General features: G+C 39.4%; 5 protein-coding genes across 11 annotated transcripts; 2 read left to right on the top strand and 3 right to left on the bottom strand.

Annotated features, from left to right (window-relative positions):
* Positions 1 to 65,914: 65,914 nt before the first annotated feature.
* GALNT15 (polypeptide N-acetylgalactosaminyltransferase 15) lies at positions 65,915 to 95,643 on the top strand. Of its 2 annotated transcripts, none has more exons than XM_079302422.1 (11): positions 65,915 to 66,073; positions 66,995 to 67,540; positions 73,299 to 73,465; positions 74,598 to 74,802; positions 83,035 to 83,202; positions 83,800 to 83,917; positions 84,674 to 84,868; positions 88,706 to 88,837; positions 89,871 to 89,972; positions 90,732 to 90,872; positions 91,821 to 95,643. In XM_079302422.1, exons 2-11 carry the CDS (start codon positions 66,996 to 66,998, stop codon positions 91,965 to 91,967), a joined length of 1,920 nt encoding a protein of 639 aa, XP_079158548.1. In that variant the 5' UTR covers positions 65,915 to 66,073; position 66,995; the 3' UTR covers positions 91,968 to 95,643. The 2 variants fall into 2 exon arrangements, with proteins under 2 accessions (XP_079158548.1, XP_079158547.1); XM_079302421.1 differs by lacking the exon at positions 65,915 to 66,073 and adding an exon at positions 66,656 to 66,783.
* Positions 95,644 to 108,717: 13,074 nt separating this feature from the next.
* Positions 108,718 to 111,005, bottom strand: DPH3 (diphthamide biosynthesis 3). Its single transcript, XM_079300171.1, has 3 exons — positions 110,871 to 111,005; positions 110,696 to 110,770; positions 108,718 to 110,255 (listed from the first exon to the last, which is right to left on the bottom strand). Exons 1-3 carry the CDS (start codon positions 110,976 to 110,978, stop codon positions 110,190 to 110,192), a joined length of 249 nt encoding a protein of 82 aa, XP_079156297.1. The 5' UTR covers positions 110,979 to 111,005; the 3' UTR covers positions 108,718 to 110,189.
* OXNAD1 (oxidoreductase NAD binding domain containing 1) lies at positions 110,948 to 129,261 on the top strand. 3 transcript variants are annotated; one of them, XM_079300168.1, is made up of 9 exons: positions 110,948 to 111,075; positions 115,769 to 115,934; positions 116,194 to 116,257; positions 119,388 to 119,494; positions 122,883 to 123,024; positions 125,681 to 125,717; positions 125,826 to 125,923; positions 128,159 to 128,267; positions 128,899 to 129,261. In XM_079300168.1, exons 2-9 carry the CDS (start codon positions 115,798 to 115,800, stop codon positions 129,051 to 129,053), a joined length of 849 nt encoding a protein of 282 aa, XP_079156294.1. In that variant the 5' UTR covers positions 110,948 to 111,075; positions 115,769 to 115,797; the 3' UTR covers positions 129,054 to 129,261. The 3 variants fall into 3 exon arrangements, with proteins under 3 accessions (XP_079156294.1, XP_079156293.1, XP_079156292.1); XM_079300167.1 differs by having other exon boundaries at positions 125,823 to 125,923; XM_079300166.1 differs by having other exon boundaries at positions 125,681 to 125,923.
* A 4,430-nt stretch (positions 129,262 to 133,691) lies between these two features.
* RFTN1 (raftlin, lipid raft linker 1) lies at positions 133,692 to 240,441 on the bottom strand. 2 transcript variants are annotated; one of them, XM_079300148.1, is made up of 10 exons: positions 240,353 to 240,441; positions 218,771 to 218,926; positions 189,066 to 189,252; positions 178,546 to 178,654; positions 164,727 to 165,150; positions 160,294 to 160,497; positions 151,809 to 151,924; positions 141,176 to 141,279; positions 139,744 to 139,825; positions 133,692 to 136,027 (listed from the first exon to the last, which is right to left on the bottom strand). In XM_079300148.1, the coding sequence occupies exons 1-10, from the start codon at positions 240,417 to 240,419 to the stop codon at positions 135,659 to 135,661; spliced, it is 1,818 nt and encodes a 605-aa protein (XP_079156274.1). In that variant the 5' UTR covers positions 240,420 to 240,441; the 3' UTR covers positions 133,692 to 135,658. The 2 variants fall into 2 exon arrangements, with proteins under 2 accessions (XP_079156274.1, XP_079156275.1); XM_079300149.1 differs by lacking the exon at positions 240,353 to 240,441 and adding an exon at positions 228,937 to 229,302.
* Positions 240,442 to 248,096: 7,655 nt separating this feature from the next.
* On the bottom strand, positions 248,097 to 263,590 carry DAZL (deleted in azoospermia like). 3 transcript variants are annotated; one of them, XM_079302545.1, is made up of 11 exons: positions 263,095 to 263,590; positions 260,256 to 260,390; positions 259,854 to 259,945; positions 259,014 to 259,065; positions 254,224 to 254,290; positions 253,796 to 253,929; positions 252,458 to 252,538; positions 251,657 to 251,713; positions 250,541 to 250,642; positions 249,731 to 249,826; positions 248,097 to 248,952 (listed from the first exon to the last, which is right to left on the bottom strand). In XM_079302545.1, exons 1-11 carry the CDS (start codon positions 263,392 to 263,394, stop codon positions 248,899 to 248,901), a joined length of 1,170 nt encoding a protein of 389 aa, XP_079158671.1. In that variant the 5' UTR covers positions 263,395 to 263,590; the 3' UTR covers positions 248,097 to 248,898. The 3 variants fall into 3 exon arrangements, with proteins under 3 accessions (XP_079158671.1, XP_079158672.1, XP_079158673.1); XM_079302546.1 differs by lacking the exon at positions 263,095 to 263,590 and adding an exon at positions 262,251 to 262,448; XM_079302547.1 differs by lacking the exon at positions 263,095 to 263,590 and adding an exon at positions 262,257 to 262,351.
* Positions 263,591 to 288,358: the final 24,768 nt, after the last annotated feature.

Genomic DNA, 288,358 nt, shown 5'->3' with positions numbered 1-288,358 from the left:
TCCCTGTGCAGCAGGGTGCCATCACATCAGGAATTTACCAGAACCCTCCTGTCTGCCTCAAAGGACTAAAGCCCTGGAAATGGGCTACAGTCACTAGAAATATCAGGCAAGCTCAGGTATGCTATATGCAGACAGAAATAGAGGTTTAGAGGATGGTGTTCACTCTACACAAAGGCTGGTTTTGCCCTGGGGCCTGAAAACTAAATGAAGCATTAAATGAAGCAATGCATGATGGCAGATTGAACAGATACTATGCTTGTGTCAGGGATAAATGGAAGAGATTGACTTTTAGGGCTGTCTAGTCTTTCCTTGGTAGCTGAACCATGTAAATTTGAAAATTCAAACCAGCCAAAAAAATCAGATCCTGTGACTAAAGGATTTTTGGAATGTCATTTCACTCAATATCGTTCTCCACAAATTAAGTCTCATTAGATGCCACCAGACCACTGTCAAAAATATAAGAAATGCCTGCTTTTCTTGGTCCCTTCCTAGATGGCTGTGATACCACAGGAATACTGCAGTCACAGTGTACCATGAGAGGATGAAATGCACTACATCTTGCTTTTGGGAGACAACGAACTTGACTGCCATGGAGAACACAGGAAAGCTTGGGCAACTGCACTTCAGATAAGCACTGCAACCAAGAAACCTCCTCATGCTGGAAAAATACTTTACAAAATAACCTTTTTTATTGAATCTGTCTTCTGTACTTCAGTATTGTTTGGGCATTTTTAGTACCAAGAGGCACAATAGAGAGCTCTAGCAGGCTCAAGGAGAAGCACAGCCATCTAGTACTCTTATGAAAGCCCTTTGAATAGTTAATGGGCCTTACCATGGGTACAAAACCAACACAGAGTGGCTCTGTCTTTGAATGTATGGGCACACAGAGATAAATTTAGCACAGAACCACGATGAGACATGTATGAAGACGGTTGTGCTTGTCTTTTGAGGCCTGTGAACTTTTCAAGACTGATTCCAGCAAGTCCTTTTTAAAAACCAAGTTAGAATTTGAAAGGATTTCTCTTCATTTCATTGGCTTCCAAGCAAAAACCTTCGTGTCTTCCCTGTACTGCAAGCACTTAAGTAATCCACTCAACATCTGGACAATTAAACTGCCTGGAAATGCTCCAGCTCTGAGCTTTGAAGAAAACACTTTAAATGTTGAAAGAAAACATTGATAAGCCAAAAATAGTCAGATGGGTGGATTCTATCAACTTTCATAAATCCAAGATCATGTACATATGTATTTAATTGCAGAGACAGTTTCTGTTCTGCTTTGAATTGTATTAATCTGAAACATTTCTACTGCTCCTCACATTTACACTTTGAGATTCTGCCATGATGTGCCGTTTTAATTTTTTTTTAATTAATAGAATTTCAAATTGCTGAGATAACTCTCAAGCAAGATAATTGTTGGCCTGTGCCACTACATACCATATTCTATCAGCATATCTTTGAAAAACCTTAATAAGTAGCACGACATTTCATTTCCCATGGGAAATGACTGTGCCCTGTATTCCCTTCCTGTCCCCTTTTAAAATTGCTCTTCTGGCTTCTTGGATTTGCTGGAGGGTTTGGAGCCCAGTTGTGAGTGCTTGCTGTGGTGAGAATTGAGAATGTTTTTCTACTCTCCTTAGTGTGAAATTCCAGGTACAGTATTATGTCACATCAGATCTCTGTGAAAAAATGTATCTTGGCTCCAAAAGGAAAGATTAATGGAAAAATCATTCTCAACCTGCCAGGAAAATATTTTTTCCCTTTCAGCATGAAAACAAAATGTAGAGTTAGCTGCAAGATCTAAAGATTAAAGGGAAAGTAATGTTCCAAGCTTTTCTTAACCTCCATCCCCAAATTATATAAAAGCTCATGCAGAAAGAGGAACAAAATAAAGAAGACCAACTTTGTTTATTCCTGTATAACAAAGTCCCTTGCTAGAGGTATTTAATGTTGATGCAAACATTCAGGACTTTTTTTTTTTTTTTTTTCTTTTACCAGCAGTGCTATTTTCAGCAATCATTCATAGCAAAAAAGGTTAAAAAACAACTGAATAATACAGAGCAGCATCTTTGGCTCTGGAGTAGCACTGTCCTTTATCTGTCTAGCAGCCACAGGAATCTTCTAGTGCTAAGTAACAGCAAGGAATTGTAATATATGCAAGCCTGAATCTTTACTGTCATATGTTATTAAACCTGCTACAGTGCATTAAACTTCAGAAAAGATAAATAAATGTGGAGGAGAAAGAGGTAAAAAGAAGGACTGACACAGCAAATTTCAAGTCCTTGAACACTTGGCTAGAAGGGTGTATTCAGCTGAGGGACCCAAAGAACAAATTTGAGTAATGCCTGCTCTTCCTGTCAAACTCCTGATAGCCCCAAAGAGAGGAATGCTGTGTCCCAGGGTGAGCACTGCCCTGCAAGGTGATGAGCAGGGACTGGGTTTGCCCCAGTCTGGCAGAGAAAAGGTGCTGTGACCTCATCCCACAGCCAAGCTCTGACCAGTTTAGTAGACAGCAGCTATCCCAGGCTGGAGACAAAATTTAATTAGCTTTCCTTAGTATCTGATTCACTGGGATACTAAGGTAGCTAACTGTTCTTCTGGCCTGTCATGCCAAGATGTGGCTTCATATTGGCAAACAAAAAATTTCCTGGTGCCTCCAGCAATTTTTCCCCAAAGAGCTCAGTGGCCCTTGTGTGCTCTGGTTCCTTCTTTGCTACACACCCAGAAAGGCAAGGGAACAAATAGCAATGGTTTGGGTACATTTTTGAGACCTTTCTGTGCCAAAGGGGCCCAAGGAGAAGCAGGGAGAACAGGCACCAAGAGGGGCAGGCATCTTTTGAAATTCTTCAGAGACAGAAAAATGCAAGGCCCCAGAATAACCTGCCAGCACAAAACAAACAGGATAATACAGCACAAAAATCTGCTCCAGTGCTTGCTGAAATCAACAGGAACCTTAACAGTGCCTTGAAGAGGAATTTGATAAATGCCCAGTGGGAAGCTGACCAAGGAGAAATGAAGTGTGGCAGCCAGGGTTTTTTTAGTGAAAATGCATTCTACAAAGTGTGGTGCAGAAGCAGCAGACAGTAAGGAGTCAGAAGACTAAATACACCAGTGGATTTAGGAAACAACCCTGCACCCAACTCTTCTCTTTCAAAATGTCCTGATGCTGAGTGGCAGCAATCTGGAGGGCAAGTAGAAGTCAGAAACAAGAAACATTATCCCAAACCTAGCAAAGATTCCCATCTTAGCATGCCTTATGCTCTTGTCAAATCCAGCACACACACACACATACATGTAAAAATCTTGGCAAAAGGCCTAGCATTGCATTTGGATAAATTACTTCCACATTTAATCAGCCAACACTGAGCTGTATTTGTTAGAGAGTGCAAAACTTCTGGCAATTTAAGGCAGCTGCCTATGTCATTGTCTTCTCTAGTGCTATTAAAACATTGCTACATTATCCCTATGGAGCCTGGCAAAACATTTGTTGTGTGGAACAAGATTCAAAAAACATGATTTTTAACTAAATTTAGACGTAAGTAGGACATTTTTGAGAATGGAATGTTTTCTCCAATTGGTCAGGCCAGTTCCATAGGCCAGCCCTAACCATGGTCTCTTCTCAGAGGTCAGACTCCCAGAAAAGGGTTGCACAAATAACAGAGACTTGGGGCTGATATGTGAACCTACAAGTTAAAGGTGTTGTTCTAGAGCAATCTGAAATTAAACACAACAAGTTCTGACACAGAAATTAACAGCCAAAGGTGGTGCTGTCAGTCAAACAGACTCTTTCGGTCAGCATGACATGATATGTTTCATTTTGGGAGTACAGGAAGTAGTCGGCTCTTCAAAACATTCTTCAGGTGTAAAAGCTAAATTTTGTTTCAAAAGACCAAATGGATTTCAGGAGAAAATACTGATACTAAACATTTGGATTTCTTTTTATGCCAGCTTAAAAACCTGCTTCTAAATATTGACAAATTTGAATATAATTTTCTTTGCCTTGAATCTGTATTTTTCATCAGAAAATACAAAATCATCACCAAGATCTGCCCTTGAACAAGCTCCCCACATACAATTTAGGTCAAAGGAATCCATCCTTAATGTGGGAGAAAAACCCCAGACTTCTTTCTCAATTCAGGCATTTGCTTCCATTTTATTTGAACTAGTAACAGAGTATTTTAACAAATTTTCAAGCTAAATTAAACCTCAGTAATTCAGAAGTTCTACTGTGTAGTGAAGCAATGCTGTAATTGACAGATCAGTCTCCATTTACATTAGCTCCTGGGAGGATTAACTATGTGGGGATTAAATCCTTTCATATCTGACCCAAATCCCACCCCAAATTAATATTAACTCCCAAAGTCAGCTGGTTGAAAATGTACTTTGATCACCTGGGAAACTTTTCTCTCCTTCTCACTGATAGGATTTCTGTTGAAAACAAACTCATTGCTCTTTTCTTTGACCTGATCCTGAAAACATGATATCAGCCTTGTAACTCCACACAAACACAGAGATGTATGCTGCAAATCCACATATTCCATATCATCTGCAAATGAATTCTTATATTCTTTCATTTTTTCTTAACTTATATGGAAGCCAAAATACAGGGGTTTTGTTTAAAAGAAAAGAAAAAAAAAAAGAAAAAAAAAAGAAAGCAGAAATTCCAGGGTGGTCCTAATCTTCTCATCTTGAATTTATATTTTTATATGTCAGGGATGGAACATGTGGGCAGAGTGGAATGTCAGACAGGCAGAGTATTAGGAACAGACAGAGTAGCATAAAGCAAGCAACGTTCACGTAACTAATTTACTATGTGTTAAACTGGATCAAATTCCTACAAATGGGATGTTAAACACTTACGTATGGCAGTATATTTTTATGGAACAGATTAAGAAATGATGTAAATTTCCAAGCATAAAATTTTGGCTAATCAAAATCTTTTGGCAAGTTAGCTGCTTTCATTTTGAATGAACCCTCTACATTACCACTTTGCCTCCAGAAAAGACTGGATCTGTATCTCCGTATAGATTCCTTGAAAATTGAATGGATAAATTATTTTCCTGGCTCAAAGAATTTCCTGTATCATCATCATCCCTATTTATTTCCATATATTTTATTACATACAAATCATGTAATTTTTTTTCTAGGAATAGACCTTCTATGTGAAATATAAGTACTTAACCAAGTTTTCTTGACTTCTGACCTATTAGCAGTGAAAACCTGTCAAAAAAACTAGCAGTAGAGGAAAGAAGAAGCACTGAGAAGATGTGCAGATCTGAGAGAAGGTTATAGCAGTGTATGGCAAATTATAGCAGTTTCTGAAGTTATACATGGAGACTACATCATTATCCAAGTCTCTAATAATGTACTTCAAGATAGTGGAGAAAAAAAAAAATAAAAGAGAGCTCTGACTCTGCTGCTCCCTCCTGTCTTTCCACGACTCAACCCTCAGCTGCAACAGTGTGGCTGGATTTATCCCTTTTGATCTGACCAAATGAAATACAGGATCTTGTCTATTCAAACCAGAAAAAGAACTGGAGGTGGACTGAGACTTCATCAGAGCTCCTGCCTCTATGCAAAAACATTTTCAAGACTATTTCTTACCCACAGGAAGCTCTGAAGCACTCCACTCACACATCTGAACATCTTTCAGTCTGCTTTTGGACCATAGGCCTCCAGATCCAAGTAGCCAAGTCAGGAGTGACATCTCTAGCCAGACCAAGGGCTATTACTCATCATTTGGTGAGATTTTCCTCCTACCCAGCTGTACAGAGCAGCATCCTTGCAGAGTGCCAGGACAGTGCTGCCATCCTGCCCTGCTCCCAGCTGTAACAAAGGGCCACACTGTGCCCACATCCATGCAAGGCTGAGCCCAAGCATGTCTCTCCCCCTGTCTCGGGGTTTTCTCAGGGAAAGAGAAATTCTGTCTTTTAGCAAGATGTGTTTATACATTGTTTTTCCACTTGTTCCTCCTTTTCTTTCATTTACATGCACAGTCTCATTCCTTTTTTAATTTTCACCCAGCTTTCTCATTGATTCCAGGAATGGATTCACCCAGGAGCTTTAGGCAACTAACTTAAACCATTCATTTTTTAACAAATCCCATTTTGAGAAAAACATCAGCTGGAGAGCCTACTCTGTACCATTGGGCCCACCTGAGTTAACTAGGCAACTTATTTCTCTCCTAGGGTCTTCAGCAGTACTTTTGCTCCAACAGAAGCAAATCAAGGCAACTCTCAGTGCAGTTGGCAAAAGAAATCTTCGTAATGTCTCAGCTGTAAGGCACAGCTGAAATGGCAGGGTGGGCAAAGGAGGTGACTCAGAATTGATACCAACACACTTGTAGCAAGAGGCAAATGAAACCCCTGTCTTCCTGAAGTGCCCTGCTGTCCCACCTCCTGGGGGTCTTGTAAAGCCCGCTGGCAGCAGCAAGTACGAGAACAGCTCAAAGCTGCTCTTTGTACTGGAAAAAGTTCTGTTGTAAAGGTCCCACCAAGCTATTCCGTCTCTCAAGTGTCAAATACAGGAATAGTGGGGCAGTGCTGCTTTCTGGAAGCAGGCAGTACTCCTGGAAAAGGTGCTGAGGGCAAAATGATGGAAGTTTCTTTGTTTTAGAGGAAGAGGAGGAGAAGTAGGATAGTAGATAAAAGTAGTCTAAGAAGAACCATATGGGCAAGAAGGAAGGGATCATTTAGTTTTCTTTTCCATCTAATTAAAAAATCATGTTACAGAACATTTAGGCTATGAAAAGGTCTCTAGGACTGTATTTTGACTTCTGGGATGCACTTGAGCGTGAAAAATGTGCTCAAGCAAAAGACTCAGTGACTTAGAGCCCCACTCACCATGTGACCTTCCCCAAAATGTCTGAACACATAGGACACAGATACTATGTCAATAAAGCCATCTTGATGGGCAGAGACGGGCTGAGAGGGAGATGCTGTGCTGACAGCTCTTTCATATGAGCCCAGCAACTGGGAAAATGGAGGTGGGTGGATGTGCAGGGGAAAGCTTCTGTTGTGCAGCAGATGTTTTCAGCCTGCTTGGGTGGAGGCTTCTTCCAGCTTACATTCAGGGAGGCCAAGCTAAGGGGACACAGATCAATTTGGGAGTTCATAGTCCTGTTGACTACTTTTTCTATTGGGGAAATGTCAGGGTGTGTTTGCTTGCACTTTGGGATATCTTAATTCCCTCCTCTGATGATGATTCCTATCCTGTAAATGTTTTTACTGTTGCTGGTTAATGAATTCAGTTCAGCCTGGCAACTTAAGGCAGTCTGAGCAGCAGATAGTTGATATTTACCAGGCTGGAGATAAAAATAATTCACGCGTTACATTTGAATGTTGAATCTGAGGTAACCAGTCAACACAAGAGCATAGTCCATAAGTAAGAACAGATGCAAAATTAATCAGATACATTTTTTCTGCTTCTTTCCCTGTGACTATTCTATTTTTCTGCTAAACTCTGAGCATTCCCATCTTTTCCCTGTTGCAGGGAATAAAACCTGCATGCCAAGCTCACAAACAAAACTCTCTTCGACTGTCTTTCTGCTGATAAACACAGCAAAGCGTCCATCCATTCTTGCAATCCCTGGAGTCGCTGTAATGACAATGTTATGCACAACCAAAGCAGTGCCAGGAGGTGCAGACTGGAGTGTGATGGAACAGAATGTCCCTGAGCAGCAGCTGGTGGCCAGGGAGCTGGGAGCACATACCCAAGAAATGCCTCTCGGTATCTTTGCTTTCCTGACAAGGGAAAGATTTTCATCTGACCTACTGTGGTGGCTTCTACGGCTTGTTTGATGCTTTTCTGTTTTCTTAACCATCTATTCACACAGCAATACTGACAAGGGGGAAAGCCCAGAGATTTATATTAGCTGGATTAAAAACTCCTTCCAGCACAATGCTGCCTGAAGGCTCATGGCTGTGCTGCACTGGGAAAGCAGCACAGCAAAGCATCTAGAAACAAACCCAGAGACACACACCCCACACAAGTTCCCCAGACTGGGATCCTCAGTCTTCAGGTGTGGTCTTCACAAGTGGCTCCAAGGACTGAGTGAGGAGTCCTTGTGGGCAGCAGGGGTGAATAGGGTCAGTCCTGCCCTCAAGAAGCCTCTGTCCCAAAAAGACCACCAGGCTTGACTGGTGGTATTGAAGATGTTGGACTCTACAACTCAGAGTCCAACAGCTGTTGATGCTGTTCCTACAACCATTGCTTTTGTAGCTACACTGTCTCTATTAGGAAGGATTTAAAAGGTTTTAGGGCCAGGCTATGAATAGGCTGTATTTCTTGCCCTGTAGGGATATTGTAAAGGCAAGTGAGAGACGTGCATTGTGGCAAGTGGACTGTGCTTATGTCTGACCTTATTAGCATGCTGGGAGTAGGCCTGCCATTTTGACATCAGAAGATTAGGATTTCACAGGGGAAGGACATAAATCAGCATTAGTTACCTCACAGACTGTAAATGAGCTATAAAATACACAATGTGCTTTGCTACCAAAGACAACCAACAGGCCACCATCCATACCACATAAATTTTGGTGGATCATTATTAGTGGCTGAGGAGACAGAAAGCTTTGTAGGCCACCCTAAGTTTTGGCAGTGAGGAGCTGAGCTAGTGCCTGGGGCAGCAAACAGCACTACTGATGAAGAATTTAACATCCATGTGAATTGATGTATTGGCCATCCTTGAGCAGGTAACCAGACACAGATTTCCTGGGAGGGGCCAGTGACCCCTTCAGTGCATTCCTGCAGTGACACCACTAATCTCGCACACCTGTGTCACCCCACTTCCTCTTCTTTGTGACCCACAGAGATGGGAAGCAGTGGTTCCTGGTCTAATCCTGAACTGAAGAATAGGACGAGTGAGGAAAACACAGTCTTGCAGACCAGCCTTTTTCTCTGGTATTTGCAAAAAAATATCAAGAGCAACACCTGGTACATCTCCAAGGTGCTATGGAGAGGATGTGTTCTGGAAGACCCCAGAGCAGGCCCTCCACCCTCATAGCTGAGCTGTGGTCACTTCCACTCTCCTTGTGGAACAGCCCCTTCCCCTCACTCCTGCTCCTGGGACTAGTGGAATATTTGCAACACAGTTGTTTTGAAGCTCAGTTCCTTCTCCATTGCACTGAGTACGAGTATGGAATTTTTAAGAATTAACCTAAAAGTTGCATCAATACAAAAAAAGGATGTAAGTGACAGGATTTATATGTTGTAATCCAGACTTGTTAAGGTTTCCCCCATAATTACCAACATCTCCTCTCATGTAATTTCATTTGGTGTCACACTACTGTCTCACTGCTTTTCCTTCTGTCCTCCCAGGGATCAAGAACAGAGCAGCCCTAAGAACCATCTCTCTGAAAAAGACATGGACCAGGAGTTTTAAGATTCTCCATGAGGACTTGTGTAGGCAGCACCTGAGGTTGCCTGTCCTGGCATCAGGCACAACTTCTGACAATAGTCTTGCAAACTTGGCCAGAACCATGAGGGCTGAAGCAATTCCTACCACATGCATCTCTTTTGCATGGGTCCTCAGGGAAAGTGCTGCACCTACTTACAGTCAATCAACTCCAGGATAATTCACTTCCCTCAATAATTTGCAAAAGAAGACTTGTTTCTTCTTTTTTGGGAGCATCATCTAGTTAAAACACCTTCCTAGCACAAACAAAAGTGCAGGGCAGCTACAGAAAGATTTCTTAGCCCTGTTGCTCTAGCCTATCACTCATTGCAGGGGTGCAAACACTGCCATATCCTCTCCCTCACCAAAATGATGGCTGAGAGAAAAGAGAGAGCCAGCAGGGATGCAGAGTCAATGTGGAAGGATGCAGCTGGGAAGGTGGTGAGAGCTGCCAGCATCAGAGCTGCCTTGACCCCGGGTAGGATGATAGCTGTGTCTGCCACAGCAAGGATGGGGTAACCTTTTGTCTGGGAACAACCTTGTCTCTGCCTTGCTATGCTGCCACTTCACCTGCAGTGGCCTTCAGGAACAGAGATCATTTTGGTCCCTCCATCCTCCAGTCTTGTAGTCAGCTCTCTGTCCTCAGCTAGGTTTCTGCAGTCCAAAAGAGTGTCTTGACCTGCTCTTTGTTTGTGTCCTGCAAATGCTGTCATTCAGGAGAGGATAAGAGGAGGTGGCTCCACAATGTCCACAGACTGTTCCAGCAAGTGCTTGCAGGAATGTTTGCCTCATTTGCTAGGACATGAATCTGAAAAACACTCACTGGATATTAAAAACAATAAACATTTGTTAGATAATAAATCCCAGACTATGCTTTTTTGATAAACTGGATGATTTTATAAGGAGTCCCCTGTGACTGAAGGCAGATTCTTCCACAGTGTTGTAATTTGTTTTGAGCTTTGCTCTTCATTACCTGTTTTTGCCTACACCCTGCTCTATGAATGAGGAAAACACCTCCAAATGCCCTTTGTGCAATCTTAAGGGAGAAATTCAAGTAACTGGTAAAGTAATAAATCCTTACTACAGATCATCACTCATTTTTCTTATGAATTTATTTAGGACTTTTACCACTGGTTGGAGGAGGAGAAAGCAAAAGGTAGAGCAATTTCTCTCCTTTGTTACCACAACAGACTGCAAAAATAAAAAATAAAAATTTCTCTCTATCCAGCTATTGCACTAGTCCAAGTCTATTCAGTGGGACCATGAGTCATGTCACCAACAGCTCTGCAAGTAGAGCTATTTCTACATTCTAACAAAAGTAATTCTGTAGCTCAGGATGACAAATTCATGAAACATCTGTGAAAGGTCAAGAAACAACATGCCACTTTGGGACAAACAGCCTTTCTTCTGACATCCCACACTTCAGAGAAAATCTCTGCTTCTCAGCACATGCTGCCAAAAAGTTATATTAAAAATACTATACTGTAAAAAATGTTAATATAACACAGTGCTGTTTTATTTATGTTTTTTAGCAAAGTCAGAAGGGCAGTTATAATATTTTAAGAAAACAGCAAGCCAGCAGCTAGGTACTAGCATTCTTCACTCTGTGCAGATCCTTCCCTTCCAGCCAAATCTGGTTTTTACCCACCTCTGCTGTTCCTTTCCCTCTCTGTATAACCTGTGCAGCCAGGGGCCAAAGGCTGCATAGTTTCCAACTCTCCCTTTTCCATTCCAGAGACTTCTCCCAACAAACCAAGGGTGCTTCCAAGGAAAATAGGCTAACTGGGGGTAGGGGTAAGGTAAGGAGTAAGAAAGCCCATCAGGGCAGGACCTGAAATAAGATAGCCCAGGCATCTGTGTGCCTACATGGAATAGAAAATCTGCCCCCTCTGGAGAGCAGAAAAGAGATTCTGACTCAGGGACAAATTTGGGACAGATCTGCAGGTCGGTGTGTAGCAGTTTCTAAAAATCCCTTTCTGTGGGTTTTGACATGGAAGGGGACAATCTAGCCCAGGTTTAAAAAATCCTATCCTCTTAAATCCCTTGGAATGTAATTTTCCTTTCTGTTTCGTCACTTACAATCATAATTATAGGTGTTGCTACTGCTCTATCTATTGTTACCCCAGGCTAATATTTTCCATCATATCCTCTTTTTCCAGTTGCTGGCAACTTTATCAGACCTTTAGCTTTCAAGATCAAAAATCTTCCATGCTCTTTCTCTGACTGAAGCCAATCAGGAAATATCCATGCTCAGATGCTTTCTTTAACAGAAACTAGTGGCAAAGGCAGGTTTCCCCACCAGCTCTTGAGATGATTGTGAAGGTTCAGTATAAGAAGTTGAAATTTGGCTGAAGGACAACAGTGGAGTTAGGAGGCTGTGTGACACCACCTCACAGATAGTTATTTTTGGATAAATTGATGTGGACTCTACAAGCAAGGTAGCAATACCTGTTTCTCCTGAAAGCACAGGGTTTGATCTGTTACACTCTGGCTAAAGCATGCCACACTGGTGAGCCTGGTACAGTTCAGAAGGGACAGTGTGGGCTTCTTAAGCCATACAGGAGAGAGAGAATGTGGCATGCATTGCCCCAAAATCTCATTTAGACTGATGTCATGATCAGTGCTGCAGTACAAGAGCAGCCCTGTACTCCCAAGTCCCCAGGCAGATGTGCCTGAGCCATCCAACCTGTGCCACTGCCACAACCCTGGCTGTAGAACAGGGGAGGAGGCACACCTCAGTAACCTTCTCAGCTGTGGTATGGGCACAACATGCTGGTATTTTAAACTGCATTTATGCCAACCCAGCCCTAGTCTGCCCTGGTGCACTGCAGGGCCACAGGCCTTTCACACAGTGGGAATATTAGTGACTGGCTCCTCCAGAGAACAGCCTTTAGCATGGCCTTCCAGGCCTGGCTCCCCTCCCACAAAAAGGGGATTGCCACACTCTGGGTGCACTTTGTAAAGCAAATCATGCAGTACTGAGCAGAGCTTCCATGCTATTTTCCCCAAATGAACTTGGTTATTAGTGGATGATCTATTAAGGGACTCAGTACCCATATTTTCTAAACCTTGTGTCTAACATTTCTCACAGCAGTCAAGTATGGGCTATACCTTTCATACCAGTCCACTGGAAGTAAATGGAAACTACAAGCAGGGGATAGTGCAGTTTGGAACAAAAATAGAAAGCATCAGGCATCCTCATTCCACAGACTTGCTCTTTGAGTAACTCTCAGCAAAGCCACAGGAGCAGAAACAAACCATCTCTGGCTCTGTCCCTCCCTAACACTGACTGAAACACTTTGACCTGTTAAAGGACAATGTCTGCCAGCAGAGGTATCACCAGCACACAACTACAGCATTCCCACCAGATTGCAGATCTGTGGCTGCTGGCATCTAATCTGCCTCCAGCCCAAGGGATGGACCCTAGAGATGAACCCTCTTGATCTCTGCTGTATTCAAACTGCTTTGTGCCACTGATACCTGGAGGAGGCAGCAAGGCAGAAAAAAATGCTCGGATGACAGACGCTCTTAGTGTTGCTTCTTCATGTATATTCATTTTTATACTTTTTAAATTTTTAAATTGCATATAAACAAGCATGAATAAGAATTCCCATTGTAAATGTCAAAGCTCCAAAGACCTGGGACTACATGGCTCCACTAACTTTCAAGGAAATAAAAGCTCATGAATGCCAATATTATTGCTGAAAACAAGATCTAAGTCACTTAGATCTTCCAAAGTCTTAAACACAGCTTTCAGTTACATGCTTGAATCACTAAAGCATGCACAACAATAATATCATAAATGTGTATAAGTATCCACTTAATGAACTCACATATTCACATGTATTAAATTTAATTGAATTTTATAGTAGCTTTTGCATACTATCTGCTTTCTCTGTTTGTGTTTGGGACTGAGCTAAGACATTGATTTAGAATTTACTTTTCTTCAGCATTTTATAACTTTCTTAGGATAAATTCTTCTTTTTGCTCACACCTCAAAATTATACACTTACTATATATAGAAAAAAAACTGAAGTTTCAGCTATTTTCTAATACAACCCAAAACTTTTAAAAAATATTCTGATAAAATAAAATGTTATTAAAAAAATTTGTTTTCAAAACTCGAATACTTTTTATGAGGAGGAGATTTGTTGAGAAAAGTGTGCTATATGACATCCAGATAAGCAGATCTGCACTTAGGAGTTGCATTGATTTCAAAGGATCTGTTTGGAGTGGCAGGCTTATACAAAAAGGCTGAAACATCCTGTCATATGTGATTTTCTTGCCTCCCAGCACTCACTACAGATGCACTTCTGTTGTTTATTCAACATTTGAACTATATTTTATTGAAAAACAGCCCCAAACTAAACAGTAATTCATTATGCTACTTTTAAAGAGAATAGATTTTAAAGTTTTTGGAGCAAGAAGCCTTTTAGACTAGTACCAAAAGCATTACAATCTAGCTCAAAGACTTGGCCTTTATTTTTCAGCTATGCTACAAACAAGCAACAGGATAAACCAAGATATGCTTGAGATGCAGGTATTTGAACAACAAAGAAAAATGTGATTTTTCCAAGGAAGATTCAAATCTCTACACATTTTAAGCCTCCACTTGAATCAATATCTAATAGGCCACACCACTGACCTACACTTCAAAAATTGCTCCTGCTTGTGTATTAGACAATTATCATGCCAAGAGAATATTTTGCTTTCATTTTTACTCCTGGCTCTGTTCTTGTTTCTGCAGATTTAATTGATTCAAAAGCCAGTGACCTTGGCTAATTTGTGGAGGACAATTAACACTCAAGCAAGAGTGTTTCAAAATCCAGCTACCTGGTAACTTGCCAAAAGAAAGGACAAAGTCATAAAATGCACATTACAATTGGAAAAAAAAAAGAAAAGGGAAAAAAAAGAAAGAAAGGAAATTGAGCAATGGGAGGCAAGAGCTGACTTCAAACCTGTTAGAGGAGAAAAGACCTAGATAAGCTGAAGCAGATATCAAATACACTGGATGCCTATGCAGTAAATTGATTTTCTTGAATGCTTGACAAACTTACATGGGAATCTGGGAACCAAAAAATATAACAAACATAAACACACTGTATTTGTGGTTGCTTAAGGAATAAAGAAGGCCATGTATGCAGCAGATAAGACCTGGTAAAATATGTTACTATTTAGCACTATGATCAATGCATTCAAAGTATTGGTGTAAGTATTTTCTCCCTGTTTAAGCTGCAGCAAAACACAAAAAAAGAGAACAAGAGATTCCCCAAATCCACCTCTATTTCTTCTAAGACTTTAACAAAAGGAAGAATTCTTCAACAGAACCATAGTCTAAGCACAACTTCCAATCCCTTTTGGAAATCTAACTTTGGACTTTACTATCTTCATGTTTGATAAAATTATTCTACACGCTGATTTTGCCTGAACTACTTTATTAGAAATTGCTAAATAAATTTAGCTGCTTTATAAAGTACTTAAACCACTTGCACATCCTCTCCTTTATATGGGTCTCACAGATCATCTCAGTGGTAAACAGCCCAAACTCAAGTTCCAGGTCAAACTCAACATCAAGGGGATGGGCCAGGGAGGAAAGGGACAGCAGAAATTCTTTATGGCAAAGGATCATCATTTCAATAATGACTTGGAAGACACTCATTTCACAAACAAATCATCCTGGATGACAAATCCTTCACATAAGTACATTATAGCTAGTCAAAAGCACACCCACTTTGAGAGTATAAAAATATTCTGAGACTGGTTAGGGCTACCCACATATTAACATTGTATATTACAGTTGTTTAAAATGAAGATTTTCAAATTACACCAACAGGATCCTTTTCATGAGTAGCTGTATTGTGCTGGAGACAGACCTTGGAGAGCAGACACTTCAGTGGAGAAGGCTGCTGTGAAGGATGACTTCCCTCTACCTTTCTTTCTTCTTTTAATTTTTTTCCCTTAGTCAGCAGAACACTTTAAGCTCATCACATTACACAAATACACAAGGCAAAACAGAAAATCTGTTCATTCAGGATGCTCATACAGAAACCAAAGTCTGTGGTTTTCAGTGCATCCCCAAATGAAAATGGAGTCCAGCAATCCCACTTCATAAACAATGAGAGGGCAGGGCAGAGAGCAGAGTGACTTTCCCAAAACTGTGCAATGGTCTGTTGACAGATGGAAGCAGAATCCATGTTTCTTTGCAGTATTCTAATGCCTTTATCCCTGCCTGAACAAGTGGCCAAACTGAAACGCCATGGAGAGCAGCTGACAGTGATCACTACTGCTCATTATCCTGTTCTCTCATATTCACCCATATAATTTGGAACCCAGAAATGGCAGCAATGGGAAGGGTAAGAACTGCCCTGCAGTTTAGGGACTTTGTGTTGATAGAAAGCAGAAAAGATGTGGAGGCTCATCTCAAGCCTCTCTGTGTGGAGCTGCAATACAATCTGGGACTTGGGCAAAAACCTCAGTCTCCAATGAATTGTCAAGGACTGCAGCTTTATAATCTTGAAGAAAAAAGTCACATAAAACTTTTTGACAAACCTCAAAGCCACTGTCTGACCATGACTTACATAACCCTGGTGAGTTCCAAACCTGATCTGCAGCCGTGTTTAAATCATACAGGTCTGAACAGTAAGAATGGGGGAACAATAGAATGAAACATTAAAAAAAAAAAAAAAAAAAAAGGGAGAGAATATGAGAAAATTTACATGTTTTTCTCACACTGCACACTTGCCTCCCCACTTTGCCCTCTTTGGCAGTTGAAAGGCTTAAAGTTGTTCTTTTGGCCCAGTTGAACTGCTAATTTATTTTCTTCACAGCAAACCTGCCAATATCTGAATTTTGCAAGAGAAAAATAACCAAAAAAATGAGATTCTGTATAATCCCAGCATGGAAAAAATATTGGAAATATTAACATTCTTTTCATTTGAACACCTGGGAAAAGCAATTCCTAACTTTATTTCAGGCTTATGGTAACAATTGCAGAAACAGTAACTGAAACTGAAATTATTCTTATTCTGAATGCTTTCTTATTGTTCAAAACTAACCTTGTTTTACCAAGCAGATGAGCTAAGAACTTATCTTTTATAAAACTAGACACAATGCAGTTGACTTCTCTTCCTGTGGGTTGGACTGTTCACTCATCAAATTAATAACAAATACAGGCCTAAATCTCATTTTGAGGCTTTAAGCTTTATCCATGGTCTTCTCTGGAAAAATTCTCCATTTCAGTCTCATATTTTTGGGTTACAAAGAACTAAGCAAGTTGCTCAAGTATTTGCTAAAGCTAACAAACCAGTTGGCTGGCACAATTCAAGAACAAAGTCTTGCATTTCTATGCAGCATCTTTAAAACTGGATCACAAGGACAAGAGCAGTCACAATGCAGTAACTTAGCCCAAAATAGGTATGCAAATGTTGGCTGTACTGGATCACTAAGCCACCTGCTAGAGGGTCATTTACATCTACTTAAACAGAACAGGCTTTACTGGAATGCAGACTGATTTCTTAAATATCTATCAGAATCTAGGCAGGAAAATTCTCATTTCTTAATGGAAAAGGTCAAATTCTGCAATCCACACACTAATGAGAATTTTGAAGAGCTGAGAAGAGAGCAGCATTAAGAACAGCTGTATTCACATAATCAAATGAGTCTCCAAAATAAATGCTACTATCATTGTAAAGGCAGATGAGTTATCCAATGTGCTTGCATGTGGGAATGCAGCTCTCCCTGCACTGGCAAGTTTAACACCCAAGCATGCAGCAGTCAATCCAGCTGAACAAGCTTTCTGCACAACTGGAATCAGAAAGTTTTATCAAAGCAAGGTTTTTTAATTCCTGCAAAGATAACAGACACCACCTTGAAGTGCCAAGCACAGCAGTTTCTGTAATGCAATACATCTGCCTGCCTGTGATCACCACTCCAGGATCTGAAGCCTACATGCTGCCAACAAACAGCCCCACCACAGAAAATGCTTGATTGAAGTATTTTCACTAGACAGGGTTGTGTCTGGCCCTGAATCTTCTCCCAGCTCTGATTCATGCCAGTATTGCAATGAATCCATTATAAATAGAGGAGTTGCAGAAACATAAGCCTGTAGTCTGCCTGCCTTTGGTGGAGTCATCTGTTAAAACAGAGGTCACCTTCCTTTGCTGGTCACTACTGAGACCAGCAGAAATCCATACATGCCACAGAAATGGAGCCAGTGCCATTACTGCTGAATTTTTCATCAGAAAATTACAGGTGTGGATAAGACAGCTATAGCAGAGACAGACCAGGCATCAACAGTTTTGTACCTCTTTATATAAAGATTTTCCATAGAATTATCTTTCTTAAATTTCCTAGTGGGTCCTGTGATGGGCTATTCTGTGTAAATACTTCAGCAGGGCCTTTCTTCAGCATGGTGATATGTGATGAGGTGGAAGGGGTATGGCAGAAGGGGGAGATCCTGGACACAACCAAAGCAATCTGAGACTTTGCTCTTCATTGTTGATTGGGAATTGACCATGAGAATACTGCTACAGATTTTAGCATCAGTGCAGTAAAATTATAATTAAATAACCAAAGTGCTAAGAAACTGTAAAGTAAATGCCAGTATACTTCAGTCTTAAAAAGAAACACTTTAAAGAATTAGGTAATTTAAATATTGACAGAGTCTTTTTACATACCAGTATGTTTTTGCTTCCCTAACAATATTTCTTCTGCAGCAAATATGTGTATCTGTATGAAACATATTCAGCATGTAAAACTAAAGGTGGAACATATGTGTCTGATAAATAGCCTGTTACAGACTTACTGCATTTCAGGATTGTTCCACTTCGGTTTACAATTTGTTATATGTTCTTTTGAAACTGTTTTGGTAAAACTGGGATTAATTTAGCACACATTTTATTAAAATTGTTTGCAGTAGGGTAAGACAAAATTATGAAGTACAACAGACATTGAAGCACTCCACTGCCTATAGTTTTTAGGACAACTAAAAATAAAGCATGTCAAACTGCACGTTCCACAAATTTTCTGATTTCCTGGCACCAGTCACTCTGCCTCAGATGCATACTAGAGTGAAAGGTCTTTTATACAATTTAGTTTTTCCTTAGAAAATATGATAGGTATATCATTGAATTATTTCCATGCAGCCACTGTGTATGAACAATAAAATTCTCAGTCCAACTCATTTTGTAAGTATGCTAGTTCAAGGGTTCTCTGAGCTCATGTGATAGGAGTGATGGCCCTCAATGGTCAAAAGAAAGGAAAATTCTCTGCTGGGATTTTTCCATCTGGTTTACATTGCAGTCCAAACTTTACGGATCAAAGAAAAAGCATTTTCTCTTTCACCGTGTTATCTACCATGAGCCAAAGTATTTTTGGGTCTGTTCAGTGGAAAAGAAAGAGAGCACCACTTTATGGAAACTATCCCTATTTTTATTAGTTTCAAGTCACTTTTTAAAGTCATAATGTGTATTAATAGACATGGGCATCAGCCACGTGAATGCTGGTACAGAGAGCTGAACAATGAAATCTCTGCTCCATTTTTATTTGGTTCTTAGAAAAGCTGTGACTACCATTCCTAGAAAGATAATCACATGGCTGTGAGCTTAGAGGCAGACAAGCAAATTTCTGGCTTTTTGCACCCACAAATCAATAGCAGAGGTACCAAATTCTTTAAGCTGTAAGGCTATCTAGCCTTTAAGGCTTGGGCTGAAATACAGGAGTCTAGGAGGAGTTTAGTCAAACAGAGCTTTGACTTGGAGCCTTAAAACCAGACATGCTCTGCTTTCTTTCCATTCCAGACACTTTCTTCTAAGGTTTCTTAGTTATATCAACAATCCCTCTAAGTCATAAGTACTGATGCTCACTTCTGGTTAGCTGGCACCTAACCTTGCTGCCTAGCTAGCAGAGTTGGGGTGGGGATTGAAAAAAGACTTCTAGAAGGGAGAAATATAAACAAACAAACAAACAAAAACATCCAGTATGCAAGAAACACGAACTACTCTGAACTCTGCAGGAATGTAACAAATGAAATTATAGAATCATTTAGGTTGGAAAAGACCGAGCAGTAGGACTAGAGGAACAGGGAAGAGACTGATGCACAGGAAATTCCACCTGAATATGAGGAAGAACTTCTGTACTCTGTGAGTGACCAGGCACTGGAACAGGTTGGCCAGAGAGGTTGTGGAGTCTCCTTCACTAGAGACATTCCAGGATGTAATCCTGTGCCAAGTGCTCTAGGATGACCCTGCTTGAGTAGGGAGGTTGGATCAGATAACCCACTGTGGTCCCTTCCAGCCTAATCCATTCTGTGATCACAAAATTCAACCATAAACCTAAAACTGCCAAGTCCACAACTAAACCATGTCCTTAAGTGCCACATCTACAAGTCTTTTAAATATTGCCAGGGATGGGGACTCCACTCTTCCCTGGACAGCCTCTACCAGCACTTGACAACTCTTTCAGTGAAGAAATTTTTCCTAATATCCAATCTAAACATTCCCTGGTATCTGAGGCTTATTTCTCTTGTCCTGTTGCTTGTTACCTGGCAGACCAACCCCCATCTCTCTATGACCTCCTTTAAGGTAGTTGTAGAGACTGATAAAGCCCCCCTATAGCCTCCTTTTCTCCAGGCTGAATAATCCCAGCTCCTTCAGTCACTTCCCATACGATTCTTCACCAACATTTTTGTCCTCTGAATGCACTCCAGAGCCTCAATGTCTTTTGTGTAGTTACATAGTTCTTTTGTGACAGGGTATAGAGTTAAAAAAAGAAAAAAAAACAACAACACTGCCAAACAAAACACCTCAAAACCACACAAAAAAGTATAAAGGACATATAGTTTTAGTATTTTTTTTTTCCTTAGGCATTGAAGATACTTTTAGTAGCATTAACTTTCCAGAGAATCAAAGTCTGTCAGCTGTGCAGTCAAGCACTTTCTTCTGGACTGCTTACATCTTTTAGTCACAGAGGTACTTTAATGGGGGTCCCAAACTTTTTTAAACTTTCTGGATTTAAACTTGGAAGAAGCAAAGATTTATTAGATGTACAGACTGTACCTATCAGATCTTGGTGGGATGACTCTCAGACAGCAAGCAGCACAGGCAACAGTGTGCTTATCCCCACAAAGTCTGAAGCTGCCCAACCTTGCTGGTTGGGAGGTAAGGAGGTAAGCAGCACACATGGGAGGAATGCAGTGTCCAACTGTTGGGATAATCTTGTATGTCTGCAGAAAAGCCAGACATTTTTTCACTGGTCTGTGAGAAGGAAAAAATTATACCCTGAACTAGTCCAAAGTGCATATATCGCAAATAAAGGAAATTTCAGCTAAGGAAAGGAAAAAATATCAGAATTCAAGAGCTAGATACTTGCACTGATTGGAATATTATGTTGGATTTAGATGAGATGATTATTACAAACAGGACATGACTACATTGATTAATGTGACATCTGAATCTAAAATATTTTGCAGAAAGTTGACTCATGTGGAATACAGATGGGTGAAACTTCAGGCAGACTCACTGTAAGGGGAAATAAAGTCTTAAGAAACAGAAGAGTTTGCAACTGCCTATGGAAATGGAATAACCATTCTTGTGTTGAAAATATATCAAAGTGTATATTTCACTTAAAGACATGATGGTGCAGAGGATGAGAAAACCTTGAAAACAGGAACCATTTCTGTAGGAGGAAGAAATAGAGCACAGCTGTGCATTAAAGCTGATGTGCTGAAACAATGAGTGGCCACCAAGAGGAGAAGGCCATCCTTCCCCATCTTCCTTCAGGACTGCAGCATCTGCTGTCCTCTGCATCATTCCAGCTCCATCAGTTCAGCCTGCTCACCTCCAACAGAACTAGCTGCTGTTGTGGGGGATTCAGTGTGGTGTGGAATTGTTCACTGAATCAGTTCCTGCCTTGATCAGATATTTAGCAGTTGTTTACCATAACTAGACCAGAGGGGGGGAAGGCACTATGTCTCCTGGTGGCAGCCAGCAATTACAGCAAGTTCTGCACAATGTAAAACTTGGTGTAAGCAAGAGGACACCAAAGGAAGAGAAATTGCCAGCAAGTAAAGAAGACACTCCATTACTGTCTGCTTTTAACATTAGAAAACTTCTTTAAATTAATCCATTGTTGAAAACTTTGTTTAAAACAGAAGAGGCAAAGTGAAAACAGTCTGAAATTACACACACCAGTATGTGCAAACAAATGTTAAATCCATGCTACAAGTCTGGCCTGGGGCTTTTTGGTGATGTTGGCCCTGGGTAGTGGTTCTGCATTACTCTTGTCACTATCCAGATCTCCTAAAGAATATGTGATACATAAATTCTATATTTAATACCTATGACAAAGCAGCTGAGCATAATGTCACACACTGGATCACAATTTGATTGTTATGTTTTGTGACAGCTGTGATTTGAAGGATATTACTTTAGAAGCAGGGGAATTATAATTGAGCAGTCTTATGAAAAAGAGTGTCAATATTGTTCAAATAACATTTTAATAACCTGATAAGTGAAGTTTGCATAGGTAGGGAGTATTAACCTGCAGGACAACACACCTGGGACTATCGCCTGCTGAGGTCCTGTATAATAAAAGTCTTAGAAATAGGCCACTATCACTAAAAATAAGAGTAAGTTCTTGCAAATACAATGAGAAAAAGTGAGACAAAGGAAAGCAATACAGGCACAGGTCTATGCACATATATAGTATCAAAAACATAGTCCTCATCCTAGAGGCCTCTGTATATCTTAGGAAGCTGCTTCTTGTGAGCTGATTGTTCTGGTCCTGGATACAACACAGCCTCTGTATTTTAACTCCTGCATGGCACTGGATTTTAGCTTCCAAAAAGCTAGAGCAGCTTTTCAGAGCAAATGAAACAATGACTTGAGACAAAGAAGTGTTTCAGGAAAAAACCCCACACCTAAACCAGATGAGATTGAGGTGAAAGTCAATGTGGTATTGAAGGCTGAATAAGAGTTAAAAACATATAGCCAGCATTTAAATTCTATGCACCTGTGACAGGAGCATTGGAACATATAATGAGAGGCTTCAGGTTTTTGTGAGTCCCCAGGCATGCACATATTATTACATGCTGAAAAAAATAGCAAACCATGAATCTAGAAAGAATGAGAATTTCTCTGGCAATTGCAGCATGGGCTAATTTCTAAAGGAACTCTATAATCCTCAGTGGAGAGGCAGAGTGAGCCAAAGGAGGAGAAAATTATATCTGAGAATGGCAGCAAATGTAGGTGGAACTAAGAAAATCTAGCACACTTTTTTAGTATTGCTTCCTGATACAGCCCAATCAAGATCATCTTGGGGTGTGATGTTTTATTCAGTCTTGAAAGAGAAGGATACAGGAAATAAAAGAAAATGGAGCTATTCACTAACCCCAGGATTAGAGGATTTAGAATAACTCAGTGTATTGAATGTTAGCTCCTCTGCTGCTTATGGAGCTGCAGAAAAAACTTTAATGTATTCACCTGTTTAATGAAACTGCAGATTAAAGTTTAATATATTCTTTTGTCATGCATACAATTAAACCAAAAATTTGTAGCTGATTGTGAATTGTTTATTAATGAGATTAATAATTGCCTGCCATATCCATTTGAGACAGGCTAGCAACCACATAGTCTGTCTTCTGGGTAGATATGTGGGAATAATTTACAATCGGAAAGGATGTCTTAGGAAGTGTGATTCTCTTGGAGAAAGTTGGCAGTGGATACAGAGACAGAAGTTTTAAAAGGCTTTAGACATTTCAGACATGTAAACTTTCCTTTTGAGGGCAGTTTACATTGCCTGATATGTCCTTTTGTAAAATATTATCTTTATTGGCCAGAGGCCCAATTCCCTGGTCACATTCACAGACAGCTCTCATGTGAGAACAGACTCAGACACAGAGGATGAGAATCAGTTCTTGATGTGTGTATCTTGGATGATACGAAGAGGAATAATAAAACAAATCCAACTTCATTCTATGAAATAAATATCACTGCCAGCTTATTGCAGATACTTGTGGACAAGATGTGCAAGTGTATAGTGTTACTGACTTCAGTAGCACAAACACAACTTATCCTGTGCAGAGCAAAGCCTTGAAACTTCATAGTTAGCAGGTTCCTGTGGAGGTTTGCATGAATAATGCTCAGATTGCGGAGCCTTTTCCAGAAAACAAAACATGGGGCTAAACTAAATATTTTTAAATTATGTGAATGATTGCCCTCCAAAAATAGATGCCTTTCACAGGGTAGAAGTTTGCCTCCTGTTTCAGCAGAAAGAAGACGTCACAACTCCAAAACTTCTTTCCAATGGCCCTACATGAGGCTGACAAAGGACATATTCCTGAGTTTCTGTATATATAGCTGACCCACTGTCATAACTTGTGTTTTCTGTTGCTAAGGAATTTTATTTGGCACGTGAAGTGGTTGCTAGCAACCACTATTGGCATCCCTGCCCCATAGGAAGGGCTTTGTGCAGAGCTGTGCTGCCCCATCCTCATGGCCCCAAGCCTGCAGGGATATGGGCAAACTGCCCTGGCCCTACCACGTTTTCATGCAGGTGGGCTCTGGGCAGCCACAGGGACTCACCACAGGTGAGCAAACCAAGGAGCAGCTCAGCCTGCAAGACTGTCCTAAGGGAGCCCCAGGGAGTGCTGAAGGTCCCTCCCTCTACCAGCCACTGGACTGGGCAGTGCAACCTGGCAGGGAATTTATGACTTGGAAGAGTTAAGGGCGCTGGTAGAATTTCAACCATCCAGGGAAAGACACAAAGCTAGCTTTGAGAATTGTGAAAAGGCTCACATGGGTTGAAATCTGTAGTTTCTGATGGTACCTGGCTGCCCAGCACAGGGAGGTAACACACTCCTCACTAGATCCCACAAACTGTGGAGCAGTTCTGGCAGCAGAGCTGCTCCGTGTCTACCTAGGCAGGCCAGATGTTTGTGCTTTTACAGCCTACAACAGCAAAGACATGAGGCCAGCTGACTGCAGGCAACAACACCTCAGCATCCCAGACCACATTTGGGTTTTGTCTTCAGTAGACATTCAAGGTGCTTGTGGCAGTTTTCTGTTGGCTTTGAAGACAAAAGCATTTTCCCAAAGGATTGGTTGATCAAGCTGAATTACCTGCTTTGGGCTTCATCCTTAAGATGACCTTCATAGCTTGCTGAAGCAAAAGGGATAATTTTTTCCTTTGGAAAATTTAAAAGAGGCAGTTAACCTCAGCTATGTGTATCTACATTACAAATATATTTTTACTGCATTATTGAAGTCTGCTGCATAAATTACACTTTGCAATCCTATGCCAGAAGCTCAGGGGTAGACTAATTTTAACAAATCATCATCATCATCCTCCTCCCATCTCTTCCTTATGAGCTGCACTAATTTTAAGGGGATAAATTTACCACAGCACTCAGGGTTCTATTTTCAAGCTTTAAAAAAAAAAACCCAAAAAACAAAAACGCCAGTAAACCAGCACAGAATTATATTATTATATGCTGCAGAAACACTTTCAACTCACTACTACACTGAAAAAGCAAATAAAAAGCTCAAGTTTAATGTGCTCAGAGTTCTTGCTTTGGAAAATTGCTTAGTACAAAAAACAGTGATGCAAGAAAAGCCCCTTTGGGTTTTAAGGCATGACTCAGAAGCCATGAGATATTGCTCCCTCTGCAAACTGACATGGGCTGCCCCTTCCCTTTATGTTGGTGCAGGTGAGACTGGCAGCAAGTTAAGGGTAACTCCAGAGAACAGAGCTAACCATGGAAACCACAGCAAAGAAGGATTCCATCAAAAACCCTGGTGTTAATGAACCATGCAGCAGCACCTTGAGACTCTCATTTCATTCCAATGAATGCTTGTAATTGGGAATTAAAACCACCAGCAAAGCTAAAACCATGAAAGAAGGAAGAGATTTACACTTTCCTGCATGGGGAGTTTTGAACCCCTCATTCCTTCAAGACAGACTCTTAACTCACCCAGCAGGAACTGTGGTTTGCCAGAATGCTTTAACCATACAGATTTTCCACATGAACACCCTCTACACATAATTTGTACTCCATGAGCTGTATGTGTTACCATGGGTGGGATCTGCAGACAGAAAAAAGCAAAGGTGAACCCATATTTAAGTAGTTTTTATTCACTTCTGCTTTTAACATGACTTTGGAGAACAAACTTATTTTTTCCATATTATACATACTCATGCACACCTATGGGTAGGATTATTTTTTTTTTTTAATTTTGAAGTTTGTTATTGTTATTGCAAATTGTTATTTTTGCTATAAGATCTATAAAATAAAGATTTCAGGAATCTGGTACTTTTTGAAGTTCTTCCTAAGATCACAAAAAAAAAAAAAATCCAGAGTCAGCTTCCTTTTTTTTTTTTTTTTTTTTTTACTTTTATCTTTGAGAAAATGAAAAAAAATCAACAGGTAAGATGAATTAAAGCATACATCTCTAAGTTTTTGAATTTCACTGTTTGGTCTTTCTGACTTTGGGGGCTTGGGGAGCTGCAATTTGAAGTACTAGCTCCCATTTTATTCCAAGCATTTTACCACAAACTGTGGTCAGATCAATGCTGCCTTTCATGGGAATTTTGATTATAGGTTAGTACAAGAAATGCAGGTCATCTGGGGAGCAATGCTGTACAGAGCTGAAGCATGAGACTGTCAAACTGTAAATGTCATGAGGCTCTGCCAGAGGAGAGGGACACAGGCTCATTCTGCCCTGAGCTAGAAGGAAATATTCCTATTCCATACAAAAAACTATTCCAAAATATTTTGATCAGCACCATTAAACAATCTGATTTAATGCTTTCCTTCACTTGTCATTCTGTGAAATACACCTTCAGGCTTTTCACCCTAACTGGACATTTTGCTTTTGAAATAATCTGGGTTTTCCAACAGACAGCTAGTTTGCTTCTCCATGAGCTCTAAGAAGGCCAGCTCATCTCTTTCTCCTTGGCAGAGGTGGTAGGATGATAGACTCAGCATTCCAGCTAGGAAGCTGGTCTCTAGAGCAGCTGGAGACCCTGGTGCATGTAATTTGAAAAGGCAAATAATAAGCTTTTCTTAATGCATGTCTTTGAGAAAAACATACCTCTAATCCCCATAGTCACATCACACAGTGAACACTAGCAACATGTCGTTTAAAAGCATGTTTTAAAGGAACAGATCAAAAAAGTAGAGCCGAGAAGTATAGAAATGTGCAACTATAAACCAGTTACATCAGTAAAAGGTTGACTTCCCATGACTAGGAGAAGGGGAGATTTCTACCAAGGCTAAAAACAAGTTCCATGTGGCAGCATCTGGGAACAACATGACACTGCAGAGAATCACAGTTCCTACATTCCCAACACGGCTGAGCAGCCACCCAAGCAATGGAGCATCCCACACCTAATTCCACGAGGAAAAAGCCCACAGTGTAGAGGTGTGCAATAACCACTAAAGGGCAGGGTGGGAAAGAGCTCTGTTAGTGCTCTGGCAGCACAAAACTGGAGGTTGTTCATTCCCAGTTATTTAGGCCTTTATGAACCAAGAGGCTGAGCTTGACCTCAGATCTCCCCTGGCAGCAGCACAGGGACCAGAGCACTGGAGGGCTGACCACCTTGATGTGACTGGCCTGCAGAAAGAATTTCTCTGTCTGAAGTTTCAGATCAGTGGAATGTCCAGAATTGTTCAGGTCAGGAAGAGGTTTCTTTCCCTTCTTTACCTCAATTTCAATATAGAGTAAGTGCAGAAGCTTCCAGCTTGGAGACACTTTGAGTATCTAACATGTAAAGTTCTGTCTGGGACAACAGAATAATTGAACACAGGGATAAGAAAACAGAGACGAGCAACCTGACCAACTACAGATGTCAGAAAGGGGAGAAGGGTTACTGAGCTTTTTTTTTTTTTTTGTGAGAATGTGAGCAGGCACAACCCACAAAGGTGGCTGGTCTGCTTTTTGAAAAGAGAAACACGAACAAGTGTGATACAGTATTTCCTTATTTACAAAGAAATTGAGGCAGATGAGGATATTCACACGACCTAATTGCTGATGCTTACAATAAGTCTTTCAGGCTCTCTGTAGGTAACAGTGAGAGTCAGATGCACCTCCTAAGGATCAGCCAGTTAATCTAAATCACACTCTTGCTCTAAGTCCCCTTCTCAATAAAGGAAACATCTTTGTCTCCATTAATAATGCTTGACTTAGGAGTGTAATCAGTGCCAGAAGTTTGATGCTGTTTGTACTACCAGATTGTCTTTTCTCTTTGTAGTGTCAGAGCTGTAGAGCAGGCTGTTCTCTGATCTTTGCTAATGGTTTCTGTCTGCTTTCAAGCAAAAGAAAAGCACAGGTTGCATCTAGTTTGTGATTAAATATCAACACACGGGTACCAGATATGCACATTGCAAACAGGAGTTTTACAAAGACAAGCTAAATATTAATAAGCATGACAAAGTCTTCTTCATGGGGTCCTACTTGCAGAAAACAGAGGGGTGTGCCATCAAAGGGTGTTGATGGTAGAAACTTTCAAGCCTAAAATAAAGATAAAAGCCAAGTGGAAACATAGTCCATAAAACTTCTCCTTTAAGCTGCCTTTCTCCTAAGGAAAATGTAGGTATTATCCTGATAAATTTTATTGTGAAAAGTTCTGTAGAAAAATTGCAAAAAACAAATTTTATTGTTAAGGTTTCTTATGTTAGATAAACAGTTAATTTTTTTCTTCTAGTTTAGTTTACCTAACACAAAAATATTTAAATATAGGAGAAGTAGAGGAAAAACAAATGAATAAGAAAGGACTTTAAGCTCTAGAAACATTTTTTTCTTCAGTGAACTCAGAATGACCGAAGTTCGTAATGTAAGTTGAGCATGCAATATTTTCCACTGCTTACAGTTCCCTTCTGAACTTCCATTTTGTGGGAATACACTTGGATCATTGCTGACCTGTCTTTGGAAAAGGCTCACTGTGTATTTTGGCTTGGCTTCCTTCCATTTCTACTCCTCTAAGTCTGTTCCCCATTTCAACATCTCTTATTGCCACATTGCCAAACACGTTACACAACCCCAGAGAAGAAATTTATAGGAATATTAGTAATTCAGCTGTGACAAAACAAGCACTTTCTCCTTTTAACAGATCATGCTCTCCTGGGAATAATAGTTATGTAGCTGTTTGCTCCCTTGTTTACAACATTGCACTGGATGTGATGTATAAACAGGCAAACGACCCAAAGTATTATAAACCTGTGAAAGCCAGAGCTCAGCAGCAGCTTTCAAAGCAAAACCTGTCTGGAAATATCCTGTGAAGATTTTTTTCAACAGAGCCTGGAAGAGTCTCATATATGAGTGTGCAACCTTCCTATATCCTATCAAACCAAACCAAATGCACAATGTAACAGAGAGATCCTGATCTGATGTCTGTTGCCTCAGGCAGCCCCATCCTGATGAGTCTCCTCAGGGCTTTGGGAATGTAATCCATCACCAAGTACAGGGCACTCTTAAAATGCCAGCAGATACATGGGTATGAAGCTGCATAACTTAGTCCAGGACTGAAATTACCCTTAAATTATAAAAAGCTTAAAAAGCAATCTTGATCAAAGTACTGAAATTCACAACAGTTGCCTGAACTTGTAAGCTCTGTTTACTGGAACACTGGCTCCCATGAGACACTCCAACAGGCCATCAGTTTCCTAGGTCAAAGACCTCAGTTTTCAGTATCTTATTGGAAAATTACACCAAGTTAAATGTCAGCTTCTCTGGAAAAAGACGACCCCTTTTATGAAAGCTTAAAAACTGAGCTACATCAAGACTTTTCCATCCATCTCTCTCACAAAACAAAAGCTTCTGATTCATAACATGAAGTGAGTTTTCTGACCCTCAGTTGTTGTTTTTAGCCTGTTTCAAATATTGCCACTCCTGCAGAAGAGCTTGTCAGATGGAGTATCTACCTGCCAGAGTTTACAGACTGACACATTAATGTGAAATAAGATTACTGATTTTGAATTTATGCATTGTTTACAAGTTGTAGCTTATGGTCACATTTATTTCTGCTTGGCACTGATAAAGACCTCTGTAAAAAAAATTGGTGGTGTGAATTAAGGGCAGTAATTGCTCAAGATGACTCAATGAATTCAATCTTCAAGTCAACCCAAAGAAAGCCCTGTGAAAACTCTGCTCTACTATGATCACATTCAGCCTCCATCGTGCACTTTGTATAACCTAACACCAAACTTCAGCAGACACCTGTAGTCAAGAGATACTCAGACTCTCCCAGGAATGAGAAAGAAGTCTAGCAAGACCCTCTGAGCCAAGAAGCACAGCCAGGGACAGAGCAGTGAGCTGCTGAGACTGATGGCTTTCTGACACCTAGGTGGTGGCAGAGCAGGTCTACTAAAAGCAGCATGCCCACCCTCAGTTGTGACCACAGAACGAGATGGTCTCACAGACACAAAATGACATTTTTCTATGTAGGCTACCCAAGCAATCCAACACAGTTTTCACTTAGTTCAGTACCAGATTTTATGTTTTCCTGAGCCAAACTGGTGAGCTCTACAATCTGCCAAACATTGAACCCACATGTCACCACAGAGAGGACTTCATCAGAAAGACTTACTCAGATGCAGGAAAAATAAATATCTCTGTCACTGGTGCTGTACAGTTACCAACAACATCCTCAGCCAGGGAACATGCATGCAGAATAACACCCACACACCTATGCCTGGAGTGACAGATAGCATTCTCACCATGTGTCATTTCCTTTTGAAATTCCTGAGATATCACTGATGTCTTTTCTAGCTTCAACTAGTGCCTACACCTCTAGGAAAACACCATCAACATCCCTGCATGCACAGTGGGTCATTTAGCTACTGGGTGGCAGGTGGTCAGCATGCAGTGACTGTCCAGCCAGCTTAACTGGGCATTTCACCCACCACCTCCTCACCTGAGAGCATGCTGTCCCTGGTAATGAGCAGTTACTGCATGCTTTTTGATCAGGGATCAGCAGGAATGTGTGTAGGGACAGTGTTTGGCACGATAGGCCCTGAGCTCAGGGCATCTAGTTCAGCTGGGAGAAAATAAAGCAGTATTTTACTGCACCACTGGATCCCTACTCTTCAGCTTGTTTGGCCTGGGAGATGTAAACTTCTCCTTACTTGCCATCTGTTTCAGAGGTGAAGCATTAAAAAAAAATATTTTTTAACAATCTTATCAGTAAAACTCAGGAGAAATGATGAAGCACAGGGCAGGGATGGGAGTAAGGGGCAGAGGGAAGCAGAAATGTCATAAACTGCTCCCCACAAGGCAGCCAAATTGTGTAATACACCCCCAGTTTCTAAATGTCAGCACTAATGAGTAGGTTTTCTTCTGCCTCTGTGAGTTTTCCATCTTTCCAGGGCAGAACTGACGGCTATGTAGGCAGTAACAAGGGAATGAGTAGGCAAACCAAGTGACAGATATTTGTTAAGAAAAAAAAAAGAAAAAATGGACAGAAAATTCCCACATCCTCTTCAAGGATTTCAGTTGCTATAGAATCACAAAAATAGTAATAGGCTATAAAAGCACTGTAAACCAATAACTTTCACTGTCCAAACTGGAACAGGGGTAAACAGGAGAAAAACACAAGACAAAGGCCAGATCCACAGCTATTGGGAGCTTTTGGAACAGAAGAAAATAGGTTTGAGCCCTCCTGTGTGAACTTTCTGGGAAATAATAAAGTTAATGAAAAACTGTCATGTTCAAGCTCAATACTGAGATTTACTGATGGCTGTGCCAGCACAGTATGATCCATCAATTTGCTGGCTACCCCTAGCAACAAATACTTGGACTTTTTCTAGCAAGGACATTATCACTACATTCAAGATGAAATACAGTTACATCCTAACATAACAGGACCTTATCAGATGTGTCATTGAGAAACAGGGATGATTTTATGGTTTCACCTTTGATAAAGGGTGATGGTATAGCAAGGGTGTTTGCAGCATTTTGTTCTGCTCAAGACACTTCCTGTATAATTAGTGCTCTTGCACTGTGAAACTATTCAATTTATACCTTCCCTAGTGAGCAGTGCCATGTAACCACAACATTCAAGCAGCAAATAACAGTTTGATTGTCCATGCTTATATTTTCCATATTCAGCAGAGCAGATATTTAATTTCCATTAAATTTTCCAACCACTCTTTGTTCATCCATGAGTGACATAAAAGAGGGCAATTAACTGATACATTTCTGTCACATTGCAAAGCTCATTACTGAGATTCTAAAGAAACTTTCTCTTTACTCTGAAAAGTGAGAAAGAAAAAGTACCAAATGAACAACTTTATGTATTGTGCTATCTATGAACTTGTGATAACAATAATTCAATTCTGTCCCCAAATTATGAGTTGTTCTTCCTGAGATGACTGACTTGAGAATGAACACTCCTACTCAATGGTTTCTTTTCTTTCAAATAAATTCATAGCTTTTAGGTATGTTTGTCTATCTCCAATATCTCAATATCCATAAACAGTAACTAAAGAAGATTGCTGCTTTCCAAAGAAGCAAATCTGGTGAGAGTTCATCTCTCTACTCCTTTAAGTGCATTAATAGAAATAGAAGAAAGATGGAAGGTTCTCCCAAATATATGGATAATATGAACCCACAATAGCAGACACTGGCCCTCGTGGTGCCAGGGACTGAATGCATCTGTTTACTTCTGCAGAGCTCTGATCTCAGGTGAGGATCACTGACTTCATTCTGTCATTAAATCTCTGCCCCACCATGTTTCTACCAGCACTGTCCAACAAAAATATTGAAGAATTGTGATTTTCAAAAAAGTATTTTAATTTGGTTTTGTACTTATTTGTGGCCTATATGACAATATAGTTTAATCTGGGTTTTAACTTCCTCTGAGAAAATATTTCTAACTCATTAAAATTGCCCACACTCAAATCCCAAAACAACCCAGACTCAAAATACTATCCAAAGATCCCATCCCCAAAACAGAAAAACAAACCAGGGAGAGCAGGCTGGGCTTGCTGTCCTTTATGCTGATGAATATTTGATGAACATAGGGCCACTTCCTAACTGGTTGCTTTGCACATTGTCTGTTTACAGCAGAGAACAGGAATCAGATGACACCAGAGAGCATTTGGTTTACAATTTTTCCCAAGAGCTTCTGTCAACTAGTCCAAGCAAAACCTATATTAAAAACACTCCCCACATTAGCTTCTTGATAATATCTTATTGACAACTTAGCATTAATATCTTCATTTGGCATCTGGACTCTAAGATAGGTTTGCTGTTTGAAAGAAATTATGGTCACTATACAAATCCATGCAAGATGGGATTTTAATCAGAAGTGGATTCATAATTTCCATCTTTGCTTTGTTGCAAGTCAGAAATTGTAGAATTTTATGCCAACCCACAAAGGCATAATAAACTGAAGAACTGGAGGGTCAGAATCAGAAATGGAGAAAAATTTATTTCAAAATATACTGTTAAGAGCTGATAGCAAGGTTAACACTGTGAGGATTATTAATCACACAGTGCAGAATTTTTTTTAGAAAAGAGGGTTTATTTCTATCCATCCCTGCCACCAGCTTTTGTAAAATCTATATAATCAGGAAGTATTTCTCTCAACTGGGTTAACAGAGCTCCAAAAAAGGTCTAAAAGGCATTCTTCTATTTTCTTAACTTCTGGATGAAGAGCTCACTTTCACACTAAGCTAAAACACAAGTAGCTCAAGAGATCAATAGAGGATGGATAGACTGAAGCTTTTCAGAGAAATGCAGCATTCAAAAAATGTGAAACATATTAGTAGATAAGAAATAGCATTAATATCCTGTACTGCTTGTATTGCTTGCAGTCTCACAGGTTTGCAGAATGGAAAACTGGGACACTGCTGATTGAATTCACTTCTAGATGTAAGTTATTGTTTTCATCACCTGTATCTCAGGGGAGCTGTTGAATCAAATAGGCACTTCTCTCACAGGGAAAAAAGACACCTGAAAAGTAAGAACAGCTATACTAGGCCAGATTGCTGCATCCTCCAGCTCACTATCCTTTCTTGCCCAGAGACCAGTAAGAGCTGCTGAAGTCAGACTATCAGAACAGGTTAAGCAGACAGTAGTGATTTGGCAGAATGCACTCCTAGCAAACAACAGCTTCAGGACTTCCCAAAGGAGAAGTGTATGTTCATGTGACCTAAGAGTTAATGCACTTTGCTTCTATGAGTTCCTTTGGTTGCTTTTGAACCTGGGTAGAGTTTCAGTCCCCATGCCCTGTGGAAAAGGCTGCCAGAGCTTAGCTAGGGATCATGGAAGAAAATTCCCCTGCCTATTCTGAACTTTTCAACCTGTTTCTTCACTTGGCAGCATATAACAGCAGTGGAGAAAAAGGTGAATTACTTTTCCCTGTCTACCTTCTCTGCTACTCTTTATTTGATACCTCTCTGTCATATTCTTTCCTCCTAGTAATTGCTTTTTCATGATCAAGACCTGAAACCTATTAAGTCATGCCTTAGAAAGAAGCCACTCTGAATCTCTGGTCACTGGTGTCCTCCTCTTTTGAATCCTTTCTCTTTACTCACCCCTTTTAGGAATGGAGGATTCATGAGATGGGCACACCATTGATTCACAGAAGCACCATTACTTCTCCCATTTTTCTGCTCTATTCCATCCTTTACACTTCCTAATACACATGTTTTCCTCTTTGATCCTCAGTGGGCACTCAACAGACATTTTGACAGAACTGTTCAAAATTACTCCAAGGTCTTCTGTGATTGCCAGTAACTACTTCACAGCCTATCACTGTATATGTGAAACTGGGGCCATTCTCCAAAGTGCACTACAAAGTTGCTTTTATCAACAGTGAGTGTCAGATGGCACTTCATCACCTAGTCATTAAATGTGATCTTTTTACATCATTTTGTGGCAAGGTCTGTTTCTTCCCTGAAACTTCCTTTCATCATTGTCTATCCCCCTTTATCAGGTCACTCGTGAACAACCTGGGCAGTACTGATTCTAGCACTGATGCCCAGGAGGCTGCAGTGTTCTTCCTTGCAAAAACCCACTGTCTATACAGCTCAAGTGAGATCCAGAGTATTGAGAAAAACGGTGTATGCAATTTTGTGCATTGCATAGCTTGTACAGTGCCAACAAGCACATTTCCCTTAAACCCCAGGTCATGTCTGAGAGCTTCATGCAGATGTCTTGGACATCATGGAGCATCCCAGGTGAAATAAAGTGTTTATTTTTAGGCCATGGAATCAACTGTTTCCTGTTTCTTAATGAATTGCAGACTCATATAAGAACAATCACATTGCTTACTAGTTTTGTTCATTTTCAAGTGTTTGGCAAAAGCTATTTTGGAAATTCAGACCTACTATAAAAGCTTTTCACACATGCTAGTAACTATCCTACAGAAATCTCTAAAAAATTTCCACAGGATGAGATTCGTCTGGAAAAGCAATGATAATTCTGTATCATACCTTATTTGTCCATGTGCTTCCTTGTGTGTCTACTTTTGACCACATTTCTTACAGTTTCCCTGATACAGATTTATTGATTGCTAATTTCCAAACTCTCCTGAAAATTTGTTTAATATATTGAAGTCACACTTGCCACTTTTTAATCATGTGGTAACAAAGCAGTTTTATGTGCAGTATATAAACTAAAACAATTCAAAATGTTGGCGCAAAGATGCTGAACTAATCTGAGTAATGTCTTAACAAAAATTGAATCATTAATTAATCTGTAAGTCACCCACATGCCACGATCAGACCTAGACAAAAATGAGATGTGTAATTCCTACTCTATGGCACTTTTGCATTGAAAAGATACAGCCATACCAGATATTCCTCCTAAGGTAAGCACAATCAGGAGTTGGCCAAAAACAAAATTCTTTTGCTCCTCTGTCTTGTATCTAGTCCTTAAGCAGAACATGCTATGGCAGCAAAGGGATTTTTTGGACAGTCCTTGCACTGGGGCTGTACTGCTATTGTCACATAAGGAAAAGGCTCTCACTTCTCACTGACATTTCTATGACAGCAACACTACTATAGTATAGGCTGGACCTATGTTTTAGTACTTTGTCATGGCTGTTCCAAGGAACACAGCAACATCTCAGCTCTCTGCAGCTCTGTGGCCCTGTCCCCAGTTTCAATCCTCTTCCTGCATCTTTCCCTTTACCTATGCTTTCAAGGAAAACCAGCCCCAGCTGCTCAAATGTCTGCCACTGTGCCCACACTGGATACATATCATCAGAGGAAAGGCAATGTGGTATGGATCATATATCTGGATTTTCACTGGTGAGACAGAGGTGAAAGTTTCTCAGGGATGTTTAATTCATGAGTCATCATCATCATTAAGAATTCAAATCTTCCTGTAAATGCAAAATGTGAATAACTATTGGAATTAATTAAACAATGTTTCCTTTAGTGTAATGAGCAGTTAAAAAAAAAATCGTATGTAAGAAATGAAATTTTACTAATGTGTAAAGCTGTTTTAGAGGAATAGTTTCTTTTGTCCGTGAGGAAATCTATCTCCAGATGTCATTTACTCCTTTATACAGATCTTATTCCTCTTTAACATCAGAGACAGAATCTTTCTTCTGTACATCTGAAAAATATTTATTCATAGCCACTCTTCTGGTAAGATACTTCAATCTTGTGGTAATATTTAGACAAGGTCAGTTTCTGGCTAAACCTAATGTGTTGCTGTAGATTATTCCTATCCTTAGCCAATATCATATCATATAAATGTATTAGGACATTTTCCTGGACTACAACATCTTTATAAATACTGGAAAAACTACAGAATAAACAAATAGAAAGGCATTGCCTGTGGCTGACCTGTGATTTGGATTTCTCTCTCAATCCCCTGACCTTCATTTTCAGTGTATGAAAACAAAGCCAAGCACCAAAACCATATGCCTGTCACTTCCTCTAACATTCTAACTCTAACATAATAGGAAAGGAATAGAGCATGTAACGTGCCTTCACAAGCACCCCAGCATCAATACATTCATATTTGTATTTCATAGCTGTGTTGCACAGATCTCCATCAGCTCTAATGCTGTTTTCAGCTTCCAGCCTTTGCTCCTTGCCTTCTTCTTCACCTTCCCCAACAGAAGGAAAATCTAAGATGAAAGTCAAGCCATGCTGACTATTCAGTAGGCTTCTGTGGCTCACCTCTGCCTGGAAGATCTCTGTGCACAGGGATTAGTTTGGATTCAGCACAGCAGAACAAAACAGTGTGAGAGAGAGTGGTACCAAAAAACCCATTATTTAATGCAATGACCTACTTTCCCCCTTCAGCATTTCTCACTGGGACTGAGGTTACTTCTGTGCTATGAGAAGTGGCAAGCTGCAGGGAGGGTGGGAAGAAATCAGACTGAATTTTTTAAGACTACAACACGCAGAAGACTTCAGAGTCAGATTGATGAAGATCAGCAAGTTTACTAGAGACCATTTGTATCTTACTCTGCTATGGCAGCACATTTTCAGGGACACACACAATCTTCCAAGGTTCACCCAGAGAGCAAGGCCTAGAGCGGGTGGGCAATGCCAAGTGAGCGGACAGCAGCTCCAGAGAGGGTTGAGGATGAGGTGGGAGATTCCAGCTAGGCGGATGCCTAAGCCTAAACATTACGAGGAAATCTGCAGATGTTTCAAGGTCTATTTCAATATGCAGAGCTCAAGCTATGAGTCTATATAACAGATGGCAGTTTCTGAGTCACTAAACATTATTATTTGCCAACAAAGTTATGCTGCCTCAACCATTTCTCATGGGGCTCTTGCCACAAACTGCTGTGAAAGCGATGTGTGTTCTGTAACATTCAATTGCAGAGTCTCTAAATTGTTGAGCAGAGTTCCATATAACAGTAGACACAGACATATATATAAATAAAAGATCTAAAGTAAACTTGGCATATATCAGCCTGAGTCAGAGAAATCAACACTGGAGTCCAGAGGCCCACCATTTTCCAAGTATTTCTGAATTATTTATCCTTGCACTTCATTACCTCCTAACAGATTAAATAATCAATTTTTAAAGGAAGGTTTTGAAGAGAATTTTAGTAAATATGACAGGGGAATTATATCTTAACACCAAAGTCTGGCATTGAAAGTAGCTTTAAGATATTTACATAAATAACAATCACACTCCATTTATAGATTGATTCCAATAGTGCTATTATATGTATATTATTATGTACAATGTATACGAATATTATATGTCCTACTCAAAAGCTCAGAAGGCCAGATACACAAAAGTTTTTAGGTACCTAAATGCTTCCTGATTTAATTTAGTCTGAGATTGGTGGGACTTAGGTACTGGCCCTTTGCATCTTTGTAAGGCTCTTTGAGGTATTAGTCTTGTGGACAGGATTAAGAAGCCCCAGCTCCAGTCTCATCCTCACTTTATTAGGCTACAGCCTTTTCTCAGTCACATCAAAGAGTTAATAGAAACAGCACATGACCTTTCTGTGATAAGGCTTTTTATCACAGCAGCCTCCCAGAGAGTCAGTGTCTACTTTGCAGAGCTATTAATAGACAACATTCCTACAGGAACATAATTCACAGAGCTGCATGTACAAGACACACGCCAAAACCTCATAAAGCACCAAATGGATTATGCTCTGAATCAAAATAAATGAGCTGCACACGCTGCACAGTGGAATGTTCAACACAAGCTCTCTACATAACAGCTACATACCTGAAACCCTAAAGGAAAGAGAAATGGTAGAGGGCAGGCAACAGCCGAATGATTTGGTATCACATCTTGGGCAATGAGATTGTTATTTTCAACCCCTGGTAACACCCTTCTACCTTTTATCCACGTTATTTCTATCGTGTAAAGACTGTTGACTAAGAATTATTAGAACAATTAGAGCAGAGACTATCCAGAAGAGATCAGTACTGTCTTCTTAAATCTAGGAAGAGGAAATAAAGAAAAGAGGAAAGGATGGCTTCTATTAAAGTAAAACAAATGTTTAGAGTTAAAATACCTCCCTTTCAGAAAGAACATCTCTTTCCTCCTCCCATACAATGCCACACAATTTATTGAGTTAAAAGTCCACTGAACTAAATGCTTCTTTCTCAGGAATATGCCAGTGATATCTTGAGTTGCTCATAACAGAAAGCAAAGCCTGCAAATACATTTTGTAAGCAAAGCCATTGCTTGTAAGCACTTATGTATCTAGAAAGCATTAACTCCTTACAGTGCTGCCCTTTAAATTGTCATTTTTTGCAAAAACCTGCAGTTTTGAAAAACAGAACCAGGGCGCCATGTTACATAGAAAAAAAGACATTATGTTTTTTCCAGCTTGGACCAATCTCCCTTTCCTCCAGGTTTTATCTATCAAAACAGGGCAACAGAGTTTTGCAACCTTGACATTGTACACTGATGTCAAGGTGGCTGCTATTATATCCTGTACAGTGTCCTAGGTATGTGCTACATGTATCTGTACTCCATCAGTACAGATAGTAGTAGTAGTAGTTTAAGAAATTAAACAGTTTAAAAACATTTAGGTAAACTACAGCCATAAATAAAGAGATGATGACACATGTGGACAATTAAAGTATGAAAACTTTTGGATTTTGTTTTTAAAGTTTATGGTTTTCCTACCTATTTGCTTTATGCATATACCATTTTAAAATTGATCTGGTGATAATTCATAGAAAAAAAAATGTTCTGGCTTATTCATGGAACAAAAAAGCTGACTCATGGAACAAAAAAGCTACTATTTGAACATCATCACAGCTTACTCTCTATTGCAAAAGTATATGGAGTGGAATCCTGTTCCTTCTGAAATGCTCAGGAGTCTAGTATTGAGTTCAATAGAGACAGGGTTCCAGCCATCAGCTGAAGGTATTTCTAAACTGGAAGATGAGACAGCCAGCACAAAATCTTATTAGCCAACATCAAACTGTGCTTAGACAAAAGAATTTTCATATTCATGTGGTTTTGCTGTTGGAGGGCCTTGCAGTTAAGGCACATTAAATGCATTTCCAAAGTAAAGCTTTGTGAGCTCTGCTTGTGTAACTATGTAGATGTGCAGAATTAGATGTTATTAGAGCTGAACCTTTGTGATCTTTTCTTCTCCTCTAATGTTTATAACGTGCTTGATTAGCAGTGTCCAACAATCCTAGAGTTGTCAAACATTTTTTTATTTAATTTTGTAGAGAAGCAGACACTAACAGACATGAGATGCTCCCTAAGGATTTTATCTGCCCAAGCCTTCTTCACTTCCATATTTTGTGCTCAAATAGTGATGTCCATGCAACTCTGCTGGTATCCCACCTTGCACCTGAGCTTTGGCTAGAAGGAATATCAGCAATAGTTCTGTTTGTAAACATCTCACTTCTTTTTTCTTTTTTTTTTACTGTTTTCTTTCCCCCAGCAATTATAATGCAGGACAAAATATCAATGCACAGGGCCCAATAAATTCCTAAGTCTCATGAAATCTCTTAAAGGGATGGGTGTTTTCCTCCCATAAGGTAGACTACATAATCTGGAGCACATTCTTTAGTCAAGTAACATGCTCTGTCTCACTTTAAGAGGAGTAGTACAAAACCGCCTCACCTTGTTGCATCCCTACAAGTTTTTACAGTTGTTATGTTGCTGCTTCAGATGTTGTAAAATGCACCAGCTCAGTCAAGTCCTGCTTCAGCCTGCATGAAAACAGGCATAAGAAATTCAATACCCTTCTAAGACTTTTTTCCTTCCAAGCTCCCATCAGCCACCATTCCATCTCTTCACAAAGAGCATCCAGATGTTCAAACAAGCATAACAAACTTACTGGCTTTCAGTGGCACAATCTTTTTCTATTTAGCTGTTTCTATCATTTATTTTGTCCACTCTGCATCCTTTGGTGATTGTCTGTATTTCCAGTTTACCACAAAATATGTTGCATGAACATCAATAGAAGAATTCTTTTAATATGAACCAAAACAATATTATTTGCTTCCAATCCAGTGAATTCATTTAAATTTATGTTCATTGGAGCGTTCGCTAATATTTTTCTGGATGGGAAGTCAATGTGGAGCATCACTGAATGTTCCAGTTGGATTCCAGTAGTGAATTTCTATTTTCAGAGTTCCAAACAAGTCAGTTCCAAAGAGACTGAGGATCTTTTAAATATTTTTTGAAATGTGCTTCAATGGGTAGAAAATAAGTCCTCATGCTATGAACTATAGGTTTTAAGATCAATACAGGTCTGATAAGGTTGAGAAGTGACAAAAGTAAAATATACTATGCCTTCCACAGGCAGTATCACTGAACACATTAATGCTTCTAAACTATAAAAATCTTTCTGATTTAAACATAGGCATGCAGATCTGAACAAGGTTCTTTAGGGTCTTTGCAAATGACAGTGATAAAAATTCAAAGGAAATGCAATTATTTAGATAATGAAAATTATCATTACAGTCAGCCTTTAGAGACACCTGTAAATTCTGAGACCTCTGGGCTAGATTTTGCATCAACATTGTCCTTGGTCAAAGGAGCTCCATTCCAGGTAAATGAGAGAGAAAAATAAGAAAGAAAAACAGGACAAAGAAAGTTAAAGCAAAGCAGTGACAGTGCTGTCTTTGAGCATAAACCCTGGGCTCTGCTCCAGAGCAGCAAGCTAGGAGAAGAAAAATCCACAGCAAATGTCTTGGTTATACTCCCTTGCTCATGCCACAGTTTCAGGGTTCCTACCTATTTTCCAATGAGAGTATCTCACTTCCCCAGAAAATTATTTTTTCCCCCTACAATCTAGAAAAAAAAACCTTACCAGCCACATGAAATGAGATTGCATCTCAAATGCAGTAGATGCTCTGACAACCTAGATAAAGTCAGTTGTGACACAACATGATTATGGGAAAGGCCTCCATTATTTTGGTTTGTTTTTACACAACCTGTGCTCTGCTGTTGACTATCTACTTAAAGAAATACAAAGTGATAGCTGACTGTATGCAGCAAAGGACCAGACTCTATTGAGTTACACTTCCCTCGACAGGCAGCACTAAAACTTTGAACAGTATTGCCTCAATAAAAACACAAAAAGTTAAAAACAACTCTAGGCTGTAACAGTGCAGTCACTGCTTATATTCCTACCCTCATTTATGTAACAGTGTTTACTACTTTTTCTCCCCGGGAGTAAAATTTCAAATAATTACTCTTTTAACTTGCAGTCTCAAAACTCTGTTCCTTTCTTTTATAGAAAGACTCCATAAAGTCTGATTCTGTTCACTTCCTTTCCAATTACAAGTTCTTTTGCAAACTTGGTCATTTATACCCAAGAAACAGCTTCAAAGGAACTCCCATGAGAAAAAGTGTTCAGAGGTGATTAGCAAAGCCTATGAAGATACTCAGGAGCAAGGTCCAGGTTTAACTTCAGGTACAAGGAAACACTAAGCTTTTACTGTCAAATTAGAATCAGAAACATGGAGAAGCCACAGAGAAAACCAGCAATGTTCAGAAAATACACTCTCTATCCCCATCAAGTCATGGCTATAAACAGGGAAATCTTATAAGCAAAACTGTATTTTACTTCCTGGAATAAGGAATTTGAACTGGAAGTTGAACTGTTCCTACCACAAGAAGAATGAAAGAAAAAATGGGCACAAGTGGGATGCAGAGCCAAAGAGCTGGGAACCTTTGAAATCAGCCTGTTGCTGTCCTAAGGAGAGAAAGGGAAAGTTGTTTGTCCACAACTATGAGCTGTACCTCAGATGCCCTCCCTACTGCTCTTCCTTCAGCACGAGCACCCTGGCCTTTGAGCTCCCAAGGAAACAAACCAATATTATGGCATTTTTGTTTACTTTGGTTTGAGCTTGTATTTTCTCCCCAGGGCAACTTTGATATTCAAAGGGAAGGTTCTGGCTACCTATTGCATTGAGTCTGTGTGCAGAAAGGTTTTGGTAGCAGGAAGGGCTACAGCAGTGGCATCTGTGAGAAGCTGCCAGAAACTTTCCCTGTGTCTGATGGATTCCAGGGCAGCTGACTGCAAGATGGATCCACCACTAGTCAAGGCCAAGCCCATCAGCAATGGTATAATGCCTATGGGATTAGAGATTTAAGAAGGGGGAAAATCCCCTTTAACTGCAGACAGAGAGAACAGTGAGACTGTGAGAAAAAGACCTTTAGAGGTGACACTTGGTGTAGCTCCTTTGTTGCCTTTTTGGTGCTTGCTGAGCACTAGTTGAATCCTGTTTATGGTAGAAATAGTATTCTACCCCAGCAGAGAAAGTCACTTTTCAATAAATCTATACTTGGCCTGCTGTGTTCTGTATATGAAATTGTTAAGTCAGTTCCTTCCCCATCCTGTGTTATCTATTTTACATAAATGATTCATGAGCATTGATTTGTTGGTTTGCTTTTTGTAAGAGTATGCAGTTATTCTACAAAGGATTATATAAAATATTCATGAGGTTCAGATATAATACACCTGCAGTGTGGTTGCATTACCTACCAAGTCTTACCTCAGTTAGACTGATTTATTTATTTTGGCTCTGTTTTCCTAATGTTTCACTCTTTCAAGCCACATAACTTCTTAACCAAGGAAGTTAAGAAGCTAAAGTCAATGAAGTCTATTCAAAGCTTTCACTTTTACTGATTTTACCCCTTCAGATATTCACAGATCACAAATCCTGATCTGATCAGAGCCAGATGGTATGAGTATGTCTAATCCATTATACTAAAGGTTTTGGAGGGGATTACAGAGACAGCAAAAAGCACGCATCAAAGAAGAAAAGTTTTCTTCTTGTTTGCACTGAAAGAAACAAACCAGCACTTAAAATGCACATAAAATTAAATAATTTAATGTAACAAATGCTCCTCTTTGTAGGAATGCCAGTGTTAAATGAACAAACAAGCTAATGTATATGTAAGGACACTATGAGATGATGACACAAATGAATGAGTTTTGCCAGACCCAAGTTTCATCTCTGCTATCACTGCTCCCAAAGGGAACCAACTGTGCAGCTTTCATTCCATTATGTTGATGTATTGCTTTTGCTCCTTCTAGAAAGGGGAAGAGCTAGAAGTTTCACCAATTGAAAATAGTTTTGTTCTTAAAAAGTGATCACTTGGTTTGTCTACTTCATATTAGAATGAAGAACTTCCACTAGCCAGAGGCTTAAGCAGCATTTTGATGAATTGAACTGCATAATGATGCTAAATAACACTAAATAAATATTTCTAACAATGTTTTTGAAATAAACCCTGAAAAAGTTGTTATAGAGTGACCTGCAATTATGAAGAGCTGAGGGAGCATACTCACAATAGTTCTTTGTCTTAGGAGATGGAAGGATCAGGAAAACAAAAGACAGCTTTGAATAATCAATGCATCACTACCCATGGCTGCACAGAACCACAAATACAGCAACTTCCCAGCAGTGAGAAGAAGATGGAAATGCTGCTCAGTATATTGTAGCCCACCAATGCCCAATCCTCCCCAGCCTGGCAGGATTTGTGGCTTATTCTGAGATGGGCAGGGCTGTATGGTGGATTCAGTCCTCAAATACCCTGCACAGCCATTAACCCCATACATACCAGTGAACCCAATGCCATTCTCTGGAAAGAGAGAATGGCTTTGTTCAGTTTACAGGCCAGAAATCTTTATGCACCATTCATAGACTATTTGGTCTGAGTGGCCAAATTTTTAATGCCCTACATACATGCAAGATGAAAGAATAAAACCCTCTGTGCTCGAGCTCCCTGTTCTTGAGTTTTAAACTTATGAACAGACTTGAACTTACAAATGCTCTCAACATACTAATTCTGGGAAACTGGATTTTTGGAACACCGATCTGCAGCTGGGGTGGGAAAAGTACAGATGAGTCACACTTTTTATCAGTTACATAAGATTTCATCTCTATTAAACCGTTTTCTGAATATGCATTTCTCTTTCTTTTTTTTTTCCCACTTGTTGGTGTTGATTTGGAATTTTTTTTTATCTACACCAGAATAACAGTGGTTCCTATTTTCATGGCAAGTTTTGCTTTCATATTTTTGCTAATAACAACAACAAAAAACCCCATACTGCTTTCCTGGCACTAATCAGTCCAATTTAACATGACTCTGGAGCTGACAAGCTGTGGTTTTGTTATGAGTACAGTTAAGCACATGCTTTTCAGTTAAGCATAATATTCATCCTGTCTCTCAGCTGGATTTCACTTTCAATATACACCACCTAAATCCAGAACAGCTTCTTGTAACTACAACCAGAATCTAGCCCAGCCAGTTAATTCAGGAAAGGAACACAAAAATACCACGTTCAATGTGACAGCATTGTTATAGCACATTACATGCTAAAATATTGTGGGAAAGAACCTGCAAGTAAGTTAAGACTTTGTGCTGTTTTGGTGGGTCTTGACGTGCACAAGCAGAGAGGTCAGTCACACCAACCACACAAGTGGGTGGTTGGAAGGTCAACCCTTGTATGAGGCTGGGAACATTCAGTAAAACCAAATTCCTTCCATGGGGCACAGCCTGGAATGTCCATGCGGGCACAGGGGTTGACAGTGCACTTGTCCTTAAAACCTCCTCCACAACTGCAGGCAGCAATTCTCACAGCAGCCCACACAGCTGAGGTGGGACAGAGACCACAGCCTGACCTGTTCCAACCCTCCACTCACACTTCTCAAGTGCCAACACACAAACCAAGGTAATGTTCAGCCAGCAAAACTTGAAGCCATTTCTTATGCCTCTGACAAATCCTGCTACTCAAAATCCCATGGGCAAGTGTGAAAAGTGACAGCAATAAAGACAAGGAAGAAAGGTGTCCTTATGGTTAACAGCCTGGCCTACACCCACACTGTGAAGGATCTGTCAGTTTCATGGGGCAATGAGAACTGGAGCCATTTCAAGTGATTTTTGCATCTTTTATGTTCCAAATTAACCAAGAGTTCTGTTCTACATCCTTTACAGGAACCTAACTCCATGTGCTGCTGCAGCACTTGCATTTCCAGCTCTGGCACAAAGCATTTAAACCTGCAGGTACCATTTGCTCTCCACTGTGTCTCAAAAACATGCTAGTGGTGTGTACATCTTCCCTTGCCTCACTGCATAGTTTGAGGTTACTTTTGAAACTCCTGTCCTTTACCTCAGCCAGAAGGCCAAGGTATCTCACATCTTGTATCAGAAATGGGGGCCAAATACAACTGCTGACTCTCTAGAACTACTGCTATATTTTCCAGTACTGAGCCCTTAGGACTCCACTAAACTGGAAATTGTGTTTGCTACTTATACTATATTTTAGGTTTTCCAAATTAGCTGAAAAGAAAAATTAAATGAATCCTAGATGCAAGATAGTGAGTTCAGACTCATGAACTATAAGATTTCATAACAATTCTAGAAGGCGTTACCCCAGTTTGAAGCAAAACAAAGCTTACTCGTCCTCTCCATGCTTGATCAGCTGGGACCACTGATTACTGTTGTGGAACTAGTAGGGAAGGAAAACCAGAGAAATCTCAGTGCTATCACAGCATCAACCAGAAAGAGAAGCAAATTCCTTTATTACTCAACTTTAAGCAATTACAGCCCATTCCCCCTTTTATTTTCTCTAACTAGTAATCAGCCACGTCTTGCCACCCAAGAATGAAACTACCCTACAAATATCTTACACACTAAGAAAGGAATTCATTTTTTTTTCCATCATCTCTATCATCCTATTTTGGGAAGTTGGGTTTGGCTTTATTCCCCTGCCCTCCTTGCCAGCAAAATTTGTTCTTTTCCCTGCCCAATCAATTCCTTGAATACATTTCAATTTCTTGCCATGCTTCTCCCCCTTGCCTATTGTGCACCTACAATTTTGCACTTTCTTCTCTAATTATGGTTTCTATACTTCTCCCTAAAACAGGCTGCCATGAACCAAGTAACAAACAGCATTGCCTTAAATGCAAAAACAGTGTTTAATGAAGTAAGGGAACAAGGAGACAAACTCCAAGGAGACAAAATTGCAGCTACACAGCCCACACTGAGGAATGTCTGTAAATACTCATGAATAAACAAGATGTAAGGGAAGTAAGCGCATTCAGTCAAAGATGGATGAAGTAACAGTTTTTTGGTCTCTACTGCTTGGCATTCAATATATCAGTGAGATGGCAGCATGCCTTGGCTTTAGTACAGCTTGAGCCTGCAAGGATAACAATTTGTACCTCTGCCTTTCAGGTGCCACAGTTATTCCTGGTCAGAGAGCAGTGTGAGAATGTTTGCAGGATTTTGCCATTCAGAATGAAGGAAATAAATTACAGCATGCAACTGCCAGACACATTCCAAGGTTACACAAGTAAAGTCACGTAATATTTATTGCTCTTTTTTTCTCTAAATGAACACTAAGTAGCCTTGCACTCTTCTGACCAAACCTTTGTCTTCTGCTCAAAAGAGGATCTTTGAACCTTTTGTTCAGTAATACAACTCCTCAACATATTGTAATGTGCCTCATATGAATCACAGCAGCTGAGTAAGAGGTAAGGACCCAACACTGATATGTTATCTTCTGTTAGAGTAAGGCAGTTTTAAACATGGACAAAGCAAAAACTACAAAATCAGGCAATAAACTTGTCACCCCGCCAGCATCCAACTGGAAGAAGCTTTTTTCTTGGAATACAATTTAAATAGATGTATGGATTCAATTAGCGCCCGCCCAATATGAATGATGCATAATTTACATTTACGTCAAGCTGCCCTATAAATCTGATAGCTTTACAGTCATCTGCAAGTACCTTACCCCCCATTCTGACTGACTGCCAACATGCTTTGGCTATTTATGCAGTGAGAAACAAAGGGAGCTCTTTTTTTTGGGTTCCTATGTCCTTTAATTTTAGTTTTGGAAAGAAAGCTCATGAATTTTCCCATCCTTCTTCTCCTGCAGTCTCTTTTAGAGGGACGAAGAGGAAGGGGAGAAAGAATATGAGAAGAATAGCAGAAGGAGGAAAAAATGTGAATGTTTCAAGCATGTCCTCATGCCTTTAAAATGCTAGGAAAAAAGAAGAATCACTGTTTCCATTTCACTCCTCTCCTCCAGTTTCAAGCACTCTATGGGAGAGTACATGGGATGGTGAAATTAAGAAATGTATCACAAAAATCTGAAGCAGGAATATTGTGTCTGAAACATCAAATAGGTTTTCTCTCTCCATGAGTTAGGAATTGCAACGTAAAGCCCAACCATTTCCTTCTCCCACTTCACTGCTTATAGGGAGCATTATTTATTCCTAATACACCGTACAACAAGCTTTGGGGGAAGTGTTTCTCTCCACTGATTCTCTTACAGCCATATTTAAGTACAACTCACATAATGTATGCACCTCTAGCATTAATTGCCCTCCTTTCTTTTATTCCCTAATTGATCCAAAGAAAGCAAATGAGATAGACATATTGCAAACAATAGGTGTTCACTGAGTGACAAGAACTTTGGCAAACTCAAGTAGAATGTGAAACTGGCAGGGCAGAATTTTGTATGAAGATTCACTGCTGGGACACTCCCAAGAAGACATGGAAATGGATTTCAGAACATCTAAAGGATTTCACAGTAAGTAACTACCAAATAAATAACAACTGAGAACTGTTCCTATTAGTGAGGAGCCAGGAAAAATATGCACCATGGCATTCTTGGCATGGTAATACTGGTAGTTGAAAAGGTAGTCATAGGCAAGGGTAGGGGCTTTTGCCTCCTTTTGTCCTATACTTATAAAAAGAAAAAAGAAAATCCAGGGGATATTCAGAGCCCCCCTTTTTTTTTTTGTTAGTTGCCCTCTACAGTTCATTTAAAAGTGGCTTATATACTCCAGGGGAAAAAACTTTGGGTGGAAAATTCACAGCTGTAAGTCAGTAAATCTCATTGCAAACCATCACTTCTGATATGAATAAGAGCTCAGATCTTGCAAAAGGTCTGTCCTATATCCTCCAGAAAAATACTCTGCTGTAAGGTTTTATTTCTGAGCAGTGCTTTGTCTGGATATCCAGAGGGTACAAGTACACTCAAGGCAAAGCACCAGGCAGGAGTTCTGGCACCCCACAGCAAATGGTGTGGTGTGTTCTGTAGCATACCTGGAACAACAGCAGGACCTCGCAGGGTCACTGCTTCCACTTCTGTTCTCTTGCACACAGAGTTTGCCACTCTCTACCCACAGCATCTGCTGGTTGATCTTTGTCAGATCCTCTTCTCAACCCTGAACTCAGAGCACACAGGCTGTCAGACAAAGCATAAATCACCCCCTCACCTGAAGCTGCAAGTCTCTACCCTCTCACAAGGCAAGCACCTTAGCACTGCCTTCAGCTGAGAGGCCACTACAGCAGCAATCAAATAATGTCAGCTGGTTCAGCCTAGAGCTTGGCAAAACCACATCTCTTGTTCCTTGTGTGCCACAGGGTATCTTCTGATGTTCAAGGCTGCTTGCAAGGGGGCTTGATTCCACAGTCTGACAAAGCTGGCTTAAAATTATTATCTGGGCATTTAGCCTACATTTTCCATTTATATTTTTCATGTTTATACAAATTTATGCATATAAATAAGCTATATGTATCCATTAGCTTCTCTACACTTTAACAGCCAAGTATTTCTGAGTGAATATTAAAGAGATGCTAATAACATGGCAAAGCTAATTAAACATTGAGCATGTTGCTATGTAGCTAGCATTTTAAGGAGAACTACAGCTGCTGTGATGGGATTTCATTTAAGTGCAAGAAAACATCCTCTTAAAATAATCAGAAATACATTATTCAGAAAAATACAATATCAAATTATTTCATCTGTCAAAATAATAAAAAATCTGATGAGAGAAAATCAAGCCATTTAACATTTGTATAAGAAAGCTTCAATTTATACAAGGAGGTAAGGCATTTTCCTCTTATGCCCTAGATGATTGTGGTTGCAATAATGCTATCTATTCATGGTGGATCTGGATGAAGTAATCCAATCTTAAACAGAACAAAAAGAGATAAACACATATAAATAAAAGCACAGACAAAGCACATGAGCAGATATGCCAAGGATCTCTCAGTCATCATATACAGAGACACCAAGTATTTTTAGAGTTCAGCATATAGCTACTCTGAATGTTAGCAGCAAGCACAGGCAGGCAATTTAAACAAGATTAAAGCAGGAGGCAAGTCATACTGCACTGCCTCAGTTGCCTCTCCTGCTAAAGATCCTATAACATCATGTAAAGTCTTATTTTCCTATTCTTGCTTTATAGGGTAGATCAAAGTCTGAAATATAATTTTCCATATGAAATGTGATTGCCAACTCTAACTCTGTTAATGTAGCTCTGCAAAGTTCTATTTCTTTTTGTCATATCCATGTCAACCATTAACTTTAAGCCTTTGCTTTTTTAGATTATATTGTCTATAAACACTGAAATGTGAAAATAAACTTAATTTATGATAGCTTGAAGTTCTGCTCAAATATCACAACAGTTATACTGCAGCTGTAATGACCCTGGCATCTCATATTGTGCCTTCCAACAGCTGTGCAAACTTCAGTGTGTTTACACAACTTAAAACACCTACAATTTATGCAGATCAGTAGACAAGACCAATACACAGTTGAATGCCCCCAAGCACCATTTAATCTAGGAAGAAGCAGTTAGTAAAATTAATTATGAGAACCAGATACAGCTGTATCCACAAAGGAGTCAGATCTGAAAAATGGCATAGTGGCTACATTAAAATGGAGAAAAGCCATAATTTAAAGTCATACTGGTTTTGAAAGAGAAGCCAAAACTTGTCTCTGTTACAGCAATGGCATATAAAAGGATAGAAACAGATCCCATGATCTCAGTGTTACTGAGATGTTCTGAATTTTTGGATGATTAAAAAAAAGAGGAATATATTCAATCAGGCTGACACATAGCACTCCCAACTTCTGCAAAATTGCCCTAGAAATAAGATGCTGGCACACTACATTTGAGCAAAAGCAGACTTTCAGAATGGGATAAAGCACTGTACCATTTAGAATGGAAGCAACAAAGATTAGATGTAGCTAACTATGATGTCTTGTAAAAATAGAGTCAAGAAGGTTATATCCCAGCCTTTCAACAGCCTTCCCTCTTCCAGACAGTCTGTCACCCCTATGACATAATAGGGAAACCTCCAGATGGGAGACACATTTTCCTATGATGATTTTTACTACAGTCTAAAGATTCATTGCAGGGTTATTTCCACTGATTGCTTCCCACAGGTCAAAACCACCCAGTTAAGAGGTGCATCTAAAAGAAGCATGGCTGTCATATTCCCCAAGGCATCAAAAGGTAATGAAGGTTTTGCCAAGATTAAAAACAAACAAAAAACCCCAACTAAGATTAACTGTCAATATGCAAAACCTGTTAAATGGTAGCCCTGCATAAAAAGACTGACATGAACACTGCATCTCAAGATTTATGCTCCTAAATTTGTGTCTTTGATTCCTGAGTGAAAGATTTTCCTTATTAAAGTCTTTAAGGAATAGGCAATAGAAATAGTGGTCAGAGATTATGGTTTGCTTAAGCACAGCACCTTTTGCTAGAGAAAGCCACCATCTATAGCTATATGAGAAAACAGTGCAGCTGCTGAGATGATGCCTTGAGTGGATTGCAAGGATGTTATCTTCCACAGGGAAACAAGAGAAACAACAACAAGAAAACAAGAGACAACAAATGAGGTCCCACCATTGTAACCTGCAGCCTCATGAGATGATACATGATGGGTGCTCAAATGCTAATTTTGTACAGAATATTTGTCTTGAATGTATAGAGAACAGAACCTAAAGACTTTAACCTGAGCAGTCATCTTTATAATCCTCCCTCACTACATATTTGGTGGTGGATCTTCAGGCCCTCTAGCTTGAACCTCTAAGAGCTAGAAAGCTCCCTGGCATAACATGTAGGAGTGTAGAGGAGCCAGACTTGATTTTTCTCATCTCTCCTCCCTAAGCTTGCAGAAGAAGCAAAGAAAATAAATCCATGTCCAAAGAGCAAGCACCTCTCTTAAATGAGGTTAGAAATGAGGCAGATTGTTTCATCTAGAAAGCAGAAATAGTGTAGATGTCCCTAAGCCTAGGTGAGGCACTAGGAAAATAAGTGTAAAAAATTGTGCTGTTAGAACTAGTTGATGTACTGTACCCACTTTCTCATTACAGAGTTAATCAGCCAGAGCCCAGACCATGAGAAACAGACTAATTTTGGACTTAAAGAGACACAGAGGGAATCTAGCAAGACTTCTTCCAGAAACATAGTGCCACTCAGGTGAGCAAGCTCATCTTTGATTCAAAGGCAACATGAACCAAGATTTTTTTGTATTAGGAGAGAAAAAAATTATGTACTTGTCTTATGCTTTTTGCAAAACATTAAGAAAATGACCACACTGTAGCAGTGAGCCTAAATATAATTTTCATTAGAAATGTCCCAACTGAGACTATGTCTGACAGTAGGCTACAGCTTAGCAAGCGTGGGTCTAAATCATTTGCAATAAATGTAGATATGCAACAAGCAATTCCCATTTGCCCCAATTAAGGACTTGGAGAAAAACAGTGTTAAAATAAAACACCTACTGTGAAAGCTATAGAATGAGACTGTGATCCATATTTAACAATCTTAAATTAAAAGACACCAGAGGAGAATTGAATGGGTGCCTGGTGCAACTTTGCTACAAGGCTGAAAGCAACAGTATCTGCCCTGTTACAGATGTATGTTTGAGTTGGTGAGGATTTAAGAGAACTGTAAACAGTCAAGATGAAACCCTGCATCTGACTAGGAACCCCAAGAGCTCCCAGTGTCCCAGGAATGATTTTGTGCATATGACTAATAAGACACAAATATCTGTTTTTTCACAAGATATATAGAACATTAAAAATCCACTGCAACTGAACTTGGTGAGTGGAAATATTTCTTGTTCCAGAAAAGGTGTGAGATAATCAGGTACAAGGCCATTCTACAAGAGAGGCAGTAAGGTGCCAGGCCATGTCAGATATCCACCCAGGCATGGCAGGGCACAAATGGACTTACTTGATTCAGCAGCAGGATGGCAAATGTTCCTAGGGAGACCAAAGGCTGATACAACAAATAGCAGAGCATATCCCAGAGGCTGAGTGTAACAGACCCTTAGTTTGTTCTTACACATCTGGAACTCAGCATCACACCAATGCAGATACTACATTACTATCATGTACATGTTTGTTCCAAGAAGCACCATGTAAGTACATTTTCAGCCTTAAGAGGAAGACCTGATGGGAACCAATCTCCTGTCAGGCAGCATTTATTATTTGGGACTGTGATGCACGGTATAGCCCCAGCACAGGAGTAAATTTCAAGCTGTACAAGAGCCACTGCTCTACCTTGAGGGAGAGCCCCATTGAGCAGTAAGTGGTGGGAGACAATTATCCCTGTCCATTTCCACATGGTGAAGCACACAGAGACATTCTGCTATGATAATTACTGACAAACTCTGTACAAAAATAGAGCAGAATATAAGAAGTCAGCTGCTTTGTTGTTAGGATAGTAATTTACAGACCAGTCAAAAATCAACTTGGAGACATGTCATTGGTCTCCTGCCTTAGGAAAAGCATAAGGGCAGTAAAGATTTATATTTCAGAAAAAACAAATGAACAAATCCAAACAAAAACCCAACAAATAAAAGGAAACAGAAAAGCCAAAACAAAAACCACACCCCAGTGTAACACTGAGATGAGTTTGGCAGAAGAAATGAAGGTATATTTTGCCTGGCATATGAACAGACTAGCCCAAGGTGATGTCCAGAGCTTGCTTTAGCTGGCACCTTGGAGTTTCCAATTGTAAACCCAATCTCACATCCACTGGAAACCATGGAGAGACTTCCAGACACAAAACTAGGTGAGATTCAGACCAAATCCTTAATCAACACAAATGAGGAACAAGTTGGTAGATAGTATTTGTTTGCAAAAAAGATTTCAAGGAAAAGTTCCCTTAAAGAAGAAATTCCTGTCACAGGAAAATATTTTTCTTCACCATTATAATTTTATTTTGCCTTAATTTGCCATTAGATTAACTTTAAAAGCACTACATCTCTGTGCAAACAGAATGTACACCATGAAGCATACACTCCTGTAGCTAGTTGTTAATTTCTAGATGAAAGCTTCAAAACTGTTTTCCTCAACACCCTTTTCTTTTTTTAAAATTAGTGACTCTACACAGTTGCACTGCTTGTAGTAAGCATCATTTTAAAGAACACTTGCCTGAATAAAACTGAACTTCTCATTAGTTTTGCAGATTGGGTACAGTTTAGTTGGGTTTGTCTGAGTCTTTGATGTTTTCTCCAGAGAGATAACAAAAGAGCTGCCACTTTGACCAGTCTTTGCCAAGCAGGAAAACTTCAAAACATATTTGACTAAACTGACCACATGAAATTAATATATTAACAACTTGGAAGAGAATAACTCTTACTCATACACAACTTAGATACTGTTGCAACATGATCTGTTTGGGCAGAAATACATGAAAGGTTGTTAAACCTATGTTAAAAGAAGCTCTTGGCGCAGGACTCTCCATCAGCACTGCTGTACTGAACAGCTGTCTGGAGACATGTGAGCACACATCAAGTGGTCAAAATTTGTGTCCTGTACCCCCAGTAGAAACCCTTTGCCACCAGAAAGGAAACACCCTCCAAACTGCCATCTCACCACCTCTGCCCTGTACATTAGCCTTCATCCTCATCTGACAGTAACACAGCTCCATCCAGGTTTTGGAGAAGCCACCCTTTGCAGACCACCCTCCTTCCACATTGCTACAAGCATTCAGGCATGCACTTGCTTTGAACACAACAAGCCTGGCCACTGCTGGGTCAGAGGAGGAATATACCAAACACTCTTGCTGCCTAGCACACCAAGCCACACCTTGGACAGCACTAGCAGAGGGCCATCCCAGCAGTTTCAACATCCCCTTTCCACATTTAGCAGGCCAGCAAGAAGAGGGAAACCTGGTTCTGCACAAGACGGGGGATGTTCAGCTGTGCAGGCAACACTTGACTCTTTAGCTTTCAAATTTCAACTACAACCAGCATGGGACAGACAAGAATCATCTCTTCAGCTGACTAACTGATAAGCCAGCACCACTGGCACATACATGCTGATGTTTCACACCAGCTGCTGCCTAGGTTGCCACACTGCTACCCAGCACTGCATGGATACAGCAGCTGTGGATAGTAAGAATAACGTGTGAGCATTATTGAGCATTGGGAGTGACAGTCCTCAATAGGATTCAACCAGTTTGTCCCTCACTTCACATATTGCCCAATTCCAAACAATCACAAATATCCTTCTGTAAGCCTAAAGGGTTACCATCACAAAAACAAACAATATTTTCTGTTTACCACAGCTGTAGGCCTCAGACACATGGCCTGGCACCCTGTCACTAAACACACCCCTCACATCAACTGAGGCAACAGGTCCAAATAAGTTTACATCTACTTTTTCCTTTGTTTGTAACTCATTCTTCTGCCTCAGTCCTTCCGTGGCACGAAAAAGAGATTGAGCAATAGCACATGCATCTCACATTTCCACTGCCACAGGTTCAACAAAGAGCACAAATCAGGGAGACAGATGTATCATGGGTGCAAATCTCTGCAAGCCTGGGCTGCAATTCCTCAGTCTATGAACAGCAGCCTCTGTGACTTACAGACAGCCTCTGCATCAAGAAATACAAAGTATGCAGCATTATTTATTAACACTCATCAACACCCTTCTGGTTTGAAGGCTGCCCTCTTAGCCACTGCAGGCATTTTTCCCTCACAAAACATTGAGTATTGGGATGCAATGGCAAGATCCTCACAATGCCTCAGGTTCCTCATCTACACCACTCTACACCATGCCACAGGAGTGGAGCAGCTGAGGTAGCCTGGGAATCTGTGGATTTGCTTTAAGCTGAGTGGAAACAGAAGATAGCATGGGACAGTCATTTTAGCACACTTACATAAAAATATGTCAGGAAACAGAGGAGTTGACAGAGTCCTGGGGTAGTGATTACCCTCTGAAAGGGAGAAGAACAAACTACACAGCCCTCTGATCATTTGCAGGAATAATGCTAGTGACAATATAGAACTAGGAATTTTTAATACAATCTCTGTATAAATCATGGGATTTCACCATATATTTTCCAGTACTGTACTGTTAGAAGGAAACATCGTAAGCAACAGTATAGACTATCCTGTTTTAAGAGGTGAACAAGTTTATCAGCAAGTTTGAAGGACTTAAACTCTTTGTGAACAACACTTTTATCTATGTAAAAAGCTTAAAAACTACAGTGAACAGCAAGGAAATAATTACATATTGCAGGAGAACAAGTAAGATTTTGTAGATGTTAAGAGCCATACTGAGCTGTGTGACTCCTTCCACAGCACTCTGAAAGTCCTGGTTAGTGACCCCACATTTGGAAGAACCAGTGGAGGTTCAAATCCTTACTATTGAGACACCCTGGACATTTTGAGCTTCTTTGTAAAAAAGGTATTCTCCCTGCAAACCCATACCATGAGTAAATTTTCCATTTTGAGGATTTTTTCATTCCCAGCTACAGGAAGTTCACATCAGTCAGTTCCATCTACATCTGGCTCTTAGGTCACTTTTGTGTACAACTTTGTAAAAGGGCCTCATTCTGCTATTACTATGTTTGATGCTACACTACTCTAGGTGGAGACTCAAGGTATAATATCCTGATCCAAGCTGGAAGCACCTACCCCTGAACATAAGTGTCTCCTCAATTTGCTGTCCACGGTAACTCCAGCCTTTACACAACTACTGTTAAGGTAAGATTGGCATTGCAGGGATGCTGTGTGAACATCTGACATAACACAGGCCCTGTCTGGAGAAGGTAGAAATCTAAACAGATGGAAATGTAGGAAATCCACAAGTAAGAGATCCACCAGCAAATGCTAAATAGGAGGAGTAGGGAAGAGTCCACATCTCCTTATATCCCACTTTTGTGCAGTTTCCAGGGCACTGTTACCATTCACTAGATCTTTCTGAAGCAACTTTCAAGGAGTTTGCTAATTCTCTCTACCTTCCTCCATTTATAGAGTATATCACAAGGCATATGCTCTAGTGCTGTTTGCAGAGTAACAAGTAACAGAGCAGTCTGTGCAGCTTCCAAAGGAATTCCTGGTCGCTTACTCTGTGGTTACCATTAATACCAATATGTGTTTCCTGGTTACCACTCCTTGCAATGTTTATACACCAAGGACAGACAATCATCTCACAGAGACCAAAGAGTCTAAATGAGTGCAGAGACAAATTACCATACAACAAAAAACTTGGTGCATTACATTACCAGAACAGGTTAAATTCTCAAAGGATTTTAAGTATTTAAGAAATATTCAGAAAGCGTTACTTGTATGTAGGTATATAATTTTTTCCATGTTAGACAATGCCCATCCATTCATTTTTAAAATTAAACTCTAAGAAGGTAATCTGAAAGATAAGGCTGGAATCTGCCCTTCTTGCATGATTCTATAATTAAGATAAAACTTTGTGAAGTACTTGCAAGAAGTCTCACACTAATCAGCTACTTTTGCATGGGCAATAGCTCTTCCACCATGAATTGATACGAGTCAAATTAAATGAGTCCTTGCTTAAAGAATCCCATCCACAAACTATTAAAATACTGGGAGCAGTGAGACAGTTTCATGCTCACCTTGTTAGGTTTTGGGGTTGTGTATTGTAAACCACTGCATAATGTAAAGTTCATTCTTTGCTTTGCTAGTGTTTCTGAGTGTTTTTTCTCCTTCCCCCCTTCCTAAAACATCAGAGGTGAAGCACAGATTAGTCATATCTGAGACATTCCAGCATACTAGTTTGCCAGCCATTAGTAATCTGAATTCTGTGTAAAGTTCCCACTATAAAAGCAAAATGCAGACAGATTTTGCCAAAGCTTGCTCAGATAAAGAGGGGATCCTTGAACTTCTTTGCAGGAGCCAAGCAAAATGCATTAGCTTGCACTCTCAGTATGCAGAGCCAAGGGAAAAGAGAGACCTAGCCTCACATATTGGCTTTGTGCCCTTTCCACACCATAAAATGACTAATGCAACATGGAAGAAATGTTCTCCATGTCCAGCTGAAATGTCACATTGTTTGTATTCTCATTTCCAAAGGCCTTTGCTTTACTAACAGACATAAATGTACTGCCTTTTTGGATTCCTGTATTGTCCAGTGTTTCATTTCCTTAATTTGAACTTTGACAGCTTCCATGTCAAGTAATGCACTGAAAGTGATGCTCTGCAAGAGGGTGAGAAAGCAAATGAGGTGCAGTTTTATGTGTAATATGATCTACAGAATTTCATACTGCAAGCAGTAGGAATAGAAGTAGTCATTAGTGAGATGAGGTATAAATTTTACACTCCTGTAGTCAGTTACTCAGCTGATCTTTCCAGAATCTTGGAAAAATGTGCTGCAGCTATGCATATACATTATATTTAATGATGGCCATTAAGTCTGCAGTCACAAGATTCAGTCTGCTTTCTGCAGCTAAATTCAAACTGCAGCCTCCCAGATTTTGTAATAGTTACTGACATGGTACAAAATAATATTCCTGTGGAATCATGACCCTGATTAGTAAAGGTGTAACTGCACTCCCTTCTTCATCTTCATTGGTCCCCATGGGTTTATACTAACAATAAATTTGTTTCATTCTTTGAAGATGAAAGGTGCTATAAAGTGCACTTTATTAAAACCACTATAAAGACTTGTTATTTTTGCTCATATACCTGCTGAGTGATGGTTTCCAGAACAGCAACCCCTGAACACACACACTCACTTTACATTCTGGTTTGGATAATTCCTCTTAAAATGTAAGCCACTTTTCCAGCTTTTGGTGCACAGCTTCTTATTTGCCTCAGTACTACAGATCAGCCTTTCTATAACCCAGAAAGCTGGGTGGGGATACAGGTTTACTGTAAGATAGAGGTGATAGAGAATCTTAAAAAATCAAAATGACCCAGCAGAGCAGGTTCATAGCCAGATGCTGATCTTGACTCTTGTATAGGCCATGAACTGGTGGGTTTGGGTTCAGATGTGGCAGTGCCAAATTATCACCATCTTTGAGCCCAATTAACATCTCCCATGATGATTCTACTGATAATATCTTTCTGTGCACATTGCATTTCCTTACATAGAAAAAGCCCTGAGAAACCTGCAAGACCATTCTACTGAAAAAAATTCTTTCTTCTCTTTTCCCTTTGGCACAGAATCTCTGAATCACTCTTTCCCAAAACAGTGTCCCAAAACTCACACAGGCTTATCCTTTGGGGCTGATGACAAAAATGTTAATGCTAGCAAAAGAACAACCAGAGTTCCTAGTTTGCCTACCATAACATAAATCTACAGTCACAAGGGTCTTCAGCAAAGGATGCTATCCCCAGGTATGCACCTTTAAAAGTGGGACTCTTCCAGCCAAAGCTGTCTGCTTCACATTTTCAGTCTCTTGCTGCATAGATGCCAGGAGTGTGATTTCTGAGAAGCACTCAATACCCTTGGACAAAGACTTTGTTCAAATTACTAACTGTAAGCCTCTTTTTCTCCTCATTTAACAGCTCTATTATTTGTTTCAGTTTCTGTGAGCCTTAACCTCCCAGATGGCTTCTCAGACTGCATCTGCTAACCACCTTTACAAACCAAGTATCCCACCCATGCCTAGAGAGACTTTTCCCTAAAAAGAAAAAAAAAAACCCAACAAAATCCAGTAATAATAATATTATTTTTAAAACCCAAAACAAAATGAAACCACAGATCAAGACTTAACATGAAGAAGAAAGGAATCAGGGAAAAATCACAGATATCTAGTATCATATGCAGTAATTAAGTAAGAGAAGAAAAATGAACTTTTACTTCAGTCACAAACACAGGAAAAAATAAACTGGAATAATCAGTTACATATCTCAGTTTGTGTTCTGGTGCAGCTCAAAACATATCCAGGTCTGGTGAATGACCACAGTTTTCCTGGCACTTGACAGTCACAAATTCCTGCCTCAATTACCTTTGCAACCTGGATGATACTTTTTCAGATATATCTTTTAAAATACTAACCGGTGACTATTAACAACCTGCCTTTGCTAGTGATCAGAGTAATAAAACTGTTCATGACTACTCCTATTGCCTCTTACTTGGCAGTCAGAAGTGACCACAGCCTCTGTCTTCCATCACTTCTGCCCCTTTTCTAGGCTGCTAAGAAGTCTGAAGTTTTAGAGATTTAACTTGTTGCTATGACAATGCTTGTTCTTATAATCTGGCTTCCAAAATCCCTGCTCTTGCCTAAGTTTCTGTCAAGAAGAAAGCTCAGAAAATCACATAGAAAACTCTTAAAACTAAAGGCAGGAGGAGACTTTTCTTGTAGTGAGTAGCCCTTGTAGCTCTGTGCCTCACCTCTTGCCAAGGCTATGTTTGGAAAGGACACTCCTTTCCTTTCTACCAGAGCGGTTCCTTTGGAAACACAGGCTTGCACACAGAATGCAGTAAATTACCAGATATCTCAGCTGTCTTGCCTCTTCCTTCCACCCTGTTATTCTTTTTAATGGCTTGCCAACGTGAAGATATTTTCATGAGACAGTAAACAAAGGGGTCTCATGTCCCTTAGCAGATTTCCTTAACTGAGGTAGTTGGGTATCCTATTTTAAGGCTGAGAAAATAGCTGATCCAAAACCAACCCATATCCACAGTAATGGTCACAAAATGGAAACAAGGTTCTCTAAGTCTCTAAGTTTTATCTATTGCACAAAAAACAAAATAAAACAAAATAAATAAATAAATAAATAAATAAATAAATAAATAAAACAAAATAAAAAAAATTTAAAAAAACCAAAAAAAAAAACAAAGGCAAGAAAGGAAGTATCTTCAGCAGTTGGTTTACTCCTATCTTTAGTAGCCCTGCCACAAATGAACCAGAATACACAGGACAGAATGGTAGGATAAAACACAAGGAAATGTAGGAGAGCAGCCGGGGTTGATTTTATTTTATATATTTATATTGTTATATGTACACACACACACACACATATGCACAGTATATATGCAGACTGAAGTTCTATACACATACATATGCAGTATTTCCTTTCTGTCTTTTGCCCTAAATTCAATCCTGCTTTTAAATGTGTAGCCCACACACAGCTCCCACAGATACCAGTGACCGTGAGCATGCCCATCTCTGGGATAAAACTAGTTTATTTGGAACATCTTAGGCCTGAAGCCCAGCTTCATTTTTGATACTAATTTACATTTAACTTCTGTATTGATGATCCTAAACAAATTTAATGAAAAGCACAGGGTTGTTTTTTTTTGAACAAACATTTTCAAGATCTGCATCATTATATATGGTTCTATATTTTACAGAATATCCATCCCACCATGAACTGCACTTCATCAGGGTAAAGAGTGTGGACAGAAGGATTCTATGCCTTTATTCTTGAAAGCAAACTTCTACATACAAACAGTTAAACTGCATCATAACTTCAGTGTCAACTCTTGTGGATGCAATGTGGTTTTTAAATTGGTGTTTTAGAAACAAAAAACTAATAAAGGAAACAGGCTTGCAAAAAGGAGTATTTTCCACTTTCCTCTCCCCAACAGTTAAAGAATGTAAGTCTTGTTTGCGAAATACAGAGAGAAGTCATAGGTCCCACTCAAACACCTGTGATATTAACACAGCTTACTTTCATTTGTTGCATGTTTTCCTCATATTAAAAATGAAAGGACCAAAAAATAATATCCACTGCAGCCTTACCTCACATATCCATCCATCCATTTACTTCAGCTCCTCCACCATAACAACGTTCCCAAACATGCCCTCTGTGCTCTCAGCTCATGCACACTTGCTACCCAACTGCAGGTCATTAAGCTGCACACCTGCAGTGACTTAACTGGTGCTTTACTCAGCTCTAAGCCCCCAGTCCTAGCAAGAGTGAAATCATTCACTCTTCACCCTCTCATTAAATGTTGTCTCCTCCTCATGATACTCTGTGCCAACTTCCCTGATGCATCCAACCTGCAGGTAACTGCAGGTAACTGAACAGTAACTATTTCTTATGTGAGCTACACATAAATGTGTAACTATTTAGGAAGAATAAAAAACGGTAATTTCCAGGTTAGATGATATGGATGGCCATTGCTTTGAAACAGGAACAATCTGTATGTAACTGCATATCACTAAGCACTTAAATGAGTGAAGAGATGCCAGGACCATTTAAAGCTTTTTCTCTTAATTTAACACCATTTTAACTAAAAATACTTACTATGGGGACAGGCTTTCCACATGAATATTGTGATTTTTAAATGCTGTCTGTATTTAGAGTCTCTGAGACACATGCTGTTTATGTACCACCTGTACATGCAGAAAGAAACGGAGTAGATGTGAAGTTAAAGCTGCCCACCAGCTAAAGAGTCCTTGGTGGGGAAAAAAGGCTGTGGGTACCTTTAGTATCACTCAGGTTTTTTGAGATTTCTGTTTGCAAATGGTTTCACAGCCTGTTCCATGGATGAAAATTTCCAACCACAAATGAAACTCTACAGGCAGAGATCCCCACCATGGAGAATTCTTTTTTATGACCTTCCATCAGTAGGGCTGAATTTATCTTTGACGTAACACCATTGGTGTTAATACTACACGAAGGATCAATTTTCCTTATGTCATTTGTTTCATTTTTCAAAGGCAAGGAAGCCAGGTCAGCCACTCTGAAGGAGTAAACCACCTTATTTCCATTTCCACCTGCACTTTAAAGCCAACTATTTAGTCCTAATAGTGGGTTAGATTTTATGGTCAATGCAGGATGATATTCTAGTGAAGGATGTTGACACTAAAATAGTCACAACCAGTTCAAAGCTGGATTTAGATTACCTCAGGGTGGGGTACTGAGGATTAAAGGTATCCAGAAGAGTACACCCTCTCCAGCCTGAGGATATCAATATGGTTGATTAAGAGGCAGGAGGTAGTGATGGCCTGTGTATTGCCTACAGCACATCAGATGTATCTTTTCTAGGGGGGTAAATGATAATCAACAGTTCTCATCCCTCACAGGTAGCTGTCTAGGGCAGTGTTAGAGGCTATGTTTTAGGCATGGAGTACACACTATTGCCCTTAATATCCTAACAACTACCATTGCTGAGTTAGCCAGAGGCTGTGGTGCAGTAAATCTAGAAGCTGTCCCTCCTGTGATATATATTCCCCTAACTTTCCATCCAGTGTGCCTGACCTTCATGCTCCCAGAACTGCTTTTGAAAAGCAGTCCAAAGGTCCATGGTTTCCATGTTCCATTTTACATGGAACATGATTTATGAGTAGAAAGCTTGTAAAAATGGAATTTCAGATGCATTTCCTTCACTGACAGGTTGGCAAACATCTTATAAATCACAATGTAAGTGCCAAAATCCCTTCCAATGATCAACAGATTTTATCAAGCTTTTATAGCCTTCAAAAGCAAGTTCCACAGAATCTTGTACTAATTTATTATTAACTTGCTATTAGAAAGTACCATTGAATTAGCAATATTTGCTACAATGCCATGCATACAAACTGTCTGCAATACCTGCAAATAAACAATATCTTCTTACAATTTAAAAATACGTATTTCTTATTATATTCTTGGAAGAATGGGGAAAGTTACTTGGTTACAAAAACACCACAAGTCCTGTGCACCATGTAATGGTTTCATTTTATGCACTGACTTGGTGCACATCTGTGCAAATAAAGCCATTGTTACAAGCACAAAGAGCTGCGGCATACAATACATGCAGCTATGAAACCATGAGTGCTGCTATGTGTTGAGTCTTTAAATGGAAGTGGCACATCTGCTTTTTGGCATAGGAGTGTAAATCAATCCAAGATGTTTATTAAAGAGTCAGTAACGACCTGTCCACACACTCTTTCTTCCATCCAGCCTTGGGTTTGTTCTTGCTTTGTTATTTTCCTGGCAGTTAAACATGGGCTCTGCACACTGAAAGTATGTGGTGTTTCTTCACGTACGGATAACATAACATGTCACGTAATATTGAACAAGTATGTGATGCTGAATGGTTTGGACAAAAATGCAAGCCAAAATGAGGTGGGGAGGAAAGGGTAAGTACAAACAGCTACAGAAAAGTGACTGCAAGGTTTGTTACTCTGCAAAAGGCAACTGTTTCCTAATACCTTCTGAATTACTGAGACCTAGATTTGATTCCATGTTCCAGCTCTTGGCAAATAATGAGCGAAATTTGCAGTAGTGAAGGATGGTGAATATTTTCTTAAGGAAGTCAATAACTTACTTTGCATTTGCTGAAGGTATTTATACCACTGGGTATTATACCATGGGTATATCTGAGCAGGCCTGGTAGGAGCACAAGCCTTTCAGCTCTGGCATAGGTTGACCAGAGGGAAAATCAACACAGTATTGGTATTGGCCAATACTGACACTGCAAACTGGCCCCCTTTGTGAGCAATTGCTGGTGTATTTGGCACAACCTGTAGCATGCTCCTTTCCCACGAACTGAGGAGCTCCAGAGTTTGCTGTAGAACAGCAGTCCAAGGGCAATACCTTTTGTGGGCAGCCTTTTTGTGGGCTACCTGCATGAAGCAGCACTTAAAAGCACTTAGAAGACTGGACTGCAGGATGAGGGCAATGGCTCTAGGCCTGAAAGAAGAGCCTGGGCAATGCTCCTTCCTCTTCCATCAAAGGACGCACAGGAAAACATCCTAGGAAAGGGAATCCTCAACAGCTAGGCAGGAGGAGCAACCCATTCTCTGTCCCAGTGAAGGGCTTGCCTACTTTGTAACACGTCTTTGAGTAACCAGAAGTAGAAAGAAAAGTACAGTGGATGTTTCCACGTGAGGAGATCGTAACAGTGATGTTGTTCTTCAAGTGCATTTAAGGAAACAAGACATGTCCCATCAAATACTAAAGGGAGGTTCATCCACTAGAAAGGCATTATCTCTTTTGTATGGTGGCAGTGGAAAGCCACTGTTTTAAGGGAAAAGATTGAAAAACAGATTGTTTGATGGGAAATGATTCAGGAAGGCTTGTTGTGCAGAAAAGAGAACACAGGCTGCTGGAAGTCTGCCACCCAGTGTTTTATACTTGCACATTTAATTGGCTAGACTGAACAAGCATCTTCTGTAATTGTTCATTTCTTCTTTGTTAAAATGGTCAGGATATATTAAAAGGCTGGATTCCATATGCATATGTTTCATATATGTTTCAGTGATAATGTTACCTATTAGTTCTGTCCTAAAGTTTCTAAGATTACTGTAAATTTGTTAATTGGGTGTCTTTTCATCTGTAGCTGAAATTCAGCTGCATGAGTGATCCAGGTGGATTTGCTCAGCAATACTGAATGTACCAGGGCAGAATTTACACAGTGATTTCTACTGCAGGCTAGAATTATCTTGATCAGACTTGTTACACCATCTTTTTAAAATATTTTAGCCAGGGAAAAATATTAATTAAATTAAATCAAAATACTCAGGTAACCAAAAAAAAAGGTTAAAAAAGGAAAAGAGAAAGCAATGCTTTCTCCCATTTACTCCACCCACTCTTAAGTTTCTCCTTTTAATTTAATTTAATTTTATTCCATATGCCTGATAATGGGACTTTGTGGAACTGAACCTTTTGCAACTTGCTGTGCCAGCTTTTTGGAGAGTATCTCGGACAGGTCTCCTCATTTCCATTTCATTTTGTCTTTCTATGGCTGAAACATTGTTATTTAAATGAGTGCTTTGAGCTCAGATTTTTTAATGCAAATGTGTGCTGTTTCCCTATTGAATTGAAACCATCAATACTTCATTTTCCCTATGAAAAGCAGAATAAAAAGTAATATTCTCAGGGCTGAAGGTGAGTTGGGATGTTACTTCTGTGTGAATTTAAGCTAAAAAGGGGAGATACATACAATGGTGAAGTATCAAAATATTGGCTCAATCTTCCTTCTGCCCAAGATATGATTAAAGCAGTTCTGCATATTTTAAAGAACAGCTGATGTAGGGAAGGTGCCAAGACACAGCAGACCAGTCACACTCCCTCAAGGCATTCTGTATAAGCTGCTTAGGGGAGTGCACACAGAAGTGATATATTACGTGACTCCAGAAACCTTATGGTGCTCTACACCACCCTTGCTTTTGAAGGTTGAGACACATTTTAATTTGAAAGCAGGTGTCCTCTCATTTTTAATTTTTTGGAAGCTGTCTACCAAGAACTATAGTCTGAACTTATAAAACATCTTAGAGGGAACTAAGTAATAGCAAAGATCCTTGCTTCCTTTAGAGTATACTGCATGCCTGTCTTCAGGCTATTCTTTAAGCTATAATGTCTAGAAAAGTGTGGCTTTTTTGAAATCTGTGAATGTGGAAGTTCTCTAGTAATCACATGCCTCCTGGAGCAGGAGCTTTCTGCTCATCAAATATTGCAAGATATGAAAAACACCACATCCCATGCCCCCAGCATCAAAAGGGTTGGCAACACCTGAGTTGCATCCATCGCTGATCTCTGCCTCACCAAGAGGCATGTGATGCTGAAGCACGCGGATTGTCTCACCCCTTCTCCCATTGGACAAACACTCATCTCGCAGCAAAAAATGCCACAGTCCATGCCCACTAGCACCCATGCCAGCAGTATTAGCAAACAGACCTCAGAGACTCAGCTCCCCTTTTAATCACAGAAGTTGCTGTTTTCTCTCAGTGTCAGTGGTTGTTGTTCCAGCCCAGGCTTTTAAACATGTTATTCCTGGACTAACGAAAACTTGAAGTGCTGCTTGCCCTGCACGACCAAATTTATGGAGGAGGAGACAACTTCAGTCTGCCAGGTGATAATTTGGCACCCTTATGTCAGTGTTTAAATCCCTGCAGCTGTAAATATTTATTGGATATGAAATATACTCCAGCTAACACATTATCATATGAATAAATCTAACCTTAAATAAAACATGTGCTCTCCATCTTTTATTCAGTTTATAAAATTCTTGATTCTTGCTCTGCACATTCTCAGCTTAATACAGCTATTCCAACGCTGTGACGTGCCTTGATTTCTTTTCTAATGCAACATTTGGCTTCTTGCATTTCACCTCTTACAGCTTTTGTAAAGTTTTGATTTGATAGGACAAGCACAGTGAGGGCATTAGGACCAAGAAAAAGACGCACACATTGCTCTGTATTATGTCTGGCAAAGTGCTTCCTGACTGAGTGCCGTAGTTATGTGTGAAACAAAGTCAGGGACCGACTACTTCTCATCTGTTGATCACAGTTAACTTGAAGCCTCTGAACGGGGGAGAGCTGTCAGATCTGCCTTCAGAGATACAGTGCTTCAATCCAGGCAGCAATTGGAAACTTTGAACAAGCAGGGTCTACTCTGGAATAAACGGGATTTCTTTCAACTTAGAATTTTTAAGGGGGAAAAAAAATCAAAGCTTTAGTTACTCTTTTAATCACCAAAGCATGCACTTTCCTAACTAAGCTGGGACTCCGTCTAATAAAGGATCTACTTTATCTCACTGGATCCATGCTACGTTTTACTACAGTAAGTACAATACTAATGGGAATGTTATAATTTTTTTTACTGTAAATAGGGAGGAAAGCATGAAATGGCATCAGTGAAATGTGAAGGGAGCAAAAAAAATCCTCTTGGCAGATAGTGAAAACCAGGGTTTTTGTGCAACCCGAGGACTGAAATCTGAGGAAGATCCAAGTGATATTTAACATGACCATCTGTACCGTTTTGTCACCAACAGTATGTTCTTGAGGAAGAAGTGCAGATATGGATCACGTAAGCTGCAGTTTCTCTTGTTGTTTCTGATGCTGGGGTTTTTGCTACTGATGGTTACAACGCTAAATCCACCACCCAGCAACCAGAGCAAGGAAGGGACTTTCCAGCCTGTGGAATTCAACCCCCGGGAAGGGTATCAGATGGACTCTGTGGAGACCCAAGAGATGCTGGAAACCCAGGAGGAGAGCCAGCAGTATTACCCTTTGGATGGTCTATCACCTTTCATCTCCCTGCGGGAGGATGAGCTGATCATGGCCGTCGTGTCGCCCACCGGCAAAAGGAACCACAGCAAGGCCAGGAAGGGCTATCGCGTGGTGAAGCAGCAGAGCAGGCGGCCGGAGGGGAAGGCGGAGGGGGGCCCCGAGTCTCAGCCGCTGTCCCTTCCCCTGCAGGAAGGGCAAGCGGCTGCGGCGGGGGAGCGCCCGCTCGGCCTGGAAACACACGGCTTTAATGAGGTGCTCAGCGAGCGGATCGCGCTGCGCCGGGACCTGCCTGAGGTACGACACCCGTTGTAAGTAAATCACCCTATTTCACTTCTGGGGGCAAACTTACCTCCTTCCCCGCCGCCGCGCTCCCCCCCCACCACCACCCCGAACCTCTCCTGCAAACCCCGCACCTCTCCTCCTCTAGACCTCGCATGTTTCCTATCGAACTCCCCGCTCCGGGTCGGGCGCTCCGTTCCTCAGATCAGGGACGCTCCCAGCCTCCTTCGGGAGGTGGTTCAAGCCCTCAGAGCGGGCGGGCGGCAAAGGCGGAGGGTGGCATGGTGCGGGAGGCAGCCGGGGCTGGCAGAGTGAGAAGAGCGGAGTGGAGGCGAGCGGAGCGGAGGCGCGGAGCCCACGGGGCGCTGTGAGCGCTGACGGGGCGCTGTGAGCGGAGCCCATGGGGCGCTGTGAGCGCTGACAGGGCGCTGAGTGTTGATGGGGCGCTGTGGGCGCTGATGGGGCGCTGTGAGCGGAGCCCATGGGGCGCTGTGAGCGGAGCCCATGGGGTGCTGTGAGCGCTGATGGGGCGCTGAGTGTTGATGGGGCGCTGTGGGCGCTGATGGGGCGCTGTGAGCGGAGCCCATGGGGCGCTGTGAGCGCTGACAGGGCGCTGTGAGTGTTGATGGGGCGCTGTGAGCGCTGACAGGGCGCTGAGTGTTGATGGGGCGCTGTGAGCGCTGACAGGGCGCTGTGAGCGGAGCCCATGGGGCGCTGTGAGCACTGATGGGGCGCTGTGAGCGGAGCCCATGGGGCGCTGTGAGCGCTGCCGCGGCGCCCCCGCGCCTCCGCCCTGAGGCCCGGCGGGCGGCAGCGCCCCCTACCGGCGCCCGAGCCACCGCAGGTGCAGGGGGCGGCAGGGCAGGGAGCGTCCCGGGCCCCGCCCTTGTCTGTCCGTCCGTCCGTCCGTCCGTCCGTCAGTCTGTCTGTCCGGGCGCTGGGCTGAGGATGGGGAGGGAACTCGCGCCGGGCTGGCGAGCAGGAGAGGCAGAGGCGGCTTCCCTTCTCGGGCAGGCCCCGTCTCAGCCCACGTGCCAGAGCTATGGGGTCACTGGGCATACAAAGTGATGAATGAGACAAGAGTTGGGGCTTTCAGCTCTTCCAGAACAAAAGTGATCCCACGGTCACTCATAAAAGTGGAGCCGACTCTGCACTGGTGTGGCTTCACTTTAAATATCGTGTGCAGTTTTGGGCACCACAATATAAGAAAGATCCAAAGCTATTAAAGAGTGTCCAGAGAAGGCCAATGAAGATGGCAATGGGTCTGGAGGCCGGAGAATGAGGGGAGACCTCATAGCTGTCTACATGTCCTCACAAGGGGAGGAGGAGGGATGGGCACTGATCTCTTTGGTGACCAGTGACAGGACCCGAGGGAATGGCCTCAAGTTGTGTCAGGGGAGGTTTAGGTTGGATATTTGAAAAAGGTTCTTCACCCAGAGAGTGCTTGGGCACTGGAACAGCTCCCCAGGGAAGTGGTCACAGCACCAAGCCGGACAGAGTTCAAGGACAGTTTGGACAATGCTCTCAGGCAAATGGTGTGACCCTCAGGGCCAGGAGTTGGACTCAATGATCCTTGAGAGTCCTTCCAACTCAGAATATCCTGTGATTCTGTGACAAGTATTGAAAGGAAACTCCTGGGAGGAAGGTGGAGATTGGTGTGTCACACAAGCTCTGCCAACATCACCATACCTGTCAGCAGCCAGGTTGTAAGGCCACCACGAAAAATGTTGTGTTTGAATCCCCAGGTGTTACATTTGAAGTCTGGAGACTTCACAGCCAATTGACCCAGCAGCCCAGGAGGGGTTCATTACACTTCTTAAAAGGATCTAAGGTGTATCTACTATCAAGCTGCCCTAGGGAAAGTTCAGGTTGGACATTAGGAGGAATTTCTTCAAAGAAAGGGCAATTAAACATTGGAATGAAATGTCCAGGGAGGTGTGGAGTCACCACACCTGAAGATGTTTAAGGAAAGACTGGACATGGCACATAGTGCTGTGGTCTCATTGAGAAGGTGATGGTCAGTCAAAGACTGGACTTGATGATCTCAGAGATCTTTTCCAACCTAATTGATTCTGTGATATGCCTCCCTTCCCAGGGGGAGGCAAGGGATGTGAGTGGTGTCTTGTATCCTGTAAGAAAAACAATTGTAGCATTGTCACAGGACACGATGGAAAGATGTATCAGAAAACATTTTAAATAAGACACAGAATAAATCTTTTTCTTGTGTTCATTTTCACATGTTTAAAGACAGCTGGCAGCTCTAATTTAAGGGTACAGTCTCAAAGAAAGAGAAATTAAACAATGCTTTCTGTACTTATTGACTAGGTTCAGTGTTAATTTGGTTAACTCCATTAAATAATGACATGCTGATATTATTTCAGTTATTTTTTGGCATGCTTCACTGCTAACTCTTTGAACTATGTAATGTTCAAAGGAGGAATGACTGCCCTTGTTTACTGCCTGTGGTAGAAAGCCAAAAAAAGTTTTACTTTGGCAGTTGAATGGCCATCCAAGAAGAGACAGCTTTAGTTAATACTGATCTTGGTACAATTTAAGCCATGGTCTCAGAGCTCTTGGATGGATTTTGCTGTCTGACTAGTTACAGCCTAAAGAGCTCTCAACACTACAGCTTACAGAGCCCAGACTGAAACCCCAGATCTCAGCATCTAAGGCTGATCTAAATCCAGATCATAAACCTGTAGCAGAGTATGTCTAAGCCAGACCTGTCCTTCATGGCACAACACACAAACCACAGTGATAATTTTTAAGTGTAGTTTACTCTGGAGGCCTGGCTCACAACTGTGTCAGTCCAGTTTTACAGCAATGTGAAAAGAGAGCAAACCAGAATCAGATTGTCTGTGTCTCTATTTGGTTGGCATCATGTTGTTCATCACAATGTCTATTATTATTTAATCAGAGGGGAGCCAAGCAGTTAGAGATGTTTCAGTGACTTACCTCCATGGACTCAGTCTCCCTGAAGTCACTTAAAATGGGATGACAAATACTTCACATAAGAAGCAGCCCGTGTCTCACCCCTCTGAGGTATCTCCATCCCTCAAAGTGCTTTCTGCTGCTTTTAGTTGCTCCAGCTGGGACTGACACTCTCCTGGGACACCTGAATCAAGCCTGGCATTGTGACTTTTATGATGGGGGTTCTGCCCAAAAGAAAGGTCTATTTTCCTCTCAGGTTTGAGTGTCAAATGGCAAAAGAAACTCACAAGGATCTACAAAAGCTTTAAGTTTCATTACAAAAGTATAGCTTCCTCTGGAGTGCTGTTTGGAGCTGAATCTCAATGAAACATTTTCCTGAAGGTGAGTGGGAGTCCCTGTCAGCTCTGCCTTTGCCTTGTCAGAGCTGCTCTCTGTTCATTGCTGCACTGACAATTCCTTGTTTTTCACAAATTAGATTAAATCACTATGTCTCATAACAGTCACAGCCCTGACTTTTTAAAATGCCAATTTATGATAGACAGTCTATGAAACTGCTCCAAATTACAAAGAAGGTATTTTTGTGTACCAGTAGCCTTGTGCATTTTTGTGAAGATTAGATATCTATATTGCAAGTCTTTGCCAATCTCCATGGCAACTAAGCACTCGCCACCAAGGTTATGTGTTCAAGTACAGTTATTTTCAATTCTTTTCCAATTAACATTTCACAACAGCCTTATTTTCTTGCTATAACCACAGTACTAGCAACAAGGTGCTAATAGCTATAGAATGTTTCTGGTTTGAAGCTGCCGGTAGTAAAAGGACTGCATTAGATCATCACTTTCCTTAATTACTTCTTAATTCTACTGCTTGAAAATACTCACTCCCAAGTCATGAGAGTATTCTTTTCTTGATCCTGCTGAATATGAAAACAATCATCTTATATGAAATTGTGAGGTAATGATATTGTTGATTACACAAAATTAGTAAACCAAAAACAATATAGATCAATTTCAGTGTAAAAATCATCAAGAAAATCTGCCTTTCTATGCAAAAAAATAATGTAAACTATTTAAAAGTAAAATAAATTATTAAGATAGTGCTCATTTTAAACATACATTCCCAGAAATGCATCTATAGTAACCATTTATGTGTATTCATAATTAAATCATTCAGACTGTGGATTCTCTTAAGTGATTAGCATCTTTGTGTCTGGATAGTGTCTAGCAGCATAGGACCTCAGTCCATGAATAGAAGCACTAAGTAAAATGCTAATAAACAGAAATACTAAAATTATATCTCTTACATGAGATTCTGCTGAGTAGCCAATTGTTTAACAACCACTGTAAAATCTGTATAATTATTTGCTTGGCAATAAAAAAATGCTGAAGTAACAATAGGCTCCACTCAGCCCATTGTGTAATTCCTTGAAGAAATTCTTGCTGCTGGAGATTAAATTAGTTAGGACACTAAATGACTGTTATTTGGGAAATGAAAAGATTTTTAAAATGTACTTTCTAATGTCAGCAAAGCACTATATAGACATAATCTTTGCATATCTACAATGGGCATTTGAAGGCATTTTCTGGAAAATGTGCATCCTCACACCAGAATAGATGGTTTTCATATACAGGTTCTGTGAGGACGATTGGGAAGTGTTTGTCATCTTTAAATGTTTGAATTATTGTGATGGTTTAACACCAGCTGTGAATTAAATTTCCCCCTGTTCCCCTCTGGTGAGGGAAGGACAAAGAACAGACTATGTGTTGAGATAACACTTTACTGAAAGAAACAGCAAGAGTAAGAAACACACAGCGACAGCAGCAATATTAATAGCATACAAGTATACAAAAAGAGAAGGTGCTTTATACACAAAAGGTGTTCAACACCTTGACTTAGCTCTGCATGGCCACTGAAACAAAGACAGAATGGCAGGGGGACGTTCCTGTGACTCAGCAATGACAGTGGCTATTCCAGACACAAAGACAAGATGGCAGAGGGACATTCCTGTGATTCAGCAATGGCAGTGGTTATTCAAGAGACAAAGACAGAATGGCAGACTCTCCCTGCAGCCAGTGTTCCCCAAGCCCAAGACAATGAAAAGCAATGACAGAACAAACCCCCAAGACTGGATTGTTCACATTGCACCACGCCACCCACTTCCAGATTGCTCTGCTGGTTTGATTGCACACTGACTCCCAGCTGGGAGCCTCATTCAGCAGCAATTTGTTTTAATTGGAAAAGCAACCTGTACCAACTTTATAGTGAAAATACATTTTGTTTCTTAAATGTCTTTATATTTGTAATCACGTGCCACATAAGGATCCATGTCATTGCAATAAATGACCGAACGGTTGGCTTTATTCACTAGGACCTTGGTCAGGTTGTCTACAGGTGTACTGATCTGTTGTGCAGATGAGTTATTTTATTTGTTAATCTTAATGGTGCTGCAGTCATTTGCTCTTTTTTCTCTTACTTGAGAAAATGTGGAAATTGGTGGAGGCTGACTGACCAGTTTTATCACTCACTCTACTGTAATTATCTTCACTTTGTGTTCTGGACAGTTTTTGTTTGAGCTCTGTTTTTTTGAGGCAGACAGAGCAGGAAAAAAAACCAACTAACGCAAAACAAAGAAACACCTTCCTCTTTTTGTATTGTAACTTTGATAGAGCCATTCCCATATTTTCACTTCAAATTCCAGTTTTGGGCACCTTAGTATTCCTTTACTTAGAAGTGAGTTGAGATATTAAATTGCTCTCCAGCCCTGAAGGTTTGGGTGCTGCTTTCAACTTTGCTCTGAGGAAAAAATTAGCCACATGTTCCAGTGTTTCCAGTGTCTTCTTCATTTCACCCATGCAGGTGCCTGCAGCAAAAATATGACTCCAGTCTGCCTACTGCTAGTGTCATCATCTGTTTCCACAATGAAGCCTGGTCTACTCTGCTGAGAACTGTGCACAGCATTATGGATACAGCCCCAAAGGCTTTCCTCAAGGATATCATCCTAGTCGATGATCTCAGCCAGCAAGGTAGCTCCCATTTCTCTGTATGTGAGTTATTTTTTCCAGAACTTCAGGGAAGAAACTGTGTTCCTCCAAGAAGTGTGTGGGAGAGGAGAGGAGAGGAGAGGAGAGGAGAGGAGAGGAGAGGGAGAAGAGGAGAGGGAGAGGAGAGGAGAGGAGAGGAGAGAGGAGAGGAGGAGAGAGGAGAGGAGAGGATAGGGAGAGGAGAGGGAGAGGAGAGGAGGAGAGAGAGGAGGGAGAGGAGAGGAGAGGAGAGGAGGAAGGAGGAGGAGAGGAGAGGAGAGGAGAGAGAGAGAGGAGAGGAGAGGAGAGGAGAGGAGAGAGGAGAGGAGAGGAGAGGAGAGGAGGAGAGGAGAGGAGAGGAGAGGAGGAGGAGAGGAGGAGGAGAGGAGAGGAGAGGAGAGGAGAGGAGAGGAGAGGAGAGGAGAGGAGAGGAGAGGAGAGGAGAGGAGAGGAGAGGAGAGGAGAGGAGAGGAGAGGAGAGGAGAGGAGAGGAGAGGAGAGGAGAGAGGAGAGGACTCTCAGGAAGCTAAGCAGAGCCCAGAGCTGGTTACCAGATTTCACTATTCATCCCTAGAATTCAGTGCAGCCTTTCAACTTTGAAATATATTTCTTTTTTTCCCCACATCATGTACAACCACTCTGAACTTTCTTACTTTAAAATAAGATCACAGTATGCAAATCTTAGGATTCCCACTGGATCAGAACTGCTGTCATAATTTCCAGACTTGGATTTTGGAAAGACTTGGATTTTTGAAGCATAGAGTGGAAAAGTCCACATTGCTTAAGTAATCCAAAGTGCTTGGGAAAGCCAAACACCTGTAGTATCTCACTCTCATCTGTGCATTTTATGAGATGATGAGAGCATCCACGTTTTGCTGAAAACAGGAGAGGAAGCTATTAAGATTCCCACAGGAATAGCTTCATACCTTGTGAATCTTAGTTTCCATTAGTCTCTACTTCCCCTTGACATTATGCTGCTGTAGAAGTATTTGAAACGTGGCCTACTTGGCCATTTAAAACAAATGCCCCTGAAACATTTTACCAGCAAGAACCAGCATCTCCTACTACCTGTTTCTTTTCTATGACAGCTTGAATCAAAGCTAAAACATTTCAGTGACTGTTCTGCTTCTGACAGGGCCCCTGAAGTCAGCTCTGAGTGAATACATCTCCAAGCTGGATGGTGTGAAGCTCATCCGGAGCAACAAGAGGCTTGGAGTCATCCGAGGCCGGATGCTGGGAGCTGCACGGGCTACTGGGGATGTGCTCATCTTCATGGACTCACACTGCGAGTGCCAGAAGGGCTGGCTGGAACCCCTCCTGGCCAGGCTCTCCAGCAACCGGTAAATATCCCTGGAGATGCTAATTTCTGCTGAAAGGGACGTGTTTGGAAAGTATCAGGTAGTTTTTGTAATCCTACCTTGGTTACCTTCTCGCTTCTGGTCACATCCCTTTTATTTTCTACCTTACCATCATATGCATCACTCTGCTATGTGGGAAGCAGGATAGGTCTCGCAGCTGATAACCCTCACTTTACACCCAGTGTAAATTTCAAAATTTCTATCCAGTTAGAGCTTTAAGAAGGCTTCCTGGTGGTCTGAATTAAAAAGGTTTCAGTCTCAACCCATTTGTAAATCGGCAAACATCCACCAGAGAAAACTACTGCAAGACTCCATCGTTTTTTCCCTTTTAGCTGTGACAGTGATGAAGCCAAGAATAAAATGCTTTGTCCTCCTGAGCCAGTTTGGCTGTGTACCAATGTCACCTTTTGGCTGCTATTTCTCTTCCACAGAAAAAACCCAGACTTCCTGGGCAGCCTAGACAGCTCCAGCTAATCACAGGTACTTTCACTGGCACCCAAGTAACAAAGGTAGAGATTGGTATTTCTGAGTATTTCATGTTTAGGGTGGTTCTTGGGCTTGCCTTCTAATGTACAGCTGAGCTCATCTATGCTGTCCTTGAAGCTATTAAAATCACTGCAAAAGTTTCTAGGCTTACATGTCAGTAAACCTTTTATTAAAGGGACTTTTTTGAAAGAAAAATTTCTACACTAACTTGTCACTTGGGAAAAAAATAATTGCTAGAGGAGGTAAAAAAAAAAAAATCTTAAAACTCTTACTAGACTGTTAAATAGTCACTCTAAATACCCTCAAACAGTGTTTCCAGGCACTGGAAGAGGCTGCATTTATGGCTTATTATGTTTGCTTATAAGAGAATTAATATGAGCTTTTGGAAGTTATTACATCATTTGAAAACATTAAGAACACTGAAATCAAGAGTAATACTGTGCTAGAGTACTCTTTTCAAAAATGTCCTCCTTGGAAAAGCAGATTATTTTTTATTTGCTGACTAATTAGATGGTTTACTATAAATATACCTCATGAATATTCAGAATATTCTTCTGCTTTGAACTATAGTCTGTTTTTGATGTTCAAACAAAACTACTGTGTGTATCAATTGACCAGTCCTTATTCAAGGGCACTGAAATTGCTGAAATTAAAAGAGTTACAAAAAGTCTCAGAGGAGAGCTATAGTGCAGGGAGAATTACAACAGCAGGAGAGAAGTTAGGACTCCACAACTCCGCAATGTCAAAAATTCACTGTCAAAAATTATCCCTCCTGAGGGAATGCAAAGCCTCCAAGTCTGCTATCATTCAGAGATTCTGTAGCACTGTCACCAGGGGGTGAGAAAGGAATTCTCTTCCCTTACAGGCCCCATATGCTCATTCATTCCTCCAGGACAGCAGAATTTAACAGTGAATTAACTAATATCTAATTGGATTAATGAAGCAAAGGTGGAAAACTGATTGGATAATAGCATGGGTTAAGCCATCCCTTTTTTGTGTGCTGTATCAGTCACTGTGTCTGACCCTGGAAGAACCTGTGACATCCTCCATTGAGGAGGGAAGATAAGGCCTAAAGCACCTGACAGCCACCTTCCCTTACTGTCCCTCTTTCTCCAGCTGAAGAATGGTGACAATAACACTGACCTGATCAGAATGTTAATTCATGACTTTTCATAAATTGCTTGTAATGCTTGCATGGAGATCACCATGGAAATATAAAGCATTAGCATAGACAACTTGGCTTCATTTAGCACTTGAGGAGCTGTTAAATTGAATCATGTGCAGTCCCTGAGACTACCCAAGTGAGGAAAGGATAGAAAGTTAAGAGTGACTGGTGAAATATCCATCTTTCCTGTTCTTAATGTACCAATTAAAGTGTAACTCATGCACTTTTGCTGGAGGGACAGGATGGGAAAACACTTGATAACCTGGAGTGGGCAAGTTGTTTGCTGGCAAGGACCAGTGCAGCCTTTCAAAGCTGAAACCTTTGCAGGAGCTTAAGGGAGCTGTAGTGTGGTTTTAACTTTGAAAATTGTGATTAAGCTTAATTTTCTAGACTCCTGATCAAAGTGTGTCACTATTACTGTGATCTGTCTTAGAGTGATGCTGAGACATCCTTGCCCAGACTGAGATCTCACTATGAGCTGAACATACAACAAGAGAGAAACTCCCAGTTGTTACTAGACTGTAGGATAAATATAAGAAAAAATATTCCAGTTTTACAGGTATAGAAATATTTATGCAGAAATACTTTGTAAGTATTTGACTTGTTCTAGGTAATGACATTTCATCTCCCTACATGATGGCTTTATACACTAACCCGATCTAATTTATTTTTCTGAAAAAAATTTAAGTCATTCTAAAATAATTGGATAGACACTTTTGAGCACCTTGATTGGGACTAGTTCTGCGAACCATGCCTAATAAATTGACTGAGAAGCTGTGCATCAGCTTAGTATATTGCCTAGAGAATGGTTCAGTGGTTTCTAAAGCATTCCTTGACATTTTGATTATTCAGGGATGAATACTGTAGGTACCTGGACAATATTAGGAAACTACATGAGATGGCCCACAGATCATTTCATTTGACAACTGTTTGTGTTCCACACTAATTCCAGGTGAGTAGCATGGTGCATAACAATGCAGCTGTGCCATAATTACAGTCATCTTTGGAAGGGTTTGCCTTTTCCAGGAGACTGCAGAGCTGCTATTTTGTATTCTGTCCAAAGGCAGGGAAAGGCAGAGGGGGCATATAATGAACTGTGCTATGAAGCCTTAAAAATGTTGTTCCTTTGATCTAAAAACAGTGGCCACCGTGCTGAAGCAGAATGCTTAAAAAACAAAAAAATCCCAAACATATTTCCTTAAAATACTTAATGCAAGGAAAATGAACCTTGATTATATCCTTGACAAGGAATTCCACCTCTAGGCCTGGGCACCATAACTATGGACAGATGGATGGTTTGCAAAGGGGCAGCTGGCCCTTAGGGCCTTTCCCCTGCTCCTCATTGCAATGGCTGTTTCTCTCTGTGCTGGAGCACTACCTATACCACAGCCCAAACATTAGATTAGGAAACAGAAGCCTGCTGTATTATTTTAGAAAGCTTATTTCATTTCTAAAATTCAATACTTAGCACTGTTATTCTAGGTCACTAATCTTTAATGAAAATGCTGATAAACAGAATAAGAAATTAGCATAACACTGGAAAGGTGTTTCATCATCTGTGTGCTCCCATCAGGAACAAATGGAAGCCTCTGCTTATAGATAGAGGAATAGAAAGAGTTCTGCTGTCCAGAAATTTTCTGAGTGGTTCTGATTTTATGGTAATACACAGGAGAGAAGGGAAATATTTTGCACTAAAGATGAACAGCTTTTTCATCTCTGTATTCTGATTCTCCACTTTTCAGTGGAGAAACTCCCAGCTTTTTGAGCTCCCAAATACATGAGCCATCTGTTTCCTAATTTCTCACAGGCTTGGGGAAGCATGATGTTATCCATTCAGAGTCCACACTACCCCAGCATCTGAGCATGCAGTTCCAGGCTGCTCTCACTGTTTTGAAAGCTTTCCACACACTTCACATGTAACAGCCTGCTTCCTGGGATTTCTGTGTTTGCTCAATCTTTTATATCCCACATTTGTCAATAACACTCATTTCAAATTCAGTAAATGTTCTGCATTTACATGGTAGGTTATGGGGAGATAAGCTGTTTCTTTACAATCTTTCACAGTTGATCAGGATGAGAAGGTGACCTATTTCAAAGAAGTTGAGGTAAAGGAAAATAAAGATGAGAATCTAAACCCAAAGGCAAATATTAACTGCTAAACACAAGAGCAATAAAGATTAAGGCATAATTCATGGCTCAGTGCCCTGACTGTCCAGTGTTAAAAGGTGTTGGTTACCTCTACGTGCAAATTTTAATATTTTAGTCAAAAAAGGTCATGTTCAAAAATTACTATTTTTTAGTAAAGCATTCCCAAAGCATTCCCTTAGCACTCAGCTTTGCATAGATTTGCTTAGTGCTTAGCATATGAATAGTCCATCCATTCAAGCAGACTGTTCCTATGCCCAAAGTTAGTCTGGAGCTGGTCTGTAAGGCAGTATTTAACTAATCCTTTATAACTTAGATTTGCCATTCCTTATCACTGCATTTTATCTCCTATCTAATTTCTATCTAATTTCAAGTAGTCTGTATTTCTAAGACTCCAGTTAGCCAGCAAGGTGCTCTCAATGGAAATGCAGCATTTTGTGGAATCAACTTGTGGAACTCAGTTACTCACTGAAGTTTTGACTGCATGCCAAAACAGAGAACCAGGACTACCTGGATTTCTTAGCTATCTAATTTTTGCAAGCTATGATGCACCTTGAAGTAGGTTGAGGAATGTGCATAATTCTCATGTTTGGTTTTTGGGGTTTTTTTCCCTCCTTATTTAAAGGAGGATTTAAACATATTAAAATCTCTTTCCAGCAAAAGAAAGTATAAATCAATACAAAAACACTTTCAAAAAAAAGTGTATCTAAAACTTCTAAACAGATACATTAATTAAATCTTTCTCTCCCCATTTTCCTTAGTTTAAAATTAGAAAAGAACATAATGTCCATAATTGCTGTAAAGGGTCATGGGAAGACATTTCATTTGCAATTGTATTTGGTAAAGAAATCCCAAACCAGGAAATTGTTCTTGTTTGGGTTGCTCTTTTCAGTGGAATTGTGACCTTTTGTAATTTGCGTGAGTTCCAAGCATTTGAAAAATTCACAGATTAGTTAAACAGTTCAAAGCCTTGCTGCTAGTTGTATTTGAATTTCCTGTTTTTCCCTTTCCTCAGATTCCACAGAGTAAAATTAGCAGTAGTTTGTGTTTCATTTCAAAGTGCTGAGAAGCTGCTGTCCGCCAGTTACCCAGTTAAAAACAAGAATATCTAAGAACATCAATTACCATCTACTGCAAATTTGCATTTAGAGCTACACAAATATCAAACTATCATTGAATAAGGAGGAAACAGCTTTTTTTTTTTTTTTTTTTTTTAAATCATACCAACCAAAAAAATGGGTAAAGCACTGCTTGATTATGATAAAAATTGATTATTGACCAATTTTCACACAGGATGAAGTTACTACATTCCTCTACTTCAGATCAGAAAGACACCCCCAATATTTTAGTTTTAAGAGGGTGTGTATCTCTTGGTTTCAGCAGAACTACATTGTGACTGTACTAGACATACACTAGGTGAAAGTCTAGAATTACTCTTACAAACATACTTTTGAAAATTGTTAACCTTGGCATTCTGAAAAAGCTACATGAGCAGTCGCTCTAAAACACAGTTATCAGCTTTTGCTGTATAATATTGTGAGAAAGGAGATCCAATTTTATTTTGTTCTGGTATATGGTTGAATTTAGCCAGGATAGAACATGACCTATTCCTGCGAGTTACTTTCAGCTTAAACACTGTAATTTTCCATGTCATAATTTGCAGATAGTTTGGATAACTGCCTGGTCTCCAAACTATCAAAATACATTATGTCCATACTGGTATATTTCTTGAATTGGGATCTTGAAGAATCAATACCCAATAACTAGAACTACTACTGTTGTGCCTACCCTACTGAGCAATTGCACTGATGCCAGAAGCACCATTGGAGTTTGGAGCTTTATAGTGGCAACAAATTTAAGGTGGATTTAAAAAACAAACAAACAAACAAACAAAAAACAAACAACAGGTTTTTAATAGTTGCAATTATATGAAATTGTAGGATAGTCTGAAATGTTTGGATGATCTGATCCAGAATATATCTGAGTGTGTCTGTATTTGCAGTGTCTCTATCTGAACTATCCAGGATGGGTTCATGTGGTTCACATCAGTTCAGATGTGGACTAGTCTGCACGGTCAAGGTCTTTGAGTGGTTTAGTCTACACTGCCTCTGGCTTCTACTCCAATATGCCCACCTGATATTTCCCTCTTGAATCTGAAGTTGTAAAATAAACTACCCTGGGGTCATTAATTCCTCAGTCCTGTCTGAAAGGGAATGGATAAACCAGCAGCAATAGCTAGTGTAGGTTTCAGCAAGCAGCAGCAAACTGAGGTGGGAACTATACAGCTGCATCTACGCTCCCAACCAGGCACTGGTTAGAGATACTCATACACCTGGAGAATGCAGCAGGCTGCAGAAATTACTGCTACAGTGACTTTTCATTTTTGACATTTAGTCATTTAAAATCCACTTAACTTGTCAGATGGATTTCCCCCAGCACATCAAAGAAAAGAAATGCCAGTTTGTGTGAGTCCAGTGGGACACTGCCTTTAGTAACTTTCAGAAGCAGGTACTTTCCTTTGCATGCTGTTAGTGAGTAAAACTTTCAGTAGAAAGGCTTGAGTGCTGTCTCCTGTCATGGATTCAAAACTGTATCACAGGGACATCATTAGCAAAATCAGGGAAGGATATCAGCGTTATTGTTTTTAGTATCACTTCTTTCCATTTCTTCTTGAGTCCTGCAGAAGAATGACAGGAACTCACTGCCTTGATGTATATGCCTGCAAATGCTGCATGCTACCATAACATTTTCTCACCTATTTATAAACCTGATGCTTGTTTCTAAGAGTGCCTATTATTGCATATTACAAAGGATGGTTTTACACCTGAGCAGAGAAATAAAATCACTTTCCTATTTTAAATCTTCCTGGATTAAGCTCATCATAGGACAGTCTGCTCTTACTAGGAAACAAAACTGAGTCATTTTAAAGCAATCCTCTGCATGGTTCATCTTTGTACTATCAACTGGTAAGCAGTAGTCTGTTTCTCTGTGGGCTTCTAAAATCCTCTACAGGAAATGTCAACTGTGAAAAAACAAAGTTGGGCATTTTCCCCACTCTGATACTAAAAACCATTATTCTAGTGATTGTAGAGGCAGAGAAGATACGTCAAGATTATATTGACAACACCCAGAGCTTCCTTCTTCCTTAGCTGGTTCTGGCCTCTGCCATGGGAAAATGTCTCACTGCACTGGAGACTTCTGAGATGTCCTTTCTTCACTGACAGTATTATGTTTCAAACAAATTTCTCTCCTTGCGATTTCTGACCAATACATACATCTTAAAAGAGGAGATAAAAAGATTTACATTTTGCCCCTAATTGACCATCTCATTTTTCTCTATCTCTGTTTTAACAGGGAGTTTTTTCTTAGGGAATAATTTTCTACATGGATATTCCTACTCTAGAACAATAATAACTTTTTCCAGTGTACTTTAATCCCTCTTAAATATTACTGTTTTTTCTCCAGAAGAACTTCTGTCTATAGACAAGCCTTTGCACTGAGACAAGATATTATCCTTTTAGCAAATGAGAGAAGAAATAGATGTTATTCTTCAACACTTTTTCCCTGCAGTCCCTAATACCATTTCATTCATACTCTGAAAATTTCCAAATGTGATATATCACTGACCTGAAAACAAGGAACACTGAAGAGTGTTCTGAACTACCAGCTAATTCCAAGATGATGTGCAAGTACATTGTGAAATACTGTGACTTCTTTGCCATAGGGAAATGTCTAGTACCTCTTCTCAGACTAATCCAAATTTCACTTAAGTTAGAAATTAATTCAAGGATTGCCACTTACAGTGCAATGGCTCTGTTCTTGCTCCAAAAAGTAGACTCCACCCTTGAGAGTGCATTTGCAGGAGCACTCTAAGATTGTGATAAAATACAAACAAGTGCTGGCTTATGAACTCAGTAAATAAATATTTTTTCAAAACAACCAGCAGAACAAACTAAGGATAAGTGCACTCTTTATTGGCCTGATGTGACTAACTAATAAAATGTGTGCAACATCTACAGGAAAATCAAAATATGATGAAGTGTGAGAGGCCAAATCATCTTCTGCTATAAACTTTGCATCCATACAGAGTCTGGAGCATCAGAGGCTGGAGCCTCTATGTGAAACAGCTTTATAAGAATTCTGATGATTAACTTATAACAAAGTCCTAGGTAGCACTAAATGGCAATGCAAGGTACAGGATATCAGTAAATTATTGATCTTTAGATTCCTCACTGCATGCTCATTATTCCCATGCACTGAGCATCTGAGCTTCTGTCAGCAGGGAAACTAAGGACACTCAGCATTTAGAGGAGTGCTTCTGCTTGACAGTGTCAAAGAGGAGAACTAATGTTTAATAACAGAGCAATGAACTTAATTTATGCTTTGGTTTTGGAAATAAACGGTATTGTCTTTTTCAGAAATAGTGTCGTCTCCCCTGTCATAGATGTCATAGACTGGAAGACCTTTCAGTACTATCACTCTGTGGGCCTGCACCGAGGTGTTTTTGATTGGAAATTAGATTTTCATTGGGAACCAGTGCCCGAGCATGAAGAGAAGGTACGGCAGTCTCCCATCAGCCCTATCAGGTAACAGTCCACCAGACAATGTGCCTTACTCAGCTCAGCAGCAAAACTGTACAGTTTGGGTCATCTTGGGTCATCTTCCAGCTAACAAGAGAAAGGTGTGGTTACTTTCTGAAGGGTTTTGGGGTTTTTTTTGTTTGTGCTGTTTGCTTTGGCCTTTAGTAATCATTTTAACAAGATTGCAGTCACACTTGCAATGTAACAAATGCTTTCCACACACTGGCACAGCTAGAGTACAGCCAGACCAGACAAGGTGTAGAGGTTTGTAGGGAAAGCAAAAGACAGGTCATACAGAGTTAAAAGAGATGTCTTAATCATGATCTGTTTGTCTGTTTTTTGAATGCACATATCTGCAATGTTCCCCACTGTTCTGAGTTTTATTTGATAATTCAGATCTTAGCCTTCTTCCCCAAGCAAATCCTAGAATTACACTCCAGTTGTTCTTTATTTTGGTTGGATAATCAGTTCATTCAAGCTTATATTGAGAAGGATTGAGTCATTTTGCAATACTCTTTCTATGAAAATGGTGGATTTTTCATCCTCTGTGTAATTCCTTATCCATAACTCAAGGTGTTCATTTCCAAACTGTTTTCTACACAGGAGTCCTGCAGTAGCTGGTGCAGTGGTGGCCATGGATCGACATTACTTCCAAAATACTGGAGCTTATGATTCTGACATGACCATGTGGGGAGCAGAAAACCTGGAACTATCTATTAGGGTAAGGACCTTAATTAAAACATCAAGCTGTGACAACTATTACAATTTTAAGGAACCTGAGGGGAAAAGCAAGAAAATATTTGTAAAAACAGTGCAGAACATGTTGGGTTATGGAGACTATAACCTTCTCTGCAGAAATCTATCCCCACACTTCCACAGACTGTCTGGACTATACAAGAACATGCAGCTGCTGTGAGTTAGGAGCATTATTTCTGGAGAAGGAAGTTTTGCTGGCTATCACTATCTGCTTGAGGCCCAAGTCACTGCTTTTGGCACACTCTGAAAGCTGCCTCTTCTATTCTGGCATGTTAACATGAACCAAAGGGAGAAGTAGCTTTTTTTTTTTTTCCCAGCCTGTAGTTTTAATAGCAAATTGTTTATATTAAATCCTTGGTATAGACTTTCGCTGAATACAAAAAGTAAGTGATACTGAAAACCAATGAAAATTGCAGGCACAAAGGGCATAATGTTTTTATTGACCCAGATAAGGAAAAGTGTGCACATCTCTCCACAACTCTGCACTGTTTGTGCACAGAAAAACATGAAAGCATACAAATAACCATACTGGGTCAAATCAGTCTGAATGCCCAGTATCTTCCCTGGGTCTGTGAGGAGCAATGTATAAAGAAGCATATATAATGTTCCTGCTGTTTCCAGCATTTCCTGAAGCAGAGTCTGGAGCAAAGGAGCTTCTCCATTTCAGATAGAAGTAATCTAAATAAGGTAATCTCTTTTTGTGCTTTCACCTGTGTTTCAGACCTGGCTCTGTGGTGGCTCTGTAGAAGTTATCCCATGTTCCCGAGTTGGGCACGTCTATCGAAATCACTTCCCCCGTGCTTTCTCCTATGAAGAGGCCATTGTGAGGAACAAAATCCGAATAGCAGAGACCTGGCTGGGCTCATTTAAAGAGAATTTCTACAAGCATGACACAGTGGCTTTCTTAATCAGCAAGGTAAAGACATCTATAGAGGTTTATTTCTGAGGTTTGTGTTGAGATAGGTGAAGGAAGAGGAACCATCTGCAGGTTACACAAATCCAGTAACTACAGAATGGCTGCATCTGTTTTTTAAGTACAGTCTCCATGGCAGATCAGTGGTGGTCAAGGAACTGTGTATCCTTCATATTACAAACAAGTGGATGTTTGCTTATTGGGAGTCTTGCAGCTGTGGGGAATGTTGTTGGTGTAGTTAATGTTGTTAATAGTGTTAATGTTGCTGCAGTTCTCATGAGTTCTCTGTCTCCGGTACCTTTTTCTTGTAATCTTTCTTTCTACAAAGCGGTGGACAAACTTGTGGGCAGTTTTGAATAAAAATGTATAATTTATCTTCCTGTTCATTAAAAAATGTCATGCTTTCAAGGTGAAAAATATTCACTGAAAGCATTGAGGCAGAGCATGAGTAGGTGCTGTACAGTTTCCCATTCATATTTGCTCCTGCATTTCATAGAATCATAGAATCACAGAGTCAGAGAATGGTTTGGATTGGAAGGGACCTTAAAGATCATCTCATTCCAACTCTGCCACACACAAGGATGCCATTCACTAGATAAGGCTGCTCAGAGCCCCATCCACCTGGCTTTGAGCACTTCCAGGGATGAGGCCTCTACAGCTTCTCCATGCAACCAGTTCCAGTGCTTCACCATCTTCTGAGTAAAGAATTTCTTCCCAAAAACTAACCTGGATCTGTTATCTTTCAGTTTAAAACTATTACTTATTTTTGTAAGTCCCCTTTAGGTACTGGGAGGCTGTTCTAAATTCTCCCTGAAGGCTCCACTTCTATTCAGTTTCATCAAGTGATCCTCAACTTGCTCCTCCCTTATAGGGGAGGGACTTCATTCACCTTCCCCACTCACTCAGATGATCAGTCTTGAAAGAATGGAGAGCCTGACTGCCAGCAAAGACTGAGGAGTACAACCCAGCCTTCTCATTATTAGCCACTACCAGTTCACTCTTCTTGGTTATTGGAGGGCAGGGGGGTCACATTCTCCTTGTCCTTTCTTTTCTGATCTATGTATTTGTAGAATCTCTTTTTGTGATTTTTTGTGTCCCTTGCAAAGTCATGTTCAGCTTTGCCTTGACTTTCCTGACCCCACCCCTACACATTCAATCCATATGCCTGTACTTTCCTCAGGTCACCTGTCCCCACTTTCACTGTCTGTGCATTTCTTTCTTGCTTCTCAGTTTGAGGAGCAGATTCTTGCTCTGCCATGCCAATTTCTGGCCTGTCTTGCTCAATTTCCTACACACCAGGATAGAGAGCTCTTTCACTGTAGGAAAAGTGGCTTTAAAGAGCTGCCAGCTCTGGTCAGCATCTCTGCCCTTAAGGACAATTTCCCAGGGGATCTCCTTCATCAGCTCCTTAAACATATGGAAGTTTGCTCTTGCAAAGTTCAGGGTCTTGACTTTGCTCCTCACCAGGCTCACACTCCTTGAGATCACAAACTCAACAAGGGCTTGATGGCTACAGCCCAGGCTGCCACCAATCCTGATGGCTTTGATGAGCTCATCTGCACTGGTGAGCACACTGGCTCCAGTAATACTTGCCCTGCATGCCTCAATCACTCAGGGCTGGCCATCACCCAAGAAAGCCAGGTCCTGCAGAAGCTGCATTATAGTGGGGAGAGGAACAGGACTGTATATCAGTGTGACTTCTCTCTTGTCACCTAGTCCTACCTCCTTATGCTCCACCAGTGGATCTGCTTCTCTCCAGTCAGCCTACTAATTGTAGAGTCTGGAACTAGTGTGTTTCCTTTTTTACTCGTATTTTCACATCTTTTTAAAAGATCCTCCCTCCTTGTCTGTGTTGCAGGTTTGAACTCCACGGGTCAGGAGCTTGGCAATTGACTCAGAAAGGGTTATAGCCACTAGACCAAGCCTTTTAAAATGGGCAGCGAAGTCTTTAATCATTTAATAATTCCCTGAAGGCTTTCCTTGTCAGCTCAGAAACAATTTTCTCTACTAAAAACTACAGTCACCAATGATACAGCTTGCTAACTGCAAGCAGCATGACCTTTTGCCTGAGTTTATTCTAGCCAGAATACTTTTACGACTTCTGAGTACGATGCTCCCTCAAATGATCGATTTTATGACCTGTGTGTGCAGCATACCATAACATAAATGGCCATTTTCATGTGTTCCTTTCTGTCACAGCCAATGTTTTCAGCCCATCAGTGCAGCAGGATGTCATTCAAAAGGCACACACAAGCAAGGACATTATTGCCACTCAGCAGCAAAGGGCCCTGAGGGGATTTATTGTGCTGAGAGGGTGAGCAGAGCCACCTATGGGCCACTATAGAATTCTCATAGTCTGCACCACCATCACTGCTCACTGCAGAAAACAACCAGTGACACCCATCTAGGTGGCTTTATAGCCCTTCCTGGTTTATGGTCTGAATCACATCTTGGGCAGGATGCCCGTGGTGTGAGCATTAAACAGATGAATTAGGCTCTTCCCAGCTCTCCACTACTTCAGCCACCAGCTCTTCTGCTCCTTTTCTTGTGTGGTTTGCATGTTTAATTTACAAGCACAGTATCCTTTCAGATGGGTTTACAGGGACAATGAGTTTCTTTACATTATTTACACCATTTATCCAGCATCAAATGCAGACTGTAACTAGGATGATAAAACGAGATTTACTGCCACTGCCTTCCTCAGCCAAGGCAGAGTCTCAGGAGAAACATCTCTTTTTAGAGGAAGCATTTGACTTCCCTCTCTCCCTTTTCCAAGAAAACCTCTATAGAACGGTTCTGTGTAGTGCAGAATTGCTAAACTTTATTATTATGCTTATTGAATCTAAGACTGAAGTATGAGGTTCTCTTTAACATATTGCAACTGTTGAGCCTTTCCTGAAAGTACAAACATGAAGAGGGGAGATCTACTTCTGGCAAGAAAGAGGAGAGAGACTTTTAAGGGTTGTTAGACGTTTTTAATATCTGGGCACTGAGAGATTTAGAAAAGTTTTATTTAAAAAAAGTTTTTAGTTTTGTGTGGTTTTGAAACTAAAGCATTATTCAAATAAGTGCTTAGAGGTTTTGAGAATCCTTTAGTGCTAAATACTCTCCAATATTTAGCCTGTCAGTCCTTTGCAGTACAGATGCCTGTAGCTGCATCAAGGGTTGAAGGCATTTGTCTTTTTTCATAACAGAGCTGCTATCAGGAAAGTTGAGAGCTGATATTGTATCTTTATAATTCAAGAGAATAGAGAAATCATAGTAATGGTTTTATGCATTTATAGCTGCAGAACACCTTTGTTCATTAGATTTAGTAACTGCCAGATAATAGACAGATAATAGGTAATGGACTATATTGTGTGCTAAATTCTGTCATCACTTATTCCCTCTGATCATAGAGGACTGTACTGGGCAATTTGGGCTGCTAAAGGCCAGGAAATTGAGTTTTTATCAGTAGGAGAAATTCTATATTAAATGGCAATCTAATGTAGTCCCACTGAATTTCTGTGCAACAACTATCAAGCTTGGTCCTGACAAAGACTTACTTATCCTGCAGTATAATGATAATTTTTAGAGGACATACTTATTTTCACAGTGTATCCTACTTCAGAAACACTTCAATCACAATGCCAGACTGTGGCTGTTTTAGCACAAAGTTTGAGAAAGGCTATAGCTGGATCTCTCCCTTTGCATATGCCATAAGAGCTACATATCAATATTGACAAAATTAAGGATAGAAAAGGTGGTAGAAATAATTCCTGTGTAGTCATTTCCACTCCTAACATCTCTAACACAAATGCACCAGTAACCTTGTTGTCCTTTTTCCCTTTCTCCATAAAGGCAGAGAAGCCAGACTGTAGTGAGCGTCTTCAGCTACAGAAGAGACTGGGCTGTAGAAATTTCCAGTGGTTTGTATCAAATGTGTACCCTGAACTCTCCCAGCCTGGAGACACACCAAGATTTTCTGGCAAGGTAAGAGGAAACACACTATAAAGAATGATCTTTTTTTGCATTGTTCAAAGACTCCAGTGTCACTTCCATGTCCCAAGTACTCAGTCCAAACAGGCAATGCAACCAGAGTGGAGGGAGAAAGAAAAAGACAGAGACAAAGAGCTGGCCCAAATTCTCATACAAATGTTGAAAACCAGCCAGGAGCTGAATCCAGAGTGTCTGACTCAGTTCAGTGCCACAACTCAGAGGATCCTAACCTTAGGTTCTTCAGGTGCCATTAGTAAAGGAAAAGAACTGTGTTGCCTCATGCAGATGGCAGAAGTGACAGCAGCCAAGATATCTCTGTGCTGACCCATGTGCACAATAAGAAAAAAAAAAAGCATTTCTTCAGTCCTGCACTTCCCAAAGGAGAGAAATGATAGCAATAGCAGTTCCCTGGCTGACTGTATACAGGACAAAATATTCTTAATGTCTGGGGGGTTTTTTAAACACATAGTTGATAATTATAATTCATTAAATATGAACTTATTCCCAGCAGCTTTACTGGGAGTTCCCCCTAAGAAGGCAACAAAGTCTATAATTAACACTCAACGATCTTTAGCCAGATTTTACTGTGTCCTTTTACTATTTTATGTGTTCTTTATTTTCAAGGTTAGCTTGAGAAGAGTGTAAGAACTGAGTGTGGATCACAGGAATTTTCACGTGTCTTTTCTTCTGGAATATCTTGTGTTTTTTCTGACTACAGTGTCCCACTGAAGTGCAATTTTCCACTAGCATAAACATTTTGATACCTTTCTTTTAATTATCATTATAGTTAAACCCAAAAATGGATCTCTCTAATTTAAACAAAACTCACTGGGTAACACTGGCCTTTGGTGAAACTCTGCCTTTTATATCATATTTGTATGCAAGATCAAGTCTGAAAGAAAAAAATAATGCCTGATTTATGAACAAAATCATATATCATAAAGGGATACAATCACAAAATGTTAGCTGAAGGATATTTTGTTTGTATCCAATTGTGATTTATTTCAGTATAAACCTTTACTTACAGCTTTACAATACTGGTGTTGGCTTCTGTGCAGATTACAGGCCTGGAAGAGCTACTGCAGAAGGCTCTATTGAACTCTCCCCATGCAGTGACAGTCTCACCCAGGTAATGTACACTTTGAGTATACAGGCACTGTGTCAGATCTAGGGAGCCATGCAGAAAACAAGCACTCCAACATGTGAGTGGCTGGGGTGACACTAGTGGAAATACTGGCATGTTCAAAATTGGTATGTGCTAAGGCAACAATGCCCACTCTTCCACAGCTGAGTGCCACTCAAAAAATGCCAATGTCCCATGTGTCACTGAGGCAGACACCCACACATTGCTCCAGAAGACATCATTAAGTGCTTATTTGTTTAGTATATTTGGTAGTATCTGGGGAACAGAAAGCTTGTGAGTAAAAAATACATAACAGTTCCAGAATGTTTGAGGGGGGGGTCCCCATTAGTGACTAAATATGAGGATTAATGTCTAAACTACAGCCTAAGGTGGGAGGTGAATTCATTTAGACTTCCTAGCTGGCATTTGTCTAGCTCAGGGTGAGCTGCAGGCACATTTCAAACTTCAGCATTTGAAGACACTGTCAGAAACACCCTTCTGTTCAAATATTTATTAAACTGGAAAATTTTATGATAGGGTGGGTTTATGTTATACATTATCTTAGTTCAGAATGCCTTTCCTTAGATAAATAGTTATGCCAGAATTAGCTAGCAGGAGGGGCTGCTTTGAAGGGTCAAGGCTGTTGGGTCTCTGTTTGGGTTGCACCTTAACAAACATGTACAGGAAATTGTCTTTAGAATTAGCATTTAAAAATGAACTGGGATGTCCATCCATCATTGTTCAAACAAACCCTCCCTTTCCCAGCACTTTGAATACAACAGCATGAAGGAAATCTGGCTTGGTTCTGCTCCACTGCTTTGCTTTGATGTCAGACACGGGAAGGTTGTCCCTCAAAACTGTACAAAGGGGACAGACAACAGCACACAGCTCTGGGATGTCCAGGAGGTCAGTAGGGGCTCTGCCATGGGGGAAAGGCAGCTGATGGTGACTGTGGGATCACTGGGTGATTTCAGGATTTGTGTGAAGAAGGGATGAGGTACTTGAAGGGCAAATTGCACTTCTGTACCTTTTTAACCCAGAAAAACTGGGATGTCTCTTGCCCACTAACACTGTCTATATAAAAAACATTTGGTTTAGAAATACGAACTACAGTAATCCTACCTAAAATCCTATGTCTTTATTTTACCTGTTTGTCTTACTGGCCTTAAATGAATGAAATCAGAAACAGTGGTTGTGAAAATAAGAGCAGGGCAAATCCTTTCCCATTTCTTTCAGATTGAGGAAAGGTTTGGAAATCCTGACCCCTCCCAAATGAGAGCCCTTTGTGGAGCTTTAATGGGCAAAATTAAATTTTCTCCTGCATTGTAAGAGAAGAGCAAACTTCCTATTAGATGAATTCTTTGTTTTTCAGTGAACTTTACCCAGCAGAGCAGGAACTCCTCAACAAGACTGAAAAATGTCATGCTCTGGGACAGCCTGGGAAAATAGCAGTTACTGTAGTTGTAGGGATGCAGCAATCCTCTGGAACAGTCCTACTGTAATTTGGTTTTATTCCTAAGGCAAGCACCGGTCCTTAAGAAATGCCATAGCCTGTAGTATTGAGGTTGGGGCTGATGATAACCTGTAGCCATAGAAAAAAAAACAGTGGTGGAAAAGAACTCTGCACCTACCACTTGTTAGCTTCAAAAGGAGCTACAAATATGCACCATTGCTCTGGGCACAAAGCTAAATCCAGTAATTGTATTTAGGGCACTGCTTAAAAAAATTTGAACAACCAGTTATTACTGGTGATATATTGCATATAAATTTTCTGAAACACGGCCTAGCTTTTTCTGGCAATCCCTTACTTTTAATTTGTTCTTTCTTTCTTTCCCTTCTTCTCTCATCTTGTAGAATGGAATGATTGTCCATGTCCTTTCTGGCAAATGCATAGAAGCAGCAAAGAGTGAAGATGAGAGGGACTTGTTTCTGTATGTGTGTAACAAGAACGCCAATCAGGTGTGGCAATTTGACCGTTCCCATGGGCTACGTCAGAGGTGACTGACAGGTCTCTGCAGAGCTCAAGTCTCCAAAGTTTAACATTACTTCTGCTTGGGATTTAAGATGCATTTCCTGCAAGGACAAGAAAGATGTTTATGTAGCATGCAGGGATGTCAGGAATGTCTTTTGTTTAAAAGCCTGGCCTCTGGTTAATCCAGCTCTAGCTAAAATTACTATTTATTCTGTGAAGCAGGGAAGAGATTGTGAGAATCAAAAATTTCTCAACTCTGCTATTGCAGAAGTTAAGTTTGCCCTTTGAAGGAAACATGGAAAATTGGCTGCCAGACACCTTGTCTTCAGTATATGCTGTGACTTCTGAGGATATAGAGGAAAAAAGTGAGATTTTTGAAACTAGGAGGAAGCCAGCCAAACCAGGACAGGAGTTTAGCCTTGTTTTACAGTGCCCTCGACTCATATAAAACAAAGTAGGTTTTGTATGTATAAAAGTAATAGACGTTTCTACACGTAATTGCAAAAATTTTGTTTTCCAATTAGCCTGAGCCAACTTTCTACTCTCTGTGAGATTACACAGAGTATAAATTAACACTTAATTAGGCACTAAATGCTCTAATTGACTTGGACTAGTAACAGTCCTCAATGTTTGGCACACCCTTCCTTAAATCCTAGTCCACAGTCTAATTTGGATGGGAGAATGAGACTGAAATATTAACAACTTGTTGTTGTTGTTGTTGTTTTAATTATATTTAAGGACAACTCCTCAGGAAACTTATGTGGTAGTAAGGAGGGTAACAATTTCTCTGCTTATTTGTGAATAGAGAGATATGGTGGCATCCATTTGCTCTTTGTAAAGCCATGTGATGAACTTACTATTATTATTATTATTATTATTATTATTATTACAGTAACAGAAATGCTGGCTGAAAACAACAAGTGAAAGGAAACAGCCAGTTTCAACAATGGCTACCTAGGAAGAAAATACTGGTTTGCTTCCATTTGCTTGCAGCCTGAATTGTCTTTCAAGCTGTCAGTTTTAGCCAAAATTGTGTAGATTCTTGCTATCGTCGGTCTTCAAGATGATCCTGAATAGACCAAATTTTCTAAAGAAGCTTGTCCTGTAGAGCCTGCATTGTTGCTGACCTGATGTCTTTCAAAGGAGTGAATGAGAGATGAGCTTAAATTATAAGAATGGTCCCACACAGTATGAACATAGCCAAGCAAACTTCCACTTCACTATCTCATTAGGGTACCTTCCTTTTTGAAGATAAAGTCAATAATGATGACACTTTCCAAGAGCCTGCTAAGACAGAAGAACAAAGATTTGGGAGTCTTCCCACATCAAATATCTGATTTATATCCCAGATCAATCATGATCCTATGTACATATTAAAGGACAAGGGCATCATTAATGAAACTCACTTAGGTTTTGAATTCTTTTCAAGAGAAAGAAAATTGTGGAAGGAATTTTTTTTTTTAATTTAGAGATCATTGTTTAAACTTCAGAGAAAGGAGATTATTCTCTCAGAGTCTTCCAGTCACCTGCTCTCAGTAAATTGTAATAAATTCGTATTAAGCATATAAAATTGGTTACAAGGACTCAAGAGGACTCAAAGAGTATTCTCTGTTGTGTTGTCCAAAACATCTCACAGTGACTAACTCTTTGTCTACTTTGAGTTCTACAAATTCTATGTGGTGTTCAGGCATCACACCAATCATCTTGGTTACCACTTATGCTTTCTTTGATAGCATCAGAATCTATTACTACTTCTGCTGTGTCATTTAAAATTTCCCGTGACATTCTGGAAAATGCATTAATTTTCAGCTAAGATGATGATAGCAACCTCTTCCAGAACACCAGGTGATCCTTGACCATTGCCCAAATCTAGGGTGAGAAAAAAGAATTTTTAAAATTGCATAAAAACTGAGTAAAATGCTGTTTTAATGACATGTGATTCCTTTATTTTAAATTATGAGTGTGCCAGATTTTTAAATTATGTTTTATTTATTATATTTTGGACACTACACTGGGAATATAATTCCTTCAGAATTTAGGTAAATGTTTAAAAAATGTGTATACAAATATGGTAATTGACCACAAGTTATATTTATCACAGAGAAGAATGAAAAGATTTTTGGTTTAGAGAGGAGCTGTTTGCAATTTCAGAGACATGGACGTCTTCATTTATACTACTTTTTTACATAGTGGTAAAAACCTAGAAAATAAGGTTTGCTGTAGATATATGTACAATAGAAAAATATGTAACCTACTACCTTTTTGAAAAATAAAATTAACATCTGTGTTGCAGAACCATTTAGAAAATAATTGCTAATGCACTTGTTTCACTTAGTAACAGAGTAAATGTGTTCTTGGTTTCCAAGGGAACTAAATTCCAGAGCATGGGCCATAAGGGAACATGGATTGTGGAGCACACTTCCCTCTAGTATCAACATAATTTACTACACACAAATTAAAAATAGAAAAAAAAAAAAAGGAAACACATCTATCCTTGTTTTTCCTATTTTCCTTCCTATATGGCTTTTAAATTGATTGGTTGGTTGTAACAATACTGCTTCCTCACTGTGGTCATTTAGACTTTGCCCCTGTGGTTACATCCATTAGCTAAATTCTTCTCCTCATGGAACTGGACTCAACAAAGAGTGGTGGCTAAGCATGCTGGTATGTTTTCCTCATTTTTATCCATCTTTCATGCAACACTAGCAAACAATGATGGTTTGAGCACCACAAAACATGGAATTACTTTCAGTTCTCTATTTAGATAAGGTCAATATTTCAGGTTCCACTAATTCCTGTGACAGGAGAGAAATGTAAGGACAAGAAGTTTCATGCAAGAATGAAGCAGTTTAAACTTTGAAAGCCTCCAAAGCAGAGCCTCAGGCAAGAGCAAAGGAATTCCAGCATAACACAAATAAATATCTTATAGTGTAACTCCACCTGTTTCTCTGTATTTCACAACCCAGGCACAATGAGTGCTTTGAGCCAAACCCACCCATGAAGCTGAGCTAAAAGGTCAGATTCAAGAACAGGCCACCTTTTGGTTGACAGCACTTACTAAACAGCCTAGTTTTTTCCTCTCCCAGCTCATGGTAAATGGAAGAAAATAAAGACTTGAAATATTACTCAAAATGCTTTTAAAATGAGCCCCAGTTGATGCAGTTGGTGTTGGCTGGGGTTTGTCCTGTTAGGTGAGATGCCATCACTGGAACAGAGAAACAATGACAGCATTTCTCTCCATGTGTTAACATGAAGTCTAAACAGGGAAGGAAGGTTTATCAACCTTCATGCTAAATCCTGTAGCAAAGAAATGTTGAGGGTATCTCTCACTCCACCTGTAAGTGCTTCCAGGTCCTGTCTTGAAGATGTGCATTGAGCTGTAATACTGTCTGCTGATTAAAATGTAATAGCTTCCATTTCTGATGTTCCCAGGAAAGAATGGAGCTATGTTCAGGCATCCTAGATGAGAACAGTAACAGCCTAGGTAGGTTTCCATAACAGCTGGAAGGTGACATGTGAGTGAGAGCTTTCAGATTCTGACTTTGTATCACATTTTATCTCAAGAAGTTTGATTCAAACTGCAAACATATTGAAAGAGAATAAAAAAAAGGAGTGTTTTGCAACTAGGTAACATGTTTTTATGCTTGTGTTTCTAAGTTATGCAAACTGCACGTATCTGCCCTGAATAAAGTGTATCAGAGCACAGAGAAACATATTTTTATTTTCTTCATTGTATTATGATTTGTTAATACTTTGTTTTTCTCATGATGCAGCAGAGCTGGTCCACAAAAAACCCAGTCAGAAAGCATCCAGTGGCAATCCTCATTCAGCCATCACTTAAGTGTCTAACAGAAATGTAAAGGATTTGCTCTTGGCAGCATCTTAGAGGGGTTTGATTTTGCAGACCTTTGCCATAATTTCCATTGGTGTCATTGGAAAGGTCTGGATAAGAACTTCAAAAGCAGAGTCCCTGGAAAACATGGACTCCAGCACACCCTTCAGGAAGCTCACAGCTGCTTATTCACCAGGTGGTTTGGAAGGATGTTTTGGAAAAACAATCTGGCTACATGACTTGAGATAGCAGACATAGTGGTTTTGCTATCTTTCTAGCTGCTAAAAGAATTTTATTTATTTTTTTAAATTAGCTATCACTCTTGAGGATGATTATGCTTTAGACACATGGAACAGGATTCACCTCTGTTAACTGGGGCCACCTGAACAGTAGTCAAACTAAGGTAGTTAGTTTCTTCTACAGATGAGCACAGAACACTTCCAGAGGGAACCAGTAACAAGTATTTAACCACTATGGGTAAATCAATATCTAGAAATGCTTGTTTCTCTACTGATTACAGAGGGGTTCTTGATGATTAATTTAGATGTCATGTATAAATTTTAAATTGGAGTTAAGTGGAAGGAAAATAATCCCAAAGGGTACCCAGGCTAAAATCCTTTCTAGGAGCCCAACCCCAGTGCCCAGCTCTTCCAATTCCCCCAAGGTCTGGCTTTATGAACAGAGATGACAGTCAAGAACAAACTTGCCACCATCTGCAGTTTCCTCAAATGAGTTAAATCCAACAGCATAGTTTTCCAAGACAGCTTTGTTCAGAGACTGAGAGACCCCACTGTGTAGGATGCTATTTTATAAAGCATGATCTGGTCCCAAAGGAACAAGAATTTAAATTTTCAGAAGTGTCTCTATAATATTTTGAAGATGCTAACTCTAATATTAATAATAAATCTTCTATATCTTTCTGCTGAGTAGGCTGGAAAGCTGAAGCAGAATTTTCATGACACAGAACAGGTACAGGTTTGCCAGGATTGTTTGCAAGGTTCTTCCTGGCTTGAACCAAAGTTACAGACAGACCAGCCTGAGGGCTGAATGCATTACTCACTTTCTAAGTAGCTTCACCACGACCTTTCCTAGAGTCCATGACCTTTGGTAACACTGTCTTGATATTTATTTACACCAATGGTAATTTTGTGTTACAAATTGAGAAAAAAGTGAAAGTAATCAACTTTTTAAAATATGCATAATATAAAATACTAAATATATTTTAAAATATCTAATCTATTTTATGCAATTACTCAAAAGATTGCTCCTGCATTTATTAGTCCCTCAGTCTTACAGACTGATAAAAAATAATCTAATAATGTCACATTGTTATAAGCATAAATGAGCTTTAAAGGATTACATCCCTTAGTATTGTATTTTTCATGGTATTTTTTATTCACTTCTTATGCTAGTAGGTGAAAACTGCTTTTTTATGTTCTTTTTTATCACTTGATGTAATAATTACAGAAAAAAAATTAATTGCAGCTTTGAAAGAAAATTAACTGGTACTTTGATGTATCAGGAATTCAAGATGGAGAACATCAGATATTTATATCTGAGTACAAGCCCTTGGGAGGCTGCTTCTGTCAATCATCCTTTATACATCTACTTTGGGATTACTGAACAAACCAAAAGTGGTCAAAAACTATAGCCAAATCAAAATGTTTGATGCAAATGTGTCCTACAGAGACAACACGTCATTGCATTAGTGTTGTCTTCTTTTGCTTTCCCTTTTATTAGCACACAGTCTGCCTGCTTAGAAATCAAGAGCCAAGCACTGAACAGAGTTTAATAATCAAAATATTTCAAGCAGGCAGACACATAGAATTCATCATGTCAATTTAAAGAAAAGTCTAGCAGTAAATTTCACATTGGACAAGTTGTCTTATAAACCCCTGGCCTTCTGTTGTCTTACCTAGTTTGTGTGTCATACCCATCAAAAACTTATCCTCTGTGGTGCCAAGAGCTGCCTTCACTCAAAAATCAGTCAAAAAACACACTTAGTCTGGCTGAGCAGTGATGCTCCCTGAGCCCATGCAGTCCAGCTGATGGATCCCTGGCTGCCACAGGAAGCTTCTTCAGGGCAGTTTGGCAGTTTGCAGAAGCAAAGGGAACATTAATTTCCTCGTGCAGCTACCTGTGGTCAGTCTGTGGTGTCTGCATGGATTGTGCACACACAAGCCCAGGAACAGAGCCTGGTGCTGACGCTAAGGAAATAACTTGGAGTTTCACAGCTTTGACTCCAGCTCCTGCTGCTGGAACAACTTCTGTGTGCAGCCCGTGACAGAACTCTTAAGATTCTCTAGTGCCAAGAACAACTCTTAAATCAGCGATGAAAGGATGAAGCAAAATAGGTCTTGACACTGGAAAAGAACTTGATAAGCAAAATAAGAACAATGAGACCATAATTTGCTAATTACAAGATGTCTATCTTTTCTATAAAATATGCGATTTTGGCAGTTTCATTCAGGATTAGATGTAACATGATGCTCAGACTTGGCAGAGAGTGGTGATTCCATTTTGAGGAGTTTCCAAGGTTTCTGAATTTGATTTCAATGTGGAACAAAACCCACTATTTCCTTTGCTCTCTGGAACAGAGCTGAGATGCTCACACAGGCAGTGATGAGAGGCCCTCAGGCCAGGCTGCCCATGGCAAGGTGCTGGGCTCTGCTTCCTTGTCACCCATCATAAGAAAGAACCTTTTCCTCTGGGCTGTCTTGCTTTCAATACACAGGCAAATTTCAATTAAAAATTGTTTTTCTGGATTTTACTGCTAGTAAATGTGTCTACAACAATTACATGCCAGCAAAGAATGCAGACTCAGCAAAATGAGAAAAATCTACATTTGATTTTTAACAGAGAAAGAATAAAGAGGCAAACGGGAAAATTTACCAGTTCCCAAGTACCTTCATCCATTTCTTTATATGGCACTGGAGTACTGCAGAACAACCCAGCTTGGCTATTATAACAGAAGCCTCAAGTTTATGTTGCAAGTACTGGTTCCTAATGACATGCCTGAGAGGGAAAGGCTTTTTTCATGTGTAGAACAGAACATATTTGCTTCCTAAAGTGGGAGCAGTGAAAATGAGGATGAGGATGGCCCATGAAATGACTGTCAACCTCAGTGGCAGAATTGAACCAGGTACACAAAACAATTTGCCATCTTTGATTGGAGTTCAAAGTTAGGCCACTTCGTTCACCAGCAGCTGTTGCTGTGTTTAGCAGCAATTAATTGTAGAAAGGGTTTTGAAGTTCGTGATGTAAATTTTTTTTTAAACTATGTCTTTATTCTCAGTCCTATACCTCTGTAACAGTATCAGATTTTATACAGTTCATGTTGAAGTAGTGTTGATTTAAATAAAGTCACAGCTGTTGGCAGAAACAGCTTACATAAGAATGTCCATTTTCAAACATCCTTCATTTTTACTTTGAATTAGTTGCTGTGTAGAGTGAAAAGCAAAAAAACATGAATCAAAAGGCAAGAAGCCTAAAAACAGGAGATGTGGATGTCTATAACCATGATGTGCTATCCAAAGATCCCAGATCATAAAGTGACTCATGCATTTGAGAAACTTGGTGATTTTTGACCATATGCCAAGGTAGAGAAATGTGACTTGTAATTTTTTGGGTCCAGTTCTGATGCCTTTCCTTCAGTCTGCCTAACATTAACACTAACATATGCTGTCCCCCACATTGAGGGTTTCAGTGACCAGACACTCAGGTCCAGCTTGTGAAAATGTTCTAGTCCCAAATTAATAGATATGCTTTGTCTCCGTTTGTTTTTAGGACCTCTAGTGGCAGGAAAAAAAAAAAAGGTTTTGTAGAGAAGGTCATCTGGAAAGCTCTTAACATGAAAGCAAGTATGGCCAGTATGGCCATGAACTCCAGCCAGCAAGAAATGAATGTGAAAATGCTATTTAATTAAAATTCTGGATTTTCTCCAGGAAGAATTATCTCATCTTCTTTCTCTTTATATACAGCATACTGCAAAATGAATAAACTGAAACAGAGCTCTCCTCTTTTGAAGGGAATTATGCTTTTGTGGTACACTGATTTTAAAAAAAAAGCCTCCACTTTCTCCTCTCCAGCACCCCAAAATACATCCTACTGTTCTTCTGTGCATAAGTGTCCAATTCCAGGGCTCCTACTGCCTAGCTCAATGAAATACTGAAGTCTGCTAGGAAAATGTTCAAGACATAAAATACATTCATAGTTACTGGTGACTGTTATTTCTTGCCTGTCAGCAATCTTTTTAGCAAACAGCTACCCTCAATTATTGATACTTCATTATGGACTTTCAAGGTGACTCTGGATGACAGGAAAAAACACAAATTTTCTGCTTCTCAGTAGGAAGACTGATAAACATTGGAAATGCACACCATGAAAATCTGTCTCTCCAGATAACTACCATTTTGACTCTCGACAACAAAAAAATATTGGGTTCTGTCTGCACCCCTTTGCCAAATCATTGCAGCTGTGCCAGTACTGTTAAAAAAAACCTAATCTTTATGGATCTAGGATTTGTCTCTCTAAACAGAAAATAATATTAAGCTGCAAAAAAGGGCAAGAACAATTTATGCCTGCTCCTATACTAGGTCTCATAACAGAGCACAACTCTATTATTAAAAATATTTAAAACACACTTGCAAAATAAATAGTAAAATTAGTAAAAATAAATAAAAATAAATTTTTATTAGTAAAAATAAAATGTGGAAAAAGTCTACAGCCATCAAGAACACAGGAGAGCCATATAATTTTTTTTTCTGGTTTTGGCAATAGAAAGAGTCCTAATGGAGAACACAGTACCAGCAGAACTGACAAGATGAAGAGGTATTTCTCAGACAGTGAGAATGTGCAGGTGGTCATTTCTTCTACTGAGACCAAGATTTCTCTTTTTCTGGCTGGACATGTCAGAAAGATGCACAAATCTGTAACTGAGGTTTTGTCCCTGCCCTATTTAATAGGCTCATCTCATTTACCGTGGACAGTCTTGGAATTGTCATTTTTTGGCAGTCATGAGAGGTGAATTATAATATGCTACATCTGGAGGAAAATGCCAGAATCTGCACATTAAAGATCTGGAAAGTACAAGAATGAATAAAAATAAACAGTATTTCATATCGATAAAACATATTTGAGAAGTTTAAAATAAGACTCAGCTCAGTAAGAAACAGATTAATAAAACTCAGTAGTTTCTTATTTTCTGAAAAGGCTATTTCAGGTGTGGATGTAGTTTCAGGTGTGGATATGTCTCCTTTAATCTCACCAAGGTGTTTTGCTCCTGAGTTGGTGTTGGCCAACTGCTCAGGACCATCAAGAACAAGTGTAACACAGCAGGGGAGTGCTCAGGTGCATCCAGTGGTGGGGATCACAGCCTGACCTCATGAAGCAAGGTCACCTTATGGTGACAGAGGCTAATTTTAATCAGGTATCTTACATCTGAAATGTATTGTAATAGAGACTGTACAGCTGCTGAATTAAGTAAATGAATAGAAAGAATTCAACTGTAATGTAAAGGAAGAAAAGATAAAATAAGTTTCATTATGCACTGAGTAGCATCCCCTGAAAAATTAAGTTTTGGAGGAACCAAAACTACTCAAGGTTGGTGTCAGGTGCCAGCCTGGGTGGCAGGATAGTGCAGGGTGAGAAATACTGTGAGGCTTCATATTGACTTCTTCAGAATTAAGCGAATCATTTCATAAATGCAGAAATACTTCAATTGGCACTCTGAGACCAAACTGATTTTTGCTTCCCCTCTCTCCTACCTATTTTTCAGTTCAGAGATAAAAAATAAACAAAATGGGAGCTGTATCTGACCAAGAGCAGTCACAGAATGTGTCTTGAGGCATTTCAAATATGGCTCAGGTGAGGACAATGTCATGCTCTTAGAAAGCAGGGTTTTGTCTGTGCTTCTGCCTCTCCCTGAGCTATTAACAGCCTCAGATGTGAACAACACTGAAATGCACTTGCTCATTCTGGTTTTTTGGCTGACACAGTGAAGCAGCAATCAGACTGAAGCTGAAACATTTATGAGAGAAAGTCATGAAGGGCAGAAAACCCAGAAATGTATTATTTACTGCACATGTTCTTTATTCTCCCTTCATGGGTAATTCATTTGAATTCTGTTCTTCTGTTGGGCGAAGTGGATCTGAAGTAACATCCCTGAAGCAGCCTGTGTTACCCCAGATTTATATGGCTGTGCTGGATGGCAGGATCTGCCTTGGAGCATTTTATATTAGCTGTGTCTCAGAGGGTGCTCTGTGCCTAGGGCTCAGAATATTCCCAGCCAGTTCAATTCTCACAAGCTGCCCTTGCAAGGCAAGCTGCAAATGTATTTATAGATCTAGCACAAGAATTTCTTACTCTTCAGGTTGGTTAACCTGTCAGAAAAGAAGCTGTTTTTTCAGACTTCTATTTTTGCAGGTGCCTCTGCTATAAAGGACTCAGCCATACAAAAATGAACTAGACAAAATGTGCAGACGCTTTATTTGGCATGGAAAGAACCCAAGGACACAGCCCTGCTACGGTTGCAAAAATGAAAAAGAATATGGGGAACTTGGCCTTCCTCAGTGGAAACTTGACATTTGGGTGGCCCTGCTGCAGCCTGTGTGGGGCTGTCTCAGAATGAAGAGGCTGCCTTAACCTGGATCTCTATCAAATCCTCCCTCTGTGAGACCGTGCATTTGGCAGAGGTACTGACAGAAATCCTCTGGACGAGAAACTGCAATCAAATCCTGTTAGGCACAGTGTCTTGAGAAGAGGGTCTATTAGTTTAAAGCACTGAGGAAGTTTCACTGTGGTTGTTTGGCAGTTACTCCAGTTGCTGATTTATTTGAATTCTCCTTCAGTTAGAAAAATCCCAAACTTGAAAAAAAGGGGAAAAAATGGATCTAAGGATCTGCAAGAATCAGAGTGTTTTTAAGGGGGCAGATTAAATTCTTTCAGTGTGCATCTTCTATATATCACCTCCCACCTCTGTGTGCACAGGAGAGAACAAAGTAGTCCTAACTACTGGGATACTTGTGATGTTTACTGAGAAACAAATTCTGAGGTTAGTGGGGGTGGGAAGAAAATCCTGTGGTAAGTAGGAGGAAGTAGGTTCTGAATCATTGTATCCCCCCAGGCTGCCTCACTACACTCAGTTCAGTGTGCATAGAGGAAATCCACATAGGAAAAGCTTAGGTAACAGCCTTCTCTGCTACTCATCCTTGCTTCCACAGCAAAACCCCACCTCTAGGCTGCTGAGCAGTTTGTGGTGGAGCACATTTTGATGCCTAATGCAGGGTGCCAGTTTGGTGTGCCATCACCTGCTCTCTTCTGGGTCTTATGTCAAGGGATATTAAAAATACAATCTTCATTCCAGTTCAAAGCAGAGCTTGAACTTCATGAACCATCCCTGGCAGGAACCATGTTTCTCTGCTTGCCATGTTCTTTTCACAGTCCTGTGAGGGACTGGATTTACCTGTCACTGTCCCATTGTGCACCATCTCCAGATTTGGGCATTTTGATGTTTTTCTCAAGAAATGTATTAAGCTCCCAACTCCCCAGCTTTTATTTGCCCAAGGAAAGCTCACAGGCTCTGACCTCGGGCTGTTTGCAAAGCCTGTCAGAACCCATTTGTCTAGGAGATTGCAGCAGCAAATATCACAGTTAAGGCTAAAAGGCAATTCTATGCCAAACTCATTCTAGGTCACTAACTTCCTAAGGGTATTCTTCCAAGAAATAGCTTCATCTTGAGTAGCTCTGCAAGAGGAGAGAGACTGAGCTATAATTAACCCCTTCTTCACAAGGAAAAGCAAGAATCCTTCAGTCTATCACATTTATCATTCAAGATTTATTCAGGCTAAGACTTACCCCTTAGGGTCAATACTAGGAAATAAACTTATAAGGAAATAGTAGATTTGAATGAAAGAAAATATTCTTTCAAAAGCAAATTATTTTATATGTGCATCTTGGGCAGTATCCCCGCTTCTTTTAGGAAAGGAAATACAGCATATTCAAAACTAAAAGAAATTTCACATTTAAAAACTGCATTAACTCAAGTAAAAGCCTTTGCAGCCCAGAAAATTCAGACACCCCTCAGGAAATCCACTGTAACAAAGACAAGGAAATACAAGAGGCACACAGATGCAGCTTTGAAGGAAAAGATGAAATCATGTAAGGAGTGCAGTAGGACTAATTAAAATGAACATGGAAGGGAAGTAACATTAAAAAATTAAATAAATAAAGCCAGGTAAATGATGGGAGGAGTGGAGATAAACCAGTCTTGGACAGTCCTACCAAAATGCATAGAGTTTGCACATCTTCATCAGCTGCTGTTAGGAAGTTATGGGAGGAACTAGCAGAAAAACTACCTGAACCCATGATACCTGACTTGAATCACCTTGTCTTCTAAAAACCACCCAGGCCATGAGCAAGAGACAGGAGGAGAAAGACAAGGTTAATCTAAGGTTTAGATTCTAAAAAGTTATTTCCTTAATTAAACATAGTTTCTAAGATAATGTCAGCCCAGTGCTCACCAAGTGTCAAAAAAACCCATCATGTTAGGAATTTTTTGAAAATAGAGAGCAGAATAGAGAACAAATATTGTTATGCAAATGTATGCATGATGCACCTATGTCTAGAATTGTGCTCAATTATTTCCCTTTCAAAAATGGTGCAGAGGAATAAGAAAATAAAATCTTAACAGTCCTCAGTAGGCTAGAGAGCTGAGAGCAGGAGACTGTCTCTCCCTATCCAAAAGGTGTCTTTAAATGAACCCCAGTACAATGGGTTTAAAAGAAACAGAGACATGTCTCTTCATAAAGCATATTTATCTTGGGCAATTCCTTTCCATAGGATGCAATGGATTTTAAGTTGTGGTATGGATTAAAAAAGTGATTAGACAAATTCATGGAAATATATATTGTTCATGGTTTGAACAACAATGCATCAGTCTCAAGAAATCCATGACTTTTAAATTGTATGGAAGGGTTCTAGGGAAGTATCCCCAAATGTTTGCCTGTTCATGGACTCATTAGCTGCTGGGCAGTGCTGGGGATGGATGGCATGGAACCAAGAAGACCCTTGGGACTTGCCTTGGGACAGTCAGTCCTGCTCTGATGCACTGACATTTTTTGCTGCCACAGCCCAGCTCTGCCTCACTCAGAAGCTTTCCTTACTGGCCCTGAAATTACCCTCTTTAGTAGTTCTGCAAGAGAGGGACTGTGAGACTGACAGGTGTTTTGACTGCATCTCTGCCTCTGGACTGTTTACATATCTAAATTCACAGCCTGGTTCTATCTAAGGGATGTACACCACAATCCATCAATGTGGGAACACCTGTGCACAATGCACTGGGGGCCACAGAAGCATCTGCATAATATAAAAAGGCTAATGTGTTCTACCCTTCTGAGTGAAGAAGTAGGGTAAGTAATGGCTCATATTTTATACTTTCTTTTTTTGCAATTAAATGAACATTAATCTTAAAATCCATCACATGCTACAAAATCACTTCTAATCTGTTAAAGAGTGATGAAAACGATAAATTTTTGCTGCAGTCTTGCTGTTGTCTAAAACCAAATACCTTAAGATGGTATTGCATTGCATAGGCATGAAATTTTAATGGAAAAATCAACAGCAGGCCTGTGATCAGAGACATGGAGAAATAAAAACTGTAAATAGTATCTTTTTCAAGATATTTAGAAAAGGGAAAAAAAAACAAACCCTCCCTTGAAAAAAGTAATTTTTTTCTAGGCAGTGTGGAATAATCATTGTTCCTAAAAGTATACCACAAGTCTGTATTTTGTATAATTACCAAAGGACTACATACACAAAGATCATGCTAAGAAATGGTGTAGCTATTTAGTATTCTGTTGGATAGAAATCTTTTACTTGAACTACTGAATGTGTCAAAAAGTTGTCCTCTGACTTGCCCAGAACAACTGAGACCAAAATAAAACCATTTGCTGTGGAACAGGAAAGGATATGAATAGGTCACAGAAGAAGTGACTTATTGCCAGCTCCTGTTGATTTTACCAAGTCTTGGTAATTGGAACTATCCCTAAAAGCAACAGCTTCAGCATTCAAACAATATCTTGGTTTTGACATAAGAAATGGTGGGGCATGCAGAGGTGGGGCAGCTCTGCTCTGACCTTTGCACACCACTGTGTCTTCAGAGTGAGCTTCTCTTGGCTGGCTGCACATCCTGACAGCGTCAGTGGGATGGCAGTGACTGTCCACATGACAGGAAGTCTGTGCTGGACTGGTGAGCTGCCAAGAATTTTGGAGAGGTGACCCGGCATGCAAACAGCTCCAAATGGTGACAGCAAGGGGTGGGAAGGAGTGATGATGGGCTGCTTAAGGTTCTATCCTTTTGGCTGGTCCTTTTTGACCCACCTCCTCCCTGATCACAGGTGACACTGTGACAGATGGCTTCCCTCTTGGCACAGCTTCTGTCAGTTGTTGCCTCTGTCACTCAACTGGTTTGACCAGTTTCAGGCTGGTGAGCCCAGCACTTTCACAGGATCCTCCCTGTCCCCTCCATGCCATGGCTACTATATAAAGACATTAAGAAATTAGCATTTTAAGTTACCATGAAGTAGAATCAAGCAATCCACATGGAACAGCTAGAAGAAAACTCATGGCAAATTTGGCCTGCACTAAATACTTTGATAAATGCTATTTGTAAAAATATTTCAAGAAGTTTTCAGTGCAACAAATACCATCCCTAGAGTTAGCATGATCTGAGTGTTAAATTGGAAGAGATGGAGAAGGAACATGCAGAAACTGCTTGTTTTTGTGACAATACATAGTCAGTTCACTATCTTAAACAAAATTTTGCCAGTTTATTTGAAATTAATCAGTATCTGCTTCTTGGTAGATAAACTTGGTAATCTATGCAATGATCTTTAATTCTGGTGCTCTGCAAGGAACACCTGTTAGGTATTTTTTGATGGGTACTGAGAATCAAAATTAAAAACTGTGATGGAGAGAAGACATGTCAAGGTACTTACAAAGGGTCTTCTAAGACACTATGATTTCCCTGATATATGGACAATGAACTAAGTGCAACAGCAAAATCAGTGCCCTAATGACCTCAGCTCTTGGAGGCTCTGTGTCACAGCTTCCAGAGCAACTATTCAAAACTAATCATGTACACCACTGACACACAGGCACAATAAGCCAAAAGTACAATGACCTTCTCAGCAAGTTTATTTGAAATGCAAACAAGAATCTGACAGATCAAGGCTAAGCCTCTTTAGTTTAATGAAGAGCAAATTATTATCCTCCATTTCTTCCCATAAATTGTAGCAATAGTGTATTACTTATTTTCAGTGTTACACAGGAGTTCAAGGTGTTCAATAGTATGAAAAATTTCACAGCTTGAGTATCTGAAACTGCCCATAAATTGTTTCACCCTCTCTAGTCTCTACAAATACGAATTATTCCATTAACGTTCATGTGATGCTGTTTCTACCACACTGGATTCCTCTGTGCAGACCCACGGACCTAATCAAACACATAATCAATCAATTTGCTTGTCAGATACAAGCAGCAAACAAGACTTCTTTGTGTCCTACACAATTGCCTTTTGAGAAAAAAAAGTGAGCTGCTGGTTTGTAAGAGCATAATACACAAGTAATGCGTGAGGGGCCAGAGCCTGTGGCACTGTGAGGAAACCTTGTGACTGAATTCCTGACATGGGACATTTCTGATGGGTTACTCAGACTGCCCTGACTAGTGTTCTGGAATTACACAGCATGAAAGAGTATTTTTAAAAGATGACTGCAATCACTGCAGTCAAAAGCTTCTTACAAGTTAACAAAAGACAAAAGTAGTCAACCCTTTGGCTTCAGCATCGCTGAGCTTTTATGAAGGATGAACTCTTGCTGCAGAACTCCTCTCTGCAGAGCAGAAGGGAAAACAACAGAACAGCTCAACAGTTTTTAGATGTCTCTCTCAGATTCTCAAAGGGCAAGAGAAAGAGAGAAACATGACATGCATTCTTGTTTTGCCTCCTTTTTGGAGGGGACATCAACTACTGTCTCCTTTGAGACGCTGCAACGAGACGAGAGTCGAAAGTAATTTAATGGGCAAATGGGGCCACATCCTTTTCTCAGTTAGCCACAACATCTTTCTGTTGTTATGCTGTAAAAAAACCTCCAGAAAAGCAAACATGATTTGCATAGCTACACAACAAAAAACACAGAGGTATGCAAACACACTTGTTAAAACCTTGATATATACACCATGTGATCAAGTAATTTTAATGCATGTAAATTGCATTCCACAACTTGGACCCTATTCACACTTGGTAAGAAACTTCAAGCCCTGAGAGTCCCATCTGATGTAATGAACTGGCTAATTCTACTAAAATTACTTTTTAAAAAGCCATTACCTGTAGTTCAGATGAGTGGGAGACACTACTAAGAATCAATTAAAAGTTTTTTACATGTCATGTTTTCTTGGCACCTGCCAAGTAAAATCCAATTGATTAATGCTTTTTACAGCCATGCAGGAATCCAACCACACAGAGTACAAATAATTCTCTCCACAAGTTTCCTAAGTCAGAAAGGGCCTGACCTTCACTACATAACAAAATCTGGTCAATGATTTCTGCAAAATCTATGCACTTTTAGAGATGATACACATGGCAACTTACTTTGATGCATTACATCAAAGCATACATTCCCTGGTCTTGCATTTGAAAATTGCTACAATTCCTTTTATGTAGAGCACTTCTGGGAAAATCATGAAGGTATTTATGCAGTAGAAGTTTGAACAGGGGTTTAGGTAGGGTTCCTGTAAGTTTGCTTTACAGCATCTACTGATAGATTGAAACAATTTTTATAACCACTATGAAGAACCTCCACTATCATTACCCCAGCAGCAGCAATTCAAGACACCTGGAAATCATTATGTCTGGTATAGAAACAGAGTAAGTAATGGGCCATTATAACTACTGATGGAATCTTAAACATCTTTATTTAAATAGTCAAAATAAATATTTGATAAGGCATAGCTAACCAAAGTACCACAACATTTTTTTAAGCACATATGTCAAAGGAACACGAGTGCCACCTCCTGGTTTAGGTATGGAAAATATGGGTTGTGTTTATTGCATTCAAAACTTCCAACTAGATGTAGGGTTTTTTTCTCTCCTTTTCTTAAAATAACTAGAATGTTCAACATTCAATAGAACTCAAAAGAACTCAAAAGAACGCTGTAAGAACAAAGATAACTAAATGCAATAATGCATTAAAACTTGCTTATCTTTAGTGCCTGGAGCAAAATAGATATATAAACTCTGCACAGGTACTTTTCCCCAAATTTACCTTCACAGATGCCAACTCCTATTAAAACACAGGAATGACCACAGTTTTAAGTAAATATTCGAGTGCAGTGGCTTGTAATTCTAGAAGCAGTCTTGGAATCAATGTGGAGTATGTTCTCACAACTCTTTTCTACCCTAAATAATGTCTTTATTAGTTAAGTGAAATGTGTCCATCTCCTATCCAGGAAGTGACAGAATCTACTAAAGAAAGGCTGAGGAACTTATTACAAATGGCACAAAGAACTGCAGCCCATTTTATGTCTACTGCAACAGTCAAATCACAAAGTTGTTGAGAATATAGGGGTAAAATACAACCCACTTCCAGTTCCAGTCTGTCTGCACATTAGTAGCTGTGTAGGGATAAAAAAAAGATTGACTCCATTTCACACAACACCCTCAAAAGTGTGTCATTATTATGTCGTAGTCATTTGGTAACAACTACCAAAGTTCTTTCAAAGCAACTTTAGAAGCAATAAAAGAAACAAATCTGCTCCAGCTCAAGTGTTGCCCTCATTGCACATACATGGACAACTGCACCTTCCCCGTGCTCACAGGTGTAAAGACAATTTACCAACACTGGGTAAATGCTGACTCTGGTTCTCATTTTCCCTCCATATTCAGTATGGGCTGAAAGTACATGAGCCCACATCCTGGGAAAAGCTGCATTGTGTCAACTCTGTATGGCATTGTGTCCTATGGACTCCTAAATCTCGCATCCCAACATTTCAGCTCTGTGCCATTTCACACTCACGTATAAAGCCTGTTTTTTTCCATAGGCTAAGCCCCTGCTACACTAAATGTTATAGTTTCCCAACTCCACACTCTTCTTCTGTGTATTGACTTACTGTAAACCAGGATCATAATCCTCAAGTCTTCTGGAATACACAGAGCAACTTCTAAATTTTTTTTAAGTATAACCCTTTGGAACAAAACACACTCATGTTTGATGTCCCAGCAAACTCTCATTCATGTTAAGAAGACAGACAGTTATTGCACTTGTATCCCACAGCAGTAAGCACTTCCAGAAGGAGAACCACAACTCTTTCCACAGTCACCATCCCCATACTTTCTCATCCCAAAGCAGCACAGTCCACGATGCATTCATCAGCACTTGACCAATTCCTTGTTTGGCAAGGGTTCTGCCACGACTTCATCCCGCATGAACTGCTCCTAAAGACAGCAAGCAGGGATTTAGGCGATTTACATTGTTTTTGGATCTCCTCTACCTCACAAACACCACGAGATACACGCAGGTTAGGAAACAGAGTAGTTATAAATGGTATGAATCTGTGTCCCAAAACACGAAAGCCGTAATGTGCCTCCGAGGTAAGAAAAGCTGCCAGGGCTGCTGGAGTCAGCCACAGGAGCTCTCCATTCACATCACTGATTTCGTCCCGCCTGTCTACTACCCCACGCCCACCCAGGTAGAGGCGTCTTTTAAGGGCCAAACACGGCAAGAGGAGACCAGAAAACGAGACATCATGCAGCAGATGTAGTTCCAAACCAGGGATTTTTTTAAACGCTGCCCTACGCTACCCGCATGAGGCGGCGAACCGCGCCTCAGGGGGACCCGGCTGGAACCGCATCCGACTGCCTCCCTCCGCACCCACCTGATCGTAAATGACGCGCAGGATCAGGGAGCAGCTGGGGCAGGTGGCCACGTCCTCCCCGTTCTCCAGGTCCTCCTGCAAAAGCGCCGGGAGAGCGGTCAGGGCCCCGCCGCCCGCCCGGCCCACGGGCCGCGCCGCCCCGTTCTGCCCCCAGCCCCGCCCGGCCGCCCCTCACCCGCGTGATGAGGAATCGGTCCCCGCAGGGGCACGGGTAGCTGTAGGTCCCGGTCTCCTCGTCGTACTCGAAGTCCTCGATCTCCACCTCGTCGTGGAACACGGCCATACCGGCAGGAAGCGGCGGGAGCCGGCTCGGGGCGCACGGGAAGAGGCGGCGCCTGAGGGGGCACGGGGCGGGCTGCCGTGACGCGATGCGGCGGCGGGTAGGCGGGGGGGAGCGGGCCGGGATCCCGGGATCCGGGGGGCTCGGTGCGGAGGAGGGACCGGGGGCACAGGAGGGTGAGGGGCGGCGGGATGGGGATCCGCCAGCTCGAGTCTCCTGCCTCGCCCGTTCCTCACGGCCGGAGCCCCGCACGCCGGTCGGAAGCGGTGGCCGGGCCGCCCTCTGCGGCCGATGGCGCTGCCGGTTCCAGCCCTGGACTCCTGCCCGGGGGCTGCGGTGGAGCGGCCGGGCACGGCCGCGACCTTGTCCTTGTTCCTTTCTCGTGTCCCTGTCCTGCCCCTTGGCCGAGTGCTTCCCTTGCCCCTTGGCGCTGCGGTGCCGCCCCGCCCCGGCCGGGCACGGGCTGCCGTCCCCACACCTCCATCCAGCGCTCACCGTGCTCCCCTCAGTCCTGGGAAAAAGGGGAAAACTTCCTTTTTTGTGATTACTTTTGCAGGAAGGGCTGTTTATCTAAAGGAGTGTTTTAACGAGAGATAGCTTTTGAAAATACTTTTGAAAACACTTCCTGTGTTGCTTCTTTTAAGTGCTCTTGCTGCCCTGCCCTGCACTCCCTTGCATTATCCTACCTAGTAATTTGCACTTAAGTGTGATGAGGGGCAAGTAAAAGTAATTCTCCCTTCAGACAGTGGGATTAGTGATGTGGGATTGGGGGAAAGAAGAGATGCAGATATATATCTCAAGAGATATTAACCCAGGGCCAGTGGAGGGGATGGAGAATGAATGGCTCGCTGGTTTTAAGTGAGTAGAGGTAGAAGTCATGAAAAGTAGTGCTTGTTTCGTTCTGTGGAGCTAAGGAGGTTTATAAAAATACCGTAAATATGTAAAGGGTGGGTGTCAAGAGGATGGAGCCAGGCTCTTCTTAAGAGTGCCAACCACCAGGACAAGAGGCAATGGACAGAAACTGATGTGCAGAAAGCTCCACCTGAATGAGAGGAGGAACTTCCTTACTGTGTGAGCGATCAGGCACTGGAACAGATTGCCCAGAGGTACTGGCATCTCTCTCACTGGAGATATTCCAGAACCATCTGGATGCAATCTTGTGCCATGTGCTCTCAAATGGCCCTGCTTGAGCAGGGAGGTTGGACCATATGGGACCATGGTGGTCCCTTCCAACCTCAGTGCAAAAAGAGGGTATTTGGCATGGCTGTTCCTGTACTGGCTTGGGTAATAAAGGGAGAACATCCCACCTGACAGGAGCCTGGGAAGCTGAAGCACAGTGCTTCATGGAGGGCACGGAATTGCCAAAGAGCTGGATGAGTGAAAAAATCACAGAGGTGACAGATGGGGGGAAAGCTGTTCGTGTTTTGTAAAGGCATGAGTCACACTTGTATGTGGTAGAGGAGAACCAGGACTCATTAAATGATATTTTGGAATTTATTGGTTGCAGAGTAAAAATTGCAAATTATTTTAATTGTGTTTTTCATGTTTGGAAAGTGATGATATGGAGCAAGTTTTTTGAACTTTTTTTTTTTAACAAGAATTGTTTCTAATTTAGGATAGAGACTCAGCCTTCAAGTATTGTATCAATAAGGTCTTTCAGATGTGACTATAAAATTAGGCTGGCATTTCTTTTGTTTCCAATATTATGTATTGATATTGAACTTCAATTTGGAGATATAGATGTATATAACTGTGATGTGTTATCTGAAATATTCCAGATCATAAAGTAACCTCATGAATTTGAGAAACTGAGTTTATAGATAATATGCCAAGGTAGAGGAATGGGACTTCATTAGATGTGTATTTTGTTGTCCTAAAATATTTTGAAATTGTTAATACTTTTGTTATCAATAACATCTATACATTTGATGTAGAAAGTACTCAAGTGTTTTGTTTAAACACTTAATTACACTTTAAGTACTCTTAGTGGGAAAAAAAATTTGCTCACTGGAAGTAGAACACTTTTAAATAATTCCATTTTTTAAAGTTGCAAACTGCTGTGAAGTTAGGTGCTGAAAAATTATTAAAAATTATGGACAGTTAAAAGCTGAAGGAAGCATTTCTTATGCTTGAAAATGGGCATTTTGAGTAGTGACTGTAAATGTATTCCATTTCTCAGCAGCCTAATTTAGGGAAGCTCTGCCTTCATTCATACAAGACTACAAACAGGACAGATTACTAAGTGACCAGCTAGTGCAGCTGTTAGTGAAATCCTAGAGAGTGTAGAGTTGATTAGTTATCAACAAGCTAAATCAGTGCCATTTCAAGGGATTCAAAATGAAAAACATTTTGAAAATAAATTATGTGTGTTAAAAGAATGCATGGAAAGATATTTAAATGAATGTAAAGTGTTAATGGTTTGAAGAAGCAATGGACTGCATCATGGAAAAAGTATAATTTGATGGGTGATGATATATGATAGAGAGTTATGCTAATCCATTTTAGGAAAAATAAAGGTAGATTTACAAGGAATATCTCTTGGCTCTGTATGAACCTGTTCTTACACTTGAAGGGTAGTTCTGACTAACCTTGAATGTTTTGCATCAGTTTATCTTTCTCTGCCATACTTGAGTGTGTGGTTTTGAAGCTTCACACCATGTTTCCACTGCAGTGTATATGAGTGTCCTTCACTTTCTTTACTCTTTAGAGATGTATTATGTAGGGTATGTGGAAGTGTGAGGGATTAATGCGCTTTTAAAGAAACCTGTGAACACACAGGCTTAATTAAAATTTACAAAATTCTCCATCCAAACCCTTTTCTTTACCACTAGAAAGGGAATGCATAGTACGTATTTGATCTTTCATGCATAATTTAAAATCACAGATATGTTGGCTGGAAGGCACTTCTGAGCATCACCCAGTCAGGATTCTTGCTTGGAGCAAGACAGTTGTTCACACTGGATTAAGCCAGTCCCAGGTGTAGACATTTGTCATGAGGTTTCTGCTTTCCAGCCCTGCAGTTTCTCAGTTGCACTTTGAAGGGGAGCTCTACTATTCTAACATATTCTAACATCCACAAGTTTGCTGATCATAGAATGGCCCCATTGGTAAATCTGAGTTACATCTTCCTGACTGCTGTCTTGGCTTTAGCCCAGCTAAGGGGACAAGCTCTGAGCATTTTTCCAGATACTGAGATGGTGCTGACTGGATGTAAGCACTGCTTTTTGCCTCTCTGAAAAACAAGCACAAGTCTTTTCCCAGTCAGTTGGAGACTATGTGGTAAGTGTTTTTCATAGGTAATAGACAGTTGCCTGACAGGCATGTCAGCTGTGTCTCTTAGCAACCTTGAGTGTAACCCATCTGGCTCTGTGCATTTGAGTACATCCAGCATCTCCCAGCAGATGCTGGCCCTGCTTCTGCTTATCTCTCCTTCCCAACCAGCACTGGTACAAGCAGAGGTCTGGGTGCAGGCTTTGCCTGTAAAGACTGAGGCAAAAGGAACATTGAATACTTCAGCCTTTTCCATATCATCTCTGGCAAGGTCTTCCCCTTGTGGAAGACTGAAACATTGATGGTTAATGGCTCAAGCAGTTGTCCATTAGGAAAAGCTGCAGGGGCTTTGCCGAGGCCAGGCTGCACTCCTGGACTGAAGGGCAGGAGGAGAGGTTTGGGTGTGTGGTGGGAATCCTCTGATCTGCATAAAAGCAGCTCAGGGGCAGGGAGGGTGAGCACCACCACCAGAGGATGGCCACAGCAAACTGACCTTTGTTTAGCAACAAGCTGGGTTTGAGCCAGATGAGGGAAAAGCCAGTAAAAAGCAGGTGCAGCTGAGGTGGGAGAAGGCTTTTTATCTTTCCAGTGTACTCCCTTACACAGCTGGGCCAGCTGTAAATCTCCCCTCCCAGGGAAGGTATCAGGACACTGGTGTTCACACCTGGGCCTGAAGGTGTTCATCCCTTCCTTTGGGGCAGAACTGGCTCAGGTACACTGGCACAAGGCAGCTCTCATGGCTTAGAGGGCATTACAACCCATCAAAGACCCCAAAGTGCCCCCAGACTTTTATTTTTGAGGCCTTCCAGCAGACACTGCACATGATCACCAGTGTTGGAAAAGACAGTGTAAAACTCCCCCCAGGGAGGTGCCTGGGCATTCCCACCTGAACCTGAACATATTGAACCCAGTGAGATCTATGTTTCATGGGATTTCCCCACCCCTGATGGTTCAGATCTCCATCACTCTAAGTGAAATTGCAACAATCAGTTCTTGTCACTGGATCCATGAGTGATTGTCTTTCCTCCCCACTATCTTCTCTTATCCTTTCTTTCTCTTCATTTCTTTTCCTTATATATTTTCTTAAGTGATTCTTTTATACTTCTATATTGTTTCATTTCTACAGATGATAACCAAAAGGGTTCTGTATCTCCTTTACATTGCAACCAAATTGTTCTAAAACAAACCTGCATTATACGTATTTGTGTGGGTGTGTGTGTATATATATATAAACACTGGTCATTCAGTGTCTTTTCACTCTTGTCTGCCCCAAGGAATCTATCAACAAGAAGCTCAGTTATCCTCACCTTTAGGAGTGGGCATAACATCCATTCACTTGATGGAGCACATTTTCACTTGTTTATGAAACTTTCATGCTTTCAAAATTCCCTCTCATACTTTGTCTGTTGCTAGTTTTAGCTCCAGCTGAGATTTGACTTTTCTGATTTAAGGGAAATAAAAGCTGAAAAGCCATGTCAAACACTATATGCTTCATTTAACAAATATTTATGACTTTTTTTCAGGAAGCAGTGATTCTGAAGACTGCCTGGTCATGATGGCTCATGCTACTGTTTCTGTGGGTTGCACTGTTCCTCAGTTACTGAGAGGTGCTCAGAGCAGGATTTTTCCCTCTCATTCTCCATTAGGGGTGTTGAGACACTCCACTTTTTGTTACTGCACAGGGAATGGGTAGGTTATCCACTTCCTTGTTTTATTTAAGAGATTGCCATGGTAAAACTGTCAAAATCAAACTGAAAAATTACTACAGACCTATAAATGCTTAATTTACCTCCCAATTATATATTTATATTTAATTCTTATTTAGATTTATGTCATCTGTAGTCTGGATTACACTGGTAAATTGTTATGTTAATAGAAATTCATATCAGTAAGGGACAGTAGCACAGCTGTCAAAATTACAATTATCTTTGTTTGCTTTTTCTTGCAGCACAATAAAATCAAAAAGGAAAATGGATCATCTAGAGAGGACAGCAAATAATTTTCGACAGGAGGTTAGTGTTCTGTTCTTTAGGATGCAAGTAATTTTTTTCTTCTTTGCTTCCAAGATAATTATATTGGATTATAATATTCGATTCTTAGGCTCCATTTTGCCTTCTGCTGGAGTCTGGTTTACTTCTTTTTCTCCTCATTTCTTATCTTTGTTACTGGTATAAAATTAGCATATTTAGTGCTCAGTGGGTGAAATGTAATGAGTTTTAAAAAATTTCAGTGATATGATGCTGTTTATTTTGGACAAGAAACAATAGATTTCTAGCCAAGTATGGATTATAATAAATAATGAAAGCATGTGGATACCCATCATCTCCACACAGATTTCCCAGATTTTTATGGATTTCTACAATTCTAGTTTAGATTTGAGATTAAAAATGTGGAAAATGTCCTTTTATAACACAGGCAGTAAGACAAAAAGTGTAGACATTTTGAAGGGAGAGATGATAGACAGCTGTAAAAAAGATCTTCAATTGTATCTATTTTAGCTCACAAATATAAGGAAGATAGAGCATTGTTCTTATTCTGCTTATTCTGGATCTGTTTTGAGCAGCAAGCATTCTTTTTCATTCAGAGGGGAGCATACCCTTGTATTTAATACAGGTATTTCCCATCTGTAATAAGCTGAAGTAGATGCACAGATCCACACAGTGGATGTACAGTGGGTGTACATGAAGTCCTTCTGTGCTAAGTTTTTCCCTAACTGTAGTAGAGAATAAGTCACATTCTTCTCAAAAGAAGGTGGGTGCAGGGGATATATAGAAGATTAAGCACTGTGTGACATGGGCTGTAGATGGATGATCTGTCTGTCACCAGAGCTGTGAGAACCATGGAGCTGTGCCTCAGCTATTGACACCTAATGCCAGCTCTTCCCTGAGTACAGATCAGCATTGCTTGTGGACATCCAGCTGCTCTGGTAGATCCTGTTTATCCCAGAACATGGATGTAGAGACAGGCACAGACCAATGCAAGTTCTCATTTGCTTCTGACACAAAAAAATGATGGCACATTTGGGTGTTGCAGCCATGGGGGTTTTTTAATATTTATTGCTTGGCTTGCCTCCTTTCTTTGATCAATGTCAATACCTGAAAAATACATGGAAAATGGACCCTTGTGTGGTGTTGGAAGCTCAGGGTTTGCACAGGAAGCTGTAAGGCACGAGAAGGAAGCTGTATGAGATAGGTGAAAGAGCAGGGCTCAGTTCTTGCTACTGCACATTCTCTGCATATCAGAGGATTATGCTGGGGTTTTTTTTTTAATGCTTGATTTATTCTTTGTTGCTTTATTTCTGACCACTTTAGAATCAGTTTATTTTAAATCCTCTGTTTTAAATTCCATATAATCAGCAGTTGGCTTCCTTCAGCCAATATTGCCTTATTTGGCCATTTCAGTCCTGTAAAAGATGAAAGACTCATAAATCTGTGTTGCATTAGTGTGAATGCTATAGAACATTGCCTGTTGAAGAGTGATAATGTGAAGGACTAGGGCAAGGAAAAGTGACTAACACTTCCTTGAAATACAGCTGCAAAGTCCAGAATCCTGTGCCCTCCTCTCTCTCACTGCAGCCTTGCCCTGGCCAGTTGGATACCCTTGTGATGGTCCAAAATACTGGCTGAATGTCTTTGATCACCCTGACTCAAATTTAATTTCTGAGAACTTTATACCAATTAAGAATTAAATTTCCAGTACTCTTGCAGCTCTCTCAGCCAAATAACAAATTAAGGAGTGTACTGAAGAGTAAAGAAGGGAATGAAAAAGATCCAAATTTAATGTCCCTTTCCTACAGTTCTCCATCAAATCAGCCATTGAAGTGATGTATCTGACATTTCTCTTGTTAACTTTGACTGACTTCATTCCTCATTTAATACTGTCTGCTAAAGTGGAACAGGCATCCATGCTACTTCATTTTAAATTAGCAAGTGTCCTGCTGTTTAATGTGACAGGGGCTGTGTTCAGATGTTGCCTTATGAATAAATTAATTTCCTGACATATGTTTTAAATTACAGCATTGTTGCTTAGTTTTTTTTTTTAAATCTGTTTGATCTTAGACAAATGAGAAATAGTAGAGTTGTGGTGGTATTTTGAGTATTTCCTTGTGTGGTAAGTAACATCAGCATTTTTAACAGTAAAATATGTGTATTGCTCTATGTAGAAAAAACTTAGGGCATTGCTTTCTTTGTAGAGGAAAAAGGTTAATAATTATATAAAAAAAAAACCTGCAAAGGAAGGCTAGGGAGGGGATGAAAATCCATGTTGCAGTGATGGGCATCAAAGAATTCAAATGGGGTGCTTATCCCCAATTTTTTTTTTTTTTTTACTTTTCTTTTTCACTCCTTGAAAGTCATATCAGCTATGGCTCTGATGTATCCTCCCATGTGGCTGCCAAACAAAATCTCCTCTGTTACCCAGCCAGCAGATCTTGTGTCTTGGTTTCCCTGTGGTCTTATGGGGATGCAGGGAGTAAACACAAGGCTGGTTGCTTTTCTTTCATTCATGCATTAACATTAGATGCATTTCAGTAATGCTTTTAGTTACTTAAATCAGTCTAGATCCAGAATTCTCCCTTGGACTTCATCTGCAACTGATTTTTTCACAAGTTTCCTTCGTCTTTCTAGCAGAGATCTTTTTACTTTGTTGCTGGAGGATGCAGGAGTGTGTGTCATGTATAGATGTCTGAATAATCTGATAAGTGATAACTAGCAATCACCTCTCTTTATAGCTATGTTCTCTTCAACTGAAATAAAATAAGTTTGTATATAATCTTAGAGAAAGTGACAGACATGGTAGACTTCAAGTACAAACACTGTTCTCCACTCAATGACTATTTAAGTGAATCATGGAATCATAGAATAGTTTAGGCTTGAAGGGACCTTAAAGATCATGCAGTTCCACCCCTCTACCATGAGCAGGGACACCTTTTACTAAGCCAAGTTGCTTAGGGCCCCATCCAACCTAGCCTTGAACAATGCCAGGGATATAATCCATTTTTTGTTTCAGTGAAAAATGTTGGTGCTATAGGTTATGAAATGCTGTGGGTACCATGGGAAGTGATGGATGTCTCATGCATGGCTTCTTGAGTGCTTTTGCTGCAAATTATCTACATACCATAATGGCTTCTTTTTCTTTTGTTAGGTAATTACACAAGCAAAAGTGTGTGGAATCACCAATGAATCAGAGACAGTCAAAAGGCTTCGTTTGGCAATTGCAAATAAGGATTTTACTTTCAAAGCAGGACAATGGTAAGGTCTTCTGGTATATTTGGAAGGGAAATTACTAAAAGTCCACTGTAACAAAGTGCTGAAAGGTCTCTGATCCTTGGGCTGTGGAAAAAGTTGATAATTTATATAATACAATGTTTTCTTATTGGATGCTCTGTCAAACAGCTGATATTTGGCATAATTTTTAAATAGTCATTATAAAAATGGTAATATTACTATTAAAAGGGCAGAAGTGGATATTCTTTAAATGTTCAGTTATACTGTTTTGTTATTTTCCTGTGGTTTATTATATTACATTGTTTTTCCAGGAGTACCTTGAAGTTCACTGCACTTTATTCTGAGACTGTTGATTTGCAAGTTACTTAGTTTTGGTTTATTTCTTTCCCTTGAAGTTTCCATTCTGAAAATTAAGCCTGTTAGGTCAGATTAATATATTAATGTAAATAGGCAAATTTGAAAATAAAAACATTGAATGATTAAGCCTTTGAAACAATTAGCTGTTTGTTTAAACAATTTTACAATTTTTTTTCCCAAGGAAGTAGTGGATTTTCATGTTTGTCATCCTTCCTTGTTAAAAATACTCTCACTCAGTAACTTTTTTTTTTTTCTCTTAGAAATTAATTTAAAACTAGGAGTAGTTGCTTTTGGCAATGGACATTTAAATGTTCTTAAACTTTTTATTGGCTTTGGCCATCTGAAAGTGGTTTTGCTGAAATCAAAGTATAGCTGCTAGGGCATTAACAGCATATGTTACTCATGGAGTGTTAATATGCTGGCTTTTAAATTTAGAACCAGAACACAAGATGCTGATTAGCAATAATTTGTTTGTGAAGTAATTTGCTGCAGTTTTTGCACATGTGCAGTGACTCATATTAAATTCTTGCTTGCCAGTACTTGCAAAGTACATTTACCCTCCAAAAATGTTTTGGAAATTATCATGCTGAAAACTGAAAGCTTTAATTATAATTACTCTTCTTCATTTTCTTCTTCCTTGAAAGTGTTCTAATGCTAAGGTACACACCAAATTCTCTGTACTTGTATTTATAAACTGGGGTTGCTTTTTTTTTTGATGAGCAGTACTAAACAATACATTTTCCTGAGCAGAAAAGGCTAACTTGTTAGGATTTGCTATAGTAAGATGTTACGGCCAAAGATTGTCACAAAAATGTTTACATTTCCTGGAAGTGTTTTCAATATTGAGCTTTTCAGAAGCAAAAGTGAATTTGTTTTGCAAGCACTTAGCAAGATGCTGGTCTTTATCTGACTTCAAATAATAAGACTTGTTGCTGTCACACCTTTTGATTTACTAAAACATGCATTGAGGTATATGCATGTTACAAATTCTTTGAAGAAGTAGCTTTATGGTTTTAGTGTTTCTGATCTCTTACTCCAGCAATGGGTAATTATTAATAATTTCTTAAGGTTATGATTTAGGTGGGTTTTAAAAGGAGGGAAGTGAAAATCCACCCTGAGATCTCTAGTTTACATATTTTCATGCCTCTCCTTGTGGGTTTTCTTCCATTTTTTCCCTTCTGCTGCTCTTTTCTCTTAGGTTGTCACAGGTAGCATTTCTTCAGGAGCCCCCTCACCCTTCCTAATGTGGCTGAGACAAGCCATCAGAGCTAGTCCACTATAAAACAGTAAACAGTGCCTTGAAATCTCTCATAGTCATGCACTTGGGAAAGAAAAAATACATCTGCATTAGTATTTGGGAAAGGTAAAAACCATGTTTGATGTAGGTTTTGCAGTAATGTTTGTGTGTCTCCCCACCAGGCACAGATAAGGTTTCCCTTTACATGCCAAGGAGAACATTTTCACTTGAATGTAAATTGTGACTTTACAGCATAAATTCTCATATTTTTCATTAACTGAAGTTCATCTTAAGTAGTAAGATTATTTTCCACCAGAGGGAGGTAAAGAGCTTCAGTAGCATTGTGAGGTGTTCTTTGGCAGGATAAACGCTGCAATTCAAGAGCCTTTCTCAGATCCCACAGCCTGTCAGTAAAGCTGGGCCCCACAGGCAGTGGGGCTGCACAAGCTGAGGACACTGAAATAAGCCTTCTCCATTTTTTTGGCTGTAGACTGTTCTTTTGCAGTCAGGTATCTTTATGCACCATCAAGATACTACAAGCGTAAAGTTAAAAGTTACCACTCTGTATATATTCTTCGAGAGAGAGAACTTTTTCTTCAAAGGGTGAATTTTGTGTGGAGTAAGCAGACAAGATTTTTTTTTTCTTCAAAAAGTGGTGAACTACTCAAACTGCTTCTTTCTTTCCTCAAGCATTTGTGTTCTCTGTGAAGAACACAGCCTTGCTGTTTAAAGAAGGTACCTGTGCAGTAGAAGCCAGTCTGTATTTCTTGTTGCAGCCTCACTTAACTAATACTGAACCAGCCTAACCCAGGCTTGAATTGAATAATGGTTCTCTAGTACATGGCATTATCAGTGTGATTGGTTCCTAAGGGCAGCAGCACAACTAATTATAAACATTTGGTTTGTTTTAAAATACAGGGATTTTGTTATGTGCTGTAGAAAGCAGAAGCATTTAAAGGTTTAAGGAACATAGAAGAGTTCAGGTGATAGATCACAAACCAACTTGTAATTTTTTTCTGATAATTATTTGGAAGCCTCATCAAGGCTTATCAAAGCCTTACTTTCATGAGACATAATTATAGTTCATATATAGTAATGGCTTGCCTTCCATACTCTCTAATGGTATTGCAGAAGCTTAGCTACATGTTACTTTCTTATCTGTACAAACTCATGCATAGTTTACTTTTAAGCTGAAAGAAACAAAAATAGTAGGAATTTATTCCAGTTCAATTTCCTATAACCTAAGAAGCTTTATCTGCCACCAGAGGAAGCTGCAGTTCTGCTGCCAGTTGTAGACTTCTTATATGGAAAATCTTTTACATACTGTTGATTTTATTTCAGATATTTAATCTACCCAGGGAAAAAAAAAAAAAGTGCTTAATATGAATTCATTTCCCTAAAATTAGAATGCCAGTCTTCTTATGTTTGAAAATTGAAGAGCCCATCAAAGGGACCGAAAAATGTGGGAATTAAGCTACTCTAGCAGACCATAATCATATTTTTGTTCTAATATGCAAATAATTTATTTAAAACACTTAGAATTCTAGTCTGTTGTGAGATGTGACATCTAATACTAAAAGCAGAATGGTTTGAAAATCTTCTAGTTTAGCAAACATGATGACATAGTTCTAAAAGAAAATAATTCTAAGGAAATGATGTTACTCAAGCTTAACTCCCTTTTCAGAAAACATTACAGAAATTAGGATCTTGTAAAGGAAAGATAATTGAAACAAAGGCAGCCACATTTTTTGGCTATTGTTGTCCATGTTTGGGGTTGTTGGCTTCTTTTTAAAAATTTTGTGTTTGATCTATTTCTAGGGTCGATTTCTTTATTCCTGGAGTATCTGTAGTTGGGGGATTCTCAATATGTTCAAGCCCTGGCCTGTTAGAACGAGAAGGAATACTAGAGCTGGCAGTAAAGCACACTGTTCATCCTCCTGCTCACTGGATTCACACTGAGGTAAATGGAATTAACTGTGAGATTTGGCTTGCCTTTTTTTTTTCTTTTTAATTGAGGCAAATGGGTGGTGTGTGTTTTTAGACCATTTTGTGCTATTAACTGCAAAACTGACACTGACTTCCTCAAGCACTTTGGATACAACATAAATACTTTTGTTCACTAAGGGATTGAAACTGGATGTTTATATGAAAATATGGTTATTGTGATCTTTTGACACAACTTGTGCTTACAGTGGACTTAAAGTGATGTTACAGTCAGTGTATATAAGGGTTCTCACTCCTTTGGAATTTATGAATTTAAAAACTTTGAGAAACCTCTGTTCTAACTTACATCCTTGAAAACAGGCAGTTTTACACATTACAAAGTTACCTTTGATAACCTTCCATAATCCCTATTTCTGGAAATATAAACTGGGAATCATTGATAAATCACAGATAGATGTAGATGATTAAAGGGAAGCCAAGGAAGATTCTTAGAATGGTTTTTCTGAAATGATAAAACATTTCAGAATATCTACAATATTCTTTAAAATACACAATATTTTTGTAATAAAGACATAACACAAGCCATGTTTCATCAATGATCTGTCCTATCAACTTGTGTTCTTGTCAAAGTCTCTGGAAACTACTTAAGAATTTTTGATGTTATAGATCAGTTTTTGTTGCTGAGTTTTCTGGTGGAATTTATAGGATAAATCTGTAGTTAAGGGGTAAACATCAAACTTGATGCTGTGGAGAAACCTCCAGGGTATACATGGACTCTTTCAGCTAAACAAAAGTGCATGCTTTTCTTTAGGAAACAAATGGGAAAAATAGCAGCCTAGAATTTGAAAATGCTGTATATATGGTGACAAAACTGATGCTCAATTGTTTAAAAGTTGCTCCTAAAGGAAGTTGATATCTCAGGTTAAAAATATTATGGGAATAGTTAGCACTCATTTCCTCACTCCATCTGTGTTTTTTGCAGGTATTTATTTCTTAATATTACTGTGTGTAAAATAGTAAATTTTAGCACCATGTACTTTATATAACTTAAAAAAGATGTAGCATTTTCTTTAAAAATATCCATGTAATGTATTGATTTGCTACACTTCTCTGCCTGAGCTGTGTTTATAAACTAGACTACAGGATGACATTTTCTCATGGTATTACTCCAGAATTTTACTATTTTTTCTTGTATGCTGAATTAACTGTCCCCATTGTCATGGCCAAAGCATGGGAATATCTAGAAGACTGCTGGTTAAGAGATTCTTCCCAATTCCCATGTCCAATCTTGAGGAACTATGGCTACTTAAGGGGGCAGGTGTGAGATTGAGGAAATAAGCATTTTTAGGGAGAAACAAAGGGAATATTCTGTGTCTTCCTTAAGTGACATGAATCTGGTACACTTGTGGATTCATGCTTCTCTAGACCAGAGTAAAACTTGGTGGGAAAGTCTGGCAGTGTACATCACAAGGAAGAGAGAAATCAGTTTCAGATAATGAATGCTCATTGTCCTACACTGTACTTGAGAGACAATAATTCTGCAGTAATTAAGAAAAGCAAGAAAGTTGTTGGGTGTTTTTAATGATCATGCTTACTATCTTAGGAACCCGTGTGTTCTCTGCAGTACATCCAAGGGCATCCTTCTTGCTCTTGGTGGAATTGTTACACATTTAAACCTTGGGCATCTGTGTAGCCTTCATTAATTGAACTCCTTTTGTTTCAATTTACTGTTTCTTGCTATGAAAATAATTCTTTGAAGGAAGTGTTTTCATTCTCTAAGGTAATTTTTCAGCAGCTTGTAGGTTCTCTCTGCTCTATTCCCACCTTCCTTCATTTCCCTATCCCTCTTCATTTTATCTCTTAAAACCTATATATTGGCCTAAGTACTCTTATTTATTCTGTCAGCTTGCAGTGATGTAGAAGAACTCACCCAACTTCTCTGTACTGCAGCTTCACCCTTCAGACCAGGATGCAGTGCTGGTTTACCAAGGAGAGACTGACCCAAGTGATTTTTTGGTCATAGCTTCTGTTTTCTGTATATATAAAAAACATGCTTGGACATATTTCTTTAGGAAATAATTTCTTGCATACAAGTGGAGAGTAAGAGTGAGGATTTTCCCCTGTTTTTTCTTCTTCTGTGTCTCTGAAGTTGCAAATGCAGAAGTGATTCTGCAAGAAATATTCTTGTGGATACTTACTTCACTTCTGTGTGGTTTTTAATTTTAAGGAATGGGGATGGAAAAACTTTCTGTGTGTGCAACTTATTCTGACCTCTGACCTCATAAGAAGGCCTTTTTTGGCATGAAGCTGGTTTTGGGTAGAAGTGTAATTTCACATGTTGAGCTTGGGTTTTCACAACCACATATTGCTGTTGGAAAACTCTATGTGAATTGTTCCTCTTTCAACTCTCATGGGGATAAGAAGGGGGAGTCACCATCCTGCCTTACCATAAGACTGAAACTTTTTAAAGTAGAACTAGATCCCTAGAGGCACTAGGGTACTTCAGATACCTGGAAAATGTGTGTATATTTTAAAGTCATTCTGTTTTCCCTTCACTAGTCAATTAAAATAAAAATCATAGCCTGGCAAACCTTGTGACTGGGATGCAAAAAGAATAAGGTTTCAACTTTTGCATTTAGTTCTGAAATTAAATATCTTCTTTTCCATCCTAGTGTACTCTTGACTCAGAAGTGGCTCTGCGAGTGGGAGGTGATTTCTTCTTTGATCCTCAGCCTGGTGACTCCCCAGTAAACCTAGTGCTGATAGCAGGGGGTGTTGGAATTAACCCATTGTTTTCTATACTGCTGCATATAGCAGATCTTCATGGATACCAAGAGGGTAAAGGGAATAGACACAAATTGGGAACAGCGAAGCTGTACTACAGTGCCAAAAACACGAGCCAGCTCTTATTTAAGGTAAATCAAAAGTTTTTTAAAAATACATGTCTCAGCTATTCACTGTTAGTGTATCAATGTTACCAAATTCCAGAGAGTCCTTCTGTGTGAGACACTGTACAGAGAGAAAAGTCACTTCCTGCCTCAAATCCCATGTGTGTTTTGTTAACTGCTTGTGCCAAATTAAGGCTGTTACTGGACATACCTGCTCCCATTGGTTTTGATAAGTTAATTACCTCTAAATTTTACTATATCCCTGCATTTTACTATGAACTTCTGAGAGCATTGTGGTATACTAAAGATTATATATATATATATATGTATATACACACTGAGAGTATGCATGCATAGTGCTGTAATACTGTAACCACATAGTCTAAGTAAAGATTGTATTGAAGGTAAGGACTAGAAAAGAGTAATTATATCCAAAGGAAACACTTTCTAAAATGACAGCTCTATTGATAATGCATTAGTTGCTAATAAGTACTAGTGTATGAATGAAGGATTTATAGCTGCTTTTAAAACTGCTTGTGCAGCAGTTAGAGATCAGATGTGACACTCAGCTGTTAAGGGTTATTGACAATATTTTACCATCAAATTAGCACGGCTTCTGTAAAGAAGCATTCAAAATTATTTATGGGATTTTGAAGTAATGAAAGCTTTTGATTGTAAGATTAAGAGCTGTCATGATTCCAGAAACTGTGTATAGGATCCATCACTAGTTTTGTTTCTGTACTTCTACCATGTTTATAGATATACAGATATTTGCTTTCTTTGAAAAGTCATTTTGTTGCTAGAAGCAGAATACTCTGCTCTTCCTTTTGGCCACCTACTGATCTCCCAGTCTGTTCCAAGCATGCACAGGTTTTTCTGGTGCTGGTGCTGACATTCCTGACATTCACTTAAACAGTTTTATGACAGCAAAACTTTTGAACTAAAGCTTCTGGGACAGAAGAGAACACAGTGTCATGCACAGTGCTTAAAATATATCCCTCCTTCATTCTTCACATGTCCCTCAGATCCAGAACATGTCTGTCAAAATTCTTCACTTCTGTGCAGAGAATTGAGGAAATAGTCTCTAGCAGCCTTTATGCTGTTGTGACAAACATCTGTACAGGATGTGTACAATCTCCAGGAGGACCTGCTGGGTTATCACTGATGGTTTGGAGGATGTGGTCCCTGAAGGAGCAGCTGTGTATGTGCTGACAAGGGCGAAGAGAGATGCCACTGTGGGGTCTGATCCTCACTGTGGATGTGCTCACATGTCACAGGCTGAGGCACTGGAAATACCCTTAGTGCAAATGATAGAAGCAACAGCATTAGGGGTACAAAGACAGCAAGTCAATAGGAGAGGTGCTGGTAGAACACTGTACAGCACTGGCAGTATGTGCTGCTCTTCATCCCATGTCTTTGAAGGGAATCAGGAATAGATTTTCTACAAAACAGAATCTTTCTGGGTTGTTTTGTTAAGCAACCCAGGGCAGACTCAGTGTAGTAACTAGTTAACAAGCAAACACTTTACAAAATGAGCGAATCTACCTAGAAATTATTTCAGAATATTTTAAGGGATTTCCAATGTCTGTTCCAGCAGTGAAAATCCTATATAATGCCAAATCTAGACAGTAGCTAAATCTTAACTTCAGAACTAATTACAGCATCTGACTAAGACATTCTTTTTTTTGCTATGATTTGAACTGAAGCCACTGGGGGGTTTGGTGGTAACTTACCACAGCTGTGACTTAGGGAACTGAAAATGAGTTTATACTTTCTACTCTGGTAAAAATAACATTAACATTACGTGGTAGCTGGTTTTACTTGAGAACATGAGACAGTAAAGGGTCTAGTGACCTTATCACACAAGACTCAAAAAGTTCCTAACTAATGGTAAATACATACTGCAGGGGTTTTTTTTAAATGGAAAGCCCCTATGGAAGGGGAAGGAGGAAATACTGAGAATTCATAAGGGGAAAAAACTGGGAAATGACTTAACTGGATCTTAGGTCCAAATCTTGCAGATTGAAATCCATGTCAGAAAAGGAGAAAAGCACTAACATAGCTGGCAGGGTATTCCCATTCCAAGTGTGGGAACTGTGTGTGTGTGCAGGTCAGGCCTGTGGAATCACACCCATCAGGTTCTCAGTGCTGAAATGCAAAGTCTTGGTTCTCAGTAATAATCACTGGCATTCTGGGACTGTGTGCATACATCTGCTTTGATTTAATGGCCTGTGGTGTAAGCAAGTGTGTTTAACATTACAGAAAAATATTCTTGGTTTGATGAAGGCATTTCCTGGAAAGATCACATGTTGTTTCCACGTCACCCAGCAGCACTCACAGATCTGTAAAGAACTGCAGCCACACATTACAGGTAAATGTCAGGGCATTGTACAGAGATGCTATCTGAAGCCCCAGTTTGATTACATCCTACAGGATGAAGCAGTGCATAATAACCCAGCATTTTTACATTTAAAGGTTCAAAATGAGATGTGAGTAAAACAATTTTTCTGTACTTTGCTTCGCATAAAAATTTTTCTTTGCAATTTTTGTTCTCCTCTGTTAATCCTAAACTTCACACTGATATTTCCCACTGTAGACTTGATTCCAGAAACTATTAAGCAAATGCTGTTTACTTTGCTTAAGGTGGGACTGATGAAGGATAAGCTGACTGCTTTTAAGAGATACTTCAGCATGTTTCCATTTTTGCTGTATTTGTGTTAGAGATACCTACTTTCTTCATGTGAATGTAGGATTTTACTTGTCCGTAAGCCATATTCCTCCTCTGTGACTAATACCTTCTGCATTCCAAGTGGAAGAACTGATCTAAATCCCCTGAAAAACAAATATTTTTGGAAGCCCCAAATCTCAATACCTATTATCCTTAAACAGGCCAGGCATTTTTAAGAAATGAGTGCTTGAAATACCTCTAACCAGACATCATTTTTGAAGTGACTTAATGATTAGTATTTCTGATCTCATTTCCTACTTTTTTTCTTTGTCAGAGGGAAGAATATCTGCAAAGGATCTAGAGAAACACGTATCCAATGATACTTCATGGTACATCTGTGGTCCCCCTCCAATGATAGAATCTATATCCAAACTACTCACTAACATTGGTGTTCCAAGAAACTGTGTTTTCTTTGAGAAATGGTGGTAGTGACACTGCTGAAGAGAAAATTATATTATTTTTTCCAGTGCATTTTGATAAGCTAAAATGTACAGAAATGGACTATGAATTATTTGGAAGATTTTAACAAAGATGTCCTCAATGATGGAAGTGGTCCTTTAATTTAACTGTAATACACCTGTAATACAGTGCTGCTGCTTTGGGGAAAAGTGATTTTATATTAAAGACATTAACTGTTCTGGTTTTTTGATGATCTGCCTTTTCTTATGGGTAGCAGTGTGTTTTCACTTTATACAGTTGATTGTTAGTCAGCTTTTTAAAAACCTTCAATGTCTGATTCAGCACTTGTAGAGAATTACTTGTGCAGCAGTGCCAGGTCTGTTTATAAGGATAATTCAGGCCACAACCTCTGAATCTTCCCCAAATGAGTACACACTTCCCTCCCCAGCTCTATAGAATACATTTACTGTCTTTATAGAAGAGGAGCTGCTGTATTGTGACTTCCTTCTCTTGCTATTTCTTCTCAGAAACCACCACCTTTATGTGGTTTATATAAGTAAGTCAGTTGTGTTGACAAAGATATTTTCTTATAATCCTGTTTAGCCCCAAGTTAAAAGTGTTGAATACAGCAGTCTTAGGAATTCCTCCCCTGAACCTGAGGTTGTTCAGCCAAGACTGTGCTTGCATGGGCTGTGTCCTCAAAAAGCACTGGCCAGCAGTAGCCAAAATGGGAAATCTCCCCAGTCCTGCTGCATTAAGTACAGAGCTTCAGGGGACTCCAGGATATACTGCTTGGAGAGAAATCCTTGGAAAGGTTTTAGAAAAACTCATCATAGAAAATATGATACTGAAAAAAGTCTGTGAGTTTGTCAATTATCTGCATAGACAGTTCAAGTATTTAAGTGGCAGAGATTCCTGTTGTACATTTGAAGACCTCAATCAGGAACAAGATCAAAACTAATTAATATTGAATTAGTAAAAATGTTAAATGGATAAGGCCTTCCTTTTTTAGTGGTTCCTTTCCTTGAGTTACGTGTTTCAGACATAGTCAACTAGATAATGCAGCAAGTTCATTGCCATCACTGTCTCCCTGCTCTGCCTTAAATAGGGTTGCAAAGACACTAAACCCACCAACCAGTTCCAGCCGTGGTGCTGTGAAGCACTTTGTTTTTCAAGCATAACCTCCCTGTGGTTGACTAAGGAGGCCACAAGCCCAGTGTACTTCTCTCCCAAGAAGTCACTTCAATTTCAGCATCCTCCAGCTGTATCCTCTTCTTGTCACTGTGTTACCTTGCACAGCTTGGGGGCTACTTACTGCCACACCCTTGTGCTCTTCATCCTCAAACTGCAGAGGCAGTTTCCCTGCTGGGAAAGGCCAGGCCTCGCTTTGAGTGAAGCACAAAGCTACTCCTGGGACTGTCAGAGCTGATATATGAAATAATGCCAGCGCTTCCTGGGGGTTGCAGAGAGCAGGCCAGACCTGCTGCCACTTGGAACACACAGGACTCGAGGACAGGCTCTGTTTTCCATCAGGAGGGGTGAATCTGAGGCTCCTTTAAGAGTTGCCTTTTGAGGACAGTATTGTCTGATGTCGATGAGGCTTTACCTCCAAGTTTGTGCCTTCTGCTGCCTATACCCAGGTCTGTGCTTCTGTTCCATGCAGTGCCACTGCCATTGCTGCCCCACTGCACAGCCCCTGCAGGCCCAGAGGGGATGTCTCATCCAATCCCTCCTCTCCAAATGAGAGGAAGATTCTGAGTACCCCCACTTCAATGAATGCCTCCTGGTTTGTTCACTCTAGAATGTAAATAGGACAGCGTGCTTGTCACAAAAAATAACACCAAGGGGGTTTTGTGTTCCCAGAGATCGCAGCTGACACGTCAGAGCTTGATGCTCAAAAGCAGCAGGGTTTTCCTAGGAACGTGCAATACACTGCTACCAGGAAGTACTGGTGCCCTAAAACAGCCATGCACCAGGCTCATATGTATTTTAACAGTGTCATGGTAAAAAGATTTGAGAAGCCTTTAAATGTTGTTTTTCTTACGACTTCTAAACCATTTCATGAATTATAAACTGGTACAGCTTTCTTCCCTTAATGCAGAGGCTTTCTGCAGCCCAAATTACATCTTTTTCACAAACCCCTCCTCAGACCTGCACCAAAATGTCCATTTAACAAAAGGCATTTTGAAACCCTTTGCCTCTGTCATCATCCTGTTTTCCCTCTAACCTCCTTCTGTCATCCCCTGTTACCCTCAGCCTGAGTGCTGTGAGGCAAGGACACATCTCTCTAATTGTGTGGGATCACCCACTAGAAAAGCTGGACAAAACACACGTAGACTGCTCTGAAATGTGGACAAGAATAATTATTTCATATCCCCCACCCCCCAAAAAGTGGTAACCTCTGGTACTGTGAGCAAGAACCCCTTTCTTACCTTGTAATAAATGCCATTTCTAAGCCAAGAAATTGGGAAAGTCGTTGACATCCCCTTCCTCCACAACCATTTCCAGTTGACACTTAACAGTCTTTTGGAAGTCTCTTTCTGAATAGTTTAGTGGTCTTTTAGGGAGATGCCAGTTTCATCTTTAAGTCTGTTATTGCATCTGACTTTGCCATAATTGAAGATAAAAATAACATCCCAGAAACATTAGCCCATATAAACGCACAGTGTGCAAATAATTCAATAAACCTGAGATTGGCCTGCACTGGCAGGAACAGAGAGCAGCTACTGCTGTTCAGCTGCTACTGAGTTGGAGAAATATTCTCATCACTTTGGTAAATCTTGTCATTGTAGAAAATGTTTATTCCTCTTACACTTGTGCCATCAGCTAAGGAGCGACTGAAGGAGAAAAAGTAGACTGATACAATTTTTTTTTTTGCATTAACAAATGAGGAGTGAGGGATGTGTCCATCTATACATTTATATTTAAATTTAAGGAGATGGAGTGTGAGTTACCTGGTGTTGCAGTCTTGTTAGACTTAATCTTTCTCTTCTCCCTGTGACACATATTGTATCAGTTTGCTGTGTGCTCATCTGGTACAGTGAGTATCAAATATTCCTATAGTATTTGCATCAATTAGCTGGGAAAAGAGTGGCTATTCAGTTATCATTACATCATTTTAGTTAGTAGGGTGCTTTTGTAAGTGAGTGACAGAAAGCATTTAAAATTGAAAAGCCGTTTTTCCCCCTTCAGTGTGTAGGTAAGGTACTGATTAGAGTCAGCTGCCACATCCAGCACCACAGGCACCTTCCTGAGGTTGGAGGCTTTGGCAGGGATCACCTTCTAAAGCCAAAAGCACATCTTCAGTAACAGCCTCAGATATGAATTGTGTCTACAACTACAATTCACAGGTGTGTTGTTTGCTGGCATTCCTCATAATTTTGAGAAACATTTATCAGCAATAGGTTAGTATTTGCTCTTCTTATACTCTTCAGTTCTGTGAGGATGAAATTCCTGCATGAAAGGCTGATCATGCTTCATTTCTGCCCTATAATTGGCTCCCTGAGGCAAATGTAGAGTCACAGCAACTACAAAGAAAAAGCAGGGTATCCAAATGCAGAGGCCTGCCTCTGCTCACCTCAGAAATCAAGGCTGACAGAGGAGCCAAATTAGGGAGAAATGAGTATATTGTTTTCTACTTAGCTTCATTTCTACACATATATTAAACTACTTTGGGCTATTTCATTTATACTGTTTTCAAGTGCACAGATCAAATAATCAAAGAATATTGCAAGTTGAACTACCATTCCTATTGTCTGTGCACTTAACCCCTTTTAACACACTATTTTCACTATGATCCTTCAAGAGTTTGGACACCCTATCCATCACAGTTGTACCCCTCTGCCTCCTGTTTGTTGCAGTTTTAAAACCCTTTTCCATCTTTCATTTAATTCAACCACTCCTCTTTGACATTCCTCATTTGCCTCATTCAGTCTTTTCTTAAACACCTCCAGGGGATGGTGACTCCACCTCCACCATTTGCCTCACAACCACTGCCTCAGGCAGCCCATTCCAATACCTGAGCAGGATTTTCTCCTTTGAACTTCTCCTGTGTGACAGCTGGGGCTTGTTTGGGCTTGTTCAGATGAGCACTTGCTGACTGCTGTCTTTCACTTCCCTGGCCACTCTGGTGGTCCTGCTCTTTCAGGCCCAAAATGGCAAAGGCAGCTGATATAAAATGCAGATAACAGCTGTGGATCCTTGCTGCTGCACCACAGACCTGCCTTCCCCAGCCCTCATCACATCTGGATCATCTGTCTGAGAGATGATTTAGGTTCTCTCACTCTCCTTGGGATGGGGGCAAGCACGTGCACAACTTCAGACAGCTCAGAGTAATTCAAAATCACAAGTCGGAACTGATTATGAGACTATAAACCCCAAACCAGCTGCCCTTTTGAAACTGAAAAAACATGCAAGTTCTCTTTGACTCTTCCCAACCATAACCCGGCTTTTAGGGGAACAAAGTTTTAAATCAAGTCTTCACTTAAACAGGTGCAACTTCCCCAGAGGCCCTTCTGCTCTGTTGGGAAAGGAAAACCAAGTAGCCAGTTCTGTAGCACCAGTAACTACTGCTATTTCAGTAGTAAGGAGCTTCCCCTCATCACCACTTAGAGAACTGAGTTCCTCCTTTTGGGGATGAATAATTGGCATTTGTGCAAACACCACAAATAAGGAATCTCCTCATGACCTTTATTTCTCTGTAGTTTTGTAAGCACTTGGAATTCAGTTAAACAAGGTCAAATTGCAATCCAATAAACGTTTTCTATTAAAAAGTATTTGGAGAGGTCTTTCTACTGCAACACTTTGTACTAGCAAAACGTTCATTAAATATAGTGATAATAATAAAATAATACAAAGCTGGTCCTTGAGATAGAAACATCAGTAAAAGGATCTTATGCTAATAAAATCTGCAAACAGGAACTTAAAATTGTAGAAAGCAGAGACCTTGTATTTAAGCAGAACAACTGCAGCAACCTATTTTTGAGGCTATTGGAACCCCCAATGTCATCTCAAAATACCAAATGAAACAATTGAAAAATAGCATCAGAGCATCAGAAACTGAAGTTACTTACAGTCCTGTGGTTAAACCACTGAATTCAAAATAAAACACTCTTTAATCAATGACAAAACTACCACTGTGCTTTGTGTGTGTGAAATCAAATGGTTTAAACTTGAGTGCCTTCATCCCAATTAAATGAATATTTAAGTGAAGTAATTTTTCCCTTCTCTGCAATGTTTTGCCAACTGAGTAATTTTTAGACATGAAAGATGCATTTGAACCACTCTAGGTGCACATCTGATACAAAACATATTCCTTTGTACAGCATTTTGATTTGAAGACTAAGGAAAATTATTAAGCACAAATCAGTCAAGGGAAAAACAGCAAACCACTTACAGAGCTCTACCTCTTGCTTTAAAACAAGAAAAAGGGAAATTTACAATGTTTTTCTCACCTTGTTACCAGATTACTTGACCACTTCTAAATAAGGATGAAGGTGGTTAAGAAGAGAGAAACCAGTCCTTCCTACATTTGTAAAAATACTGAAGTACTTGGAGAACATTGGCACAGAACCTATATTACATGTACATTCACTTGTAAATATTTTTATGTAGCTTCAAACATAAAAATGTTGGTAATTTTACAGAATTCCATTAGGTATCAGTCCCAGAATATGGTTGTATGAAAAAAAGGGTCTGTTAAGGTATTTTCATTTTGGAAGGTGTGTTTAGTGACATTTGTTGGTCACGGACCCCTGTGTACATTTTCAGTTCTTTACCACAAGGTATTTCATAACAGTGAGGAAGTGGTGCAGAACCACCTGGAAAAGGTTAGGAGATAACATCTAATTCCAGTTTTAGTGAGGATAACCATTGACAGAAGTACTTTTTACCTGCCTTTTCGTTTCCTGTTTTTCTGTCTTCTGAAGCCCTCACAGTTACTGATGAACTATTGATTGGCAAAGACAAAATAGGAAATTGCATTTTGTACTGGAATCATCCACCTCACAGATTCACCATGGGGTTTGTTTACCCACAGGTACACAATTTGCTGATTGCTTAAAGATCTGTAAGGGTTAATAAAATTCAGAAGAGAGTATCGTCAGTGAGTGTGCTCCTGGAGAAATGTATGGATAACAGCCATCTTACCTAAGCTTTCCAACTTCAGTTTCAACCTCTTGAAGTCCAAATATAATTTTTATGACACTACAAACCTAGTGACAAAATAACATCTGGCACAATAACTTCTCCAGAAAGTGAACAAGAAAGTACTACATAGTAAAATCTGACCGAATGGAACACTTGCCCTGACCCGGGCTCAAAGCTGGCTTGCTAAGTTTGGTCATGGAAAAAAGTGTGATTTCTGTTCCTTCCTGCTTTTTAGTTTAAAGTGTAGCTGTAGGAGAGCATTTCCCAGTACGTACAGTGAAAGGAATTTTGCAGTTTCTGTATGTTGAAAAGACTGGGCCCTGTGAATACTTACAACATTAAGATACCAGAGTGCTAAGGAGCAAAGTAACTCAAAGAAACGCAAAAGAAATGCAGAGTTGAGCAATGGAGTTAGTGGTGGGGATTATCAAAATCTGTTCCTTTGTCTTTGCAAAGTGTCAGCCACTGCTGGGTTCCTGGGAGAGCTGTCACTCGCAGGAGCAGCCCGTGTCCAGCGCTGCCCCGGCCCCGGCCCCGCCCGCAGGGCAGCGCTGCCCCGCGCTGGCAGCGGAGCCACAGCTGCCGCGGGCAGGACACGCCTCTGCTGCCGCCCCGTCCTGGCAGGCACCTCTGTCACCAGACACCTCCTCTCCCAAGTCTATGACATCATCTGGCTGCTGTTCTGGATCAGGCTTGGCTGCTCTTGACATCTGTGCTTCCAAGTTTCTCGTGTTCTCCGTGACTTCAAATTCCTGCTTCTCCTGTGCCCTTTGCTTCTCCCTAGTACTTAATTTAGCCTTTGTGGAATTCTTCATTTTTCTGTTGTGCATGTCTTCTTTGGAGAACCTCCAGTGAAACTACAAAGAAGGGATCCAAATGTTGAAGACCATTAGAGGCAATCTCACATGGACCATTTACTTTCCTGAGCAGATATGTTTTGATTAGTTAGTTTTAATTCCGAGAATAAAGGGTTTCATGAGAAAGACCCAAGATTTAAAAAGTGCCTGACCAAATCAGATGGCCTAACATTACTTCTGCCCACACAAATATCTCTGCTACTCAGAGGAAGGAGAGCTCAATGCTTTCTGCTTCTGCATGTGCCTGGTGGGTTCCTCTCTACACTGTGTGGAAGGTAAGGATATGCAAAGCTGAAGAAGCAATCCTATGGCATTATTCCAGTGTTTTTCACCAGCAGAACTAACACCACACCCACGACCATACCCAAACTGTAAAACATTCTGAACCATCTGTATGAATGTCTTTTGATGAGAGAGCGTGAGGCTACTACTTGCAGCACTCCCCTTGCCAAAGCCACCATTTCAGAACTGTTTTAACTACTATTAAAAAACAAAGAGGGAACTAGCAGTACCCTGAAATACTAACTTGACAGGTATAATGTATATAAAGGCTGACAAATACATTACTATTGTATCTGCTTCATTTGTCAAAAAATAAATCAAGCTTTCCAAAGAAAGCCACACCACAGAATCATACAAAGGTTTGGACTGGAAAAACCTTAAAGGTAATCTAGTTCTAACTACCCTGCCACAGGCAGAGACTCCTCTAGAAGACCATGTTGCTCCAAGTTCCATCCAACCTGGCCTTCAACACTGCCAGGGCGTGGGGCACCCACAACTTCTCTGGGCAACCTGTGCCAGTGTCTCACCACCCTCACAGTAAAGAATTTCTTTCTACCATCTAATCTGAACCTGCCCTCTTTCAGTTTGAAGTCATTACCCCTTGTCCATTACTACACTTCCTGGCCAAGAGTCCCTTTGTGACTTCCATGCAGGCCCCCTTCAGATACTGGAATGCTGCTGTGAGGTCTCCATTCAACCTTCTGTTCTCCAAGCTGAACAGCCCCAACTTCCTTAGCTTGTCTTCAGAGGAGAGGTGCTCCAGTCCCCTTAGCAATTTCGAGGCCTCTTCTGGACTTGCTCCATGATTCCAAGCCACTCCTAAGCCATCCTACACAAGTTTGCTACCTCTGAATGTGCACAACCATTTTTTCAGCAGTATTAGTTGCTGATGGAGGCTCAGGAATTCATTAGGAAGGATGACATAAATAATCTCAGGACATTCAGCAAACCCAGCCATGTCCAAAAAAGCCATTTTCTCCAGTGAAACTGGGTCTGTGCTGAAGTTGGCCAGAAGATTTTGTATTCATAAATTTTTGATCTAGCTATTTATTCCTTAATCAAAAAGCCATTCAAAATTTAATATTAGATTACAAAGCTGGAACAATGTTCTTTCCTCCTGGTAGCCAGAACTTAATGTAAAAGGAGAAGGGCAAAAATAAGAAACTGGCTTTCACAAAACTCTTCTTGGTTTCACTTAAAGGAAGTTATCTTTCTCTTCAATAGCACTGAAGTTTAGAGAAAGAGGAACGATAACATCTCAGTTCTAGAGCTCAGCTGTTTAAAATTCAGACACCTGAGGTTTTTTCCTCTTTGATTTGCAGAAGTGCTGGGCACCCACTACTCTACTTAGCTCAAAACTCTCTTTGACAGAAGGTAACATCAGGGCCCTAAATGTGATAAAGATCCAGCTGTAGGAGGTGTGAGTGTGTACATGTACTCAGGTACTCACACCATTATTTCACAAAAATGCATACAGCCAGTTTCTGCTGAAATAAGCATCAGTTTTGTATAAAGTGAATGAACACAATTACCTCATCTCTGATTGAATATTACACTAATAGAAGTACTTTTCAATGAAGAGAGAAGTTGTACCACTCCTTGCATATTTCCTTTCTTGTTCCTCTGAGTACCTTGAACAGCAGTTTCTTGATGTGCAAAGACAGGACAGAATATTTTCCATCACTGCAATATCTTTTTAATGTTATCTTCCTATTTCCTTCCTCTGAGGGTTATCTACAAAGATTTTAGACATGTCATAGCTTAAGTTAAAAAAAATCCCTGAGAACCTGGGGTGTTGTATGTGCAGAATATTCAGCAACTTTTAATCAAATGCTTGGGTTGGCATCTTTGATGTGACACAACAACCACGTACAGACGTTGAACCAGTCTTACATCCCTTTACAGAACTATAATCAAGGTATGTCATCCTTCCTTGACCTTTGGTATGAAAATGTTCTGTAGTGATTCCTGCCCTCAAATATGCCTGTATATTTAACACTGCCAACAAGTGAGTCCTTTGTTTTGTCAACCAGACATTGTTAAATAAGTTTTTATAACCCAGAATGAAAATAAACTCAAACAAAGTTTTAAGTCATCTGGATGGTATGTATGTGTTATTATAATACAAGAAATCAGCATCATACTTCTTACTCTATTTGAGGATGAGCAACCACATATGGGTTCCCATCCCTTCCATTAAAACCACACACAGTGGTAGGAAAACAATGACCAAATACAGGCACTCTAACACTCATCCCAAGATCCCTTTAATCACTTGAAAACAGAGAGAGAAACAAGGAAAACTGGCTGGCTTAGTAACAAGTTCACCCAATATTCTGGACTGCAGCTTTGCTAATGAGAGAGGGTAAATCCTAAATCAGTCACACACCAAGCAGTCCTCTTCTGCTTCAGTCAGTTCAAACACTCCCCTGCTCTGCACTGTATCAAAAAGACATCTTTTACAGAACCAGGCACCAAATCAGTGAGGGCTTCATAGATGAAAACTATCTGCAATTATCTAAACTGTTGGGTAAAATGCTCCTGGTGCTGAGCTCTCCTCAGCATTTCTGATCTCCCATTGCAGCTCAGCTCTGCATGGCCTCAAGCACTCACTCCTGCAGGTGGCACTGGGCTGGCAGCACTCATCCCACAGAGGCAGAACAAAAATGAGGCTGCAACTTCATTGTCATGTAGTTCTAGAGATCTTTTCCATACTTCACCTGGCTTTCCTGATCCTGATACTGAAAGGGCAAGGCAAATTCGACCACTGTAGAAAGGCCATCACTTTCTCAGTTTCCAGTCCCTGTATTTCTGTCTCCATATGTATGGCATGAGAGGTTTGGGCAGGGGTTCCCACAGCTATGTGCTTAAAAATGGAAGTGGGAATATGTACACATATTCACATCCATACATCATTAGCTGCCAGCTATGCCTTTGGATAATTTAGCTGGATTCTAGAGTCTTTTCGTGGGTAAACTGCAGCAGAATTAATTAATATTCACACAATAGAAACAGCCAAGATCAGGCCTACATTGTGCCAGGTTCTACCAAAACAGAGAGAGAGAGAGAGAAAGAACACAAAAGAGAGGGAGTAAGAGAGCAGTTTAAACAGAAAATACAGGAAATGGGTGAGAGAAAATACGTTTCTTTCATCTTACAGGCACTGAACATCAGAGAATTTTAGGTCTAAATTGAGGTTTATGGCTGGTTTACATTTCTTATCTAACTGTGGGTTCAACAGAGAATGAAACATAGGAGCTTTGACATCATTTGAGCATTTTTTGTTTCTTTCATTTGAACAGTTCCATTCCTTGTGTCTCACAACTGTATCACAGAAACATTGAATAGGCCATTTTACTTCTATGGCAAATCAATTTCAATATAAAAATACCAGCAGCAAAACCCAAAGAAACCAGAAACTCAAGGTTATTTACCTTAGATTCTTTCTTCTTGGCTTTCTGGGGCAAAGAAGGTCTCTGAAGAAATACAATTTGCTTTGTAGATAAATTCCCCTCCCTGAAAAGAAACAAATGCACACTCCTGAGAATGAATTAAATTCACATCCAGCATCATTCAAAGCGAAAATCCATCTCAGTCATTTATTTCTGCAGGTCAAAGAAGAAGAAAATGAAGAATGATCCTCACATTGCCTGCCCCTGGTGTCTCTGAGCAGCCTGGTATTTTGGGGGCATGGAGAGGGGAATGTTCAGACTGATAGAGCTTGTCAGCCTATGCCACAATTTTGCTGAATGTTTTAGCATTAGTGTGTAAACACAGAATAAATTGTTTGGAACAAAAAGGAAGAAACCCAAGAGCCCCAGTGCCTGTGTCTCAGCAACATCAGGCTATTCCTTCCCTTCCTCCTGAGGCACTGCTCTGGAAAGGGGCTGGGTGCTCCCTGTGGGTCTGCAGCATGGCAGGAGGAACAGCCACCAGGTGGGTGCCCTTCTGCACTGACCTACCTCTGTTACTCAAGGTACTAGTGGGATACAGAAAGTTGGAAGAAAATTATATATATCTTTAAGAGTCAGGGACAAATCATAACTGTGATTTTCTATTCATTCTTATATTTAAACATTTATGTAAAACTTTAATACAGTTTCTCCCTCAACACAGATGACCTTTTACTTTTTAGGTTTTTATGTGTAGGAGTAATCTTCATCCAAATCTCATAAAGAGCTGGGTATATTTTTACTCTTTTAAGATTAAAAATCATGATTCATTATATTGGTGTATATGTACATATAAATATATTCCTGACCAGTGAAAATTCAGAAAGCACCATCTTCATGATTAAGAGGTATGATTGTTTTTCACCAGTTATGAAGATTATTTTAAGTGATTTGCATTTATATTTAAAAACTCAGAATATAAATAATAGCTAAGTAGACCACAGAATTATTATATATCTGCACACAAGGCTACTAGAGCAGTGACACACTGATCTCACAGCGTTCTGCTCAGCTAGACACTATCAGCAGCATTAGACAGACATCTATTAAGAATAAAATGACTTTTCTTCAGCTAGACATCATCTCACTCCAAATATTATCACGCATTTTGTCTTTGCTCTAAAGGACTTTATTGGAAGATCCAAAGCAGGAATTCTACAGTCATGGAGTTTACAGAGAGACAGAAACAACACTCAGAAAATTCATGCAGAAAACACATTGCCACCTTGCAGTCCTTCTGCCCACTAGCCACGTGCTTCCTGCCACATGTGGCTTGTGATGCTCGGAAAACCCCGAGAACAGCTGCAGCAGGCTTTGCAAGGAAATCCACACTGACTGCAGGGAATTGCCTGTGCAGACTGCAGTGCTTGTACAGCAGCTCCCCTGGCCCAAAGGCTGCACCCACCCCTCATACCTGTTTGTCTTCACAATGGGAGTAGGAAGCACGCACGTCAGCTGCCAGCCGTACATGGCAAGGGAATTCAGCAGCGGAACGTAATCTGTCTGCACTTCAACTCCCTGGGGAAGGAAAAGCAACAGTTGGCATCATCACTTGGAGTGTGACATTCAGCTTGACACCAATAAAAAAAACAACCCAAGAAAAAAATACATGTGTGGGTTTTCTCAGAGGGAGAAAGGGGTTTTGCATTGAAGTGGGTCATGTTTTATGTTCAGCTAGGCAGGAAGGAAAACGTTCAAAAACATGAGACAAATGATCGACCGCCCATGCATCCCAAACTGTTAGAGGAGTTTGTTTAAAATGGTAAACATCTGTGATCTTGTTTTTACACTGCCTGACTCATCCATCTAGCTTTAGATCGTTCCAGATCTGAACAGGAAAAATTCATTGTATGTTATCAATTATCTCCTCCCGAGAAAAATTATGTTCAAGTATGTTAAAAAATGACAACATTGCCTTGCTCGGATTCTGCACTTGTCTAAGCTTCACCAAATCCTGAGTATCTGCACTGAAATCAGTTGTGTTACCCTGCCATAATGGATCAAAAGGAAAAACTAGCCAAAAACAGCAACAAAAAATACGAGTCTGTTCCTTTTATCGCCCACAAATACGTATCGCTGCCTTCTTATTTTGAATCAGGAAATCTGTGGGCGAGACGAAAAGCTTTGCCTTTCAGTGCAGGAGTCTGGCTCCTGCTGCACATGTACCCAGCAGGGCCTTGCTCATTCCCTTTCAACTGAATGGCAGACCCTGCAATCCACACAGAAAGAACCACTGGTGGTTTCACAAAGATTATTCCAGTGAGGTGTCTAATTACCAAGACTGCCAGTAATTTAATGAATAGATGCTACAGCATATTTACTAGTTTTTAATTTTAATAAACACAAAGCAGACAAATGCTAACTACTAGTCTCTACAAATATAACTAAATTTGATTGAATTAACAATTACATTTGGCAAAAAGCTCAGGCACTTACACTGGTTTCATGTGCACGTAAGGAGTTTTAACTGCCAATTCGCAACACTAGGGAAGGCACAATAGTTTTCCAGCTCCAAAAAATCCATTTATTCCACAGTAATGAAACAGTCATTTGATCAGAACTAATCCAAATCCTGCTGTAGTTATTTCAAGGTATTTTAGTGAATTCCAATCTCAGCTGTTCCTTTCTTCTAACAAATGTAATTTAGGTCACTTATATCTTTATACTGAATGGCTGCCTGACTATACCTATTAAAAACCTGATCATGACTACAAGTGCAAATAGCTGAAGAAGCTGTATCAATCCTGCTTAAAAGGAGAATGTTTTAAATCTCTACCCCAGAAAGTGCTTGCAAGAGAACACTACTAATGTTACTTCTGTACAGAGGCTTGTGGAGATTTAGAGGTGGTGCTACTTTAAAACATCACCCTGTACAAACTGGAATTTGTAACTCTGGGAGAGAAATGAGACACCCTGGAAGAAGAGGGTAATACCACATGGCCCTTCACTTGTGTCCACTGGAGCAAAGAGGACTTATCCTGCAGCTGAGATCATGGTAGATTCAGAGTCTCCTTTGACTCCCATTTCCCTCTGGAAGACAGATACTTGTGCACTCTTTCCATTTTTTAAAATATTATATAAAATAAAATTATAAAAAATTATAATAAAATTATAAAATATTTTTTAAAAATAGAGTTTCCAAGTGTAGTAAAAAAATCATGACATATCTTAGATGCCTTTAAGCTGTAATTTCTCAGAAAGACATATTAATAACACACTGAGATTTATGAGATTGGTCAGCAACTCCTTCAAAAAACAAAGATGAAAATACACAACATGATGATTAAGAATAATGTCAGAGCATCCACCATCACAAGCTCTTCACGAGGTGCCACATAAAAGGACCTGTCTAAAACATTTCCTCCATCAAACAGAGTTTGCAGAGGAAAAACCAGAAGGAGCTCACTCATTTAGAGGGAAGCAGATCAGGAAAGACTGGAACAGCAGAGCTTGTCTGTGCCCTGAGGAACATCTTATGTTGTAAAGAGCATTTCTATTTTGAATTCATTGCCTAAGGTGGGTGATTAGCAGGGAGAACCTTCTTCTTGCATCAGGATGTGCAACAAATGTCAGAAATCAGAGGCAGATTATGGCAATGAGGAAGGACATCAATACCACGCAGAGCTCATTTGGCTGCTGTAGAAGCCAAATTGTTTCAGGGACATGCCATCCCTCCTGCCACAGCCCCCTGTCCCTGCAGGCTCTGAGCAGCGAGACAGGGCTGGCTTTGGACCTGTCTGACTTGTCAGGATTAACCATCATCTGCAGCAGATGATGGTGTATTTCACAACCCAGTGGTGCAGAAAGGAAACAAGCAGGTAAGCACATTCAAAAGGATAAAGTTACCAGAAAATAAATTCAAGTCAATTAGGCCTAAAAAAAAAAGGGTTTTAAAAAAAATCTGGCAATGTAAAAAAATCCAAACCAACCAACCAACCTAAAGAGTTTTACACAGCTGTTACAAAAAGGTGACCCTCTGTTTTTCCCATGTGCTGGTAGCCAGCACCCCAGTGTGCCTGTTGGGCTGTCTGGAGGCAGGAGGTGTGTATGTGATGCAGAGATGCTCCCTCCTCTGAGCTCCTCAGGCCCTTTAACAAGCTCCCTCCAACTCCACAATGCTTCACTGAAGTCAGACACTGCACCTCATCTCCTGCTCCTTGGGGAATAGACTATTCCCAATAATTGGCTGAGTTTGAGGATGACAGACAAGAGGAAGGAGTCACTCCAAAACAAACAGGTTAATCCACATGGGCTTCCAACTCCCTACTTGCAGATACAGATAACTGAAAGCTTTTTTTAAGACCACGTGAAATTATTTCTCCCTCCCCCTCCTGAATCATCAGCTGCAATTCTATCCCACGACTGGAATTTGTGTACCAGCAGGAGTCACAGTTATACAGACCTTTAATTGGTGTCATATTAAATGTTTTCTAAAGCAAAAATGCTTCTAAACAAACAGTGCACTGGGGGATGGGTGCAGAGGAAAAGAGTAATCTTGTACTCATTTTATATTTAATACAGTAATTATTTTATCTACTATTATCAGAGACAATAGAAATGAAATTTCAAACACACCATTCCCTCAAATAAAAGTGCAATGCTCTTTTTAACTAGCAAATACTGGATTTTAACACAAGTAGAAGTAGGAAAAAACCATGCCAGAGCTCTCCTGAAAAAGAAGTGTTTAAACAATGCATCTCAAACTGGGAGACATTTCATTCAATGAAAGGGTGGAAAATTTTAATTAACTTGCTTCCCACTCTCCTGTGTATGATAAGTAATCTCTGATCACACCTTAAGTGTCAAGAAGCCAGAGCATATTGAGCTAGGATTTTCCCTTGACTTGCATTACATGAAAAGAATTCTTTCTATTTGTAGTTGTATTGTTTGTTTCCAGCATTTTTTCCTTTCACAGTTGTTTCTGCTCATTAGGAAAAGAAAAAACAAAAAAAGATAAAAAAAAATTACAAGAATAATATCTAGGGCAAGTCACACAAACAACTGCATTAACAATTTTTCTTTTCTTTTCCCCTCCTACAGTGGCAATTTTAACCACAGCAAGATAATAAACAAGACAACTACTAAGCTCTTGTGAGACAGAAGTTCTTCAGAAATCATTCTTTCCTGGGCTAAGTGAATGTGATTTAGTTACAAGGCAGCTATGGATTGTCACTATTTAATATTTTTTTCCAACATGGATTAAAGAATGGTAGATTGAAAATCCCATTAAATAAATCTTAATAAAACCTTTATCAGCAAATCCTAACAGACTGTGTACCAAAATCTACTGACAGATGGCAAAGAAGATGGGAAGTAAAAAAAAAAAAAAAACAAGTTGCTTTGAAAGTGTAACCTACTGTTTGGCACTGCACCCAAAGCCAGCTCCTTACAAAAAATAGAGGGGAGAGCCCAGGAGGGCAGCAGCACACACTCCCAGCCAAGGCTGGCTACCAGTCCCCAGCTCTGCCAAAGCCAAAGCTGTTCTGTCCCTGGGCACTGAAGGGAGGAAATGGGAGTGGCAAAGGCAGGACTTGCACCATAGTGGAAAAGAAAGAAAATGCAATGAGAGAAATTGAGTATCTGGACTGTACAAGAATGACCCAGTAAAAGTGTGCAGCAAACGTTTTATGTTTGCAGTAACACAGCTGACAGGGGGACTAAATTCAAGCTCTAAATTTGTGAATTATTTTCCTTTTTCCTTTCCAGACTTCTTCCAAGAGGTAATTTCTAATGACAGTGTAACAGTATTGAACCATTAAAAACATTTATTGGAAGCAAAAGAGAAATTTCACAAATGCTTCAGCGATAAAAAAGTTGGACTTTGTTCTAGTACTGAGATGCTCCTGAATTTCCATGTGTAACACACCTTGCTGGCAGACACTTGCTATACATCCATTAGCTGTGGAGTAAAGGGCTGTGGGATGACTCCTGCATTCTTGGAAGTAGCTTTGGGAAGCAGGTGGGTCACTGACCAACAATGAGTAGCTGCCAAATAGGGACCTTAGTGGAATGGTAATAGAAAAAAAAAGAAGAGAAATAAATCCACATGCAGGCTTTTCCCTCAATATTCCAGGCATATGTAATTTAGAGTTATTTACAATTACTAATATATTAGTGAATTCCTGCAATGTGAAATATTTTGGAGAATATAATAAAGCTGTAACACTATATGAGGCAGCATCTTGTTAAGAGTGTTTCTGCAATTCAGCAGTATCCAGTCACAATTTCAGTACACACACAGGCTGCTGAGGAACATTCACAGCTGGCTCCACATCTAGAGTAAAATTAAAACAACAAACAGAAATCTCTTCTGTGCTCACAATGCCTGCTTCTCTCAGTGACTTCTGTGGATGCAAATCCTATATTCTAGCACATAAACTAATAGAAACAGCAGAATGCTCCTGATGCTGCCTGCACCTGTAACATAGAGGTATATATGCACAGCAACATAATTCTGCATTTACAGAAGCACAGGGTCAGCAGCAAAAGCTGGACAATGTGAATGTGTTCACACAGAGAGTTCTCCACACAGGAAACATCCTATGAAATGTGTTGAACTCACCACTGCACAATGTACAAATGATGAAACAACTCCATGTAACTGTCCATGAAACACAAGAAATAAATGTGATCTAGCAATCCATCTGTACAGTTTCTTCAATAATTCTGGCATTTTTACGTTCACAATTCCTGCAACACTTAAAGTGCCACCTTAAGGTGAGCATTGATTTTAATGTTTGTCCATCAATTTTCCTCTGGGGGAAAAAAAAATCAACATAAAAAACCACTATCTGAGAACTTACACAACCCAGTGTGCCCTACACACACAACTTAATCATCCCCAGGCAGCTTCCCTGACACAATTCCCTTTGGTTATAATTTATTCCCAAACAACATGTGGCTTTTCCCAAAAGGCTTTGTGCACCACTCCCCAGTTATGCAAGTAATGATCTATTTCCATGCAAGCACCACAGCTGAAGCCTGGACCCTCTGCTGCCAGTGGCTCACAGCAGGAAGGCGAGTGCTGTGCTGCTCCTTGTCCTGTGTGTGGCCTCTGGGGTCCCAGCACCCACTCCACAGCCCTCAACATCCTCACACATGAACTATCCAGGGCATTACTGCCCAGATGGAGTCAGATGCTGGGCAAACAAAACCTGTGCCCTGCGTGGTTTTATAGGAAGTATAGAAGAGGACTGAATTACTTTTTCTCAGCTTGTTCTTAAGTGGGAAGTTTAGATCTGGGATGTTCACTTCTCCCTTGAAGATTTTATGGGTGAGCAGAGAACTAATTCTTAGGAAAATGTGTTAGCTAGGAACAATTTTTAATCTATATTGTGTTTTTCAGTCCCTATACTTCAAGTGCCCTTTACTCACATGGAAGAAGCGTTCACCTTGTTACATGTTCAATGCTACCAGAGCCACAAGAAATTATCAGGGATGTTCCAAGTTCATATTGCTAGATTTTGTTACTACATTAATCATCAAAACCAATGATAATATTACCCTATGGATTTTAATAATGTGGATTTTAACAGATTTTAAACCTATGTCTACTGAGTTCAGCAGACAAATATATATGTATATATGTGACTTTCATATCTTATATAAAGGAATGAAACAAGAATTACAAAACCTTTGGAAGATAAGAGGCTCCTGAAGGTTTTTGTTCAGCTCTTCTTAAAAAGCAACAAGGATTCAACAACAGATATGCTGAAATATTATGCCCAGGCAGCACATCTGTCCTTTGAGTGGTAAAGAGGGTCACACATGACTCCCCTGGGCTTTTCATGCCATCAGCTCCTTGGCTGACCTGGTCATGCCTTTCTCCTGTGGCCAGAGACAGCAGAACATGGCTTAACTGACATATGACCTAAATCAGATTTACAGACAAATCAAATCCTCATTTCCAGAGAATTTGTTCCAAGGCTTACATTAAGGCAACTTGCAACCTAGGCTCAGCAGAGATAAATTTTTAAACCTTTTGTTATGTTGCACTTTAAAAGGTTTACCATGCCTATGGTGGAGACTGACCCCATTCAAGTCTGCCAGGGAAATGGCAGCACCACATTATATTTGAGATTTTAATTCATGTCATTACACCAGTGGTATAGCATAGCAGCAAATACAAAGTGATGATTCAGCAGCTCAAGATTTTCAATGAGAAAATATGTGTAAATTAAGGACAATATTTTCAAAATAAACACAGCTTCAGAGGCAGAACAATGCAGCCATCTAAAATAAATGTTATAGCACTCTGTTTTAAAGACAGCTATTTTGTCTTGGGTAATGGGGAAGGGAAGGTGACAGATTTAGAGTTGGGGAGAGGGAAATCATGCAAGCTCTGATTAATCAGAACTGTCTACCCACATTTGCCTACACAAGCAGAATTAAAACCATCAAACAAGTTTTAGGGCCAGATCTCAGAGACTGCAGTGGAAATAATATGTCCTGACATTTTTAGAGTTAAAGTGATATGGATGAGTGCAGTATTTTGTCATAACAAGTCCTGTGGTCATTTGTAGGGGATACCACAGCTCTATGAGAAGAAAGAGTTAAATTACTCAGAGCTATTACATCCTGTCTGCTGCTTGGCGGGACCACATACTGTGACAGCTGCGAGCTTTACATCCTCTACAAACTGACATTTTACACACACACTGAGTGCATCACACTGTTCAGCTTGTTTTCTCTATTAGCCTTAGCAATTAAAAAGGCAGCACTATCCCTGCTAAGAGGTGTGCCAACCCCTCTCTTTTGTGTTAATGGTTAAACAGCAACCCCTTACCTTTTCATTTAGAAAGGTTTTCTTTCTAAAGGGCATCGATACATGCTACATGTCTCCCTTGCTAAAAAAGCTTTCTTTTGTTGCGGCTGGGATTCTTTTGTTTGTTTCTTCTTCTTCTTAATTAGGGTACAGCACAATAAATTTACATTCAGTTCAGATCACATCTGAACAACTCCAAAGCCCATTCAGATCACCAAATCTGATACAAATTTAAAATAAGGATCCACTATATACATTTATGTCGTGCTGCCCATCAGGGCTTCTTCCGTTGCCTTGGTAGAAATGGAAATAGTAAATAGAAAATGTTAATGTAGATCAGAGCTGAATGTACACCAAAAGAGCCCCCATCTTCTACATAATGAGTCATTCCACTGCTCCATAACCATCTCTGTAAAATTATACTTTTTAACACTCAGAACAAAGCCTTTACTGGTTCTTGGACAGTCATCACTGAACTCTGTCTCCTTCCCCATATTACAGTCCCTTCCTCTGCCACTGCCTTATTCCATGCTGATGGTAAATAAAGGTGAATTCCAACAGGGATTAACACTTGGTCTTCTGGGGAAGACACTGTGCAAGTGCCTACAGATCCCCGAGCTTCCAGTCCTTTCACTGATTCCATGACTTGATCCACCTACACCTATTATGTCCCAGGAAGCGTGAGGCAAGATATATCCTGGCAGTTATTCAAATTGCAGGAGAGGAAAATCAAGGTGGCTAGCTCTGCTCTTTCTCTAAATAGGTAAGACCTTTGAAAGACTTCCCTAGTGCCTCAACTTTCTTCCTTCAGAAAGTTGTTTCTTCCCCATATTCTTCCCCTTTCAGCTTGTTGGGGAACATTTTCATAATGCCCACAAAACAGCCACACTTGACCTCAAAAGAGCAAAACTGCCAGGGAACACCCCGCATCCAAATTTTTAATTACAGCAGAGAATAATCTGATCACACTGACGAGCTCTGTACATGCTATTAGTCAGTTTCTGAAATTGCACATCTTATGTCTGGGACAGGAGATTCTCTGCATTAGCCCTCACAAAGACATGGTGTGTCACAGTACAGCATCGCCTGACACAACAGATGGCATTGGGAGGTTCATTCCTTAATCTGCTGACCAGCTGTGTTCTCCAGCATGGAATTTCTAGAATTGAAAGCAATTTATACTCCACCTACGAGGCCTCTAACACATCAAAGAGCCCTGCTAGAAAATACTCTCTGATGTGTCCTGGTATTTTGGTCAGTGCTCTGCCAACACAAGATCCCCATTATCCTTGTCAAACAGCTTGACAGAAGCTGTCTTGTGCCCACACAGATTATGCCTAACTTTGTGACAATATCCTACTGAGATGGAAAACCTTGGATTGAGAGCCAAACTGGCTCTGGCCAAGAATTTGTTTATAACTCAGAAAGCTATTTCCAACATGGCTGTAAGTGATGGTTAAGGAAAAGCAACATATATTAGGTCAAGCATGCCCCAAATATTTTGCGTACTTAGTGTGTCTGGTTTAGTTTCTATTGCAAGAAATCCAGTTTGTGCACTCTGGGACCATTCTGTGAGGTGAAGTGAGGCATATTAAGGATGGATCGGTGGGTTCACTTCAAAAAGGAACCTTTGATCTGAATTAAAATGCTTGCATGAACACAAGATCCACTAAACTATCTGAATCCACAACCTTGTCCAGAAAGGAGTTCCACAGACCTACTGCATAAATAATTATCTGAAATATCTGTCTTTTGTTTGCTTTGCACCTGGCCCTGATTACTTCCATTTGGCACTTACACTGGAAGAGATGGTAAACAATCCCTATTTACCTCTTTCCCATGTTTTAGGAGCTCTCTACCTATTCCATTCTTCTCTTTTCCATGCTGAAAGGACACACATGTAAAGTCTTCCTAATATGGAAGCTGTTTGTATCACTGACCATGCTCACTCTCCTCTCTGGACAATTACTGTGCTAACACAGCCTTCTGAAATAAGGTACTGTCAAACACAGCTTACACAGTAGTATGAAGTAGTATATACTTGCTGTTTCACCCTCTATTCATTTCCTAACAGTTTTAAACATATGGTTAACATTAATGCTTCTTAACATTTGCCTTCTTGATCAGCCCTGACCTAATGCACTCATGAAACCATCTGTCATTACCCCAAAACCTTGTTCCTGAGTGGCAACACTGCAATTTGACCCTAAAAATGAACAAGAAATATGTCATAACTGGAATAACATTTATTGCAATAAAGGAATAATTTTTCAGACACATATCAGCAACAAGAAAAGCTGCTAATAACGCATAAAACTGTTCAGCAAGTTGTTTGTAGCTGTTACCATTTGGCCATTTATTGCTGCACTACGAAATCATCATCTAATAACAAAACTCTTAATCTTAGTCTCCTGGAATTTTACACACATACTCTAGCATCTGTCCATTTTCCCTTAATCTGTTCTTCTGTTGTGTGCCAAAATGAGGGATTATCTGTCTAAGGATTTTACACCCTTTCCAATACATTTCAAGTGAAATGATCAGGTATTGCCTTTATAGATACATAACAGCTATTTCTAGCAGACATCAGATTGAACAAAAAAAACCTTCTAAGAATTATGCAAATACTTTCCCCCTGCCATGTTCAGGCCTCAAAGAATTTAAGCCCAGCTTTTTAAACACAAAAGTACTGTGTGTATCAAATTTGCTGTGGAAGATGGGTGCTGACCAATCTGGCCTAAGCAGTGCTTCCACTGATCTGCATGGGCACCTGGATCTGCTGAAGACCAAATTGTAACACGTGGTTTGTCAACAGGGGCCTATCCAGAATATGCAGATTTTCAGCATATGAAGGAGGACAGGCAGAGCCAAGGCAGTTCTCCATGCTTTCCTGCTGCAGCTAAACCTGCCTACCTAAAGGGCTGCCTTCTTTAGAACTGCAATGCTACAATGACTTGTGTGATCATGTTGCCCTGACAACCAATGGAGATCCTCTGTACAGTTAATCTAACACACATCTGTAATTTTGAGACAGCCCTGAGTTTCATTGCTCACTTCCACTCACATTTCCTACCCTCCAAAACAAGCATGAGGTCAAGACCACAAGTGTGTTGTACAAACCCAGAGAGTGGTGATCTGGCATTACTGTTAATATTGCATCCCTTCACTCTGGCTGCCTGGCTGGTACTGTTGGAGCACAGATCAGTACTTGAGAGTCTGTCTCACAGTCTTGGAGTGTTTTGATTTACAAAAGATGGTCAAAGAAGAAAGACTGTACACATACCTTCAAGACAGTCCACTGCTCTACCACAATTGCATCATAGCCCTGCGTGGTTTTACTGTCTTCCACAGCAACATCTTCAAAGATAAATACTCCATCCATTGTCCCGTGTAAAGAATCTGTGAAAACACAGGGCTGCCTGTAAGCTTTACAGTGTAGTGAGGCATCTGAATTTATTAATAACATATTCTTCCCAGGAGGTTACTAGAACATTCAAAGACATTCTCTGATAGTCTAGCTCTTTTAAATGAAAGAGAATTGTATCTCTAGCAGTTTTTAGAGCAATCCTACTCCCTAATAACAAACCTTGCTGTCCAGTCTGCTATTCTACCCTCTGCCATCAGAAACTAGACCTCCCCCATTCTGAGCAGGCAAAAGCGATTCAGTCCTCAGTTCAGCAGTACTGCTCACCTACCTGAACCTAAAACACACTAAGGATCATGTATTATGTCAATGTATTATTTTCAAGGGGTTTTCAAGGTATACTGATTTATTTTTATGATATTTATATTGATACTTATGACTATATCCATTCATTCACACAAGTCAGAACCCTGCATATGGATCAGTCATTGCAGATACAGTGGAGACAGACTAAGGATGATCTGGCATATCTGAACAGTCTGAGAGAAATGATACATTCATAACTATTTAATCAATTTACTAAGGCATTTTGACCATCTGGTTTAGTGCCTCTCTGTTCTCATTTGCATTCCCTACACATTCAGCCTTTTTTCAGACAACACATACTCTTTAAGTTACTTGAGCAGCACTTTCTCCTTTAACTCAGCCACACACTCCATAACCAGCAATCACTCCCATATACCAGAACTTGGGTTTTGTCAGCTCCATGACAGAACAGAAACAGAATAACTGGGAAAAAAAATATTCATCTTTCTTTGTTTAAATAAGCTGATTGATGGAACAATAGAATTATGTTTAGGAAAACAGTAAATAAGCAGGACTGTGCTCTCTATAAACAGAGAAAACTCTTCTCACATTGTCAAAAAGTGTCTTTTTCAGCCTTTCTAATATGAACAGTATATTTACCCTTTATGACTGATTATAAAGACCTTGCTTATCCCCTCCCCAAATGTTGTATTTTGCATGATAGCTTCCTTACATTTCTAGCAACACTATATTCCTTGTGCTGGTATGATACATGTTTTTGAAATGCAGTCACACATGTCAAACTGACATATTCTTGAACTGACAGGGGAGTCTTCTGGATAAGCCTGCTTAGGTGTTTCATCAGGGTCATCCTGCTTTCCTGGTGGATGTTACAAGGTCAAGAAATGCCAGCAGGAAGGAATCACTGCCTCCAAGAGAAAACATATATCAAACTCAGAAACAATTTTCACAAAGGAAGCAGTGAGGAGGATTAAGAGGCTTCTTACCTCTTGCAGACACAATCTCAGTCAACATCTTCCAATGTCATTATATTATCTAAATTCAATTTATTATCTGGGAATAACAAATCTGTTGCAGGCAAAGCCCACAACAGACCAGACTCCTACATCTGGAGGCTTATGTCTACACACACACACAGCAGCACAACTGCACAACTGCTGCACAATCCCTCTGTTTGTATTTGCACAGTGCCTTATCCTCTTTTGCTGCTGTTACAGTCAAGTCATTAAGTTGCAAGTCAGGAGATGCAAATACTTGTCTCCAAACTAACACTGTGGTTTTTTGTTGTTGTTTTTGTTTTGGTTTTTGTTTTGTTTGGGTTTTGGTTTGTTGGGTTTTTTTGTTCACTTGTGAAGGAAAAAAGTTGTAAACCACTTACTAGGGATTAAAAATCCTTGAGATTCTGTTCGGAGACTGAAAGAAGAAGAAAAACTCTCTGACTACTTTCACACTGTTTCCACAGGCAGGTTTCCTGCAACTCTATTTAAAAGAGAGAGCCAAAGACTCCTCACCACTACAGCAAGCTAGTATTACACATTGCTCCAAGGTGGATGAGCTGGACTACAAAGCAGTAACTCCTGTCATCCAGACAGATTTCTCATCCAAGTGAGAAGAACTGACATTTTTGTTGTGAAATAACAGGCCAGATTACTAAGTAACTGGGTTACAGGTTTGAAAACACAGGGAGAGCAAGCCTGCCACATACCAAAGGGAACAAGATTTAATTACTGGATTTCATTCAAAAACAGCACTTTGTTAGACCTGACACTACAAAGGGGAACCAACTCAATTTCTGTGAAATATCACATTCCAACACCCAAACCCATATCCAAATCTATTTCGGGACACTAATGTACAAATAGCCCTTTAATTTTCCAAAGCAGGGATGACAGGACAGCACCTAAGACTGAAAGCAGATCCCTACTAGACACAAACATCCAGACCTTGCCAGGGCAGCTTTATACAGCACCAGTGCACTGCTCCTGTATTGTGAATTCCCTTAATGAAATTCAGTGTCACACTGTTGGCACAACTGCAGCTTGAGCTCTCCCCTCACCACGTGTTTGCCAGCTAATTAATAAGCCATCAAAACACAATCAGCAGGCGTGTGTTTACACTCACTCATAAATCATCCTTTATGTTTTATTCTGCTGCACATTCCACTCATGCAATTTACAGCTTCCACATATGATGGCACATATGCAATGTTTTAGAAACCAATAGCTGAGCTCAGGAGACCCAACAGGCAGCAGAAACTTCACTTGGCAGTGTTGAGCTTATGGTTGGACTCGTGATCCTAAAGGTCTTTTCCAACCTAAATTGTTCTAAGATTCTGCTTCCTTGTTGGAAGTACAATGATTACTGTCAAAGGCTACATCCATCAATCACACAATCCATTGATTTTTAATGAGTTCTTTCGCTAGTAAAGAAACCCATGGAAAATGAGAAAACTGGAAGGCGAAAATTATGAGAGAAAGACAGCTGCAAATATAAAGAAGTGTCTGCTCAACAAAGTGAGGCTGGTGAAAAACTCTACAGAAACTGGCTGATGACAATCACTGAGATTTCCCTCTCAACCAACCTCCTCTACCTGTCATGTCACAGTGTTTTAAACATTCACGCCATGAATGCATACCTGCTAATTCTCACATCTCACACCCTGGCTACACATTTTACCTTTTACAGGTCATGTACTACATTTCCAGAGAAAAAGAGAGGTACAGAAAAGAATAATTGGATCATTAGCTCCTTTGCATGTGAAGCATTTGGGGTGCTGAGAATAATGGGGGAAAGGAGAATGCAGCAGAGAGAAAGCTAACAGAGCCATGTTTTGAAGAAAAGGCACTTAAAAGCTGTGGTCAGGATCAGCAGAATTTCAAGGAAACTCTTACACAGAGCTGTGAAAGGGCAAGGAAATGAGCAGATGCACTGAGTCTGACTGCAGCACCTTTATCACACAGATCTAAGACCAACTTAAGTTGACAGTCACGTATTCTAGAGCTGGCCCACTAGGTGAGATGCACCTGATCCAACAGTTTCATAGAATCATAGAATAATTCGGCTGGATGGGGACCTAAGGATGCTCAAAGCACGTTCAATACAACTGCAGACCAGACCACTTGTGGCTTTGTCCAGCTGCATCTTCAAAATCTCCAATAATAGAAATGGCACAACTTCTTGGGCAGCTTCTGCCAGAGAGTGACTGCTTTCATGATAAGAGATTTTTTTTAATATCCAGAAAGGACCTCTCTTATTTCAATTTATGTATAATTTTTCAGTCCTCCTACCACACACCACAATCAAGGGCCTGGATCCACCTTTTTTACTGTCTTCTCATAGGCACTGCCAGGCACTGTTAGGTCTCCCAAAGCTGTCCTTTCTCCAGGCTGAATTAACTCTCTCAAGTGCAGGTTCATCTTGTTTGCTGCCTACTAAAATTCCTCTGGACCTTTCAACAGAGCTGCTACCCAGCCAGGCTGGGGATAGCCTGGATTAGTGAAAAGGCCTCTCCCTTCCCAGAGGCAGGACATTTATCCCCATGGAATTTCAAGCAGCTCCTGCTGGCATGTTTTTCCAGCCTGCCCAGGTTCTTCTGGACAGCAGCCCAGTTCTGAGGCACAGCTGTCTCCTGAGTATAGGATCATCCAAAAATTTGACAAAAGCAAGCCTCATTGCCTCCTGTGCATCATTGATAAAATTGTTAAACACAATGGGCCTCAGGATAGATCTCTGTGGTACTCCACTTTTTACTGCAGGTAAACTGTGACCTGTTAACCACAACCCTGCATCTAGTCATGTAACTAGATTTTTTAGGCTGCATGGTTCGAGCTTGGATACAAAAATATTGTGAGAGCTACTGCCAAACTCCCTTGATGAATTCACCCAAAATGACATCTACTGCCTTCGCTTCACCCACAAATTGTTATTTTATCACAGATAAATTTCAATAATTTTCAAGTATGTTTTACTCTTGTTAAATCCATGCTGAATGTCCCCAGTCACTGTCCTCTCCTTCATGTGTCCACGAGTTCCAAGAGGACCTACTCAGTGATCCAGCCAGAAATGAAGTTAAGCTGACCACTCTGTAGGTCCCTGGTTTGTCCTTTTGGCCTTTTTCTTTAAAGATAGGTGCAACCTTTGTCTGTGTCTGTGAAGACTAAGGCAAAGGAAGCACCAAGTATCTCAGTCTTATCTAGGTGTATCTGATCTCTTTTGCACATCTTGATGTAGGAGGAGGTGGATCACAACATAAATCCTACTAACTATATCAGTCCAAGCCTAGATTTACACTGATTGTATTGGCACTTTAGGGTGTCAACTCATACACAGATTCCTGCAGGGCAGATTTTACAGATACATTTATTTAGCTGGATGCTACCTGCCTACAAAGATCAGTCATCAAAAGTTTAGATGGTAAGTTGGTCTTTCCAGTTTTCACTGTTTCCTACGTAAAGTATTTCCTGGTACTGATGCAGTTGTATTCTCTTTTAGTAACCTCTTGTTTAACAGGATTCAGCTACTGGAAGGTAGCTTAAGTTAAGAAGTTCCTTAGAAATTCCAAATATTCATCCACTTGCAATAGGGTGGTAAGAAATGCCAATAAAACAAAACATTTTGACTTTGCTGTTTGTAGTATCATTTTCCAATCTCTACTCTTGAACTTCACTCTTTCTTAAAGAAAAGGCTCCAAAAGCAGAGGTTACAATCAATGTCCTTCCTCTGAAAATGTTCCATTACCACTGCATCTTTTATTAAGGTTTCCTACTGTGCACAAAAAGCTGTTTTCACTGGGTTGTATAAATATTTGATGCAGCTCGATTGACAAAAACGTATTTTGATGTTCTTGTTTCTGATTTAAAGAAGGTATATGGGAAAAGATTACTTACTTTACCATGACAGCTGTCTTAGCAGGCGACAATTTTCCCCCTGCTGTCTTTGAACTACAAATTCTCCTTATCCAGGAAAACTAACCTTTAGGCTGCTGTTGCTCTCAATGAGGAAAACTAGCTCTCTGTGGCTTTATGGGGCACGTGACATGAATGTCTGCCTTTTCTTTGTATTTGCATTCCTGCCCCCTTCTGAATCTTTTCACCTTCAGTACACAGAGAGAGAGTAATTCCATATGGATGATAAAAGTCCCAGTACTTCAGTGGCTAAGGTGACAATAACTGGTCAAAGGGATCACCAGCTCATCTCTGTGGGAGGCAGATGACAGACACAATCAATTGGACTCTCTCAAAAACCTGACTACTTTCTTCTTCCAAGCAGGTCACGTTTTGTTTCTTTTGCATTGTGTTTAAGTACTGTCAGTGTTTTCTGGCTGGTTGGCTGGCTTTTTCGAGGTTTGAAAGGCAGAAAATTCACAACAGAATGGTACAACAAATACAAAAATGCTAGGCACTTAAAGAGCTGCAGTTCAAAACAACTGAGGATGAACAGGCTTGTGATTACTCTGTTAAGGTATCAAAATATAACCTTGAAGAGGTTTGACTCTTCCTGCTTTCTTACAGTGCTGATTGGAGACTTGCTGTTACAGGAAAAAAGGAGACCCACCTGTTACTTCCTTTCTATTTGGTACTAATCTGTAGCTTACTGCTACAGACTCCATTCCCACTAGAAGAGGGCAAGGGTGAATTCCTGCAGTCACTTCAGATCACTGGGCAGGATCAGTTTGCATCTGGGACTACAGGCAGAATTATCAATTACATGAGCTGGATGAAAAACACCAGCAAGTAACTGAAGTACAGTTTTAAATAAATAACTGTTATCTGCCAACATGAGATCATTCAAGGACCAAGCAGGCTGCTGTTTCTAACTTACCAGCAAAATCTGAATACATTTAATACATGGTGTAACTCTGCATGGTTTATATATTGTGATCAGCAATTGTGTAATATTTCTGTTTATGATTATCTGCTACAATAAGCAAGAAGAGACAATTGTTACCAGTGAACTTTAAAACTCCTTTAAAGACTAATTATTAAACTGTTAGCAGAAGGAAGAAACAGATTTATGACTACTGACAATCTGGAAATCTTCACTTCACTGGGTATTCCAAGGACAAGGGGGAAAAGAAGAAGATAATAACCCTGCTTTTTAAGTCTAATAAGCAAAATAATGAATTCATACTTTCATCCAAAAAGAAAACCAGCCCCCAGAACAAAGAAATGTGATATGGCCAATTAAAGAAAGTATGCTGATACTACCTTAATTTGGAGGAGTATTGATCAGTGAAAAAGACCAGAAAAGAGGAGCTGGACAGGCTGCCATAGAAGTCTAGACAAAAGACCTGAGAAGTCCTCAGACCCCTACTTCTCTCATCCCTATCCTGTGTTGTTTGACTGGCATATGAGTGAAAAAAGCTCTTCCATTTCTCTGCAGCACAGAAAAAATTTAGGATTTAAATGATAAAACATGTAACTGCAATTAATAGCAACTTACAGGTATTCTTAGTAAATGTTCTTCTAATAGCATAATACACTTTTAGAAACCTTGTTTCAACCTTTTGATTTTAAAACTTGTCCCTCCTGTAACCATAAAATGCTAATAAAAATGTATATTAATTGTTCTTCAATCATTAATCTAATTTAATCCTGAATCTGTCCACTTTTACATAATTTGTCATCCTTTTGGGGTTGAAACTTTATTGCCAGCATTCAAGCCTACTTTATCTATGTCCACAGGCAGTTATCCAGCACTCCTCACTCTGGTATCCAAGTACATGATCCTCCCACAGGGCTCTGCTACATAAATGAACTCTAAAAGTTTAAACAACAGAAAAATGTTTTGTTTAAAACATTTTAGAGTGAACTGACAAGCAGATTTTATTTTAAAAAAACCCACTGAGTCTGACAACTGAGCCTGATACAGCCAATTAACTTTGCCTCTATGCAATTTATATACATGAAGTAAATGACCATTTGTTTTTAAGCAAGTTAACTAGCAATTACAAGGCTTTCCAGGAAGCTGTGTGAAAGCATTCCATCAGCTGAACTTTAGACCTTCCTTTTTTTGGCTACTTGTTTGTAAAATGAAAAATTAGGATTGCCTGTTAATTTCCTGATTGACTTTTACCAGAACTGAGTCATATTCCTGTGTTTTATCCTGGGTTCTGGAATTCAGACCAACAATAAGAAGATGCTGTGGAAGCAGCTACCCTGTAATTTTGAGGCATAAACCAACTAATCTAAGTGGGAATGTGCAATCTCTGGGTTACCACATTCCTTTTGAGAAATGCAAAACAAACCAAAATTAGGCTAAAGATTAAGGTATAAGTACTTTAACCATGAAGTACACCTCTCACATAATTTTCAAAAGAAGTTAAACCAGCTGCAACTTCAACATTTTTATGTTGAAGTAGTTACTGTTCTCATGGCTCCTTGGTTATGTCTCTTGGATCTCTGCACACACAAGTCTCTCTCTGTACAACGGGCTTGTCTTCAAAGCCATGATGACCACAAGTGTGGTACAGACTGGCTACAGTACTAAGCTGGACTCAGTGCCACTCTTCCACAACATGCAAAAATCTAGGACTTTTAATCTCCTTAAATTAACACCAACATTTATCCATCACTCATAGCTAAGATGAAACAAATATAGAAGACAATTTTGTAAAACAGTGTACCATCCAGGTGGAAAGGGTCTCTGCAAGAACTGGAATTAATGTCTTCTTGCTGGACAGATAAAATTCCAGTCCTTGCACTGACCTGCAATCAGAGCCAGATGCAGTGTGTGGCCAGACAGCAAAGTCACCCTTCTATTTATGTCATCTGTTTTGCAATCTTATTAATTTAATTCACTTTACTTAGTACTGTTTATTAAGTCTGTATATTTCTGCAATTACAAAATCATCTCTAGTATGTTTATAAAATACAATACATGATCTGTTTTCCTTATTCAAATGCCCAAATATTTTCTGTACTTTCATTCCATTTCACTGAAAGAGGATGATCTAATAAAAATCTGCCCGAAGTCTATATTAAAGCACCTCCCAAATATCTTCTCTTCAAAGATAATGACCTCTATTAGAGAAGAAAGGAAAATAATCACAGCATAATGCTTTCTGCAATTTCCATACCATTTACCATTCCAAGGCTGAAGATGGCGTTTACCAATGAGCCTCCTTTCCTGAAGTGATCTGTCATGTGCTCCAGCCAATTTGCTTCTAAGCTGTTGACAGTCTGCCCATTCCTGGAGATCCTCATAGGGATGGTCACTGTATAGTACTGGCTGCATTTTTGTGGGGTTTTGGGCTTGTTGAAGAGAGCAAAGATCTCTGCTTCTGCCAAAGAGTAAAAAAATGGAATAATGCAACAACCATACCATAAAATTTCACCTACAATAATGCACAACCCACTGTTTGACCTTGACTAATTGCACTGTGCAACTGCAAAAAATTCTTCTCCTTAATACATTTCTGCAGTCCAACACAGTAGGACTCTCTCAAGACCCAATACAGCATTTCATTTGCTTTTACAGTATTTTTTACTCACAATGGATTCACTGTTGATAATAAAACATTTAAAGATGGCAATACCTGAGTACTAATGCAACATTCCTCTGTGGTAATCATCAGTTCAAACATGAAATCTTACTGCAAATTTAGAAGGAATTGCATTCTGTAGATCATGGCCATTAAAGTATTAAATAACTTGTTTTTGACATAAAAGCAACAACCAATGGCAGTCTCATCTCAAGAAAATGCAGCAAATCATTTATGTAGAAACTCTGGTAGCTGCTTTGCTGATTTACTCTGAATCTGAGCCAAGGTGAGACATTAAAAAACCAGCAAATGAATTTTAAAAATGGAATTGTGAAGGGTCTTAAAAATTAGAACATCTCCTAGATTATTCTCCATGTCTCCTCCAGTATATTTTAGGAGCAGTTACTGCAGGCAAAAAAGTCACTGCTGACAGAAAAGCTTTCACAGCCCTGAACTGGAATCAACTTTAAAAGCAAGTCTCCTTCTTGGAAGGATATAACCATAATTAAAATAACTAACTAACTAACTAAAATAACTAATATCTAACTAAAAAAATTCTTGACCTTATCATTTTACTTACTAATGGAAGAATGTCTACCAAAAATTCTCCCCAAATATATTCATATGAAAGGTAAAGATATTACATGAAATTCCTTCACTCAATAAGCTCCTCTTGTTTCCAAGCTATTAGGTTCTAACCTCAAGCAAAAGTAAAGAAAGAGATGTCAAGAGAAATGTTAAGATTGCTCTCTAACAAAAATCACTGAGCAAGAAGCAGTGTGGAAATTGAAAAAGATATCAGAAGGGAGATGCTCAGAAACAGGCTGGCAGCACTTGAAGATAAGAGCTGGAAGCTCATAACCAAAATGAAAAGAGACCTAATGATCTCAGACATGAACTAAATTTCAAATAGAGTAGAAAGGCATAAACATTAATGGGAATCCTCTTGCTGTTTATCACTTGTTTAGAAAGAATGAAATTATGATAATCCTAGCTCAGAAAAGCACACACAGAATACTTCTCTCATCACTTTGATTCTGACCTCCAGAACAGGCTTTTGTTGGAAAAGGAGATCTGTCTGGTGGGTATTAAGATTCTGATTTGAGAAGCAGGACATGACCCAGGCAATGTGTGTTGAGCCCTGAGATCCAATCCTACCCTGGGCTGCACCCAAAGCAGCATGGCCAGCAGGGCCAGGGAGGGGATTCTGGCCTTCTGCTCTGCTCTGGTGAGACCCCACCTGGAGCACTGCATCCACCTCTGGGCTCCCAGCACAGAAGGACATTTGCAATGGGTCCAGAGGAGGCCATGAAGATGATGAGAGGAATGAGGCACCTTTTCTGTGAGGAAAGGATGAGAAAATTTGGGCTGTTCAGCCTGGAAAGACCTGAGAACAACCTTCCAGTACATGAAGGGAGCCTATAAGAGAGCTGAAGAGAGACTTTTTAATGAGCATAGGACATGGGGTGATGGCATCAGTCTGAAAGAAGGCAGGATTAGATGAGGTATTAGGGAGAAATTCTTCATGGTAAGGAGAGTGAGGCCCTGGAACAGATTGCTCAGGGAAGTTGTGACTGTCCCATCCCTGGACAACCTAATCTAGTGGAAGGTGCTGTCTAATCCAAGTCACTACTAACAACAGTTTTCACCTGTGACACCAAATCCTCAAGCATGGCTGAACACACCCTTCAGCTTGGTTCTAAGTAACACAGCACTTTTGGATATATTATTGGAATATCTGTACCTTGTCCACAGGCAAATATTTTTCAACATTGCATTGGAAAGTCTTTTAAAAAGGGGGCAAAAGTGAATGAGCACTAAAAAACATTCAGGAAACAAATGAAGAAGCATAAAAATAACACTTGAATAAAACCTAAAATAAAAAAACATATTTAAGATTCCACAAGCAGTAAGGAATATTAATGTTTTTACTGAAATTTTATGTAGGGGAGAAGCAGTTCAAGAATGGTAACTTCCTACACTATACATAGGAAAAAAAAAAAAAAAAAACAACCACGTGATGCTTTCAATCTTCACACTCCCAAGGAAGGATGGAGAACTGGTGCCAAAAACTGAAATACATTTTCCATGGGAGGAAAAGGGAGTGCTGTAATAACAAAAATTCATTCAAGAGTAATAAAGAAATCAGCAGTATTGTACAGGATTTGGAAAAATTCTAACTTAGATGAGCTATCACATAAAACTGCCTTCTCAGACCTTCAGTCTTGTAAACTATTTGCATAACTCAGCAATTAAAAAAATGCATGAAAAAATAAAGCCAAAAAGCACTCCAAGAAAGATAATTGAGGAAGCTTAATACATTTCCAAAATAAACTTTCTTTTCTGGAAAATCAGCAGCAATCCTGGGTTGTTACAGACAAAAGTTGGGAAGACTGGAGGTGATCAGCTTCACATTATGCAGAAATATTAAAAACATGGTTACTTGCAGCAATAGAATTTCAATATTGAGTAAGAAGAGGAATATCATCAAAGAGATGATTAAACCTGCTAAGTTAACTCCCTCAAAGACAGCATAAGAGAAAGAACTGATCTGGTTAGACTCTGGTTAGTTAGATAACTAATTTTGACTATAAGAGAGGTTTTACATGTAAAATTGTAGTGCTGGGTCAACCCACCTCTAAGGCTATAGACCAGAAGAGATTGTTCAAACAACAACTATGCTTTAACCCAATCTGAGTGACCCCTTGCCCAACAAAAACTGAAAAAAGTATGTTGGAAGGTTACTAGAAGGTGATCCAAATTGGATCCAAAAGCTAATTACACCAAACTGCAACGGAAACCAAGACAATAATCCAAGGAGCACAATGCAAAGTCATTCTGGGTCCTATATATGAAATTCCCAAAGGGGTAGGATTGTTTGACTGAATCTATGTAGAGTCTTAGAGAATAGGGATAAATTAAGGTCAAGGACAGTACCAGTTTTAGAAATTTCACCTACATTCCCCCTGCATAGATTTGTAGCGTGTAAGGAAATTAAGGAAAGCAGTAAGACAAATTAGTGTAAACATGGTTTGCTTGGATTTAAACAAACATAGAAAAGAAATGTATTTTGAGGCTCAAACTGGAAACAAAGCAAGAATATTTTCATTTTTAGTGTTCTAAAGTACTCTGGTCTGCATCCTATTTTGAACTACAGTTCCTGCTACAGAAGTAACCTTTGAGCAACAAACACCTTAAGGAAGGTATTTTAGACCTCAGCTAAGATTTGTGGTCTTTGATGGCAAAAAATGGCATTTAAAAAGTGGAAAGTCAACTTGAGGAAAAAAGATGTCAAAGAAATGAAAGAAATAAAGCTAGTATATGGGTAAAAATCTTAAAAAGAAAAAAAAAAAAAAAAACTGGAAGGCAAATTATTATGAGCTCCATTACCAAAATTCTAATATGGATTAGCAAACATGAGTCATTAATAAAAATAACTGCTGTTTTCCAGTAATTACAATTCTGACTGGGGCACTGACCCCCACACTGACTGTAGGATACCAGGAGACATCAGAATCCAGATGACATATATTCATGCTGTTCCTGAGGTGGTTTAATTCCAGATATCTGTTCACCTGCTACAAAGGGGCTAACTGCGACAAGTCTTTGTGAATTATTCCTTCTATGGCTGCAAAAGCTTGTCAGGCAGATTAACAGAGCTCTTTATTCAAACAGACAAAAAGGACACAAAGATCAAGAGCTCTCAGGATATGGCAACAAATACAGAAATGAACCAATTCAGCTCAACATCAGACAAAAATAAGTCTTCATACTCAGGCATACATATGGGCCATAACAAAGCTGCACCTGCTTATATCATCTCTTCCTTTGCCATCTGACTCCTGCACAGTTGTTGTGAACTGTGTAACATGCTGAAATTCAGGTTAAGTGGCTCATTTGGGGCACTTTTTCTTCACTATCTCAGTGGCAACGTCCCCCCTGCATCCCCCCTCCCCAAAGGAGCTGGGAATGTAACAGAGGCGATTTTAACTTGGCTTTTATGTACAAGAGGTCACTGCAGTACTTACTGCCAGTAAGTGGCTTCAAGCATCGTGCAGGAGTTTCATTCTCTGCAAGTCCATTCGTCTTGTCTGTTGCTTCTCTCCCACTCGGGCTCTCACATTGAGACTGTTCTTCACTCCCCTCCACAGATTTGGAATGCAACTCTTCAGTAGCCTGTCCTTCACCTTTACAGCCCTCTCTGGATGTGGCACATTGGTCAGCACTTTGCTCACTCTGTGTTGGAGTACTGCATCCATCAGTGCTGTCTATTTTCTCACCATCCAGTGAAGCATGATCCTCGGGGTAATTTGTAACATTTTTATTATCTCTTGATTGCACAGAGTTGTTACTGGCAGGTGTCAGGGAGGTGCTGACAAGGCAGTTCTTTCGGGAATGGTACTGAGGTATAATTCCAACAAATTTCAAGCCTTGACTTGCAGCATCTTGAATCTACAAGTTGAAGAAGATTAGATTTTTAACTGTCAAGCTGTCTTAGCTAAATAGAAACACAGAAAATAACACCCTTCAAGGCAGCGAGCATGTAATTTTGCTACTTTTGTCCACTATCGCTAGAAATTGCCATGTTGCATTTATATAAAAAGGTACATTCTAAAGAAGCAGGATGAAAAGTTGCCCAAACCATCTGATATAATGTGAAAATGGGAGGGGGAAGGAAAAAAGAAAATGCCTACATATTTCTTCACAAGCTTATTTATAATAAAATACTAGAAGTGGCATTTCTTACAAAAAAAATTTTTGTTTTGATCTTAAGAAATCAGAGACTTATTATTTTATCTTCTGCTGTATTAGGTGTGTGATTATGACATTTATGCAAGGAAAAGCTTATTAATTCTATAACAACAGTTGTTGTTTGTCCTATTTTGGATTGAGACACAAATGGCAAACTTTCACATAATGAGCGCATAAAAGCAAAGCTATTTTAATACACCACTTTGGGGAAGATACAGAACTCAGAATAGAAAAAGACATTGTGACATGAGCTAAGAAGAAAAAGGAAACTAAGAGGCTCTATAATTAATACTTTACACTTCAGGTAAAGGAGAAAAATGAAGGAATCAGATCACAAAAGATCCTATAAAAAAAGGATCGGGCTAGTAGTAATGACAATTAGATAAAGCCAGCATTAGCTAACGAAGGTTTGAGATGAAGCAGAAAGAGGAATCTCTTTCAGGCAGACTCGGCACTATGGAGTCATCAGCCTCACACTCCTCAAACCCAGGAGAAGTGTGAGTGCGAGACAGACTTCTGTGAAAACATATGAGTGTCTACTGCTTCATTTATCAAAACCATTCACCAAAGTGAAAAGGCTTCCATTTAATGTATACTTTTCACATAATGTAAAGTCTAAATACACATAAATCTTTCAAAAATAAATGTCTTGAGAATGGAGAAATAATTTCACTTAGTCTGCATAACACAAAATTCCAAAGAGTTAAGTCTAAATTCTTTGCCTATGCTCAAGTTAACATGAACTTAGGAAAAACAGTTCAGCCGGACTTTTTTTTTGGTAACAAGTAAAAGGGAAGAATTTTGTATCTTTTTCAAATTTAAGAGGAAGTTCATTTTTGCATCTTCTCTACATACTTTTTTCCCTTGATCTGTTTTTTTTCTGGTGAATCATTTACTTCCTGGTAACATGTTACTGCTCCAAACACACAAACCTACAGATAATGACCGATCAACAAGAACTTCCTCTTTCAAATCTCTATTATATTTTCCATGTTAAATTAACTCTGAATTTCATGATCACAGGAATTTAAACAGAGGCCTCCAGGAAACAAGGCAATGGCCTTCACAGGTGTTTAGCCTGGGAAACATGGGATGCTGACTTAAGTAAAGCTCATTGCTAAACAGGACAATAAAAATACCATTAGCAGTATCCTGGCCAAAAGGGTATCTGTCTACAAAGAAAGTTAGCTTTTACTTTGCTCAGGAAGGTTTAAGTATCAGTGACAGATGCATTTATAATGTAGTCAATGGTCCAGACTCTCCACTGTATCTCAATTAATACCTTTTATATAAAGTTTATATACTTAGTGATAGAGTTAGAAATTAATTTAATCTCTTATCACTCATGCATAGACACAACACTACATTTGTTCAGTAGGCTGCAGGGCAGCTAATTATAGAAATCTAACTAGTGTGCAACTGTTAGAGAGTTTGAGGACAGTACATATATGGTAATATTACTGGTCCTGGTCAATAAAGACTGCTTGTCAATCTACATCAGACTCCCACGCTGTGATATGGAGGAGAGAGAACAGCTTTCACAGACACTGGTGCAATGTTTTACAGTCACAGCTTACTCAAAACCATTGTGCTTGTTCTAAGGAGTACCTGAAGCTGAGGTGTTCCTTTTGAGGCTCTTGTCCTCAGAACAGAAATGTGAGGAACTGAAAACCAAATTACAGTCTTACCTGTACTGGCCAAACAGTTTAGCAGGAAGATTGGAAAAAAGAGTTTGCATCTTCAAGGCCCTTTCCAAACAAAGTTAATACTGTACACTACAGAACACAAAATCTTATTTAAACATATATTTCAAATTTTCCCAATGACATATGGCAAAACCAAGCATATCCTTCTTCTCAATAAAGCAAAATGTAGCAGGAAATGCTACATCAAAAGTGTGATGCAAACTGCAGAACAGGAAAGTGATGTATCAGCAGACAGTCTCTCAACTTCTCACATAACCATGAAGAAGTTAGCTTTCATTAGAAAGTGTAAAGACTAAGCATATTCAAACTACAAGGGCAATTTGTTTTTCAGGATCCTGCTGAGAGCTTAAATATTATGAAATTTTAGTTGCCTTCACATCCAGTAAAATCGCATTTTCTGTTTCTGTATTTCAAAGATCAAATATACAAATTAAAAAAAAAAAAAAAAAAAAAAAAAAAAAAGGCAGCAAAACTAACTCAACTGACCAAACAAACCAAACAAACAAACAAAAAAAGCCCCACAAAACCAAACCCACACCTCAGTAACTGGAGATACACAGAAGGACTGTTTCTGCAAGCCACCTGCAGGTTTTGGACCCTCTTGTGGCATCCTGTGCTGGTACACACAGACAGTTATGTCTGTCACAGCCTTCTGGGAAAACATCTCAGCAGATGTGGTGTTGGGAATCAGTGAGAAGGCAAAGTATGGGAGAAAGAAGGGGTAAAGCTGAAGTGGATGGGTAGAACATGATGCTACCTGGACAGAGTCACCAAAGACATATTCCAGCTCAGATAAATAACACAGTTACTTGTCTTTACATGCCAGTGTAGAGCATTAACAAAGAGCACTAACAAAGGTCTGTGTCACAATGCATTGTATGACTAAATGAAAAGAAAAAATGTAAAAACAACAACTACATCTCTGCCACTTTTCACATCAGATAAAAATCTAGATTTTAAACGCCCTTATGCTAGGTGATCAATACTAACTTCAACTGTTTTATGACAATTTTTATATCTCAAATATACAATATAATTGCCCTTTACACCTTGGGAAATTTTGAAAAGGGGAATTCCAACAAGATTTAAAAAAAAAAATCTTCTTCTTTCCCCAGATGGGAACAGAAACATTTTCATTGCCTCATAAAGTGCTGCTTGGATGATATTAACCACAAATACAAGACCAGATCTCCATCACAAAGGACGTTATTGTTCAACCACAGAAGCAGAACTTAACTCATTTATTTCAATCTGGATAAACCCTCAAGTGCATACATCCAAATTCATTTGCAACTGGCTTGCAACAAATTGGATTTATTGCAGTTTAAAAATAGAATCAGCTTAAAGAAGGGGTGAAATTTCATGTGTACAGAGGGCCAAGGCAGTTAAAGAATTTAATGTCATCCCTATAATTTGCTTGATTAGAAACCTGGCATTTTCCCTGAGGGGAAAAAAATGACAGATTTAGCCTTCACTGTCTGTGAAATAAATATCAAATCTCCCACGAACTTTAGAAGGAATAGGAGCAAGCACCGTGTCCAACCCTGATGTCACTACCTTAATTGAATTTTAGCTGGGGCACTTGTGTTAACATTCTTAACATTTGGGAAGTGTCATTGTTTATTTCAGAACTGCCTGACCATTGTTTTTGTACTGCATTTGGAAGAAAAGGAGCCATCATCAGCACAAAGTAGTGTCACTAAACATTATGTTGATGTAGCAAATTTGTGTCTCATCTTTTTAAATACTTCTCATTCTCTTGAAGGCTCCCAACCCTAATTACAAAATGGCTGACAGTCCAAATTAAAGATCTGTAAAGCCACACCTGACAACTGCATGGCTGAATGATGAAATCCTCTTTTCTAGAAAGTACTTGTTTTACTTTGTAGCTCTTACAGTCATGTGAGAACCCATGTTCAAAAGCTCATTTTGAACAGTCACATACAGATTCTCCTTTCAAATCTATTTTGAATGAAGCCACTTATAGTTCATTGTACAACCCACATAATATTTGATTCTGTTTCTTGTTCCATTGTCAGCTCCATAATAATCTCCTATTGACAGCAAGCACCATGGTACTCTTATAAATATGGAAACTCAAGGATATGGATCCCATGCTGAACAGAATCACAAACTTTTGTCAGCTTCAGCAATTGCTTACAAGGAGATCCTGATCACATCCCTGTGGGATGCCACACAGAGTATCAAACATTTCCAGCAAGCTCAGGGTAGTATGCCACCAAAACCAATAAAAATGTGAAACAACAGACAGAAATTTAATAATGAGGATCTCTCCCAGATAAGAATATCAAACAAATTATTTAGTAAGTGTTAGGGATTTCTCTTCACTCTTTAATGCCAGGAGCTGGACATTTTTGAGATGTGCCCAGAGAAGAAGTTGTTTTACTAATACCATCAAGGCACTTGAGTTTACAGCAGTCCTAAATGGTCTCAAGGCTTACACTTTCTGATGACCTGGAGAAAAAACACCTTCAAAATTTAGGCACTAGGACTGAACATTTCATTAGTAGGTTTGTTAGATGGTTCATTATATAACAAAGTACCAAAAGAATTTCATAGAAATGCAGAAACAATTTATGAAGAGCACATGTATCAAAAATGCTCTTAGAGTAGCAAGGAACTGATTTTCTGCTGGTCAGATGCATTTAGTTAGCTCTGCTGTGAACTTTGGGAAAGACTGCTACTTAATCTTATTGATGGCCAAACATATGGCCTTGGAAACAATAGCTGGTTAATTTTGCTCAGAGCTGTCTATTTAAACAAAGTATGAACTGTCACAGTAGTAAAAGAAATGCTTGCTTGTCTGTTTATTTAGTTGTTGTTTCTAAAAGAACTATGTTAAAGGCATTAGGTGTGTCATAATGGGCACCAGAAACCAGATCAGTGCATTTCTCTACCTTCTCCTTAGGATTCAAGCAAACCTCCTTTGAAAACAGACAGCACCAGGGATCTTCATGCAAAAAACATGATCTTGTGGTTTGAGGAGAATGCTATGTACTGCATGCCAGGAGTTGGAACTGGAAAAGTATGCTCAAGACTACAGTCTTCCAACTCTCTCCTCCTTAATTAATATTTAGTAGAACATGTTTCATCATAAATACTGCACATCCCCCTTCTAGTTTACTCATTTATGGAAACAGATGTTTAAAATTAAGACAGGCTTTTAGTCTGCTTCTTATATTTTCCACAGGTCTCACATGCTCCTTCCTTAGAAGACAGGAACAGTCATCAAGAGTTTACTGCTTATTTTAAAACCAACTAAGCTTAGCTAATGTTCTAAAGGAGGATTTAGTTCCTTCTATATGACTAAAAGCTTCTGAAACTTTGGCATTTTTGCATCTCTAATGCAAACACATTACAAAAAAAAAAAAAAAAGGTAATTCTGCTAATCAAATAGCAAAGCATTCAACTTGCTCATTATTTTTCTATCTGATTACTCTGGACTGTTTCACTGCTTGCAGATTTCCAAACCATGAAACTTTTCTGAATAGAATGCCCCTTAAACTGTTTAAGCCCGTATTTCCCATGCATTTTTAACCTTCTCCAGTTTGCATTCATCACATTTTGAATTTGAGACAGATAGTTCACATTCATATACATAGAAGCAAATACAAATTACAAATGCAGCTTTTAGAAGTGAAATCCCAGTCTGCATTCAAGTTTCCAAATGATCAAGTATTTTCACTGACAATTACATCAAAATAGGCCATGAGGGATAAAACACTGGAGGGATGTCTTGGAAAATGCTGCCATAATCCCATTGATTTGCCATGTTAAGATCTCACTGCAGTTGTGGCAGTGAGAATAAGAACACAAGAATTAGAACAGGAACAATGCAGAGAACAAGGCACTGGACAGGGCAAGAAAGCAAGCTTTGCAGTTTTACAACATGTTCCTTGGTAGTGGCCTCTGCAGAAGGGAACTGCAGGCTACAAACAGCACAGGGAGAAATGTACTGAAGCCAGGAGCTACTGCAATTACTGCTGAGTGAAACAGAAGGGGGGATCTTAGGGCAGTGCTGCAGGAGATACTAAATTACAGTAAACTATACATCTCCTGCTACTCAAGCCAAGAAAGGGGTGAGATCAACAACTTGAAATTCCTCTCCAGCTCGCATGTATTCACTCCTGAGAACAATATAACCACGCTAAACATGCAGTGCAGCATGGCACAAGTACACTTGCTTCTTTCAGCATATTTCATTAGATGACAGAACTTGAAACCAGTTTCATCCTCTGTGGTCCTGGGTGTGATGATTCTTCTCAAATCACCTCCTTTTAGCACCTTCGCTGAAGGCAAAGAGTGAACATTGCTGGCCACATGCTACAAAGATTCAGCAAGTGTGGTATTTATCCAAAAAGTGACACAATATACCTGCATACTCCCCCCCTTCTCCTAACTCTGAAAAATAAGTCCTGAAATTATTCACATAATCTAGGATTTATTCCCTACAATCTGTTTTAGACTTGGGAACAACTGCTAGAGAGCAGCCAGCTATGCTCAGTCAACCCAAATATTTGATATTCACTTTAAAAATAAGTTTGTAGAAATTGTGTCCCAAGCTCCTGCCCTAGAGAACTATCATTTTTAAAATGCAGACCATGTTCTGTGCATGAATCTTTTGTGAGTAATTCCTACACTAACTGGTGAACATAAGCAAGGGGAAAATGCAGATTTACAGAGAAGTGTAGTTGATTTATGTATGCAAAAACCATTTTAGTAACTAGTGATAATGTGATTGAATGCCAGTGATCTTAGTCCATCTCTGTTCTATGCAGTGGAAACAAACAAATAAAAAGGATCAGGACAACAGGGTTATTTTAAAAAGTAGGAATTCAGTCTGAAACTTGCAGACTTTACATTTAATTTGCAGGGAATACTACTTTTAATTTTATATCCACTGAAGAGTGTTTCTTTAAAATCACATTGTTTCATCAAGCCATCTGTTACTCATAGCCAAAATTACAATTTGAACAATTTGCTGGTAATTTATTTTAGCATGGTATAAAACATCATCATATTTACTGTTATTTAAAAAGCTATTTTTTCCCACCAGACAGAAGTAGGATAATTAAAAATATCAACTATATACTTTATAATCTCTATTTTTATCTTGGGCAAGGGGATGACTCTGAAAGCTGATGGGGGCAAAGGATTATAAAAGCACTACCAGACTCCTGGGAGAGTCCTGAAAATAGTTTTGCAATGTCCATGGAAGATATATATCAACACCACTCTTACAGGGCTTAGTCAAAAGAACACAAGTTGAAAGAAGCTTAAGCAGGAACAGATGTTTCCCTTCACACCAGGCTGTTTAAAATAGAGTATATGCTATTTTTTACCATCTCTTGTTATATATACACTTAGAAAATGCTAACAAAATGCACTTTAATAAATATTATCACAGCAGATTACAAACAGCTGAACTATTGATGTTGAGTTTTAAGTTCTGCTTCATGACCGTATCTACTGCTAACATCTAAATACTTAAAAAAATAAAATAGGGGTTCTGCTTGTACTGAAAACATGCAGAAAACAAAGCTGTCAGCTAAGTGCTCAGCAATGGTTTTCATTACAATGCACTACAGAAATAATGTTGTATTGTTCTCTTGCAAATACCCTGGAGAGTGAAGGTTTTGTGCTGGGATTTTTTGTGTTTGTTTTAAGGGTGGAAATAATTGTAGAAGAGATTGAGATCACATTTAGGTAAATAATCCTAGGTAATAAACAAGACTCTAGAAGGGTATTTTTTTTAGCCACAGAGATAAATCTGAACTGCTTATTTATTTGAAGAACAAACCTCTGAGCAGTATTAAAGACTCGATTTTTTCCCCTTTTCTCTTTCACTGCCACCTGCTCTGACTGTACACCCTGCAGAAAACTTCTGAACAGACCAGCTGAAATATATGTGAAATAAAGAATAATGCTTAGGATTACAATAACCATCTAAGGACCCCTGGTAGCAACAAAGCAAACACAGACTTCACAGACAAGATCCCTGTAAGACTGCAGCATCCAAGCCAAGAAATCCACCAACATATTAGTGTTCCTAAGAACACATAAGCTGCATCTCTTTGTTCCTTCTAAAACATAAATCTCAATGTAAACATTAAGAGATGAAGAATAAGTAATGAAAGAGACAAGAATATCACAAATGCTGGAACAGCTATATGAACCCCAGCATTTTTCTTCTTACTCTTATTATAAGTAAAAAAAACATAGTATCAGTACTTTTCACATTCATTATTTTCTAGGAAATTGGAGACTTTTGTCTTCTCATTTCTTGTCATGCTGTTAACAAAAAAATAATAATATAAATACATATTATTATGGAGACATTGATATGTTTCTCATCTTCCACATCCTCTTGCAATTTCCTAATTAGATGCTGAAAAGAGTTTAAAAACCCAGAAGTTGAGAGTTCAAAATAATTTCTTACTGCTCTCAAAAATAATACAGGTATGTGAAGCCTCTTGTTTTTATCACACAAAACAAATGTTCATTCTGATGTAAATATGTAGAAAATAAGTGAATTGCTCCCCTGACTAGAAACATCACAGAAAAGATTTTTAAAGTTCTTGAAAATTTCAGTAGCTATTTAGCTGTTATTTTAGAGAAGAAACTAAATACTTCAAGCCTGCTTCTATCGTGCAACCTTTAAAGAAGCTGGAGAATTAACTGGTCTTTTAAGAGCAACACTAACACAAAAATTATTCACCAGTTAGAATTGTAACACAGATGACTCTCCAGAAAACAATGCACATGAACTAAGATAGCAGAAATCCTGAAAACTCTGAAACAGCTACAGATCAATGAAAGGGGAAAAAAAATCAAGAGAGCAGGAAAAGAAGAATCTCAATATTTTAATTAAATTATCAAAGCAGGGACACATGCAGTGATAGTGACCTGTAGTTTTTCAGGGGGTGCAGCAGTTCCTTATTCAACAACCAAGCCAGTCTTCTGCTCCCCCCAATGGAGAGAGAGCAGATGAATGGGCAGGGGAATCAAACTCCTCCAAGAAATGTCTCACCCCTCAGGAGCACACTGAATTCAACTACAAATTAGCAATGCATATTAATTTCCAGTTCAACTAACACTTGAAACATACTAATACCTCATGCCAGTTTTATTTCTGGCAGCATTTACTTTTCCATGGAACTGTCAAGAGGGGTTTCAAATACAGTAGATTCTTTCAGCAATGGAGGATGAGAACTCTTCACACAAATCTTAGTATTGTATAGCCTTTCTTTCAAAAAAGTGCAATTCTCTGCTCAACTTGCCTTTGTACCAGAGAGAACTGGGGGCCATTCTTCCAGAGGCCAACTCTAGATCAAGTACAAAGGTGGCAGCATCCTTGCAATGTATTCTGTTGGCACATTCCTCCTTGGGGTCCCACTCACTCACATCTGAGAGGTACCATTGCTTCCATGGCCCACCAGTGCTACTATAGGCAATAAAATAAATATCAAGAAACTTATTGGCAAAATCACTGCATCTGCAGGAGTCAAGATTATTTATAGAGTGCTTTGGACTACAGAAGTTGGTCTGAGGATCAGTTAAGAGAGTGACATGTTACTGGCAGCTTTGGAGCCAGTGCTAATGATTTGTACTCACTGAACTTGACCAAGACACAAGAGAGGGAGCAGCAATGAGCAGATTTGACACACACTGTCTCGTCCAGCAGATTTCATGGCACAATAAGCATTATAAAGGTGTTTCACAATGGCAGTCCTGTTACAAGTGGAACCAGTCCTCTTCTGAAAATGCAGAACCAATTACTCATCTGTACTGCCTTAGGTTTGCTGGAAGAAATTAGACACTGCATTTCTGAAGCAAGTAAGGGTAGACCAGCAGGGAGAGATCCATGTCTAGCCAAAACCACAAAGGAAGATGCCCGCATTTGGATTTCAGTTAAGCTGCACCATTTTTAAACTACATGCTCTTCTCTACTTATCATGTTTCCTACTTCTCAAAGACAAGAAATGTGAATCCTGCAATGGTGTCACACTGAAAAAAAGATCCTGTAAAAGAATTCCCTCTGATGGTGCATCATCAAGGAGATAACCAAGGATCCAAGGATGTGCTTCCTAAATTTTAAGAAGTCAAAACTGGGGAGACATGGTACAGAAAGAATCCTGCATTTCCTAACCTGTCACCAGCATGCCAAAGAAGTGAACACAGGAGTAAAACCTTCTGCCTGTTACAGTTCTAGACGTGTATCTCAGATTGATACAGAAAACAGAGATCATAAGAAATATATTTAGCATTCATACATGACTGAGTGTCCAAAAAAACCTTTACTTGGGATGTCAGTCTAGCTCCTCCTTCCCTTACTTGTCTCCACAGACTCCAGAGAACACTCTCAGACGAAAAAATGGTAACAGGATACACAGAAACAAAAAGCAACTAGGGAAGTAATTAAAGGCTATCCTATTTGACATGAGACATAAGTCTAAATATTACAAAATATGGTATCTTAAAAGTAACATCTCTACTTTTAACAATTTCAGAATGATCTGAGTCCCAGTGATCAAAAGTTCAAAAGCTAGCTTTGCTTATTAAAAAGCAGATGAGCCAATCTTTAATCTCTGTTTAGCCTGAGCACTAAAGACAGGAGTGTTAACACCAACACAGCAGTACAATATATACACAACAGTTTAGTTACTTCTTTCACTGCCCACAAATTATGTATCAAGGACACCATGGGACTGTTTGAGCTCTTTAGGACAGGTTAAGTTGCACTAGATACACAAAAAAAGAACAAGCACAGTGTGGTATGTTTACATGATTTTAAAGTACAGGAAGAGCGTATTTTATGCGACATCATGTCCCCAATATTAAAATGTTCCCTGCCCTGCCATAGTCAGAAACCAGGGCAGAAAAGCAATGGAGAGAGTGAAGAACTGGGACAAGGTCCAGCAGCACAGAGAGATCTCAGCAACAGAACACAGGTTTGACCAGAGAGTCTTCTTTGACATTTCCTAAATGTTTTGTAGTCAGCACTGAGGCACTTTGTTTCAGTGAGCAAGAAGTGTTCTCCAGGTGAAATAACCTCCTTGTTACACATTTATATAGAGCTACAGAAGAAAAAAAGCATATTACCTATGCTACATGCCACTGCAAAATTGTACTGTGTTTGCAGAAGGAAGAAGTTAATATTCAATATTATGTAGAAATTCAATGCAACAAAAAGTCAATCCAGCAAAGTTATTAAAATTGCATCCTTGTTCAAACTCAAGGTAAGTCATACTTGCTCAGCACCACACAATAAAATTAATAAAATTATTTTTCTCAGTGTATATGAATTTTTTTAGTAAGCTCAAGGAGAAATTCCTGTTATTCTGTTTTGAAAATATGGCTATTCTATTTAGTTTGGGGATTTTAAATACAGTGATTTGCAATACAGTAAGATGATAAACCTGTGCTAAAAGGCTCAGTTATGAAAAGCTTATGAAAAGATAAAGAATTTCCCTATTTAATTAAAATACTCTATTAACTTCAATTATATTCTACAGTTTGAGAAGAATTAGAAGGCTGTTAATTTTTTAAAGAAAGGAATTGCCTTATCTAACAGCTCTTTGTTACTATTTTGTTTGAAGAACATATTTTCTTTTTCCATTTATTTTTTTTGTAAACATTGATTTATATGCCCTTAAAAGCAATGGATATTTTTGTTGCTCAGACAAATTAGTTAATATGACAGTTAATTCCTACTCCCAAACAAGTCTTGTTTCCTGAATTAGATTTACATAAAAGTGTTGAGACTTTCACAATGTGTATAATCAGATACAGTGACACAGCATGCACTTGACAGCAACAGCTTCAAAGAGCTTCAAATTTCTCTACATCAAATAACATCTTAGGATGAGCGACATACTCAACCTACAGAGAAACAGTAAATATACATTCTAGCTATTAAAATTTAAATTATTATCTTTCAAAAAGGGATCTTCATAACCCCATAATCAAATGGCTTCTATCAACAGAAACATTTCCATGCCTAGAAAAGCATTCTAAAGAGTCTCAGAATTGGATATTTATGGAAATAAGATGACTCCTGGATTGTCATTTTGTTTTCATGTTATCCATACTCTTTCTGAAGTTACAGAAGCAAAGAAATTTTCTGTTTCAATGATGCACAATTTTGCTACCAGTTGTGACAGTTATGCCTATATTTCTACTCTGACTCAAAGAACTGAAGAACAAAATCAAACATGTTGAAACTGGTACACAATAAGTACACCAGTATTTCCTGAGTGTGAATACTTTGAAATAATCCAAAATAACATCAGAATAGTAGTGTAATAACACAGTTTGACCTGAAACTAAATTTGGGCTCAAATTTTTGAATATTATTATTTGTTCCAAAAACTTCAGTTTGTTCTGATACTAAAATCTATATATCTTTTAAGTATCAGATAGTTACAGCTGCATTATTTTTAATCCAGTTCTTACAATTCACAGTAAAAATGAAAGGTTGAAGATGAGTGTAGTCTGTCAAGCTGAGTCCCCATGAAGCTTATAAAGCTTGTGCTGTAGTTTGTTCTAGAAATTTTCTTAACTGTTATCACTGCAAATGGACTAAATCTAGACCAGTATGCCTACCAACACCCTGTGGCTAAATAAATACACTACTCAGTGCTAGTTTATGTAACATGCAACCAACACAACAGATGCTGCAGAATTTGAAACATGCACAATCTGAATCATTCTTCACTAAAATGGACATAAACTGCTAATTTCTGGTCTGGCAGAATATTATAGTGTCAATAACAATTTTTTAAAAGGAGGCAAGAGATAAAGAATTGCAGTATTCTCTTCAAATTCCCCAGTATATATTTAATATTTAATTGTAAGCAACACTCTTTTGGTTCGCAAAAGTATTTAGGTTATCAATACCAACTCTATCAAACACCATGTGATATAGAAACAAAAATTAAATAATCTGAGGGCTTCCCTGGAGGTAAAAGGCCTTTTAGGTAAAGAACTATTCAATAGGGTATCTGGACACTAAAATGGGAACTAGATATATTGTTTCAACATAAAATGTTGTACATTATAGGACCATCTTCTAAATTGATATCATCTGTGAGAGGTCATTCTCCTGTGACACTACAAATAATAACAATAACAATAATAATAATAATAATAATAATAATAATAATAATAATAATAATAGGATCAGACTTGTTTCTCTCAAGAAGTGTAACTGCTGTTCAGATACTTAACACCAAATTCTAGGGCAGTATTTCAGCTGGTCCAAGTGATAAGTATGCCTGTTGCCAAGCTGACAAAACTAGAAACAGTAATTATAGTGCAAATAAAAGCACACTGTTTTGGAGTTTGCCCCCCTTTTATTTTTACTCACTTTCTTAATAAAATCAGGGATCTCCTTTTTCTCTGAAAGGTGGTTTAAAGAGGAGCAGCATTCTACCTCCAAGACATAGCCTTCATTATTGACGTCAGCTTTTGAAGACCTAAAGAGGCAGACAGAAAAGAAGGGTCAAATTCTATTGTTACCACTGGATACCCAGGCATCCCATTTATTCCCATTTATAAGTATTTCTTGTGGAGAGCTAAACTTCAGACAAAACTTTGGCTCCAATGCATTCTCCCCCACTGAGCTCAATACAGTTCTGACAAGTGGCAGCTACAGTATCTGACCCACATGCTACGGGAGCAAATCCCTTAGGGACTTCCAGACTTCTTTTTCTGTCCAAGAAATACTTCCAGCAGCCTGGCATCTAGGGCCAACACCAAGGAGATGCATGGATAATATAACTCAGGATATACAAAAAAGAAAGTTCCAATGCAATGTTCTGACAGATGCTCTGTGCCCCACAGGGCAGCCTGATAGATTTATTTCAGACAGCAATTCAAAGAAACCCCATCTCTTTATCTAGAACCATTCCAAGTTAACATCTAAAACCAGGGGCTAAATATGTTTTGTTTCTGAGAAATGTAAAGTTATGCCTGAAGTTCCTTCTCTTTCAGATGAGACTAACTCCTAAAATAATTCAAAGCAAATGGCACCTGCCATATGCATTTGCTGAACAAATGAGCACTGTGGAAATAAGGTATGGATCAAAATATGCCAAGGGAATGTTTAGAAGTTAACTGAATGATCTTCAGAAACAGTCTGCAGGCAGTGCTACTGAAAGCAGTTTTCATCTCCTCCAGACTCCCATGGAACCAAACTGATGCACCTGATCAGTAGAGGATATCTAGATAACCACTCACTTTCTCCCTTTTTCAGAATACATGGAAGAACATTAAAAATAAAACCTAGCCTGTCATTCTTGGGATTAGTAACAAAGCAGTTATCTAACACTTCACAGAGAATCAAAATATCTAGTTCCAAGTGAAGAGCTAATCCTGGCCAGCAGTTGTTTGATGGCCGGGTACCTAGAGGACAGGAAGAAGGGTACAGAAGCTTGAACTGGGAGTGCTGAGGAAGCAGCAAACCAGGGGCTTGGCAGGCTTGCCATGCTTGCAAAAGCAAGCCTGTGCAAAAGGGCTGTTCTGGGGACTGGGACTGTGTGACACGACACGTAGGACACGCTTCAGCTGCAGATGGTCCCAGGGGCTTTCCCGAGACATTTACAGTTCCCCAGAGCCAAGGGATGCGTAGGCTGCTGACTGCAAACTGGCAGTGTTTCCTAGGCAATACTGCAGACACTTGCTATATTTGATCCTCCCACTTCCACACAGGCTACACTCTCACTTCTCTCACTTACACCTGAACAGGTGGTAGCAGACTGTGCATTGTTTGGGAACTATGAAGTCCTTTCCCTATCTGTTTTTCCCCCTCTTTTCTAGGTTCTTCTTATAACCTGTGGCTCCATTCTCTACTTCATTCTCGACAAAAATTTTAATGAAGCATTAGTGTTCATGAAAATTCGCCAAATATCTTTACAGAATTTACACAAGTCATTACTGGGGGACTAATGGTATTCCAGCACTACTCCTCTGCAACAGGCCCACATAAATTAAAGTAGCGAGAACAACTTTGTCAAAAAAATTAAAAAATCATTTTGAGAGGGACAACATGTGTACTGCAGACAACCATTTTTGGTGTTCTAAAGTCTAGATAAGAAAACCTATTTTGTGCAGACTTTCTGCCACAGATAAACTTGAGAACAAAAATAAACTTCAGAAAATTGCCCTGCTAGTGGTTTTACTGCTCATAGCTGGAGCTACTTTTTTCTTTTTTTAATCTGAATATGACTAACAGGAAAAGTAGCCCTGATGTTATCTAACCATGCTCCAGACAGAAATGATATGAACTAGGGCTCTCTGATGCTCAAGCAATCGATAAACCATCAAAACTGCCACTCGATATTGCAAAGTGCATACAACATCAAGTGGAGCAAATACAACTCACCAGTGCTTTGGCTGTTGTATCTCTACAAACCAGAAGTGTGCTATCAGCAACAGGCAGCAAGGAACCAAGCCCTTTTTAGAGAACCAATCCCATTTTAAGGGGTTAACTGCAAAATTCTACAAATGCAAGGAACAAACATCTCCACTATTTCCCTTCTTGGATAGAAGCTCCCTTCCAGCCCAGCTGAGGAAGCTGCTCCCCTCCCAGAGACTGTAAAATATGCCAGCTCAAACTCAAAGTAAAGATATCAAATCCCAGAAATTAAGTATATGTCATGCTATTTCTGTGCCCACCCATTTGGCAAAGGCTGTTCACAACTCAGGCACTGCTATGATCTACATGAAAATACACTATTCTAATTACTCTGAATGAATGAGAAAGACTGTATTTTAAGGTTTGAATCCCCTGGCTACGTGAAAAAATAAATCCTTTTCAACCTATATTGGTAAAGTCTATACACAGGTATAAGGAAGAGAGAAGCCAGCCTTGAACCACTCTCTCCTAATTCCTCTTCTCCCCTGAACAGCTCCTGAGCTCTGATTTTGTGCAATTTTTTGAGAACCTGCTTCCAAACTCTTGGAAAGGAGTAAGAGTTATCTGAGATACAGATTATATCCCTAAAAATACAGTGATTATTACTACAGCTGCTTAAAATGTCCTGTTTAACTCCTTCAAGAAGCACTTAGTTTAAAATACACTTCTGCTTGGAAATATTTAACTGGAGATAATTCCTTCTCTAACAGTTTGAGGGCTACCTCTGCACTAGGGCTCATGAAAGAAATGGTATCAAATACAACTGCACTATATTAAGAACATTATTTTACAGAACACACTTAATAGATCCTACTAAAAGCCATAAAAACCTTAGTTAAAATCATCCAATAGAAGGACTCTATATTTCCAAGAAGTGTTTTTCTATGTTCTCAAGTAAATTTTGTCTATATATGTTAAAAGCATATCTTTGTCTATACTGGTAGTTTTCACCTTTTTAGGAAAACTTTAAAAGCCTCTTATTCTGTCAAAAGCAAATAAACAGAACAAGAGCCATAGCTTTTCACACAAAAATAATAAATACCTGTGGATGTCACAGACCACAAAAATAATTTTCTAAGCAAAGCCAGGTGGGTAAGGAATTGTTTCTAGTCTCTATGCAATAAATGGTGCATTTCATACACGTATCATAAAGTATTTCATAAAGATCATAAAAGTGTGTCACTAAACTCTGAATATTGTTAATACAGTCATAGAGAAGTAGATAAATATAGGTACAGGTAACTTCTGTATCAACAGAAATTAATATAGTTTTAATTTTATTAATTTAATGAGACTACTTTTAGGACCACTTTCATTAGCAACTATGAAGTAGGATCCCCAGAAAAGGTACATCTATCAAGGTCCCAGAAGCAAGAGAAAAAGTCCAAAGAGCACAGTTCTGTGCACTTGAATTCCTCTGCTCTTTTCTGAAAAAGGATTGATGTCAATCGTGAGAAATAACCCAATAATCTATACCCTGGAGTCTCTTACCATTTTTATAGCACAGGATGTTACTGGGAGTCCAACATATAAAATATTTTAAAATTAAAGCAATGGTTTTATGCAAAGTTGATTTTTACTTTCCCATCATAAAATATTTCTCGACAAAAAGCAGAAGAGAAAGAGAATTGCTGAGATCAGTTTAGTCAAAAATACGTGTAAGCTTCAGCAGCTCTAAAGATCTCCCTTTTCTTCTGGATGCACACTCAGCAAGTTCTTCCTTTTCCTTTCATCCTCCTAAATTGGAAAATTGAATCTTCCTCCCTTCATTCCTGCAAACATTTGGAGGTTTTGTACTACTTTTATTCCTCTGATAAAAAAAATTGCTGGGTTAATTAAAAAAGGTCCAGCCCTGAAAGAAGCACACCTGGATACACTAATGCTGTACTCTTCCTGGAAGCCAGGATGAACCAGAGAAGCTGCTACATCCAGACTCACTCCAACACCCTGTACTCACTGCAACACATTTTGGGATACCAGAGAAGGAACACAAGGGACAGCATGAACAACATGAGCACTTTCCCTGCAGTGAGGAAGGGGAGTCTCCTGCCTCCTACCCCAAGAGAGGACAACCACTGGCTGGCCATGGAGATTGACAGAAAACTGCATTGCAACTTATACACCCTGGGCTTTCATTTGTTTTTCTTCATTGTTTGTTTATCATTAACAATTTTCCTGAAGAAGAATTCCTCTGCCACTGTAGGTGCCCTCAGTGCTCACCACGGACAACCTTAATCACAAGATGGCAAAGAAGTGAGGTGGAATTTCAGTCTACCTGATGCTGAGCAGAGGAAGAGCATTCACAGGACTCTGGGGTGGGGGTAGAGAATACTCTGAAGTTTTACAAATACAGAAAGGATTCAGGACCACAGACTTCCACAAAGTGTCATTCTGAATCCTAAAGAAGGCTTCTAGTGCCACTAAACAAGAGGATTATACATAGAATAAATAAGATTTTAACTTATAATTGTAAATTCACTGGCCGAAAATATGTTACAATGGTGGTTTCACTAGGTTGTCATTTCCTGCACAGCTGTTTGCTGTTAAGCACTGTTTCATGGTAGAAAAACCATAACCAGCTGTGGAGAACCAGTAACTTGCAGAGTAACTATTACAGCTGACAACTTGGTGTCTGTTACAAACTGGATTTCCAATCCTTTTCAGATACAAGAAGGAATAGAGGAAGCCAACATTTGGTCCTAATCTTCCTGAAGTTCCCTGTGCCCATGAGCTCAGCAAGCCAAAACACACTCGTAAATTGCACACTCTAAAATTACCATTTCATTAGGATGATGCTAAGAATGTAAGTGCAGTTTTGAGATTTTCCACTACACAGGAAGAGCTCTACCATTCAAATAGAGCTGTACATTCACAACAAACTGGTCTACATTACAAAAACAAGAAAATCACACCAAAGTGATTAACATGAGCAGCTGCTATCTCTACAATTTCAGGTTTAAAATCCAGCAAAATTCTGAAAACCAAGAAAGCAACAACTAAAAAGCCATAGGTTTTATGATGCCCAGCCAAAAAACACACCATTTTTTTATAAAAATAGAAAGTATATTGCATCCTAAGAGCCTGAAGTCTAACCCACGTGCCACTGTTTTAATGCTATCACCTAAACATTTTCTTTACTATAGGAAACTTTATCACTGGAATATGTATTATTTGTTAGTAAAATTTATAAACTTTTTTTAATGACAGTATATAAAGATTCTTCAGAAAAGTTTGGGCTTGTATTGATACGCAGGCATCTTTAATGTGCAGTGTTTATAATGTTCAGAATACAGATGAAAGAACATTTATTTTGGGTCACTGTTACAAGTTATTGTGAGGAAATATGTATTTCTTTGAACTTGTAACAAATAACAAGTCTTCAAAACTCAAACCATTGTCCTTTGAGCTAAAGGAAGATATCTGTTGAATCTTGGGCATGGAATAAATATTATCTTTTCATTACGCTGAAATCAGCCTGCTGAGAGCAACAACACACACAGCACTTGCATAAAAACTTGCTTGATCCTAATGCTCATGAAGATAAATTCAGACCTTTCTCATCTTCAAGCTTAAATCCTACATGAAAACCAAACAGACACACATGCATATACACACTTATATTCAAAATACAAATATATTGTATCAATGCAGAGTACCTACTTTCACCAAAGTGAAAAACCAGCGAAATCAGGAAACCGTAAAAATCTTAATTTACTATTAAACTTTTTTGAACTCACTCTGTCATATTCTCTTGCAGATAAGCAGAGTTCTTATTATCCAACCAATGATAGTTTGCATTTTGCCAGGACTAACAGATACAGGAATTACAGAAATAGAATTGGAACCCTCTCATCAAGTAAATACATGACACCTCATTATTTTGCAGAAAGGGAAAACAGCTACAAAGCTGTCTGAAGTAAACAGAGAAATTTAGAACATTTAGAAAAATGTTCTAAAAAATTATGGTTAAATTATACTACTTAGTCCACTTGTGCAGTGCAATGTTTCCCTGTTGGTTGCTTTACTGACTGAAGGTAAAACCTGTAGATGGTATCTCCCAACACAGAGATGGAACAATGGAAAAAAAATTCCTAGGATACCATTTATATATTTAAATATATATTTATAATTCTTAGAAATACCATTTATATCTCATATATATGCTTCTCTATCATGGTGAAATGAAGTATCTGCAAAGAAGTCAAAACTATTATAAGTGGACAGTTTGTAAGCCCAGACCCTGTACATTTCCTGGTAAAAGAGAATAGAAGTTGCCTTCCAGTGTTCAGTACTTAGAAAGGGAAACCAAAACATTTTAACTGACATCGAATTTCAAAACATTAAGATCCAGACAGTGGTATCACACCACAGGTTGCTGGGAACAAGTTCAAACTGCTTTGTGCTATGGTTTTGTTATAATTTTGTTCAGGGGCTGACTTAGCAATTTCTCTGCAGAGAACAGGTAATCTGCAACAGCCACAAACTGTCCAAAATAAGAATGCACCCAAGACCCCTGCACAGAGATTATTAAAGCAAAACAACAGTGAGTGTGGAAATAAAAGGCCAAGGAGAAAAAGGTTATTGCACACAAAAGGAACTACTGATTTCTGTTCCTCAGGGGAATGTAAGCAACATGTGTAACTCTCCTCATCTTGGTTAGCCAGAACCTCCAAAATACCTGGACCTTCCCCCATCCCTTCAATCAGCAGAGACACACTGTCACATGTTCATGCTTTTCAGCTTTTATTCCCTTTCCTGAGATTCTAAGTGTCAATCAGGGTAAATCTACTCATCTCAAGCGTGACTGTGAACAGCAAGCCACACCTGTGCTTCACTCTTGGGGCCATCCCTAAATTCGGGAAAAAAAACCCTGTAAAACACTGGGCTCTAAGAGTTTTCTTCACACAACTGATACAAGTTTTTTCAAGATTTCTTCTTCTAGAAGCCCACATATCTCAGAACTCAGCACAGACAACAGAACAGACAACTGTTTTTTAGTTAAGTCCACTGAAATTTAGAAAGAAAGTATGAGCACTGAATTTATTATTCTTTTATCTGACTCTATTCTATGTGACTTTCAAAGCACTTTCCAATCAACTGCTTAGTGTACACCATGCAATTAGATGCTACAAAAATATTTAAATTTATTATATTAAATTTAATGAGAGCAATGGCAGAGTTGTTTACCAACTTGGTAGACTATCTTCATGCCCAGTGCCTCTAAAGAAATAAACACTCCTACACTTACTTCACTTACTTTAATTGAACATACCTTTTGCACTGCAAAAAATTGCACTGTTGATTTTTTTAAAAATATGTCCCTTAATTCCCTATTTTCCCTAACACTTCCAGCGGACAATCCTTGGTTTTCAACATGTACAGCTCTCATGTATGTTAGGGATGTGTTTCTTCAAACGTCCTACAACAGGAATGACTCCTATTCCCATATTTACCACTCATGATTACATAGCCAACAAAGCCAGAGATACCAGTACAGATTAAACACAAAGCTATCAAAGTGACTTTAAAGTCATCTTAATGTACAATGCCACATGTACAATGTAAATTCACAAGGAGTATTTTGAAACCACAGGACACTGGCAAAATAGGATAAAAATAACACTAACAGGTACTGCTTCCACAAATTCTAACACACAACATGCCTCAGCACTACCTTTTCCATTTTACTGTTGAACAAATTCAATCACTGCAAATCTCATTGACAGCAGCAGCATGGTGTTACTGATACCCATCATCTGCTGCAGATGGCATAGCCTCTTTCTACCTTTGGAGAGGCAGAGCTATAAAACTAAGTCCTAAGCACAAGTCAACACTAGTAATTTTATACCATAAAACTGACATGGAAAGGTGCAACAGAGACTGAAGACTAATTCAAGCATGCAGCTCTGTCTCTATAGATGGAACTGACATTACTGTAGGCACTAATACAATGATTTAATTTCTGTTCCATTCAGGGAACATAAAAAGGAACATGGAAAACACACTCTGTATCTGCCAGACAATGGACAGATGAAGTTTCACCTGTGGTGAAACACTTGCAGTGAGAAAAGAGCTGCAGCCTCAGGTGTTCTGCAGAAAGCGCCCAGGAAGCTCAAGGGTGTGCCCCACATCACCAAGGCACAGAGTTTTTTATGACACTTGTCTCCCCATGAACACCATACCACCAAAGGGATGGATTTGTGCTCCACAGCAGAAAATGACATTACCAGTGACCCCACAACTGTGGCTGGACTACTTCCACTCCTAAAATCTTCTGACAGAAATAAACACTCATCTGATCTTAGCCTAAGCAGACCTAACTTCTACCCATGATTAAACTGTTCAACTGTCTTAAGATGACAACACACTTGACAGTCCTCAGGGGAAAAAATATAATTTAATCATTATCAGCAGTGTAATGAGAAAGGTTAATTAAAAAAATTAACAGTATGTCTCTTTTTTTTTCATGCTGTTACATATTTTTAGTCCTCAGCTGTTCGTGGAATGACATAAACTTGCAGTTCAGATACAGGTGGCCTCTATGCAGGCCATAGTCATCTGAAATCTGTGCAACACCCATCTCTCTTCTCCACACTTGGCAATGCAAATATTTGCTGCACCCACACACGATGGAAGAAGCTGCTTCCATACTCTCAGCCAAATTCAGGAACATTTAAGCTACATGAAACATCCAACTGATGTAATTTCCCTTTCTGGTACTTGTTTTTTTCCTGCTTCACCACGTCTCTTCCGCTTCCCTAGGCAGTCAGAAATGACAGATAAGAGAATGCAGAGAAATGGACTGTGAATGTAAAAGGAAATATAATTGGTTCAAGACTCTCTACTGTCTTCAATTTTGTACAGTCATTTACAGCTGTCCAAAATGTGTGACACTGGCACCCAAGTGATTGAGCAGGCAATTAAGATTTTGTACTCTTCCACAATCACTCTGTACAGATGTGAACTATTGGATACAGGGTGAGAGCAGTGACACACTGAGTGCTCTGGCTTGAGGGCCACATCACTCCACTGAGAAGGAAGCTGCTCTTCCCTGGCAGGTCTTCAGAGCTCAGACCTGCAAGATGTTGAACCCTCAGACCCTTAACTAACAGAAGTCTTAAGTGCTTACTTAACATTACAAACTCATGCATGGCAATACTTTCATTGCTTGCAGCAAGGTATTACATAGGCAGGGAAGACAAGGACCCAAAACCACACAAGCTCAGCCCAACATCACTCAGCAAGGCCACTGTTCAGCCAAACACTCTATGTTTTAACCACAAAAATGGAAGCCATTTAAACAATAATATTGGGCAAGCCAGCATGAAGTTCTGTATGAATAAAACTAAAATCAAGTCAAGGTAAATTAAGAATTATTTTAGAAGCTCAAATTGCCTGTGATACCTAATGCCTACATATACTTGGTAAGAAAATGCAGAACTTTTTCCTTAGGTCAGAGGCTGAGTTTTAACTCTGTCCATAACCTCTATCAACTGGCTACTAGGCTGAAGCAAATTGAATGGTGAAGGGTTTGCTTTTTAAATAGAAGTATAAACAAGTTACATCCTTTCCTTCAAGCATCAGCACAAAGAGAGGGAGTAGGATTGGCAGATGGGAGGTTTAATTATCTGCCAGCTTTCAGAAATGGTCATTTTAAGAAGGGCTGGGCTGGGGAATGCAGCTAATGTAGAAAACCATAGAAAATGGCTGCAACAATACAGCTAGCTGCAGAGCTGGGGGTGGTCAAATAATATTAAATTAGGTTTTAACCAAAAATCATATGCTTACAAATATCCACATTTTCATTTTCTTCTGGGCTATTTAACAGCACATCCTATTTTTTTCTTTTTAGAAATCAAATTAAATCATAAAAGAATTCCTGTTTCCTTATTAATATTCATAGTTTGATTATGAAAAATATTCCTGATACATTTTAAGAAGTGAACAGAGCAGAAAAGCAATCTTTTTTATTTATGGAATTTGCACTGGCTAAAAATTTGAAAGAACTTGTATTGTTTAAAGAAGGGCCTAAAGTCTACACATAAATTTAAGAAGTATGCTTTAGTACTACAGTTCTCAAATTAATTGCATTAACTGTAACCATCTAAATACAAAATATGCCTTTTCTAAGCAAACAATTCCCCTGTCATAATTTAATCTAATAAATTCTTAAAGGATACCAACAAGACCATCCTCACAAACTGTCATACATAGGGCTTGTTTGTTTGCTTCTCATGACAACACATTCCAAAATACAGAGCATATTTCAACTTGTTATTCTCCAAGCTGCCTGCCAAACTGCAGACAAATTGTAAACATGAAGAACATGTTAAGCCTGTTCAAGCCCACAAAAAAAAATCCCCCCAAAAAATCTTGCACAGTAAACTCTGCTATAATTTCCTGATGTAGGTCAAAACTCAGCAGGAAATCAAATTGTCTATTTTTATCCCAGTTCACTGGAAGTGCTTTACCTTTCTGTTTTCTTGATAAGCACAGCCCTGAAGATTTGTTCCTGGGGAGTTTTCTCTTTTTCATCAGTTGGTTGCACAAAAGGGTGGACAGCAGCCAAGACAAAGCCCTGCTGGTACAATTCTTCCAGCTGAGCTGGAAGATCACACAAGGAGGAGAGCTTGATTGCAGATGATCCTGGCAGCTCAGCTGGAAAGAAAAAAAGAAATTGGTCAATAATCTGACACTGGACTACCATGTATTTTAAAATCCAGGCTCTTCAGAGTCAAGTAGGCTTCACACTGATCTACAATATTAACACCAAAACTGACCTTTCCTGAGACTCATTTTGTATTTCATATTTTATGCAGGCAGTCTTGGCGAAGGACTTGTATTACACAAGAGACTCATGTAATTAAACAAGAAGTCAGATATATTAAAATGCCAAATTCACTACACAGTCTGGCAAAGATAAGGTGAAGAATTTAATAAAAACAAGGCAGTTGGTCAAAAGATATTCTAGGTTTTAGCAGTCATCATAATAATTCAAGTAGAAAAGAGTGAGCCATGAGTCAAAAACACAAAACGAGAAAAGAGATAGTCGATGAAGGTAGAACATGTCAAATTCAAAAGCTACAAAAAGAAGCATCCATCTAAACAAAACCAGACTAAAAGATCACTGATGCAAGATGCTGATAAGACCAAATATCTGCCAATATGTCTGAAGATAATTTTGTAGGTATATTGATAATAGGAACCTCCAGTGATACATGCCCATAGAAAAGAGAAAACCTTTTAGAATAAACACTAAATCTTATACCTCAGGGTTTAAGCAAACCTATACATATTAGAGATGAGGATGAGACACAGCATATGAAAATAATCCCTCCTCAATCTGCTTACTGCAAGGTTTTATGCCTTCCTGTCAAGTATTTGTTGCTGACTCCTGTCAGACACTTGACATACACATGGATATTTCAGTCAGTATAGCAATTGCCCTTATTTCTTTGGAGTCTTGTGGGATTCAAAAGAAAATCCCATAAATCACCTAAAACAATGTTTTATTCTCTTTTTCCCTACATCAGTAATTCCTCATACACTTTTCATATTTTATGGGAAATGAAATCTCTCTTTCCTGACCTTTGCCTCTTCATTTCAATCTCACTTGGAGGATATTTATTATTTCATCTAAACCACACCAGGGCATACAGCATGGTGAGGTGCTGGATGCTCTTCCCTCCCACTGAAACCAAGAGGGAGGGGATGCTGCAAGAAACACAACAGAGGTTCCCAGCACCTTGCAAGCCTTTACTAAAAATAAAAGAACTGAAGAATAGTTTGTATGAAAGAAGCTGGCAATGCAAAATAAGGTTTCATTGTACTGCTTTTTCCATCAAACTGTATGGCTACCCTTTATGAATAATTTAAGGAGTTATCAAAAAACTAATAAATATTCAAACCAAATAATACCAAGGAATAATTTAAATAACAATAGAATAGATGTGCTTGGTATGTTTTTTTTTCCTCATATACAACCACGTTCCAGAAAGGAATAATGGAACTTTTTGACCAGGAGTTTAGGATGTAGAATTTTTTACTATTTTTACAAATAAAATGAGATCCAAGCAACATGCACAATGACAGACAATAGGGCTCTACCTTCTACAACAGCATACAAATCACTTCAGAGTCATAAAAAGAAATGGCACAATGAATAATGCATAATAAATAATAAACCAAACAGTTACTTACTGGAGCCTACTGGGATCAAAATAGGAAAACCCAGATTTTAGAACTCCAATTTTCCTCTTGTGGTCAGAGACTCCAAATATTACTACACTGCAACTAATTAATTTCTAAATGAGGGGCTTACTTGGATACATTGGAATGACTACCACAACTCAGTACTGTTAATTCTGGGCATAGTGCTCCAATTTTTAACTAACACCCATGAAAACTGATCCTTGCCTGGCATATGTACATAGCATCAGGATTCTTCTGAGGACAGCCTGAGTAAGATTAGTAAAAAGTCTAGTCATTAACATGGGAGACTGACTGCTTCCTCCAAAAAGATAAACATGAGGAGAAAGTGTGAAAATGCATGTAATTGGAGCCTTGGGATGTAACTTGATTAAAAAAGAAACTTAATAGAAAATAGAGATGGGTGGGATCATCCAGCTAGTTCATCCTACTACCTAGAGGCAAGATCAGTTCTAGTTTAGTTATTTCTCATTTTTTCTCATCTATTTTTAAAAACCTTTAGTAATGGAAATTCCACAAGGCCCCTAAGTCATTTTTCAGCACTTCTCTATTCTTCCTACTCAAAACCCTTTCCTAGCACGTGGCCTAAATTTCCCTCTCTTAAATTCAAGAATTGCTACTTCTTCACTAGAGTATTTCTTTTCTGCCATAACATTTTGTAACTCCTAACACAATTCAAGCCTTAATCTTACTTCCTTTATACTGCATAAACTCAGTCCTTTCAATGTTCTTGTTCTCATGTTTTCTGTATTTCTAAGTAATTTTTGATGTTCTCTCCTGATTCCCTTCAACTGGCCCACATTTTTCTTCAAGTATAGTACCTAATTTTGATCTAGTACAAGCCTCACCAATGCTCTAGAGAAGAGAAAACTCTAACCTTACTACATCCTACGTCAGTTTACATCATCCAGGGGGGGAAAAAAAAGGAAATTCTTTTACCCATAACTAATGGTGGCCAGTTTTCCTGTTCTTCATGAATTTTAGGATTTTTCCTTTCAGTTTTCAAGAGCCATTATGGATTCTGATTTTCACAGTATGAACAGCACTGCTCAGACTGGCAAATGGTAATAAACATACTCAGCAGTCAATTGTTGGAATGGTTAATTAAAATGATGACTTTTAACAGACTCTGACCAGAACAATTTTAGACCTTACAGTTAATACATCTTTTTGGTTTGATGCTGAACTATGGATGATTTCTCCTCAGACTAGATATCCTTCACAGCAGAAAGACACTTCCTGTTACCCAACTAATACTCACAAGGTCTACAAGTTTTCTGGATCTACGGACCTGTGCTGTGCATTCTTGTTACTCTCCAACTCATTTGAGTGCAGACTCCTCCCCAGAAATCCCTGCTACACATCATCCTCTGGGTACTCCACAACTCATTTTTCCCAGGTATTCTGAGCATTAAGTTGGGCTAACAATCTCATAGCTCTCTTTAATTGTAGGTTAAAAAAGGACATCACGCTTTGCAACAGAGTTGTGTTCATTCTTCAACAGTCTTCAATCTTACATGATAAAATTTCCATTATTTATTCAGCTACTTCCTCTACAGTGCATAGCTGTAAGTTTGACATACTTGGAAACATCTAATTTATTAAATCAGTAGTCAATCTATCCTTTCTTTACTTCACCTTAGAAAAATGCTAACATTTTCAAAAAACCTGACCCAATATCCAGCAAAATATGTTAAAATGCTTGGATTAGTTACTAAAGAGAAATCTAACTACATTACTTTGGATGCAAACAGGAGACCAAAATTGTGTACAACAGGGACTAGTATAAGGTAAAAGAGCAAATGAAAAACCAAGTAAAAACTTGTATAACACCAGTGCCTAGAAGCTTTCATTTTGCCAAAAGATAATGCTGACTTCTTTTATCAGCCTCTTTTTTGTTCTTGAATTGCAGTTGGCTCTAATTTTAGATTCTGGTCCATATTTCCACATTCATTGTTGTATTTCTTAATGTGACCTCAAAAGATTGCTTTGCTATCATCTAGATGAGCATGTAAGAAGCTTGTAAATTCAAAAAGCCACATTTTTCTATTTGGTTAAGGTTGAAGGAAACAGTGCTTGCTGCTTTTGGACTGATCACCAGACAAATTATTTTGTTGCCTGACTGATAACTGAAGCTGAAAACACTTCCAGCAGTACTCAGATACATACAGAAAAGTACAACTTTAGAGATTCTTTAAAAATAAATAAAGTTTTTGTTATACAACTGATATCTGTATAAGGTGACTTTCCTGGGTCTAGGGACTTTTCTTTGCTGCTAATGGAAAAACCTGACCAGATATTCACACTTGCCCTCATCATACCACAGAGAAATCAGTAAGAGGAGTGAATTTCTGTAAAAATCTACAGCTTGTCATGTATATTTGAAAGCAGTTATTTCTGTAGCTCCAAAAAGCAATTTATGGGAAAAAGAGAAAGGAGGTACAGTCTACCACCAGGATCCCGAGGGACTGAGAGCAGGCTGAGAAATGAGACTGGGAAGACAGACACAGATATTGAAGAGGATTTGTTGTTCCTGTGTTAAGGAGCTCCTCTTTCCCACCCAGTGGAGCATCCAGCACTTCTACCACAAACAGCCAGTGACTGGCTTCAAACTGAAGCATCTCATGTGACCTCTGACAACTGTGCTATGGTCCACACTAACAAGGGAAATGTCTCCTGATCAAATATTAACAGAGAAGACAGTCTTAGCAACTGTCTATAAAAAGTAGTCTGATTTTTCTATATTAAAACAATGATTTGAGATGCTGTAAACCAACACTCTGAAATAAGAAAGGAATACTATGCCTTATAAAATAATCCCTGGATTCCCCTATTAGCCCATGCTTAATGACCCATCATCAAGTAGAATACATCCTTATATAATATATATACTCAACAAAATTAGATGATTTTAACTCTATTCTATTTGATAAACAGCAACTTCCTCTTCCTGACACTTACATTTAAGAGAAAGATAAAATGAACTTCACTATTTTTTAATTTCTTATTAGGTGAATGATAGCTATACTCCAGAAATGCTGAAATGCTAAATGCCAAAATGGCATTTATTTAATTTCTCTTTACTGAAATGGTCAAATCTGAGGTCACATTTGGGTCTTAGTTTCTTGGCACCTAATCCCTAATACTTAATTTAAAAGAGCAAGCATACAGTTCTACTTTAAGTTTCTATTATCCTGTGTATCTACTACCCTTTAAGATTAGCTTAGTTTGCTTACTCCAGCAAAACAAATGAAGTGTTGGGATTTTTTGGTCTTCATTTTTCAACATGTTTTTCTGATTAAGCTTTTATGCTCTTATTCCAGTCACAGCTGCTAAAGGCGGATGGAGCCCTTAATGACAGTTCACATTACACTGAAAATGTTCCACAAAAATAATGGGGACTTCTTTTAACTATTCCTTGTTACCTTTTAAAGTTTTCATGTTCATCTGCATTTAAAATGTTCCTCAATTTATTATGGAACATTAAATAAGCCTTTTTCATAAAATGACAGAATAGTTTGGGTTGGAAGAGAGTTGAAAGATCATCCAATTCCAGTCCCTCTGGCTTTGCATTAAAACAATCCAAGATCATACTCATATGTATGCAGACTGTACACACTCTCTGTCCATACCAGGCACAGAAGAAAACACTCTGCCCAAGGTGTGACACATCACGGGGTCTGAGACAAAGGCAGATTGGCAAACTCAACAGGCCCACACTATTAAGTGATGTAGCAACTCAGTTACCTGGTAGCTGCATTTGTTTCACAAAATCCCATAATGATTTGGGTTGAAGGCTCTTTAAAGACCATCTGGTTCAATTCCCTCAGCAAGGCCCATGGATCTCTTCAACTAGATCAGGTTGCTCAGTCGCATCCAACCTGACCTTGGATGGGGCATCCACCACCTCTCTGGGAAACCTGTTCCAGTGTCTCACCATCGTCATTTTAAAACAATGTTGTCCTTAAGTATAATTTAAATCTATATTTTTAGCTTAAAACTGTCACTCCTCCTCCAACTGCAACACACCCTACTAAAAACTTTGTCCCCACCTTTCTCGCAAGCCTCCTTTAAGTACTGAAAGACTGCAATAAAGTCACTCTGGAGCCTTCTCTTCTCCAGGCTGAACAAACTCAACTGTCTCAGTCTTTCCTCATAGGAGAGGAACTCCAGCCTTGTGATCAGCTTTGTGGACCTCATATGGACCTGCTCCAATAGGTCCATGTTTGTCCCATGCTGGGAGTTGGATGCAGCACTGCAGAGCACTGCAGCTCTGGTCTCACCAGAACAGAGAGGGGCAAAATCCCTTACCTTGACCTGCTGGCCACTCTGCCTAGGATGCTTTGAACACACACTGCTTGGTCATGTCTAGTTTTTCATCCACCAGCATCCCCAGGTCTTTCTCAGCAGGCTGCTCCCAATCCCTTCCCCCCCAGCTTGTACTGATACTCAGGGTGGCACTGACCCAAGTGTGGGACTTAGCACTTCACCTCCTTTAACCTCATGAGGTTCACATGGGCCAACTCCTTGAGCTTGTCCAGGGTCTCTCTGAAAGGCACCCCATCCCTCAGGTGTGTCACCTGCACCACTCAGCCTGTTGTCATCTGCAAACTTGCACTCCATGTCATTTGACCAGGCTTAACATATATTATCAGCCTCAGACCATACAGGTCCAACTGTTTCCATTTTCAAAGTGCAGGATGAGACTCTTTCCCAATCCATGGCCATTCCTGCTCAGGCACCCATAGCCAGTGAACTATGGACCCATTTGTGCTCCTCTGTCCAGCATCACAAATCTTGCAGGCCCTTATACAAAACCACAGATGCTTCAGATCACTCACAGAAAGAACAATGTCCTCTGTCTCTTCCCCAGGGGAGTGCAGGGTCCACGGAGCCCTCCTCAGAAGAGGGAGGTTTCTGTCAGAAGGGCCACAGAGGCAATTGCAGTGCAGCTCTGCCACTGAGGGCTCAAAGCCACACAGCCACCCCTGAGCCTGTGAGCTATAAAGAAACAAACATTCAGGCACACTACCCACTTTGTCACTCCTACTAACTACCTTCATGTGCCTCCCTACCCTACTCAGCACAATTTTTTTGTTGCTGTCCTTCCAAAGCACCCAAAGCTCTTTCCTGCACTACACAGAGCATGTAGGAGACCATTCCAGACCAGAAAATATCCCATGTTTTCACACAGGACACTTTGCAAGCACGTTTATGACTGTTTATAACAGCCTTGATCATTCTGTAGAATTGCAAGGCAAGCATGTTTCCTCTATTCAGTATGAGGATTGCTGTTTCCTAATTTAATACTAATTTCTTTCCAGCAACTTTAATCTAATTTAAAGAAATCAAATCTACAGCAGACTAACTTCTAGAACAGCAAAACACAGTCTTTTTATTAGGATCAGTCAAAGAAATTTAACTAAAAAGTTTACTTTGAGAAGATGCAGTTTTACCTACCTTAAAACATTTGGTAAGAACATGTCAACTGTAGCACAGTTTTTAATTTGGATAATGTTCAGAAATAAAAGTAATGTATTCACGCTTTATAACATCAAAGTGGTTAAATGAGCACTTTTTTCCAGTGTTTCTATGAATTTCCACTCCACTGAAATTTTGGAATTACCTGTATTAACGGAATAGAGATTTCCTGATGGAAGGCAGAACTGCATTGACAGAAGGTGCACAGTCACAACTAGGATACACAAGCAAACCAGTGCCACTAGGAGCAGCTAGTCTGGGTAAGCTGAACACTGACTGCTTAATGAAGGATCATCCTGTCAGGCCACCTTTTGGTTTGCCAAAGTCCTTGGGTTTCTCTGAGCAGGCTTAGAGGGCTGAATGGTACCACAGTCCCTCTCAGAGAGCAGGGGATCATCAGAATTGAAGTGAAGGAAGGTGCAGGGTAACAACCTATTGTGAAGTGCTGGCTTTTCTCTTACAATGCAGGACAGACTGTAAAAGATCCCCTCTCTGCACTATAAATGAGGAAGATTTAAGGCACTTTTCCCTGAGTTACTCAGCAGTTAGTTTGGAACAGCTGAAGGAATCCTGATCATCATCCTTTCCAACTATTCAGGCTTGCTAAGGCCAATTTGTTACTCTGGAGAGAAGACAGCAAACTGCTACTTGAATATTCTCCATACACTTAGAGACTCATGAGAGAAGGTTATTTCCATTCAGTGTCAATTTCACACAAAAAAATATTAAGCCATTTATTACAATTTTTTCTTTGTTACAAACACTAAGGAACTCTCTTCCATGCAGCACAAATTGTTTGTGGGCCAGAACAATGCAGTCATGCTACTCTCACTTAACTATAATTATTCTTTCCTCATTCAACCCACAAACAGTTTCTTGTTATCAATGACAACACAAAGCTATCAGAGTACTTCTAATGAAAATAAAGACAAACCTATCAATAATGTAACTTAAAGAACATAAAGCAGGAAACACATTTCTAGCAAGTTTTGTGATGAGTTCGCAATAATTGTTTCTGAACTAAAGCCTATCAAACAAATGCTATAGCAGTATAACCAACCTAGCAGAAAACATATGATACCTGTGACATTATTACATGGTTTAAATTACCTGAAATACACTAATGCTAGAATTAATGAGCTAATAGCTCAAGCTGTTGGAGTAACAACTATACAATCTGTACTACAGTCTCTTTTTCTTTTGAACAGAGCTCGAGCTTCCATAAGGTGCACATATAGGTTCTCTAATTTTAAAGAGAAAATGGATAGTCTTGATGCACTACTCCTCAGACTGTCAAACAGAGGCAAGATACTGGATGTTAATAAAAGATGTGGATTTTTCAGTTATGCTAAATGACATTCTCAATGGTTTTTCTCTTAGTCTTGAAGACAAATACAATAAATGTCTCCATAAAAGAAAGTAAGGATGAATACCCAAGAGCAATCAGTACTTCATAAATGAAGGTGCCTGTTCAATAAGCTCCTAGTGTTTACTTTTAGTGAAAATGTAATAATGGAAGTTAAAGATATTCAAAAGCAAACTGCTTTATCTTAGAGTGGTAGAGGAGAGAAAATCCAAGAAAGGCTGTGAAACTGCATATATATACCTTTGGAAAGCATGTAAATATATAGAAATGTACATATACATGTATGTGTATATGTATACACAGATATACACTGACACTTTCCTTTAGGAAACAGCAAATGTGTGCATTAGTCAAACTGACAAAGTCCTAAGATAACTTACAGATGCAATGAGACTACATAAACATGTCTGATCAATTGTGTTGTTGAATCTCATTGCACCTGTGAGTTATCTTGCTTGTTGCCCAGTCAAAGTTTCCTTTCTGTTTCTTGCAAGTGTAAGATAAGTATCTAAAGAACTGGGTACGTTTGCCACAATGATGCGGTTATGCATGGGACGGTTTAATTTCTGGTGTTTCAGAAAAAAAGGAAATACCCAGGCTATCAACTCGGCTAGGTTAAAAAAATGATGACTAAAGAGAAGTTTAGTAACCTAAATAAATTAGCAAGCACTTCTTAAATGACTCACAGCTTATACTCATTAGTTTGTAGGCAGAATTATGCAAAATGGGCAAACAGAAGACCACCTACTAGAGCTTAAAAGAGTTAATGAACCCTTGTGCAAAAAGCAAAATTAAAGAAGGTGAAAAAGGGGAGTGACTTCTCATTCAAACTTTCACAGAAATAAAGCTAGGAAATCCTATCCCTTCTGCACTTAAATAGCTCCTCAAAATACTATTTTTAAAATTTGTCACCGCCTCCTGCTTGGTTCTGCTTCCTAAATTGATGCAGACCAAACACAGAGACAACAAAGACAGGTAATTTATATGTTACAAAACCAAGGAAACTCCAATTATATCCAACCAAACACAGGGAGGTTCAAAGTTACATTTTATCCATACAGACTTGTTATCTGTGTAAGTTCCTAAAGGCAAGTATTGCAGTGAACTGCAGAGGAGAAAATGGGTTAATTCTGAATTACAGGAAAGACAAGCATGCTGACTCACATGAATTTCCATCCCCCCTACAGCCCCAAAGTACTGGTTCCCTCTCCTAACTATTCCTTTAGACATGAAATGTATCTTTTGATGGCAATACTTCAGCTGCCAAAGTCTAACACTGAATGCTGCTCTCTTTAACAGCTTAAGGAACAGTGAAACAGGACTTCCCATCCCTCCCACCAGCAGTGCAGCAAGTCATGTCTCTCACAGCAAGTAGCCAGTTATCAAATACTTAAAAGGAGGGAAAGGAGAGCTACCCAACAAGCAAACAATAGTACAACTCACTGAAGAGATCTGATGGAATCTCTGATTTTATCTTAGGAGTTGGTGGCATTGCAAAATTTGAAGGGCTGATGCATCTTTTTTGCTCTGACCCCCTCTCTAACTGATGTGCTTACCATTTTTCCAAGCAGCAAGTAATGAATACTGGCAAGTTTTACAGCTAACTCTGCAGCCTACCAAATCTTCATTCCCTCCTATACTTTTTAAAATGTATTTTGTCTTTTCCCCCTGTCATAACCCCTCTTTTTCCTTTTCTTCTCCTCTCTGTTTTATGCTTCACTTCAATGCTCTTTCTGTATTTCTGGCAAATTTTCATTTCAGATCTTAGAACTGCAGAATATAACAAAGTAACACTGGTTTCTTTGTAAATTTTACAAAAAGCAAACTAGCACTGCAGTAAGAAGAAAAAAACTGTAAGAAGCACAGATAATATCCTCAGAGGAGTACAAGAATTGTCTACTTTATTAAGTTTCAAATTATGCAGAATTTATTCATTTTGTGGTATACTTTTTGCTGGATGAGAAAAATCTCCTCTGGAATGGAATTTTTAGCCTTTCTTAGCTTTCCAAATCACTATATCTTACTGTCAATAAAATGCTGTATGTGCTGATTCTTTAAGGAGGTCATAAGCAGAAAGGTACATATATTCATCTATGTATTTCCATCCAAACCAACTGAGAACAACCTTGAGGTTACTGTTTTCAATTTTAATCAAGCAGAGACGAACAAAGTAGCTTGCATTCATTACATGGGATTTCTTCCCATACTCACAAGGTAAGTTATAAGCTACAAATCTAACTGAAACCTAGTTTCCAAACTGAAAAATGACAAGAGGATTTCAAACATTTAAGGAAAAGGGAGGAGAAAGAAGTCAACAAAGTAGTACCTGTGGCTGAGTATACTTGCTATGATCTCATGCACATTTTTCATGATACAGTGGTAACTGTGATTAAAATCAATGACTTGGCACAGTCAGACACACAAGAAGATAAAACTACCATCAATGTATTTTACCATCAAGGTTTCCTTTTTTCCCCAAATTCACAAGATAATTGCCACATACAATAAATATGTGCCAGGAAAAATAGCTGGAATCTAGAGAGAACATTTTAAAAATTTGAATTTTTTAAATTCAGCCTTCAACACAAAGATTTAAATTTACAGACATATCCAATAACCTCAGGAAGAAAGGTTAGGATTTATCAAGATAGCTCTTATTCCCCAAGCCAACCCATGCAACAGAGAACTGATAGTCTCCAGGGAAACCAAAATCCTCTTGGCAGGTCATGCCTGTATATATTTTATACATAACACTTTGCATTATATATACGGAAAAGGACAGATAGCTTTAGAAATGCTTCAAGGCTTTATTCAAATGTTACCTGCTGGTTCCTGTTTCTTGTCATTTTATATCACCAGTGTTTCACATGCACTTCTGTTCCACCCGATGTTTGAGACCTTCTTGTAAAATCTTATTTAGGATGATACTGTGTGCCAAGTTTGTTTGATTTTTTAAAAAAGCTAGAAAGAGATTTTTCCAGTCCTGTCTCTAAAGTCCATATATTACCCTGTTTCAGATGTTCCCATTTCTTGCATCAACCAATGACATTCCTTTTCTTCAAAAGGCAGTCATAGATACTAAGCACTTAATATTTTAAATTAGATTAAGTGTCATAGTGACTTTCATCTTTCTATCTTTTTTCTAGCTTGAAATATTATATATTTTAGATAAAGAGAAGACACTTCCAAATGATATGTGTTTTTCATTTGGAAGATAACATATAGTGTAACTTCTCACTGTTCTTTTGGTCTTCATTAAATCAAAATCCCCTATTTATAAAATGCTGTAATTTTTCATAAATATCTGTTGAATTGTTTTCAGCTTTACTGGCAAAAACTAAATAAATGTTTAAGCAGCCAAAAATGTAACACAGGTTGTATAACCAAACAAGCAAGTTGGGTAAGATAATGCTACAGGATTAAATTCAGTATGAGCAGGAGATATTCACTGGCAAGTAAATTAAATTCAGAAGAAAGGGCTTATAATGTATTTGGATTTTTAAAAACATATTACCCTGCAGTAAATCTAAGATGAACACTTCTGTGGACAACTATACAAGACTCAGAACACACAACAGCTGGCAGGTCAAAACTGTGCTATTTAACTCCATCAAAATTTCCAGGAAAACACCAAATTTTAAAAAGAAATAAAAGCTAATTAGATCTGGCTTAGTTTCCAATCACTAGGCCTGCTTGGGGAACTACAAGGAAAAACTAAATGCAAAATATTCTACAGTATTTATTATTCCTCTCAGCTCTCCTGCTCTGCACTTCTATTTTTTGTTGTATTGATAATGGGAATATATTCCCACCACACCACTGCTAATTGTAAGAACACCTCTGTCAGGGCATGTGAATTTCATGTGAAGAGTCTGTGTCTACAAAAGCAAGATCAAGATTTTACTGTCCCAGCAGACCTCATGTCACCCTCATGACACTTGCCCTCTGTGCCACTGGTGAGCTGTACTTGGACATCTCAGTGACCCCACAGCATCAAAGGAAGCCATCCAGCCTTCCCAGGAACTAAAGCTGTTCTGGCATTTGCAGCAAAATTTGCAGGTCCAAATCATTGTTTAAAGTCATCACAGGAAATCCATGACAGATTTAACATGCAAAGATTTGCATGGGAACATATAAAAACACAGGAACCATTCCCCAATGGTTCCTGATTAATTTGGCATGCGGAAGAGCCATGTATCACCCCATTTATGATTTCTAGAGTGATCAGATAAATTAATTTCAGAAGATACAAAGCTAGAATCACCAAATGGAGCACTTATTTTGCAATGAATTAGGCAAGTGTTAAATGAGGCAAGAAGTTCCAGCTATCCAAAGAACTGTCCATACATCTTTGGATTTGCCAGCTCTGTTGGTACACAAGGTTGGTCAAAGACCTGATTAACACCAGTACGAGACAAAATAATTTTTGCTGACTTTTTGCTACCTGTGCTATTACACAAATACCTACTCAAGTTTTTCTCCATTAGCTAATGAAGAGTGGTTCCCACTAATGAAGCTTTTGTTGTTCAACCTTGCTGCCACAGGCTCAAATTTTCCTTTGACTTTCTTTTCTTGCCAACCCCTGGATTCCTCAAACTGATGAGAAAAGTGATTATGTGGCTACACTGGAGCAATGCACTGGCTCACTGGCCAGCAAGTTGTCAGTGCACATCTTGGTTCTCCTGGCTTTTCCCTGATTAATAGAGGTCTCAGTCTTCTGCCCAACTGCCAGTTTCCACAAAACTAGGAGCAGCCTAAATTTCTCACAAATTGCTTTGAAATTGTGTGGTTATAATTATTTGGAGGAATGAGACACACAGACTGTGAGCCTTTTTTAACTCTCGTTTCCCTAGGAAACCAATTCAGAAACAAAACAGAATATCCATCACACTACCACCTACAAATCTTCTGAAAAAAAAATATTCCTTCAAAAATAAAGACCTCAAAAGAAAATCCTGCAAAAGGTATTACAGGATACTGCCTTCTGTAACACCTCTAGCAGTGTTTTTTAACAGAGATGAGGCTTTCACAGAATATTGAAAACTACTAGCAAGCAATAGTTCACCACTGGCACCTAAAAGCAGCATGTCACTGCCAAACACACCACATCACTTCAACTTGGCAAGAATGCTTGACAGAAAGCCAAAGAGTAGTGGAAAAGGCTGTTAGAAGTTAACAAAGCACTTCCCAAAAGTACTGTTTTGTTTTTTTAGGCAAGTCTGCTAGAGCATGGGTGATGGATTTACTAAAGAAAAAAGTTTTTCTTGGCAAAAAAAACCCTGCTTTTTTTGCTTAGAGCAAATTTTCCTGTCACTCTGCAGAATTTGAACTCCTACTCCCTCGTTTCAGAAAAATGTGGCCAGTTTCTGTTTTCAAGTGAAGAATTCCCACACAGTGATACTGATAGCATGCAAATCCATTGTTTAATATAGGTCATGGGAAAATGGCCACAAATTCAAGCATCATTACAATGGAACAACCATAGCAAATTATATTTTTTTAGTTTATTTCTTTAAGTTTGCAATAAAATGGTTGTTGTTGCAATTTTGTTTGTAATAGTAGCATGGTGTTTCTGCAAGAGTTTATGAGAAGACATTGTTTACCCTTATTTCTCAGAATAGTTCTATCAGAAAAAGTGCTGCAGCTAAAAAAATTATTGGAAATTAAAAGGAAAGAAGCAGAGAAACCTTATCTTCAAAGCTGCTAAGGAACAAATTAATGAAGTAAATATAATCTAATACCAAAGCAGTAAGTATATGCAATAAAGATGCAACAGATGTCCTGTCCAACAGGAACAGAATACTTTCATGGTATGAAGGTGGTAATGAAAAAGCATTATGCAGACAATCTTAAAATCTAAGATTTCACTTAACTCCTGGACAGGATCCTTTCTGAGTTAGTGACATCTAAAATTAATTTCTTAAATGCATGTTCTTACTAATTAAATAATAGAATACAGAGGTAAATGAACAGGTTGCTTTCACAGTTCTTTTTACAAAGAATACAAAATAACCTTTACAGGTGGCAGAGTGGTGTGTGACACTGCATATTCACAGTGAGCATCCAACAGCACTGCAGGCTGTTATTCCTGTCAGCTCCTCCTCGCACAGACAATACCTCAGAAGCAAACCTGGGGACAAGTGTAAATAAAGCACAGTGCCTCTATGCCCTGGCTAATACTGTTTCCTTGCTGCTCCTGGTAAAGCAACCCCAAGAGAGGTTCACAGGCAGCCGCACGTGGCTCTAACTTCTGATCATATGACAGCCCACGGCCAAGACACTTTCACTTCTCCCCAGTCCTAAGTGGATTCTGCAAAACAGAAAGAACTATTTCTAACTTATGTCAAAAAAAGCCAGACCTGCTATTGGCTAATAATGAAATATCACTGACAGTAGTAGCCAGAGTTTCCACCAATGTTTCTGGAAGGCTATCCTGAAAGTATCTGTTGATGAGAAGACCACTTTTACACAAAAATTTACTATAATTAAAAAAAAAACACAACAAACTAAACAAACAATGACAACAAGTAGTGCAGGAGTGCAGCTTGAAAACAAAGTGTTACAATTATAAAGTGTTGTATTCACTGAACATGTGGTGAAGAACAATGAAAATAATCCCACAAAATATGTCCAATTTTATCTATTTGATCACTTGAAAGGCTTCATCAAGGCATTCAACCCAGCTGGAAAAATGGGGTTAGAAGGACTGCAGAAAAAGACAGATGCTGCATCTGAGCTGAGCATTCCTGAGTAAATAAACAACAAAAACAAAACAAAACAAAAAAAAAAAGCAATTCTGACACAGTTCCAAACTTTATGAGACAATAACTTAACAAAAGACCATTTATTCTGTCACTCTCTTTTTGTTCTTTTGTTTTGTGATTTGAGATAGAAGTAGATGCTAATTTTTTTTGCTTACTAGTAATCTGTACAATAACTGCTAGTGAATTAACCCATGCAATTTCGGACTATTTGTCAATTCTTTTACCAGTTGTTATTAAGAAATGCGGGGAACGATTGTTCAAATAGAAGAACACCACAAAGGGCTGAGCAAATGAGGAACTACAGCAGTAGACTGCTGTTTATTTATACTACACTAGTAACCATGTCCTGGCTTATCTCTAACTTTCTCAAAAATTCCACCTGTTTATTTGTAAACCTCATACCTCATTCTCTTTCAGATTTAAGGCCTTTTATCAATCCATTTGGAAACGTATGGCACCTTTAGGACTTCTCACATCCTTGATGTCTTTAATTTTTTATGTGCCACATCATACGCAAAAGCCTCTGTATTCTCAGACTGAGATGAACTCTTTCAACTGATGACTGTTTAACAGAGACAGATAATATTTTCGCAGTTCTTAACTCACCTGATGACTGTCAAGCTTGTCTTTCGTGTGCTGATCAAGAGCTGCAGCTCACAGAAAAGGCTTAATGAGAGTCTCTTCCCCTTGAAAGGACTGTTTCTTTCCAGAAGAATCTGTAGCTAATCACTCCAAGTCTCAAGCTGAGAGGATGATTGTTTGGGGGGGAGACAGAGCTGTGAGTTCTGTACCATTCAACTAAAGAGAGCTCCATTTATATGAAAGGAGCAGGTTTTGCAAAAACCAGTTGGCTGGGAAGCCTTAAGATTGCAGCTCCTGTGCAAGACCTTATCAGAGTCCCTGGGTTACCACATACCAGAAAGAGCCACACGAGTTCACTATAGCAGCTGCTGAGTAAGCACTGGACTCAGCCAGTGAAACTTCTCACATGCCACCTCATATCTGGGAAATTCCCCTGCTTTTCCTAAGATTGTATTACTCACAGAGTATAGTGTGTCACAAGTATCAAGTCATTTGCAAAATTATTCCTGTACATAAACCAAGAGTCTGCTGGGTGTGCAAGTTATATCACAGAAAGCAGGCTGCCATTTCATGTAGTAATTCTGTCACTTGGACTCCTCTTAAGTCCAGGATATTGCATACACTTGTATGACTGCAACAGGATAAAACCAAGTCACTGAGACTGTTTAAAACACAGGACAAAAACATGCAACACATGCCAGGGTTTTGCCAGGATAGCTGAACGAGTGCCAAATGAGCTAGCTGGGGAACTGGAAGCAAGACTAGCACAGTGTTTGGCAAATGTTACTAAGTTCTTGTCCTCTACAGAAGCAATGAACATATTTTCAGGCTGCCTCATCACTTAAAGAGAAGGCCACAATCTGGAGGCCTGGATCAATCTTTATCAGCTTTGTAATATGTTATGGCTGCAAGACAGTAATCATCAAATGGTATTTTCACCAAGTGACTGTGCTGAAGAGCTCTGACACTGCTGCAGACTAGCCATGAACCAGCAAGCACCCAGAGTGCAGCACTAAACTGAGACCTTTGGCAAAAAGGTGCATTATACCAGGCCCAATGTGAGATGCTTACTTGGCAGTGTATTTACATCTTCAACACTTACTGGGCTACCTGCGCCTGTGCACATACACAAAGACACTGAAAAACAAGATAGCAAAAAAGGCCTGAAGCAGATGAAGCACCTTCACAAGCACAGAGGATCAATGCCTCTCTACATAGTAAAGAAAATGCAGAGGTGAGGCATTCACATCCAAAATCCATGCAAAACCTGTAAGAACACTAACCTGAAGCACAGTTAAGACTGAGACAATCACTAAGGTTTGCAAACTGAATTATTTTGCTGAGTAGAATATTCACAACCTTAATTAAAACTGCAGTCACAATTATGCTTGTTGCTAAAGTAACCATTCTATGTATTTACAGAACGAGGCAAAGAAAGTGAGAAACTGTGTAGTTTCCATGATAGATTTAAACTATTTAAATGTTCTCAGGTTGTTCGTTTTTAACAAAATTTTAATTGAACGTTGATCTTTTCTAGAAGTGACAGCATTTTAAGGTTTAAAGTAAGCTTTCCCCTGTTCAATAATGGAGTAAGTCTAACACACTCAGAGGACATTTCTCATGTCACTCAGATTAACAAAAAAAAGTTGTCATGAAAGACCCAAAGGGATCTGAATCCAGAAATGTAAGTTGTCTTCTTCAGTAAAAGACCATGTGCCTGCCCATGCATGATACAGTGATTTTACTTAAGCAGAACTTTAAAGCAAATCTTGTCAGAATGACAGTTGTAGTCCCTGCCGGGCTTCATTGATACAACACAACAAAAAGGCATCCCTCTGGCATTGGAAAGCTCCCAAAACACTGAAAACTCATGCAAGGCCATGTCTTCCCTTCCTGTTAAACATGTCAAATGCTATCTGTCCCTCCATTTCTACAGTCACTCATGACCCTCAAGTTCTTTTAGTTTATGCGTTCAGCTACTCCCATCCTTCAATATTCTTTCCCTATTTCATCTGCTCTATTTTCTCTTGATGCCCACTCCTTTCTGAAGATCTTTTTCCCATCTCCACCACACACCAGTGCTCCCATCAGGTGAGCAGGGCGTAACATGATAAGGTGTCAGGCTAACACCTCCCTCTTAGGCTTCCAGACACAGCAAGGTGCTCCTGTGAAATCCCCTCCCTGTCCAAACACAGGAGAACAGAGCAAGGGCATTACACACAATGTTTGGGGCCTCCATGTCCACAGCCTACAACTGGTCCAGGCCAGGGTGGTTCTGCCTCTCTGGAAGACATGGGTGACAGAGATCTCAGGACAGTGCCCTTTCCCACTGCATTCATGAGAAACCAACTGGTCCCATACCCCCTTAGGGGAACCGCAGCACCAACACGGATCTACTCCTGGAATACTCCTACTCTTCTCAGCTCAGTGTGGGACCCACTGCAGAGATACCCAGAGCACAGAAGCCTCATTTTGTACCAGGGGAGGCTACCCAATGGAAGGATGTTGGAAGATTTGCTTTTATTCCCTCCATTTCAACATGCAGCCCACAGACTGGGTGTGTACCTCTCACATTCTCTCCATGACTGGAGGTGCAATTCCAGGCACCAAAGCTGGGCTAAATTTTGTTCCAGTTAATTCATGCTGGTCCCTGGGGGAATGTTTCTGGTGTAGGCCATTGCAGCATCCCATCACCCTTTCTCCTTGTTCCTGTTCCTGGAGTTCCAGATCCCACTTTTCCTCCATGTTTCTCTTACCACTTTACTTTTAACTTTGGGCCATGCACATCTTGTCTGACAATACAGTTAGCCAATATATTACTTGAACACTTTTTCTGCCCCACTGCTGTTTAGCAGTTGTGCCTTCCACTCCTAATGTTCAGTGGAGAAGCCTAAAGTGTCTGTGGTGTCTGGGGCACAGCAGCAGGAATGCTATGGCAGGAAGCCTGGGCTAGGGATGTTATAGCTCATCATAAGGATGACAGATATCTTGACTGCAGGGTTTGTTTTTTTTGTTTTTTTTGTGGGAAAAAGCGTGGAGGCAGTTTCTAGGATTGAAGGATTCTGGCTATGAAGACCCTTTGGAGCTTCATACGAGCTGACATGTCAGTTGAGTGTTGACAGCTTATCAAGCAGCTGACAGGGCACGGTCCTCTGAATAAGATGCTTCAGCCAAAAGCCTAGGAACAGGACTGGCAGGCCATTTCCTCTGTAAGTTAGAAGAAAAGCAGAGAAGGAACAGATGCTTCCCAGGGAGAAATACATGTTTGCTTGTTGAGAGTAGGGGGGAGCTGATCTCCATACTGCAAGACCTTCTCCTTTATCTCCTCTCTCCAAGCCAGGGGAGCAGAAGGACAGACTTTATCACCGTTCCTTTTGTCAGTTATCCCCCTTTTATCACTTCTCTCAAAAGCATAACACAAGTTTGACTCTTACCCCTCCCTTTCTTCACATGGTGTGGTGCTGCTGCTACTTTTCAGCCGTGTTTTTCCTTAGCAAAAAATTCAGTCTGAAGTCTGCTATGATTCCTAAGGGCCAATGAATCAGCAGCCAAAGGCATCTGCCAATAGGGAGGAAAAGTCAAGCACTGAAAGTCAAGCAAGACACAAAGTAACTAAGCCCATAAAAAAGAGATAAGCAACCAAATGCCACCAGGAAAAGACTGGATCTCCTCACTTCTGCTGAGCTCTGCTGAGCCTCTGTGCAAGAGCAGTGTTTGGAACAGTGCTTGCAAGGTGACAGTGCTGCAAAGCTGCCCTCCCTCCTCAAACCACCTAGCTACTGACCAACAGGTACTGCAATCATGGGACTCCATAGGGCAACAGCCACACCTGTCAACAAAGGTTTGGTCTCCCAGAATTTCATCCAACAATGGCAAAGTCCCAGCAGTAGTTTGTACAACAGCAAATTCTGACCTAACACCATCCTCAGTGCAGAAAGGCAAGCACTAGCCCTACCAGTCCAACTTTGTGTTCCACACCCATGGTACCCTCCCCAGTGGGTATAGGGCAGAGCACATAGAAGAGCAAAAACTCATAAAGGTAAAACACAGTCCATGTCTTCATCCTCAGACAACGGTAGGGAGGAAGCAGGAGGCAGTCAGCTCATCTGAAGTGTGCTCACAGAGTAGCTGCCACAGCTGCCAGTGGCAAAACGAAGTCATCAGGCAGTAGCTGCATTGGTAGCATGCATGAAAATGCAGGAACAGGAAACAAACCCCAAACAGATGTAGAACAGAAATCAGACATGTTTCTGAAAGTGAAATCTCTTTACAAGTTTTACTTGGGCAGAGCAATGACAAGTAGAGTCATGAGCATGAGACAGAGGCTGGGACAAAACAACACATCCTGGAGTGGCTCCCAGAAGTGCCTGCAAGCCAGATAGGAGCCTTTTTTAGATACTTTTCCTGCAGGCTCTGAAACACATGCAGTGAGATGTCCAGTGTACAGCAGAACACATGACTTGTCCAAAGCAAAACCCTCAAACCTATTAAAGGGGAGTGTAAACTCCCCAGAAGCAACTGCTCCAACCTGGCTGTCTGCTCCTCTTGCCCCACACTACTGGCTTAAGACAATGCACAGCCTGACACCAGCCTGTGCTCTGCTGTGTGGACTCTTGGACAAGACTGACCAAGACACTGTTACAGGCTACGTGAAATAGCTGAATGCTGACACCATTTCCATCATAATAGAGACTTTTTATACTTCACATTGGAACATGAGGAACATAAGCAATTTAAGCATTTAAAAAAGAATATTAGCATTTTTTAAAAATCCTGCACAATAAATGTACATCTATTTAGTGCTTTCACTGTCTCAAGGTCAGGAGCAGTTGACACCAAAAATTCCTTTTTTCTCTCAAAGGGGCTATACTCCATTCAGGATGAACCAATTCTAAACCTTTCACTTGTGTGAAATTTTAGCCAAACAACAATAATTTATTTTGTAAAATATGTTAAGGACTCCTTTACAATACTGCACAGATTTTGTGTATTATCTTTTACCTGGATGATGTCAAAGAATTTGTAGCAACAAGTCCTAAAAAGACTCAGGAGGTTACTACAGAGGTGACTCCTAATAATTTCTCTCCCATAATAAATCCATGAGGCATTTACTATTTGAAGTTACAAGTTTGAAGTTACTGTGTGATCTTCTGCTCCAGTTAAAACACAGGGCAAGTTTTGTTTCTATCAGGACTGGGCCCCTGTGGCTTTAATAATTTCACTATTCCATCAGAAATGCCTGTCTGCCAGCCTTGCAGACTGCCACGTCTGGCTCCTTGACTCCTGAACAGCATCAGGAGGACAAAAACCACATGAAGATTGGAAAAAATGTGCAAAGCCAGAGGCCAAGGAAAAGACATTGCCACTCAGAAAGATCACGTGCAGTTCCTGAGTTGCTGATAGAAAGAAAAGATTTCTTGGAAGTTGAGAGCTCTTTTTAGACAGTGTCTGTACTTTTCCATGATGTGAGTGAATTACAGCATTTGTTTAAATGTGATGTATGGAATGTATCTCTTGGAAGAACTCAGTAACTACATTAAGAAGAACCCTGAGCTAACACAGTAGATAAAATGAATGACTGCATGGTAAGAATGGAGTATTATATAGGAACCCAGTATTCATTCTAACACTGGGTGCAGACTAGAAAGTTAACACCCACATGACTATTGTGGCACACATTTTTTGACAAAGTAAAATGTGTAAATAGAGCATCCTGCAGATGTTCCTTTCCTCCCTAGTCCATTTCTGGTTTACACACACAACCATTATCTAAATACACAAGCAGAATCCACACAGAAAAAGTGGCTATGACATCACTAGATGTACTTGGGATTCTATAAATGCATCTGAAACAAAACTATGTTTCTAAGTACAAGTTGAAAATAGAGTTCCAAAACACATCACACTTATATTCTTTAAAATATTTGAGATGTTCTAATATACATACCATATTGTATCTAAGGTTTCACCTAGTCTATAATTACAACACAAAATAGCAGTGTCACAGTATAGCTGATTCTTGAGGGGGACAAGAAATGCCAGAAAACTTCAGGCATTTTTACATTCGAAATTATGTGAATGGTACAGCTTTTCTGCAGGTATGTAACTGTTCAGATTTGAGCTAGAATAGTTAATTCATACTATTGACCAGTTTCTTGCTTTAAAGGCCATGATCTAGCCACCCACACAATGGACAGCCCAGGACTTATTCCCAGTTGTCACAGTCATCACAGGACTTTAGATGAAGCTCTTTGCACTTTCTGTTGTGGTATAATTAAGTGTAGAAATAAAGTGAAACTTGAGTGATTGAAAGCTCACATCCCCAGGATCACCCTTCTTCATGACATATGGGTATAAAATACAGTACATACATGTGTCTGTGTATTGCACACTTCACTGACGTACAGATACACAACATAAATATATATATATGTGTTAGAAGAAGTGAATGCATGTAGTCTATCACAACAAGGAGCTAGATACAATAATTATGGAAAGCAGAGCTTCCATTTAGAAACTAAAATACATCTCACAGTTATGCATGCTTATTTAAAAAACAGTAAAGTTCAAATCTAACGACTCTTTCCAGCAATTACACTTATGATGCAATTTATGGCATTTATTAAACTCCCAACATATGGAATGCTCCTTTTATGTCAAATTGCAAGCTTCCCAAGACACACAAGTGGGTTTTATAAACTGCTACAGCAGGAGCATTTCATTTTACTGTAACTTACAAGTGGCAAGACCTGAAGGGTTACTGGACATTATCTCAGCTGGCTGGAACAAAGTTGTGGATTTGACTCCTGCATGGGCCATTCACTTAAAGAGATGGATTCATTGATCCTTGGTGCCCCCTCCAACTCAGACTATTCTGTGATTCTGTACTGCTACAGACTGGAATTCACTTTAAACAGAAAACCAAGCCAAAAAATGTCATTTCTTCATATTTGCATTAATAGAAAGGACAGAAGCTCAGATCCAGCAAAACCCTTATGCTGATTCTTTATATCACATACATATAATCAAACTAAGTTGAATGAGAAATGCATGTAGACAACACTTTAACAAAGGGGAAGCATTAGCAGAATCTGGGCTGCAAAGAAGTGATCCATTGGCCTCTCCTGCTCATCATCTTTCTGCTCTGAACCTGCTACACATTAATCTGCTGTGAAGCATTGCTTTAGTCAGTTATAGACAATCTATACACAGTCTGGTTCAAGTCATCACATCTCATAAATAACCTAACAATATTTTGCCATGCTAATTTTATTTCATCACTCCTGAGGACTAAATGGTGATAACAGACCGGGTCAACTTGAAATACGAAACTTGAATGCTAATTTAATTTATGTTCATCTGCTTACAGAAATGAAAACAAAATTAAATAACTTCGGCAATGGGGAAATATTTGCTTTTACTAGTCTTAAATCAAATAACACCTGCAAATGCAGAGCTGCAGGTTTTGTTCTTTTTTCAGTCACACAGCCACTTGCTTTGAGTTGTTTATTTTTTATGTTTGGGTTTTGCTTTTTTTTCCCCAAGTGAATGGTGAAGTGAAACAGAAAGCAGAAGCCAGGCACAAATAACTGCTTAATATAATATAAAAATTACTGATAGAAAGACAAGGTAAGCATTAAAATCAACAAGTACTATGTTCTACAGCAAAAATAATTTCCTGACAAAAAATGCATACACATTTTATAAGAAAAAGGCTTCTCTGTCCTCTACTTGCACAATTTCCAGTGTATGATACTTCCAGTTCTGAATGAGACTTCTTTCCTTCTCCGAGGAAAAAAAGCTGGAGGGATTTCTATTAATTTAAGCCAAAACTGAAATTTAATCTCAAATAAAAGATTTCAGAATGGACATATTCTTAACCATTGAATCCAACATAATAATGCCCTCTATAAAGGTCCACTAACACATTATTTATGTCTTTTATTAGGAAAAAAATCAATAAAAATCAAAAGCCCAGTCATAGCAGTTTTAATAACACCATAGTAAGTGGTTTTTAAGCAGTATAACTGTCTCCAAAACATGATGGTAAAGTATCCATATCCTTGTCAGAACTTGAAAAATAAATACACTTTCAAATTATATATATATATATATATATATATATATATATATATATATATATATATACATATATAAATTCCAAAATGCCTCAAATAAGAAGGTTTTATGTATGTAGTAAATTTACTAAACTGGGAATACTGTCCTGGTAAAACACATGTCATTAGACTACAACAGTTAAAACATTCAAGCAAAAGACATGGTAGGAATGTTAGAATGCAATTAATAACCTTACTTTAAAATCATTTTCCTCATGTTGTTCTTAGTTTTGGTTTTTTTTAACTAAAGAGACAAATTCTTGACAATCAGGATAAAAACCATATGCTTATGTATTCACATCGTAACTTGAAAACTTCTTTGGGACATGAGAAGTATTGCTATTTTTCATTCCATCAAAACATCTGGATTTTAGTGGTTTTACATCACAAATGGCTTGTTCAGAGTATAGCCTTTCCCCATTTAAAAAAAATTTATACCCCATTCCATTCTCATCACATGGCTAGCATATGTTTCATGCCAACTTTATTCAAGGCCAAAACCTATTGTAACTCATCAGGCTAATGAATTACTACAGGAATGTAAAGCAAAGCAGAAAAAAGAAATCCAGTCAAGCCAGTAAAAAAATTTTCCCTAAATACCAAAAATTCCACACTGTTCTGAGAAGTGAAGAGATAAATTACTATCAGATTCCTGTGTTTTCTCAGAAGGTCATCATAACTGAAGAGGTGAAAGAAAAGAAATAGAGGATAAATAAGTTAGCTTAGTTTCTGTATGATCTGTCAAAGCAAGTACAGTTTTCCAAAATAAGTAGATCAGATAAGAGCAAGGAAGGAATGCAGATTATTGAAATATTTCTCTTTCCAACAAAATACCAAAACAAAACAAACTAGCTTACCCCATAGAGGCACTGTTGAAAACATGGTTGCTTAAGATTATTCCATTTGCCAGCACATATTCTCCTGAGATTTGCTCACCATTTGCCTAGTATTTCCAATAAAACTTGGGAGATAGCAGAGGCATAAATTGATCATTCTTCATCTCCTTTTATTCATGGGGAGAGGGATGCAAAACAGAAACAGTTTTTGACTCTTGGACAGCTGACTCAATCTTTTCTTGTTTGGGATTTTTTTTTCTGTAAAGGCCTGAAATATTATAGAGTAGACTCTAATTTGCTCCTTCCAGCTTTGTAGCAAAATGTTTGCTGCAACTGTCATTTATTTTCCTTGGTTTTTTTATTGTTATAAAATTCAATCATTGCTACTTAATATTAGCATTGTCTTTAAGGAAGAGAGAAGACAACTTACTCTGCACTACTTCTGACATTTCACTGAACCAGCAACGAATGACCCACCCAATTCACAAATATAGTAACATCTTCACAAGCAGAAAAAGTGTGATGATTTTACTGATTTCATTCGTGTGAAAACTGATGTGGTTTCATCTGAGGGAGAAAAGCAGCCCATAGGCTTTGGCAGTACAGATGACTAAAGGATAGAACACAGAATGACACTGCCAAGGCACAATACAGAAGACAGACTAGGATTTCTTGGAGGAGGTCACTTTAACAGAAACAAGAAAGATCAGGCTCATAAGAAAATTTACAAAGGCAACAGCGCAAAACAAGCATGCCCACCTCAAGTCTGAAATGTCTCATCACAGTGCCCCTTACTCCTCAAGTGCCAATCTACACAAGAGAACCCTTTGCTGATCACCATTTGCACACTTTTTCAGAAAGCAAAAGACAGTGGCAAATCTAACCACTTTAATTCTGGAGAACCACGCAGATTATCAGTGTTGTGGCACTCAATGGAAACTGATGGGCTCTTCACAGCCTGCTTTCCTTGAAAGCTTGCAAAGTCTTTCCCCAGACAATTCACTTTCAAGTAAATCAATTTCCAACAGTGGGAAACATAAAAATGAAGGTTACATTCACAACTTTAACTCCATCTTTTGCATCTATTGCATTATTTACAGAGTAACCAAGTAAGTGATCAAACACTGTTTTCCACTGGACATCTGCACTAGTGCAAAGCAAGGCAGAAGTCCAGAAAATAATAGAAAAATGTAATAAAGGAGCATATTTGCTTACATTCTTTTAGCTGTGCATATCAGAAGGCAAACAGTAACTAAAGACAGCAAGCAAACAAAGTTAAGTTTCTAACTAAGGTTCCAAAAAAATAATCATCAGCACAGTATTTTATCCCTGTTTTCAAGAGAGTGATGCTAAGGGAATGAGCATTGCCAGAAGGTCGAGGGAGGTGACCCTGCCCCTCTGCTCAGCCCTGGGGGGGCCATGCCTGGAGTGCTGGGTCCAGTGCTGGGCTACTCAGCACCAGACATGGAGCTCCTGGTCAAGGGGCTGGGGAATCTTTATTGCTACAAAAGGCTGAGGGAGCTGAGCCTGTTCAGCCTCAAGAGGCAGCGGAGAGGGGAGCTCATTAATGGGTATAAAATATCTAAAAGGTGGGTGTGAAGACGATGGAGCAATGCTCTTCTTCGTGATGCCAACCACTAGGACAAGAGGCAATGGGCAGAAGTTGATGCACAGGAAGTTCCACCTGAATATGAGGAAGAACTTCTTTACTGTGCAAGTGACTGGACACTGGAATAGATTGATCAGAAAGGTTGTGGAGTCTCCTCACTGGAGATATTCAAAAACCATCTGGACTCAATCATGTGCCATGTGCTCTAGGATGAACCTGCTTGAGCAGAGAGGTTGGACCACTGTGGTCCCTTTAAACCTCACTCAGTGATTCTGTGAGTTCATAATAGTGTGAGCTGATTTAAAGAAGGTCCTATTTCTCTTCCTGAAAATATGCTCCCTCCACTTCTACCAACTCCAGCATTCCTCAGACCCGTCCACAAGACACAGATACGTAAGAGTATAGCAAAACAAAAAACCTGCATAACCTGCCAGATACATGAGTTAAATCAATTCAGAGTCGATAGGAGGCAAGAGAGAGGAGCAGGATTTCCCCACTACAGCTGCAAAAACTTACATCAGCCTAGCTGCCAGACAAAGTGCACTTTAATCATATGCCACGTTTTGGAACTGATCTCTCATTATCTGGGTATCAAGTCTGCAAATACATGCAGCTCCAAACTGCAAATAATACCAGCATTCTCTTTTATGTCTGAAGTAAGTAAGAGCTGCTTATAGAATATGAGGAAATGCTAAGAACCTGGAAAACTTTAGACAGTAACCTGTGAATTAACTCCCACCAGCAACATGGAGATAATCACATCCTTCTCACCATTAAGATTAAACACTTGTGAGAGATATAGTTATCAGACCAATCATTGCTATAGAAAAGCTACAGAGAAAAATTAGTACCTGTCTGCACTGCCAGGCTCACTAGCCTTGTAAATAAGACCTAGCTTAAGAATACAGTAAATATTCTGTAGCCACTCATAATTTAACATGGCTTATTCTAAAAATCCAGTGAAAGAAAAAATCTGTGGAAAAAGTGATGTCACAATATATATACACATTATATACACTGGAGGGGCTGAAGTAGATTCATAGAAGACAGGCTTCACAAACCAAATGTTCTTCTTACACTGCTAGGAGCATTTCATTCTTAGAAGCCTCCAAATCCATGCAGATATAGGTGAAACACTCACAGTTAACTCTGTGTATCTGCAGATGTTATTTCTCAGCAAAAACATAAATGAATCAGTGATGATGAAAAAAGCCTGAAATGTCATAACACTACATAGTGCAACACGAGCCTTCACACAGCCAACAACCATAACGGGGAGGGAACTGCCAGTCCTGAGAGCACATAGTCGTAGGTGAAAACTAAGGAAAAAGAGCAGGAACAACAGCTCCTTCCCCCCCACATCTGCCTATCTGCTGACATCTTCAGAGACTGGAGTGATGGGGATACAACATGCCAAATCAGAACTCAGCAGAGCTGGAGAGCTTACGCTCTTTGGCAAGCCCAAGAATGTGATAGAAGTGCTTCTACTAAAGTCTCTTCAAAGCCATGTCTCCTAAAATTGTATTATAACAATCTAGGATGAGTAAGAAAAACATATACAAGTATGCTTCACAACAAACCTATGCATTTAATCAGACTTGGAAAGCCTAGGTTTATTTTTTTCTCTTTACCAGACATCCTCTGTGCCTGAGGCAAGCCACACTGCTACCACAAGTACTGATTATTCCTCCACAGACTGCCAAAGATGAGACTTCATGAGAGAACAGGAGAATGCACATGCTAAAGTTTGAGAGACACTCAAACAGAACAGTGATGAACATTCCAGAAAAGCCCAGAGAAGCGTGCCCTCAATATTAATTCATTTTTGCTAATGACACAACTTGCAATACATCTCAGTAAAAGCTGTCACACTATCAAAGGACATAAATAGTTCACTTTGAAATAAAAACACATAAATGTCGAAACAACTGCAATACATAAACATGAAAAAAATTCCTCTACCATTTGCTTGGTGCTCTCAATAACAGCAGTGCATCCCAATTAGTGTATCAAACAGCATAAGAGAACACAAATATAGAAGACAGGCACTCAAAATCTGGAAAGACAAAATTTCTCAACTCTCACAACTGTCTACAAGGGCACAGTCCTGTCTAATCACCTACTCTAAACCTCCACCTTTTTCAAACAGCAGGTTTTAAGATCCAACAAGTTCCCACTACTCTGGGCTGACACCCTGAGCTGCACGAGGCATCTCATCAAGTGAAACACCAGCAGCTCTTTGTCTCACACCACGAGAGACTCATGGCTCCAGCTTCTCCTTTGACCTGACTTGCAACACATGAGAAATCGCAGCACACTGCAGGGCAAGAGCACAGAGGCTCTTCCTGGCATCCTGCCTGCCAGCTCTAGCTGATTTTGGTACCATGTTGTTTTATATATAGCAAGAAGCAGGTCCCAGCCTTCTGCTCAAGCTTCAGATTTCCAAATGGTGTGAGGAGTAATTGCTTGTAGAACAGGCTAATTCTGAAGTGAAAGAGGGCACAGGCAATGGTGTGAGCAATACTGACAGAGATGCCTGACGTCAAGCGGCAAGGAAAAAAACTGAGTATCTATGGATTGTAACAAGAATTAAAGCAAGACTATTTCAGGCTGAAGGAAAAAAAAGCAAGGTAAAAATTGCATGTGATTGGTTCTTCACTCCTTTGATGTTTTAGGTCTTTAGTGTCTCCCACTATCCTGTTTCCACCTACATGGGTGCACCTGTAAGTACCTATAACCGTGTAGGAGTTATTTATGGCAAGTTATCAAAACTGAAGACACTAACTTCAGCTTCTCAAAATACCCCTCACAGAGCCCAGGCAGTACAAGGAGAGCAAGGAAAATGAGCAGTAAAGTACATAACCTTGCAGACCTGAGTTACTTCACCATATGAAAATTGGATAAAATGCAAATTAAGGAAGCAAACATCCACATCAGAGTAAAAAAATAAAAAAATCCAAGAAAATAAATAAAAGGGGAAGGGTATAAGAACGTATAATCTATAACCTGTAACTAGCTGTAAAGCTAAAAAATTCACACAAAATTCTCACTAACATCTCTGCATGGAAGCATTATGACTGAAGAGAAGGCATTTACTTAAAGAAACTTAAGATGTTATAAGAACTTAACTACTATTCAAAAAACATTATGGACCAATTAATACACTTACTTAATAGAAAACAAAATCTAAAGGAAAAAAAATATGTACTTACTATTATTTAGTGTTGTGAAGTCCAAGAATCGATATTCATAGCAAACATCTATCTTGGTTTCTACCTGGGGCCTCTTCAAAGTTGAATAGATATTACCAGGTCGTTTTTCATCATGCTTCTCCAATTTGTTCAATCCACAACCCATTTCAGCAGTTCCTGATACAAAGAAGTAGGGAAAAGGAAAAATGCATAAACATGATTGACCTTGGGATTTTTTCTCTTCTGGATTCATGCCCCACACTAATACATTAGGGGGATTTTAGATTTTTAAATACAAGCTGACTACAAACTACATAAAATTGCAAAATTAAATAAATCCTAGACAGTAACTTAAGTATATACTACTCATATCTACCCTCAGGCATACTATTATTTTATTGGAAAATTGACAGTTTAATGCATGTATTTTGCACATTTCAAATGTATTCAATGGTATACTCTGGAAGACACATATTCCATTATAAAAAACAGCTGAAAATGCAAAATAACTTGCTAATATTAAGGTTGTTCACAAGTAACAATTTCTATATATGCAGTTACTAAGAGAGCACCTATTATTAATTTTTACACAGATCTCTGTAATATTCAAATTAATATCTATAAATACATTTACAAAATAACCTCACTTCCTCCCACCTCAATTTTTCAGAAAATAATGGCACATTACAAATCTGTCTTCAAAACTGAAGAGGCACCTGGCCACAGAACTGCATTAGATAAATCTAGTTCTCTTTAATAAGCTGCCAGCCCACAACATTTTAAAGGATTATTCCTGACAACCGTTCCTGCTACACATTAAGTGCTTCTCAATATCCTGCACATTATAGCTTATCTGAGTATGAAAGAATGGAGGAATTACTTGGTGAAAATATCCAGATGATCCAAACCCTCTAATTCCTCTCAACAATACCAGTGGGGCTCAGGCAAATTATTTCAACCAGCAGCAAGTACAAAAACCACAAATATAAAGACAGACCAGGTAGGTACCTGAAGTTTTTCACTGCAACCCACCCAACATCCTGCCTCCAACTACACAGAGAAATTCATGCTCTGAGGGAGGGAAATGTAGAGTAAACACTCAGTAACAAAGAGTGGCTTCCACAGGCCACCCCAGACACCTAAGGGCATGGGATCCAATCAGTGTAAACACACAGCATGGAGCATCAGGAAGGTCAGTGTCACAGCCTTCCTGCAAGCTCTGACACACAGCAGTGAGCACCTGAGAAGGTTCAGCCACAGATCAGGGCTGCCAGTACCTTGCAGTTTATAAACCTAAAGCAGAGAATGAAAACCTTGTTCAGATTCACCATCTCCAAAGAGCTGCTCGTAAGCTTATGCCACAGCTCCATCCCCCAAGAGCTTAGAAAGTTAGTCAAATACAAAGTCCCAATGTATTTGGAAACTACTTGCAGAAAATTACCTGCATTTATTTACACTGTGCTTTAGCTTTTATAAATTTTATCCCTCCCTCATACTTCCTTGCAAAATCATTCTTGTTAATAGTTACCAAATCCCTTGCTGTATTTTGCTATGATGAATGCATTCAAGTCCTTTTCTGCCATTTCCTAGACAGGATCTCTGCTCTGCTCCCTTCATCACCCCACTCACTCTCATTTGCATCACTGTTCTCATTTCTCTACATGAACACAGGTGGCCATATGCTCAAAATGAGATCTTAACAAGGCTTATGAAAATAAAATCCACACTTCCCTGTCTCTACTGCAAATAATACACCTACTGCACCTAAAATCATCATTCACAGCTGAATCATCACATTCACAGTTTACCGTCAACTTCCTAGCAGACAAAGAACCTATTTCTCCTTATTTTTATCCAACACAACTAACTGAGAAGTTTTCAACTCATCCCTAATAACTTTGCTCTATTCCTTGGTGCTTCTACTGCTCAGTAATAGCCTCACCCCATTCTCCAGCACCCTTGGAAGAAGGAGCTGGAAGTCCTTCTGGGCTCAACAATACCACCCACCTTCTTATCATGTGCTAAGTCCATAAATGCACACCCACATTTTCCTGCAAAGTCCCTACTAAACAGATGAAAATAGTATCAACAACACATCAAACTTGAAAAAAGTAACATAGTCAATATTTCATCACACAGAACCTGGAAGCAGAAAAAACATTTGCTATAAAGACCTCTAGTACTGAGAAAAAAAGGATGATGTGTCATTTGTACTCCTAAAATTCCAACATTTGGTGGATTCATTCAGCAGAAAACAACCTTCCATGATTATTCTGAAAGAAAGGTAAAAAAGCACTTTAACAATGATACCAAGGTTTGCAGACTCAATTCTTTTTTCATTTGAAATTTAAGGTTAAAAACCCTCATAATCTTTTTATGTTCCCAAAGTGACAATTTCCATCTTTCATTTTTTTGTAATGACAACTATTACCATTAAAGGATTATTCTTTCATATATACAGCAGTTTCTTCTTTTGCCTGTGCAATATTATTTGCTTCAGTCTAAAATGTTATTTATTTTAATACATAAACATGTGTTGCATATTAATGAGCCTAACAAGAAACTAGGTATTTTTCCATGAGCTATAATGGAACACATCTAGCAGTATACTTGTGCTAGTGATGAATTAAGATAGCAGTAAGTGTTAGCAAGTGTACTGAATTTCCTGTTTCAGGGATGGCCCAGTAATTCTTACACATCATAAGCACAAAGCATTTCATAAGGGAAAGAATTCCATTTCAGAGGTCATTCTGCTGCAGTGCCTGCAACCTTTAGTTATACAAAAAGTCTGAAATCCACAGGACACTTAGACAGTGATGGCTGCAGAAGGAGGCCTTGGGGACTCCGCATTTCACATTGCATTCTTTCCCAAACTGGGGTGAAAGTGCTAAAAAACAAAAGCCTGTGCTTCCAGCAGCAGCCAGACACTCTGATGTGCCTGTCCAGCAACATTTTCTCAGCCTTTTGGAGAAAAATTCCTCCACCCTCACTACCCATGAGAGCAATGACCTTTGCAAACAGAGGCAATCTACAAGTCATTCAGCATGAACTACCCGCCCACTTGGGAATGGACTGAAAACACGCTTTTTTTGTTATTAATTCCCTGAGTGACTGCTTCCTAAAAGACTGATTTTCACCTTTCTGCTGTTTAGCTACAACTTCAAACAGTATCCTTGAGCATAAAGGCTTCCTCACATTTCACTAAGTATAGGTAGTTATTTAAAGCACGCATATAAAAAAGGATGATGAAAAAAGACGCTTTCACTTGAAAAATATGAGGGATCAGGCGACAAAAATTAAGTTTCACAACATCACAATCTTTTGCACTGTAATTATAATAGAAGTGCTAGAGCAGTAGAAAACAAATCTTTAAAAATAAAGTTCTACTTTAACAGAGGAATCTCAGTATGAAAACAATTTCAGGTAGGAATTCTTAAAAGTTTTCTCAAATATACTGATGATGTGTCAAGTCATCACTCAATCACCAAATTCTGCTCAATGTTATCCCACAAATGTCCTTCTGGGACAGCTTGCTTTATAACCTTTCCAAGACTTTAAACAACAGTTATTACCTTCTTCCTTTCATTCACAGCAAAGTTAGTGCTGTTCAGAGTCTTCCCACCATCATCTGAAAGTATCTCCTTTTCATTTACAAATCTACTTGCAAACAGGACATTATTCACCTTCTTAATTTTCTACATGGCAGTCATCAAAGAGTGCTGTAAGAAATGTTCATCACTGATGCATTCGATGTAATCTAAACCCATTTAGAAAAATTAGCATATTTTCAGAAGATGTATTACTTTGCTATAAGACATGCTTAAGGCTACTTTACTACATAGATTTATCCTGGCTTTCTATACTTGCATGTGAATTCCACTTTTATTAATATTAAACTAGAATAATATCACTAATATTCACTTTTTAGTAAATTGAAAAACAATCCTTAAAAGACACTGCCAAATATTAAAATTATTTTTGCTCTGCAGTAGGTTCTAAGACAAACATTTTCTTTTTCATTAATGCAGAAATTAATTATCTACTCAGAAGCCCTATACTTAGAAAAAAACCTTGAAAATGTAGCATTTAATGAAGAACATTAGCCCCTAAAATTATGATTTAGCTATGGGCTTTTACAGTTACACATGCCAGAAAAACTAATTCTGTCCACAAACTCACTTAGATTGCAAATTAATCTTACACGTGCTCTATGATCTTGTTGATCTCAAACTGTTCATGTGTTCAGACACGTGATGATAAAACTAGAACTGAAACCCAAATCTCACAACAGATTGGGTTTTTTAGTCTACAATTCACTTCAGTTCTGCAAAGCATCAAGAATAGAAGGTATGCTGAGTTGCAGAACAACAGCAAAGCCTAGAAAATTAATTCCTTAGTTTCCCTTGTGAAGGACAGCAAAGGCCTTCACTGGTAGGAAAGGAGCAGCTTGCTTCTGCAAACTGAATGCAAAATTTAACCCAGGATTTGTAGATCCCAAATACATCCAATTCACAAGCAGCAGAATAAACCTCTTGCTGCCCCCAGTACTATCCTGCATTGTGTACTTTAGCAGCAGAGGAGCTCTGGGGAGCCACTGGAGGAAGAGGACAGAAACACATCCCAGCATGTCAAATTCCTGCCCCTGAATGCTCCTTCCCAATGCAAGTGTTATTGAAATCAGTACCATCCTTTGCCACAAAAAAAAGTAAAAAAATTACAACAAATTGTAGTGAGCAAGAGAAAAAAAAGTCATCAGTATTTCCCCTTTTAATCACCTCTGTGATCCACGAAAATGAATATATCACAGGAATTTTTACAGCTCTTTTAGAGATGTGTAGAGTTCTCAGCTGATGATCTCTGAACTTCAGCTTTGCTAATATACATACCCTTCTTATAGATTGAATCTGCTTTCTCACATTGTTAGTGTGTGTTCAAAATAGATGAAATACAACAAGTTCAGAATTAGCAAAGAAAAAGGATAAAATAATGCTATGCACCTAACAACTTATTTTCTTGTTAACAGTGATTCAGACCCCAGGATCCTTTTCAGAAGGAAAAGAGCACAAAGAAAAGGGAAAAGAAAAAAACCCTTGCCTTCTATCTGATTTTCTTTTGGGGGTATATTGGGGAACAAATGAGGCTAATTTTCTGATTTATTGATCCATCCTTTCATGAAACTCCCTAACAATCTATCTCCAAGGAATAATAATGAAAATTACTCTAAATGTAACAGAACCACATGGCTAATGGAAGCTTGAATAGATTACCAGAATAAGTAATTTAAGGGATGCTTATCAAATAAGTACATATTGGCTAAATAGTTTATTTCAACTAATCAATGCACAATGTCAATGACTACTTAGAGGGATGACTTGAAAATAATTCCAAAACAATTCTTTTAAATACTTATAATCTTAGATTCAACTGCTAAGTATATAGCATTAGACTGAATATTCTAGAAAATGTGCAAGTGAAATACACTACCAGCTGAAATAGGAACAAGGTAATTTTTGTACTTACAATGGCATACAAGAAAAACGTGCTATATGGAAAATTAATGCTTGTCAGCTTGTTTTTAAGCAAAATTAGTGAGAACAAGCTTGCTTGCATTAACATATTTAAAGCATTTATGGGCCAGGACTAGTGAACCTATTTTTTTAAGCTTATCATGCACTAATTTATTTTTTAAAATACATATCCTAGATTACTGCTAATGTTCTTTTCACAAAATATAGAATATAGTATTCTTACTAATGAACACAGCAGCTGGAAAACAAGATAACTGCAATGTATTAATAGGCTTTCTCTCTTGATTTTGGTTAAGACCCTTCATTCTTCCTTCCATGGGTAATACTTAGGTACCTCACAGGGATGCTGGAAGGCATTTACAAATAATTGCAGGACTTCACATTTGCTGTGCAGTAATGAGACACGCTTATTTTCTTAAACCCTCACTCTTGCCATCCTGACCTTTCCATTTTCAAAATAATAAGCACTTCATGCTCACTTCACCAGTTCACTTGCTGGCATGTGGTCACTTAATTCTTGCATCCTTCCCAGTCTACAAAACACCAGAGTGTTTAGTTCCCCACTCAGCTCTAAACAAACCCTGAGAGTGCTTGCAAATTATAGTCGTGTCCCTTTCCTAGCCTAGTTTAAGCAATGAACCAGAGGAGGAATAACAAGGCAAAAAAACCAGCATAACCAAGGCAGAGAATTAAAAACACCAGACCTGACAAACTGGGTGTACAGGTAAACAAAGAAAGCAGAATAGGATGCTAAGAATGATCCTTTGTCAGTTCCCAGAAAACAGCCATGCTCCTGACTTCTCCTCATTTTTCCCACCATGGGATACAGGTTTTTTTGTGAGATTGCACCATCTAAGAGGGAAATTCCTTATTAAGAGAGACCCATTTAGTCTTTTTTTTTTTTCAACAGTATTACCATCCAGGAAGATATGTAAGCATATATTCAATAAATACTGTAATAATTTTTATTTGTAAGGAAGGATCTATGCTTAAGTAACTAGTTTTCCAAACAATTTGAAACATTTGGAAAAACTTACAAATATAAAGAACAATTACCATAAATCAGTCCCATCTATTGTCAGATGTTACAGCTGACCAATTTTTTTTCACCACATACTTACGAATTTGACCAGTGCTGTCAGGATTTTAGACTTGAGGCTGATAACTAAATCTCAGCTTATAGGAAGGTTGGTGAAAGAATAATCCCAGATTTATCCCTTATGATTGATTTGATTTAAATTAAACTGCCGAGCAACCCAAGTAAATCTTCAAGTAAGGTTTTCAATTTCAAAGAGCAAATCTCAAAAACTAAGGAATTCATTAGTGAGATGAACAGGAATGAGCAATCGGAGGATGTAAGCACAGGGGAGGTCTGGAACATGTTTAAACTACAATATGAGTATCTGCAGAACTTGGAACCCAAGGAAGTGACAAGAGAATTCATAAGAAGGTTTCCAGACACAGTGAGATGAATTACCTAATAAAGAAGGAAATGTAGAATAAGCAGAGAGCTTAAGGGACAGGAACAAAGTTCAGCAGAGGAACAGTCTCGGATCAAGAAACACCAGCATAAAATGAAATGTGCCAGAAGCCAAGGCAAGTTGGAGAAGCCAAAGATACCACAACTCAACAGAAGCAGAACACAAATCAGGACTAATCTGGATTCATACCAAGAACTCTGGAAGACCTGTCATAATGAATTGCAGCTCCAATCGCTAGAATTAAAAACCAAACTATTCTTTAGGTTTGGTACTGTCTCCCAGGGAGACAAGAAAATGTACTGACTACAGAAAAAAAAACCCAGAGAAAAACATAATTTGACCAATTAAGTCAATTGCTAGTCTAGCTTTGTGTTTCTAAGCGTAAGGAAGAAAGCAAAGCAATACACAGACAGCTATGATACAGATTCAGAAAGTTAGAACAGACTACCCTGACAGGCCTTGTAAACACAAGTCACAAAAAAAGCACAGCACCAGCATGCAGCATGTCAAATAACACAGCAGCATGATAATGTGATTTCAACAAACTCTTATTAGGTGCAATTGTTCTCATTGCAGTGTTCACATCACTGATTTGGGCTTGGCTCTGCTGCCCTGCATAACACACTTACTTTGCTCTGTGCTGTCCCTGGGTCTGCAAGTCACCAGGCCACCTCTGTGGGCTCCCTGCCACCAGCCACACTTAAACCCCTCTAGGGAAACAGAGCTGGTTTGTGTGGGTGGGCACATGAGCAACAGGGTGGGAGGAAGAGGAGCAAACAGGATCAGAGAGAACTGCTGGAGGATTAAGGTGGGCACTGTGCTAGGGCTGGGGAGCAGTGTGAGGAACAGTAGGTTGGTGGGACAGCCTTGCTTCCCACACCTCCCACATCACCCTGCAACACTCATCCAAAATATTTAATACTTGGTGATACCACGATGCTGTCTTTCAGTAAAGAAAAAGATTCAGATAATAGCACATCTTTCTACAAAATATTCCCAGGCAGTGTATTTTTGGTCAGGATAAGGAAGTGTTAATGTCACTGAATAATGCACAGGTAACATTTATGCCAAAATACCATGTGCAAACGTTCCTGCAAGTTGCCTCCATATGACAACAGGAGACTACCAGGATGCTAAGACAGAGAATTACTATCAAGAACATCAAGAGAAACCACAGCAGCTTAGAAAATAAAGACTGAATTAACCTGACAGAAGCATGCACAGGAATGTTAATATATGAATCCAACTCTCTTTTAAAGTTAATGCCACACCACTCTGAACTCACAGAAAACTGGCATGAGAAACAGATGCATATTGCAATGTATGCACAGCTGCTTAATGACAGTGAGTAAAACCATGATAAAACACAAAACCACAGACTTGACAGTCCTATGTTTACTGTCTTTTGCCAGCTTGCCTTGGAGTAGAACCCCAGCCATCTGATGAAGGCAAAAAGTAAAGTAGATCCCTAGTGCCAGGTGTGAAGCTGTGGGATCTCACATTAACATTTGGGATGGAATAATGGTTACATTAATATTTTTTACTTACTTCAAGGAGAGACTTCATCAACTTTGATTTCTATTCTTCACAAGTCTGTAACCCCTGCTTTTCCACCACAGAGTCTAAGGCCAGTTCATTATACCCAATATGGTATTTGTGTTTCCCAGTACCACAGCTCAGAACTCCCTTAGGTATTTAATCACAGCTGTAGATACTCATTTCATGCTTCATTCTCAGACCGGGGAATGCCAACATTCAAGAGGTGGAAAGCCCCTTGTCTAATGTAACTTACTTGAGGTTAAGCTAGATTCCTAAAATAACCCTTCATTCTGAGACTTTTCTTTTTCCCTAGAAAAAACAGAAATTAAATACACATATGTGACCACTAGCATTGTGAAAAAGAGGGTTATTGCCACTAACTTGTTATTCAATACCAGGACCCAAAATGAACTGCATTCATTAAAACATAAAAGTAGATGTATAAAAAGATCTCCCTTTGCAAACCAGAGGCCAGTTACATCTTGATAAGGTCATTCTCCCATAAAATAATTTTTTTTTTTTTAAGGGAATAAAAATTGAAGCACTATACAATCAGACCACGGCTTCCAAACACTGGCTGAAAACATTAAAGATTCTTTCATGTATAGTTATAGTTTTATTGTTTCAAATACAGCGTTCTCTTTAGCAGAACAGCCACCCCTACCAAGCCTCCAGCACCGCTCCCTGTCCTGCCACACCGCAGCCTCTGGTTCAGCTCCTTCGGTCCGAGCTGGGAGCGCTCTGGAGGGAAGCAAGCTCAGGCGAAATGGAGAACAAATGCTTCCCATTAATTATTTGACTAAGCTGAAAGTATCACAGAACTGTAAAGTCCATCCAACTAAATTGCCCTTTTCCAGAAAAACACAGAAAAAGAGGCTGTTGTGACAAAAATTCAATCAAAACAGAGAAAAGAGAGATGTGTTTCACACTCAGACGTACTGAACTATGATCATCCTGCCTCTTTATATTGCAAGAAAACCGTGCTCAAACAATATCAAGAACTTGAAATGCAGTAAAATTGGAAAACAGAGAGTGTAAAATCCCAGACCGCAGCCAGCCACACGATGGCACGGCACCGCCGCCCCCAGGTGCCCGGCATGAGAGGAGCGGCGCCGGGCTGGGCGCCCGCCCGGCTCCCCTCAGAGCTCCCTCCTCTGCCGCCTCTGCCTCACGCCGGCGGCGGCTGGACGCGGAAAACCGTCCCACTGTCTGGAGGCGACGGCCGGCGATGCCGCCTCCGGTCCGCCCCGGCCGCGGGCAGCCCGGCGGAGCCCGGCAGTCTCGGCACCCATGGGCTGGCAGGACGGCACCGCCCGCCAGCCCCGCCGGGCGGGCTCCGCTCCGGCCCCTCGGCAGGACCGCAGCGAGCGGACCCTCCGCAGCCGCACAGCCCGAAAGCCGGCCGGGCAGCGGGCGAGCGATGCAGTGCCCTCCCCGCGCCGGGCTCCAGCAGCCCCTCCGAAGCCGGGCACGCCGGCCAGCCCGCGCCCCGTTCCCAACTTCGGGAGCCAGGGGACCGCGCCGAGCCGGAGCCCCTGAGTGGTTTTCCCCGCTCCGGCGCGCCGACCCTGCCCAGCAGCAACCTCCTCCCGCCCCCTCCCCAAGTTTGCCCGCCGAGCCGGCGGGTGCGCGGCAGTACCTGGGGCAGGCAGCGGGCGAAGCGCAGCCCGGTGGTGCTGAAGGATGCCCGGCGGGCGGAGACGGCCGGCCCCGCTGACAGCGTTTCCTCCTCCTACTCCGGCTGTCGCCCGTGCCCGCCCGCCGCGCTCCGGGGCCGCTCCCCCCTCGGCTCCGCGACAGGGAGGTGCCGGGGCAGCGCCGCGCCGCCGCACGGCCCCGCCGCCCGGCACAAAGTTTGCGCGGCGCAGCCCGGGGCGGCGGCTCCGCTCCCGCTCAGCCCGGCCGGGGGCCGCGGCCACTTCCTCTTCCTCCGAGCGGCGGCGAGAGCCCCGCGCCCAGCCCGAGCCGCGCAGAGCCGGGGCAGCCGCGCGTCCCGCCCGCTGCAGCGGCACAGCCCAAAGGCGGATTGCTCCGCCCGCCCGCCAGGGCGGCGAGTCCCCCACGCAGCGCCCGCGCAGCCCCCACCCGGCCCCGGCCCAGCTGCCCTGTAACCCCCCTCAGCGCTGATGATACAAACAGGGAGGAGCGGCTGATACTTCGGAGCCTTGTGCGGCCTTTCAGAGGGGCCTCGATAGGTTGGGGTGTTAGGCGGAGAAGAACCACCTCAAATTCAACAGTGGCAAATGCAGGGTCCTTCACTTAGGTGGGAATAAGCCCCTGCACCAGTACAGACTGGGAGCCAACCTACTGGAAAGCAGCTCTGCAGGGGAAGACATGGGGGTCCTGGAGGGCAACAAGCTGTCCATGAGCCAGCAGTGTGCCTATGGAGCGAAGGAGGCCAAGGGAATCCTGGGATGCATCAGGAAAAGCGCGGCCAGAGGGTCGAGGGAGGTGACCCTGCCCCTCTGCTCAGCCCTGGCGGGGCCACGCCTGGAGCGCTGGGTCCAGTGCTGGGCTCCTCAGCACCAGACAGACATGGAGCTCCTGGAGCACATCCAGCACAGTTACAAAGCTGGTCAAGGGGCTGGGGAATCTTTTTGACTACAAAAGGCTGAGGGAGCTGAGCCTGTTCAGCCTCAAGAGGCAGCGGAGAGGGGAGCTCATTAATGAGTATAAAATATCTAAAGGGTGGGTGTGAAGACGATGGAGCAATGCTCTTCTTCATGATGCCAACCACTAGGACAAGAGACAATGGGCAGAAGTTGATGCACAAGAAGTTCCACCTGAATATGAGGAAGAACTTCTTTACTGTGCAAGTGACTGGGCACTGGAATAGATCGTTCAGAGAGGTTGTGGAGTCTCCCTCACTGGAGATATTCAAAAACCATCTGGACTCCATCGTGTGCCATGTGCTCTAGGATGACCCTGCTTGAGCAGAGTGGTTGGACCAGATGATCCATTGTGTCCTTTCCAATGAGCTCCAGGTTAACCGAGTTCAGCTCCATCAGCCTCTCCTTGTAGCACATATACTCCAGCCCTGGCCTTGTTGGCCCTCCACTAAGCTTGTCAACAACTTTCTTGGCACTGGATTCTGGGAGGGCAATGCCATACCTGGACACAGTATGTTGTGCACAAAAGAGCCCTAGTGAGTGCCAAATAGCTGTGAATCATCACCTTTTTCCAAGCTACTGGTGTGCTATTATCTTTGTTGGCTATGGTCGTGCTGCCTACTAGCTTGCCCACAGCCTTTGCAACAGAGCTGTTACCCAGACAGGCAGTCCCAAGTCTAAATCTCTGCAAGGTGCCCTCCCTTCCCAGAGGCTGAATGTTCGTCCTTGTTAAATTTCAAAAAGTTCATGCTGGCTTGTTCTTGAGTTTGCCCAGTTCCTTTTGGACAGCAGCCCAGCCCTGAAGCTGCTTGATGGCACTCAGTATGCAGCCATGTGCAAACATGGCATCAGTGGATCCTATCATCTCCTCCAGATCCTTGAAAAACATGTTAAAATACAAGACAATTCCACTTGCTTCTGTCCTCCAGGGAAAGTGCAACCCATTAAACTGCAACTGTCTGACCCCAGCTATGCAATGAGCTTTTAACCTACTCAGACTACAGAGTCCTAAGCACAAACAACAATAGCACAAGAGCCAGTGCTTAGCACCTTACTAAAGTTGCCATGGCATCAGCTACCATCCCCATGCCTGCAAATGCCTACATTTTATCAAAGGTGGCAAACATTTGTTAAGGCTTGATGGCACAGAGAGCAGATGCTCTCAAGGCATCAGTCAGATCTTCCCAGCACCCTCAGACACAGCCCAGAACCCAACCCCAGGCCAGACTTGTCCAGGTCAAGTTCTCAGAAAAATCCCTGTCTTGTTTCTCATCCATTGATGGTAGCTCTTTGCTTGCCCAATCTTGCCTCCAAGCACACAGTTCAGCTCACTGAGGCAAAGGCAGCTCGGAGTACATCAGCCTTACTTGTGCTCACATTCAACAGCACTTTGTGGGTTCCTTGTCCAGCCCCTTACTGTTAACAGGGCTTCTTGAGAGCAACATGAGATTCCACAAGCCATTGTGTGTCTACACCCATCTCTACACACTTCGATATTTCTGTAACTCCTTCACTATAACCTGTTCATGCTTTCACTGTGCTATTTTTACCATCAAGTTCAGTCAGGTGTTTCCCACTTAGCGTAGCTGGTATCCCAAATCATCAGCATGGTTTCCTACTTGGATGTGTCACTCTTGCATGGGAAAAGGCTCCAATAAAAATATGCCTGCTTTCCTAGGTTCCCTTCACTTTTCAAAGCTGCTTCCCATTTACCAGTTCCTCAAATAAGTCAAAGTTTGCTCTCTGAAGTCCAGAGACTTGATATCCTCACTCCCTTCAGGATCTTGAGCTCCATTGTATGATCACATAGCCAGAGTTGCCATTCTCACATTCCCAGACAATTTTTCATTGTTAGTGGACATCCATTAGTGCAACCCCCCTGGTTAGCCCATTCAGGATGTCTACCAAGAAAGCTTCCTGAACTTTGCTGGATTGCTTCCATCCCACCGTGTTACTCATCCAACTGGCAGGAAGCTTCACTCCTCTCCAAGAATCAGGATCTGTGACCCATAGATGTCACAGAGTTGCTATTTTAATCAACTTTCATCAAGAGTAGCTGGTCTGTAATCCACCACTGTCACTCTCTGTAGTCATTCCTTTGATCTTGAGTGTTCCAAGCCAGTCTGACTGTCAGTCCAAGAGCTCCATACATTCCAGCTGCTCTTTTTACAGAGGGGGCAACCCTCCCACCCTCATCTTCCTTGTCTCTCCAGAAAAACATGTATTCATCCCAAATGTAATGCTTATAAACCAAGTCTGGGCCTTTGTGTATCCCCTTCATTGTACTTCCCCTCATTAGGCCAGAAATCTGTCCAGCATCTTCTAAAGCACCTTTGACTAGTATGGAAACTGCTAAAAGTCCTTGTGCCCAGCAGGCACAAATACATTTGCTGCACCTGGTCCACTTAAGAATCTCCCCCCACTGTATAGGTGCATAAACAAAATTAAATTATGTAAAAATATATAAAGAAAGCATTACATTGGCACATTAATTCCTCCCTAAGTGCAGAATATTTCTCTACTAAATGCTGGTATTGTGATAGATGACATATATTTGAAAGTATTCCCCTCACTTTTCCCTCAAGTGCCAACAGGGAACAAAAAAATTTCTTCACTGGCCTCAAGTCCTCTTAAAGCACAACTACCACTATGAGCAAGTAGTCAGTAGCCAAAAGAGTACCATCAACACATTGAAAATGAAGAAATAAAGTTACTTTACCAGCACTAAACTATGAAACAAACACTAGCAATGCATTTTGTCTGGGAACTTTACTCACCTCCTTTTTCTATTTCCCTCTGTGTGTTTTTGTTTTATCCTCTCCATTTCTTTTAATTATACACACAGGTTTTCCTCTTTCCTTGTCCTCCATCGTTTTTCCTCCACTCATTAGTTTCTCTGGCTTTCCAACCATGTGAGAAAGCAGCATGCAGTCACATCAGGGTGCCATGTAATTGAGCTGTTTTTCTATTGCTACTGTTAAAGCATATGGGGAAGGATTGCTAAGTGTGTAGGGAGAAGTGAAAGTGCACCTTTCCCTGTATTGTAAACACATCAGGTCAGAAATGGCTCCAGAAGGAACATCCCAGCCACCAGACCTTGCCAACACCATAGAAATTGCAGATCTACACCTTAGGGATTTAATTGACAATGTCCAACAACACTAAAGACTTTTGCTGGTGCAGAATCTTCTTGGATACATAAAGGAAACGAGAACAACAACATTCCTGGATGGCTGTAGATTGTAATGAAGTAGCAGTCCTGTACAGATGAAAAGTGTTTCAAATTAGTGTTTACAACAGGTCACAAAGCACAAATGTAGACACTACCAACCATGTCTACACTGCCTACTTCACGGTCATGTATCACACATGACTGCAAACTTACAGCCATCACAGATGAGCTGTTTTGAGGCACCATTTCAGCCTGGAATTCCTCTACTGCAGCATTATATACATGACCCATTAAGACAGTCCTGCACTTTTCAGCAGAGAAAAATTGGAATTGAAAATTGGCTCCAGAAGAGTTTTCCTCTGACTACAAGAGTATATTAGAGAAGCAGCAGATGGATTACCTGAATAGGATACTTCTATTATCACCTATTTAGGTGTCCCAATAGTGAAATTCATGCAAGTTGAAACATAGCATAAAAACTAAAATTATGATGTACATCTAAACTATTCTTTTTAGATTACTATTATGAGAATTTCAGAATTCAATTCCAGTTTGTTAGTGTTCATCTATTTTTTAAAGTATGAACTTTTGACATATTTTGGAATTATTTGCCTCTTTAAGAGCCATTTTGGTAAAGACTTGTCAAGATATAATCTAGAACTTAATCTGTAACTAGTATTTCATGCAGTACTTCATTCATACAACATTCTTTCCATGAGAAATCTGATCAAATCTTGAAAAAATCCTAAACAAGCATCCCAGACATTTCAGAGTTGTGGTGAATATATATATATACACACACATCTCCCTGCAGAACAATAAACTACTGCAAAACAGTAGTTACTTGGTAATTAAACATAAAAAACTACTCTAACAACCATTTAACTACAAAAAAACTGAAGGACCTTATTGCTTTAATCAACAGTAAGACGTTGCCCCTAGACACTCCATTAGGGTGTATTAGTTTGCCCTGGGAGTTGAAAAGAGCTTTAAAATGTTTTTATTTCTGGGTCTAGTCAGTGCAATCTCTCTGGTAAGTCCACACATTTAGCTGTGCAGAGCTCTACAACCTTCTGTACCACAAGCAGGAGTAATCATGTTTTCTATTTGCACTTCATAGTCCTGGGTGCTGCTGAGTAAGGCAAATTCAGTGTAGGTGTGAATTGCTACTGGTGGGATATTGAAGAATTCTGCCTGGCCAAATATCCTATGTTTATTTTGGCCTTGGCAAAGAAGATTACATATCATGAAAAGCAGCATGAAATCACATGCACAGCATTTCTGTGTTGTGCAAGGTGGTTCTAGTTATGCCACTAGAAAACTCCTTCCCTTCACTATTCCAAGCACTGTTAGAACAAGTAACTGGGAAAGATCCACACTGGTGTAAGTAATTTATTTTTTTCACATGACAGTGCAATGCAGTTGTTGTTATTTTTACTACAAGCTTGAACTCCAACATTAAAGGTAAGCACATCCCATTTTTCTAGTTTTCACACTTGTATGAAAAAGACTTAAAGCTCATTTATAATAAAACTTGTTTTTTCTGTCAAAAAGCAACAGACACCTGCAACATCACATTGAACAGGATTTGGCAAAACTTAAGTTACTTCTGACTGACTACTGTTAATTAGAGATACCAAAATACTAGCAAAGAAAAATATTTTGTCTATCACTCTGCAAAAGCATGTTTGAGATTTACTGGTTTTTTTATTGACAAGACAAAATATGAAAGAAAATGCAAAATCAGAAAAACTAGGTTCCATTTGAGGTAAACAAGTAATTTAGCATGTTTTCCCCATTTAATGCAACTATTAGTTTTAGATCACCAGTGCAAACTGCTATGGAGCATCTTAATTACTCAATGATCAGTCTTTTTCTAATTTGCTGAGAAACCACATTTTTGATTCCCAATTTGTATTTGGGTTCTGTAGTAGAAAGTACCTCTGTCTTACCAATTCTAACTACATCATTCCCTTGTACTCATTTCCATTTCCTCCTCAATTGATACAAATTGGTATGATTTGTAGAGAAAACCATTCCTTCAGTGTTGCACAATTCCTTAGTGCCAAACAGGCTGCCACCTGGTAGCTCCAGGAAAGGATCTGTAACTGTCTGGTCCTAGTCTGGTTCTGATTTGTTTTTCCAAGACTCTTGCACTCTCAAGATATTGAATATCTTGTAGCTTTCAACATTTGAGTCTTCAACAGACTGAAGCATTCCAGACACAGAGGTGATGATAAGCTTGAGTGGGAATTTAAAATTTCAGTTTTTGATGAACTCTTTTCTTATGGCAAAGAAGTAATGACATTGGGTGTTATTCAGAACTAAGCTACAGCTTCTCAGAAATACCAGGAAAACTGCTTCCCAATCTGAAGAAGTCAGACAGACTAGAAAGCTCTGGAGAAGTCAGATCTATACTGCTGCTGAAGAGAGAATCACACCAATCCCCAGCTGCTAATGGTGATGGTGGTGCAATCCTTTCTGTCCCAGCAGCACACAGTCTGACCCTTGCTTAGAAGCAGCAGCTACTTTTGCCTTTCCAGGGCTCCACAGCAGGGAGGCAGCCTGCAACTCTCACAATTGTGAGACTGGCTCACAATTTTAGCCCAATTAGTTATTGGGCTAAAATAGCTCACATTTTATTTCCCAAGGAGACTTAACTTGAACACAAGTCCTACCACTACAGCATTTTAATGGTGCAAGGCAATTAAAATATATATATTATTATTATTATTAAAGTGCTTCCATTGTTCATTTGAAAGCAGCTACTAGAGAGCTGCAGAGGCTAGATGCAATTAATAATCAGTTTTCTTCTTGGAAGCTCTGAAAGCTGCTTTCTTGAAACCTAAAATGCATTTATGGACATAAATTTCTGAAGACTATACATAGTTATATTACATTGTGTGGATGTAATTTTTTATATCATCATTACTGACAAGATACGCCTCTGTAGGAGCAAGAGGAAAATTATGGCTACATTTAAGAATTGCTGACAATTTATTTAATTAATCCTTATTTATTTTGCCTTTCTTGAATGTTTTAGTACACATCTGACAGATAACAGATTTCACATTCTCATCTCATTAATAATTTTGGTTAAATCCAAGCTGTAGAAGAATCTTCAGAAAGAGACATGCCCCCAAATGGCTGCATATAGAAGACCATTGTCCAGAGAGAGAGAGATTTATTGCTCTATCAAGTTGGCACTAAAGCTGCCCCTGCTCAATGTGATGAGAAGGGTGGGCAAATTCTCCTTGTCAGAACGGCCACTCTATCAAGCATGAGAGAAACTATGACCTGTTCAGATAACAGAACACAAACTGTTTCTCTTGCTCCAAAAACCTGCAAGTGAAAGCCCTCTACAAAAAGACAGCTAATTAAAAGCCAGTCCAGAAGGCTAAGACTTCTGTTAACAGGAAACACTAAACCACTGAAGAAGCTGGAGTATGTGCCTTTTCCTTTCTCTGGATATCTAGATTAAGCACTACTTAATACAAACAATAAGAAATTAGATACATACTCATAGATATTTCTGAATATTCCAGTAGTTTAACAGAGCATTGTGAACAAATCACTGCATTTTCCCCTTCCTCCATTGCATTAAAAGCTAAATCAAATATAAAGGAGAGTAATTCTTAGAATTTCCCAAGTTGTAAATTTCTACCTACCAGCTACCTGGTGCCTAACTGTACTAATGAGGTCAGCTGAAATTCTTATTTGAGAGATTTCACTAATATGAAAAAGGCCTAGACGACCAGTCACTTTAAATAATGCAAAAATTAATGCAATTTTTACTAACTGTTAAATAGTCTATTACCTTTCTAGTAGACAGATAGATAAGATACACTCCAGAAAAGTAGTACTCCATGATTTTCATAGAATCATGGAATATCCTGAGTTGGAAAGAAACTACTAGGGTAATCAAAGTCCAACTTCTGGCACTGCACAGGAGAGGCCCAAGAATCACACCATGTGCCTGAGAGTGTTGTCCAAACTTCTTGAACTCAGACAAGCCTTGGTACTGTGACCATTTCTCTGGGAAGCCTGTTCCAGTGCCAAATCACCCTTTGAGTGAAGAACCTTTTCCAACCTAAACCTCCTCTGACTCAGTCTCATGCCATACCCTCAGGTCTTGTCACTGTCATCAGAGAGAAGAAATCAGGGCCTGCATCTTCACTTCCCCTCCTGAGGAAGTTGTAGATGGGTATTCTCAGCAGCCCAGCTGTTCCAGTGGCACAAATAGTGACTAGACAAGGCAAAACACAATAATGGGTCACTATCTTACAGTTCTGAACACTTGATTCTACCCTGATTGGTAATAACTCATGGGAAGAGTTTGCTTCATTACCATCTGAAAAAACTCTTCTTAGATCCAGTCCTAGGAAATTTAATACCTAATGAAACAATCTGAAAAATTAATGAAAAAATTATAATGAATTAATCCCTTCTGCAAACTTAGTATCTCACAGAAGTTGCACACAAACTGTGTATTCTGAAGCCAAAAATTATTTAAACTGTGCTTCACCCTCCACAGTAAAATCTTTTCAGATCTCTTTGTGCAACTGAACCAGGTATAGCTAATAAGATAACATATGGCAAGATAGAATATGAATATGAGTAAGGACCATAATCTAACCTATACTCCTAAGAAGCAGGGTAAATAATAAGTACTAAGGAGCACTTTCTATTCTAGATCCGACTAGAAATAACAGTGCAGCACAGAAAAGCCTGCTCTGAAGAGACTCAATTATCAAGAGAAAAACATAAGCAGAGTATCTATGGATTACTTTCAGATTTTGAAAACTGTAAAGTCATACCAATCTAGGCAGTTCCATTAGGAAAGTGATTTCAGCATGCAGAACTTTATGACATCAAAGACAGAAAGCCAATGGTGATGAAAAGAAGCTGCTTGAACATATGATGAATTAAAGCGAGTGGCATTCAAACAAGACAAATGTGGACTCTGTATTTATCAGCATTTACATACAGACACAAAACAAACCTGTGCACTTATACTAATAAACAAATACTTCAGTTGACTAAGTTGCTGTAACTGCAATGGTTGGTATTTGCTGCACCATTTTAGTTTTCTGGAGTGGTAAGGTGAAAAAACGTGCTGCAAGTCTTTAGAAACCTTACTTTGTCATGCAGTGCACTTGGCAAACAGTGAAAAACAAAACCATAAAGTTTCATCTTTGACCTTACAGTTATAAGTATATATATTTAAAGTATGTCCTTATTGTGACAGGTAAAAAATACAGCAAGAAAACACTAATGGCATTTGTGACTAGTCACAGCAATGCATTTTCTCCACCTTCTCTTTTTCACTAGGTATGAAGCGCAGCACAAAGGTTGAAAGAGCAGTTAATAAGATTTCTAAAATGTAATATCAAAAAAATCAAGTTAGCAAACTTCAGTTTCCTAAGAGGCCAAAGAAATGGAAGTTTAACTCTCCATGTTACTTAATTCAGACTAAAGTAAAATAAACTTTGCTGTTGTATGAGGAAAAATAGAGATTCTTTTACACATAGCCTTGCCAGGGGCACTTCATGGGCATGTTGGCCAATTCTCTTAACTGCCCCTGCCCTTAACCTAAGATAGAACTCTGTTTCAAATTAAGTTTGAGACATCTGCTTTCCATCTGAAAAGCATTCTTTCCAAAATAACTAACACTACTATAATACAACTATTTCATTCTTAGCTTGTACATATGTGAGGGAACAGACAAGAAACATGAAATTCATAGTTTCTGAAGCTGCACATTACAAGCCAAGCAGGTTGGTTTGAGGTAATACATCACCTCCTACCAAAACACATACCCTGTGATTTGGATTGAGACCACTCTAGTAGCTTGTAGCAGGATCTGTCACCAAAACTCAACTTCAGGACACAATCAGTCATCATTAGCTACAAATGTCCCCTACATTTGTTACAAAAAAATCTTTTTCAGGCAGTATTTCAGCAGATATACTAAAATCTTCCTGTCTTGTCCTGTGGCCTAAGGAGCTCTTCTAATTCTGCATAGAGGATATTTTTGAGTGCTTAGGCAGCTTGTACACAGAACTTGAAACTATCATATTCACAACAAACAGAGTACTTCTGGAGACCTGCAGGTATAAAGACATAATATTACTAACTACTGCATTCTATTTAGGCAGTTCCATCACAGGACTGGGTTTTCCTATACAGAATTTAAGCTCTTTTCAGAAAACTGAGTGGAAAACCTGTCAAATAATCCTAATGGTCTATGAAAGAAGTCAGTTTCATCTTTTGATTTCTTTTTTAAAGTAACAGGATTGTTACAATTTCATGGATTGTTATTTAGGTTAAAGCTTTAATTCTTAAAGGCAAGGATGAAAACATATTGGACTGGTGTAGCAAATATAACCCTTTATTTATAAAAGCATTTATGACATTGTGGCAAAATACTCTAGTACAGCCTACCTTGATACTCTCTTCAATATATATCAAAAGGAAGAATAAAAGATGAAAACCTCAGACACAAGCTACTAGAAACCAAGCTATGTTCTCAAGGATCTATTTTTTGCCTTTTTCCCTCTTCCATTTACAGATAGTTTTCCAATAATGACATATAGTACTGAACTAGGCAAACCTTGATCTGGATACATAGATTAGCTCTTAACTAAGACTGTTTAAGAGTCTCTATCAAATGTAAGAACTCAGCAAAATAATATTTCATTATTTTTTCTTTAGTAGTGCTTCTGTGATAAAATAAACAAATACGTAAGTGAACCCTCTTTTTTCTTATTCTATTAACTGTTGGTTTCATAATACCCTTTCATAAAGTGTCATTTATATTGGAAAATGTCATCCAAGAAAGCAAACATTTCATAGAGCTCATAGTTCCCTAGGGGAAGAAGACATAGCAACTGAAAATTAAGTTATCCACAATTTCTGCTGGATAACCGCTTCCCCTCCTCCAACCAACCTAGAGGGATCTGGTCCTAGGAAACACTGAAAACAGCAGGTAACAGCAAGCATTGGTAGCAAGGGTAAACCACATATCTGAGTTCCCACCCACTGGCAATTCTGTGTTCCATTTACAAGAACAGAGAGATTAGGAATGAGCATCTAGTTTAAAGAAGTGGTCCGTGTTCTTACTCATTCAACACCACCTCTGTAAAAAAGAGAACAAAAAAGGTGAATAAATGAGTGGATTCAAAATATACAGAGTTTGGGTACCTATACAGGCTTTCCTTTTTGTTGTTTTGTATTTGTCAAATTCTTGGGATTGTAGAAAAAACTAGACTTACCTGAAAGCAGAATGGAAAACCAAAACCTTTTTTGACTTATAGTCCTTTGAAATACTGTTGAGTTCATTTAAGTATTTTATTTGTAAGCACTGTAAAATAAAGAAAGAAAATAGTCTAATGGATTTTTTCAGCTAAGGAACATATCAGTGTTTCCAGCTTCCCTGACCTGCTTCCCTACGGACAGGGCCCAGCTCTGTCCTGATGACATACTTGGAACCAGTATCAAACCTGCTCACAAACCCTGCCTTTCTTTTCCAAACCCACTACAACTCATAACACAGTTTTTGGCAATCTACAAAGCCTTCTCATTGCATTTCTTACGGCCATATTTTTAAACAAAAAAAATTAATTAACCCACAATAAGAATCACTACATTCTGCAATGGACAGCTTTTATCATAAAAAGGACAAATCGTAGTGTTCCCCAAGAGAAAGGTTTTCTAAATTACAGCATTTGGCTGGTTTCTGTTAGCTTAATGCCCCACCTGCTGGCTGACGACTAAATGACATGGTGACACTTCCCCAAGAGTCACACGCCTATTATTCTGCCACCAGCAGGTAGCTGTATGCTGTCATGGCAACTGCTACCATTCTGTGTACAAGATGGACTGCACAGCTGGGTCCAACACACTGTGAAGATTAACAGGCAGAAATAGAACCGAGATGGTTATAAACCAGACATAAGCCAGACTGATCACACTGAAGTATTACAAAGCATAATGTGAACAAGAAATAATACAAAAAGAGTGAACTCCTCATGTATCTTTCTTTAGCTTGTAAGAATTCCTACACCTTCATCTGCACCCAGCTCAGTCACCATACTGATCTATCTTATTCAGGCATAGTTTCTCAAAAATAGATCAAACAGTCTAGGACCAAAGACCAAAGTCAAAGCTTAAAATGTAAAAATATTTCAGTCTTATTTATTTGAGAATGCTCTTTGAAAGAGCAGTTTTAAAGGATATTTTAAAGAATGAGTACAGTCTACTGCTCACTTTTTTAACCAAAACTCACTTGCCTGGAGGAGCTCTTGCCTGCAATTAGTATTTGCCTGACTTTAAGGCCTGCTTATGAGTTGAAAAAGCATGAATAACAGCCCTTTCAGAACTGGATGTGCTTCAATTCCCCACCAAGCTTAGGGAATTGGAATCAGTAGACACCTGCTTAGCTATGCTGAGAGATTAAATGTTTCTGCAGTGGCTCTGAATTTACACTGGAACATAGAAGGTGTTCTTTCCCTGGGCAGAAGGATTTGCTAAAGTGTCAGTTCCAGGATTATTTTTTATTTCCATCTACTGACTCACCAGCTCAGGGCTCCTGAACCTCTTACAGGTATTTCTTCATGGAATAAACCATCTAAAAAGCTGTTTTTAAAAGCTGTAAAAGATACAATCAAGTTACATATAGCATGGAAAGTAAAAAAAACCCTTTCCAGACTTCTGCAGCCACATTTAGTACTGTCTCCATGCAAAAAGGTGGCTTTGGTGTGAGTTGCCACACAGCACAGCAGCTGCCCATCTTCTAGAGTCCACCATTCTGAGTTCAGGAAACCACAGCAGAATAAAGCTCATCAGCCCAGAATTCACAATCTACTAATAGGCAACACAGCACTAAAATACCATTTTAAAAACTTCACCATTATTGATCATCTTTATCTTACTTTGAAAAATCTGCATTTAAAACCTGTTAACAAAATTGCACTTTTAATTAATGAAATTACCACAGACCCCTAAGAAAACAATTAATTTCAGAGTCTGTCTTTCTCCTAAGCTAGGGAATAATCAATGCAACAGTGAGATAAGCACAATTTAGGTTTTACGTATAGTGTAGCAAATAGACCACATGCTTCTTCCACTGTCAAAACCACATGGAATCCAGCATTTACAAGAAGTGTCTTACCAATAAAGATCTGTGTGTAGTTTTTTTCACAATGGCTAGCATGAGGATGTTTTAGTTTTGTGCTGAACAGTGTGCTGGTAATACAGAGACGTTATTGCTGAGCAGTGCTTATACTGAGCCAAGGCCTTTTCTGCTTTTTGTACTGCCAGGCTAGCGAAGAGACTGAGCCTGGAAGGAGACACAGTGGGGACGTGATCCAAACTGACCAAAGGGATGTTCCTGGCCACAGGACATCATGCTGAGTCTATGAAGTGTGGTGAAGAAGTGGGGGACATTTGGAGTGATGGCATTTCTCTTTCCCAGTAACATTACATGTGATAGGCCCCTGTTGGCCAGGAAATAGCTGAACACCTGCCTGCTCATGGAAGAAGTGAATCAATTCCGTGTTCTGCTTTGCCTGTGTGTGAGGCTTTTACTTTTTCTATTATTTCTATTTTACTATTTTTCTAAAGGCCTTTATCTCCACCCACAATTTCTTAGCTACCATTCTAATAATTATCTCCCTGACCCCACTGGAGAGCAACCAGCTGTGTGGTACTTGGTTGCTAGCTGGGGTTAAACCACCATCCATCATTGCAATACTTTTCCCTAGAAGAGATTCAGTAAATAGGTTGCTTAATTATGTATAAAGATCTCTATTCTAGTGAAAGCAAAATCAGGAGTACCAAGCAAGCAACCTCAGTTAACATTCCTAACCCTTAGTGCTGTATTGGTATTTTTTATCTGCATAAATGAAACTTCTAGCAACAAGGAAAAGTTTGGGGGGGAGCTGTCACTTCCCCCCCAATATTCTAGGCAAATCAAATGTGCACAATTGTTCAAAATGAATGTAATAAATAGCATTAAGGGAAATCTCATTCACTAAATTTTTTGTCTATATGCTGTAAGTACGTACCTTGACCAGTGAAGTTTTCAGTGCAATTACTCTTTGGCATTTCATAGTTACAGCCAGAGTATGTTATGTAGGCCTGGATGTGAGAGCCCTCTGATGGCTGTAATGAAAACATCACCTGCAGCACACTTGAAGCCTACCTGAAAATCACATATGAGCTGCTCAGTTCAATGAGGCACTGCACAACCTGGCAAGCTGGTTTTCCCTCAGTAAGTTAAAAAGGCTACCTTCAGATTCCCACCAGCTGTTCTCGGGGTACCTAGCCCTCTGACTTTAGCAGAGCTTTTGACAGTTCTTCCCTGCATTGCCCTGGGCAAACCATTTGCTCATGGCTTGGGCAAGTAGATGCTTTGCTAGGTAAAAATCTTCAAGATTACCAGGCCCAGAGAGTACTAGCAAATGAGAGTTGCATCCAAATGGTCACTAACAGGGCTCTCAAGGGCTTAGTATTAAGACCAGTACTGTTTAGTGTCTTGTCAATGATTTAGACAAGATCAAGTGTACATTCCCTGGGTTGTGCAACACACAAATTTGGGCAGGAGTGTTGAGTTGCAGGAAGTGGGGGAGCTGCAGGGGGACCTGGACGAACTGGATTGATGAGCCAATTTTATGAGACTCAGTAAGGCCAAGTACCAGGTCCTGTACTTGAGTCACATCAACTGCATGGAACACTACAGACTTGGTGAAGTGTCTGGAAAACGGCGCTGGCAGAAAAGGATCATCTGGGCAGCCCATGGTGCTGGGCACCTGTATCCCAAGCTACCCCTGGGGTTCAGAGCCACAGAGCCTACAGCTGCAGGGACACCACACTGAACAAGACACGCCAATGGACAATTGGATCACTATCACCTAACTTGGTTACCCATAAGGACATCAGGTGGGACCACAGGGAGCTGCAACCTCTGCAGTTGACCCCATCAGCAACCACAGTCCCTTCTTAAAGAGAATCCCAAATCACTCCCACCATCTACTGCACTCCATTATTCTTCACTTTGACATTCAGGGCACTGGGCAGAAATCACATTGCATCAACACCCACCATAGGCCTTAATAATGCTTTAATTAAACAATCAGATGCCCCTGGTCCACAGCAGTCCCAAAACAGCTGCTACGCCCTGGGTGAGACAGGGCTGCCTGAGCATGAGCCAGCAGTGTTCCCAGGTGGCCAACTCCATTCTGGCTTGTATTACAAAATATGGCTAGTCCGAGCCAGGAAAAAAATGTCTCCCTGTACTGGAATCTCCTAAGGTCACATCTTGAATATTGTGTTCTTTTGGATCTCTCACTGGAGAAAAAAATGAAGCACCACAGCATGCCCAGAGAAGGGCGACAAGGCTGGTAAGGAGTCTGAACCACAAGTCTGATGAGGAACAGCTAAGGGAGCTGGGGCTGTTTAGACTTCAGAAAAGGAGGCTCAGAGGAGACCTTGTCATTTAACACAGGAGGTTGGGAGTCCACCTCTTGTCCCAAGTAACAAATTACAAGACAAGAAGGAATGGGCCTGAGTTTGCCAAGGGAAGTCAAGCTTTGATATTCAGAAGAATTCCTTCACAAAAAAAGAGCTGTCAAGTGTGTGTGCTCAGAGCACATTTCTACAGGATTACTTCACTACACATGTAGGAGCCTCTAATTGTGTCTTATAAAAGGTATCATTTATCTTTCTGTGACACAGAGGAGCCAGTAATCCTATTTTAATAATTTAACTACTTCGTTACACTCAGGAATAATAAAATCAGCTTATGCTAAGAATTGGATGGTTGCCCAACTCAGAAGCACAGGACCCTATTAACTGCTACAGACCAAAACACTGGGCTGTTTGCCCCCTTTCTCCCAAGGGAGGAAATTCTGCCACTGGTGCAATCCCACCTGGAGTAGAGCACAGGAAAGGCATGGACCTGAGAGTAGGGCCATAAAGATCAGAGGGCTGAACCATCTTTCCTATGAGGACAGGCAGAGCATTCTAGGATTGCCCACCCCAGAAAGGAGAAGGATCCAGGGAGACATTATTATAAAGAGGTTAAATCCAGAGTGATCCTGAAGGGGGTAGGAGAAAGCAGTCTCCTTGAGACTCATAGAGCAGTTTGGGTTGGAAAGGATCTTTTCAGGTCATCTAGTATAAACACTAAGTAGTTCAATCAATACCCTGAGAAATCTGGACACCTACTTACAGGAAAAGGTGAACAGAAGGTGAAAGGGCATGATACACCCCAAGAAGAGAAGGGGCACTGCTGACACATCAGTACTGTCTTGTAAGCAGTACTTCTACTACCCCACTACATCAGCAATATATTAACTACAGCATGCATCCTTTACTTGACTACATATTTAGAAATTTTGAGATAATTGAAATCAGAAGAAAACTATCCATACAGTAATTGCCTTTAGACTAGCAGCATAAATATTCTACAGAAACCTGTTTTTAAATATAAATCCTGCCCTCATTTCTGTACTTTCTACAGTCTCAACCTTAAGGTGAAGGAATAGAAAACTTTTTCATGTTTTTCTTGAGCACCCACTACACAGAAGCTCACACTACTCAGGAAAAAAAAAAAAACCCCAAACACCCAAAACAAAACAAAAATCCCCCAACACAAAATCCCCATACACAAACAAACCAACCTTTTATTCACTGAAGTTGAAGCTTGAACAGTCACTGGGACCATACAAAGGCCTCTTTTACCTCAGCTGGGGCCTTTTTCTTTAAAAGAAATTACAGTATGAGTTTATCTCCTAAAGTTCAGCCCAGATTTTAGAGCAGAAATGATAAAGTAGGAAGAATCCATCTGGGTTGTAAAGCTACCTAAGGATTTTTGAGATGCATATTCTATCTGAAGAAATCTCAATTTTAATAGCTTGGGATCAGTTTTTTAAAACTTTCTTAGCAACATGGAAAGTGGCAGACATTAAAACCCTTAAATTATAAATCTTCTAATACTGGTCTAGAAAGCCATTCCTGCAAGGAATGTGGAGTGCAGACCTGTTAGTGGACTTCAAAAAAATCTCTTAGTAAGGCATATGAAAGAAAACCCTGTGAAATATGAAAGGGAAAACCCTTTTGCTTCTTTGTAGCAATAAAGGATCATATCACCTTCAGATTAAGATAGTTTAGTATACAAATACCTACAAGGAAAGAAATATTTCCATTTTGACAGGGAATTAGTCTCTGTGCCAATCATTCTAATGGAGATCCAAGAATACCATCTGTCTGGCTGTCTCATTCCAAGAATAATTTTATCAGGTGGCAAAGTGTGTAAAGAGATATGAAAAGGCCATCAAACAGCAAACTGGGGTACTTCAGGCAAAGTAAAAAGTAAAACAAACCAAGTGTTACAGCTCTAGAATATCAATTAAATGCAAGCATTGCAGTTTTCCATCTTGTCTAAGCAATTTTTTTTTTTTTTTACAAAGAGGTGTCTTAATATTTAAAGTACACCCAAAGCTTTTGAGTCTCTCAGACTGTACATACTGTGTGCAAGCAAATGCAGATGTACAAGGACTCACTAATGCCTGCTAGTTGACAGTTAACATGGCTCACTTGATTGGAGAATGCAAGGGCTACAGATTTGCAAAATGCTCCAACCATGCACTGATTTTGGAAACTCCTTCAGTTGCAGCAATATTAAAGAGATGTTTGAACTTCCTGAAGGCAACAGGAAAGACATTTACCTATTGGTTTTGTGTTATGCTTTATGTAATGTGCTATAGGGTACTTCAAAAGAACATTAAAAATGCAGTTTTAGTTATAACTAAAGAAAAAAAATCAATTCTCCACAGCTAAGCAGGTAACAGAACCAGCACAACATGATCTATTGGAAGAGAAAAACAAATGGTACTCAATGGTACTCATAAGGCCTTGGCTATTCCCCTGTGATAAAACCTCTCACCATGCCTGTAAAGAATCTAGTAAGACCATTTCAAATGCAGTATACAATTAACCTGCTCACCAGATGGCCCTGTGCATAACACTCAGTCAAACAGAAAACATGCACTCTGTGCAGGCATCTTCTTGTTTAATCTCCTCTTTTGGTGGTGGGACTCTTCAGTGGAGAGCTGTGCATAGGGCCCCCTGTATTTTCTGAGGAGCTACAGCACAAATCCTCAGCTAAGGCCTGGGACGACCAAGCCAACCTAAATCAGGCCAAAAAGAAATCTGCATTTGCAGATTTCAACTACCTTTTATCAATAAACATCACAGCTTTAAAAGCACATCCAGACTGTTTAGATACTGAAAATTGGAAAGGACAGGGTCCCAATTCAATACTAGAAAAACCCTTGCAAAAACTAACACAGAACTTCAACACAATCAAGCCACTATCTTCAAAATAGCAGTCTGAGAAAAACATGGCAAATCAGTATCATGGGAGCACTTAACAGTATCTTCAGTAACATGAAACAGTGAGTAAAGAAACTGGTATGGGTTTTGCTTTTTCCAGGTTAATTTATGCTATCAGAATATTGGTACAGAGCTGCATAAAGTGGCTCCAAAAAATTTATCATTATTCTCCCCCACCCTCCTTTAATAAAGTTTTATCCACACTCCTGAGAAGCAGTCCCTGAATATTTGCTCTAGCCATATTCCTTTACATATCCAGTTCCCTTCTAGATATTTCATTAACACGTATCTCTGGCTAAGTCTTTGCCTAGCCATGACTATCTCTAAACCTTCTGGAAACCTGAACATGCAATCCCCTAAACAGCCTCATATATAAATCCTTAACAAGAGAGGCATAGTTTCCTTTTATTGTCTGGAGAGATAGAGGTGTTTGAGTAGGAGGAAAAAAAGCAAGCTAGCACCCAACACACAAGATTGCTCTCCCTTCTCAATTCAACTCTTTTGAAACTAGCTAGTATCTACACAAAATGAAGATTACTATAGATTTAGAGTAACTGGAAATGTCAGAGTAGTAAGTTTTTTGACAGCTTTAACAAGTGATTAGGTTTGTCACACCAAAAATTTAGGAAACCAAGGCAAAGTAAAAATTTATTTCACTGTTTCACAATACACACCTAAAATCTACATGATTTTTAAAAGTCACATACATATAAGCCTCTGTTATGCGATGCAAACTGTTAATCAAAGAACATAAGTGCAGTATTTTCTCAGAAGTTTAAAATACAGGTATTGCTAAGATTTTTCACGTAAAAAAGTCTTGTATTGGCTGACTTAGTGTCCAATACAGGTAACATTCTTGCTTTTTAAGTTACATACAGGAATTTGAGGATTCTTTATTACTTACCCAAAAATATTAGTGATACTCAAGACTGCAGGTACATAGACTATCATCAATGAACATAATCACATTGATTATGTTGTCTAAAGGCAACCAGGACTTACAGGGCTTCAGCTCAGTTCACACTTCTCATCTTCTCTTGCACTGATTTAAAGAGTTCAGTCTTAAAATACATTCTCTTGGGCAAATAACTAATTCCATTTCTAAACTGCAGAATTAACTGGTCAATGTGAGTCATATTGTAGTTAATGAAAAACCATGTGCAATATGCAAACTGTACCTTAAAGCTCAGAGAAAAATCCTTAGAGCAAACAAATTAACATTCCAGTCAGTTATCACGGGAAGCACACAAACAGTAACATTGAAACTTGTCAGTTCTTACAACTTCAAACTTGTCAAGAAACAACATTAGGAACATGAGCACAAACATAACTTGAAGTAACACTAAGAAATGTCACACTCTGCATTGCTAAATTGAACTGTAGAACCATCTAGTTAATTTAGATACTTCGAAGTCTTTGTTGATCAAACAGTTTTGTGTACTGTCTTTCCTTTTCTGAAGTGGTATGTCTTACTCTCCTGGGATGGGATAGAAGAGAGGACAAAAAAAAATTAATTATTAAAAATAAATTCTGGTTTAAATTAATCAGAATAAAGCAATCCAAGTTTCATCAAAATTATCTCCAGACACTCTGTACTCTTTTCACCCCTCTCCAAAACAGAGAGCACTGCTTGTGCATTCCTCTTTCAGAGTACACACCTGTCTAGTTTAAGTATCTGTCCTTTTACAAAAAGGAAGTAAGGTCTTAGAAATTAAGAACCTGAAATTACACATGACTTGGAATGTAATCAGAAGTTGCAAAGACTATCTACAAAGACTGAACACATACAGAAAAAGACAACCAGCTACCAACCTGGACTCTGATTTATTGATTAAAGCAGAGACAAAGCAAAACTAGCCACCACTCACAGTAGTTACTGTACAGTAGTAGTTACTGTACAGACTATCAAGGTTTAAACTCAACATCCTCTACCCAAACTAAGGAGTAACCTACTGCTTTCAGCCATGTCATCACTGAGAAATGACTAGCCAGACTTATGATCCAATTGTTCATTAGTTGACCATTCAGCAATTTCTTATGCTGTCCTGATTAAATCCACTGAATACAATTTAAGCACTTCTTTCTACCATTAAGCAACTAAGAGTCAAATCCACCCATCTCGGAACATGTACAAGGAAGAAAAAATTTAGGTGGCTTTCACAGATATGAATCCCTCCATCTTTATGGTATCCTGTAGGTGAACACATTGATGATCAGCTATGTTTCAGGGATATAATTTTGCTTACACTACGTACCTTCATATTGTCTTGTGCTATAAGGTCATTTATCAGCTGGTTCTCAGGATCAGACAGACAGGATAATATAGTTTGCATACCCCTGTCCACAGATCTCTGAAATACAGGTATAGGTGCATCAATACTGATTTTCTTAGTTAGGGCATTACTAGCTAGTAATGCCAGTGTATCACAGGGCTTACTTGACAATCCTTAACTGCCTTGCATTTCCTGAGATATTTGTAACTTTTTCCTCCCTCCAACCTTTTAATATTAGTAACTCATTATCCTCCTTCAGTGTTACAGCGTAGCAATTCTAATCAGCAACATGGCAGTTCTCTGGTGGATTAGGTTGACAGCTGAGAAATGAAATTTCTCTTAAAACTTAATTCAGAGCCAACTGTTTGCTAAACTGGGGCCACTTTCCACAAAACAGTGAGAAAGGGAAAAAGTTACCTACTCGGATATTTGAAACTTAAACTTAAGACAACAGGCAATGCTATTGAATCTGCTCTTTTAGTACATGTAATTTTCTATGGAAGTTTCCACAGATTAGGCAAAGTCTTGTCAGTAGACTTAATCAAGTAGAACACACTTTATTCAGCCCACTGCAAACAAGCACTAACAGTTTGAAGGAAATGTCAGACTTCTGAAGTTGTACACAGAAATCAGATACATGGGAACTTAGTACCAGGCTGAAAGTAGCAGCTATAACCTTGACTTCTAGGATATTTGCCCAAGGCCCTTGACAAAGCTACATAACCCTCGTGCGCAGATTTCTTGGAATGGCATTTATGATAAAGAACATTAAAGTTTTGAGAAAGCACCTACCTTTTGTGGGCTGTTAGGCAACTGCATGGGCTCTAGAGCAGCACATTCAAACTGCAGAAATCCTGGATCCTCAGTGTTATGATAGTTCACTGAAGTATATATCTGTAGAGTTTTTAGGTATTAGAATGTTTCAGCAAGACTGGGAAAACACGCACAGTTATGGTGTAACTGATCCTCATCTATCCTAACTGTGCCAATTTTATCTTCACAGTTTTGATAAGTTTAATGAGTGGGGGAAATATCCTACTGTGTCATTACCTGCTTTATTAAGACAGTTAAGAAACTTTTAAGTTGCTTAACTGAGAAAGATCTAGAACAGTTGTCTGCTTCTATAATTAAGCTTGTAACACTTAACAGTGAAACCTCGATGCACACCTATTCTAAAATTCTGCTATCACTGAATTGCAAAGTGATACACTATGGCTGTATCACATTTTATTATAAAAACTATTTAAAGCCAATAGTGTATTTGATGACTCCTGATCGCTTTCAGAAAAAGAATACCATTTAGAATAAAATTATATGTTACACTTCATAAAAACTGCAGTCAAGGAATACACCTGAAAAACACGAAAATGCCCACGGGGCAAGTTTAAACTCCAACAGTCAGAGGATTTTTTTTCCCCTTTCACATGGATGTTACTTGCATTAAGTCACAGAAAGGAAGAAATTTTTTTTTAGAGGCTAGCAGCACCATCTACAGTTTGTAGCAGCCAGGGAAATTTTTTTAAACCTGTTAAAAGGAGCCAAAAAATTCATCAGTATTTGCAATGAACATGGGAGAGTTTTTAAATTTAAAAAAAAAAAAGTACATCAGGTCAACTTATTTTTCCTTCAACTTTTCCTGGAAAACCAACTCCATTTTGGTTAAAATTTCAGAGTTCTGTGACTAGATCATGTAGAATAATTCCAAAAAACAAGCATACCTGTTCTGTCAGGTAAGTCAAAAAAAGCACCTTATCAGTAGAAATTCCTAACAACTACATACTCTCATCAGCAATTATGGATTTTTGTAGACCAGATTACAAAGATCCAGACAACAAACTTTTTAAGTATCAAGCTGTAAAAACAATGTGCTAATTAAGACGACAGTTTCAGAAGTCTTTGTGGACTTACCGGAGTTTGAGGTATTATATAATTTCTTGGCTCCCCAGCAAACCACTGTGGTTGAGCCTTAAACAAAAATTGGACAAGAACCACCTTTTATTTCATTTATTTCCAACACTGACAAGTAACTACTCTCTAAAAACTACTGTTTATAGCATTTAATTGTCTCAATTTTTCACAAAACAATTAGCTAATACATGGTCTTACGTGCAAAAAGATAGCTTATTTATTAAGCTATCTCCTCACTCCAAATTTAAAAAATTAAAATTATTTTTAAATATTAAGAAAATAAGGGAAACCAAAACACCTATATTGAAAACAAATCTTAAGCCTCTAGCTACTCCTGCTTTAGTGTCATTAACAGGATTTAGCCACACACTTCACTTGTGATAACCCTACTATCAGCTAAGAACCTTCTCTGATGTTTTTATAGTGCAAAACCACATACCCCCTCTATCTACAAACATTTTATGATCTGATAAGATTCTGATTCCAAGTACCTCACACCACAGCATGTACAAATGCAAAGCTCCCTCCCATAAGTACTAATTCATGTACATTTTTCTCATTTGAAAGTTCTGTTATCACTGTATATTTAAGAAAAAAGTAATGAAACTATAAAAAGAAGAGAGTATGCTAAGTTACTCAACAGCTTTTATCACTATTTTGCTTTGGTAGCTGTGAAGAACTGAAATGAAAATAGATTTCAAAGAACGAGAAGCACAGAAAGGTCATACTCCAGTAAACACTTCATTCTAGTTTTTTCAGGTATCCAACAGCCTTTCTGCTTTTATGTAAAACTTTACATACCTGATAGTTGTAAGCTGGTTGATACCCCATGGGAACTTGCTGCTTTAGCACTACAGCTGGTGGTGAATTGTATGGATAGGGCTGCAAATAAAGTTAAAAAAAAAAAAAAAAAGGAAGTTTGAAGCAAGATACACATATGATATTTGTAGACCCATCAGCCAGGAGCACATTTTTAGAAGTTACACTGTCATTTCAACTCCTCTACAGACTAGCCTCGCTATTTAAATGCAACCCTTAGATTTCCCATGGGGCTTGCTTCAGCACTTCAGGCACTAACAATGTCTCCAAAGTGAGATTCCAAGCGTCTTATATATGTAAAAATCCCATATCTGCTTGTAACTGATCTTGTAAGTGATTTCAGAAATGCAAGTCATGCCATAAACTTTGAGAAGTAGATCTGAAACAGACTGACTACTACAAAATAATGGAGTACTGTCTGAAGGATCAGTTTCAAGCAGGCAAAGGACAACACCAATTTTTTAGTATTTCTTTCCTTTATGTACTCTGACACAGGATTACCTGGAATCTTCTCAGGTCCTTCAAAGAATAAAGGTACATTCAACTTAAGAGAATCAGCAAGAAAACTATCGTCAAGCTCTCTGTCTTGCAAGAAAGTATTTATCAAAGTTTGTTCTTCCCCTTTGCTTAAGATACACAAAACAGGATCAATTTGTTGTCAGTATTGCCCCATCATACAGACTAATGCAGTAGAACCTGATCTGTTTCACTCACAGCACGGGACTCATACCCAGGCCAGAAGCACAGTACCCACACCCCAGTAGGAATGCTCATCTAAAGTGCCAGTACAGTGGTGTCCTTCAGGCAATACTGGGCACAGCTTTTAACAGCAGATGCTAACACAGTGTTATTATAACACAACAGCAATTTCAAAACAACGAAAAGTCTGGTTAGGAGGAGAGAAAAGTATCTAAGAACTCTTGATCCCACTCAAGAGTTTACAAAAACACATGTTAAATGTAGTCGTTTATTCTGAAGCAGGACAGCAACACTTTAGATATCTGGATACAATTCATTTGTGAACTGCATCTGTGACAGGCAAGGGGGAACTCTATCTTCCCTCCACTTTCAACAGTTCTCATTCTTAAAGGGTATCTTCCTCTTTTTTTTTTTTTATAATGAGTTAACATCACTGAATCAATTTTTCAAGGTTGATTTGAAGTGCTTTGAAGTTGGGTGCTTTTTACTGGTGAAGGCAATATGAAAATGGGCAGGTAAGATCAGGCTGGAAGCTCAAGACATACTCCAAAAGTCGCCCATGCTTACACCTTCAAAAAATATTTAATTATGATTGAAAATCAGTGTCAGGAGCAGTCTTACCTGAACATAGGGTGTTACTGGGTTCATGACAGCTGGAGGCTGCATGTATGTCTCCACATTCTGACCACCCCATACACTCTGGAACTGTGGCGCAGGAGGACCAAGAACTAATTGTCCGGGATGCACGCAGGAATCTTATTTTGAAACAATATTATTAAGACACTTCTACATGTATTTCATTTGGAATCTGAATTTAAGCTGAAAAAAACTTGAAGGATTTTGACTCAAATTTAATTCAATATTAACTATATTGTATTGTGCTACCAACCTCGCTCTTATTAAGAAAAGTAAGGTCATAGAAGTTGAACTGAACAATACGTACTGCACAAGAAAAAGTACTTGCAAGGATAATGATGTATAATTAACAAAAAGAACCCTGTTATGTTATAATACCTCCCATATGAACAAATTTATTTAGATATACTTACTTAAGTTCTGTTGTTTTCTGATTGCTGGGCCCAGTTTCAGCTTTTTACCATGGAAGTTGATTTGTGACTGAAAGACAGGTTATACTTTATAAGCTGGGAATCTGCAAGGTCCGAGGTTTGTAGTATTTTAAAGAGACTGACTACTTCTACACCAAAGTTCATCAGCACTCATAAAGGTTTAACAGCCTCCAGTCTCCTCTCTGAACACTACACACCTTTCACTTCATTTCCTGCACCGCGCCCAGCTCAGCCTACCCAAGGACCCTCCAAAATGATGCAACACTTGCCCTAATAGCAACATGCACCACTCGAATTTGTAACTATGTATCAGTGACTGTCAGCCCTGCAGTTTTATACAAACAGGTTTTAACTATTTCTGCCTCACAGAGTATTGGAGAGTGATCACTATCTCAGGTTTCTACTGAAAGATTTTTGTTTTAGCTCCATTAGCACAATTTTAGTACCAAGCATTAAAGTCAGTATTGGATGCAGACTCTCCAGATTCTCTATTACATGCAAACTCCACAGAAGTACCTGCTACAGAAGAAAATATGCAGTTTTGAACTTTTCTCCAAATTCTTCTAAAGGAAGTGTTTTGAACAAACAACAGCAACTTTATTGTAAAAATAAGCATAAATATAATGAGGAAAAAAAACTTACTCTAATTTCTATCAGGTATGAGAAGATGATTCAAGAGATATACAGGGGTGAAAAGAAGTGCAGTAACCTGACTAGCTTGATAGATGAATGGTTTTTGTTTTGTTATTTTTTTCCAGGGGAAGGTGTCTTGGTTTATGATTTTGAGAATTTTTCTATTAGTTCTGGAATGCTGTTGTGCCCAAAATCATCCAACTACCTTTTCCACCTCAACAGTGAGAACTCTTGGGAAACAGGCCTCCCCTCTAAACAGAAGACAACTTTCCATTCTGAACTGCAAACAGATTTATGCTAGACCAGAGTGCAGTTACAGGCCTAAAGCAGAAGAGAAACACTGTCAGGCTGAACAAGGCTACAAAGCCTTGTTGAACAGCTAGATGAACACCGGCACTAAGAGTAATTAGCTACAGAGAGGTTCTATCATGTTCTTTTACAGAAAACAATATGACCACTCAGTGCAGAGAAGGCATGATCTAGTACAGTAACCCTGGATTATAATTTGAGCCCTACAACATCCATGGTAATTTCTTCCTTTCCTCTCCAAAAGCCAGGTTTTTATGATTATTTCTATCTGAACCTGCTTCTTCCTGACACAGCAGGAATCTGTACTACCTGCAGACCTGGAATGTACACCAAGAAGAAAATCCACATATGTTTCTGGGTCTTCCATGACCTCTGGTATACAAACTCACATCAGTGAGTACTATATTAATAGAGGAATAGTATATTAACAGAGGAACATTGCAGGCTCCGGTTTCAAAGAAACACACACAGAAAATCAGCAATGCACATGGCTCAAATGTCAATGCTACTCAAAAGGTCTCCACAGAAATTGTTAGATCAAGCATTCCACACCGATGTAGAATAATAAATGCAATGCATAGAAAAAAGAAAAAGGCATTTTTAGATGGAGTCTGTTTCTCAGTACAGCAGCCACTGTATATTTTTGTCATCATATCATCAAGTAACGGCAAGCTTTGGAAAATCTTTTTGTGACAATCAAGGATCTCCTGCTGGGGGGTTTCACTACTCTCCACTTCATTCAAACATGTTCTCTTTCCACTTATTGAGCTGGATGGCCAGTAAACACATCTGCACATCACAGAACACTACATTTGCGCCTGGCACATCCATCTGGTTTTGTCTTTCTGATCTACTTCCCTGTCTAAGAGCTTCAGAAGAAAATGAGAGACTGTTCATCCTCCAGAGACACAGGAGTTTTCTAAAGCAAAGACTTCAAAGAGAGAAGTATTTCAATACATCTTATTTACACTGTTACTGTATTCAGTCTGGGGAGAAAGAGGGAAAAGAAAAGGCTTTGTTAGTGATTTGTGAACTGGTCAAATCAGAACCAAGTACCCGATTTATTTATATGCACTGAGATTTAAAATCTGATACCAGAGTCTTAAGAGCAGAAGGGCTGTAACAGTTCTACTCCTTTATCTCCTGTATTAGCTAAAGGAAAACTATATGATAACAAGTGCCACAGTTTAACATAGTTGGGTTTTTAGTTAGGAAAAAAATCCAGCAGCAACAGAAGTAATACCCTGTAAAGACCCTGGCAGCTTGCTTTGGACCTGAGAAAACCAATCAGCTGGCTAATTTTGAATACAGACATCCTGTTAAACTACTTAAGACAGCTGAACACGCCTCTCTGAAACCACATTTAAAAATTAACAAACTCCAGGAAAACTCCCTTGCTTTCAGCCTTTGAACAGGTAACTGGACACTGGCCAGGCTGGGCTCACTCTGCCATCCAGCCAGAATCTCGACTGAGATTCTGCTGCCAACAAGCTGCAACCACAGCCTGGCTGGAGCTGAGCTCTGGCCATGAGCTGCAGAGCCACCCTGACAGCACCACAGGAAAAAAATCACACAGCTAAGAAGAGAAGCAGCTCTGCAGCCTCACAGCTGGAATTAACTGCAGCAGTTCCCAGAAAACAGCAGTGCAACCAGAGCAGCCACCATCCAAGAGATCACATGGCCATCCACAAGCCCGAGCAAGAATAACTCTTAGTGTACAGATTAAACTTGCAGACATCAAACCTCTCCTGAGTGAGACAAAAAAGAAAGGGTGAACACACATAGGCAAAAAAACATGGAGACACAGACGTCAGTGAAGGAGTCAAATCCCAGATGGAAGAATGAGAAGATGCCTTAGACTTGTGCTGAAATTCTCTTGTAAGGGTATGGTGAAGAGATAATTCATACATCAGACTTTTTCCCTGTCCCCCACACATTGGCACAACATTGGCAGTTGCAGTGTTCTAAGCATAGCTATGTGTAGAGGCACCTGTGTTAAAGCAAGCAGACATTGAAGTAGATGTGATCCAATGAGAAGTCTGAACAGAGAGAAACCTTACCCCAGGGATAGATAAAAAAAAACCTCTGTTTCCACACATAAAAGAACTTTTGTTTCTATACTAGAACAGCTCATCCTTAAAACTGCACTCCAATAAGCTGAGATGACCCATGGTGGTAGTTGGTAGTCCCAAACTGTTGGAGGGACTTCACAACTGCAGATTTCTGGGTGGCTACTATTTGTGAAAATTAAAACCACAGAACTGCTTCTTGTGGAAGTCTCCATGGCATGGCATGAGAGACTGCTCTCCCTAAGTAAACTGAAGAAAATATTTTAAAAGTCGTAAACTGACTGAAAACACCAAATTTATCTCTATGTTGTCAGTAGGAAAAGAAGAGTTGAGGGAAGGAGAAGTGCTCTGAAGGTTTATTCTGATTTATTACTTTTCTTTTAGTTCTGTTATCTTGCATCAGAAAATGAGTAAATAATTCTAGTGAGTACACCGGTGTTTGGCCAGCATTACACCCACTACACATAGGGACAGCTGCAAGCACAATTTAGGACACTGAAAAAATACTTGCACTCCAGGTAGCATCCAAATGCACAAATACTGCTAGAGAAACATTTCAACTACTGAGACATAAGTAAAAAAATAATACTGCTTTCCATGATACTGTTACTCCTATGCCCTAGGTAACCCAAAATGTTATTGTATTTCATCTATCTCTGCCCGAAATTGTTACTGTCTCTTAAGACCCCGGAGCCAGAACCACGGAGCACAGCGGGGCAAGTGCCTCAGCCTTTCAAAAGTTGAAGCAAAGTGAGAGAGTGCTCTCTCTTGCCTGATGCTCTTTGCTCAAGGCAGAGGCTCTTCTTTGGGGCTTCCCCCCCATTCCCCCGCTTGTTTCTCTTGCATCTTTGACTGGCTCAAGGCAAATTCCACCATGGAGCAGCCCTGCAGAAGTGAAGGCAGAGCTGCCCCAGCCCACCTGCCTGGCTTGGCCTTGCCTGGCTGTCTGCTAAAATTCCACATTGAGTTCTAGCCCTTGACCAAGTACCAGCAGCTGGAGAGTGCCAGCTGCATTCATCAATGAAGAGATAAGAGGAAAGGCTGTCACCAGTTTGCCCTTGTCTTTAGAACTACATGGGTGTTCAGCTGTAGAGGCCACAATCGTGAGGGAGGTGTCACTCCACCATTTGGACTTTCTCTTCCTTCCCTGGGAGCCCAGGAGATTCCAGCAATTTTGTAACTAGTGACTATTACTGTTATTTTTTTATCTGTTGCTATTTCCTTCTCTATTAGAAAACTTGTTTTTTTTACTTATATTGTAGTGGTTTGTATAAATTTCCTGAAGCAGGAAATTCATCCAGATTTGTTTCTCCTTATAGGTGGAAAGGGATTGGTTAACCTAAACTAGAGATTACTCATTTTAGAGTGTTCCACTTGAATTATCTTAAACCAAGACATTCCAACTAATTGTCTACATTTCTGCCATAAGCACAAGGGTTCCATGACAATCATTAACTACAAAAAGCAAGCAGCCAAACACTCAAGGCTTTCCAGCACATAAATGAGAGCAGAGACAAAATTACCTGAGATGTTTGACCACACCAGGCTAAAAACTAATTATCTGAAAACTAATTTTGCTTCTTACTTTGCTTCTTAAGCAAATAAAGATTTTAACACTAGCACACATTTTAGAAAGTTTACTTTTTGGGCAGTCCAAGACTTCCCTGTGTCCCAACTTCAGGGAATCTAACTTGGCTTCTGCAAACCTCTCTCCAGCTTTCACAGATCAACTTCTATGAGTAATTTGGATGAAGAGCTTACCTCAACTATCTTTTGAACATCCACATCGTCCAGGAAAGACACAAATCCATAGCTAAAAAGGAAGAATAGACTTCAGTAATCAAATTAATTTGATTGTTAGACAAATGCTTTTGAACAAGACCAGTTAACAACATGCCATATACACTATACTGCACATCAAAATTATCAACTAGGACATTAATTTGTGATTCAGCCTAAAATTGTATTTACAGCTAACTATCAGTACCTATTTTGCAGCCAGATGAAAGAAATTAAATGCCAGATTTTAGATTAACACTCAACAGGGTAAGGTCCTTATTTAAGAATTTCAACACAGTAATCCAGAACTTTTCCATATATTCAAAAGGAATTTCCCTTGTTTCAACTTTGTTCATACTTAATTTCACTTTCACCTAAAGAAGTTTGGGCTGTTTTACTCTATAACTTATTCCCAAGTGTCAGAAGACAGACCTGCTGCCCTGAATAAACTATCTTAATTCCCTTAATCATCCTGAACTGCCCCCAGATTCTTTAACTATTCTTGCCAGCAGAAGAGTCCTACAAAATAATTGGCTGTGTAAGCATCACTCAAGCAATGATTAAGTGACAGTGAGCTTCTTCTCTGTGAAGAGAGCCTGAAGTCAGAAAATTCATGCCATTCTTTGTAAGATTTTACAGATTCAGAAGGGGGCAGCATAGATTTACTGGTTCCACAGTTTTAACTCAACACAACAGAAAACTGCAGCTAGTATTAAGGCTTAAGCATGTCAGATGTGTTGCTAAGTATCTGCTCAGACCACCTAAAGGAGAATGCTGTCAACATAAGCAGCAACTTAAAATAACTTCTCATATTTCACTCACCCCTTAGAAACACCAGTTCTGTCAGTGATGACTTTCACCTCCTTCACAGTACCATACTGCTCAAAGACACTCCGAATTTCTGCTTCTTTCATCTAAAAGAAAACAAGGCCTTAAACATCATCAAACACATTCAACTGCTTACAACCGATTTAGAGCAGATAGAATCATTTTTAAACCAGTTTTCATAAGTACTAAAGTTTAGTTTTTGAAGCCATGCTCCAGAACTCTCCGAATACCTTCAAGACTGGCAAACTTGCACACAAGAAGGGGGGGGGCGGGTGAAATTAAAAAAGGACCCCACCACCACAAACAAGTAAAAATACCCACACGGAAACAGGAACAAAATTTCCACGTATTTTCCACCATCATACCCATTCTAAACAATTAGAAGTGTGTATATACCCTTATATCAATTCCACCAACAAAGACTGTGTTCGGCGTGATTTTTCCTTCTGGTAAAACATAGCCCTGATTGACTGTGGCTGGATAGGAACTGCCCTCCGCAGCACTTGAATGCTGGGTCTCCACATGAGCTGCCTAAAAAATTGAAACAGAAATACTTATTTTAGTCAACTAGATTACACTTTCAGACACCAGAATGCCTGCACCTACCTACAGATATATCAGAGGACAAAGAATTAACACAAATGGACCAATTCACTGGGGAAAAAACTGAAATAATTATTTCAAGAAGTTTTAAAAATTTAAATCTAGACCTCATCTAGACTACTTTAAGTAGCCCTGCCAGACTGTATCAAGTTTTGTGACCAATGTTGCTACTACCAGGATTTGCCCCCATCTCTTTTGCTGCACCTCCTCTTACAGAAGAGGTTTTAACACCTCTCAGTTTAAATCAAACTGGCTCTACAAAATCTGGCAGGAAGATTAACACGAAGTGAGCGGTTTCTCAACCACCTGGTATTCTGCATTTGAAAGGGCATTTGAACTGAAATCTGAGACGGCAACTCCACAGCGCCCTCAAGCTGACCTAACTGTAGCCTCTACTTCTTTCTTTCTGGGTGTTTCAGCGAACCAAGCTAGAAATGGTATTCACTTTGTTGTGCAAGTTCTCTGGCAGCCCAACACAGGAAGGGGGTCTCAGCAGAGGCACCCAGCCAGTGCCTGAAGCAGCACAAGGAAGCTGGTAACCAGATTCTGCTGGTACACCTGTCACACGTGCTGTGGAAGTGCAGTGTTCGTGTCTCACACTAATGATGCAGAATTTTCAAAGAAAATTAACTTATTTAACACTCTCACAGTACCTGAAAGAAAGAATAAACAGACCATTTAGATATACTGGCAAGCAGGGCAACATCAAAAGTAAGATTTATTAATACATTTATTAATTTATTAATTCCTAGAACTTGAAAAGGAGATGAAGCCACAGCGGTGAAAGTCTCCTAGAACAAAAACAAAAAAGAAAACCACACACACAAAAAAAAAAAAAATCTCCCTCCAAAGTCTCCTTAAAGTCTTCAGTATTATGACAGAAAACCTTCGCAAATTCAAAAAAAAAATTAGTTACCTTATCTAAACCCAAATAACTTTGCCAACATAGTACTATATAAACGACTGATCTACACACACTAGCACAAAGACATCAGACTGCTGCTAAATCAGTGTGCAAAGCCCAAACCACCTTAAATTTCAAGTGGGAAATCCTGCCAATGGCTATACTTGAATTACAGCATCAGCTGCAGTAACTCACCCCTTTAAAATTACTCCAAAAAAAAGTCTAATTTGTCTTATCTCATGAAGTAGCATTAAAACCAAATTTCCCAATGTCACAAATATTAGGGTTTATTCAGTTTTTCAGCTTATGAGAATTAGCAGGTGCTTTTTTATTCCCTTATCAAAAGATAAAATTAATCTGTTTGCTCTCTATTATTCATGCAAGCATGAAGTTTAAACTGGAGGAGAAACTGGTACAAGGCTCTTCTTCTAGTAGTGGGGAGACTATAGTTTTGGCAAAATAGAGTTTTGGCAAAAGAAAAGGTGGAAAAAAGGCACTCGATTTCGGCCAGGTGGACGAAATACCTACCTATCCACCCAAGTGTGTTACAATCAATTTTATGCTCATCCAGGAAAGGGAAAACTTTCACTTTTTTCACACAAGCCCGCGATTTTTCAGGCTTCTCCCCGGCCTCAGCACGTTCTTAATTCAAAATAATATTTTTTTTTTTTTTTTAATTGAGCCATTTAAACCCCGTGAGGCACGTCGCGCTGCGCGCACTCGGAGCGCGGTCTCCATGACAGCGCCGCTGCCTTGAGGGAAGAACACGCCGCAGCCGCGGCCGTCCGCAGGGCATTGAGCGCAGCCCAGCGCTGCACGCCCGGCACTTCGGAGGCGCAACTTATCCTGTACGCAAAAGAGCGAAAAAAACCCCACCACCTTACTCGTACAGTGTTTGATGCGCCAGCGCTACGCTCGCAAATCACGTTTCTCAAATACAAAGAACAAACGGCAAGCAGCATCTCGGTGCGAGCTGAGGAACCCGCAGCCCCGCAGCACTCGGGCGCCGCCGAGCCTCGGCTCCGGCGGGCGAGGGACGGCGGCCCGGGGAACCTCGGGCGAGCGAGGCGCCGCTCGTGGGGCCCCGCCTGCTGCCGCTGCCAACGGCCGCCATTTTGCGTCCTCACACCTCCGCCGCCCAGCGCCGACGGGGCGTGGGCAGGTGGGTTTGGCGCTCAGGCCAATGGAAGCCGTTCGCAAACCCTCGACACGGATCCCACGCGCGGCGGACACACCGCCACGGGCAGGCGGAGGGGCGCCCGCCCGGCAGTGCGGGACGCCGCCATGCTAACATGTGCTGTCACAAAATGGCCGCCCACGGGTGTGAAGCGTCTTCCGTCTCCAAGCCTTCCTCAGACCGTTACGCAGACGGCTATGAGCCACACGCACCCCTGCACGAGCCCCCGGCCTTTAAATTGTGGTACTGCCTCCTTCACCGTAACAGCTCACCTCGTAAGGTTTTAAAACCTTTAAGACAGTTAAAATACGAGCAGCCCTCAGGGGTTCAGCCCTGTCACCGCGATACGTGACGACACTACTCCACCTGTAGGCATTCCCGTTTTTCACCCCAAGAAGAACTCGAAGAAGTTACTACTCCGCTCCGCTGCCAGTCCCCCATCCCAAGGTAAGACATTACCCAGCAGAAGCCCACGGCGCCTCAGCGCCCCAATGCCCCCCATCATCCCATTCCCACCGCCCCAGCATGGCTCCCTGTCCGCCGTCACTCACCATCTCTCTCACTGGAGCTGAGACTGCGTACACAAACTTAGAAAATAAGGGTTTTAAAACAAAACCAGAAGAAAACTTTTTTGAGAAAACTAAGCGCAGACAGTCGGTTCTCTTCGTTCGCGAAGCGCACCTCCTATGGTGAGAAAGCGGACTTGAGGAAAGCTGGTTCTCTTTAAATAGACCCATTGGGGGTGGGTCGGAAGAGGCCACACCCGCTCTATTCTCTTCACGCTGGTCCTGTCCTCCCTCCGCGCGGAATGCGCCTATTCCTTTGTGTCTGGGTTTCAGAAGACAAAGCATTGAGAAACCCGCAGCTTCGCTTTTCTGATAGCAGCGACTTGGGTTGCAATCGCCGTTTGTGGCCTTGCCGTGCGGCAAGTTGCAGCTCCTGCCATCTTGTACTTGGCTTGTTGAAGTTTTGAAAATAGCGTGCTGTTGAAGGGGCTTTCACTCACTTTGAGGCAAAAGCTGTAGCTCTCTTATTAATGTAGTCACGGACTGGTTCTATGTACTACTCTGTGCTAGAGTAATCTGTCTCCATCTTATGACCGCCTGTGCTGAATGCCAACTTCTGAGACACCTGTCACTGGTGTCCCAAGGCTTTTCTAGAAGCAAACCTCTCTGGAATCCCTCCTGGTTCTACAGTAAAATGAGGGGATTTTGAAGTTAAATTAAATTTTGAAATTGAATATCAAATATTTGGAACAGATACTGATTTTAGAAAATTTCGGAGAGAAGAGAGTCTTATGGACATCTCACCAAAATTAACTGACTGGGCAAGGTTAGTAAGATGTTTGATTTATAATTTGGTTTTGTCTTTTTTTTTTTTTTTAATATCAAAGACATGCAAGTAATCCTTGTTAAGGATGAAAAATGGAAGTAAAAAGCAAAACTGATGAAGTGGAGTGTATTTAATATGTAAGGTGTTTTTTCCAATCAAATTTTATGCCTTCTAAGGATTTTTTTTTTTTTTCATCAGTTCACCTTTTCCACATGTTATATTACTAACCAAAAAGTAGACTGCTGCACTGGATTTACATGAGATCCAGAGCTGGTTTAGGTTTAGCAATAACAAGGCCCTGATCACAGTAGAAGTATTCGTGTTACCTATAGAAGAGATTTTATTAAATCTGGTGGGGTTGCAGTATTATCTAAAGGTAAGCATATGCCTGGGCCTTCACGCAGCTAATGCCCACTCATTTAAATGAAAGGCATGCTCTACAATACTTGATCAGATCTTCTATATGCTTATTTGAAATGGCTGAGACTTTGAAAATAGGCTCCAACAATGAGAGGAAAATAATATATAGCGTTTATTTAGGTGTAATGGATTCATATTTTGCCTTAAAGGTTGCAATGAGTGAGGCTGTTTCAAGCTTTTTGTGCTGGGTTTGGGTCAGGCTTGTGTCCCGTTTTCCTTAACTAGGCATTAGCTTCTAAAATTGGAGAAGGTCTGTGGCTTAAAACAAAGAAGTAATTTATTTTCTGCTCCAATACTCGAATTTCAAAAGAAGTGGAGGAAGTGGAGTAAGAAATTATCATCTTGGCTTGTTTTATCAATATTTCTATTAGAATGGTTATTGTTCATTGGATTTATTTGTTAAATGCATTTAGCAGCAGATGAGGAAAAGTTTATATTCTGCTATACCATGTAGAATTTACCACTTTAATGCACTTTTTTGTTTTGTTTTTGATTTTTTTTTTCCCCCTTTAATTAGGACATTGGTAAATCAATTCATTTTGTAAATCACAGTAATTTACGGAGACCCTCTGGCTTGGGATCTTATAGGCTGCTGTGGGTGAGAATTCTACAAAAAATGAGATGAAAAATTAATAGTCTGATTACAGATAGTAGATGTTACATCTTGAAATTTAATACTCATAAGTACAGGACTACATGCTTTAAAAGTCAGGTTAGGTTTAGTCTTCCTAGAAGAAGAACTAAAGGTGGATAGCAAAAGTATCATATGTTATAAATGATATAGCATTTGATTTTTTTTGTAACATTTCTCATAATTCTTCTGCAATTTTGAGGTCGTTTATTGTGAATTATGTTGTCTCTTTCTGTAAAGTTAAAGCAGCTAACTACTCTTAGGAGATACATAAACATGAAAAGGAGAATATTAAAGAGATATTTAAGTTATTTGATTAAGAACAAGAGAAGAAGGTCCCAATTTTTAGACAGCAAGCTTGCCTAGGAAAAAGATGCTGGGTAACCAAAGAAGATTTGAATGTCTGTTTTCTAAGTTTGTTCGTACTGAAGAGAGATTGCCACATACATTTCACAGCAGGCTCTAAAGCCCTAAAGGGGTCATTCTATATCTGATTAAACTTTGGATTTTTCCTTTGCTGCTGTTTGCATTAGGGTAGTTATTTAAGAGGATATATCATAATGTTCTGATGAACATCTGCATTTTTAAAAAAAATCCACATTTATAATTTGCACTGAAACCACTAGAGTTTCCATAAACAGAACACAATCTATATTCTCACTAGTATGGTGAAATCCTAAAAAGTGTACTGAATCATTTGTTTAATTATTTTCCTTATATTTTTCCTCCCTGACCCTAAGAAGTAATGGAACACAAATAATTTTGTATGTGTGTAATTGTATGTAAAAAACACAATGAATTTTTGCATGTATAACATTACAATACAATTACTTTTCCCCCCCTGGATTTGGATGAAAACTGGAATATTATTTTCAGCATTCATTCATTTATTTAATTTTATTAGTGGAATTTGGGAGCTTATTTTTTTCTAGAAACTGCATTATTTTAGAATACTTTAATTAGTCTGATAATAAATTAAACTCATACAATCAACAAGTGAAACTTAAGAGCTAAACCATAGATATCTTGAGTTATCTATAATCTAAGTCAGGACATTGCTAAAGTCATTGTATGAGGTTGTCAAGGCTATGCTTAGCACTACCAATAATTGTGATTAGCCTAGAGGTATTTAAATTCTGACAAGTTCTTTAAATTTTAACCTGAATAACCACCGTAGGAAATGCTATTCTGTTTGTGCTCATGTATGCAATATTCTTCATTCAAACATTCTGCAAGAATGACTCATACAAGTACATAGGCACATGTAAAGACAGCTGTGCAAGATTCAGATCAAAAGTACCTCCAGTTCAGTGTCTTCTTCAGAGTAGCCAGGAGTGCCTAGAGAAAGGATGTGAAGACAGCGTAGATGCAGAGTGATTTTTTTTCTTAATTTTAATTTCTCCTTGTGCTTGCCAACCTCCAAAGCATTTCCTGAGCCCACTTCATGACTGTAGTTGATAATACTCAGTGATTTTTCCTGTAAAGTTATCTGGTTCCTCTTTGAACTTGGACTTAACATACTCACAAGAGCATTTAATGGTGTAGGCAACAAGGCAAATAGACACTATATGGAAAAACTACTTGATTGCTTAAGCTTTTCTCCTTATAAACAGAGCCATCTCATTCATTCAACACTAAGTAAGACAGAATAAAAGTAAAATATGCTTATGAACAATCTCTCCTTGCTCTCCCATGCTTCCAGGGCTGTTCTGAATTACAACAAATTGTATGCATCTCTGGTTTCTAGAAGGTGTCTTTTCACTGCACTGGGAGTTTGAATATCTCTCTACTTTACAATTAGTTTTTTAGTAGGTTCTTCTATCTTTTCTCTAAACTTACAGGCCCCGAAAACTTTTCTTCCCTCACTATGGTACAAATTCAAATTATTTGCAAGACAGGAGCCATATCCCTTCCTTCAAGATGTTTTACCTCAGTGTCTGGTGTTGAAAGAATAGAATGTAAAAGCCAGAACAGATAGAAGAAATACGGTCTGATGTTTATCACTTCCTTGCAGAGCATCACCCTTCCATCTGCTGTAGAATAAAAAGGAGGGGAAAGCAATAATCTTTTTTGCTTTTCTATATACTCTAGAGTGGGCTGCCAGCCTTTATGGAAACATGGCTTGTAGAAACCTCTCAGCTCTTTGCTTTGGCCCCGATTTTGCTCATCTTTCACTCAAGTTATTTCCTTCTGAAGGACTTCAGTGTGCTTCTGAGCATAATGTGTTCCCTAGAGTACACTACATATAGCTCTTTCTGGAGAACCATCTCCCTGCAATCCAGTACTATTGAGAGCTATTGAGAACTAAATATTTATATTCTGAGTCCAAAGATACTTTTTTGCTTACACCGCTTGGATCCATTCTTTATTATCTAAATTTCAGAGATATCAGCAAAGCAGCAACTTTCACAGAGTCTCCATTTAATATTTTATTAAATAAGTCTCAACAATTTGTTTTTCCTAATTTTCCATTTTCATCAAAATTATTGTCCGAAAAGGATATAACTGAGAAAGGTAATTTAAAATTTTTTCTTATACAAAATCCTAAATCCAAATTATATTTACAATATACGCTATAAATGGTCTGAACTTTTGAAGATTATTTCTGACCACAGATAAAAAAATCAATAGGCATTTAACATGATTGAAATAGTGACCTGCAATCCTATATCCAGACTCCTTACAGCATACTATATAAAATTGGAAAACCCTGAGAAGAAAACATGCAGATGTCTGCTCATTTTTTGAACCCTAGACAAATCTTTTGGACTTTTTTATATATGGCTAAAAGTCACAGGTTTATTCTCTTTTTACTTGATCCATCCTATGTGCTGACACCTTGAAGAAAGAAAATCCTCAGAGGATCCTGGCTATTTTTGTTCCTCTGAGGAGATAATAAGTACCCAGCCCTTAGCGCCTCACATCAACGCTGCTTGCAGCATTTGCATCTCACAAGAAGTGTGCTCCAAATGGGGCTTGGAAGCCAAGTAGCTTAAGACAAGAAACATTAAAGCACTGGTTTAAACTTCTGCTGCCCCTCCAGCTTGATAGAGGATACTCCCTTTCTTATGTAACAGGGATTCAAGCTCCTCTCCTACTTTTAGGATGCTTCACCAATCCGGTAAGAAATTTCCTGCAACCTTTCCGTAGTTGCTGAACATCAGTGTTTAGACGGTCATGAGGCTTATGACCTTTAGAAAGCCTTTAGTAAGGTCATAAGCTTCAGCTTATTCATGGATGCCGTGAGGCTGGCTACTTCCTGACTGGAGTAAGAAGAGGACAATGAACGATATTCATCGCTTGATGCGAGCAGTAGTAGAACGAAATATATACAATAAACGCGGCATTTCTGGCCTGTGTTTTCCTTTTTTTATGCAACGAGTTAAACACTTAAGAGCTGGGATAAGTCGTTGGTCGTTGGAGACTTAACAGCACCGAGTGAGCCATTAGACCAAGTGGTCTGGATTTATTGAAGCAGTAACTGGCTGGCCGAGGATTATTTGCATATGACTGACTGTCTAAAATAGGTTCGCCAACAAAGCTGCTCCCGTACTGGCCGTATCAACGAAGTCTAACGATTTAAACAGTTCATGTCTACATAGCGAACGGTAGAACATGAAATAGGCTGTGTTCCACTACAGGAGAAATAATTCTTGTTTAGAGTAACTGCCTTTGCAATAGAACTACTAGCAAACGTGTATGCGGGAAAAAAAAATTGCCTTCAATCTGTATCGCAAACATATTACGCCAAAAATTCTTGCTGTTTAAGTAAATTTTACAAAATCTTTTACGAACTTCATATCTTTTCTAAAGCAGCTAGAATCATACAGGAAAGACAATAGCTTTCTAAACATACTTTTGCCGAAGGGAGCCAGCAGTTCTGGTGGTGTAGTACATTTTGTCTGTCGCAGTGTTTGTACTCACTAAGCCAGAAGTCATTAACTGCCTGCTAAGTGCACTTGATTTGAGAGTAATGCAATTTTCCAAATCCTTCTCAATCTTCTCTCTACCAGGTGGAAGGAATATATTTAAATAATGTAAGAAACACATAGGGTATTGATTGACTCCATAAAGGTTATCATTGTGAGGTATTTCTCACAAAGCTATTGTGTAAGGGGTTATAAAAATAAAAGTGCAATTCCTTCCTTTTTTATCCTCTACAGGGTCACAGAATAATTTGGTACTCAGCCATTTGAAAAGGCACCAAAAAAACTTCTCAAGAGTTCAAAAATGTTTGAATCAAAGGAAACAAAGAGGAGGAACACTGAGAGTGGGCTACATACAAATCTTCCAAATGAATGTATAGACAATTTAGACAGATGCTAGGCAAAAATATGAGGTGCTATATTCCTGTGCTATCTGTGATACTAGTCTAATGGCCTGAGCTCTCTGAAAACCTTCCTGGAAAACCTCTACAGGGACACTTTCATTTTCTTGCTTTCTCTTTTCTGACGACTTCATTCCATCCTTTGTGTCAGGACAAAGGCTGTGTGCCTATATGTACATATCTATTGAGCAGCAATCATGTGGGAATGCTGCTATGACATCGAGTTCATTTACTGCATCTGACAGAGGAAAAGAAAGGTTCTGTCTCTATCTTCTAATGTGCTTGTCTCTTCTTCTGCTGGGTCTTTGCCATGCAACCACCATGATTGTGAAAAAGTTCTGATCAAATAGTTTATGAGGTGAGAGGAGAGAGACATTTGCAAGGCCTGAAATCTAAAAGCCATTCTTCAGAAAGGTAAGGCTTATATATCTTTGCACAAGTATGTATTTTCTTTTTTTTTTTCTTCTGTAGCTCTTTTTAAAAATAAAAATACTAATATTTTTGATAATATTAATAATTTAAGACGATCTTAAAAGGAGATCCCTACAGATCTCTAAATTTAGGAATTGAAGACTACTGATTGGAATTTTTTTAATCCTGTTTAGCCACAATTAATTAAAATAGTGTAGGAATGATTCTGATTTATGACATTTATGAGAGACTCATTCCTGAACAAACCAGTTTGTTTTTACCAAAATGGAATAAAGCACTTCTATATTAAGAATGGCCCATGTGGAATTAATTAGGAACAGTTCCATGTGTATGAAAGCCTTAATTAACTTTTGAGTGAGTTTCATTTGCAGTGTCTTTACTGGAATGTATATTTAGATCTAGATGTATATATAGGATACAAAACTATTTGTAAACCAGGCCATCTTTCATTTAGAGTTTTTGCCAGAAATCTTAAATTATGATTTTTTTTTCTTTCAAAAATCTTATTATATATGTGGGAAAACAAAATTAGAACAAGAATTTGAAAAAAAATTTAGTCACTATGTTGTGCTTTTTGATCACATGAGTAGCCCTTCTCTAAGTTTAGGTTCTTGATTTTATTTCGAAAATAAATAGTAGCTTAAACCTCTTACATGTTTTAATTAACAAAGTTACTGTAGGTAATATTGAATATTCTGGAGTAAATTTTCTCACTATCAACTTTCATTGCTACAATGAAATTTCTTTAGTGAGGTAATTTTATAGATTAATATGTTAATAGGTGATTATAGATACATTGTTCGAGTTGTATGAGTGTGGGAGAGCAAAACAAGTTCCCAATATTTCTGAGGGCCTTTGTGCATAAAATGTGCCCACCATTTAGTTATGTTTCTCTAAAGAAAATCTCTGTTTTATTACCTGCTTTTGATATTTTCTATGCTTCCTGAATAGGACTGATGTCAAGGATATTTATATCATGCCTTGTGACTGGTGTCCCCTGTTGGTGTGGCAGTGGACTTAGCAAATGTTAAGAGATGCTTTTTATCAGGGGAGAAAAAAACCAAAGCCCTTATAATCTTGTTTCCAAAATGAATTGTTTGTTTCCTTATTTGTGGAAGCGTCAGTTACCTGCTTAGAAAACTCTTGCTTGTCAAAATCTTTTGAATAGTCTGAATTAAAGTTTACATCATTTCTTTCATGTCCTCCACTGCACAAGCAATCCTTGACTTCTTAAGAGGATTTATGTGAGTGATCTGCTTGAAATTAGGAATTTTCTGTAAGAAACTGAGTGTTCTTAGTTTTATTGTGCTTACATTCTCCAAAACATGGATGTCCTCATGGCTGCCACAGGAGAGTGAGCAGAACTGTACAGATAAGTGGAGGTTAGCACAGCTAGGGGCTGAGAAATAACAATGCCTTGGGCAATGAACTTGAGTACTAGGGTGGTACCAGGCTGAGCTAACTCCAGTGTTTAGGCCTGATACCAGCCATTTGATATAACTGAACAGATTGTACTCTTCTTGACACCTTTTTCTTAAATAGCTCCTTTATACATTGGAGCTGAGCATAAAAAATTGAGTTGCAAAAGCATACACTGAAAACTGTTCAGGGTGATGAAAATAACATACTTTCACCAAAGAAGCAGTGAAAAGCCACTGAATTGTGGATTTGACATTAAATCAAGTAAGAATGTCAGAATTTTACTCAGGGCTAGTTACAAAAAGTCATGAAACATGCAATGTATTAGACACTTTTTTTGATTTGTTCAAGGAAATGCTATATATTCAAACTTACTATGAAATTGTTTTAAGAAAGTGGGATGGGAAGGATTTAAAGAACTTGATACAGGTGGAATTGTCGCCTGTCATGTATATTCCTTCCTTACCTTTGAAATAAGAAAAATCATGAAAAGCATATAAATTTTAACAGACTTGCCATTTTTTGCTGTAGAGCTGATAGACATAAAGAAGTATGTGAATATCAGCAACATAATCATCTCATCACACTTTGGAAAACTCCCGTTCTTTGCATACCTGAATGACAGAGTTTTGGAATTGACTTAGTAGTAGCTGAAAAATGTTGTTTATGTCTTATCCTTAGGTATTTGCTGAATGAATGAATGAATGTAGTTACTCCAGATTCACACCTCAGCAGAGTAATGACAAAATTATCTATTCTAACGGAAAATATGTTCTGTACTGTGTTATTGTTAACATCAATGGAATTTTCCCTTGTTTACCCACTGCCTTAGTTTAAGACAATTTATGGAGAGGGGACTCCAAGATAAACTACCTCCCTGGAGTTTCAACCTCTCCCCTCTACCAATAAGGAGAAGAGATACAAGTGAAAAAATAACAGTTTACTAAAATAAAACAGCAATAACCAAGAAGTACAACCCCTATCCACGATTCCGGAGGAGATGCTGCTAATTGTCCCGGGAAGCACGGACAAGGTGTGGGACTGTCCTCTCTCCGGGCCAAGGAAACAACACGGCAACAGCCCGCTTCCAAGAAAACAAGCTGCCTCCCTCCCGAAGAGACAAAATAGTGGGGAAAAACAAAACCTAGGGAAAACTGGTTTTGTCCGGAAAGACCCAGCGCAGCCGGGGCGCTGGTGCAGCTCAGCAGGCTTTCTCTCCACAGCTCACCCGTACGAGAGCAGCGCCCTGCGCCCTCCCCTGCCAATGGCAGGTGGCAGCAGTGAGGGGATTGGCCTGTCCCTGTGTTTGAAGGGATTCTGCCCTGCCGTGTGCTGGGATAAACCAAGTTCTGATTCTGACTCCGAGCCTCAAAGAGGCACTAAACTACCTAGCGTGGGTTGATGTAGAAAAGGTGTGGATACATGATTTTGGGTCATCCCTAATGCTAAACTCCACCTCCTAAACTAGGACAGCCACATATGACCTCACAAATCTGTTTATTTCTTTGAAAACAGGGCTGACATGCTTAAATTTTCTTATTAATGAGGTAGTTTTTCAGTCTTGTTTGAAGGAAGATGAAAAAGGAAGTAATGGTTAATTGTGGAAGCAACATTTTGGGATATTTGCTTTTTCTTTCCCCTTTTCATTCACTTAATCACAGTGGAATCTCTTCTGTCAATTTTTAGTTACTCTTCTATGTCTTTTAAGGAAACTTATAACAGTTCTAGAGACTGGATCTAAAGACCCCATATTGAATGATCAATGAATCATGGATTCAATTTAGTTTAATTCTGCATTGCTACATAAGACAGATGTGTAGAGATGGCCGAGTTAGTTCAAATCTGGGAGGAGAAATGATCTAACCAAGTGGATGCAGAGCTTTAAATCATTACTGTTGCACTTGGAAAAGAGAAATAGTGAAGTTAAGAACTATGATTTGCAGTTCAAAGAAGGCTGAACTCTATAAAACTCATGGGTAAAGTTTAGTGATTTGGCAACACTCACAGCTCTCTGGTATTTTCCACTGCTTGGCAATCTTATACATGAGCCTGTGGAACTGGGGACTCAGCCATTCCATCAGTCGTGGCTCTGACAGCACCAGTAATCATTTCTGCATGTATATGGTTTCCATACATCTAAATAGTTATTTGTTGCTGAAGCTAAATTGCCTCTAGTTCCAAACCAAGCTGCTTACAGTTAGCTTAGTAACTTCAGCCTGACTATGGGATCTGCAGTAAGTATCCTGAGAGATGTCACACGCATTTACTGCTGGATACTGACTTCTTGTCATCCAGAAAGTTCTGTCACTTGATTCTTACATGTGGCCAGGAGTTAGAAGCAATTCCTAATATCTTAATAGTGATCCTGTTTCACATTTTTTTATAATATTGTAATCTCAAGAATTCCAAAATGATACTTTAGGTAAAAAATAATCATTGTATGGCTTAAAAATTGGACACTTCAGAAAGACACACATTTCTAGTTGTTCTAGTCTACTTTCTTGTCTTCCAGTGCTTTGGATTTGCATTTTTGAGCTTTTTTTAGCAAACAAAAATTAGAAAAGTTTTTTGCAAAAACCAAGTGTTCTAAATTAAGCCTTCAAAAATAATTGATTTTAGAAGTATGACATTTAATAAAAATACTTAGGCATAGATTTCTGGGTGGGTGTCAAGCTTTTACTGTGCACATACTTTTATATTTTGGGGACTTAGGTGGCTACTAATCAGACTGGAAAGTTTAAATGAGAAGTTTAGCAATGACATGGTTTAACTTGAATAACAATAAATGTACCACTTGTGATAAAAACTGCATCTGTTACTTACTTTACTGCATTGCCTTCATGCATCTACTTAATACCTAGATTATTCACTCTACAGTTGAGCAGGGGGTTCTGCAAATGTCCATATAAAAGTCTAATGAAATGAAATTAGCTTCAGAGAAAAAAAAATAATGTTTGCACTGCGAATTATGTCCTTTCTGTATGTTAAATTACTATTTCTGTGGCAGAAATTAGTATTTCTCTACATGTTGCTATTCATACTGTGATGGTGAATATTCTAGAGCTGTTTAAAATAAACAGTTAGTCTTGATTTTAATATTGAGTGGAAAGCAAAGGCAGATACTCAGCATAAAGTAGTGTTGACACTTGCATGATATGTACTCCAAGGAAAAATTAAGTTTCTTTGGCCTTGATAAAAGCAGAGCTACAAGAATTTTTTCTACTCTTAGTTCTTTAGTCAATGACTTTTCTCTGTTTGTGATTTACTGAAACAGAATAAATTTTTATTTCTGTTATCATTCAGACATATTGAGCTGGTTTTAAACTGCTGTAAGTGTTTTACCACTGTTTTTAAATGATTAAGCTGAAGCACCTCATTTTTATAACAGGTGTCTGCTCTGGAGATTTCTGTCATAACATCTGTTCTTCTCATTAAAAAAAAAAAAAAAAAAAAAAAAAAAGAGCTGTTCTTATTGTTACGTTTCTTCATTCTTTCTAGGAATTATAGTTTTTATTGGAGTAGTACAAACCCAGTGTGTTTATGTGGGGAGTGCTTTGATTTCATTGACTGATATTCTAATACTGATTAACTGTAAATAGAATTATTATTCCACTTTGAATTAATTTCCTGTCTAGAGTGTTCATGTTTAAACCCTTAAGCTGAGTAAATATCTTCATCTTCCTTAAATTAAAAGTATGTTTTTAACCTGCATGATCTAAGTAGAGGAAGAATGATTTTTCAGAACCGCAGTCCAATTGACTAACAGGTTGAAAACTGCAGGGAATCTGATTTCTACTTAGCTCATAAAATGAGCAAAGTAACTAATTTTTCATTTAAATTTTTTCATATTTCACTTTATGAAAACAAAGTGAATTTTATGTGTTCAGAACTTGAGCCCATCTTAATTACGATGCCAGTTCTAGATTACTAAAACTTGCTGTCACAATGTTTTGACAACCCCTAAATATGGTAGTCTGTCAGTATTGTTTGTGCAGGTGGTGTCCAGAAAGAAAGTGTTAGTGTCCTGCATTGTCATAAGGAGTGCAGCTATGCCAAATTACTGGAGTGGTGGAATTCTTATATTACAGGATAGCTCTTAGCCAAGTTAATTTAAGAATGTGAGGAAAATTCAAATGTCATGTTGTATTTGGAACAACTCCTGCAGTTGCAATGAAACCCATAGTATTTCAGTTTATTTGATTCTGAAATATGCAAATCAGCAACATAGATTTTATCTATGTTTAGATAAACACAGGTTTATAACGTGGGTTTATCTAAATCAACACCTATTAAAACACCTGAAAAATGGGGCTAACAACAAAATTTAAGTTTTTTTTTTAACCAGCACTTTTGGGGTTTTTACTTTAAATGAAGGCTTGTTAAAATATATTCACTACTAAAAGTTCTGACACTGATATGGGCATAAACTGAAACAGAAGTTTCACCTCAACATGAGGAAAAATATCTTTGCATTGGGGGTGGCAGAGCACTGGAACAGGCTGCCCAGAAAGGTTGGGGAGTCTCCCTTTCCGGAGACATTCAAAACCCACCTGGATGCTTTCCTGTAAAATCTAGTCTAGGTCACCCTGCCTTGAAAAAAGGGTTAGACTGATGATTTACAAAACTCCCTTCCAGCATAATAATGCTGTGATTCTGTGAATAATTCTGTTCCTGAATAATCACAGCCTTCCTCAAATAAAAGGAAGTAGATTTTTGTCTCAATTTTATATTCAACTTTGTTGAGTATCTTCCCTGGTGGATTCTGTGAAACTGAAATTTTACATAGAATCTGAGTTGGACTACAACAATCCTCTCTTGCACAGAGGCCATGCTTGCTTTTTATTCTTCATAATTAAGGAACATTTTAAAAAATGGCAAAGGTTTTCTCTGTGTCTTCAGACATGGTTTATTTGTTAGATGTAGTTTTTGTCAGCTTTTCCAAATGTATTTTCTTTCCACACATTTCCAACAGACTTAAATCCATTCATTCCTGTAACCCTGTATATGAGCTACTTTTCTAACTGTAAATCAAATCTGTGACAAATAAACATTTTCAAATCAGATGCTATTTTCTGAAAGTATTCAAGAAGAAAATTGATGGTCAAGGTCTAATTTTAAAGTAGCTCCATTTAGCATATGGAAGACAAGCTCAGGGATTGTTTACAGTGTCTGCTAAGATCACAGGAATAGACTGTGTGAGTGAAAATAATGTTAAGATCTGATTATTAAAATTATTAGAGAGATGCCTCTTTTGGAGTTAAGGCACAAACGAGACAATATGCTGAAGTCAATAGTATAGAGTTTTATTTAAATGTGAGGTAGGGAGAGAGGGAAATAGAGAGGGAAGGGGAGAGAGTGACAGAGAAACAGATTAAGTAGAAAAGATATCACTACTACAGAAATTCCAGTGACACTCTGTTGGTTCTCTTTTTCTGGCTTTCTCAGTGGTTGGTCTTGTTAATATGATGGTTGCTGATGGTATCCCTCGAGGAGTGGGGGAAGAATCCAGGAAACACTTGGATTTGTGTTATGCTGAGCTAGGTGGAAACACCTTCTATACCTCCTCAGGCTGATGAAATAGTGGATCATGGAACATTACATGAGTCTTTGGCACCTTCTAAGGTGTTGCAGCTGTCTCTTACATCAGTGTAAGAGACCAGTTAGGGCCCATTATGGCCCATCGTGGTATTAAAGCATTTATCCTTCATATTAGGTTATTTGATAGCACAAAATCTGAACTTTACATTTTCTCTGGCATCATGATTATGGGCCTGATTTTCTACACTTCAGCTTTTTTCTTTCCTTTAGTTTAATGGGAGAATTACCTGAGTTAGAAGTTAGGCAACTGGGTACTGGAGTTACTCCTGACAGTAGTTCAGCACTTAAACCACTATAATTTTACCAGCTTCAGTGAGAATACATTGCTTTGACCAGTAATAGTGTAGCTGAGAAAGGGATCTGTATCTGTGTGGGTTTTACCATGTGATACTACAGCAATCAAAACAAAAGAACATTGAATGAACGAATCTTCCTTTTGTGTTTCATCTTTTTTTGACAAAATGCATGAACATGGAGGGTTGGGGAGAGAAGTATTATGCAGTATAATATTTGAAACATATTTTTCTAGCTCTTATGTGCACCTCGAGGGAGAGATGAAGACTTAATCTGTTGTACCCCTTACTCAATATTTGTGCTCTTTCAACTGTTACAATGTTAAGTGGTGTTTTCATTTGCAAAGTGTGCTACAGCTAATTTGTCTACTTTGTTCTGTCTCATAAAATTAAAATTACTATTACCAGATAGTTTTATGTGGGACTTTGCCTATATAGGAGAGTTTTATTCATATTTATGTCAATGTCTTTACATTGCAAATACCTTATCAGCTTGGGAATTAGAAAAAAAGATTTTAAAAGTTCTGGTGATTAAATATTTGAATAATAATGATTTTAAGGCTTTTGCTGGACATCAAAGGAGTTCTGAACCAAGTCGTTATGCTGTGATCTCAGCCAGTGCCTCATTACAGGTCAATAGTAAGGGTATGAAATGCTTTTACAAGAAAAGTAACCATCTAATTGTGATTCCAATTTCTTGTTAATTGAGGAGCTGCCCACATCTTTGTCATAAGCCATCTCTTCTGGTAAGCTGATGACTTGGAGATCAGTAAGGCTTTTGATATGAGAACTTGTTAAAAGCCAAGAGCTCTTCTCAGGAAAAACAGAATATCTGGATTCCAAAGACTTAATAAATGATGGGCTTGAAATAAGCACTCAGCCTTACAATCTTGTCTTCAGTTGACTTCCTAGTACTCGAAATCCTCAGCCTAGTAACCTTGCAGGAGACTCCACAATTGGTAATTTATTTTTTCAATTGCATTTGACTTAATTGCCACTAATCATTTTGTACACTTACACCTACAGTTGAATTGTTTTTGCTAGGCTGAACTTGACAAGATTACTATGCATGGATGTGAGTCAATAATTTCTTTGAATATGATTCCTGGATGACAAAAATAAGGACTGTTAGAGGCCCAGTTTTAAACTTCTCACAATATCAACAAATTAATAGTTTACCTCACTGACCCAATTCTTGTAGCAGTTAGTGTGGTTTCTCTTCCTGCTGCATTGCTGTGACATTTGACATACTCATTTTTAAAAGTTCCTGTAGAAAGCTATTTACAAAATGCCTTGCAAATCAAGAGCTAACCAGTACATGTCAAAATGTTACCACAGAAAATATTAAAACATTAATCAAATACAAATAAAATTTTCCAGCTACAAGGGAGCACATTTTCGATGCTACGATACTTACAGTGGTATCTCTGCAAACCTGTGACAGTGTATAGAGCAGACACAAATTTGTAATCCTGAACATACTGGCCACTCATTGCAAGATTTCATTTTATTTTCCTGTATTTCACATTCCTTCTGCTCTAAGGAATTAAAATGGAGTGTTATGTGCGTAAATTCTTTATAGTCTCTCTCAGACTGTTGTAATAGTCCAAGTCAGCGATACTTTATCATTTATTTTCAAAAGAAATAGCAACCACATTTCAGTTGTTCATACTGTCAAGTGGGCAACATCAAGCATGTTTCTGTACTTCTGTCAGCTTTCTTGTAAGGAACCCTCCCAGCCTTTTTCCTACAGATCAGCACTGCATTTTCCAGTGTAGAAGTATTTGTATATGTTCTGAGCAGCCAAAAAAAGTGTATTGTATGCATATCTTTTCTATGGCAACCTGCTTAAAATCATAATTTTAAGACCTGGGAACTTGAAGCAGAACCAGGGTGTTTTATCCTGGGTTTGCGGAGGAGGTTGGCCTGGGGTCCCAGTAAGAGACAAGCAAAAGAAACTTGGAGTTCTTATTTCTCACTGTGCTGCCAAGAGAGTGTCCTGGGGTGAGGGCAAAGAGAGGCAGTTGTCTTCTTTTCCTTCTCTCCATGGGAAGTTGCCTGGCACAGGTCTCCAAGAAACTGCATTCCACAATCCTAAACAGTTTTGGAGCAAATTTGGCAACAACTTTTTGGTCATGGTTGCTGGGGGCAGGTCCCATTTCTGGATCCAGAGCTGTCAGAGCCAGGCCTGTGAGTTTCAGTGCCCAACAAATCCATTTTTCTTTCTGCTGCAACACAGAAGCAATCCAGAACTGCAGCACAGACACCAAAAGAGGCAAAGGAACTGACTCCAGGTTCAGAGCCCAAGATGGAGCTGGCACCCCTCACGTGCTACCAGATGCTTCATAAACTCCTATCTTCCCATTTTTTGTTCCAGGGAAAGGTTCAGCTGAGCAGGGATTCTCTGCCATATTGTCTTTGTCTTCTGATCCATGGTCAGCTATGGAGGCCACATACTGGGGAGGGGCTGCTCTGCCTTCTTGTTTTAATTTGTTCCCGGGAGTCCGTGGGATTCAGCAACATTGTATTTAGTGCTTATTACTGTTATATTGATTGTTGCTTTTTGTTTTTAGTAAACTGATATTTTTTCACCTACATCTTCTGGCATTCTACTTATTGGTGTAAAAGGAGTGGTTAAAAAGGGAGCTATCTAGTTTTGGACTGTCCACCCTATATAATTGTCTTAAGACAGTATATTTTCAAATGCTGCTACTGTCCACAAAATTAATGACTTTATGTTTTAGTGACTTTGTGAAATACAAGCTCTCTAATCATCCTGTTGCAACACCCCTTGCAAAAGACACAAAGGCAGTTGCCCCTTATGTCTCTAAAAGCTCTAACAAATTACTATCATGATGTACCATAGTTGACTGAACTGCCTGTGGGCTTCCAAAGTTAGACAAGTGTCTAAGAAATGGGGTAAGCAGTAGGCATAGAACTAAATGTAGTAAACCATCGGTCTGTTTTGACTGTTGTAAGCTCTTGTAGAAATTAATTTCTTATCTCCGTGACTGTGCCAATAATGTCATGGCTGTTAATGCCAAAATTTAGTGTTGTTTGCCCATAACAAAGTACTCAAAGGCAATCCACCCACTCAAACTCCACTGATACAGAATGTTTCTGAGCATCCCTATGGTTTAAGTGCTGGCAGCAAAAGATCTAAAAAACACAATCTTTAGCAAATCTGGAATGACATGAATGAAAACTGGCAGTCTGTGTGGATGACTATGCCTAAGTAGCAAATAATCTTTGATTATGTTATGGTGGGGATTGGAAAAAAAATTTCTAAACTCTACTCTCTGATTCAGTTTTCTGGTGGGGCAGTTTGTCACTGAGGTAGTGCATGCAACTGTGTTGTTGTTAAGAACACATGGAAAGGGTCAAAAATAGATAATAAAAACTTAAGCAGTGCTTTATGATTTCATAATAGTGTCATAAACTATAGACAATATTGAATTTTTCAAGTTGGGTTGAGGATTAGGAATAAGCAATTTTAGGTAGTAGCATAGAAAGAAAAAGTGGTGCAAATAAAAGGTATTTAGAGAAAGAATTGAAGATTAAACATTAAACATTTGCCATGCCAGTGAGATAATTAATTTTATTTCCTCCTTGGCTTTTTTTTTTTTCTCTTGAGTTATTATACTTGATACTTGTATATATCACTTAATTGCATTAGTTAACACAATGAATAAGAAAGATCAAATTATGAAAATGAACAGGATGCCCACAGAGGTATTGGAAACCAAGGGATTGTGCTCAGGAGGTGAATACTGGTCCACGTCTGGAATGGCATCTTTCAAATTAGAAAGCTGAATGATGTTATAATGGTTAATGTGTGTCCAAGTACTTTTAACAGGAAAGGTCACAGAATTAGGGACATGTTACCAGAAAGCACAAAGGTAATGTAGAGCAGTGGAGCAAATGGGAGAGAGATCTTCCTGTCCATTTGAACACTCAGCAGGCTATGTCTGCTTTAAGAGAAATTAAAATAGTTTTCTTTTCTAAAAGGTATCATAAAATTGATAATTTTCAAAAGCAATGTGTATCTGGCATTGTCCTGGATCCTGTCCTCTGTTGTTAAAATGTGTCAGCATTCATCCTGAACAGAGACTGTTCTAGTTCTGTAGCATCTGCTACTGCAGTTGTCATAGTTTGGGGATAATGTGAGCCATTGTCTGGACACAGAAAAGCATTTCTTGACCTCCTAATTGCTAAATCCAGCAGAATGATGGGTGTTCCTTTTCTGGGCCTAACAACAAGGGTGAAGGGTGAGAACAGTAACACAGGATGGGACAACTTCTGTCCAGGTCATCTAATTTGCATCACTTTAGACAGAAGATCAGACCTTCACTGCCACTACAGCACTGCTCAATTGAGTTTGAGTTTGAAGTTAAAGGCATCTGATGTCTGCCAAAAGAAAGAGAAAATATTATGACCATATATTGGAACAACTTCAGTGTTTTTACCCAGCACTTTAAAGGCGAACAAAGTGAACATCTGTTATATTTAAACATTTGTTTTAAAAAAGAAAATTTCACACAAACTCATACCATATACATGCATATAAGCATAAACTTCAAATCTTTTAACTCAAGGGAATTCACAAGGGATCAAAAGGAAAATATGGGTGAAACACATGGTTTTTTGTCTCCTATCTTTGAGAAGTCCTTTGGAGCCTAGGAATTATACAACATGCCTTTTTTTTTTTTTTTTTTTTTTTTTTTTTTACATGGGGGCCAGGAATATGCAGAATGCTTTTTACTTGGCCCTGAGTTAAACAATGTATAAGAACCTCTGAAGGAAAAGGTTAAAAATTCTTTCTGTTCTTTTGTATTATTCTTAAGAGGGTAAGTGCTGTTTTAAAAGTAAACATTCCAATCACCTCGAAGGATGTGTTTTCTGATTTTGTAGTGTGTGGCTTCAGGGGTTTTATTTAAAGAAATTCTACTGTTATGTTGGTTGCACAACACCTTTTATGCAGTGATTCAGACATCAAAATCTTTGTTTAAAGGGTGTAGTTCACATCAATGGGCCCAAATGATTTTTAGCACTCCTAGCTCTGAGAGGGCTAGCTGATGTCAGCATTGAAATAAGCAGTTGTTATGCAGATCTCACCCCTTTTAGCTCTGGTATTTCATGAGACCTCAGAGCTCCAATCCTGAAAAAACCCTCTTTTTTTTTCCCCTGGAATGCCTTTAAATATGAAACTTCTGTAAATGCCCAAAATCCACATATAATTTAGCAGCAAGGAAGAAAAGGAAAAGGAAAGTGAAATCACGGCTTTTAATATCTTGACAAAATAAGTAACTGTTCAAACCTGGATGCTTTTTCATCTCTGCTACTTGTTCCTTGCTTTGTGTTCATCTGAAAGAGAGAAAACTATATAATAGGCATAATTGTTTGGTTTTTGGGGTTTTTTTGCAGTGTCCCCCATCTGCAATGCCTTCTCTGTTCTCTAGACATCTTCCATGCTGCTGATCTGGGTAATGAAATAGGAAAGAGGCAGAAGTGTGGGGTTATAGAGCGGGGGTTTCTCCCCTGAGCTCTCTAGGCTCACTTTACTACTGTCAGGAGGAGATAATGCAGTGCTAATGGGCCTCAATGATGGGTAAGAAGAGTCAGAGATCCAGCATTGCCTTCCTTTCTCAGCCTGTGAACCTCCGGGGTACTTTCATTAGCCGAAGAGACTAAAAGAGGCATCAAGAGCTACACTGTAAAGAAACAATTAACTTCATGGCCAAAGGGATTGTTGGTGATCGTGCTCTTAGAAATGGATTTGACATTGTTCTATACTGCAAGCAAACAGTGGAGTAGAGTGTAGAGACAGAATGAAAAATGACTCTTAAAGTTGAGTTACCAGTATTTTTCTTCAAACTGAGATGGAATTTTAAGTTAGGTTCCAGCAGAGTCTGTCCTTAGGTAATTTCTATTTCATATTATAATTAAACACTTGGATAGTGGAGATAAGAATGTGCTTACAAAATTTATGTGTAATAGCAAGCTGAGAGACTGGGCAAATACTGTGAAGGGCAGAACTATCTTAACAAATTGGAATAATGGTCCACAATCAGCAGGATAAATTCACATAATGGATCTGGACGATCAAGGCTAAAGAAGTCAGAAGTCAGATACACAGAAACAAAACAAGGAATGAGCATCTGTCAATTATACAGCAGAGGGAATCCAGAGCTTACACTGAATAGCAAAAGTGAAATAATGTCATTTTGGGAAATACTTGCAAGAAGGTCATGAACGAAATAATGAAACAAATTATTCTGGTATGCTCAACAATGGTGAGACCTCAGCTGGAATGCTATGTTTGCATCTTGCATGACTCTAAAAAGTTGGAAGTACAGAACAAATGGACAGATTTAGTCTGTCTGGCTTCCCAATGCCACATCTACCGTTACATTTCTGTGAAATAGTAACTGAAAGTTTTATCTTCTGTGAGCCAAATGTACATTGCATATTGTACTTTTATAACTTTACCATTTTCACCAAGATTGCGTGATTTAAGAAGTCATTTGCCCATTGCAGGTGCATGAAACCATTACATTTATGGGAAATATAAGCTGTGTATAAATGCAATTATTGTTATCAGCATGAAGGAGTAATTGGGTATCAGTAAATAAATGTAGGGCTGAAATTTAGCAGATTCTTTGCTAATAGTTGTCTTGGTTTGAAAGACAGGTGTCTGCTAAGAAAGGCAGGAGCCTCTCTTTGAAATTGTGAATGTAAACCCCCTCCCTCCAAATTATTGTAATTTTGAAATTGAGGGGCACTCAGGTAAAGATATGGGAATAGGAATAACAGTTCTTTACTAGGAAAATTAAAATAGAAATACAGTATTGCAAAGAACAATCCCAAAACACCAACAGAGTCAGAATACAACCTGACACCCTGTCAGTCAGGGTGTTGGTAACAGTCCCATTAAATGGTGGCTGCAGTCCCCTTGAAGTGACAGATGTGGTTCTGTTGAAGCAGTGGTCCCGTAGAAGGGTGCAATTTTCCTCTGAAGGTACAGTAATGACGTAGAAAAGTCCGGTTTTTCCTCTGGAATCCAGTGCAAAAGAAAGCTGCTTTAGTGTTCCAAATCTCAGTAGATTGGTAGGAAAGGCTTGGCTCCTCCCCCTGGCTGGAGCATCTCACAATGGGAGCATGTAACTTTATCAGTCATGCAGTGGGACTTAATGGCCCATTACCAGCCCATATCTTCCTGGAAAAAGGATGGGTGGTTGGAAAGATAAAGAACACTGGTTCACCTGGTTTTAACAGATGGCTCATTAGCAGAGAATATCTCCCACGGAGATAAGGTTCACTCCCCACCTGGTATTGCAACCTAAGACAATAGGTTCAGTATGATTGCCTTTTTACCCTAGCCATGTTCTCTGAGCCCTAAATTTCATCTCTTTACAAAAAAATTATTCCTAGTTACTTCTTGAGGATTAATTCTGGTTTGTATGGATTTGAAGTAGGAGTATGCTAAGCATTTCTTATGATTGTGTCATTTGTTACAATTTTGTAATAGTTCTTTATTTTTTCAAATGCATTAGAAGGTGAAGTAAACTTGTGAGATTAGCTCTGCACTCAGCTGTTCAACAGCATCTGGTAGATTACAGATATCAAGGAATTCTAACATGGTGATTTATATGACTGAAGAAATGGGCTGATAGAAGCCTTATTAAATTCAACGAGGGTAACTGCAAAGTTCTGCACCTGGAGAGAAACAAATTCAGGCACACCCGTGGTGGCTTCATGCTGGCTGGATGTCAGGCACCCACCAGAGCCTCTCTATCACTGCCCTCTGCAAGTGGACATGGAGCAGAAAATATAATGAAGGTTCGTGAGTTATGGACAGGGAGAGATCACCCAGGAAGCATATTAACGGGCAAAACATATTCAACTTAGGGATGTTAATTGAATTTATTACTAACAAAATCAGAGCAGGAGAACAAGGAGTAAAATAAATCTTAAAAGCACCTTGCCCCCCTCTCCCTCCTTCCCAGCTCTCTCTCCTCCCCCTCAGCAGTACAAGGAATGGGGTTTATAGTCAGTTCATCACATGTTATTCCTTCTGCTACTTGAGGAGAAAAGTCTTTTTCTTTCTAAAAATCAGTGTAAAATAGCAAGACCCATATAATTAAAAGAAAAACAAGTTCGGTTTTGTACTTCTGTGAACAAATAATCTAGAGTGAAATTATTACCTTGTAAGAATATTCATTTTATCAGTAATTTTGTTGGGACATGTCTAGCAATGTTTTCATCTCCTAGATGACCTTACTGTCCTTGCTTCTTTTACATAAGATCCAGTTGAATCACTTTTTTTTTTCCCGAGCTTTACTCTGAAATTTATACTGGTCCTTTCCAAATATATATCTTTTTTATATTTAAAATTAAAAAATAAACTAATTGTGTCCCTTATTATAATAAGTCTTCATGCTGTACTATATTTGGAAAGATTAAATACCTAGTTATTTCTTTCTATTTATTTTGCCAAATTCCTTTAAAGAAGGTTTTACTTTAATTTGATAGTAAGTCTCCTAAAAATAAGAGTGTATGTCCACCTTTGTAGCTGGTGTAATGTGGAATAAGGTTGATTATAGTTTTGTTTGTCATATGTAGTGTTGACTGTAAGGCAGACTATTCATTACATTAGGCTACCTGCTCTCTTGTGATGTTCATTTAACATGTACCATAAGATTTCAAAAAATATATTCATTTTGAACAATTTAACCATATAAATTTTTGATTGGGGAATTTTGTAAACTATTTCATCCTCCTACTTGTGAAGGCGTTTCTATATTTTTGTAGGGTTTTCTACTTAGAAATTCAAAGGTAGAGAATTCTTTAAGGCTTGAAACTGTTTTACTGTGTGTTCTTGTGAATAGTCCATAATATAGTCATCCTGGAGATTTTATTTTCCCTCTTCCACCTCTTGAAGTTAACATTGTACACCAGGCTACATAGTGAGTTTGTATTTTTAGCTCAGAGCAAATTTATCCTTTCTGTTTCTTTACAGACTCTTCTTTTCAAAGTTATCCTTAAGGGATCACTTAGTAGAGCTTTAATGTTAAAAGCTTTGTTCCAAGCAGAACTTACACACCTGAAAAGCAAACTGTAAATGTAAAAGTTCTGTTAAGTCTGATGGGTAACTTCAGAAGCTAGAATAAGTGGAGCATTTAGAACAGGAACTACAAATTAGCCTTTTATCATTCTCACTCATGCTGCTCACAAGTTCTTCTTGGTCTTCTCAGGCACCTCCCGCAGAGACCCTTGGGTTTTTCTGAAGGCTTATCTAGAGATCATAGAAACTTGTGAGTGGAGAAGATGTCAGCATTCCTAGATTAATTGCCTATTGCTCTCTGGTACAGAGCTGTATTTTGGATTTAGGAAGAGAATAATTTTGATAAGACACTGATGTTGTTAAGTTATTAAACTGCTCTTATCTCAACCCACAATTTTTGTCTTTTTCTTCTGATTCTCACTGTCACACCAGGGGAGGGAAGCAGGAAGTGAGCAATGTAGTTAGGTGCTGGATAGGGTTAAACCAAGGCAGTAGATGTCTTCTGCTCCATAAGAGAGAAGTCTGTGCTGCTGCAACTGCACCACTATGGGTAGTTCAAACCTCAGGCTGCTGGTAAACATGACCATCATATTCCTGTGCAGACCTGTCTTTTGTGCATATGTAGTTACCCACACTTTACATCAAATCTCTCCACCTAAAAACAGAGGTGTTTAAATTAATTATGTATCTGGAATATGTGGCTATTTGGTATTTTCCATTTGCTCAATTACTGCCCACAGTTGAGCGTGTCCGTGATCTGAAGGATTTGTCTGTTAACTGGGAGGAAGCAGTAGAATGAAGTTTATATATGCTATAAAAGTAGCGTTAAAGTATGCATTTTTTGTGTAGCATGACATTTTTTTCCATAGCTGACGGAGATATATTAGTGAAATAGATAGAATTTTAATGTTGAATTTGCAGTTCACTTTTTCAGATGAATGTAAAATCCTCATACAGCGATGCTTCTTTCTTATCCTTTATGTGTGCAGTTTGCTGCATTTTGAAACTCATATTTATCATAGAACTGAATGCATACTAAAATAGACCAGAGTGTATCTGCATTCATTCATCACTACGTTTTCTTGTTCAGCTCCACACATCCCTTTCTACCTCTAATGCCATAAGACCTTGCTTTACCATTTATTCACCCTTAGTATCTGATCTTTGTCTCATAAATCATTTTGACAATGAGCTAAATTCAAAATATACTCTATATTAACATGGAATTGTGTTTTACCTCTTGAGTGCTGTTAAAAAGTACATAAAAATATACAGATCTTAATTTTGTCATTTTAATTTCCTTTTTTCCCTGTGACCTTACTCCCAATGGCTCTTACTTATTTTCCTAAAGGGTTTACTGTTATTTCACTTGATTCCCAGGTTTATTTCTCTTGTCTTGATCCAGCCAACTCCTCCTAGCTTTCTACATCTGTGCTAATCTTCATTTGCTCCTGGGTTCCTTCAGCCCTTCCAATGCTTTTCCTGGCTATTCATGCTGACATGTATGTTTTGACTTCCTTAAATTTGTGGATGTTAGCAAGTCACTTCATTTGAAAAATTGTATGTTGGCTCATATATTCAAAAGCAAAATGCTCCTCTTCACTCTTGACACCAACTCACATGTAGTTTACATAAAAATTTGTCTCAAAGCGAAAAAAAAAAAAAAAAAAAAAGGCTTCATAAACTGAAGTTTTAAGCATGGTGTATGTACAATCATAATCTGAAAAACTGTTAATACAATGTTTTTCAACCCATAGAAGTAAGTCCTCTTTCAAGCAATTTCTTTGACATAAATTAAAATAGAAATTTAATTCTTATTGGAGTAATGATTCACTGCTTCTGATGTTTTGGATGAATATAGATAATATACTCCTACATAGAGCAGAATGCTCATATATATACATATCTCCATGCTTCCATTTTGCATATTCTTTGCAGCAGCTGAGCTTCGGTACTTCTGATGTACAATTTGTTTGATTGCTGGGGCAAATTGCTTGCTCTTTCTCTCTTCACTTGTTAAATATAGATATCATTTCTATTTGCAATACTGTAAGAATTTATGTTAGTAAACCAAGGATAAATGTTTATCTATTGGCCTGATAATAATCCAATTTATACCAACTGAATTCTAGTGAAAAAATTACTAGTCCCAGTACTTGATAATTTTTTAATTCCTTAAAAAAAAAAAACCCTATTTCTGTAATCCTTAGAAAATCCAACAGATTAAATTCATTAAGATACAGTAAGTGATTAAGAGTATTATTGATTTACTGTATTTTGCTTTTTCTGGTGGTATCTA

The sequence above is a fragment of the Erithacus rubecula genome, assembly GCF_903797595.1.
Source record: "Erithacus rubecula genome assembly, chromosome: 3".
Classification (NCBI taxonomy): Eukaryota; Metazoa; Chordata; class Aves; order Passeriformes; family Muscicapidae; genus Erithacus; species Erithacus rubecula.
The sequence above is the reverse complement of the archived record's forward strand: the minus strand, read 5'-3'. Positions and strand labels throughout refer to the sequence as shown.

Excerpts from the sequence above, each read along its gene's own strand:
- DAZL (XM_079302545.1), bottom strand. The coding sequence starts at position 263,394 with ATGCTTTGTCTTCTGAAACCCAGACACAAAGGAATAGGCGCATTCCGC. Across the intron at positions 259,066-259,853 it reads AGAACTGGTGTTTCTAAGGG|CTATGGATTTGTGTCTTTCC; the intron begins GTGAGTGAAATA and ends CTTCCTTTTTAG. Across the intron at positions 249,827-250,540 it reads TGCCTAACAGCCCACAAAAG|AGATCTGTGGACAGGGGTAT; the intron begins GTAGGTGCTTTC and ends CCTGTATTTCAG.
- OXNAD1 (XM_079300166.1), top strand. The coding sequence starts at position 115,798 with ATGATGGCTCATGCTACTGTTTCTGTGGGTTGCACTGTTCCTCAGTTA. Across the intron at positions 116,258-119,387 it reads CAAATAATTTTCGACAGGAG|GTAATTACACAAGCAAAAGT; the intron begins GTTAGTGTTCTG and ends TTCTTTTGTTAG. Across the intron at positions 125,924-128,158 it reads CGAGCCAGCTCTTATTTAAG|AAAAATATTCTTGGTTTGAT; the intron begins GTAAATCAAAAG and ends TTAACATTACAG.
- GALNT15 (XM_079302422.1), top strand. The coding sequence starts at position 66,996 with ATGTTCTTGAGGAAGAAGTGCAGATATGGATCACGTAAGCTGCAGTTT. Across the intron at positions 73,466-74,597 it reads CGATGATCTCAGCCAGCAAG|GGCCCCTGAAGTCAGCTCTG; the intron begins GTAGCTCCCATT and ends TGCTTCTGACAG. Across the intron at positions 74,803-83,034 it reads GCCAGGCTCTCCAGCAACCG|AAATAGTGTCGTCTCCCCTG; the intron begins GTAAATATCCCT and ends TGTCTTTTTCAG.
- DPH3 (XM_079300171.1), bottom strand. The coding sequence starts at position 110,978 with ATGGCCGTGTTCCACGACGAGGTGGAGATCGAGGACTTCGAGTACGAC. Across the intron at positions 110,771-110,870 it reads ACCGATTCCTCATCACGCGG|GAGGACCTGGAGAACGGGGA; the intron begins GTGAGGGGCGGC and ends GCGCTTTTGCAG. Across the intron at positions 110,256-110,695 it reads TGCGCGTCATTTACGATCAG|GAGCAGTTCATGCGGGATGA; the intron begins GTGGGTGCGGAG and ends TGCTGTCTTTAG.
- RFTN1 (XM_079300148.1), bottom strand. The coding sequence starts at position 240,419 with ATGAACTCAACAGTATTTCAAAGGACTATAAGTCAAAAAAGGTTTTGG. Across the intron at positions 141,280-151,808 it reads AGCAGTGGACTGTCTTGAAG|GGAGTTGAAGTGCAGACAGA; the intron begins GTATGTGTACAG and ends TTCCTTCCCCAG. Across the intron at positions 139,826-141,175 it reads CCCATTGTGAAGACAAACAG|GGAGGGGAATTTATCTACAA; the intron begins GTATGAGGGGTG and ends GTTTCTTTTCAG.